A 272,769-nucleotide genomic window follows, 5' to 3' on the forward strand; every position below is an offset into this window, starting at 1 on the left:
ATATATATATATAAAATCTATGGGAAGTAACATTTTCATTCAAATTAATCATTACTTACACTACTCTAAGAGAAGTTGTTGTATGCATTTGTCATTCTCTAGGGCAATTGGTAGGAAAGCGTAGCACAACGAGGTGCATGAACGCGCTCTCTAAGATTGGTCGCCTGAGCGCTCGTGCAATGAGACGTCAAAACAACTGAGTAATTCATGGTTCGTTCCAGCTCTCCTCACTCGCGTGGTAACGTTTGAGGGAACCGGACATACACTCAAAGTGACGCTCGGATAGTGACTTTTATCTGCGCAGTGCAAGCTTTCTTTTCTTTCCCACAAGAACTGGCGCTTTTATCTCAAATGAAGCATCCTTTAATTGTGTTATTATACGTGATATAGGCTCAGCTACAGCTTGCTTTCGCCATGAGCTGCTTGGATGTAATGTATCAAGTGTACCCTCCACCTCAGTCGTACTTCGCCGCAACTTACAGCCCGTATCATCAGGTACGTGTGAACACGCTTTTTTTTTTACAACGGATATTAAAATGGTACTCGTAATCATTTTTTTCTGAAAGAGCAGTATAAACGCACTGACCTATGTGCAAATCTGTTCAACTCTGAGTATGTTTTATGTCTTTCGTAATCCACTGAGCCCTTAATAATTTTAGCACAGACGAACAAACTGGTTGTTTTTTTAGAAACTTAGCCACCCCTATAAACAAGTACTGTACTATTTCTATTCAGTACTCAAATTATATAAATATTGTGATCTAAATACATCGTACTAATCATAAGCGTTTACTGCATGTTAAATTACTTAGAAACATAATTTTAAAAAAATAGTTTGTGAACCAAGCAAATTGGCACTCAATAGAATTTGTGTAAATTTCATCGTTCATCGTTTTACTGTTATGAAGGGCCATTAAAACTGAAAACAGAGTGGGGATGCCGTTGTGAAATCTAGCATTGATATGGGTCACTGCCGCTAGACATGCACGATGACTAAGCCCTCTTTAAAGTTTTGGCACTTTCTTTAAACCTCTCACAGCAAACATACAGATGTATATGCATGTTTGGACAGAGAGGCGGTTTTCATATTTCAAATAGTGCGAAAATCTCTCAAAATACGGAGTACTTACACAACAGAAATGTTATTTGGTTTCGTTTGGCTCTGAGACAAATAGCATGATTGTTTATTTTAATTAGTATAATAGTTGTACCATTACTTCATAATAATTTTTATGTCATGATCCCAGACTATTTGGTTCAAGCCGATATTAGATTCCAGAATACATGAGCAGGCCTAGCCCTGCTGTTTTTAGGGGAGACCTTTCACAAAGCCTACAACATAAGCATAAGCCTATATTGAAATGCAATTATAATAACCCAAATTTTTTTTAAAAAAAATTAAAAGATAAGCAACTAGGTACGTAAGTAAGTCAATAAATAAATATTTCATGGTGGTAATATTTGTTTTGTTTTGTTTTGTTTTTTTCAGAAATTGGCATTTTATTCAAAAATGCAAGAAGCGCAAGAAACTATCAGCGCAGGCAGTTCGTTCTCCAACCTGTCCGCGCCAACAATAAAGGAAGAAGACTGTGCGCGGGAGAAAGACCATCCGCCCGAGGCCGAATACATCAACTCGAGATGTGTTCTCTTCACCTACTTTCAGGGAGACATCAGTTCGGTAGTGGACGAACATTTCAGTCGGGCTCTGAGCCAAGCCAGCAACTACGCGCCTAGTCCTGCCAGCAACAAGTCTGCACGAAGTGCATCTTCCTGGAAAGGTGAGGATGATGCTATCGCGTTCTAGGGCTATTATATTATTCTGTAGCGTTTAGGTATGATCATTTCATGACTAATTTAGAAAAAAGTAAAAAAACAAAAAAAAAACAAAAACAAGTATACTTTCTGCAAATGTGCAAAATACATGCAATTCTGCTCTTAACTGAAAGAGTTTTCCAACAAATGAATGTTAATTAAATATTTGGCATTAGTTGGCTATGAGAAACATGAGTGCCTGGCTTTTTCATTATTATTTTCTTTGTGTTTGTGATATGTGAATACTTATGAATTATCATGTGCCAACATTATTCTCTTGCGCATTATACATGTGTATCTTCGTTACAAGTAGGATGCATTGGCGCATGATTTTAAATAATGTTTATAGTGTTTCATGTTTTGATGCATATGGAAATAATTTTTAATTATCTCTGTTTCTCTGTCTCTTGCTCCCGCTTCAGATGGATCATTCCCAATGAGTCAGCGAAGCTTTCCTCCCTCATTCTGGAACAGTGCATATCAGCCATCAGTCACTGCGTCTCTGAGCAGCGCTCTCGGGGCATCTCATGCCGAGCTTCCTTTCCCAGCCGACCCCTATTCCACAGCCTCTCTGCACGGCCATCTCCACCAGGCCACAACGGAGCCCTGGCACCCAACCCACCCCCATCACCACCCTCCGTACTCGCTCGGGGGTGCCATTGGCACGCAGGGTTCCACTTACCCCCGGCCCTCCGTGCACGACATGTATGGGACACACTTTGACCCACGCTATGGATCCCTGCTGGTACCCTCAGTGCGGCCACACAGGCTTCCCCCCACCACAGTGCCCGTTCCTGGACCCTCGCCCTGTGACATTGGCAAGAGTGAGCCAGCCAGCTCTTCCTGGACTGGAGCCTTCCCAGGGACAGGCTCCGATATGGGCCAGGGCCTCGGCCTGAACGTAGACGCAGGTGAGAACCATGTCATCCTATTCAATCGCTTTACAAAAAATCAAAAATATCCTGTCCTATAGCAACATTACTAAACATTTAGCTATATGTCTTATAGCAAAAAGTAAAAAATCCAATAAATTCTTTAAATATTAGCCTAAACAGTCCTCATTTAAGGGGTTATCATTTTCCTGTTAATTCATTTTAGTTGTTTTTGAAACACTTATGAGTGTTATCACTGACATTTTTCCTGTTCCTTTAAAACCAAGGCCAGTGTGCTGTTATATTACCAAGTACACTGCAGACTTCTTTCGACCAAACTGTTCTTTCGACCTTCACTTTCATCACCTGTGCATTCATCTTCACTTGCTATGGAGCTTCCCACATCTGAGAGCTTTATTCCCCTCCTCTTCGGTTCCCCTTACCTTTCTTCTTTTCTTGTCTTCCTGTTCTCTCCCTCTCTTGCTCTGTCTTGCTCTCAGGTCTGCAGAGCCAGGATAAGAGCAAGGACTTATACTGGTTTTAGAGGCCCACTGCCTCTCCACCCTCCGCTGACCTCTGTCTCTCTCTGCCTTGTAGGCGGCCGCAGGCTTTTCCGTAACAGATTCTGATCTCACTTGCAGCTCGGCGCTACGCACTCTGCAGTGGGAGCATCCTGAGTTGAAATCGTCCTGCCGTGGATAACTGCCCCCCCTACCCCGCAGGCCCCCAGAGAGTCCTGTACCAAGACCCTCTAAGCTAACGCGGAGGGGAAACAGGGCCCAGTGACACTAGTGGAACAGCCATCCAGAAATACACGGTGGTGTGACCGGCAGCTGTTCTCTCACTCACTCGCTGTCTCTCAGTCTCTCTCTCCTTCACACCAGCCTCAAAGCTCTCAGCCCCTCCTGAGCAAACTCATGTCCAAAAGGAAACAAAATGAACAAGCACTTCTTTTGAGGACGCATGAGCGCCAAACTACAGAAGTGAGTGGATGTCCTTCACAAGAGGAACCATGAGTGAGAGCGGAATCAGTATTATTGCAGGTTTCTTTTTTATTAGAAATTAGAGACTGATGAGAGAGCAGCATTCCCCTATCCTGACAGAAGAGACCAGAGGCTATTTGAAGCCACTTGACTCTATATTGCTCTCGACAGCTGTCATCGACAACTGTTTTGCAACTCAGCAGACACACACACACACAATGGCAGTGCCGCTGTCCACTGTTTGACCAAGCAAGGGATTTCATAAAAGGAGTATTTTGTCAAATCCAAACCCCCACTCACACAGGGAACAACTGGTTCAGTTTTTCTGATTTGAGAATGGGGGGGATGGGAGGACGTGCCAGCAGATGGACACACACCACCCATTTCAACCGAATGTGTCTCTGTATATACTGACTGTGTCCAAATGTGACTAGTGCGATAAGTCAGCTCATTCATTATGAGTAACTGTGAACACATGGCCATGAAGGTCATGATCTTTTAATGTAGGTTCTTGTTGACTTTCAATCACCACTTGTTCAGTGTGATGGATTCTAAAGTTTTATTTGAATACATTAATATATTGCCTTGTAAAGTATTTTTTCCTTGGTACTGCATTAAGGAAAGTTAAGTGTTATATGTTTTATCTGTGCTATGTTTCTTCATCCTAAAGGAATGGAACAGTGTGATTAAATCTGCAAGTACACGTAATTATGCTGAAGCCTTTCAATATCTTGCATTTACAAAGGCCTTCCTTCAGCATCTGAATAGAATTGAGAATCTTGACGCTTTTCATAGTGAATTCATCTCGTATGTTATTTTCATATACTGATAGCACTTAAAGAACGTGAATCAAGCACCTGCTCTGACAGAGTTGGACGTATATTCGTCTGTACACAGTCGCCTCTACGTGTGGCAAGGACATGAACACATATCCAAATATCTATATAAGCGCAATCGAATCCATACGCGCTATGTGCAAAAGGATTTGGGTGTGATTATTAATTAGTGTTACTTGTTACATGTTGTTACACTGACTCAAAAATTGTGTCATAAAAAAAACAACCGTATTTTACTTTATTCGGCGTTCTCTCCACGTACTTTCCAAAACGCCAGTTCCAAGATATCAGTATTGTAGCGCAGCAGTCTTTGTGTGCATACGTAAATATGGCTCAGTGATTCCAGCCTTCCACTCCTTGAAGGAGCTCCTCAAGTAAATAATTACCCTTCGCCTTTACCAAGTTATTGTCAGAGTCTATATAACTACTGCTTGTGTTTATTGCTTTCACGCACATATGTTCTTGCATCAGTAAATACTGCGGTTGCTACATTTTTTCTACTTTTCCCATATTTTTCTGCTTTACATATACATTCAGGTTTAACAACACTTTGGATTTCCCTTTCACAAATGTTCCTCCGGTCACGAACAATTGATGCAAAGAGGGCATGCTGTGTGATCAATATACAGTGTACAGTCAGCATATAATACAAACATTATTAAAATGGTAAGCAGCTGCGCAACTACGGCGCAAAGTAACGACAAAGTACCGAAAATTTTAAGAACATACATATAACCGTTTCCGATTGTGTAGCAGCCGCTTTTTTACATAAATATTTAGAAAAGATCTGTTTTCCATCAGGCTAGCTCAAAAATCTAGCGATTACTGTTGCTTGACGCAACAAATGTTCAAGGTTATGCTGACCTTTCAGAGCATGAATGGCAGCATACTATTTCAACACACACTACACTGGCCGAGAGATACTCCTCTTTAGCAATGAAAGCAATGGTTTTGGCTTAAGAAATCATATTTTTTACCTCGCTCCATAATTTAGAGGTGAAACGGAAAAGGAGCAGAGTTAACGTTCTTGCAGACATTCGTCATTATCTGTCGTGTCTCTTGAGTTTGTATTTGATAAAACATTTGGGGAGGCTAATAATCTGTCAAGTGAATGTTACAATACTGCTATGTGTTCTGTTTTTACAGATGGTATTTTTTGTTGTAGTTTAGTACTGGGCCGCTTTACATAGAATATATTAATATCAGTTTACGACTAAAGTGATCAATTACATACAAGCCGTGGGCGGACAGAGCTTTTTAATTGAAGACGGGATAAAACAAAAATCTGTTATCATAGTATTGATTTGGGAAAGTCAAGAGGACACACAACATTTTTTGTAAAGAAGACAAGATGATAAGGAAAACGTCTGAAGGTAAGTACGTAATTAAGCTTATTAGATGTGTTAAATACAGACGTAGTGTGGGCTATAATTATTCAAGGGACTTTGAATCATTCGTATGAACTTAATTTTCTTTTCTGTATTTTTGGACACATTATGAGACAAAGTTAATAAATTTGTCCTTTTCAGGTACACGATAACCCCAATGCCACTTTTAGCATGACTGAAGTGGGCTGTGCTATTTGGAGTGGCGTTTACCTCGGGAGCACATTCTGCATGTTGTTATGGCTGTGCATAGGACAGCGCGCCCTGCTTGAAGCGTAGCCGCGAGCCCCAAGCCTGACGAGAACGACACCCGATATGTTGCCGTTTTTGTAGCTGGAACATTTGTGAAGTTAACGCATAGTCTCAAAATGGCGCCTCATAAATTGTCGGACGCTAAATGGAAGAGGTGAGAGGCGAGATGTCAATCATTATCTTCAAAACACATTCTTAAGTACTTTTGAGGAGCGGCACTGGGGGATCCGGGGCCAGTTGTCACTATGCGTACCCTTCAGACTCAACAGTCTCTCAGCAAGTCAGCGCGACTGCCCGCTAAGCGGTCCGAAAGAATTTTAATCAGCATGTATCTTGTGCTTTCTACCAGCCAAGCAATGAAATTAAACAACCGTGATGTAAATGTTACATTTAAGTGAAAGATGATCAACGTTATACCGTACAAATTTACCAGAATATTATTAACGACATGCTTATTTATAGTTCTTAACAATGAACGTGTAAATACATATAATGCAGATGTTTCGGCTTATGCATTATATGAAATTATATTACTTGCAGATTTTATCAAGATTTATTGTATATGTTCTATCATTAGTTATGTCATTACTTTCGTATTGAGGTATTGAGGTCAGCATTTTTGCTATGACCTTGGCGTCGTAAAATAAAGACCATCTTTAAATGGTAGTGCGAATATTATACTGAACACTCTCTGTCTCATTCAAGATGATCTTAACACTGAGATAATTTTAAGAAATGGGGCCCTGTCTAATCAGTGTGACCTGTCTAAAGAAATGTAACTTTATATTAGATATAGTCTATATTTAAGCGTTTTCGTGAGTTGCTTCTTAGAGTCGATATGGAATTATAAACACGTGCAAGGGAAATAGCAACGGGAACCGTGTTATTATTTGGCTGATGAATTAAATACAGTGTGCTTTCACTCCCTAAGCTGTACAAATGTGGAGCCCTTAATTAAATACATACCTTTGGATACAAAACGACACTCTGATCAGCAGTAATCAAAGCCCCTGACCCTCATGACAGTCCTGCATCCGAGCTTGGGCTTGAGGACGGGTTTATTGAAATCATGAAGTGTATACTATTCAGGCGGTATGGTACCACTTAAATGGACCACCCTGGATATAGATCTTGTGTGTAATTCATTCAGTTTATAGGTATGCCCCCATGACTTCCAATTCAGCATGTTATCACTGGCTTGTCATCAACTTATAGCAGTCCTCTGCACAAGTGGATGAGGGGTTATGGGTTGTGAGGAAGCATGCATCTTGCTGGCCCTCAGGGTCTCACTGTAGTGAGCAGAAGGGGCAGATTGCTGGAGTTTGTGCAATACCGTCTCATGCTGGTGGCCGTGGTATGTGAACACTGCTAATGCCTAAGCTGTAAAACAGCTCTATATGATATTCAGTCTATCCACAAGTGTCACATGGCTGGCGATTCTCACACCATCACTACTGGCATTTTTCACATTAGTCAACCTAAGCAGCATGAACGTGGATTTGGAGCTCAGTGGTAGTGTGTGGCAGCAAGGCCAGGCTTCTATGCAAGCCTCCCTCCGACCGCTCACTCCAAGACATTTTTAACATTTAATTTTCTTGTTATTCTCTGAACGGCACCTCATTTTACAGAGAAAACAAACAATCAGAAACAATCCTGTCTATGCTGAGAATCAACGTTGAGCATTAGCTAATAGGCGTAATGTCGCTTTTAAAGTCAGAGTGCCACCAAAGAATGGTGCTTATCCTCCATAGCATCTGAACAGGTTTATTAAACCTCTAGCCCAGGAGGCCGCAGTGAAGTCTGGAGGTGTCCTGCCCCGTCAGTACAATGCACAAACAGCTGCTCCACACATTGTCTCTGTGCCCAGCCTGGTCAGACAGAGCAGGCAGCTCTGGTGTCTTACTGGTTTATTGCACACAGATGGTTCAGAGTCACCTTAAGCATAAAGAAGGGTTTTTTATGGCTACACAGTCTCAGCTCTTGATCACATTTACATCCTCTGTAACAGCTTGCTGTTTGAGTATTACAGCACATTATTAAGAACATTAATTTAAGCAATGTGTCATAGTCAGCAGTTGTCTTGGTAATCTGCATGACCATAGGTGGCATATATGTTGTCTTAATAAGAGTTTTAGTGGGCTGTAGTTATATAGCTATAGAGATAATGATGCAGTTTTGTTTTGGGTTTTTTTAACTTTTAAGCATCCAGTCTTTGGGCCACTTTTGGAGTGTTAATTGTTAAACTGGTGTGTCATGTTTCACTGGATTATATATTATTTACATGTCAACTGGAGCTGAACGTGTCTTACAAAAGAGATGAATCCAGAGGTCTTGTCCTGGGAATTCCTGACATAACTAGGCACTTCGCTACAGGTCTGACAGTTTGTGGTTTCAAATGTCAAAATAGCCTAAAAAAATATTTTATTGCATGAATTGCACAAGTAAATATGAACAAATTTAGAGTATTATGCCCATTTTCAATCTTAAATTTTTTTTTAAATCAGCTACTTTGTGTGTGTATGTGTGTGTGTGTGTGTGTGTGTGTGTGTGGTTTTGGGGAAATATAATATCTGTGAGCTTGTTTGCCCATGGGTAAGAATTTAAACAGGTTTTCTTGCCAAAATGTTGACATGTGTCTTTAAGGTGAATTGGGTGGCACATGGCTTCTTTAAAACAGGGTAATGGGATCGTTATGCTTTACAGAGTTTGAAAGCTGAAGCTGAGCCAGTGTTTGACTGGCATTTCACCTGCGGAGAAACCAAGAGTGCGTCCGGTTTCTTCCACACGGTATTCCACTATGTTTAGAGTTCCCATTATTCCCTTCGTTGCTGCTGGCACACACGAGATCCCCCATGTGTGTGGAGTCTGCTGAGCTGTAAATGAATATGATCACACACATAAACATTGGACATTTTCATGTATTTGGATCATACTCTTGAAATATAATCATCAATCTAGTGACTGACAACCAAATTAACAAATCACAGAATGTGTCTGTTATATCATTCCTACAATTACTGAACAAAATGCGGGACTTACGGAAGGAGCGGTCGGTAAAAACAGCTGTTACGTTTATCAGTCAGGCTCTCTATGTCTCTCGACTGTTACAGAATACAAAAGCTGCACAGAACTTGCAGGAGAGAGACTCATACTCATTTTTCTTTAAGGTTCCCCTGGGAACTTCATTGTGCTGTCATCCTCAGCACTGTAAAAGTTCTGCAAGCCTAAAATTTCATTTTTTGCCTATGGAGTAAGAATTACTTGCATACTAATAAATTTAAAAAACGTTTGCTTTACTTTTGTCAGTTCCAGATATGGATGTTATGGACAGGTCTTTCATTCACGTCATGCAGAAATGTAAATGTTTCATTTATTCAACTGTCACCCAGGAATGTCATGTAGAATATAAAGTGAAGTTAAACTGATGCGGCATTTGAAGTGGGTTTCCATACACTGAGTGCATAGATTAAAAGAGCTCTGCATTCCTGAGTATTAAGGAATGGAAAACCAAATTATACTCATATGAGCTGCAGTGTGCTCATGTTGGCACAATACTCCTACATTCAGGACCTGTACTGTGTAAATACAACTGTGCTGTACTAATTAGCCTCTTCTTATAGGTTATAAGACCTTCTTCAGAGAACTAACCAGAGTTAATACTTTAAAGGGGGTTACATAGAGAAGTGAAGAAATGTTAACTATCACATTTTAGTTGAACTGAGCTTGGTGGATATGAGATATTCATGTCTTGCTACCACTGATTTGATTTACAGGAATGGCCTGCTAGGACTATCTCGGGAAAGCTAGGTGGTTGAAAGCCCTGCTGCACAGGAATCCCTTCAGCAACGGTGAAAGTCTTCCAGATGGGCACTGTCTGCTACTGCTGCGATGTCAAGCCAGATCTGTAGGATACATTTGTCCTTCAGCTTGCTCTCACTATTTTTAAGGGATGGACTCAGTCCCTGGATGGCCTCCAGGTACTTGAGAGCGTGTGGTTTGTTGTGAGTGGCATATCCTCTCTTTAAAAGCAGTGAACCCCGCCTTATACCAGTGCCTCCCCACACATAAATTTCTTTGGTGTGGTATGTGTGTGCATTTATTGCTTGATGTTGCAACCACTACATGCTAATTCTCAAACAGCATTAGTCTTACCACTGCTGAGGCCGAACAGTGTAAAAACAACCAGTGCTTTAAAAGAGCCAGCAAGGAGCAGCGAGAGATAAAAGCACACATTCCTGACTGTGAAACTATGTTGATAGTTTTCAGAGCAATGGTTACAGAGAGATGACAATATTCAGAGATAGCATAGGGTAGTGGGTGGATAGGGTAGGGATCAGTCATGTGATCAGCACAGCCTAAAACAAGCTAAACCTATCCTGGTGTCAGACAAGTAGTTTACCCATAGCTGTGTTATGCAGTTTAATAGCCAGTAACGATGTTCGGGCTGGAGACATACTGTCCTAGTAATTAGGTGGTGGGTTAATTAAGACACATAAATTGTGCTAATCTGTGCAGGGTGCAGTGCATTAGGCAGAGACTCTATTCGGTTGCATCTTTCTCCATCGCCTGGCGAGAAGTAGGAATGTGTGCTGTGCAGCTTTAGCGCCGACTCTCACACAATGTGAGGATTAAGTATCAGCCATCCGCTATGTCAACACTCCTCTCCCTTCAAACACCGGGGCACTTTTTTATGTCCTGTGACCTCTGGACCCGCGGTGGTAATAGCAAACAAACATCGTCTTACCTGCTCAGGTAACCTGACACCCTCCCACTTCCTGCTGCAGAGCCACTAAGAGCCCAGCTTCAACCACCCCTGCCATTAGGACTGTGCCCCAGGGTTCTGGAGCCCAGCTGAATGAGGGTGGCGGTGGGGTGCAGGGAGGGAGGTGCTCAAGGTTCCTAATGGAGCTCGACTGCATTAACCTTCTTTTGCAGCTGAACAGCAAAAGAAGGGAAACCTGCAGAAAAAAAAAATGGAGGGGGGCCAGAGAGATGCAGGATGAGAGGTGACAGCTGAGGTGTGAAGATGAGTGCAGGGGAGTGCACCAGCCCGTCTGGATGATGCACAGCACAGTTAAAAGGTGAAAACAAATGGCTCTGAAAGCCAGCCACTCTGAAACGGATTCTGGCTTTCAACACAATATACTCTGAATACAGATTGGTTTCTTCTTATTTATTATATCTGATAGTGAAGGCATCAGATTATATGGTTTTTAATCTTAACTGAATGGGATGTTTAGTAAGGTTTTGTGTTCATACAGCTGTGGTTGTACTTTTAGCCCTTGTCAAAAATACTGTTGAAAAAAATCATAAGAACAGCTAAATGCTGAATAATGATAAATTGCTAGCTTGTAAACAATGTATACCAATAAATAAAAGTTAGTTTACCATTTATAGCATTGTAGACGTGGTAACAAATTTTTAAAGCCTTTATTGTTTAAATTTCTGGTGTATTTACACCATTTTCTACCACAACGTTTACACTTTATAAATGTTTACATTTTTAATGTTCACAATCTTTAAATGCATACACAGAAATTGTGTAAGACTGCTCACTTTTCTCTGAAAATCGGAAGGTTTTCTCTTATTATGTCTTCAGATCTTTCATCAGCATCGGAAATGTTTAAATGTTTAACTCTTTATATATATATATATATATATATATATATATATATATATATAAATCTACTGTCAGGTAAAGTTAGGTTGTTATCTGTTTAATTCCTTGTCTGAATATATTGTTTGAGGTTACTGTATTTCACACTAATAATAAAAACAGTCTTTGTGTGCCATTTTTGAGCTCTTAATAATTATTATCAATATTATTATTATTATTAAAGCGTTTTACATTCTTAGGTACTCATGGATTGTTTTAGGGTAACAAGGCAAATTCATGTGAATAGGTTTTATTGCACATAGTCCATTGTTAATGTTCCTCTCCTGTGCACTGTTATATATCAAAAGGCTTTATTGCATAAAGACGAAACGCATTAGTTCTCCTGGTTGGTCATGACTACTGATTTAATGCGGTATTTTTAATAGATCTTTCCTATGCATGTCTAGCACGTTGTCCATACTAATTGTGATTAATGGATTATTAATGCTGCCAGTTGTGCTATGTCCATTCTGACCGTTTCCTTAGCAAAACTGTCACCAGATCTGCCTATTGTAAAACGAGTTTGAGTTTGAACGAGTTTGACACTGTTTTAGCAGTGTCTGGCAAAAGGGCTATACCAGTTGTAATTTAGTGTGATACTGCTGTCTAAGGCAAATTGTGAGTCCTTAATGTGAACCGAGCACCGACGGTTTAGAACAAACGGGTACATGAAAAGAGTCTCCTCAAATTTATTTCGAAGCTACCTTTAAATGTGGTTCACAAAGTGTCACTGGAAGAGATATCCACTGAGTATGACAGTAACATTTCAACAGTGCTCTGACACTGTAGTGTGACGGTGCTGAAATTGCACACGCATAGTGCGTGAAAACACTGGCGGAGACGTTTAGCTACTGCTTGTCACACACATAGACCCGGGGTTGGCCGAGATGTAACCGGGCAAGAGGCGCTCGGTAACAGGTGGACATAGCGCCTGTCAGTCGGTAGGAGATTGATGCACTGGGTTATGGCGCGGCCGGGTGTTCTCTTACCGCGCAGACAGCTGCGCGTCGTTCTGAGGATATGTGTTGTCTTTTACAACAACGGGTACAGTTAAACCTTAAAAAACCCCGAAGAGTGTTCAAAATAATATCAAGCTAAAATACTTTGTTAGCTGGCTTTATTTGAAGCCCAGACCTGTTTCTTAATCCTTTTTGTGTACTTTTAACATGTCCAGTTAGTCATTAACCAGCCCGTGTCCCACAAATGATTGCGAATGGGAATTTAATGTGATAGGATTTTTGCCGCTTTTTGTGAGACAAGCTTGCATGATCCAAAAAATCATATGTGTGTATGTATGTATGAATGTGTGTTTATTTATTTATTTTATTTATTTATTTTTGCTATAGCTAAACCTCTCTCTCTCTCACTCTCTCTCTCTCTCTCTCTCTCTCTCTCTCTCTCTCTCTCTCTCTCTCTCTCTCTCTCTCTCTCTCTCTCTCTCTCGGTGTGTGTGTGTGTGCGTGTGTGTGTGTGTGTGTGTGTGTGTGTGTAAAGGAAAATGACCTTTCTAGGTGAAGTGGATGTGTGAACAAAACCGAAACGTTTCCTAATGATTTTTCAAAGCATGAATTGAAAGGGTGGAGAAAAACATAGGCTTTTTCTCGAAATATTTGGACATTGTGTTTACTTCAGTGTCACATGAGCGGTTTCTTACATTCCCAAAAAATGATCTTTTGGAGAGAGAAGCGTAACACTTGGTAATCAGTGAAAATATGTTATCCATTGTTGAATGTCCATCCAACAAAGATTTGTGATTCGGTGCAGCACAATATATTAAATCCCAACATATTATAAAAAAAAATAATTGATTAAATAATTTTGTAAGTTGCAATAAAATTCCATGATGAATCAATTCAAAGCCTCCCAGAGACCACTGTTAACCGAGGATTCTCCTCCATGCAGGTGTATCCGGCTGACTTGATTGAAAAACACCTTTAAGGCCTCGTTTACAATCACCAAAAAGCAAGCATGTTCGTCCGGTCCAGAAGTCCTACACAAAATCTTGGAGATAAAATAGCATGAGGGTACAGTATTTTGGTTATGTAGGTCCTTTTTATATTAAGAATATATTTGGAAAGTGCAGAGACATTCCAGTATTCCTGGACTAAATTTTAGCCAGTAAAAAATACCCGACCTTTTGTTAGTGTTGTGAATTGGTCCTCAAAGACACACAAAGTGGACAAATATATACATATATAATAAGGGAAAGAACACGTAGGTATATATTTTTGGATATCTTCAGCATACTGTAACGGTCATTCGTGAGTTTTCTCCATATTTAGACTAAATGTTAAATCTTTCAGTTCCCACCCAGCAAAAGAGCTTTTCTAAATCACACCACAGCGCTACTGTTTTGTGGGAGCTAAGACCAAAATGCCTGCTCAGATTTATAAACCCTTTCATCAGGTCTAATGTATGGTCCAAACGATCGTGTAACACTCAACCTCTTCCAGCTGTTCTTCGGCAGCTATTTGACAAGATTTCCTCATAGCAGAAAACAAAACTGTTAACACAAATAAATAAGGCTACAAACAACAATTAAACTGAACTTAAAATCATGTGTCGATGTAATACTTGCACATAACGTAATAACGAAGCAGGCCTAAATATCGTACTAACTTCCCCTTGTAGTTGCTATACGCTATTAGTCCATAACGAATTATTTAAATTAGTTGCCCTTCACAGAAGAAGAAAAAAAAACTATACTCTCGATAAACAAATACAAAACTGAGTGAAAAACTACAGATTAATTTTCCATTGATTACAAGTAATATCCTACCATATAACATGTTTTTCTAGCAAAACTGAAGTAACCTGAGCAACTTTATATAAATGCATCAACTTTTATCTTGTTAGCCTTGATCCATACCGTGGTATAGAGATTTTCAAACGTACAGTATAAGATAGATTTCGTAGCATGGGCATTCACATGACTGTATCCATTCACCCACGTTCAGACGCATCTAGTCTTCACGATGTTTTCAATATATACAAATCTGTCTCTTTTATATAATTTGCCTTTATAAAGCCATCACAGTAATTGTTTTTTTTTCCGCAAGAGACATTCAGCACAGCACTGCACAGATTACGTTACAGATTGTTGATTGGGTCATCTCGTCGGAAAGACAATGGTTCTTTGCCATTATATTACCACTACAGTTAAATCAAGTCAATTTTATTTTGGCAGGATTCTACAGACTTTCAAGACACCTAGCTGCATACTTAAATTAACAAATTAATTACTAAACTTTTGTCAGGTACATAAAGTTGAAATAGTTATACTACAGAACCCTGTGAGTAAGTTACTTTTTTCCAAAAGTATAAGCATGTGTTTCTGTTACTCAGAGATAAAATGCACTTACAGGACAACCAAAATTGTCGGCATTTGCTTATTCAGCAAAGATGTTGAAAAAATACATATGACTACATAGTAGGACTGAAGTACATCGCCACCTGGTGGACAGGGTTTAATTTAAAAATAATTTAAAAAAACAAACAAAAAAAAACAGGATGATGAAAACTATAGTTAGTGGTTGAGTCTCTCAAAGGCATAGTTTGGTGAGAAAAAAAAAATACATTTTTCGCTCACCCCAAAAGATTGGAGCTATAAGGCTAACCTAACCAACAAATAAGCTTAGAGCTTCACACAGAATCACCACTCTAAACTGACCAGGAACCACATAATTCTATATAAGATTTCTTAAATACCTTATTCAGTTGAAGTGTGTGATGTTTGGGTATGCAGTTTGCCTGATGGTCTGATGCTCATTGGTGAAATAGCTTGAAGACAAAATGACAGAAAGTTTGACTTTAAACATGTCTTGACTTTATTTAACACTTTTGGGGTGAGAGAAAAACAGCTAATTTGATTTTTCAACAAAATATTCCTTAAATGAACCAAAGTGCATGCAAAAGGAGTTTGTATCAAAATGCAAAGAACCCTGCAGGGTTTATACAAGGAGTCTGGCCTTGCTATCCCTCAGGTGAATTTGTTTAATCTGTATTTCACTTAGTCCACACTGACGATCTTGAAAACAAAAGTGAAAAAGACATCATTTTAAAAGACTTGTCAATAGCTGACCTTCATGTTAGAAAGGACTCCCAAGGACTCAGCAACATTCTTCCTTTGCAGTCTAGAGAAAAACTTTCTAAGCTATGCTAGTAATCCGTTTTTTAATTAAAGAAAAATGTATGTGACTCTGCACTTTAAAAGCAAATAAACATTTCTATTAATAGTGGTATCTGGAAGACAGATTAAAGATGCTTAGATGGGTAGGTTTATGTGTAAGTCAAAGTACATCGCTTTGATGTTTTGCACAGAGTGCAAGATTACTCAGAACAAGCATTCTGTTAACATGCTATGTCTGTAAGAACTCCTGAAATGGAAGGTGAATAAAATTGTAAAATGCTATACTAGAACTGATGAAACTTCCTCTAGCTATATCTTTAAAAGTTTTTAAATTATGTTTTTATGATGATTGAGTTTTTCTTGCTAAAGCAATGAATGATGCAAAAATATTAGCATTTAATAACAAATTATTAGTATATTGTATTTGTACAATGTGTCAAAAATTAATCTTGTCATTAGCTGCATTTGCACATTAATAGATTTTTACACTGCAGAGATTTTTAGCAGATAGCATCAACAATGCTCTTGGACTACAATATAAAGTACAGTTATTTTTGAAGTTAAGTTCTTTGGAAGAATCATTGGACTCAATAGTTTGCAAAATTTCGAAACTTGAATTACATTCACAATCAGTGAACATGATAGATTTACTTAATATGTGAAAGCAAACAGAGTCTTTGAGACCATGGCAGCCACAACCATACAGTCAGTGAAAGAAGGAAGGAAAAAGATAGCATTACAGTATCATCTCCATGAAGCAGGTAATCATCACCCTGACTTGAACCTACATGCACGTTTTACCTAGCTTGCAATTTACTTTTTTTAAAATCTGCTTTCGGAAACAAGTAGCTGTATTGGTGGATTTCTACTGAGCAGTCAAATGTAACATTGTGCAAATTATCTGTTAATGCAGTATTTTAGAATATATTTATTTTAGAATATAATCAATTTATTTATTTTTTATTTATGATTTCTTCACAATAAAAGTAAGAAGTTTCATATTTTTGGATTCCAAAACTTTACTTTTGCAATAGGAACTAAGACATGAAAAGGAAGTATAATTAAAAATTTGCTTTCTGTTCACTACTTCTGAGGACTCATAGTGTCATGTAGAGAACTTTAGATCCTGGAGCTCAAGAATATTTTTTCTTGTTACCTTTGTTAATTTCTCGACATGGTATTTTACATCTTAGGTTATATTTGAGTTTGCTGCTCTTTAACTCATTGATTACATGAAGACGTTTAAAAATATATTAAGTTTATGTTCAGATTTTTTTTATTATTAATTATCTCAGTATCTCAGATCTCTGATGGTACACTACTGAGCCCTATGTTCCATCAGGACATTAGCGAAACCCTGTTTGTGTTTTTATTTCCTTATCGTCTGGGCATGCAGCGCACATGAACAGATTTTAATTGCTTTTTTCTTCTTGTGTACAGTTAACTAAGTTGATTTACATTTATTGCAAAAAGTAATTAAGCAGTTAAATTATGCAGAACATTGATTTGGGAACCAGCTTCACACACACGATGCTTTACTTATATCTGGATACCTATCTATCTATCTATATAGATGACTAGTCAAATGTTTGGACACACCTGACTGAATGTATGTATTTAATAGTAATAAAGGCATATTAATCTAATGGATTATGCTCGTTTGTTTCTAAAACAATGATAATTTTGGGAAATGTGTTAGGCTATATAAGAATTCATTTTCAAAACACACACAATTTTACATGCACCCTCAGTAAAGTTTTCTTTCAGAATTTTAGTTCCTCACCCTATAAGTGTCCTGCATATAAGAGAATGTCTTTAAGACTGATGGAAAAACATCATAGGTGCCTGCCTCATGAAGCTGGTAAAGAGAACACCAAAAGCCATCATCAAAGTACAGGATAGTCACTTTGAAGAATCTAAAATCAGAGATAGACAATATGTGTTATTTCATTGGTTTGATTTGTCATTTCCCTGTTTTTTAAGATGTGGAATATATATATATATATATATATATATATATATATATATATATATATATATATATATATATATATATATGAGTTATTTCTCTTCATATATATGAGTCATTTCTCTTCATTTACTACTTACAAGAAAACATTCAGTGCTTGTGCAAGAAAACTCGTGAAGTAAATATTCATTTGCTTCTTCAAACACAAATGACAAAGCTCATGAAGGGCTTGACAATTATCTGATCAGCTAAACCAGAACAATTTGAGTAGAGGAAAATGTGAAGTACATAACGTCTACATACACTACTAGATTTAATGTGAGTAATAACCTTTGGCACAAGAACACATTTATGATATGGTACCATTTTCCTAAGCCTTAAGTGAATGATTGCATATGGCATGTTAGGTTGGTTCCATTATCACCCTCTAGAGGGAGCAATGGTTTAAGACAAAATCCCCCGGACTTCAGCGTTAAGATCCAAAACCCTCTTCTGTTTGTTTATGACCTGACAGAATAATAAGCACCTTGGCCAGTGCTTCTGAACCCTATTCTCGGGGCCCAACAGACACTTTATATTTTTGTACTATTCTATCTCCAGTGCAGACGGTCCAAGTCATTAACAGAGTACCTGGGACAAGTGCAATAGGGGCTAGGATAGAGCAAAAACATGGCTCTGTGATTAGAACATGTTAACTGACCGTTTTATGAGTCTAATGCCTATGTGGGTTTAAAGCCTATTTACTATTGTGTCAGTTTAATAATGTACAGCAGTTATTATTATGAACATCAATTATTATGACAATGTAAGATGCAGGATATAACTGAGATATGTGTTTCTTTGAAGAAAACCATTCGTCATCACCTACATTTATATCACCTACGCATTATGAACTATCAGATTAATGTTGTGCCTTTGTGGTAATAAACTTCGAAACTCTACAACACCTTTACCAGAAGAACAATTAATTTATAGATGTATATCTAACTATGTGTTTAATGTATGCATAAAAATGAAAAGGTTTACGTTGTAAGCTTTCCTCGAACAGTTTTTTTAGATGATATTTTAGATGTCCGATTGCTAAATAATTGCATACATGTTAGCGAAACACGGGCAAAAGAGGCCAAACGGGTGTTGTGAGCACTGGGTGCCGGCTGTGGGAATTAAACGCGGAAGAGTTCATTCAGCGAGTTTTGGCAGTTTGAACGCGGGTGAACGCTAAAGCACGAGAGCGCGTCTCGAGAAACTGCCGACGCAAACGGACAGCGCGCTCCCCAGCGAAATGGTGCCGTGAAACCAGTTCGGTTCGCGTTGGCTGCTTATTGATGATTTACAGTGGCTTGTAGTTGCGATGTCCGCGAACGGAATATTACATGGATTGATTTTCGTTTGTTCGACAATTAACCTGCTTGTACTCGCAGAGAAACCGGGTAAGTGGGCAAAGCTAACACAACAGGCTATCCAGATAGCGATGTAACAAAATAATTGGAAGGAAAGTTGTAGTCTAGCTTTTGTCGGAAAAAAACCCAATTAATTTAAACGCAGAACGTTTGGTCCGTAAAACTGTAAACCGTGTCTTTTAAAGTAGGCTAACTGAAGGTTGAAGAATGACCCTGCTTACATGTGACTACACTACTTGTTCGAAGATGTGTGGGACATTTCTCTTTCAGTAACGTTAGTATACTAACTGGTGCTAACTATCGTTACATAAGATATACTTAACAAGTTAACTATCGCCCATTTATATAGCTACATTCCCGCGTTGCAGTTGTTTTAAAAAGTAACCTAGCTAACTGGCTAGTTAGCTATCCTACCTGATTATATCATGAGTAGTTCTTTGTTAATACCGGGTCGTTCATGTTCCCTATACGTTTTAGCTAGTCAAGTTCAAGAAATGGGAAACTTGTAGCTAGTCAGTTGAGTGCAACTTAGTAGTTATCTGTACTCATTATTGTTCTCTCTACACTTGCTACACTCGTGTAGGTTATCGAATAGCTTAAAGTCAGGAGCCAGAATTTGGTTAACTAACTTGTGGAGGTGCGAAGGTCCTGTCAATAGCGCACATTACCAACACATCTAAACGGAGAGGAATGACTCTAACATGTTCTAATTTCCTAATCAAAAGCTTCATTCTTCTAACGACTGCGATAATCTGTTGGAGGTGCGTGTTTACTTCGAGGTTCCCATATCCTTGTTGATCCTTTTAGCTTTTGGAATTGCAGAGGACCACCCTCTTGTCAGTGTTCTGTTATGTTGTGTTTTGGCATGGGGGATGTATCTTATCACAAGTTTTTCATCTTTAAAGCCAGGCTGCATGTGCAGAGTCATGCGCAGTGATACACAGTGATGGAGCACGCACAAAATGCAAAGAGAATATTTTCCACTAGTTTCTTTGTTATTCACTGACACTTTTTCACATGTATTTTTCCTCAAAGGGGCCTTTTAAAGGGTAAATTGGCTTCATAGAGTACCCATGTCTTATTTTGCTGAAATTTAGCCCAATAAATCATCAGACATGACTTGCTGTCTTCCTTTGCAGAAATGCATAGCTTTTCCAGGTGTCCAGGTACAGGGCAGGTTTCTCTTCTGTGTATTTTAAATGGGCAACATAAAGGCCTCCAACGCTACAAGGTTTTCAACCCACACTTTACCCTTTAATTCACAATAACGGCAGTGTGTGGCTTTTTATCATTTGGCCAGCCTGTTACAGGTGGCGAACATTAAGGGTGATTTCAGCTGGTTTTCCCTACGTAGGCCAGTCAATGAGCTGTGCTATGTCCTCAGTGGTTTCAGGGCCTGCGTGTGGCCATGGCTAGTGCATGGCAGGTGTGTTTTTCCAGTCTGTTTTTTTGTTTTTCCTTTCACTGCGCCCTCTCTCACGAGCCCGCCAGTGCATCTGGGCTCGGTTCAGCCACAAAGGATGTTCACTGGTCCTCAGTGTGAATGTAACGCTGACTAATGGCGGCTATTTTTATAGGCTGCTTAATGTGGTGTCCTACCTTCAATGTGTTCTCCAGTGCTCCTAGTTCTTCTGTGTCCACTATCTTTTAAGAATGTCTCCATATTCTCTGAATCGAGTCTTTCACTTGTGTCTACAAGTACAGCTCATGGAAGAGGGAAGTAGTACTGGAGCTGCACATGTCTGTGCCTCACCTACCTGAAAGTTGAGGGATAAATGTGACGTACACTCACTCTCACCCTCTGCCTCCTGCCCTCCCCCCTCGAGAATTTGTCCCACCTCCTTCGCTTGTCCTCCTGGTCCCTGCAGCTGACTACCCCGACCAGCCTGCCGACTCTACTATCCTTGTCTGAATAGTCAAGAGTAATGGCATTCCTCATTTTGCCGCCAGGCCTGGTTCTCATGCTCCCTGCCACTTGTTGCCTCAGCCTGAGCTTGGGATACACGTCAAGGCTATCTCGCATTGTGCCACCACTTGCCATGCTTGGACGTGGCATGCAGCTGTTGAAACAGCGTGATGTATGTAAGCTTGCTCTTGGTTGGTTGTCTGGGAACATTGTGTTTGATTCATGCTGTGTTTGTTTTTTTTTGCTGTTGTCTTATTTGAAAGCATGATGCAATATTCAGTCATCCTTTTTTCTTGCGCTGTCTTGCATTTTAGCTTTAGCTTTAGTTGCTGTAGTTTTAGGTTTACTTTCTATGGGAAATTCCCACAGGCACATGCAGAACTTTCTAGTGTACCTCGGAAGTTGCATGTACTGCAACAAATGTCCGTGTAAGAATGATGGAATGTCCATATAAGGATTTATTCTTCAGCTTGGATCAGTCATTACACCATCATCTGAAGGAGTTTGTCTGACTTTGTTCTCCTCAGATGATGGTTGCGGGCACTCTGTCCTGGGTCCACAGAGTGGTCACCTGTCCTCTAAGAACTACCTAGGCCTGTACCCAAACAACTCGTGTGAGTGGAATATACGCGTCTCGAGCAGCCTTCGCATTGTTCTCACCTTCGAAGATCTGTCCATTGAAGGGGAAGACTGCAGAACTGACTATCTGAAGGTCCTGAAAGAGTCAAAGCATGGTGAGCAGTTGATGTTTCATATGTCACACGTTTCCTTTTTTAAATGCTTTGCAGTTATACATATTAGTTTCCCAGATGCAACAGATAGGGATTCACATATGAAGATGCCAATAAATCCAAATCTGATCCTTGGGATGATTGGATAACACTTTATATTCTATGTTGACTTTTTTGAAATACAGATTTGGAACATGATTTAATATCAATGTTTAGTTGAAACTAACACACAAACACTTCTGTGTGGTGGTTTTGTTTTTTCTTGGGGGGGGGGGGGGGTTGGAACTTGGTTTTTAAAGGACATGCTTCTTTTGATTTTGTCAGGGAGGTGAACAGTCCTATTGTTCAAGGCCCAGATGTCTCCTGTGCAGATGGGATTAGCACATGTTAAGACATTGTGCTTCTATTTTAAGAACAGAGTGAGAATTTCACCAGGTGTGGTGGAAGAGAAGGTGCAGTCATTCAGGAGGGAAAAAGCTTGTTAATTTGGCAGCAGTGAACAGTTCTTGCTAGGCTGTTGGTGAAACCCAGTGAAGCTATTTTATCATGCATCACCTTGCACAGCGCAGGCCTGTGTTTATGGCGCTAGCTGTCACATAGCATCGGTCACACCAACAGCAAGTACTGCTTACTGTTGCACAGCTAGTAGCGTCAGAAGGAGATTCTCCAATAGCCCAGCTATTGTCATTCCTTTTCTGTGTCTCAGTCTGTGTTTCTGTCTTAATCCCCCCCACACACACACACTATGATGAGTATGAGCTGGTTTATAGAGGCACAGACTGATAAGAGGGGAGAATAGTGGACCAGCACGTGTTTGCTGTTTTCTAAAGGATATTGTGTTCTGCTCACAAGTGGTTTCACAACATGTTCTAATGACCTCAAGAGGAACAGTGTTACTAAATTGCTTGACCGTCATAACTTGCACACGTTTGATATAGAACACTCAGTTCAAGAATGGTATTTCTAAATGTGCCTGCAGCGTTCTAATTAGGGTGAATTGCACATAGAAGTTTAGTCCATCTTCCTCAGTTTCCCTACTTTACAAGCCAGAAAGTTTCACTGAGTTTTTGAAAAGGGAGGCGAGTACTACATGTCGGAAAGTTTTCACTCTGTACGGGAGAGCAGGAGCAAGAGAAGGCCTGGGGAAGAGCGTCAAGTAATCTCTTGCTGTCAAGTAATCTCTCGCTAGAGGCTGCAGCCTGTCAGAGCGCTGGGCTGGGAGAATATCACTTTACCACCGTGTCAGGTGGAACAGCTCCTCGCTATTCAGTCACGGCCCGTCACCGACTCCCGGGCGGAGAGGCCTCACCGCTCCTCCCGCCCACCCCATACCGCCCTATTGTCTCGCCCCCGTCACCTATTTCCAGTCAGGCTCCTGCTCCTCACAAAGGGGGAACCTTTTTTCCATCCTTCTTTCCTATGCTGTCTGAAAGGCAGGAAGGAAGAGAGGCTTCAGATGACAGTGTGCTGTGTGCCAGGGCTTTATCAGGCTGGAAACTAAGGGCTGCTCAAGAGCCACCAGCAGCAACATGGTCATATATACTAGTAGCCTATTAAATTGCACATAACAAAGTCCTGCTTTTGACATTTAAAGCCCTTAATGGCCTTGCTTTTAACATCTCTTGCTGATCTCTTGAAGCATTATAGCCCACCCGGACCACTTTGGCTAGCTACTGGTAATCCCTAGGATCATTTGGGAAGATGTTTCTCTTATATAGTTATTAAACCCTGAAATTTCAGCGTTCCAGCCAGAGATTAAGAAATGCAATCTATCTTTCTCTCTCTCGCTCTCAAAGTTTATGCAGTTTATTGGGTATTGTATTTGGTTTCATTGTTTAAATATATTGTTCTTTTAGAATTTTTAGTTATATTATTTATTAATGTACCTTTTCTTGTAACCTTCAATGAGGCTAATATTTTCTATGTAAACTAATTTTAGATTATGGACTCAAGGCAAAATGATCTCTCTCTCTATCTATCTATCTATCTATCTATCTATCTATCTATCTATCTATCTATCTCTCTATCTCTCTATCTCTCTCTCTCTGTCTCTCTATCTAATCATAGCTCAGGTGTGTCCATCATAAACATCTATAGCAGTATTTGGCTTCAGTTCTGTTTTTAGTTTGGGTATTTTCTTTTCTTTGATATATGGGTCTCTGCCCTTCTGTGTTAGTGTACTGGCAGCACTGTGGGGGGGTGCAGTCCCTTCCTGGGCCATACCCAGGGCCCAGCCAGCCACTCTACACTGACGAGAGTGAGCTCACCGTGAGCTTCCGTGCCAGCCGCCACACTCCTGGCAGTAGCTTCCAGCTCTCCTACTCCACCGTAGACCACAGAGGTAGGCCAGACGTCTTACTTCCTCTCACCCTGAGCACAGCTCTTTGCGTACAGTCGCAGGGATGTGGGAGGAAGCTCTTGGCCAGTGATCACCAGCACCTGCTTCCAGAGACCTGCCTTCCTGCTGAGTTTTGGCACCAGCTCTGTCAGCACGCCTCTTCCTGCCAACCAAGGCGCTCGACAACACCCCGTCCAAGCCCTGCCCGGCTGGATCAGGTGTTACATGCTGGAAATGAACGGCAGGAAGGTAGACCTCCAGGATCACGGCTGGCTGCCACTTTCCTTCTCATGGTCCCCTTTTCAGCATTTTCTTTGGTCTGCTTATCCTGGTAGAATGCTCTTTGGTCTCTCCTCCGCCCAATGAACAGCACCTCTCTCCTGGGCAAGCCGTGTCCTGGCTTGACTCCACTGCTCTGTCTGTGCTCAGGTCCTGTGCACGAGTCTCCTCACCTAGCATGTCCTGACACATTATGCCAGCACAGATTTGCTGTCTATGCCTGAGCATATGCACTCTTCTGCTTTTGTGTGTGTGTTCATAATTGGGCGGGGGGTTTCAGCCGTGTGTGTGTGTGTGTGTGTGTGTGTGTGAGACACACACATGTCAATCATGCTTTGCTGTGTTAAGTGTCACGTCCGCTAAGGATATCTGTCTTGGCTCTTCCATTATTGTCCCTCATTGTGTATCCTCTTCTGTTTTCCTCTTCAGACATGCTCACATGCTCCAACAAAGGCATCCATTTCTCTCTTTCACAGTACAGGTATGCGATTTGCTTATATAAACACATTCCACTGCAAAATGTGCAAGGTGTAGCTCTCTCTGCTATTTATTCATAAAGTCTACCAGTTCATGCATTTCTACCACAATGGTGAGCTTCTAAACTCCAAGGATTTACAACAATCAATTGTGACCTCTTTGCAGGTCTGAATCTTTCTGTTACTTTTCTTTTTCATCTTTCTGCTTTGAGCAGCCCTGTAGGTCTCATTGACCTGCTGTGTGAGTGCTGTAATTAGCCAGAGCATGAGCGGCTGCTACATTGTCTCCCTGTGCAGGAAGTACTGTCCGGCCGGATGTGGTGCGGAGATGGCGGCTGAGGTAGCCGGGGACGTCTCGCATGGCTACAGACACGTGAGTGCGGCCTCATTGTTCTGTCCCGGTATTACGTTCTGCACCTTGTCACAGAGGAGAGAGGAAATGTCCCCAACACCTATCCCTCAGGACCAGTCACCTCCTCCATGTTTGGGGGGTTATATGCGAGACATGACCACTTTGTGGGGTGGTTTACTGTACTTCCCCAAGCACAATGTTGTTTATGATCAGTGCTCTGTGGGCTGGAAGAACCATGGCTTGGCAGAAGCTCTTCTCAACAGGAGATCTTTACTGTGACCTAAAGGCTGGGAAAGGCAAGCACTAACCACCTGTCTCATTTTCTGTCAGACTTTTTTTTTGTGATGGTATAGTGCTGAGTATCTGACAGAGCATGGGAAAGTGTCGGTCTGAGTATCTGTCCGACTGTGTCATGTTGAAAGACAGTTTGTACAGGTCTCACCTCTCATAGTTGGTTTGAAGTTTGGGTTGTAATCTGAGGTCCATCAAGCCACAGCAGTTTATTCAGATTATTCTAGCCCTGTTTGAGAGAGGCAGAGAGACTTGATTCAACTCATGTGGTTAGGCTTTTGAGCTCCCCCACAAGCACTTTAGACTTTGGGAATCCACTCTTTAAACTTGGCATGGGGAGCGCTTCTCTTCCTGTTTGTCATGACCGACATGACCGGCCACTTTGTGTCACTCTGTAGTTGTCTTTCTGCTTCTCCCACTTTCCTCAGTGATGGTAGAGGGTCAGGTATGAAATATAGTTGTGACATGAGTAATTAATTCAAATTGCTGGCTTGAGCAAATTGGCAGATTGGAGCAGCAGTAACACAATTTCTTGGGTGAACTGTTATGTTGTGAGCACGTGGTTTCAGCTTCCCTCAGTATCATTTTCTATGTGCAATGCGCATTGCAATGCGCAATGCAATGCGTGGAAATTTGTGTAGCTCTGACCTTTGGTGGTACTCTGTTAGGGGGTTTTCTTTCTAAAATCAGTTACACAGTCCCCTTCAGACTGGCACTGCTGGGTGCTAGTCACTTGTGTTGTGTTGTGCTCATGTTGGGAAATTCTGCCAGTGCAGTCGGAGTGTTCACTGTCTCCCAACAATATGCATTGTGCTTGAGGGTCTAGCCAGGGTAGTTATGAGGGGCTCCCTTTTTTAAGATCCTAAATCCTCATCCAAATCAACACATGTGGATGAATGTTCCAGCAGATGGATGCCTGATGGTGGTCGCAGGTTAGGGGCCACCATGAGCCCCTCCTGTTCTGCTGTAGGCAGCTTTTGTCAGGTAAGTGTACTCTCTTCCTGAGATGAAGGCAGTGTGACTGATTAGCTTACACTAGCCTCTGTGAGGAGGGGTAGGAAGCAGGTACATCACACGATGCCCCAGAACATGAGTGCATTGCCAAATCTATCCATTCCGTACACACACACACACACACACAAACAGCATTTAGCTTCACATGGCCCATTTAATCCCACCTCTGTGTTTCCTAATGCCTTCATTCACTGTCCAAATGAAACTCATTTACACAACAAGAGTAGGGTGCCTTTTGTGTAAACACAACTGATCAAAGTCCCCTTAGCCGCAGTGTTCTTCTGACTGCTCCGCGTGAAGGGGTTGTAAAGCTTTCAAGGTGCTGTCACTGTGAATGGAATTTTTAATAAGGTAAAAGACTGTAGCCTATTGCAGTGTTCATTCTGAAAGGCCTTCCAAATAGGAAACTGCCTGAATAGGTTGGATTTGTTTCCAGACAATAGAACAGAACAGAACATGTACTGTCACCTGTTTTAGTTATGTGTGAGCAGTTATTCTGTTGTAAAGGTCATCTATTCACAATGTAAGAACCCCTTCACCTTAGGCTGTGGTCTATGGGTCGCCCATGGTTCAACCGTGAACGCACCACTCTCTCTCTGCTCAGTCACTCAGCATTTGCTTGACCTGGTATTGTAACTCTTACTTTACAGTGGGCCTTGTCCCATCACTTTAAGTAATGCTCTGAAATCGGACGCACTGGAACAGTTCAGGTGCTGTCTTAAATAGGAGGAGGCTTAAGTCGACAGCAGTAGCGCTGAGCTCCGTAATCCCACCCCAGAAGTCATAACTCCAGTGGTCAACACCACACTAGACTCCCGCAGTGTGCGGGTGAGCCTGTGATGGAGGAGCGGAGATGGAGAGAGAGAGGAACGCTCCAACCAGATGTGTTTATGGCCCCTGCCACCGGATAGGTGATCAGAGTAATGAGGGGGACAGATGAGGCCCCAGATAAGGGTCTGTTGCCGCATCGCACTGTGGCCAACCAGCCTAGAATGTGTGCTTGCCATTCATGCAGCGCCATTTTGCGATAGGAGCTAGACAGGTGGAGTAAAGGGGGAGTAGGAAAGGAAGATTCACTTGCCCACACAAATTATAATGAAAGCCTCACGATCAAGAGTACAGAGACCATCCCCCAACCCCTGCATTGTACATAGCTGTGATGTTATTTACTGCAGTGATTTGACAGTGTTTGTTTGTTTAGACTTCTCTTTTGTGCCTCCCTTACCTGGTCTAGCCTGCTAAATAAAGCGGTGTCTGAGAGGTAATCATTCTGAAGATATTTTGTAGGACTAAATACAGTTTTCCGGTAGGCACTAAAAGAGGGGTGTTTCGCATTCCTTCAGGATGGTGCAATTACGGTAATTGTCCTGCCTCAATTAAATTACAATGTGCCTTTCATTCTGATTTGTGCTGGAGCAGGGCCACACGCTCCAAGAGGATGAGTGGCTTGTGCACAGCCACAGCCAGCCTGAGCATTCTTAAAATGTCTCTGTAAATTGAATTGAAATGCCCTTGTTGGCCCAGATTACAAGGACGAATTTCTGTAACTAAGGCAGGCGTCATAACATCACTCTGTTAAAATGTCTCGCAGGGTCTTGCTTGTTGACGCAAATCCTAGAAAAGTAGAAGAATGGAATCTGACTGAGGCATTCTGGATATCTGTTCAGTATTTTTATTTTGTATAAATTTTTTTATGCATGTCAAATTAATTCCATTTACCGAGCACTTTCATCTGGGTGGTGGCCTTTTACTTAATGCTCAAAAAATATTTGCATGCATTGTGCTTTGAGGCCGGGATTGTTGAGGCTCACAGAAAGAACCATCCTATGGTGTTCTCTCAAATTCCTTGTTCTCAGAGTTTTCTCTCTCTCATTTCAGACGTCAGTGCTGTGTAAATCTGCTGTCCATGCCGGCGTCATTCTGGATCAGTTCGGTGGACCAATCACAGTGGAGGAGCACCGGGGGCTATGGCACTACGAGCCAGTCCAAGCTAATGGCATCCTGTCAAAAAGGTATGGCTTTGCTTAAGCTCCTGGCCTTCTCTTATTCACTCTCATCACAACAGGCGTTGCTTCTAGCTTCTCACTGAACCTTTCTGTAACGTGGCCCTGTCACCTTCCCCTTCCTGCACTGTAAGATGCAAAATGTAAAAACTCTTCCACTGATTCAATTACAGTGCAAATGAAATGCACCTAATCCATGTCTCACCTAAATCCAGCCAAGTAACCACCCTTTAATGTCGTTTGCTTGGTTGATGAAAGCAATTTTATAACAGAGTATCCCCAGAGCGTGTTCCATACATGCCCTGTCCTGGACAAGTCTCAACATGTTTTGTTCTTTTTCTCCTGCCCTTGATCTCCTTTTATCTCCAAGCCTGTGCATAATTTATCGCTGTGAGTTAAAGATGATTCCTGCGGTTATATCTCAGTGGAAGGGTCCAGCACTGCCTGACGCTTTGTGGGGGCCAGGTCTCGTCCACACTTTTGTCAAAGTGCATAATCCTGCTTGGTGATGTAGGCACCTGTGGAGACATAAAGCACTGGAGTCACATTAAGATACCTAGCAGGCTGTTGGAGCGGTAATCATCACAGTCATTCTTTCCTGACATGTTTCGTCCCCAACAGGACGCAAAGCGCTTGTCGACCACACCTTGAAACTGCTGCCTTAGTCAAAGTCTGGGGTGGCTTAAAAAATGCCTATCTGTAATGCTGATATGCAGTGCCATCCTTAAGCCTGCCTGTAGTGATGAGAGCAGACAGTTATTTGAAGTGTCACTTGGCCATCACCACAAATGACTTTTGTATTGATTTACCCTCAGGGTGTATGGAGCCACTACTTCTAAATCACCACATAAACATCTGTCAGGGCTTATTGTTTATATTGTTTATCACATTGAAGAAAAAAAAGGTTTATGGTGGTAATTATAGCAAAAAAAAACACTATTTCTAATTCAAAAGTGAAACAACAATCATCTTTAATAAACTACAGTGGTGTTGACTGAAACCTAGGACAGTGCTGTACTTGACAGGGAAATATGACTGACCTCTAAGAAGTTTCACTTCAGCACAAATCGCTAATTTCTAGTCATGTCATCAATTGGAATGTATAGCTGCATAGTTAGAACCTGATGCCGACATGACGTTTGGTATTTAGACAGAAGACGTGAGCTCTTAAACATGTCCAGACAAGTTCACATTGACTTCTCTGTAGCACCCTGCCCAGCACTGAAGAAGTATTCTAGGCATTGATTAGGAAGTATATCGGCTATGAAGGATTATGCTGATGATGATGTAATATTTACATTTACGGCATTTGGCAGACACTCTTATCCAGAGCAACTTACAAAAGTGCTTTGTCATTTACTCATAGAATGGATCCTAGCCAGTAGGTTAGAGTTCAAGATGAGTTTCAGTTACTCAACATAGGTGTAGGATCAGTGGTCATTTAAATATTCCACAAATAAATGGGTCTTCAGTCTGCATTTGAAGACTGCAAAGGACTCTGCTGTCCAGACACCCAATGGATGTTCATTCCACCGCCTGGGAGCCAGGACAGAGTAGTCTCATGCTTGTTTTCCATGAGACTTGAAGCGCAATATTTTAAGATGAGCCGTACTTGAGGTTCAAAGTCCCACAGGACAACTTCAGTCTTACTGAAGGATCAATAGGTTTCAATAATCGCTTTTCGCTCCTCCTAGAGTAGCCAGTAATTCAGTGGCCAGTTGATTTATTTATAAAAAATTCTAGTTTCAATAGCTTGGTGTGGATAAGAGTGATAAAGTAAACCCAGCCAGGAAGTCCAGCCTGTGAAAACGACCCACTCTTAAGTAATAACCGAGAGAGATGCAATTTCCCTGCCATGGCCCCGGTCAATTACCCCCACATGGCTCTGGTGAGCAGCCTAGCTTTGCCTCAGCCTTCCATGCCGTGGAGGGATCAGAGGCTTTCGAGGGGACAGTAGGTGGGCGTGTTCAGTGGGAGGTGTTCTCTACACTCCCTGACTGGGCGTTTCTCTCACATGGCAGCCCCCCCCCCAACCTTTTCACTGTAATTGTAATCACTGTGCTCTCTCTCTCTCTCTCTCTCTCTCTCTCTCTCTCTCTCTCTCTCTCTCTCTCTCTCTCAGTGGCTCTTTGTCTGAATCACTCTTCACATTTGTCACAAGCGGTAAGTGTCTTTTTTTACATATTTATCCATTTATGATTATGATGTCTGATTATGATTATGGTCTCTATTTTGAGTGAATTTTCTGCCTTGTCCATCCTCCCATTATGTGCTACATTTTATTTACACACTGACACAAAACAAGACAGTGGAGCGGCACTGGATTTGCTAGTTTCTTGTTTTGCTGATGAGTGCAACACCTGCTCATGGTTTAGCAGGTTGGTTTGGCAAGCGTGGGAACTTCTTGTCTGACTTGCTTTGTTTTTGCCTGACTGAGTCTGGCACCACGAGCCGTTTTCAGCAGAGCCGCACTACCTGTGCTGGCAGGCCTCAGATGTCTCTCCGAGCTCCCAGAAAGCCAAGCGCAACAGAGATGGGCTAAACAACTGGCTAGCTGCCAACACGCTGCCTTAACGGCCACTCCTCACACCTGTTCTTCAACCCAGCTTTTTGTGTGTGTGTGTGTGTGTGTGTGTGTGTGTGTGTGTGTGTGTGTGTGTGTGTGTGTGTGTGTGTGTGTGTGTGTGTGACACCACTAGCAGGTTCTTAAACCAGTTAGTCTATAGCAGAGTTGTTCTAAAACCTGGCTGATCAATAACGTTTTATTGGGGTAGGATGGCTGAATGACAAGCGCACCCTGTGGGTGAAGTAGATAAGCAGCCAGCGATCGATGAGCTCCATTGTGGAATTTCCTTGGACCACCACAGTGCGTGCTTGATTGTGACAAATGCCCCCCCCCCATTACTGTCAATCTACCCCAAGCCGCTTCAATCGGGCCCTCTTCACTGGCCCCCCCATGGTGCTTCCCCCTCCCGTGCTTTGTGGAGTTGTGGAGTCATGAAGTCCTGCATCTTCCAGCTAGATGGACTAGTGGGTAGTGGCTTACTCAGTTCTGCTCTACACTGTACTTTTAAAATTTTGTCAGCTCCAAGCAAGAAAGTGTGAAGGTGTGGGGAAAAAAAGACTGGTGTCAGATTTCTTTTCATTTTCTCATTTCCATGTTCCCAGCACATGTGCCTCTTTAAATATACATACGGTGGCTTTGTTTGAGGCCTACTGTACCTGTTGAGGCAGTGTACATCATGAATGGGATATTGCTCCATGTGGATTTTATTATAGCAAACAATCTCAAGGCACAACAAGAAAACCAGCAAGCTCTTTGTTGTTTTCTTGAAGTTCATGGCTTTCATGTCCATTTTAACTAGGCAAAATGAAAACCGATGTGTGTGTCTGTTTGCATATACTTCAGAGCATGCAACACTGACACTGTTTACTCCGAGTCTTCATCTCCTTTGACTATTTTAAGTGACAAGTAATCCATCCCTCACGTCTCTCTCCTCCTCTTCCACCATCTCCCACCACAGACTGCACGAGGCAGACCGTTCTTCAGCCAGTATCTGCTAGCTCCTCGTGGCTAAGTGATGGACCGGTGGGGTCTGAAGTAGACTGGTCACCCAATACCACCCACCCAGTCTCTGCTACAGGCATCTGGGCCACTGAGGCCAAGGGCAGACAGTGGCTGGAGCTGGACCTCGGAGAGAAGAAGAGGATCACAGGTTCGTTACCACAAGCATACTCATGATTCTGCTGGCTTCTTCTCCTGTGCAGTCTTGGAATAGTGTTTCCTTTGTGTGTTGACCCATGCCATGCTTGACTCGGTCTCTCACCCAGTCAACTTATGCAACTTGTACCTTGTACAAGTGCTTGTCGTGTGTTTGTCCGTTCCATTCCAGCAACAAAGCACCATACAGGCTGAGTGGAAGCGGCAATGCTCTGGTGTGGATCATCTCTACACCAGCGCAGTGAATTTCTGCTCTGCTTTGCAGCATTGCGAAATCTAAGATGCAGAAATGTAAAGACCGATTCACCAAGATCTGAATGATCAGTGGCTGAGTGGAAATGCTCTCTTTAGATTTCTGCTTTCCTTAGAGTATGCTCTCTTAGGTGGGTGGGTTCTTTGTCAGTTTTCAGCCTTTTCCTCTCACTGCTGCTGTAAAGGTTAATAGGATTAGGTCCCTGCATGTAAACATCTGTCTGACAGAGAAGAGAAGGGATCAGGATAGGCCTGGGTCCAGGGCCTGTTCTAAGGGGTAATTATCCTTACAAAGGGGCATTCCTGTGACTGTCGAGGGTGTATCCAATGTTATAAGCCCAGAGCAATGAGAAGGCCTGCCCCCTCCACACTCACCCAGCACCCAGCTGATGGTTGCATCTTTTTACCAATTCCTGGTATTGCATAAAAGAATTGAAAGACCTTCTGTGTCATTCCCTTGCAAATATACACGCCTTTTCACAAAGGCACATTTAAATATAGGAGTAGGCCGGATGTGGCGTTTATTTTTGAGCATGTTGTGTGTAGTCAGCATGACCAGGCCAATTTTATGCTTCTGAAGGAGTCTCTGTGCACACAGACCCAGAGAATACCCACTTTGTCTCCCGTATGGAAGCCTGGCGTATAGATATGCCTGCCCTTACTGGACTCAGCACCCCAAAGAGTGGAGGCTCTGTTATCTTAACGGTTCTGTGCGCTTGCTACAGTGTGCCACTTCCATATTGTCCGTCCCACTCTGGTGGGTCTTCCTCAGCTGTGAGAATGGAATGTTACCAGTGCTTTTCCTCTTAAAGAACATTTTGATTTCTTCTTCAAAAGCATCTCAACACTTAGTCTTTGCCTTTGAATCTTTTTGAACTGTCTAATCATCTAAATAGTGGGTTTCTTGTACATCACCTTTAAGTCAGCACACACATTAGGTACTCTTGTGGATAGTTTGGGGGTGGGGATGTGGGGGGCTACAGCAGGGGGGCATCAGGGGGTGGTGGGAGTAGCCATGGCAGCTGAGATGGGTTGAGGCTGAGTAACATCATGATATCAGGGGTATGTGTACCTTGGCAGAAAGAGGGAATAGATTTTTAGGCATGTCCAGGTATGAGGTGTGTAAATTAGGGAACTATAATGTGCAAAGATGGACTCCAGCAGATCTAGCTATGGCAGCTAAAAGGATGGAGCCAGAAAGAAACACAGGCATGAGGGCACCCTGGAACATGGGCACCCTGCCGCTCTCAGTCAACAAACATCAGTGATAAAAGAGAGGTAAAGTGACAGCATCATAACATCCCAGTTTACCTTAACTCTCAATGCCCCATGGACCCCCAGATGTACACTTTTAACTAAGATGGGAAGTAGTTAATAAAATGCCTGATTTTATAATCAATATGAAATTTTACTGGGAGCCAATGTAAAGTATCTAAGATAGTGGTGTGATCAAATTCTCTTGTTCTAGTAAAAACTCTGGCTGCTGCATTTTGAACTAGCTGGAGCTTGTTTAGGTACTTGGTGGTACAGCCAGTAGTCCAATCCTGAAGTGATAAATGTATGGACTACCTTTTCAGCATCATTTGAGGAGAGTATGTTCCTAATGCCAGCAGGGAGTCTTGCACAGAATTCCAGTCAGCCTTCAATTGGCTGCATTCTGCCCTGGGCCACCAGTGTTACCTGTGGGAGCTGGGTTAGGGCAGGCAATCTCCCTCCCATGTTCTGGTACGTTCTTGAGTTGGCTGCTTTGCACTGACATCATTCCACTCTAATGGGAGAAAATTGAGCCACTTAAAGAGACACTTGAGGATTGAAATCTGAGAGTTGAGTCTGTGAATGATCACTGAAGTGTCTAATCTGTAATTGTAATCTGTAATTGAGTCATGCCATGCTGGAAATGAAGGCTTGTTGTGGAGCTTCACATGAACAAATGCATTTCATCTGTTCCTCCCAAAATTCACTAAATACACACTGGTGTTTAAAACTACTCTAAACTACCCTCATCTAAATTTGTTACTTTCAGGGATTTTGACCAGTGGTGTGTCTTCGTCTGATCACTATGTGAAAAGCTACAAAATTTTGTACAAGGAGAAGAGTCATTGGCAGACTTACACCCAATATAACTGTTCTGAAGACATGGTGAGACTCTCCACGCGCACTCATTCACTTCACATTAAATAACTGGTGTGGATGTAATGATGGTTAATTTTGTGTGTAGATATTTGAAGGAAACGTGGACAGCCTCTACCAGGCTCGAAACACTTTCCGTCCAGCCATTATTGCCCGCTATGTCCGTGTGGTCCCTCTCCAGTGGCACCAGGGGATCGGCCTGATGGCGGAGCTACTGGGCTGCCCTATAGTGCAAAACTTTCCAAGTACGTATGTGTGGTGGTGGTGGTGGTGGTGTTTGGATGGTGGGGAATGCATGTAAATAATGGGTAATCCAACAGCTTCTTCTAATCCTTTCCTTTGCTGATGCTGGGGAAGCAGGTGTGCAGGTGAACGTGTCCTCTCTGGTCCCGTTGGCAACTCACCCAAAGCCCCTTCCGGGCGAGGCTGACCTCAGCGAGCCTGTTCCTTCTCACCCAGATCTCGGTACAGCTTCACTGCCCTGCCCTGCCCTGCCCTTGACAAACCAGTCTGTTCTCACTTCTGCAATGTCCTGTACATAATGGGCCTACCAGTGTCCTGCACTGTACTGCTTAACGCCCTGCCTGCTGGCCCTCTGTCTCCGCAGTTAACATGGTCATCATAGGGGTGCCCATCCTCGTGTCAGTTATTCTACTCATGACTGCGATCTGCCTCTTCAAGGTATTTCACAAGTAAGTGCACCTACATTGCATAGCTGTGAGTGAGCATGTCTGTGTCCATCTGTAGATCGGTCTGTGTGCCGCTGTATGGCAATCTGCATTTGCGGTGAAGCCCCGTTTTGTGGGCCTCTTCGCTATGGCCACCAGAGCAACAGGGAGTCGAAACAAGCCTCCTGTAACCAGGATCTGCAGTGAGACCTGAACTGCTCGTCCTTGTTGTGGATGGGGGAGGGGCGGGGCTGTTCAGAAAGAGGAAGGAGGGAGGTGTAAAGGGCAGCATCAGGAGATTTGGCCCTGTGGATGAAGGCTGGGGCTGGAGGGTTATGGAAGAAAAGATATAAGAAGACTGCAGGGCTACAAGAAGACCTCAACTACAGGGGCACCAGCTCTGCTGCTTTCACTGAGATCTCTCTCTCCCCCCCACAGGAAGAAAAACAAGGAGAATGGGTATGACTCTGCTGATAAGCCACAGACAGGTCAGTGCACAGGCAGCAGCTGGGACAGCACTAGACACTTCACTCTTCTTCAGTCAGCGCTTTAGACACGCTTTAAAAGCTCCCAACATTTCACGATGCAAAGAGAAGCTGGCAAAGCACTAACACTGCAGTTGTCCAGCAGCCCAAACAGTAAGAGAAGGAACTATATGAACTATATTAGATTGTTGTATTTTATATGGGGCGGGGGGGGACAGCAGCTGTAGTGTGGACAAGGCACTGTTTGTTGCAGTACCTAGTTTGCAGTTGTTAGAATTCCTAGTTGGGCCCCCTAAAGAGTTGTCTGTACTTGACTGCATATGCGTTTTGGGCAAATGTTCAACAAAAGTATATAAGATTTGCATAAAATGTTTGGCAAGTGAATGAGAGAATCTTTGGGGGTTGAAGTGATTATAAGATAAGTATGATGAGAGATTCTGTGCCCTTTCCCACATTTTGCTACATTCCTGCTACCATTTTTGCTCTCCCGTCTATCCTGTTCCTGCCTTTGCCTGTTTGCTTATCACTGTTCCAGACACCCCCAGCACCCCCTCTTCCCCTCTTGCGCACTCTCCTGACACGTTCTCACACACCACCCCCAACATACATGATTTACAGCTTGGGGGTTCTGCTAGTGGAAGGCCCATCCTTTCATTAAACACTGCCTGACTGGTTAACTTTGTCATGTCAAGGTTGCTGGAAACAGGTGAAGCAGCCGTCTGCTAGACACCTGTCCACTGAGTTCACCTTCAGCTACAGCTCGGAGAAAGACCCCCTGCCCAAAATGGACCTGGTCACCAGCACCATGGCAGGTCAGATGTCCGGGCTGCTCCAACGGTCTGAAACCACATCCCTTTTGTTCTCGCCGCAGTCACTCAGGACTTCATGGTTGCTTTTGTACAGCGTGAGCTGCAAAGCTGAGTTTAGTTGAGCCTGGATATGACAGGCCCCTTCATCAGTTTGTAATGTTAAGGAGCCTGTGTGCGCGTGTGAGGAGCTGACTGGTCTCTTTAGCGCAGCAGGGGGACGGCCAGACAGCCTTTTTCCTGCTCCACCGCTGAAGTGGTGAGGTGTCTGGCACCCCTGTGGTGGATGTGACGGGTCAGGATGCCCTGCGGCTCCTGCTTCACCTCCTGAGCGGTACTTAGTAAAGGTCACGGGCACGTGTGCTCTCACTTGAGAGTTAGCATATCACAAGGTTCCTGGCAGAACACATTCTTCATTTGTTTTGAAGTAAATGTAGTGATTTAAATGTTAACTGTATAGTGGATCTATCACTAGAGATGGCGCACAAGAAACCCTTCACCTGGTTTGGCCACTGTGATTGTACATGTTCTGTGCTTCCAACCAGTTGAGCTGCTGTCAACTCTCCTTCTACAGACTACCAGCAGCCACTGATGCTGGGGGCAGGCACAGTGTCCAGGAAGGGCTCCACCTTCAGACCCATGGACACAGACGCCAAGAACGATGCTAACGAGGCCACCTCCCATTACGACTACCTGCACACAGCCAATCAGTATGCCCTGCCACTGACCAATCAGGAGCCTGAGTATGCCACACCCATCATAGAGCGTCACACGTTCCGCAAGGACGGCTTCCTGCCAGATGCCAGCTACAGCGTGCCCGGAGTTGTCCTTAGCAAGAGCCCCTCCTTTAAGGCCCGGGATAGCACCAACTACCGAAAGCAGGCTGGAGACCTCTCTGGCGGCTACCAGACGCCACAGGTCAAATCGGACAGAGCGAACTGTTCCGAGGGCATTTACGACAGCCCTAAGGTCAGCAGGCCAGCTGTGGTGGAGAATGGGGCCTGCTCGGACTACCAGAAGCCCCAAGGGAAAGGCCCAGTGCATGAGAGTTACTCGCGACCACGGGACTGTGTCTGGCCTGAGCCAGCTGTCCCCCACAGACCAGACCCAGAGGGCAGTAGCCTGGGTGGGACTTGAATGTGACCTGGGTGGGACCCGGGCAGACTCGTATGCACTGTGATGTGGTTCCTGCTTAATATGACCTCACACTATTCTCCAGACTCATAACTTATTTCTGCATATGAGAGCAGCACTTTTGTATGTTTGTGCATGTGTATGGCAGGGAAGAATAGCTGTCCAAATTAATGGCTGCTTGGACACATCATTTTTGTTCTCCTGTCAGACAAGTTTGATATTGCTTGTCTTACTGACATGGAGAGTTTTACTGTTATTGTTTTTTAAGGGGCAGGGTTTGTTTTTAATCTAATACTCTGCCAGGAGCAGAGAAACGTGTTAAAGTACAGTTTGCAGAGTATGGAAGAAATTCTTCCCTTACTGTACTTGGATTACTTGAATGGTTGGAATATAAATGAGGTATGTGGGAGACAGTCTCAGTGCTTCTATAATGTGACACATCTTTTCTGAGCTGCTGTTGGGAATTGATATTCTAAACTTGAAGCACAAGTTTGCTTTAGTTCGGTGGTACCTTGAGACAGACGGGCAGGAGACGCCACAGCAACAAGACATCACCTTTCCCAGGCTTGGGAGCCCATTCCTTTGTAGAGCCTCTACAGAGCTGATCAACTAGTCGGCTCGATCCTGGCCCAAAATAGCTGGTCTCAGGTCAGTGCTCATGGGCCATTTCTACTACCATTTCCAGGTTCATGGATGTGTTTATCAGCAATGATGTTTCTGCACTCAGCCCTGCTCTGCCTCAGTGACTGACCCAATCCACAAAGTGTCTGTGGCTTTGTAAATGAGTGACTGCTGTATTTCAAACTGGGGAATAATTGTTGGGAATAATTGTTGGGAATAATTGTGGAATTCTGCTGCAGTTAACAGTTCAGTAGGGGGATGTTTGTCAACAGCACTGACACTTTCTGTTCCCTCGTGTGGGAAATGTTTTTGAGTTTGTTAAAATTATTAATGTTTTCACAGAGACAAATTCCTACATTTCACTCTATTTTTGAACAGGCCATTGGAGAACAGACTTCAGAAAGCAGTAGAGAGCCTTGTTCAGTAGGACTCAGTCCAGTTTTTGTAGTTTTGAAATGTATATTGTAATGTTGGAAAAAGTAAAATGGAACAAACAAAACCCTTAGCTTCTGGTGGTGATTTGGAAGCACCTACGTGCTTGGTGTTGCTACTGAATTGTGGAGTCTTGGGTCTTCGTTGGCATTGGTTTGGTTTCTGGAAGATGTTTGGAATGGCAGTCCTTGTGGATGTCTAGCATTGCTGAGAGGATCCTTCTGTGCCAGCAGGCCTGTGAAGCACTGGGCTCTGATGTTCCCACCGTGGTCCTCCTACTTGCCAGCTAAGTCCTGAGTGTTCCCCTGCCCCCACTCCACCCCCCAGCTGGCTTGGTTGTGACCGGGTTGGGGAGAATGTGACCACCTCAGCAGCAGCCGCTGCCTGGACTGGTAAGCGCGGGACCTGCCGTGACCCAATCATGCATTCCACGCGCCCTCCATACACACAGCAGGGGGGGAAAGGAATACTGATCCTGAAGCGTGTGTGTTGGAATGTGGCAGTGAAGTGTCAGTCGTGGACAGCAGCTGATTCCCACTAACGCCATTGTTCCAACCTGCTGTCAGGCCTCGTATACAACATCTGAAGCATGTACCTAGTTTATACAGTAATGGTTGTTTTCCCAGGTACATTGGGTTTCCAATTTTAAATAAAAATCACATTATGAACTGTCAGAAAATGAGTCCTTTATATATTTAATATAATTTAAATTTGGGGTAGACTTTATTACTAAACATCCATTATCAGAATAAGAAAGAAGCATGGTAACATTCAAGTGAGTGAGTCATAAGTCAGAAGCACAGAGTTGATCCAGAAAGCAGAATCCAGCTGACCGGCAGTCCCTCCCTTTCTAAGGTCTGTGATGAGTAGTTGTGTGTGTGACTGGACTGTTCACGCCAGGGTGCTGACTCCTCTCCACACTGCCACCCTCCTCTTGTCCCGTCTCCCGGCTGTCTGCTTGCATGCACGTGTCAACACCTCCCCCTGCACCAGGGCATGATGAAAGCAACGGAACGTTTCACCTGTCTCCAGGACTCCGGTTTTCCCGCTTCATCCAAAATTCCATACCTGTCCACTCACGCAGGCCTCCAACAGCAGGGGTGGTCTCTGTGCTGCCTGGACATACCTTGCAAATATGAAAATGTAGAAATATGGTTATGCAGGAACAAGACACAAAATGAAGAGAATAAAGTTCATTGTGTGTCTCTCTTCATAATTCAGAACTATTACATAGTGCCCTTGTTTTGTCAAAACCTAAGATATAAGTTTGTATATTAGGGCATATGTGCAAGACGTCAGGATCACATTGCCCCCTAGTGTTGACAATATAATGCAAAATGTAAACCTAATGGTAAAAATTGTACTCTTAAGTTGATATTCCATGTGTGCAATGTCTCAAGGTTTTCAGCTAATGGTAAACACTTCCTCAGAGAGAAAACAAATAGGCAAATAAATTTTATTCAAATAGTTATACAGTAACTACAGATATAAGATGTTCATACCAAATCTCTCAGGCTGCAGGAACACAGAACAGAGGGAAAATGTGATAACCATAGAGGGTAATGATAGTAAGAACTCCAAGAGAGAGCAGTACCACCTCCAGGCTACATTGAGCCTGTTGGCGTCAGATGTCCCTGTCCTTGGCACGTGTTACCCAAAACACTCCTGTTGCATCCGTCAGATATGGCCGTGAGCCGACTGAAACGCTGTTCAACTTTCCAGGGGCTCTGAAGAGTAGAGAAGCTGAGGGAAACTGAACTGGGGTCAGAGCTGCTATACATACACCCTAGCTAAGAATACAGGGTAAATTACATCTCTGTGAATGCTCCAAGACCAACACGTAGATGAAATACTGGTAGACTTTTTACTTTATATTTGTTTGATATAAATTCTATAAATTAAATATGCAGCAGTCAGTGGAACAGTTATTTAGGTTTGCATCTCTGATGTACAGATAGATGTTCTCGTAGGGTTTTTAATCCAAAAATCCTTTCTTGCAGACATCGCTGTAGTCTACAGGTCACATGTCTTGGGTTTATCCTAGAAGACTAGTGCGAGAGTGGTCATAAGCCATGGCTCTAAAATATATGTGATGGGCAAGAGCAACAAAGGATAACTCCAAGACCTGGGGAGGGTTTTTATGAACTAACAAATATATTGCACATGTTCAGTGGAGGCATCACAGCAGATGAGATCATGAGTTAGAGTTAGAAGAACTGCTGGATCTCTATGGACCAGACACTTTTACCTCATTTCCCATGGCCAAGCAAGTAGCCACTGAATAATAAATACTTTCATTATTGCCTCCTTAGCCAGTAGCCTATCCCATCACAATAACCATCTAATTCATCAGAGTTGCATTGTGGACTTGGAAGCATTCAAAAATCTTACATACTGTGCATAAAACTGGCACGGCTCATACATTTTCATTTAGAATACTCACCCTAACAGAGGCTATTTTCTTAATACCATTATACTTTGCTAAGGAAACCACCCTTTAAATCAAATCAAATCAAAAAAAGCACTACAAATCTGTTACTGCAGATACAGCCAAAGGTACTGCAGAATCAGGATGACACAACAGTGATGTGAAAAATGTTAGGTAGTGAATAGTGTTACAAAGTTGGGGCATAACATTTCTCTCTCCCCCCCCCCATGATATAATGTCCATCACCTTTTTTGAACACAACTGAGAGCTAATAACACACTAGGCTCAAATAGCAAATCAAAAACAAAAGTTTGCATGGTAATGATTATATGTTGTAGGTTGACATTAAGTTGTTACTATATCCATTTAATTGACATATATAATAGCAGTGCAAGGATTCTAGATTCTAGAGATACCCAAGTAGAGGGGCAGCGCATAGGCCGAGTTTACCTGGAATGGAACTGCACACCAAGTAAGAAAAACAGCCATCATTTCCTGTCCCTTACACAATATCAGACCTTACAGCCGAATTCCTGCTTTGAGCTCAGCCAGTTCGGATTTACACTCTGCCTTTTCCTCGTGTGCTTCTCACCCAACCGAAGGTGGCGACATGAATTTGTACGTGCTCCATTTTCACTCTAGGTCCCCAAGCGATCTCCTGCGGACTCTGAAATGGTTTCTTCTTTGTGTAGTACAAAACGCATCACGCATGTTACATATCGTACACGGACAGGGTCTTTACATCTCCCTCCTCCTTGCTCCTCACTCCTCCTCCCTGGAGACGAGGTGCGAGGTGAGGATCCGCTCTCCCATCCCTGCAAGCTCCTCAGGAGGAGCTGCTCTCCCGGGACTCGGCGGTCTTAGAGGGTGTCTCCTCCGAAGGGCTCTCGCTGGAGATGCCCGTGTCTCCGTTCTCCCCGCCATCGGCCATCGGGTGCTTCTCCACTGCTGGATGGTGGAGAAATGTCAGCCAATCAAACGTTACTTCCACACACTTTAACATCACGACGAGCAACCTGCTTGATTTAAACCTTGGTTTTTGTTTATGAGGATTTTTGATATTGGTGATGACGTTAGGATATAATGGAAGTGTTGCTTTGCACAGATGCAATTCTGAGGCAGCTGGTTAACTCGTAGCGTGAAAAGAGTGTGAATGAAACGTAGCTCAATACACACTATGGGTGAGAGAAGGTGTAGGTTTACAAACAAGATGTGTAGCTGAGCAAACATGGTCATTGTTTTGGTGCACTGAGGTGGGTGTTGAGGATTGCCCACCGAAGCGACTGTATTGGGTGGGGTGGGATTGAGGCACTTGCCCTGCAGCGTGGCACCCTCGGTGTTGCCGTTGCCGTGGCTGACGCCCGAGCCCTCCTCCAGCTCGTCCAGGTAGAGTCGGTAGCGATGGCCGCTGTCGTCTTCATACTCCACATTCTCGTCGTCAGAGTCCACCTCCGGTGCCACGTACACCACCTCGAACTCGATCTCCCCCCTCTGGAAGACACACAAGTGATGGCGGTATCAGCAGGCGTGCAGCATTGCAGTGACAACCCAGACTGTTAGCACGGCCAAATTTAACCCACTGTGAGCACTGTCGAACACCATTCCTCCCACTACTGCACAGCGCTGTGTCTGAAGGCCTTTCTGCCAATTCCGGCTCTCTAAGCCAATGCAACTCTCGGAATGTGAGTGCAATTTCCAACTTTGAAACTTCACTAACAAGTCATATATGGTGTTCCAACCAAAAGTACCGGTGCCATTTCTCACTCCTAATTAAAGTATTATTCCAAAAATAGGTCTCAACAAAAAGACTAATGTGTACCACTGAACTTTTGAAACTGCCACAATTCTCATTTGATGTTTGCAGCTTTGCTGACAGTATGAACACCTGTTCACCAAAGTAAAACTCTTCTCAACATGGACAAAATTGTAAAAAAAATGTAAGTATACTGCAAAGTCCAGTTTAACAAGCACATTACCTAAACACACGCTATTGGCTTCTTTCACTGGGGGAATTCGTAGTATGTAATGTGCAAGAGGTCGCCACCTGCTGGGAGAGGATAGTAACCGCCTCCTTGTGCTTGGCGTCCCTCAGGTTGATGTTGTTGACGGCTAAGATGGCATCGCCCACGTGCAGGCCGCCGCATCGCTCCGCTGGCTGGGCCGGGTGGATCTCCGAGATCAGAATGGGAACGCCATGTTCTTTACCTCCCTGAGCAGAGATCACGCACATGACCAAATCAGATCGGAACGGGCAGGCGAATCCCCGCTAACTCACAGGTCTTACAGCACACCGTTAACAGTGAATTTGAAATCTCAAGCTCTTGTAGCTATAAAGTACACACTGTCTAAGGTATAAAACCCAGCATGGACTGACCGTGATTGAGATCCCGAGACCTTCATGATCCTCTTTGGACAGAGCCACCTTGCGTATGGGGCCGACTCCCTGGGTCTTCTTCAGAGAGTCTGGGTCCTGGAGAACGAAGTCAGAACAAGTCCGTGACAAACCACAAACAGCATTTTGGATACAGTTACGATAACTATGTAGAAATGGAATAGGGAGGACACCCACAGAGCAAACGGGAAGAACCCTCATGAGGCACTGTTATGTACACTGCGCTTGTACTGGTATCTATCTACACAGAGTTGCCAGTTTATTAGTTATACCTACAATACTGCTGTAACCGCTGGCTACCAATCTTCTTCCACTCAATTCTCTGTATTCAGAGGTTAGACGTTGATACATTTAGCTGAGAGGTCAGTGGGCCAGACTGGCTCAAGATGACCAAAAAAGGCTACGTTAAATCTCAGAACAGAGAAACAGCATCTCAGAACCATAGCTGTGGCCATAAGCACGTTACCGCGGAAACGTGAGGCATCACTCTATATTCTTCCAGGTCAGGACATTGTCCGGAGTTGCACACATGCAGTGCCCAGCAAATTTTCCATGTCAGACCTCTCTCAGTACTTGGCAATACTTATTTAAGGGTGGCACCCTTGTACTGCGTGCAGGATGAAGGGCATGTCGCAACAGAAAAAAAAAAGAAAAAAAATGCTTACGAAATCATAGTGTTTTGTTTACAAGCACATGGAAGATGGTGGACGAGTGGGCAGAACTTGAATTTTTAAAATGTGGGTACAACACAACTGAGAAAGCCTTGAGACAGGCTACAAAAAAAAAAGAAAAAAAAGCATAATGTCTACATAAACCAGATACAGATATAACTGTAAATTTAACCCCTGTAAAAAGAATTACATTACATTTCTGAGCACTCACTGAGTAAAAAATGTTGCTACTGTTGATTTAATTCTGTTGTTCAATCTAAAACATGTTTAATGCAATAAAACAGCTGTTTGACTGTTCATGTATCAGATCTATTCAGACTGACTCTTGAAAATGCAATGCATGATTCCACGGAAATAAAACAATTATCTATAATGCAAGCGAAAGCAGAAATGAAAATGACCAAAAACTGTGCATGACTTAGTTCCGATAAATATATGGTTTTTACAAGGTCACGTTAGAATTACCCATCCTGTGGTTTTTGACTATGCAGCGGCACACCCGGAAGTACAACATATATCACCATATGCGCTATGATGCGACTGGCAATATTGTCGCCCCCTTTACAGCACTGCTATTTTGTCCCATTGTATACCTTTAAAGGAATGGGATGACAAAGTTGCTTCGACTCATTTTTTCTGAACCTTTTGAGCTTTATAGTGGCAGTCTCCCAAGTGTCAAGTAACTATAGCCCTTCTGAAGGCCACATTAGCTGTAGTTCTTACATGTCCAGCCGGGGAAGGCAAGGGCTTCTTTGGGTCATTGCGCCCTCTGCAGGCTCGGATGACTGTCTTATGGCGGTGGAGATGGATCTCCGCCTCCAGCTGGTTCCACAGTTTATCGTGAGCTGGTCCCTTCATGTCCCGGCCTAACAGCTGAATCTGCTGAACCCTGCGGAATACAATGACCAGCTCAGTGCTCTGAATCCTTCCCAATGGACAAGCTCAGGGTTCCGTTTCTACAAACTTCCCACTTCCAATGTTCACAACAGAATCTTTGTGTGTTTGTTACCTGCCCGCAAGCTCTTTGTCCAGGTACTTGGCTGCCAGTCTGGCGCCATACACCTCTGCTTGTAGTACTGCAATGTGCCTGCGGAGGGCCTCGCTCTCTTTTTTAAGCATCCTCACCTCAGCCTCCAACTTCACCTCCTTCACCTTTTCTTTCTTACTGGCTTCGAGTTCCTTTTCCTGTTGCACACACATGCACAGAGGGAAGCCTTCAGAAACAGTGGAAAGTCGAGTGGCTTGACAGAGTCCACACAACCCCGGAGGCAGTGTGAACATCTGGGACAGACACGGTCACCTCCCATTCAAGTTACATTCAGTCTCTAGAAATGCAGGCTACCGGGGAGGAATTCAATGAACAATCCTTGGCCACACTCCCACTCATACACACCCACACTTACACTCACACTCGCTTGGTCAAGCCTATAACAGCACAGCAGAAAATGACAGAGAAATTCAAATATGGAAGCACTAACACTGTAGCTAAATTCAGTGATTTAGTAAAAGTGTCTTAACCATAACACAAACATCTAAACCCCACACAAGCCGTGACTATTCACTTTGCTATAGAGCACATGGGTTAGTCATTGGTTAGACTTAGACCACCAGGGTTAAGCTACATTTCTACAAAATACATAATTTAAAAAAACCCCAAAAAAAAACAGTGACACTGACAACACAACAGGAAGTGGTCAGCAGGAAGACGCGCAGCACACAACACGCACACACACACACACGCATGCTGACACACTTACCATCTCTTCCATGGAGGGAACAGGCTTAGGGCCAAGGAGAGAAACACAGAGAGGTCAAAAGTTAGAAAGGCGGTGTTAGGGTCAAAGAAGCATAGAGTTAAAAGAAGCATTGTATGTCATCACTGAGACCGAGACCACCAGCCCCTATTGGGGCTGAGGACAGAGAAGAGGGATGCAACCATCCAAAGAGGCTTAAACAAATCACTGTGCGCACACAGTTGGATTAATAATTACACAGGATCAATCACTAGAAAACACAATAATGTCAAAGAAAAAAAAAGGATTCATCATCATCATCTTATGCAAACCCACATAGAGATGAAAAGATCTGATCAAAAACGGTTGTTTCTTTATGGGTAAATTACAATACCAATGAGTAAAGTAAAAATCTGAAGCACTACAGTTTCAGCGCAAGCAAGGCTGAACTCGCTGAGCCTGCATGGGCAAGGCCAGTGGCGCAGGGAGGGCGTAGGGTGGTGCCCACCAGCCTGTCTTTGATGGAGCCGGAGTCCACAGCTTGGCCAGCCTTGGCGTGGAGCTGCAGCTGCAGGGTGTGGAGCTGAAGCAGCTGCTCATGCACCTCCTTCTCCACCACGACCTTCTCCGCCTGCACATCCGTCAGCTCTGACTTCAGGTCCACCAGCTGGGCCTGTGGAGTGTGCGCGCGTGCGCATACACACACACACACACAAAATGGAAAACTGTATTAGTGCACTATATATTTGTAATAAGGCCTTATTACATGAGAGATTAGTTTTGTGCATGATAAAATACATGCTTTGCATATATGCAATGATCCACATAATGTCTTTATGGCAAATTCCCCTTTAAAAACATGGACACAAACTATGTTAGTCTGTGAAAAACAGTCCAGTCCAGGAAGAGCAGTCATGAAACAGCAAAGATAAACACCAAGGATTTTTAAAAATACCAATGAGCCAGTCATTCTAGTCATCTAATTTCTACTAATCTTCCGTTTGAATTCATTGAGTGAGCTAATGAGTGAGCATTGAGCGAGTCTCCAGTGGGGTGGGGGGGGGTGACAGGGGTGTCGTCACGATACCTGTCGCAATGCTCATTTCTCCCGAGGCAGCCACCCGGGAAGCTGGAAACGGAATACTTGCTATACACACCTTACCTTGCCTACCCCTAAAGCTACATCTCAGCATCACAGCCCAGTGTGTATGCAGGTCAGCTCAGCTGCATCAATCGTGTCACTGTCTAACCCTAATAACGCAGTATGACCCAATGTTACATGGGGCATTTTGTAAGCAGCCCGGATATGCTTTCTAGTTAATGGACGCCACATCCTGAGCTTGGATGCTGCAGAGTAATTTCATGTTTTCGTGCACTAATGAACATGGCAGCTCTGGCTAACGGAAGTAGTGAGGCAGGCCAGGAGGAAAGAAGCAACTGTCCAGGTGATATGGGTGTACAACCAAGGTACGGAGAGAGCCGCTTCCTCTGGGGCCTGTCCCACACCTAGCCCTGCATCAAGCAACGGCAGTGTACGACGCGTCTCCATTCCACCAGGCGCGCCCCCCCCCGAGGAGCAGATGCTTCCTACCGCACGAGGACGCGGTAACCCATGACGTGGCAGCACGCAACAAACAGAAGAAGCTTTTGTGGGAATACACAAGGGGTGAATGCTACAGACAACACCTAGGGAGGCGGGACCGCACGGTGGAAAAAGAGGCAGGACAGGTGTATACAACAGGCATGCAGACATGCCTCTAGCAGCAACACTCCAAACCAACATACCTCACGGAGTACCAAAGGATTACTGATAGGAAAAAGCAATTGGGATACTGCCAGTATTTCAGCAGAGAACATTCACATACACTGCCTTTCTTTTCCTGCCAGACACTTTCACCAGGCACTGTGTTGTGCATATTGTGCAGATTTCTATCAGAAACAAGATGGTAACTTCCAGGCAGCAGAACTCTGGTGGAAATCCCAGGCAGGAAACAGATTTTCCAATAAAAAGTGCTTCAGTTCACTGTGGATTCTTAGGCTATATTTGACCCTAATTGTTCACCAAAATGTGATGCTACTGGCTCAGCAGGTTCTGCAGAGATACTGCCCTGGACCTGTATGTCTTAACATCTTGTTTGAAAGGTGTTGGCCCTAATGGTGGCCAACAAGGTCCATTCTGATGTTTATTATATATAAGGTCAAAATAAGAACCTCTGGAATTCAAACACCAGAAACCTGGGCCATTTTCCATTTTATATGGTTAATTTAAATTCTCAGTGTCATCAGCCTGTGTTTTCATGACACTGAAGATGCTGTCTACAAAAAAACAGAACTATGGTTATATGGCCACTGAATATGTCTGCCAAGCTATCCATTATCCATTTTCTTTTTGTTTAGCAATGCCCAGAGACCATGAATAGATGGGAGAGAACAGGACATTCTTTCCCCATTTCTTTCCTTGAAGCTCATCTCACATTTCTATTGTTGGCTGATGCCACCAGATAGACAACATGGCTCACCTCACACCAATGTGTGTGCATTTGACTGGGGCTTTTAGTTCACATATTTAACAAAGAGCAAAGAGGTATGCAAAGGGAACCCACCTAATCAGGCTCACTTTATTTTTACCCATGAACCTTGCGTTTCTCAAATCCAAAAAGTCAAAAATCATCTTATCTGGGGATTTGAGCAATAAATGTTGTCATGGATAACATGTGTACAAAAGAGTTGTGTTATACTAAAGGATAACAATATTCCTTCACTAAACAGCATTGTTAAATATAGGCTACGCATGACTTTTGTGTTAAATGTAATCGAAAACTGTGCCAATAGTGAAATTGTAAGACCTGGACAACGGCGCCTGATGTTCACTGTGCAATGTAACAACCTAAAGAGAAATACTGGGCTTTAAAAAACATTAGCAGAATAATAAAATCGGGGAGATGTTGATTAGTCGAATAAAATGACGAAATGGACGATATTTTCTAGCCACAGGGGCGGATATGGGGCTTGAAAAACTTGTTTACTCGACCAACCAGAAGGTAGTAAGTTACTGCGGCGAAGTAGGAGTACAGCCACCAAATACACAGAAAAATGCGAACACGCAATCAATGACAAAGCTAGTTTGTATAGTTTATGGTTTATATTACGTGAGACTAGTTAGGTGTGCAGGCAAACCAAAGACTTGTCGATCTTCATAAACAAGACATTGTGACAATTTTACAACTCCTCTCTTTGAAAACGTTATCATTCTCCGTAATGTTTAAACAACGGTTCCTTACCTCAAGTTTGTGGTTTAGCTGAAAGATGGTCTGTGCCTTGTGGCAAAGCTGCGCAAAGCAAGAACTGAGACTTGTCATCTTTTGACGGCCTTCGTACGTGATGTCAGCTTGGTCAGGGTCGATTTCTCCTAGCAATAAATCGACGTCTACAAACGCCTTGTCAAACTCCTTCTCTAGAACCTCCAGCCACCGGAACATCGACATCCCCGACCCGGGACCAGCGAGGGCCGAGCCCTGCGAAGCAGGAGAAACACCGGCGGCACACGCAGACATTTCCAAATAGCACACTGGCTAGCAAGCTAGCTTCCACAATCTCGCTACGTCGTCGCTACCAGCTTTATATCTTAACGAAACAAGACAACGCTTATGTTTCTCAGAGACCTAACCAAGCACCCCTCCAGTCCTTTCAGCTATACTCCACTTAATTCGACAACAGGAGTAAAAATAATTATGTCGTTTTGATCTACTCCGTCTTCTCATCTGATCAGGATGTCGAAAACGAAGATATATCATCGAAATGAACCGATTACACTAGTCTGCCACACGAGTAGGCGCCCACACAGGAAAAAAAAGCAGAAGAAAACCGATCTAATCGATCAGAGCACAGACATTTATCACAGACATCTGTAATTTTACCACGACATATGTCATATGGATGATGAAGGCTCATCCCTCCCCCCACTAAACCCACTGATCCCTTAGTTTTATTATGCTATTATGACAGAAACTCCAGAACTAATTGAGATCCCTCTATGCTATTTTCCAGAATGCTCGGCAGTGTTTACAACTCTATTCATTAAAGAAATGTCAAAATAATAAATGTTTTTTAATCAAGTGACTAAACCATTTACACCATCTTCCAACATACAGAGGGCATAAAGATTTTTTTTTTCTAAAGCATGTTTAGATTCTCTCACAATACCGTTTGCAATAGGTTTGTTTTTACTTTTTCATTTCCTTGCAATTGCATAAAATGTTTCGGTTGCCTTTGTGAATTATTCATCACCATATTGTCCCTACAGGATGGGTGAAGCATGTAGACTTTGTTCGTCTTTCCTGATTGTTCCTTGCTCCTTATTTTTTCTTGTTCTTTATGCTGATGGTGCAGTTTTTTTCTCTAAACCTTTTAAAACTGAAATTCACAACCCCCCTGAGAACTATTATTTGCCAACATTTATCAAAATAAACCAGACATTCCACACAGTCAAATCCCCAGTGTTTAATTAAGAAGCTGTATGAAAACTATGGTATAAAGTGTTGACTTAACTCTTCTAGACCTCATTTATGTTCAGATGGATTTCAGCATTGCTGCATACAAAAATTATTCATCTTTTTCTTTTACATATCGAACATAATTGCTACAAAAAAAATCCTTCTTTAACTAATGGGAACTGAAGTTAACATGAAAATTAATAAAACTACAAGATAATGTCAGTTATCTATGTTTTCATAAAAAAAATCATCAAAATTCTTTTTTAATTTCTTTTTTTTTTACGCATACAGAAACATCTCTTAAAAGAAAACGTATTCAAGAAGAGGGGTAAACAGAAGGTATTTGGCAAAAGTATTTGAGCAAAGGAAATTGCATTTGCTAAACATAATAGGCTGTAAACAGGTTATCAGCAAGTTTCTCACGTCTGCAAACAAACAGAACAATCTGTGACTGCTATGCCAGTTCCTTGTCTGTGTTTTTTCAAACCGAGATAATGATCTCACCCATTGTTTCAAATGGATCACAGAAGCCCTACTCTCACCGACATATGATTTGCTGAGCTATTTAAGCCTTGGTTTCTCAAAATGCTTTCGACATTGGGGTACTCTGAGTAATGAATGCATGATGTGGGTACTCCACTTTCTCTTTTACACTTTGGTCTGTACTCTTAGCTTCTTAAGCAGCCATGCATGTCCAGAGAAATGTGTTTGTGAACCAATGGCATCAGTGCAGTGTTTTAGGGTTCAGTCTATACCTACAGGCATCCCAAGAGACGTGAGGAAACTTAACTTAGGATACAACCATATTAAGGAGATAAAGGTAATGTTTATTTATTGCTTGTTAATTACGAATGCCAGCTGCGCCTGTGATTGTCATCCTCACATTTACTTAAGCAAATTCTCTGTTCTTTCTTCTACTCTTTTTAGTCATTTCTTCCAATTGTATTATCTTGGTTTGAGTATCTGCAAGCAAATATAATTTTTGATGAAAAAAAAAATGTTTATAGATGCATTGAGATGCTTTTATTTTCCAGGTTTACAGTAAATGCTTTCTTATTGTTTTCATTTATTTTTAGGGTAGAGATTTCTCTGGTTTGTCTGGCCTTGAGGAAGTGATCCTGTTGTCATGTAGAGTCGAGCAGCTTGAAGCCAATGCACTCAGGGCGCAGAGGACTTTAAGGACTCTGGACCTCCAGAAAAACCGGTTACGTCATGTCCCCCGTGGCCTGCCCCCCAGCCTGGAGAACCTGCACATGGGCCACAACAGGATCCAAACTGTGCAGGAGTCTGCTCTGCAGGGTTTGAAGAGGCTTCGTATGTTGAACCTCCAGAATAACCTGATTACCACGCTGCGGCCCAGCACCCTCTCAGGTCTCGTGAAGCTGGAGGGTCTTTATCTGGAAGGTAATAAAATTGCAATGGTACAGGGCCTCCTCAGGCTACCGGTGCTAAATCGACTTAGCATAGCAAATAATAAGGTCCTGTCACTGCCTTCAGCTTTCTTCTCATCACTGCAGCTTCTGAAAACGCTTGACTTGTCCTCAAACCTCCTGACACGGGTCCCTCATGACCTCCCACAGTCTTTGATTCATCTGAACATGGACAGGAACCAGATTAGGACACTGAAGAGTCGTGACATGGCCCAACTTTGTAATCTCACCACCTTGTCTGTCTGCTACAACCGAGTTGTATCTGTGGATGGTGGTCTTCGTCTGCCCAGCTTGACTACCTTAGAGTTGGCAGGTAACCAGCTGCAGGTCATACCTAGTAGGCTTTCACCTAAATTAGAGAAGCTGGACTGTGGGCAGAATCATATACAGGAAGTGACCTATCAACATCTCTCGGGAATGAGACAACTCAGACATCTCTTTCTGGAGAACAACACCATCCGGCACTTTGAAACCAACGCTCTGAGAAACTGTCTTCATCTAACCAACCTGGCTCTAGAGCAGAATCTCCTCCCTACCATTCCATATGGGTACAGTTTTGCATGTAGATTTTGGTAACACTAATGTTCTCTGAAAAAAATGTATGAATAAGCATTTTTTGATTAAACTATTCAAATTTTACATTTTAAAATGCAGATAAAGTCATCATTTAGAAGTTCATATGTGAAAGCTACATTAAAATTGATAAGATGTAATAATCACTGGTCATTTTATATAGATTTATATAGATTTCCAGGATTCTTTCTTCATGGAGAATTCCAAATCTAACACACCTTACTCATATTGTACTTCTTTAGACACTGACCATTCTTCTGTGTTGGCATCCTAGGCTCCCTGAAACACTAGTTCGCTTGGATTTGAAAGGCAACCACATCACCATAATACAGGAACATGAACTGACGTCTCTCAAGAGGCTCCAAGTTCTGAATCTACGTAACAACCGACTCTCATCACTGCCCTCCATGAATATTCTGCTTCCCAACCTCCAGACACTTTACCTGGAGGGAAACCCATGGAACTGCAGCTGTGAGCTCCTCACCATCAAGAGGGCCTTGCTAGCTAGGGATATAGATATTAGCTTAGAATTTTGCACTGAGCATGTCTATAAATCCGTGGACATTTGGCAAGCATATGTAAATGCACAGGAAAAATGTGAGGATCAGACTAGGGATTCGTTACTGTTGAGCCAAATGGAACATACAGAAAATGAGGAATACTATGATGATGATTTCTAATATGAAAAGAAATGCAGCATCATTAGTCAAATTCCTCTGGTTGTGAGTTGCAGTTTGCAGTTTATCTCACTGTTAATACGTATATAAAGTTTTCTGTGTGCCACCAGATATCATGGATGGTTGCTGCTAATAGTGTGTTACAAAGCTTTCTTTCTTAGGACTGTAACTACCTCAAATAGATTTCTTCTTTTCAATTATTGTGTGTCACAAAGAACACCTTGCTTTATTTTATCAAAATTTTGAATCTGAAAAGTTCTGAAATAGAAGATCATTATTTCGTTTAACTCTGAAAAAAACAAAATTCCTCAATTGTAATTCTGCATTAATGATCATATATATATATATATATATATATATATATATATATATATATATATATATATATATATATATATATATATATATATATATATATATATATATATTACTGGCATTAACTTATTTTATTTTATTTTATTTTTTTTTATGCTACACACTAATTACACTAATTTTTCCTATTCTCATTCAGAGGCCTTTGGTATACTATACATTTTAAAATGATAAGTTTGAAAAGAAAGCTAAATGAACACCTTTTGTCATTAAAACGTCTTTTAAAATCGTATTATACAAATTCAAAATGTAATCTATCCTAAACATTTCTCTAAATTGGAAAAAATACTTCAGGGATTAATTTGTTTGTTTGCTTGCTTATATTTCATTTATTACACTTCATTTTATTTTATTTGGGTGACCTTTCCAAAATCTTACTCTTTGTTTAAAGTAATTGCTATTTGTACTTAATTTTTAACCTCGTGCCAAAAAGATATACATGAAGGTCATTCAATTAACATATGTCCAATAGTTTTTCTGTCAGTATTACGCAATGAATAACTAAATGTATGTTCAATTAAATGCAATCTTTACAGTAAACCCGATTGAAAAAGTGGTTATTTGCAAATAACCTGAAACAGGAAGTCAGAACACGGTAAACCATCTTGCCTTCCTTTACAATTAAGAGCTAGAATGACTAGATTCAACTGTCCAATCACCGAGTTCCATGCAACACTTCAGTTCAAAGTGTAAAGGTTGATGAAAATGGCAGCCGGCAGCTTGAGGTGTTGGCAGTAAGCAAAATGGCTTGTTACTGTCTAATGTAATGTTCGCTAAATTAAATACTGTTTAGCATGCGAAGTTGTTTGAATCCCTGACTGATTCCGAAGCAGGAAACGCAGTTTTAAACACTTCTATCATGGCGTTGGTGTACGAGTTTGTATGGCGAGTTTTGCATGCCCTTTTGCAGCTCCAGCGAACGATTATCACTTGGTTGCGAGTCCACGTTTGGAAATGGAGCGGCAGGCTTTGGAAGCGAGCTACAGCAGCACTATTGGTTTCCTTAGCGCTCGGATTTCCAAGCCATAAAAAGATCGGAACGCAAACTGCCAAACGTGTTAGTCGCCGCGTTCGTTTGGGAACCGACGGAAAGGCTTTAGAGAAGCTGCCTCTTCATGTTGGCTTGCTAATAGTCGAAGATGATCACCAGTACACAGACATAGCGAATCTCGTCGTCTGGTGTATGGCAGTAGGCATTTCATATGTCAGTGTATACGATAATGCAGGTAAGACCTCTTTTAATTTGCCTGGATATATATTTAAGAATAAGCTCAGCAACCGAAAGACTGGCTAGCTAACTTAGGCGGTCACGTGAGGTACCACAAGACTTGAATGTGTTTCCCAGAAGGTATTAAATGATTTGTCATCGGCAGACTTGCAACATTCATATGTTTTCTTATAAATGGAAGCTAGCAGTAAACACTGTTCCTAAGCAACCGCATTACACCTGTGCCTGTGGGTTGAGCCACTATCTTTTCTATCAGTTGAATTAGCCACATTGCTTAGAAACTGTTTCTGGAAACTACCCATCCAAAAAACAAATAAAAATACAGACACGAAAAAAGTTTCATATTGCATAGACAAGAATCTTGAATACTGCCTCACTTTAAAGGCTATATTGCTGTGCTGTGTTGTGCTAAAATATCCCTGGAGAGAGTCTGTCACTGCTTCATTCACTGTTGGTGGTCTTAATCAGGTGAAAGACATATAAAGTAAGTTATATACTATGTGATAATGTGTGTTAATTATATACTATGTGCATTTTTTTTTTACTAAAAGGAAATTATTGGCTTGGCATAAGTGGCAACATCTGTAATATAAAATGTGACAGTTCCTGTCTTCTGATATGTGTGAGTGGGACTGTGTGGATAGGATTGCTTATTGAATTACCTTTAACCAAGATTACGCAACTCAGAAAGCACATATTGATGTCACGGTCTGAGTGTGTCAGTCCTCTTCTGGACTATGTCCCTCCTAAGGAATATCATGAAAAGGACTGTTGTAATATTCTTCATGTGTGTGACTCATAAGTTAATATTCATTTTAAGTGTCTGTGGCAGCTTCCTCATTGTATTCCACATGAGAGCCATTGCCATGTGGAACATCTAAAATTGTCAGTTGTGCGATCTTGCCGATGTCTCAGTTACTGATGTCACCAGATGCTCAGATGCTAAAACTGAAAGCTTCCTAGCCGAGCTATTTGTGTCATCAACATTTGTACCTCGTCCCTTCTGCTGCTGGAAGGCTTTACCTCCTGCCTTAGCTTCCGGCTGGTTGTTTCTACAGGGGTCTTCAGGAGGAACAATTCCAGGCTGATGGAGGAGATTATGAAGCAGCAGCGGGAGCTCCTGGACCCGGAGAAGCGCAGGACGTCGCTGGAGCTAATCAGCCACTCCTCAGAGCAGCAGGAACCAGGTGAGTCCTGTACCCAGTCCCTCAGAAGAAGGTGCTTGTGCACGAACAGGTTACGCCAGAAAAGGCTTACTTGGATGGCTTGTTGTGGATCTTTTCACTTGTGTAATATGGCTGAAGTGTTTTCTTTTAAACAAAAACTGTACTTGTATGTTGTTTCAAAACTGGTCTATGCTGGGCTTAAACATGAGTCAGTGTGAGACGAAACAAGAATTGTGGATGATTGTCCTGTCTGTAGTCGAGATACTGTATTGCTTGTTTACTCTTTAGGATGGAAAAAAACTAGAGTACCTAAAGGGAATTCTCTAGTCTTAAATATAGGAGTTTTGTTACTTAGTGATTTCCTTATAAAGTGTGTGTATGTATGGGCATGCCTGTTTCTGTGTGTGCACCTGGGTGTGCAGTGTTGTCATGTCAGACAGTGGTGAAGGTGTTGTCTCCAGATGATGGGAAGTTGAGTATCGTGCGTGCAGCTCAGCAGCTGTGCAAGTCTGTGGAACAGAAGGAGAGGACATCCACAGACATCAGCGTCCCACTGCTGGACTCCTTGCTGCGGGGTGAGTAGCCTGCCTGCCTGCCTGCCAGTCAGCAGTATGGGGAACCGCATAACCTTCCTCACTATTAGGGGATTTGGGTTGTCAATGGGGATGGTGAGCGCGTGCCTCACACTGCACTTCAGAGTGGGTGAATCAGACATGCCTCAAACACCGAATGGGACCTGCCTCGGTTCACTTTGTGACTAGCATGAGTAGTGAAGTAGTAGTCAAGGCCAAATGTGTCGTGTATCTTAGTTCAAACCTGGTCTTAACAAGCCTTTAGTGTGCTTTGAGGTCTAGTGTTCGTATAGTGTTCAACAGTGCCACTATAGACGTAACTTCAGTAAGTTAAATTGTCATGGGTTAATTTTATTGTGGAAAAGTTGTAGTGTTTCCATCTGCCCACCTGGTGTAGATAACATGATGCTGGACCTGTAGGTGAACACAGGAACTGATGAAGAGTCTTGGTGATCTGGAGTGCAAGTGTATGATTGAATGTATGACTGACCTGTTGGTTCGTGGGCAAAGTGCGCTTTAGTACCCTTGCACTATAACACCCTCTGCATGGTTTCAGACGGTATTGCCTGATCGTACAGCTCTGGGTTTGCACTGAGTTTGTCTTAGTGTGTTGAGGTCTTCTTTTTTGATAAGTTTTTAATCACATGTCACTAAGTAGAACAGGTATGGTTTTCCAGTATTGACTATGGTGAAACATACAGTTCAAAATGCAATTAAAATGAGAGAAAAAAAGAAGTTCAAACCCTGCTGACTCTTAAATTATTATTAAATTAAAGTGGTGTGTGTTTTTATGTTTTAATACAGTAGTATTAAGTTCATGTAAAAGTAATTGAATTAAGAGGGCAGTTTTTAAACAGATGCCCTTTTTACAGATATACATAGAGCTAGGAGTGAGTTTAGTAATATTCTGTAAGTGATGAGCACATTTTGCTTTTTGCTTATCACACTGTATCTCTCTGAAATATGAACCAATCTGGAAACTTGTCAGGCAAATGTGGGCTTCTGTAATAGGAATCCTAAACAGGACTGTAGCTGTTTTTCCTCGTGTGTGTGTGTGTGTGTGTGTGTGTGTGTGTGTGTGTGTGTGTGTGTGTGTGTGTGTGTGTGTGTGTGTGTGTGTGTAAGGGAGAAAGAAAGGGGAGTGAGTTATGAGACAGTCCCTTGTACGAAGTCCCATTGCAGCTGTGCTATGACTCTGCAGCTGTCCAGCCAGCATGTTAAAAGAGACTCTGTAAGCATCTTAAAGACCCAGAGCTCATATAAAAAATATTGAAAATATTTGTGTGATACTAAATTAGTGTTGTCATGGAGTAAATAAAAAAAAATACCCACAAAAATAAACAAATCCAGAACAGAAATATGATAATACTGTTGATAAACACTGAATCGTCCACCCTAGCTGAGAACACTCTGGGAGTAGTCCTGATATCCAATGGAGCATGTTTGATTGACAGCCTGCTGTCATAGAGGCACAGCCTGCTGTGTTACTAGTCAAGCGTACATGAGCAAACCTACTGATGAGGATACCAATGCAAGTAATTTCAGGTAGCAGATAAACCGCGCTCACGGGAGATTGGGTTTTTATTTAAAACTGTGGGCTTAGACACACTCGGCTAGCATCATGGACAGAATGGCAACATTTACTACAAGACTTTACTACAAAATACCATAGCCAAGCACTGATTACCTCCCAGATTTCTTGTAGTGTCAGTGTGTCCTGATCTAACACCTTCTTGTTTAGATTTAACGCCTCTGCTTTGATGGTTAGATTTACCTTGTGAAAAAGGAATAGAAAGTGTGGGACTGGTATCGGCTTTCTGGCTACTGAGAGAAAAGCTTACATAAACTTTACATGACATAAGGTTCATCCATTTTACATCAGAATGGCACAGGATTTGATTAAATGTATTAGTCATGTACTGAACTTTGGAACGGTTTTTGTGGGGCACGGTGTGTTTATGCACATTGTCTGTCCAGAAGAGTGAAATTAACCCAGTTAGAAGGAAAACAGATTTGGGTTTCCTGGGTCTGTGAGAACTTGTGGTGCCCATCGGTAAGTCTCTCTGTCTTTCACCCTTCCCCTTACTGTATCCGTTTGTTTTATTCGTGTTTACAGAATCGAAAGACATACCAGACCCAGACCTGGTGATGAAGTTCGGCCCAGTGGACAGCACATTGGGCTTCCTGCCATGGCACATCAGACTTACAGAGTTCATGTGAGTGTCGTGCTGTGTCTATGCATGCCTGTGTATGTTCTGGACACACTGGTAGACGTGCTTATTCCTATGTCTCTGATTATCACGATAAACCATGAGCCAACTAGCCTTTGAGCAGTAGTCACTTGGCTGAACTGAGCCAAGTCTGTCATTCAGTCGATAGGAGTTGGTGCTTTCTCATACAATGATATGATGTACTGGTGCACGTCCTGGAACTATGGTTGATGTTTCCTGAAATAATCAGTAATCAATTCTTGCTTTTGTGTAGCAGTGCAGAATTATCTAGAATTCATAAACCTGCAACAATATAGATCTGGGCCCAAAACTAAGTGTCTAAAAATGAGAACTTTTCAAAAGTGTAAAATCGCCAATTCACCATCTTTTTTCTTATCCTATTGGTGAGTCTGGAGAAATTATTTCTTACACACACAGATGGCACAGTGCATCATTGCTAAAGTGCATTCTTCTGGGCCCTTTCCCCCATCTCACCACTTGATGGCGCTACATCACCTCTGTCCAGGATCCACTCAGCCGTACTAAGCTTGACTGGTGGACAGGAAGCAGGAGGAAAGGCTTGCTCACGGTCCTTTCGCTCTGCCCTGGAACAGCATTCTCGCAGCCTGCTCACTGTTAACAGTCCAGGCATCCTGGCTAATGGCTTCCAGTGTCTTAATGCTGGGTCTGTCCTTGTCTCCTCCAGCTCTTTGCCTTCTCACAAAGACGTCTCGTACGAGGACTTCCTCAGTGCCCTGCGGCACTACGCAGCCTGTGAGCAGCGGCTGGGCAAGTGAGCAGCACGACCCGCTGGGCGGAGCTAAATGAGCAAGCTGGTGAAGGAGAGAGGAAGAATGGGAGGGGAGGAGTGGTTTGACCCTCTGTCCGTGTTTACAGTGGAAACAGCTGAGCATCAGCGTGTGGATGTGACATCCTGACCTCACACACACACACACACACTCACACTCATGAGCAACAGATGGTTGTGCGTTTGTGTGTGTGTGTTTGCAAGCGTGAGTGAGTGAGAATGTGTATGGGTGCATGTGAGCGAGAGAGAGCGCGAGAGTTTATCTCACCTGCTGCTGGGTGCAATGTGCTGTATTTACCCTGCCAAGGTAACTGTGCATGGAGCAGAACATTCTCTCACCTGAAGGATATCCACCACTGCCCCATGCAAGCAAGCACGTCTGCCAGTCCGTCTCAGAGAGAAGCCCCCCGACCGCCAGGGACACGGTTAGCAATATGGTGTAAATCTCCTGGCTCTTGCTGTCCTCTGCTGTAGGCCTGAAGCGGGCTGTGTGTTGAAACACTGCGGTGTGAGACACTGACTAAGCCAGCCATGTGCACTGAATGTTATGATGGGGACACAGTCAGCAGCTCTCCAGACTCTGTGCCTGATCGGTAAGGATGCTTCCAAGTAATCTGCTACATTCTCAATGAACTGGGCTTCAAGTCTAGCAACTGCTTTCGGAACAGTATGTGTGTGTGTGAGAAAGAGCCCACATGTGTATAATTCTGCATGTGAAATGTTTTAAATGTAAAAGTGAGCTTTCATTGAAACGTTGTGTGCGTGTGCGTGTGCGCGTGCGTGAGTGTGTGTCCGTGCGTGCAAGCCACTAATGATTGTACAAAATGTCATGTTGATTTACAGTTTGATAGCCTGGTTTGTCAGCAAAATTTTGTGTTGATCATTTTTTCATCAATTCTTTTTTTTTTTTTTTTGTATGCCACATTTTGTGATCTTTATTGTTCCATCCAGTAGCATAATTAAGACTTGCTGAAAAATGTTTGGTCAAACCTGGAAAGTCAACAGATGTCAATAATCTGATTCATACCAGATTTCTCACGGAAGCACTACATCGACTTTTACACCATACTGCTAACCACAGAAGCCAGCTGGTTTTATTTGTCACTAGTCTTAATGACAGTTTGTTAGTAGTGACTTACCATATAGGAGAGTTGATATAACAGTGTCCAGTGTGAATGCCCAATAAATGTTACTGAAACCCCAAACAAGCCAAGTCTGACCTCACTTCTGCTACAATTAAATAGCCAGTTGTTAAAACTCATTCCTCACCCGTCTCCTGACGATTAAAACCAATCACCAATACAACCCTTCCAATTAGGTCGTCTCTTTGCCTTCTTTTTTTTTTTTTTATTGTCAAGTGACAGACTATCAGAATTGTTCAGATATTTTCTTTATATGCCACCATTATTAATGAAAATAAGGTATTTGCCAAAGTACAAGAGTCATTCTATTCTGCGTATATGAAATTAGTGTCTCCTGTATCAACCGTGCCTGTCAGAAAAGACAAGAAATGACAACAGAAGTGTATACATAATTAAAATGTGAGTGTTTTGGTAGAAAGCTCATTTTCTTATTTTTTTGTATAGTCATGAGAGTATGTCTCTATATCTAGTCCTACATAATTGTGACTTGTCTAATGTTCATGTTGCTCAACACAGGAGGTACAGCAAAAGTTGCAACAAGCTTTATACTGATTTGGTGCTTATACTTGTTTACATTAGCCTGTGTTTTGAAGGTTTTTGCAGTAAAAAAGTACTTAATATACCCTAATATACCCAAAGTTGGGTTTCACTTGAAGCTTGTTAGGATTCTAATAAAAGTGGCACCCTTTTTGTCAGTGTTCTTTTGGTTTCTCTCACATTTATTGCTAAACTGATGCTGAGAACATGGTGTAATTTTAAGTGTGCCTCGAAATGAACCATGCTAATTGAATGCTCCTAAAGAACACAATACATAATTAATAATGTCAAATATTTAGTTCACCATACCTCTCTAATTTAAGACTGGTTAGGTGAATATTTCTTCTCTCATATTTAACGTGTAGTTTGTCATGCTTTAAACATTTCTTTACTCCCAACCTTTCTTCCTGTTCAGAACAAAGTCTTGTGTTTTTTGGTAGAGAATGGTTGCGAGAGAGGGTTCTTTCCCAGCTTTGGAAAATGCGTTGGCTCTGTGCATTTTGTGTCTCTGTAGAGAGAAAATGGCGTGTTTATTTTTCTGTCAGCCCTTCCATGTTGGCTGGCTGAACTTGAATACAGATCACAGTGGCTCAAAGGAGCTGTCACTTTGTAGTGAGCACTCTGCAGCATTCAGTGCCTCATTGAAGGAAATGTTAGACAATGTGGTTTTAGGTTTTGTTACTACACTTCTCTTTCTTTTCTTTTGGTGTTCCCTGGCAGATTTAATTATGCACTTTAAAGGGTTTTCAATGTAGTAGTTACACTGTATTAACTGTTTAATTTATTCCATGTAATTGAAGAACTGATTCTAAATTTGATGATTTTAAAAGTCAGGGGCTCTGTAATCTGATCAAAACATCTGACATTACAAAGCTTCAGAACAATTTATTGTAGTCTTTTATTTCATTCTTATCTTTCACCTGCTTGTCTCCCTCCTGCTTCAGGAAGATGAGGGCAATGCAAACACAAAAGTCAGGCTTCTTGGTGACAGATTAAACATAGCTGAATAATCACTGAAAGTCCTTTTTAGTCTAGATGGAGAATAAATCTTGGCCTTGTTGACCAGCTCAAATTGTTAAATGTGGTGTTTTCACTTTTCGTGTGTGTGTGGTAGACAAATGTGAGACCTGCTTCTCCATATGTGTGTTCCAGTGAAAAAGCTCTCAACTCTCCCTGGATCTGAGTCAAGGGCTCTGGATGGTGTCAGGAAAAAAAAGCAATTTGAGTAGCCATGTTTGAATTGTTTCCCTTCTGTTCAGGGCCATGAACTAGATGACCATGCTCAGAAAAGCCGAATTCTTGTAAATCCACAGTGACGCCATAACCAGGTGTTCCGATTACTGTCTTTATCTCTCAGAACCCTGTAATTTGAATGCCTGTGTGTGCATGCATGATATGTATACCTTGTTTGTTTTTTTTGCAGGATAGTAAATGATTATTGTCTATATAGGTTACATTAAAGCAAATACCGTCACCATGGCACAGTATATCAAATCAAAATTGGTGATGACTGACTTTGTAGAGCTATATTAGTCAGACGAAAACCATGGGAGAACAACACATAGTATGGAAAAAGAAGCGAAAGAAATAGCCTGACTGTGAAGCACAGCATCCTAAATTACAGCATCCCATTTGCTAGCTGTTTGAACCTGAGGACATGTTTGAACTGATAATGGTGAACAGTTGTGGAACAGGATAAACCCCTCATCTTCTCTTTGAGTTTTGGGGTCTACTGGCAGGGCAGCCTAAGAAGAAGTGAAAAAAAAGAAGACATCTTTGTGAAACATTTCAGCTGTCTGAAACTGGCAAGTTAAGTGGAAAACACAAACCGTTTTTCCTCAGGCTCCTGCCGATGCCATAAACGGCCAGCATAGAGGGCTCCTCTCATAGTGAAGTCCATTGACAGGAAGTTAGCACCAGAAACCCCCCTCCGCCAACTAGATACATAATACATCACACAAAGCCCCTTGTATAGTAACAGATCAATTGACTGAAAGAGCTAATTGAACTGTGCTGTTATTGCTTTGTGTAAATAAAGCACAATTACAGGACAGAATATACAGAGCAATTTACAGCATACACGTTTTCCCAGCTGATTGGCCCAAGCCTGAATTATTGAGTTGTTATAGCAAACAGTCCAGCCAGGATCCCATTAGTGTAGACATAAATAACCATAAGCACTTGCTTTTCTAATCCTCCCAGTATGCTCTGTTTTATTATCTTGAGAGCTATTTATAGTGTAAGTACTATGAGGTTTGTTTGGTTATCAGGGGGTCTTTGTCTTGGCAGACAAAGCCAGCTAAGTAATTGTCCTCCTTTAACGGGGTCCTCTCAGCTTGGAAGATGATCCTTTTTCCTGTTGTACCATGGTACAAAGCTAAAAATGAGTTTTGGTGATTAATAGTAGCATTTTAGTTAGCAGCATGGTTATCACACACCCACTAAGATGGCTGTCTATCCTCAGTTGTTTCCTTTGCCATATCCGAGGTGGCAACTCAAGCACGGAAACCAGATGAGAATATACTAGAAGCAGCGGGCCTACATGCTCAATGTGCTTGCTAAATTTAAAATTGAGATCTAACCGCTATGCATCGATGTCCAAAGACAAGAGATATCAGACCATTTTGGAACACAAGGACATGGTCAACATAATGCTCAGCCCCTTCACACTGGTACAGAAGAACAGTGAGTGTGTGTGCCTCACCTCGGGGATATGCAGGTAGCTGCTGCCTCACCCCCCCCCCCCCCCCCCTCCAGCTCAGGCAGACGTAATGAACCCAGCAGGAGTCAAAACGCTGTTATCCACACGTACGTTTCCATGACAACAGAGAGGCAGCGAGGGGCTGAGGCCTGAGTGTGGAAACAACCTTTGTAACCTACGCATGACCTGCAGTTAAAGCCCCTGTCAGGGGCTGCAAATTACAGGCCAGATTCCGCTACTGAAACAACGAAGGGTTTAGAAAAACCAAAGCAGCCCTCCTAAAATTTACAACGTGTACAGTTCAGAGAGAGTCCTGGAGCAATAACTTTAAGATATTCCTGCTTGAGGCTCCGAGATATAAATAAAAACAGAATGCGATGTTGTGGAACGAGTCTTAACGCGAAGTCCTACACGAACTATTCCAATATGGTAACGCATACTGAGCAATCTGGACCCAATAATGAACTGAGACGCCCTAAAGACAGAGAATAACACAATCTGAGACGCAGTGCCAATCGTCAGCCTCATTAAATGGAATGTGTCGAGAGTGCTGGCGATCGATTTAGCGACTCTTCCCACAGCGGTAACAAAGTCTGTCGGCTGCTACGCTAACGAGCTGCTAAATTTAGCTAGATGCGCGGCCCCTTGCCGCAGCCAAACTAGTCGCGGTGGCTACTGTCTCAGCACCAGTGCCCAGTCTTATCCCCGAAGGCCAGGCGTGACTCCAAGATTTTGCTCAAAATAAATCAGTAACGTATTGTAATGATTAATCTTGGATGAATGCGATTATTTCGTGCGTAGTTGAATTATATTCGTTAACTGATAAAAACAAAACTTGGACCCACTTTGGACCTTTATGAAAAAGAAGGGAAGGAACAGGAAAACTTGACAGTTAAATATTGTTATTGATCCATGTCAAAAATTACATATTGGGAATTTTCAGGGTAGTGAGAAGATGTGATCTTGGCAATAGAACATACATTATACCTACTTTGTCCTGTAACAGAACAGACGCTCCACCCACTATGACCTGTAATAGAACAGACATTCTACCTACTATATCCTGTAACAGAACAGATGTTATACCCACTATGTCCTGTTTTATGTCCCGTCTAGTAGCTAGCCCCCACCAATGTCTTCATGGTGGGTTTTGTTGTTGTTGTTGTTGTTGTTGGGTTGTTTTTTGGTTTTTTTTGCACATTGGTGCAATTTATGAGGAGCAGAAAAGGCCTGGTTAAGGATTCGGGTTTAGACTCATGCTAATTTATTATATTAAACTCAGTGTGGTGCCCATAAGAACTTTGACCAGGGACTTGCCTCTTAAAAGTAAATTCATAAAAGTTAAAAATGGCAGCATACAGAAAATTGAAATTTCTTTGAACTTATGGCTTTGTTTTTCTTCATTTCTGAGTGGATTCCAGATCTCTGAGTGAAAAGCAAAGTCATTTTTCTCTTTGGCAGCATTTAGGGTCCACCTCAGCTTATCAGCATCCCTTAACCTGAACAGCTGCACTCCGTCTTCTCCTTTCCTGCCTCAGACCATGAAAACTGCTTTGACCAAAGTGCCAACCTCCAATTGTCTAATCATATCATATCTGTGCACAATAATGAATTGCTTGCATTAATTCAACTAAAGCCCAGTTTATAGATCTTTAATGCTGATACAAGTAAGGTTGCAAATAATTGCACTTAGGTGGTGGACAAATTGTCACATAGGGCGTGAATAGCTATCACCTGACTAAGTGATTGCATACCTCCCCCAGCACTGACAGCCATAGACACCCCCACCTGTCCAATATCAATCTATCAAAATGAAAATGTGGCCACAACTCACGGGATTAACATCATTGTGAGGCAGGTGTCTTTTCAATGAACAAAATGTCCTGACCAGTGCACCTTTGTTGTACTGCTGTACTTTCTTGGAATGTACTTTGCTGAATGCATTGTATGCAATAACCATATGTAAGAAAAACGCTTGCAAAAAAAAAAAAAAAAAAAGCTAATGCAACTTCACTGATCAAGCCAGTACATCATGACTAAAAAAAAATCCTGCTAATGAGAAATGATACCACAGGTTTAGTGAATTAGTTTCACAATTCACCAAGGTTACTGTAATTCATACTAGACCCCAAGCTATGGCCAATGGTACGTGTCTGGGCAGTTGTAATGGGCTTATAACCAGTGGTAAGGTGCCAATGTTTACAATCACCAGACTGAAAAGGGTGTATTAATATGACAGCTCCTTCATGCAGCTCCTTCATGCAACACCTTTAGACAACATTCCTTCCCAGAAAACACAGTTCATTAAATATATTTCCCAGAAAAGCCTGATATCTTTGAACTCACAACTCTTGAGCAATTTGACTGACAGGTGCAGGATAAGCTCAAAGTGTTGGTCAGTGTTTCATGACAAGAAAAATAAAGAGGAAAAAAAATCATTTTGCTATTGGTCATTACATGCTGATTTATGTTACTCCAATACTTGGTGCTTTTTAAGCTTCTAGAGCCCTTGTTGTTGATGGCATTCAATTTACTCTTCTACTTGAATACTGCCATTTTTGTAACACAAAAGCTCTGGTGTTATGGATTTCGACACAGTCCTTTTCAGAGACCTTGGATGTTTTAGAACAGAGTTCTGCAACTAGTGAGAACAAGTCTGAAACCTCTATTTACAGGTGGCAGTATTGCTTGGACAATTGGAATTTGTGAGAAGGGACATGCAGTCCAAGGAATAGTCAGTCATTTTCTTCTGGTGAAACTAAAAATCACAGAGATGTAAAATGGACAGATTTGGAATCCTGTTGAGACATGATTGCAGAGCTTCTGAAGAGAGGACTTGTTGAGACAATTTAAAGATCATTGTGAGTGATGGTTAGTGCTCTTTACTTGACTGCGAACAGTTCTTTGGTTCATCTCATAGAGGTTAAGGATAAGATCTGGGCAATATCTTTTTTGTCCCACATCAATTCCAAAGGGCAAGGCTGATCCTCAACTTAAATCTAGACAGAAACTACTTTCAAGTCTTTAGTTTAATAAATATAATGAATCTCAGCAGTAAGTAGCCTACTATAGGGATATTACAAGATAGGAATTAATCGGGGATTAAATTTAGGGGCTGATCCTGTTATAGATCTTAACGTGAAATTAAGATGTGGACTCCCTGTCTTCCAAAATTAAAATTTAGACACTGTATAAAGTCTTTTATATCAATGGGTCATAAAAGGGGGTGAGGTGGCCAGCTAAAATTAAATTCATATAATTCTGTTCAGCACCACAGCTCGCTCTATACCCGGGAAGATCACACAGTAATTAAGTTTTGCTAGTGTTAGGGGAACTACTCAAAAACAAGCAAAAAGTACAAACGAGGCAAGCAACAGAAAATAAGTTTAAAGAAAAAGGAAGAAGCTTCAGGTGGACCATTGGCATCTAAAATCTAAGTAATGACACCTTGTGTTAGCTAGATAAAAAGGGAGAAACTTGCTCTTTCAAGCCTACTTATGTTAATAAAAAAAACAACAACCCAAAAACAATCAACCCCAAAAAACTAACTTTATTCTTGAGCGCCAGAGCGCAGGTTTTTATTTTGTAGAAGTAACCTACGCAAAAAACAAGATCGTTGACACATACCAGAGATCTAACAGCCCAACTAAGATTAGCCGCTTCTAGCAATTTCTTTAAAAATATGATTCTGACGCTGTAATTTACTATTGCGATGAAACCCAGCAGTGAGTGCGACATTTTACTGTTAATAGACTAAACAGCAAATGTTCAAGCAAAAATACTTGTCGCAATATCTTGCTTTATGCGAAATACGATAAAATATTATATATTATAGATTTGATATTATGACGTTTGCTTCAAACGCTAATGTTGACTAATCGTCCTTTACATATAACTATATAATATGGTTAAAGCTGTGTTCTTTTATCATCGTTTTTAGCATTAGACAATAAAAAAAAATGTTTGTCTATTAAAATCTCCACTGTGCCCAAGTGGATTTGTGCATGGATCTGCAACACTGTCGACTTACACACATTCAGTTGGTCTTCCTACAAGAAATACCCACACCCCCTAGTGGTTGTATCGTGTGTTGTAATCGAAATCCCAACGCCTTCCATCAAGTCGAGACAGTCCAGCGTTGGCATTCAGAAAATGCACACTGAGATACCGGGGAACCTTTGCAAATACCATACTGAGAAGCAGGTGCATCGCGCATAAGCCTATAGCGCGTCTTCCTCGCTCCCTTACGCTGGAGATATACCTGCTAATTCTGTCTGAATTATGGAAGGCTAAGGTTGTCGGCTGCAAGCCCGGAGAATCTGCTTTTGTCTCCCGCGGTTGAACCCAAGCCTTACGTGCTCCCGCGGAGCAGAATGCCCTCTGGTTTCTGATTGTTTCCGATTTTCAGCCTAGCGATGATTCCCGAACACCAGAATCATGTTGTTACGACTATTGAAACCATTCCATCAGAGACTGTCACAACATCCCCGACACTGTTTCAGCGGATGAGGAAAGTCTTTAATAGGTAAGAGACTTCAATACGACTTTGGGAAGATATATAAAACCAGGGCTGATTTTAGAATGCGGGACATTGTGCGGTTTTGCCAGTCGTTTTTGTTCTGTCATTGACCAGAACTTTGTAATGCTGTGCACGTTTATCAAAACGTCATCGGTCAACTGAAATGGTAGCATACAGGAGTGTTTGGGTTTATTCAGTCTGAAGTCATTTCTGACCTCATATTTTGAGTTCAGCCGAACCTTTAATCGGACATGTCATTAAAATACTTTTTTGTGTTAAGCGGCCCCGTGAACGGCCAAATTAGCCTTTTTATAGGAGATAAAATGTTTCGTTTCTAGACGTTTTCTCAGAATCTACAAATTCAAATGCATCACGTCCACTATGCCACCACAACCCTGAGAAATGAACTGTCAAACAAGGTTGCTTCGTAATATACCTCTCTCGGTTTTCAGAACAAGTGATCAGGATCCGTAAGTATTATGGTTAATCGCCTTTAATGTTATTTTGCAAAAAATCTGCATTCAAACAATAGCTCATAAATAGGCAACTTAGTAACATACAGCCAGTGAGTGCGTCTCAGGATTCCTTACTTTGTTTCCAGTGTCACCGATTTGATTTTTGTGAAAAGCCGTAGCTCTACTCTAACATCTCAGGGGCAGAAAGGCTTTGCAGAGCGCTGCACAGCACTCCTCTTTTGTCTTGCGGTGTGCATCCTCATCACTCATGAGCTACACACTGGCACCAGGAGGATCTCTCAGAGAAACCTATTCAACCGCCCCCCGCCACCCCCCCACCCCCGCTCGGACCTGTTGTGTGCTCAAATCAAACAAAAATGACTAGGTCCTATTAAGCCATTACCCGAGCACTGAAAGGCATCCTAAGTTGAGAACTATCAGTAGCTTGGCTTTGTACATATTTGGGCATGGAGTCTAGGTTTCAGCATGGAGTCTGGGTTCAGGGGTAAATTACATAACATATCAGCATATCTGCACAGCATTCAGCCCATTACAATATATCAGCAGGGGGTGAAGTAACTACCTTACTCAGATAAGTGTTTTGTATGTGTGTGTGTGTGTGTGTGTGTGTGTGTGTGTGTGTGTGTGTTTGCGTGTTTATAAGAGAGTGAGGCGGTGTTAGATTTGGTGGTAGTCTTGAGGTGTCTAATTCCAGCTACGTGTTTTGTGTGTGTGTGTATAGAAGGTGACAGCTGGTGGTCCTGAGTCGGTCCGCTCACGCTCCCTGTCTTTGCCATCTGCTGGTCCTTTTCAGCCCAGCTCTCGCCTTTATCTCCTAAACAATGGCCCGTGGGGTGGGATCTGGGCGTCTGGATTGGGCTGCCCACTGCCCCCTCCTGGGCCCATTGTATCACTCAGTCCAGAGAGGAATCCACACTTGAAGGGAACGGGAGGCTTGCCGTCCCTGAGGGCTCACACATAGTTGAGTGGGATCGTTTATCCTGGCAGCCACTGCTGTGTGAACGAGACTGTTGTTTTCACGTACACTTGCTTTGTTGACCAGTGTCTGCTCTGCTTGCCGTAATATAGACAGGCAGCCCTGAGTTTCTTTATATTTAAGTGAGGAATGTTCATTACAGAATGAAATAGATATAGGACTGGATTCCCAGAGCCAGATTAAGTGTAAACCTAGACTTAAACAGTGCGGAAACAATGATGACCTTCCAGAGACTAGGCTTAATTCATATGTGTAGACTTCCTCAGAGTGTAGATTTTGTTGGATTCTTCGCAGGAGTTGTGTTTCCTTAGAGGACTGCTGTACTGAATGCATTATTGGCATCAGTATGGCTACAGCCTGGCAATGATCTGATTCAATTTTATTTTGAATCACAGGATCCAAATTCAATTCAGTATTGATTCTATTTTTATTTATTTTGGCAATGAAATTATAATTACAAACTGACATTGCTTGTAATAGATATTTTCTGTGAATTATTGCTGCACATCCAAATATTGTAACACATCCAACTATGGTGCATTGCTGAAAAAGTTCATTGTCAACATTGAGGACTGGGCCTGTGTTTAACAGAAGTCACAGTGACTCAGAAAATGCCTAGATTTATTAGCATGACCTTGGGATATCAGTGATAATGTTGGCGCTAGGCACATGATGTCCGGTGCCCTTGCTAATCGTGGCAGGTGGCAGAAGAACCGTGGTGGCAGGAGAACCTCAGTTCACGCCTCAGCCCTGGCCCAGGCTGAGCTCGCTGTGCAGATGACAGACGTGATTCTGAAATGTCTCTCAGAAGGGCTGTAATGTGACTCGCTAGGGGCCAGTCAGTGGAGCGGCTAGCGGACCCCCTCAGCTCCTGCTGTGGAGAAGACCATCAATAGCCAGGTGACATTTATTTAGCTCCACTAAACCCAAAGGACTGAAGAGGGAATTAGCTTCTATAATATACTGTGAAGGACGTTGACAGAATGCTTGTTTAAAGGGAAAAAAGGAAATCTCTTGGCTAATAAAGAGGGGATTGCTTTATACTGCTGATCCTCCCCAGGTTAGAAGCTGCCATTTCTCTAGTTTTATGTTTTCAACTTAACTTGTGTCGCTCTTTTATTATTTTACTAACACTAAGTCACTTCTCATACATTTTTGTTACTAATTAAAACTAAACTATAAGGTTTCAAGGCCGTATTTATAACTTTTTGATAGCATGAATAGGTTTGCTCTTAACTTTATATATGCAATGTTAAAAATCCAAAGGAATAAAAAATAATGGTGACTTTGGACTATAATTTACAAACATACAATATACAGTAATTTTCCTATTACTGAAGTATTTGGCAAAACCTTGGACAAATTTTCTCAGTCATGTCCAACCATTCATGACAAAAGCACTGTTATTTGTTTCCATGAAGATATTTCAGTATTTTCAGAAAAAAGGTTAGACAGTTCCTTTGACAGCCATAGGTTCTCTAAAGCTTCAAAATCTGTGACAGGTGGTGTCAGAAGCTCATCTCCTCAGACGTTTTGACACAGAATGGCAGGTTTATAAAATATGAGCCCAAATGTGAGGTGTAACAGTCTGTAGTAACCCACTGCATGGATAGTAAAGAGCTGAAGGGAGAAGGTCTTGTCCTCTAAATCCATTATTTTCACGGCTGCCTCCTGGGTAAAGTTGGGTTTGATGGCAACAAGGGGATTATGGCATACGGTAAGGTACAGTGGTGCCGTACCATTCAGCAGAGCTCTTTTGTTTCCATTATAGACTCGGCTGAGTTTTCTGTTCTGCTCATAATAAGATGTATGGCTGCTCTGTTGTGCAGTGATGAAACAGAACGATCTCTGTAATTGCAGCGGTGCAGGAAGTGATCAATAAAACGCCAGTCAGGGAATGCATTTTTTTTCACTAAGTAGATAAATGAGAAGGACAATCCATGCTCTCTCTTTGGAGAAAAGACGCCTTGGCCTGTAATGTGTGCTATTTCTACTGTTTAAGTATGCTTTGTAAAATGTGCTCTGTTAAAGTGTGCTTAGGGTAATTTTAACGCATTCTCCTTTATGCAAAATCATACTTACGTACAGTGCATAAATGTAACAGATCAAGTTTTAGAAGTAAATGCCGATTACCTTAGGTTTATAACAGAGCTACATGTTGATCATAAGCTTCTCAAGAAAATAAAGTGTAATAATAATATCCAACATGTACAATGAGTAGTGCTTTCCAGCTGTATATGAGCAGACTCACAGCTGCTCACAACAAAAAGATTGTTGTTGCCACCGGTTCAAAGTAATTTTATTGCCCAAAGAAAGCAGCTTGTTTGCCTGGCAACCTGGCAGATAATACACGGAATGCCTTTGGTTCATTGAGGGAAAGACGAGCTGAGGGAGTTGTATGGAGGCATCTGTGCCTCTCGTACGTCCTGTTGGGAAGTCCTAAGGCCTCCGGATGCAGACACATGTCTGTGCTGGGAACAGCTGAGGTGTTTGGGGATATGTAGTGGAACATTGCATCTGTTCCCTTAGGACAAAGAGCTGCAGAGACTGGAACTTTTTTTTTTTTTTTTTTTTTTCTTGACAAAGCACAATGTGATGCTGCAAAATCATGTTATCATTTCCAGCTTTGGACCTCTGGAGTCTCTGGACACTGCAGGAGTCTAATTTCAAATTGTGCAGACTCATTTATTGAAGTCCACTAAGGTGTTAGATTTTATAGAAAGCAAGTTAAAAGTCAAGAAAACTCGAGAAGTGTTTTGAAAGCAAAAGTCAAGTTTTATTAATTGGGTGGACTGATTGGTTGACATTATCAAGAACTAGAAGAAGACCCAGGCACAGTAGTAATTAAACCATTCTGAGACGTGTTTCTGCTCAAGAATGAATAGTCTAGAACGTTCCTCTGTGATGCAACTGGCTGTTTAATCGCTGCGATTAAAAATTCAGTCAGGTCAGAAGGGTTTGCGCAGCTTGTCTCAGCAGGGGCCAAGCTACAATTAAGTTGGTTCTCGGTCTCCATTGTGAAATTCCCCAGCCCTTAATGAGCCTCGCGGTTTTGTTTACAGTTTAATGTGCATTTGCCTTGACAAACTTCACGGAAGATTCCTGAGCAGTCTCATGCAAGTACCTTAACCAGCAGCATTTCAGCGGGACACCATTTCTTTTCCTTCAATGGACAAAAATATTTTCTGTCCTGATTCCCAGTTGCTTGAGACAGTGGTGCTTCCACACCCGCCCTGTGCGCAGCCGTGGGGTTTTCCTTTATAGCCGGGTAATTATCAGGTAATTATCAAGACCTTTCTGAGATTATTCAGGTCAGAATAACATGAGTGTGCACTGAGTCTCTGGGTCAAAGGATGACACTGCAGCAGCTGTTGAGTCCAGCACTGTATAAGACAGACTGTAAAAATGACTTTAGGGTCCGTTTGGGCAACTTGCTAAGATGTTTGAGGCGGGAGGAGACCTGGCCATGTTCGCTGTGTGGGTGAGCTGTTCATGCCCCTGGGCCTTTCGAATGAGGAGGGGCAAAGCTCTTTCCTGCCATTTATTTGCGGTGATTATGCTGTACAGTGTGTGCGAGGAAGCTGTCTTTCAACCAAACTAGCCAATAATACATACACACCCCTTCAGAATGTCTGCTCCCTTCCATTAATTATCACACTTATGCACTTCTGCAAAGTCAAATATCATCGTTCACTTGATGTGGAATTCCTTCAAGCGCAAAATGATTAATCGAAGTGAAGAGTGATGCGTCAATATGTCAGTCTTCCGAAGAATGAAGGACACCCTGGATTCAATTTGTCTCTGCATATATGCCAGGGACACATTAGAGGAAGCACCACAAAACCCAGAAAGAAGGGACATTTTGATGTATGTTCCAGAAGTCCCTGACTGTCACCCCTGCATTATCTCGAGCTTTGAACGAAAGAACAGCATTAGTTCCACCAGCGCTCTGGCTTGTCCGATTCCCCGCTGACAGCTCGCTTTTATCATCGCGACTTGAGCATTAAAAAAAAAAGGAGTGTAAGTAAGTCAACTCGCAATGCAAGTCTGCCGGGCCTGCTAGGGCCTCTTGACCTGCCACACAGGTCCATCGCACTCGGCATGTGTCTGCTTGCCTTACAGGATGTGCGTCTGTGGCACGCGGTATCGAACGGACTGGCAATTTCAAGCACTGAAAGTGACAGTGGGAATAGTTGTTTTAGTCGTAGTGATGCCCGAGCTTCCCTTTCCAGACACAATTTAATGGATATTCCGTTGCTATGTCTGTCTTGAGCTCCGGCTGTTCCTTGTGGAGCTTTCATGTTTGTCATAAAAATACAAGGGGGAAAAAAACAGGTAAATATTGGGCTTTGATTGTGCATTCTGTGGAAGGGGATGTCAGAGCAAGACAGTTTCTACGCACTGTGAAAAATACGAAAAAGAATCGTGTATCAAGAGATGTTTTATGTTTTTCATCTCTGCTATCAGCTGAACGTGTTAACAAAAAAGCGCAGCTACGAGAGATTCGAGAGCGAGGATAGAAGGAAATGGAAAGGGAGCAGTTCCTCTCAGCTCGCTGGTTAATTAAGAGCGCTAGCTTTACCAGGAGTAGCACCACGCGACATTCAGGGGTGCGCCACCCACAGCACGAGCACTTCCCCATGCTAACCCCACCACTCTGTCCTCACCCTCCAGCTTCTCAAGAAAGGAGGATGTCGATGTGATTTCAGCCCAATTAGCCAATATATGCCACACATAACTGCAGAGCTTGCCAAGTAGCCCAGGATCAATGTGATTCAGGGCATCTACAAAATCAAAACTGAGCTAACATGCTGAAGTAATCTTAATGTTAATCTTAAAATTTGTGAGTTGCAGATATGGGTATGTTCTGAGCAAGTCTCAGTATGGCAAACCCTGTCTTCAGGGGAATACCGAGACTGGAGTATAATGTCAGCGAGAGTGGTAAAGGTCCTTGTGTGGGGATGGCACCATGCCAATATTCCACCACTAGTTTCCCCTAGCAGTGTCTCCATGACTGCCAAACACTGATGTAAGGCAAGGAGCAGCCACACATAATCAAGGCATTGATGTGAGAGGGGCTGTTTGAAGCTTTCCAAGGGTTATTCAGAACACACAGACAGTAGACCTCTCCCTCAGTCCCTTTAGTAACAGAGCATTTGTACTTTTCATACAGTGACAGATTGCTGTATTAGGAAGTGATCCGAGACAGACTTGTTAAGAGCTGCTCCTTGGTATAGCCCATATGTCATCCTGTACATCCTTGCCACACACAGCCCACACTCTACATCACAGAGCCAACCGAATGGCACTAATCCTTCGCTGCTTGGACTGAACTTCATTGTGCCATGGGATCAAGTGTAGGCTAACTGGTATTTAAACAGCTATTTAAACCTTACTAATGACATGGCTGATCCTGAGCGCATTTCCCAGGATGCGCTGAGCCGGGACATTTTGACATGCACAACGAGCCCTCGAGATGATGCTAGCCGCTTCCCCAGCAGACGAGCAAGCTGAGCTCGGCTGGGCCACGCGCATGGCATGAACCGCTGAATGAGGAAGTGTGGGCAGGATCTTTGACTGCCGGGATCTAATTAGCCTGGTGGAGTAGGCTTAAACCGCACAGTTATTCTCAGCCGATTTACTCTCACGTCCGTGCCCCTGACGGAATGCCCCTGCACGCCTCCAGAAGCGGCTAATGAAGCTCGGACTGTATTTAGTAAGGCCTGTGAAAGCAGGGTCAAGGCCTCTCACCTGCTCCCAGGTATCAAGCAGGAAACAGTCCATTAAGGCATGGCATTGGCATGTGCGAGGGGCCATGGTGGGAATGGCTCCACTAGATACAAGGCAGAAAACGCAATCAAGTGCAAAAAGGGAGAAGAGAGAGCAGGAAATAGCCAAATAAAGAGACAGAAATGAGATAAGGCGAGAAAGAGGGAAGGAATGGACTAAAGACGGAGTAAGCATAATACAAGCCAATGGCTCAGGCTTAGGAAGGACTTACGGATATACTCTGCACACAGTTAATGAATGGCTGTATTTGTGAGGCAGTGATTCTCCAAAATTCCAGTCCTCTCCCCATGGGGTCATGAGTGCCGGAACAGAAGAACAAAGGGATTTTGTGAGAGAGGGGATGAAATCACACATAACACACACTTGTTCTGTGCGTTACAGGCTGAAGAACAGTAGAGAGGCTGAGGTTGCAGGGGTCAGTACAAGTTAAATGCCAGTGCATATGTATCACCAGCCAACTTTCCACTTTCCGAAAGAATTTAATTGAAAAAAGCCATTACGATTTTAAGTCCTGGGGTTAGGTAAAATTGAGTTTAGGTACACAAGGTTTAATTAATATTCTTGTGCTCACATCGCAGTACCATGTAGCTTTTTTGTAACCTTGCTAACAACATCTAGGTAATCTTGCTAACAGTTAATTAATATAGCCAGTAAAGTAAATAAATAAATACTCTTAAATGACCATGGATGATAGACAAAAGAGGACTGATAGCATGGACACGATTTTGTGTGACATGGTCAGTTGTTATGCCGTTATTTCTGGGTGTGAAATTAACATCATTAGTAAGATTGTCTCCCAAAATTTCAACAGACCTTTTCACTTTGTACATACAGACTGACTGTGTTTTTTCTATTACTATAAAGCTAGAGATTAATTGCCTCACCACAAGCCCCTGTTTAGCTGTTGACAGAGATTCTGAAACAATAAATTATAAAGTATTGTAACAGTGCTTCTTGGACATTTATTTCATGGGAATAAGGCTTGACGCATGTGCAACCTTTGAAATATACTGTATGAAAACAAACAAATTGCACACCATTCAAGGTTTGAGTGTCTTTTTCTAGCATTGCCTTGCTATGCTCTACAGAGATTTACAGAAAACAGCTAGAAGCCATAGGGCTGCCTTGCCTGAGCAGTGATGTATTACAGAAGCTGAAAGGGGCTGCCAGTGTGTTTATTAAATATGCATGTTCTCAGGCAGGTTGAAGGATGAAGGGCTCTCCCACTGCAGCCGTCCTGCCAGTCGGCATCTCTTGGTCAGCAGTGCTCATAACCCCCGGGTCTGACAGGCTCTGTGGTTCTCGGAGGTTGCCTCCAATTGGCTGCCTTTCCGTGCCCTCACGCCGAGCCGGGCAGCTTCCGCTAGGCCGAGCAAGGGCGGGACAGAGGTGTTCGTTGGGTGCGGACCCGTCGAGACGCATGCCGCGCGTGCGAGACGTTTCCAGATCTGTTTGTCTGACTGAGCAGACTGTGGGAGAGTTGCCTTTCTTGCTCAGTGGAACAGCTTGTGTGAGCATCTGCCACATCGCTTGCAATAAACAGGGACAGATTATTTTGCTTAAAGAGAAAGAAAATATATATATTAAAACAAAAAATTGTTTGTTTGTTTGCTTTTTTTGTTTTTTTTGCATTTCTAGCATTTCTGTATTATGTTTCTTGCTCCATGTATAAATGAGGATGGGTATTTTTTAAGCATGCTTCAAGTTTTGTGTTTGTTTGACCCCAGAGCAAAAATGCTTGGCTTGGCTAGAAAAAAAGTTCTTTATTTTTCATCTTTGTAACCTCATGCTCTCTAGTGTCTAGGAGTTGTAAGAAGAGTTCATTTCACAGGCTAGCCCAGTATTCATGAGAAATGATTATCGGCAGAGTCCTGGCTGACCTACAGGCATTTAATTCCCATATATGCCACTGTCGTTGGATCTCTTGGAGCCTCTTGCAGGGCTTGTGTTTTGAACGTCCTTTTGATAAATAATGCAGCTTCTCCAGCCATTTGGCTGAGGCTGCAGGCATTCTGTGGGTAAGCAGAGTTGGGGAGTTGATTCAACTGGAAGCTGCATTTACTGCACAAGTAGACAGTCAGGGGTTATACAACAGTGATTGTTAAAACAGAAATACTGAGACAGCACCTTTGTAGCCGCACTTTCTTTATAAGCTCAGCTCCCCTGGGTGCTATGTTTCTACTTTTTATTTGCATTTAAATCATTTTTTTTTAATAAAAGACAGTCCAGCCCGAAGCGTCTTTGCTCGTTTACTTAAATCCGGTAGAGATTCCAGAGGGTACAGAGAACAGAATACTCTCGAGGGATGCAGGCTTGTCTTGTGGGGTTCTGCCTGTTCACTTCTGGACCGATGTATTGACTTATGCTACTGTTGTCTTTGCGCCTCTGTCGTTACTGTTGTACAGGTATCACAGATGATCAGGCCCATACTGTTGCATTTTCTTTCTCCATCTGCATGTGTGTGTGTGTGTGTGTGTGTGTGTGTGTGTGTGTGTGTGTGTGTGTGTGTGTGTGTGTGTGTGTGTGTGTGTGACCCTTGCTGATGGGTGTGTTTGTCAGAAGAGTGAGCAGGGAATGGACTGGAATAAAAGAGTGGAATAGGCTGTGTTTGCCTGTCAATAACCTCAGCAGCCATCATCCTGCTTGTTATTGCACCAACATTATGACACATTATAAATGTTCTCATGCAAAACAAACCTCTTCTTCAGTTTCCCCAACTCTGGTGCACATAGCATGGCTGCAATAATTAGCCAAGATTTCAGTTTCGATAACTAGACAATCAGTCTACCTTGTGCTTTTAGAAGTGAAGTTTTGTTGATTTGAATTATTCATGGAAGGAATATGCTCGAGTAACTCTTCATTACCCTTTTGTTAGTGGATGAATTATTCATGAAAAAGAGGCATTGGATTATGTCTAGAAACCACTGAAAAAACATTCCTGATTTCTGGGGATGAAAAACTCAAATGAGAGAAATATAATATAGGCTATCAGTCATCTTGACTGTAGGGAGCAAGTCATTTTTAGCAAGCCCAGAAGATCATATGGGTTCAAAGCAATCACACCTCAACATGTGTTATACCTCAGGTACTCTAGCCTCTGAAGATGTAGACCTGTCTGTTGGACACATTGCTTTTATACTTTGAGGTCTGCGACTATTTTTGTAAGAGGAGGGTGGCACTCTAGGAGAATGAACTAACTGGTGTGTCTGGGTGGGGACTTCTATGATACAGTATAACACTATGTACAGTGTATATGTCCTCTGTAAACCTGTGAGCCAACTGCCTTTAGAATGTAATTCATGTATGGACTTAATAATCCACTGTGTGGTATCAGCCAAAGGATGGGTCCCCTTTTGAGTTTGGCTTATCTACCTTCTGGCAGCTTCAAGAGTTTTTCCATACCAGTTTCACCTTGTCATCTTTGGCTTGCTTTGGAGTCTAGGCTGAGATTTATGCAAAGCTTTGTGACAACACTTGCAGTAAAAAGCTACGCAAATACAATGAAACTTTAGTTAACAGGCTTGATCCTGCCAAAAGTAGCAATGTACCTGTCAACACACCACTTTATTTGGATGGACCATCATCAACTTTTCAATGAATATGTATTTATGTAGGTTTCTTATTAACTTAAAATTACATGGTTTTTTTCACTAGAAGTTATGTCATAACCTCTCACAGAGTGTTCTGTTGGGGGCTGATTGTGATCTGATAAATGTTTCACGTCACAATGCTTACTGAATGTTTAATGAAGTGTTTCATAGCTACTGAATGCATAATTGATATAATAATTACACTGTCTCTTGTTCACCTGATTACAAAGACCAGTGACACTGATTTGACAAAGTAATACGATAAGTGAGTTAAATGTTTCATACATAGAGGAGTCTCTTCTGCCCTGCTGTCCTCTATGCACTTGACTGGCTCATGAGAAGGTAGCAAGGTCAGAGTGTGGTTCCTTCGTGCCATTAACCCAAACGGGGCCAAATGCTGCCGTCTCGCACCTGGGTGCTGCTCCGGGATCTGAGCCTCCGACACCCTGCTGATTCAGGTAAATGTTCCACATGCATCAGAGGCACATCCAGGCCGTGTTGACTGAAGGAGTGCATTGGAGTGGGTGCGGAGACTGTGCTGCTGGGGGCAATGGAACAGGATACAATGGTGCCTAGTAGTATATGATGATGGTGTCTGGTATTATCTGAATCATCATCAGAATAAATGTAGTCCTAAATAGTGAAATGCCTGAACCAAAATGAAGAAGCATAAGATAAGATAGGATAGATAAGATAAAATAAGATGTGCTGAAATGCAGATGCAATATACAAGTGTGCAGACTGGAACATCACTACTGTGCAAATATGACACAGACAACTGGATATGAGAAAAAATATGATAGTGAAAATAATACTAATGAGTGAGAGCAATTGTCCAACGGAGGTTGGAGAAGTAGAGGAGTCGGTGTAGGAGATTACAACGATTAAACAAGCATTACATTTCCCCAGTGATTCATCAAGCCCATTCTTTGATTTCGCAAAACTGGAGAATTTCAAGTAACTTTGCGTTTAACCTGCTGAAGAAAACAAAATATTCTAAATCACGTTGTGACAGTGATATGAGAATTGCCTCCCTCTGAAGGCATTTTGAATAGATGGCTTTCTTTCTCTCCTAAAATAGAGGAATAAAAAAATGGATAGCAAACACACAGTGTGGTCATACGTGAAAATTGCCACCGAGCTGCATTGATGCCGTAGTAGTTATCATTAAAAAACAAACAAAAAGCCTCTTCTAGGCTGCCCTGCTAGGCAGTCTGTCAAAACAACAACTTGGAAAAAAAATTAGGACAGACATTTAGGATGACAATATTTCACAGAAATGTCATATCTGTCTTTTCTCCTTTTCACAATTTGACAATAACAAATATCACATTGAATATATCAGAAGATATGTTCTATATCAAAGATATGTTTACATATCTATTATTGACTCCTGAGCTCTGGCTCGTTGGCATCCCTGTACTCCAGACCAGTCTTAAACTCACAAGAGTTTTCTGAGCACCCCTGTTAGTCACTGTGGATGAGAGTATGTGAGCAACTGCTGTGAATTTAAATGTAATGCAAAATATAAATGCAGTACAAAAAATACATCCACAATGTCCTTCCCCACAGATTGCAGTGTAAATGTGAGTAATCAGTTGTATATTTAAAGGGTATTAATGTAACCTGCATTGAAGTGACTGGAAAGAATCATTTAAACAATAAGAACAGAAAGCCTGGATGTTATTCAAGGATATGACACCTTATCAACCAGGACTCTTGGTTGTGTGTTACACATATAGACTTGAATTCAGTGAATTTATAGACTGCTGAGTCTTTAAAGACTCACCAAGGAGTCATTTTTCCAATTATTCTTCTCCGCATTACAAAACAGCCATTATGTTGACATCTAGAGGCTGGGAGATTTCAGAGATTCTGTACTGAATCTATTTTAAACATAGTCACCTCCATGTGGGGGACCCAATCTATGGAGCATAAGATGGTCAATTTGAGGGCTCCAAAGCAGTTTGATGAGTAATTTCATGTGAGCTGCACTATAGCAAAAAAATAAACAATCACTTTCAAAAATATTGTTTGCTACTTTTTGGTGGATGGATGGAACAGCAGGTAGGGGGTAATTAGCTTGTTCTTGTTTTCCCTGCTGCAAAAGCGCAAGTCATGCTCTCGCATGTGCAGTGAAGTCTTGAAGCAGGGCTGTTGTCTCCTGGCGTGAGGTGTCGTGTGGACGGTCACGTGTCCCTTGCACTTCGCAAAAGCACCCGCTCCTTTTCAGAGACCCGGTCCTTAGCCGTCACGTTGACAAAGTTATTGAGAATGAACTTTCTCCTCAAGATTCTGTGCCGCTGCCTGACTCGTTGCAGCAGTAAATGGGAACACTGGCTGATTAAAGGTAATAGCGAATGCTCGATTTATCTCGAGCCTGATAGGCATTTGACTGAGATCTCCAGTGTGGTGGATCGTGAAAATAGACTTAGAGGCAGTCATACTCCTAAGACACTATCTATCCGAGAGTGACACGTTGCATTTTCAGGGAGAAAGCTTCCATGTGTGCTGTTACTGCATATGCGAATAGTGAATGAATTTGGCACTTTATGTTCTGCTCCGTCTAGAGTGGAGTGAGTAATTCACTGGCTACGCAGCCGCACTCCACAATAGTGCAACAGTTCGCCGGCGTGCATACGGAACATAAGCTGCGTTGTTGTTCTCTCGGGTAACTACCAGGGTTGGACGTGGAAGAATGGACTTCAGGGCTCTCCTAAGAGAAATGACATCCACCCCCGCTGTGAAAAGACTTCTACCTGCAGCACGACATCCCACCACTTCATGGCCCTGATCAAATGGAGCTGTATATGGCTCCATCCCCACTGAATTTTAAAGAGCAATTAAGACCTTAACCTCTAAAGCCCTCGTAAGGGTAATTACTATGTGTCAGTGGAGTTAAAAATAAGTTGCTTACTAGCATATAATTAAAAGGCCCTATCTTCAGTTTGTCTTCATATGTGTCTGAGTTTGTAATGCAAGTTTATAATTAGTTGGAGCAGCTGTCTAGTTCAGAAAAAAAGCACAATAATTTGATGTCAGTTGTAGTAAAGAATTGTAGGTGTATTGTGTAACTGTGGAGAAGAGACAGTCGCTCCTGCTGATCTTGCAGTGTGAAGTGGAATTTTCTTTGTAGTATTTCTAATGGTGCTCTGATTAGTTGACCACATTGCCCAAGTCAACCATAAAATGCCCTTCTACGCATTTCAGAGGCAGTCAGTGGGCTCCCTTGCCCTGGTGTTTTAAACAGCAGGACTGCACAAAGTGCTGATTAAAGACTCTTTTCTCCGCCAGAGAAAATTCACCTTGTGTTCTCGTAATCCTTTAGTGAATTAGCCAAATGAAGCACGCTCTGTGGGAAGCGTATGGCGGGGCTGCGGTTGGGCCAGGGTTTTGGGGACCCCACACGGAGAATGGACCACTTTCACATCTCGTGCTGAAGGAGCGAAGTCCTCTGTAACATGTAGTCCATGTACTGCATGTTAGGGTTTCTTCGAATTTGTTTGTATTATGCGCTGTTATACTGAGTGAATAATAGTGAATAATGGTTTCTTGAAACTGCTAGAGCATTGTGCAATGTGTGCATATGCCAGAGAGAGAGAGAGAGAGAGAGAGAGACAGAGAGAGAATATATGAACAATGTGCCTGGATGGTGCATAATGAGCAGTCAACAGTGGAATGTAGCCAATGAGAAAAAAACAGTGGAGTGGGATTTTTAATCTACGAGTATATAATTAATCTATCAGCTCTGTGTGTGTGTGCTCTCAGGTGAGTGCGCAGGCCTGACGAACCCCATTAGAGGGCGTTTATATGGGGGATTATGCATTGGAGCAGCATCACCTCTGGCCCAGGTGGTGCTGGTGACAGGGAACACAGATGGCACAGTGGGACCTAGTGCAGCAGCTCTGCCTGGACCACACCCCGTGCAGTCCACCATCACAGCCAGCCTCCCAAACATAATCCCTGCTTTACGGAAGATCCTCATCTATTATGCAAGCCCAGCGAGCGTGCCTTTTATTCTGAGAAACATTTATCTGTGCAATTGGGAATGGGGTAAGCCGACAAGCTCTGGTGGGAGGTGACCCACTTCTCATAAACTGTTGTCTATTTAGCCCCATAGGATCCCTGGTTATGTGTGTGTGTGTGTGTGGGCACATGCTGCTAAGCCTGGCCAACAAGGGCAGTTGGCATCTCACAGCTCCATGGGAGATGGTCAATGGAGACAGGTGGAGCAGGCCTATAGTACCTCCCCTCACGCAGGGACTGTCTCCTTCCACCTTTGCTGTGGGTTGCATATAGATTACTTCAGTTCATTACTGAATTTGTGATACCCCCCCCCCCCTTGATTTCCCACAAATAACGTCAATATGATTTTGAATATAGAGTTCCTTCTCCGTCCTAGCCTACATGGCTTGTCCTCCCTCTCTCTGTCTCTCCCACCTTCTAACTCTCAGAAACCTCCTCCAAACCTTCAGGGAGGAGGCGTCATGTTTGGAACCTGCTTTGAAAAGGAACGAAATTAGCCTGAGATGCCACTCATATTCACTCCATCAGAGGAGTCCACGTAGGTCACCCCACTGATCTGTACTGATCTGGACAGGAGTAATTTGGGAGAAAATGATGTTTGCTTTTGGGCTGTCAGGCTCAGCATGAAGCACCTAGACCTGGTAAGGGGGCACCTAGGGATGGGAGTGAATGAAAAAATCAATCCTTGTAAACATTGTCTTTTCTCCCAGTGTTACAACCACCCCCATCCCTGCCCCATCACACACACACACACACACACACACACACACACACACACACACCCACACACCACATTCAGTTGTTATCCCAGGAGGCCTCTGCAGCTCTGTAATTAAGCTCCATGTACTTTCACTTCACTCTCTCAAGGAAAGGACCGTCAGTGTGGATTAATGCAGGAACACATCCTTTGAAGAACTGACCTTGATGTGTTTGTCCCAGTTGTTTCTTTCGGAATAGTGATTTTGTTTTTAGAACCCTGCTCTTCTCCTCTCTCATTCTAACCGAGAAGAGAGACATGGGGAGCCGAATTATGACAGATTTCTTGACTGTTAACTGACCCTCATTAATTTGTGATTAACCATTAACTGACAAGGCTAATATCTTAGAAAATAACAAAACCAATTAATGCATTTTATGTCAGTCAGCAAAGGTTTTATTGCATTTCAGAAATTCATAAGAAAGCATAATGGATTTAGCATGCATATAATCCACTTCATAACAATGAGCTGCAAAGAGTAATAATGGAAAAATTACCTTCAAAGCTTTTGTTTTCCAAACAGGGCTATACGACTCCCACTGTACAAGCACAATTTGCGTGGGGCAACAGCGGAACATACCATCATCCTCATGCGTGCAACTCAAAAGTGTTCTTCACAGTTTGTATGACAAATCTGTGCATTCAAGTCTCATTAATGTTGTTACTTGAAATTGAGTTGAAACCTAAATTGCACTGATTAAAAATGTGTTGACAATTAACATCTCTTCCAAAAACCTGCAAATTGCTGATAATGTCAGATTAACTCGTTAATTTACGATCACTGAAATGCTGGAAAATTAACGTGTCATATGAGGTGAGGGGCGACGCTTCAGTATATGCTGGTCCTGCATGTATGTTTCTTAGCAGGAAGAAGCAGCAGGGCTCTTACTCAGAGACAGAGATCTGACTCATCGGCTGGTTTAAAAGGTTAATGATGACCACACAAAACACTGAAATGAATTCCAGTCACATTTCAGAGGCAGCATAATTTGTTCTCCAGTCTGAGCCATGGACAGAAGACATTTGAAAGTATGCGTTCCTCTCTCCTTAATATTTCATAAATTCATCTTAGTTCCATGAATGGATTTTTGGACATTGGAAATGCAAATGTTCCTTCATACAAATCTCCCAGCAAAAACTTAACGTTTTACTTTATTAAACTTTTGTTTTTCTGTAAATAGCTGCCCATTTCCAATTTCAAACCTGCAGAATGTTCCAGAAAAGTTAGATTGGCACAGGGGCATGTTTACCATTATGTGGCATCACTTCCTTTTTAACAACTCTGATTTGTTTGGGGACTGAAGATATCAGTTGATCCAGTTTAGAAAGCAACATTCTTGCCATTCTTTTGTTATGCAAGTCTTCAGCTGCACCATTACACAGGACTTCATTGTCATATTTTGATCTTCATATTGTGTCACCCTTTTTAAAATAGGAGACAGATCTGGAGTGTGGGTGAGCCAGTCCTGCACCCACAATCTGTGACAGCCTGCCGTGGTAAAATGTCCAGAATGCGGCTTGGCCATGTCATGTTGGAATAGGCATGGGTGCCCGGCTGGTGTTGCTCCAAATTTGCATGTAATCTATCTTTGTGAAGTAATGTTGGCCTCACAGCTGAGAAAGCTACCCACACCCAGGGCATTGTACCATGCCATGACACGCTGAACCTCATGCTGGTAACAATGTGAACGGTCCTTTTCGTCTTTTGCCCAGAGATCATGGATGTCCAGTATTTTCAAGAACAATCTGAAAAGTTCACCCAGGCCACAGTAGACATTTCCACTGGGAATGAATTAATTTCAGGTGAGCTCAAGCCTAGAGAAGTGGGCAGCATCTCAGGACATTTTGATTTATAGCGTGTGCTAGTGCAGTTTTAGCTCGCATTTGTGGAGGCAACAATAAGTAATTTGCAAAAGTACTTGGAAGCCCTGGTGGAGACATCAAACACAGAAACATGCTGGTTTCTAACACAGTTCCATTACAGAGGTCACAGGCAGTCACTGAGGTTTTTCAGCCTTGACCTTTATGGAGGTCTCTCCAGATTCCCTGAATGTTCTGAAGATATTATGCACAGTTAATTACCTAACACCTCTGCAATTGCTCCTTGAGGAACAATGTTCTTATACTGCTGGATTATTTACTAATGCTTTTTTTTGGGGGACAAAGTGGTGAGCCTAAATCCATTCTCGCTCATAATGGACTTCTGCTGTCCCTGAAGTCATGTTCTATGCTCTGTCTATCAGAAAATATAATCCTCACTGATCTCTGAAGTATAAGCGATTTAGGAATGCCACTATGAACTATGTGCTTAAATTCCATACCCTTGAAATCCATTTAAAGGACATCGTGCGCTCATATGACAGCTAAGCTGTTGGCTAACCTTGCCAATGTTAGCTGGCACCCTTCAAATATGAACTAACCAGACTAGCTTGTTTGAACTGAACTGATACTTATGTAAAAAATATGTAAATATGAGGACCTGTTTTTTTTGTATTTGTAGCATGTAGACATAGCTGATGTAAGAGCATTTGCTATTGGGGGGAGGGGTAGTCATTTTTGGCCAACTCTTCTTTCCCGTATGATGGGCCTGAAACAGAATGACACGTGTCATCTAGAGCACTACTATTTCCTGCCCGTTTGATAGCATGCGAGCTCTTTTCAGTATACTGGATTATGATGCTTTTGCAGTGTGAACACTAATTACCCCTGTATTTTGGAATGTGTTGCAGGCCATTTTAGAATGAGCACATATTTACAAAAGCAGTTAAGTGAATAGAGCAGAACATTTAAAATATTGTTTTGTACTGCTTTCATTTAAATACAGGTCAAAGAGGATAACCCCACTCCCTGCTTTCTGTCTTCATTTGCATTTCACATACTTTTCCCAACAGTTTCGGAATTCAGGTTTGTAGATCAAATATATTAAGATTTAGTTATCTAACCAATCTGTACTTCTGCAATACTCTAGCAACCTGCCTTCACCATGTAATCAGTATCAAATCCTATTTCATTGCATGTCGTTGTATATGTCAGCTAAATGCCATAAACATATATGTTTTCATTACATGTTGTCGGATATGTGAGCAGGTTAGCTGGGGGGAAAGGAACCTGGTGAGACTGTTCAAGTCTTGGTTATTTGCCTCAGCAGACAAGCAGGACACTCTGTTCTGACCTTACTTGTTACATCCCTGTCCTTGGGAAGAAAGCTTCTCCTGCAGTTATCACAGGTTTACTTAAATGCAGATGAGCTCCTTGTACACAGCGTAATGTAGAGTCTTTTGGAAGATAGAATATAGAAAGTAGAAATATAATGTAATAATGTAATAACACAAGGTAGGAATGCAAGATAATAACACGATGTGTAAGACAGAATGATGTGTGAGAAAGAAGGATTCATAAGGTAGAGTGTGGTGGAAGGTAGCTTATATGTGGCTCAGTGTAAAAAAAAAGAGCAAACAGGAAAGTACAAATGAGTATTGATATCCGTTCAATTGTCTTTTCAATTGTGAATCGATATATCCAAAGATCAATAATTTTTACATTAGCATACAAATAGTTTTAGAATGAGGTATTTGAAATAAACCTAAAGCAACCCGTGAGTTTATAGTAAATTACCCAGGGATTCAACCCATTATTAAGGGTGTCCCAGTGCAGTAAATGACCCTGAGGGTTTGGAATGTTGGTTCTCCAATGACATGTATGATGAGTTGTAATCACACAGCATTACACAGCATAGACAGGTTACACTGAATCGATTTAATGGTATATTTTCTTACATGCTATAAAACTGTTGGATGTAGAGAAATGGTATGGCCTTAAAGAAGGAGCTTTGACATCTAGCAGATCTTCCAGGGCTCTTGTATATTTCAAACAGGAGTGTACCATGTATGAAGCATTGTCTTTCTTCTGGCAGCTTACTAGCTGGAATGGCACAAACTGCAATTTGGCTGAAGGTCGTGACTTGACTCCTTTCCCTTCCACAGAGAATGCAGACTGTTGCCTTAGCCACAGACAGCACATGGCACAGATGGGTTTGATACTAAACCTAAGTAACTGGAACCATAACAGAGGCGCTTTCCATATGGTGCTGCACTTAGGGAGACTTCTGGTCATTTTGAATTGTTTATTAACTTGGAGAGACGGAGGATCTGGGCAGTATTGCGGGAGAGTGAACTTGCATGCAAGAAGGATTCCGCTGAATATATCGTGTTTGTTATAATTTATCCCTCAACCATTTTCCTTTCTGTAATAGAAAAAAAAAAATCACAGTAGCTATAATCCAAATTCCTTTAAACCTTTACTGAGTTATTACCTCTCTTGGCAATGTCACCCAGCAAAAGAAAAGAGAAATGTGTACATCTTTCACCTTAAACATAATTGCTTCAGAGAAAAGCAAATTTGTTTCTATCTAAATGCAAATTTTTTTAAACCTATCTTTTAGTGTCGTGCAATGTGACCGTGCCGCTGGACTAGGACCTTTCCTAGATGCAGAGAAAGCACCAGATATGGTGCTGCAATATTTAGTCTCCACAGGCTACGTCCAGGGGTGTCATTAGACCCAATTAAATAGGGGACGTGCCCCAGTGAAATATTTCCGTGCCCCACTATAATGATGTGGTTAAAACGTCAATACAAAAGCCTTAATGCTTTATGTTCCATCCTGGGTTGTTGAGCAAAACTACATGACACAAACATTAGCACCATGCTGATTCTCATTATGACTCAGGAGCTTTCTTGAGTGGCTAACACTTTCAGTCAGATCCAGTTTCTTGCACTATAAGGAGATAGCAATAGAAGTTGACCTACGCTAGTACTTTAAAGCAAGTCAACCATGCAGAAGACAAGATAATGATCATGCATATATTTGAAGGCTAGCCACTTATAGCCATTTAAGCTACCAAAAACACACATTAGACCACTAAGGCATTATAAAAACATAATGTAATAACAATGTAGTACAATGATAGCAATGATAATAGCACAAAGTAATAACATCATGTAATAATGTAATAACACAAGGTAGGAATACAAGCTAATAGCATGATGTAATAACTATGTTGTTACACAGTGTAATAACACTTGCTTCCTGTCAGTTGTTTTTGCCTGCGCACAAAACAAATAGAAGGGTAAGTTAGGTTCTAAGAGCATGTGTCTGGAGAAACCCTTTGGACAGGAGGCACGAGACCGGAAGGAGGGTCTGGAATTCTTTTGGTAGCTAACTCAGCAAGAACGGTACAATCCATTACAACAGCTTCAGCTGGGCTACTGATGTTATGTATGGGCTTCAGTTGGACAATACACAAAACATATAATTCCCTCCAGCGATTATAAAGAATGCATTGTATATAATGCTGCAGTTTATCCTGCCTGATAATAACGGTTTCATTCTTTAGACTACACCTCTCTGGCTTTTCCGTGGCGTTAGACGTAGAGGGTGTTGATACGACCCTTCCTTACTTCACTAAACCTGAAGGGATGTCCTGTTTGCAAGGACACACTACAACACAACACCTAACCCTCTGTCTTCCCACGCTTCTGTTTGTCCTGTATTACTGGTGTGTAATGGGATTGTGGTAATTACTCTCATGTCTTTTGTTTGCACACAGTGACGCTCACAGCACATGCCTGTAATTAAATGCCTCCACGAGAAAATGAGAAAATAAGCCGCCCATAGTAGCCTCAGGGAGAGAGGTTTTTGTACTGTATGAAATTCACCTCATCATAGTAATTCTGTTATCATGGAAATAGCCATCACTCAATTACCACCTAAACCAGAGAGCTAGAAAACTAATAGGGCATCAATTAGTCTCTAATTGTGGAAGCTTCAGACTATTGTATTACTTAAATATTTCAAGGCTAAGGTATTTATTTGTTTATATAATTTGGGGGGATGTGGGGGGGGCAGTGTTTGAAGTGTCGGGTTGATGTACTTGCTGCCGTACAGGTCAGGCTCCTGCGGCAAGGCTTCCTTAAGCTGTGTGGAGTCTCCATCACTTTAGAACTGATCTTAGAACGTCAGTCATTTCAGTAATGCTTTATGTATGTCCTCGCTACAGTCACACAATAATTAAAAAACACAGAGATCTATTTTTTTGCTATTAGGCTACGCTTAGAAATACTTTTTTCAAATTTAACCCAAATGTATGAACAGTGTATCCCTGAATTCCCCTCCTGTTCACATTTGGTAGATGTGATTGTAGAGGGGGTCTGTCTGAAAGGTGATGCAAGATTCTAAGTAAGCATGCTCCTTATATACATTCTCTCTTTCTCTCTCACTGTCTGTCTCTCCCATTCTTTTTTCGCTCTCTTCAGATGAATTGCTTTACATTTAACACGTCTTTGCTGTGTGTGTGCATGTCGGGGAGTGGTAGCAGGTTTGAGGGATAGAAGCATTCCCTAGGCTCTCACTTGCTTGACCCCCCCCCCCATGCAATGCTTTCCCTATTGTGGCCTGTTTAACATTTACCATGTTTTTACCATTATTACACACACACACACACACACACACACACACACACACACACACACACACACATACACACACACACACACGCACACACACATATTCTCTTAGTGGGGTGAATCAACCAGTCTCCCCCTGACCCCAGCACTCATAGCAATAACTGGCTACAGTCCAAGGCCACTCTGAAAACTCATTCTCTGTGACCAACTGTTGATGTGAGGGAGGACATGGGCCTTTTTATCACGATGGCGTTGAGTGTTTACCCATGCTGACCCAAATATAAAGTCTGACAGGATGCGCTCTGCCTGACAGCTCAAGACAAGCCCAACGATTATGAGGTCATGGAGTTGATGGATGTGGGAGCGGCATTTGATGGATCTGTGTGTATGAGAGCTGTGGATGGACCCACCACTGTTTCTGGAATCTGGTTGCAATGATTAGCAATAGTGCTCTAGAGAATATAACAGCTAAGATACTACACAGGACCCTCAGACTCCCAGACCACCTGGAGAGTATATGTGTGTGTGTGTGTGTGTGTGTGTGTGTGTGTGTGTGTGTGTGTGTGTGTGTGTGTGTGTGTGTGTATATATCCGTCTTGGTCAGCCTCTTGCAATAGCATTATCTTGCCCCGGATTTATTTTGGCCACCGTAAAAAAAAATAAATATATGAAAACATAAAAAAAACCCAACACATATAAGAGAAGCCTCTGAAAGCATATGGATGCTTGTTTGTTTTCTTCTGGGGTCGTAGCATGCCCAGTGTTGTGTGCTCATGCTAATGTCTGTCCGTATCTCCTCCCCCCTGCCCAGAGAGCTCCTCCTCACCTTGGCACTGGGCCAAGTGCTGTCGCTTCTCATCTGTGGAATTGGCCTGACCAGCAAGTACCTGGCAACGGATTACCATGCCAACACCCCTGTGTTCCAGAGCTTTCTGAACTACATCCTGCTCTTCTTGGTGTACACCACAACACTGGCGGTGAGGCAAGGTAAGGAAGACTTCTACACAAAATGGAGTTACACAGTTTCTGAACTTTGACAGAACAATCGTGAAACTCCTCTCCCACGGCTAACTTCCTATAAATATACCTCTATATTTCTTCACTTCTGGTCTCTGTCATGGAGTTTTGCCCCCACCCCCTCACGCTCTCCTTCTTGCTTCTACTGACTCCTACACCTATCGTAGTATCTCTCAGTTCTTGGGGAGGTGGCGGGTGTGGTGGGGGGGGGGTGCAGTCTTCTAGCACAAGGATATCTGTATGCCATCCCAAGATCTCCGACTTCTTTTGCCCCTCTAGAGTTTCACATTTAGGACTTAAAACATAACTGAGTAACCGAATGCACAAACTGCACTAACAAACTTTTGCGTTTGTTAAATCAGCACTCACATTTACTCTCCCCTACCTGAGTGCTAAAAGCTCCCCCTTGTGGAGGATTTCGAGTCTGCTATATGTGAGTGAGTGAGCATCAGCTGGGTCCATGAGGTGCTCCACATCTAAATCTGTCAGATCTGCCAACCATCTACTTAACCGTGATTAGATTTAAAGAGGTTACTTTTGGGGATGCTATAGGCAAAGTTTCTTTTCTTTTTTTTTTACTTTGAAGTTCCAACCCCAGAAGTTAGATGAATGCTGCCGTTTTATATCCTGAAGCCGTTAAGACTGACCTCTGTGGCAGCTCTCACTGAACTATTAAAGAAGACTGTGAGCTTCCACTGACAGATCAGTCAGGCAGGCTGCGAGGGCGGCTTTCTGAGCGGCGTTCCACCACACAAACACCTGTTGTCCAGTGAGTCGTGTTTGCTTTTGACTTTCATGTTGGAGCACAGAGACAATTGTTAGCGAATATTAATCTCTGATTCAGAAATGTAGTCTCTGGGACTGAATGGTGTTGAATTGTTGATCAATCATAGTAAAAGCATTGAAACCGAAGATAAATTTTTTTTAAATGCTTTTTTTTTTTTTTTGCGATTGAAGCAGGCTGTGCTAGTGGAGTGGGTTGAGCTGTTTTCATCCTCATTACTGTTTAATGTGACTGTAAATATCTCTTTAATCAACAAAATGCTCTTCTGATGGCTCCCACGGTCTGTTAAAAGCATTTAGGCAGTAGTGAGCAGAGAAGTGATCAGGAACAGCCAGTTGTGAAGCGCACATTTTCTGAAGAGGGACTGGAACTCTTTGCAAAGTATTTGTCAGAACGCAAATGATGTCAAAAACACATTTTTCGGAGACATTTCCAAAAGATACACTACTTTACATAAAATCTATTCCTGAAATATTTACCTAAAATATAATCTGGTTATGTCATCAGTCAAAATGTGTGATATATGCTACAACTACATTTTAAAAATATGATATAGTAGCTACTTTAAATGGTAATAACGTATAGATATATCACAACTAGGTTGTAAGGCATTGGTTAAAAACAGCTACATTAATGTACCCAAATTTAAATGAAGTTGCCTGAACAGCCAGTAACAGAACAGAACCCATGAGAGAAAATTCATAATTCTCTCGCAGACGAGAAAATGAGAAGAATTTTTAAAGATCCGTATGGAAATAAAATATCAAACTATGATCCAATGCCTGTAAGACTTCACTTGCTGCAAAGATAGCACACATTTTTCCTCCTATCAAGAACTAGCTTTGATTAGTAGCCTGGACAAAAAATCCCAGTGTAGCCAAAATAGTTTATGGAAGTTAATAAATATTTAAAAGTTTTGTGGAACATATCATAATATCTGAGAGAAATTTGTGAGGGAAATTTTAATTTAACGTGATAGAAAATTTCATTTGAAATTCATTTGAATTGAACTTAGTTTTACATAGTTTGATCTTATGGTACTGTTGACTGTAATGATTGCACACACATTGAAGTGGATCCAGTTGCAGAGGTTTATTTTTGCAATCAAACAGATAGGTTTAGTAACACGGTTAAGCGTAGTCAGGTTGGTCCGAGGTCGATGCACAGGATAGCGTTCAGGAGGTGTCCGAGGGTCAGGCAGGAGATGAAGTCTAGAAGGCAAGCAGGAAAGCACACAGGATGAGGAAACACTCTGTATGACACATTGGAACAATATTTCTCAACATGTGCATGGGGAAGGGAAGCTTATAAAAGGGTTGGTAATGAGAGGAATGGGAATCAGGTGTGTGCTAGAATTCCGGTGAGTCAGTTCGAGGGTGTGTGCGAGTGGGCATGGCTGTGTGGGGTTGATGGTTGTTCCTGGAGTTTATAACAGTGACAGAACTGTTGATAAAACTTTTATCATACTATTCAGTTATCACTAAGCTTCAGAATTTTTTTAATGTCTGCCCTATATGTTTAATTGGACTAAACTTTGGTTTTCTTGTTTGGTTTAACCAAACAGAACGTATTCATTATTTATTTATGTTCTCCAGAGCCTGAAGAATGCTGTTTGGTGCTTCAGTAAACACGGCCACATGCTACTCAAACCAGGTGGTGTGTAACATCGTCCCGCTCCTCAAACATCGCTGCCACTGCCACACACACACACACACACACACACACACACACACACACACACACACACACACACACACACACACACACACACACAAAAAAAACCCGCTTGCCCCATGGCAGGAGAGGCTCTGAGCTGTCAGCAATGAGCCCCACAACCCTGCCTGCCTTCCGCCAGCAGCGAGTTCCTTACCCCCCTCCGCAGCCCGCCAACTTTGTGCACCTCACGGGCCACCACGTGATCCCCCCGCAACCTGCTTGAATTCCATTAACACTGCAGGGCTGGAGAATTGGGGTCAGCACGGAGAGGAGAGGTTGGGAGCAGGACGGGCTCCGCTCATAAAAACTCTCCTAACCGAAGTGCATCGCTTAGTGCTGGAAGTGAGAAAACGTGACTCCTCACATATTACTGTTTGCAGCCAGTTAATTATGCTGGGCTAATGTTTGTTTCTGATAGGAGTGTTTTGAGCAAAGGCTTTCTGGCAAGCCTGGCGTTATTACATCTGAATTTATGGCAATTAAGAGGAACTGTGATTCACTGAGTAGAGGAGATGTTAGATCCACATCGTACAACTTTTAATTAAACATAAAAATGCTTTTAGTCACTTGACAAGTCTGTTGGAAAAGCTCTTAGGTAAATAATGCCAAAGTGCAATGTTTTGTTTATAGCCATTTTATATGGGCTTACTGTATTTCAAAAACACGGCACTATTTCGAATAGGACCAGACAATATAATCATACCACGCATCTTATGGGATATTCCGTGAGTCATATATCCTGCGTGTGCTTGGCATCGTCAGCGGTTAAGCTCCATTTTAGATCTAGCTGCTTTCCTTCAATCCTGTTTTTGTAAAATGGAGCACCACTATTCTGCTTGTTACACCTATGACATTTACCACATCGGCTCCCGTTTATTTATGGACGTCCTTTCAGTAATGCCCTCCTCCTCGCTTTCGGCGTTTCACCAAGCCTCGCTAGGGAAAATTCTATGTGCTGTAAGTCGGTTATAAGGTGGTGTCTCCCGTTCCCATCTGCTCTTAAGCAGGGTGAAAGCAGCCATACCGAGTGGGGCAACCCCCTTTCCAACAGAACAATGGTTGACCAACATATGGTTCTCTCCCCTATTGTTTGCGAACTGAAAACAAACCGAGCCTTGTCATCTGTCAGCGCCAAGTCACGGCCTGGCAGTTGGAGTATGTCCTGCGGGGCGGGGGGGGGGATAAAAAACGTGTGGCGGTAACCAGGAAAATCTTAAAAGCCGACAACGATGGCTGTGTGCAAGCGAATGGGAAGGAAATGGAGTGGGCGACCACAACGAGCGGCATCGCCTACTGTCCGAGACCCCCCCCCCCCCGACAGCGGGCGAAGCTCCGGGCTGAGCATCGATCTGTTGGCCAGAGTGGCGTGCTCGTTCATTGTGCCCAGATAACCTCACTACACACAGCAGGCGGGAAAAGCTTCATTCATGCGATGACATTTGCTCTTGAGCCATAAGAGAAAAAGCAACAGCTGGGTAATTTGCCGATCAATTTCCCTTTGATACACCAACTCAGCGACGCAGGATGTTTATCCAATTATTGGTTGCTCTCCCACCGTGCTTGCTTTCGGTTACTTAATCAGTCATTTTGAAGTGATATTCTTGGCACTGATTTACTACTGACATGCGGACTAAAAAGACTAGCAGCTAACTGCCCAGATTATAAAATTGGAGATAAACTCAGACCGTGACAGCCCCGGTTCCAGAGCAACTTGGCTGGACGGCTTTTCCGTCCTGTCTGGGGGACATATGTTGGTTGCCTTTTAATAGCGATCAAAGCGCCGCGATTTGCGATTTAAATTACTTTTAAATATCATCGAATTAAGCTGCACCGACAGATCACAGACAGGAATCAACCATCAATCCATGGACTGACTGACTGGCGACTGTAAATATCGCTCGGCTACTGTGAATATTTAATAATGTTCGCGGCAAAGAAAAACGCTGCAGCTGCTGCTGATATTCAGAATACCAGCACTGCCTGCCGTGTGGTATTGCTTAAATATAAGCCTGTTACTGGGTAATTACAGTACCTAATAGAACACATTTACTCTACTTTCGAGCTTAACTGGCAGGGGTTTGCGTGTTGAATGTAAATTTAAGATAACATCATAAACCTAAGTTCAAATCAGCATTTAATCAGCAGAAATCATTTAAATTCGAACAGATTTTGTGCAGACTCAAACAAGTAAATGTACAGTCATCTCCTTCCCAGCAGGCTTGCGTGGGCGGTCTTGGGGTTATCGTCCTCTCGAGCTCCACCTCAGCGCCCACCATGGATCAGGCTTATCTGCCTGATATTTACTGCAATGGTAGACCAATTTCTGCATTACATCCAGTACATTTTTATAGAGGTCTGATTGTTTTCTCATTTGGTCATGAAATGAACACAAAGGCACTGGACAATGGACACTGGACAATGCTTCCTGCAGGAGTTGGAAAAAGGAGTGGTGAGCTCAGCAAATTTGTGGTTGAATAGGTCGAACGCATCCGTTGACGTGTGAGGCACATGATGCTATGGAGTGGTAATGTTAGCATATAGAATACAGTGTTTGGTATGTTTTGTATTCAAGTGTTGACTTGAGCTACAGGCGGCCATATAAAGCAGCTCAGATGTCAGGATGGAGGAGTAAGTGGGATCATCCTGAGAGGTTATTCCGTCACGCTCCTGGCAGTCATTCACTTCCTGCTGAATTGAATCTGATTGGGGAAAATTGTGTGTGAACTTTTTTTTTTTGCCATGTGCATGTATGTATGTGATGTGGGTGTGTGTGTGTGTGTGTGTGTGTGTGTAAGAGAGAGAGACGGTGAGGCAGTCAGACATATAGAGAGTGAGATGAGAAAACAGACTGGGTTAGGTGGGACCCACTCTATTTCGGTGCTGGTTCGGTAAGCCTGTCACAAGCTACTGGTCTTAGTTATCTTGAGAGATATCTTGTGTTATCATCTGCAGGTGGGCCAGTGTCTATGTTTTTCTGCATTGTACATGGTTTCCAATCAATTTATGGGTATTTATACAGTATCCCTTTGTAGCTGTATAAGACTCATTTAAGAATAATTTATCATTCAAAATACCAGCTATTTAGGTGATAGTAACAGAACATCTTATTAACTGACCAAGTTAAATTCATTACATAATTACTCTAGTTATTAGTTATCAACTATTTTAAGGATAATATTCAGGAAGCCTCCTCACCTTTGCTTAAAGATAGCCATTGAATGTAGTAAAATATTGTGAGGCAGATAATCAATAACGCATATCCATGCTTGGCCTGACTTCTCCAATGCTCTTATTGGCCAGTGCATAATGTGCACTGGCCTGTCATGGTAACGGATGTTTTCAAGCGCAGCACAGCCTCTTAATACAGAGTGTAGCCTTCATGCACCAGCTGTCGGTTACGTCACCTGCCAGTTGATGGCTGCTCACCACAGCACTGATGAAATCATATTTCTTAAACTGAGGAACTGTCAGGCCTCGGATAGTAAAAGAACTTTTAGTGCCGAAAACATACTAGTGTTTTCATGCTGCCGGTTGGTGTTCCCCGATGCCATTTTCCCATTATTCTCTGGCATAAGTAATGACACCTACGCCGAACTATGTGTTTTTACCGTGCTCCAGTGCCCTGTAAATTACGCCTGTGTGGGCTTTGGTGCAAACGATCAGGGAGTTTGCCAGCATGTCTAATGGTATCTTGGAAAGGCATATATCCCCCTGAGCCCCTGTCTTATCCCTCAACAGCCTGCTGTAATTGCTGTAAAAGAAGGGCGTGTGTGTATGGGTAATCTTCTAATTATTTATTAATCTAACGTATGCTTTTACCTAGAGTGTCTTGTGTTCTCTTGAGTGCTGTTGCTTCGTTTTGACTGATGTTGCCCAGGTGGTTATGGCAGGATGTGGGCTGCTTCCAAAGGAGCTGTTCTCTCAGGGGCCCACTCAACCTCATGCTGACACACGAGGCCGTGTGCATGGGTGAGTCTGTGGAAGAAACGTCAGCCTGGCAAGCTTGCACTTCGTCAGTGTATTGTGGCAAGAAACTGAAACACTGCCCACTGTTAATTAAGTGGGCATTGAAAATGGCACTTTTTTGAAGAACTTATTAAATGTTTTAGTAAGCAAATTGTTTATCCATCGTTTATGTATCTTTGAGACACAATATGAACTTGCATGCAGTCTGTTTATGGTCTATTATGGTAGCCTGTTATGTATTTTTGTGCTTATGTACACATTTATGTGAATTGCTTTTTGTTGTTTTGTGACCAGTGCTGAGTCATCATGCTTGTGACTAACTGCCAAACGGAATGTCACTGATGGACGTACTACGCAAGTAAAGGAAAGTTTGATAAATAGCCAAGTCTGTAGGTGCTTTTGAAAAGCTGTCCATAAGACAAAGGCTTCAAAACATTTTTGCTGTATCATTACTGATATTTGTCACACTGCTCCAACCTCTTTCACCCTGTTAACTCTTTTATTTCTCAAAAATGATTTTGCTGAGGAGCATTTCAGGCCCTGTGCACATTACAGTGTGTTTCAAGCAGTGGCAATTTCTTAGAAAGAAGGGCAGCATGATTCAGTGTCCGCCTGTGTCAGATTCTACTCCCCTACAAACCGAGCCGAACCGAACATCTTTGGGCAAATGGAGGTCACTCCGAGAAAGGATGTTTGTCAGCATGAGAGACAGACAGAAACCTAATCTCCCTCCTTCATCTCCTACTGCCAGGTGGAAAGTGCATTTCCACGCACCTGTGTTCAGCCTGATCATTCTCATTATCTCTCGGCGGGCCCAGCAGAAAGTGCTTTACTGAGGGTTTCTGCCGGTGCGCGTTCAGGCTCTGAGGCCGTCCCTCTGCCTTTAAACCAATCACAGCCCCGATCAAGCTGGCAGAAAAACAAGTGATCAGCCTCAGTGAAAACGCAAGAACGTCTGGGTAGGCAGGCATCTCTTTCTGGTGCCCTTGATGAGGAGCAAAAGAGCCCCGACTGTTGGGATTGTGAAGGATTGCCAGGTGTCATAGAGTGAGGGGAGGCGGGGACAGACCTGGCTGCCACAGCATGTCTGATGAAGAGTCTCCTCCTCACCATCACTCCACTCTGCTTCAGAAACCCCAGCATTGCATTTGCTGCCTGGGTGTTTTTCTTCTGCTGAAACTATGTTTAGCAAGCTTTTGCTCAATAAAGTAGAAAGTTTCATTAATTTTTACATTTTGGGAAGTTTGGGGGAAAATCTGATGGCGACAAATGTTTACTACTATATCTTCATAATGTTACGCATTGATTATTGTAACGGCCCGAGTGCCGCTGGGCGAGGAGCAGAACGCACAGACTCCATCGATGTAGACAGACGTTTATTGACAAATGGAGAGGACAACAGCGCTCACATATAACACAAGCAGTGAACACGTATACGAATACGTGCATCATTGACGAGGTGAACACGCAACATGAACAATGACCGTCAATACTGCACACACCAGCAGGGGGTTAAATACATACAGACAAACACTAAACCATGTGCAGGTGTGTGCTAACAAGTAGCGACAATGACTTCCCACTGCACACGGCGGGCCGAGCCACACGACTAGTGGGAGAGGCGCAGTCCGGGATAATTATATTTAAGTAGTATACTAAGTAGGTTTTCTGTTTATAAAATAACACATTATAGTTTTAACTTGGCATCTTTATCTTAGCAAAAATATGTTTTGAGTTTTGATTCTTGTACACCACAAGATCAAGACACCACACGGTTCTTTAACTAGGCTTTCGTTTTATGCCATTAGTGGCCAAATATATTATATAAATATGATATATGATCATAGATATAAATTACTTATGGCATCTGCAGTGGGAATATTATGTAAAAAAGACAACCACCGAAGCCATAGTTTTATTTTGCACCACTCAAAATGTTTTGGTTTTCCCATTATTAAGATATTAGATTTGCTTAGAACTTGCTTGGAAAGCTAACAAAATCTGTCCATAAGACAAATGGAGTGTGTAAGGTGGAGATGATCCTTTTGTTTCGCTTTTTATTGCCACTTCTTTACCCACAAAATAAAATAAAAAAAACTTGAACAAATGCTTTTTTACGTAGTCTGATGGGATATTGGGATTTAGCTGGAATATGGTGCAGTTTGAACATTTTTAGGAAATGCCGTATTTTCCCAGCATTGGCCTGCTGTCTCTGCGCCTGTCTCCCTATTTGCCACTCTCTCTTTCAGCATGTCGGTCTCTCCCTGTACCCCTCCAGCTTCCCAGCTGTTTGCAGCTCTTGGCTGGTAAGATTTCCACAGTCTTGGGAGCCACCGCAACCAGCTCTCCCATATGCCATCTTTGAAGATGCGTAGGCTCTGCAGCTGCTAGCAGGAAGAGTGGGCACATGAAGAGCCTCTTGAAAGATCCGCCTCTGAATGGGATGCTGCGGATTCCATCGGCACGGTTATTTTCACCAAGCTCAGTGGTCTCTCAGAATAACGTCTTATTTCCCCTGCCTTGCGTCAACGCCACAGAGACTTAAGTCAGTCACTGTAACAAGCTGCAGAAGAATGTATCTGCTTAGGCCTCTTATGAAAGTCTCGTAACGTCACACGCGGTTACAGTCTCACAATGGCAGGTGAGCTAATCGGATTGGATGAGTGCTTGATCTACGGTGGCTTTGTACAGAGATATCAGGACAGGATGTACTGTTGTACATGCACCTAAAAGGCTTTGGTCCTGATGTGCTCACCCTGTCATGCTGCTTTTTTCATGTTTGTCATAGTGTACTGATGACAAAGTGAAAGCCATTGTAGAACCCAGTTTTTTTTTTCTGCAGCAGATCTGATCAGCAGTAAAGATCTGTATTTAGATGCCCGTAGATTGAAGGAGTCGATATGAATTGGTTGCAGTACATGTCACGCATATAACGCCGCTCCATAAAACATCTTTAACACTGTACTGCATTTCGGCTATACTCACCAAAGGACATGCATATGGAAGGACCATCAAAACAAACAAATGTCTATTCTGAAAGTCTCCTCATAGTATTGGCATTTATTTACACAGTCTCTGCTTATGGGAGTTCATGTTTGTGTGTGTGTGGGTGTGTGGCAGGGCATTCCAGAGGCAGGGCATTGGAGCTGGTTTCATTAACGTGACAGGATTTTTCTCCTCCCAGCAGTAGGCGCTGATCCGGGCTGGCGTCACATTTCCAGCACATCCATGCTCTTGTGTTGTTTTCAGGCAGAGAGGATGGATTTAAATTGCTTCTCTTCTGAACTGACAAGAGTAATGCTGAAGTCCAGGCCCTGGCACCCACCATACAATCATTAAACACACTAAAATATCCCACCTGGAATAATGAAGTGTTTGATTATGTGAGGCAAGATAAATTTCTTGTGTTTGGTGTACTTAGACCTTGATTTCTGAAGGATTGTTTTTGCGTTTTGGGGGATTATTTGAATCTGGCTTGGTTCCTAAGGTCCTGAGGTTTCTTTATTATTCTTTCATTGTTCTTCTGTCTCCTTCTTAGTGACCTTTTACACGGCTCCCCTCACTTGCACAGCTATTGCATCTAAAGTGGTCTGGCCCATGCCCTGTGGGCGTTGTGCCTCACTGAAAAGTCTACACAGCGATGAAGCCAGCCAGGCAAACCCTATTGCCTCTTTCAAACATATCTCCCTAGCTTGAAAGCGCTGTAGTGCTGTAGCTCTGTGTATGTGAGGAAAACATTTACCTTTCCTGCTGGATGGAGATAGACTAGTGTGTATTTACATTTTCCTGCCAATGGTCAGAGCATGTTTGCAGTGAAGATGATTTTCACCAACTGTTCCAAACCCATGTGCACCCATGTGTACTAACTTATAGTAAACACATAATTCATTGTACATCAAAATCCTGATCACCTCATCCTGATTTTTAAGAAGTGTACAAATGCACGCCTACGCATAAAGTGCCACTCCGCAAGCCTTATTAAGTCTGGTATCATTTCCTTTCATTTTTGGACACATGAAATGGATTCTTGATGAGCTGGAAAGCAGAGTGGATTCCTGTTGGGTTTATTTCTTCACAGCAGTGACTCACATGCTCTGCTGAAGCTCCTCTGATGACTCTACATGGCCTGAAAGGCAAGCAGAAACTAATTACATTTCGTCCCCCATCTACCATCACCACTGTACGCAGGCTGTGCTCAACAAAGGGCCGGCACACATCTTTGTACTGCTTATGCCAAATTACTGTTCTTTTCCAAGTGAGCCCCCCCCATGCAGTCTTAATCCAAGGGGATTTTTTGCCAATTATAATTATAGATTAAAAAAAAAACTCCTGAGTTTAGCTCGTGCAGAAGCTGCTGCCTTGAGTGATTACTGCTGACTCCTAACAGGGCGGAAGAGAATAACAACAGTTTCTGTTCTCTTCAAATGAATGCAGTCTCTGGTGCCCAAGGGGACATGGTCATTTTCTTTATCCACTGGTCTGGTCTGCTAGTTGATCTGCTCTCACTTTCCACAGTGTATTCTAATGAATCCAAGATTTATGTTTATTACAGGCTTTGAAATAGTGTTTACCAGTAACAGCGAATTGTGCAGACATGGGGCTACTTGTAATACTGAATTTCAGAGACGTAGGCTACGTTTAAGAATGGATTTTAGTGGTGTCAGTGTCTTTCTGTCATCACCCAAACAGACACCAGTATGTAGGCAAACAAGAATTTTGTAGGACTATATTAAATATTTCTATATACAAAGGTAAAAACAGTTGAACATGAGCAGTTAAAGAAGTACTGGTTATGTGGGCCTCCTAATTTTCTGCTTGATTGGTCTTGTTTCTCTGCAGGAGAGGAGAACTTATTGGCGATCCTGAAACGGCGATGGTGGAAGTACATGATCTTGGGCCTGATTGATATCGAGGCCAACTACCTGGTCATTAAAGCCTACCAGTATACCACACTTACCAGCATCCAGGTGAGTCTAATCACCGGTTCTGCATCATGGCATGATATGCGCTTGAATAAAAGAACTTAGTTTCCATGTGTATGCAGTATTGTGGTTTTGTTTGGACTTGCTTTGTGGTTTTGCTGAATATATATACTACATTACTGCATTCGTGTGCAGTACAGTAAAGGCTAACGGTGTACAGATCTCAGCCAGTGGCCAACTGTGATTCTGGTACTGTTTTAGATAGTTCTACTTTATCTCTCCTGGTCTGTTGTGCTTGTGAGTTCATCTTCATTAACATGCTGTTAGTGATGAAATGACTTTTTCAGAGAACATCTAATGGGCCTTGAACAGTGGCCAGAGAATCTTATAATGAATACAAAGTTTTACAAAGGGAGTGACTTCTTTTCATACCTCAGTGTACCTGAATTTGCTGGCACTGAAAGTATAGATGCTGTGTGTATGTGTGTGTGTGTGTGTGTGTGTGTGTGTGTGCAGGGATAAGAGTTGGCATCTGCTTTGTTTTTTGGTTTCACAGTTACTCCTTGAGATCTAAATGTTTGAACATTTAGATGGTAATCATATGGATGCACGTTTTGTGGTCAAATGTATGTAGATACCTGACAATCACATTTATATAATCGTGTTGGATATACCATTAAAAACCATGGACATTATTATGGAATCCACCCACCCCACCCCTTTGTGGCAATAACAGCCTCCACTGTTCTGGGAAGGCTTCCCATGAGACTTTGTAGCCTGTGGGAATTTGCTATCATTTAGTCAAAGGAGCATTCAGGAGTTCAGGCACTGATGTTGGAAGAGAAAGCCAGGCTTGGAATCCACATTACTGTTCATCCCAAAGGTATTCAGTGGGGTAGAAGTCAGGGCTTTGTGCAGCCTTCTGGAGTTCCTTCACACCAAACTCAAAAGATGTCTTTATGGACCTCGCTTTGCGTACAGGGACACAGTCAAGGGTCTTCCACATACTGCCACAAAGTTGGAATCATATAATTGTCTTTGTATGCTGTAGCATTAGCGTTACCCTTTACTAGAATTAAGGGACCTAGCCCAAACTCTGAGAAACAGCTCCAGACCTTTATTCCGCCTCAGGCGTGTATGCACCTGTTTGGCCATGAACTCTCATTTTGTGAAGTGAGTGAGTGATGCAGTAGAGGAGAGGCGCTTTTTTTAACGTGTTACGTGCCTTAGCACTTGGATGTCACACCCTGAGAAACTCCATGGTTTACCACTTCTTGGTTCATGCTGCTGCTTCTAGACACTTACATTTCACAATTAATTTAACTGATTGAGCTGACTTGTGGCAAAGCTACAATCCTATGACAGGGCTCTTCAGTATGACCCATTCTATTGGCAGCATTTGTCTATAGACATGCCATGGCTATTTATTTTATTTTATATGCCTGTTAGCAATGGGTACCTGAAACACCTGAACCCAATAATTAGAATACTTATGGTCATATAGTATACATTTATATGGAGTCAGTGATGAGAATTTCCTGTCATAATGAGGCAAGTATGTCTGCACAAATGAATTAAATCAGCAGTTAATTGAAATGTTGTATTTAGTGTGATATTTCGATATGTAGGTGGTTTTGTGATCAGGCTGCTGGGCTCGTGCAGGGCTTGATGGTGTCTGCCCAGCCTGCCCTCTCCAGCAACACAGTCCACCTCCACACAAAACGAATGGCATGTGGGTCTGTTTCAGCGGGCTGTCACCTGAGCCTGTAGCACCCAACCCTTTCGGTTGATGATGTACACTCCCAACGGTCTATCAGAAATCATCTGAAAGTGGGGCTGTTGTGCTCTTGTGTGTGTGTGTGTGTGTGTGTGTTTGTGTGCGTGTGTGTTTAGGCCACCTGGGTCAGTGTGGCAGCTCACGTCAACGGTGCACTCTGATCTCTCCGAATGCTCTACAGGCCGCTGGAGACAGGCGGCACAGAGCTGGCAGTCACCAAGGGCAGCAGGCAGCTGTTTCCATAACAAGGAATGTAATTTACACTCCGTACTGTAGCGTGGCGTTGTGTTTGCTGACGGTGCTTTGCCTGAGTGCCACCAAGGGGACGCCGTAGCTCAGTGAGACGATGAGCCAAGGTGTGACATGGATGCGAACCCTGGGAGAGGGCTCCTACATCCTCTGGCCACTTAGTTCGGGAAGGCTGAGGAAGTCTTCATTACTGATCACAGTGGAACAACAAGCAGATACGCCCTTCTTTAGTCAAGAAACGTGTATTTAGCGCTACACATCAAATTCAAATGTCTAATATTATCTTATATTAGTCAACCGATCCAAACCTGTAGAGAACAGAATGGAACATGCTTTCTGGTGAATAGCACAAATTATGTCGGATTGGTACTGATGAATGAAGAAGAAGTAGGAGATAAGGAATCTTGACTATCAACCTAAGGACTCAAACTTGCCTTCAACCTCTGTCACATCGGTGGAGATTTCAGGCCACTGATAAACATGGGAAGGTGTGAAGAAGCTGGTGTATTTCCGACCAGCCAGGAATGCTATTCAGAGTAACAGGACAGCATGCTTCTCACAAGGACCAGCTATTTGTTAGCTCCCTGATGAAGGCTACAGATCGATGCTCACTCCCACTATTAAGAAAATGTGGTTCGTTCCCCTTTTTCTTCTTGTAAAGGAAAGTTTTCCCACTTCCTGATCTTGCCGATGTCTTTTAGGAATTCCCATTAGGTTCGGGAGGAGAGCATGCACAACATATCGTAACGCTTTTATACCAGCTCTAACAAGGTTAGACAGAGGCTCATTAATATTAATAGGCCAGCACAAGGAACCGCACACTGGAGCACCTCCATAAAAGATATGCCAATTAAGGAAGGATGATTAGTTATTATGGATGGTCATGGAGGTAGGCCGACGGCCAGAATGCAGAGTGCGATGGTCCGTTTTGGCTGTGAATGTTTCTCCCTGTCTCTCTCTCACTCGGCCTCTATCTCTCCTGCTGTCTCTTTCTAGCTGGCACCTCACATGCTGCACTTTTATTTAGACTCAACACACAAAACATTATAAAAAACCTTAAGATAAGTATATCATGAAAAGTTGGGAGTGTGAGATTCAATAAGTTGACCTAGGGAGCGCTGAGCCAGCCACTAAATGTTCTCACTGTTGCCAAAGTGACCTCTGTGGGCCATTGGGAGTTTTACAGTTTCCCTGTCTGAGACTAGAGCCCAAAAAAATAGCACTAGGAGCACCTTAATCATTTTTCTCATCGTTCTCTGCTCAGCTGCCCTTCGACAATACTGCCCTCAATAAAGTGTCAGCTTCCAGTTTCAGTATATCGGCCGTTTTAGACCTTTCCTTACTCTTTCCAATCCTTCCAAGCCCGGGCCCACCCCCGACACCATTCTCCCGCTGAGGTATCTGAACGCCATTGAATGAACTCTTATTAATGGATTAAGGGCAGTGAGTCACTGTTCAGGCATTGCTTTGACTCGTTATACACACACACCTCCAGCCCGCTCAAACTCTCAGCGGAGGAGGCTTAGGTCTCCTTGCACCTTTCTGCTGCCCCACCCCCACACTCCACCAGAGGCTGCTACGGCCCAGTGGTTCTGCCGTTGCGCCTGGCCAGTTATTTGCTCACAGCTTATTCTGAACTCATCCCCCGAGGTGGTGTGGGGTGTTGGCCTCTCAGTGCCCCGGGCTCTTTCCGAAATGGAGGGTCTGCTAGTGCCTCCAGTGCTGTTACGGTCCATCCCTATGAGCTTCTCTCTCTCTCTCGCTGGCTCAACCAGCACAATCAGTGCTCTCCCTCAATATTTGGAAATGCTTCTTACATAATTATTATGCTTATTACATAAAGTGACATTTGTTTAATATCAGTATGATGAATATGGCATTGAGGAGTTCTATAGTTTAGATTGTACATTGTGCAGTCGTGACTGTGACCTTTTTGTAATGGCCAAAACGTTTGGCTCTAGCATTGGTTATTATCGTTGAGCAGAAGGCCGTTTGAAGGCCGTAGTCTGTGGGCTGTGGAGCCAGTGGCCTGTGTGTTGAAGGAACAATGTTTGTTGTGGAGCCAGTAATCTGTTAAAGGCAGTTGTCTGTGATTTGAAGGGTGAAGTTTGTGTTTTGGAGCCAGTAGTCTGTGGCTAATGTACTGTGGCGGCATGCTCTCCCTCTCCCTCCCTCTAGCTGCTGGACTGCTTCGTCATCCCCGTGGCTCTGCTGTTGTCCTGGTTCTTTCTGCTGGTGAGGTATAAGGTGGTGCACTTTGTGGGCGTGGGCGTGTGCCTGCTCGGCATGGGCTGCATGGTGGGAGCAGACGTGTTAGTTGGACGACAGCAGGGCCTGGGTGAGTAACACATGCACACGCACTCATACACACGCATGTGCATGCACACACACACACACACACACACACACGTGCATGCACACACACACACACACACACACACACAAATACATGCATACACACAGGGTTGGTTAACACACATGATCACCCACACACCCGCAACACACACAAACACACTCCCCTGCGTTCCCCTGTGCGATGCGGCATTTCATACACAGCCGTCATCTGTGGCTTTTAGAGTGGTTCAGCCGCACCCAATCCTCCTATTTTACTGAGATTGCTGGGGAAGGATGGAATATTTGCTTGTTGTTAAATATGAACGAAGGGTGGGGCTTCCTCTATAGAACATATAACACCCAGGCCCAGGATTCATGAACAACTTACAAAAGGCTGAGAAATACTCTGCTTTCTCAGAACTTATATTAATAGTTGTTAGCCTGTGATATTTCACCACTCCTCAGTTTCAAACAGCAAATTCAGGCAATGTAATTCAGTACAAGGTAGGAAAGGATTTGTTTTACTGTGTAATTTGTTTATTCTGTAGAGGAAAAAACTTTTTACATATTAAAATAGCCATCGAAACCCCACTGAGAAATATTTCTGTGAAATACAGGTCATACATATATGGACAGTGGCATTTTTAAACTTGATACTCCAAAGAACTGGAGGTGAAATTAAAAGATGTCTATGAAATTAAACTGCAGACCACCAGCACTAAATTCAGATGAAATTCATATTCAGAGCATTAAAAGCAAATTAAATTCACATGAAATTCATATTCGCAGCATTAAAAGCACATTAAATTCACAGATCCATTTTGGGTGAATTCCAAAGGAATTACAGCTTTTTATTTGTAGGCTCCACATTTTTGTGCTTCAGATGTAATTGGACAGTTGTTCAGTTTTTTTCTTGGCCAGCTGTGAGGTGTGCTTCATTAGCTGAAGCAAAGGAGAGTTAAATTCAAGAACTGACTAACTAAAAATCTAGAGTTGGCTAATTAAATGCTAGACTTGACTAACTAAAAGTTTAGAGTTGGCTAATTATTTTTAAAATTAAATTAAATATTTTATTTATTCATTTAATTTTGGTAGTAAACAAATGATCACCATGTTGATTCTCACTATGACCACAGAAGTGTCAATGCTAGTAAAAATATCAATCATAGCTAACAGCTGTTTAGTGTCTAGCGTTTTAATGTCTAGTCACTACTACATTTCAAATCCATTCCAGAGCCAAAACAATAAAACTGTCACTGTCCACATAGTTACAGACTGAACTGTACACTATTTAGGGTAAAACCATATTCAAAAATGTCAAGTGAGTGCGTCTACTCTCCTGACCCTAATTCCAACATGAAATCCATCTCCTGTTAGGTGACCACAAGCTTCTGGGGGACCTTCTGGTGCTGGCCGGTGCCACACTTTATGGCATCTCCAACGTGTGTGAGGAGTTCATTGTGAAGAACCTGAGCCGCGTCGAGTTCCTGGGCATGATGGGCCTCTTTGGCTCCTTCTTCAGCGGCATTCAGCTGTGAGTGCAATATATGCAGCTTTGCTCACACCCACTGCACTATGGCCACACTCACTGCTCCATGGCAGTGGTAGCTCAGTGGTTAAGATAATTGTCTAATAATCAGAAGGTTGCCAGTTCAAGGCCAAGTTGCCACTGTTGGGCCCCTGAGCAAAGCCCTTAACTCTCAGTTGCTTGAACTGTATTCTTCATAATTGTAAGTTGCTTTATATAAGTGTCTGATAAAAGCTAATTATATAAAAGTGTTTGCATATTGCAGATTTTAATATCTCAAAGGCCACTATTGTGATATTAACAAATAATATGTATTATGCAGCCCTGCACAACACGCTCAGCATCACAGACAAACGACAGCAAACAGCACTTCCTTGCATATCCTCTAGTATATAATTCCACCTAAGAGCTCCTTACAGTGGCATTTGGAGTGAGAGTGCTTTATGTTCCTCAGGGGGTTACATACAGGCTACTGTAGTCCACTCTCAGAACAAGCTGCAGTCCTTGGTCAGCGTGAGGTCACGAGTGCGCCTCCTATTGGTTTCCTGCTCCAGGGTGCGACCCCTCCCCCACCCCCGAACGCTCCTGTTTCTGCTGCAGCCAGCTGGCCCACTCTGGAACTGGCTGGAGATATCTCCCCAACCCGAGCCAACTGGAAATGTGTTCCTCCCTCCCCGCTCTGTCCACATGCCAGCATGCGCCATTTGGATCCTCTGCTTCCTGCAGAAAGCTCCCAGCAGCCTGCGGCGAAGCTGGGCCCGCCAGCCGCCCCTCCTGCCAACCCCATACACGCATGCACATGCACACACGCACACACACACACACACACACACACACACACACACACACACACACACACACACACACACACACACACACACACGTACGTACAGACATCTATATTCCTGCTATATTTAAACAAACCCGAGCTGGGCTGTCAGCCGCTTACATCCCTGCCACAATTACACAGACGCGTGCATCATCATCACCATGGAAATAGTTATAGAATCGGCACACACCTCACGCACCGTCCCTGCCTGCCTCTCCCCAGATCTCTGACTGGCCCGTAATGAGCAGGAGTGGGTAGCAGGACGTGATGGTTCCTGCTGTCCTGAATGGCTCTTGAAGGATGCGAATCAGGCTAGCACTGTGCGAGTAACCCCACCATCCCTTTCCACTGCTCTTACTGCCACTGTTGGCTGATCACGCCATAACCTTGGCGACGTATGGCTGGCTTAGCACTGCAGTGCCCCTCTGGAGAGCCTGCAATGCCAGTGCAGATTGCCGATCTTGGTAGAGGATAGTTAGTGTGAAGACCCTCTGCGGCAGGCTGGACTGTCTCACAGAACCACCTGGAATGTTCCAGGTACCTGGAATGATTGGTCAACATGCGCTGCATAACAGAGATGACCTGCCTGTCAGAGTGAGGCATGCTGCAGGAGCTCCTGTGCTTTTTTTTGCCTCCACTCTGCTGAGCTCGCTCTGTGTCTGACGTGGACTGGGTTTTCCTTTTTCTGTGTTTTCAGAGCCATCATGGAGCACAAGGAGCTGCTGAAAGTACAGTGGGACTGGCAGATAGGTAAGCCAATACTTATCGGCGCTGTTCTGACTCAAAATGGTACAGACACAGGAAATTAAGGGACCATAGGGGGGTGGGCATAATTAACGGACCTTTTGCCTGTGTGTGTAGGAGGCGTACTGTGGCAGGAGGGGGTGGTTACCTTTCCTGCTGTGCTCAGCAAACCCAAACCTTGCACACATCTAACTGTCACACAGAGCTACTGTACTTGTGTAGATAAGCTAAGAGGAGGCACAAGATGTAGCTAAGCTAAGAGGAGGCACGAGAACTCAGGAACTGGAACTCAGAATTAACTTCCTGTCTGACCTCCCCACATTGCAAGAGCATCCAGAAACATGGCCTGCCAAACTTCCATGTAATTCCTGTTCAGCTCTTTACCAACATATAGCACGATGATAAATGGTGGTTGACGGGTGGTGCTGGGAAAGCTGTTGCCCCTTCCACAGTCAGCCATGTTGAGGAGTTCATGCTCGGCCCTGGGCGAAGGCTCCGGGGTGTGGTTTTGGAGCGAGGCTGGACCATGCCAAAGGCAGCATGTGGGCCACGTCTCAGAGGAGATGAACTTGTCATGGGGACAATAGTAAGTCTGGAGTTGCTTGGGGTGGGAGGGGGACGTCATTAACTGTCACTGCCATCACAAGTGTAACACCATGTGCCAGAAGAAAAGATGTCACCAGCCAAGACTGGGCTGCCCTAGAAAAATAATGAGGACTTGATCTTTCATTGTGCTGGTGATAAGGTTGCCAAAGAATGAATTCTCCTTCTTTACTGAAGGAAAAGCAAGATACCTACGGAGTGGCTTAAATTTCCCATGTTTTCTCTTGTGTATGCAAATGTAACAGGGAAACATTAGATCTATGTATGATTAGTGCACAGTTTCACTGAAAAACTCCTTGTAAGGGTACCATAACCTCGATGCCCATTAGTTTATCCCCAATAATGTCCATGCCTGCACTGAGGGGAAAGGTGGCAATTACAAGCAAGTTGAGGAAAAGGAAAACCCACCTTCAGGTCACCCAGGAGAATGTTTACTCTCTAACGTGTCAGATCTAAACCCATGCACAGCCACTCAGTGTCCCTGTGGGAGAGAAAAAAATTCCACTGCCACAAACATACTGATCATAAGAGTTAACACTGCTCTCAGAGACAGCGACCTGGAATGTGTTTAAATTTGTAGTCATTAGTACCAACTAATTATAAAATTGTCCTGAATATTCATGATATTCAAACTGGTGTCCTGTTGTCTCCTTAGCTGACTGTCATGCAGCTTAGTTAAAGCCAAAACTACGGATACAATGTAGCTTAAGTTGCAAGTGGCAATGAATAGGATTTCAGTGTTTTTGGATCTCCAGACATGAGAGTACATGAACCTTTTAAATAAGTCATAAGACTTTCTGCTCTGCCTTTTCTGGGACTGGGTTTTTGCAGGCTTAGACTAACTATCTACGTGCAAACACACATATCGTACAGCATATCCAGTTGAACTTGCTTCAAAATTTCAGATCATAATAATAAGCAGAGAACAACATCCGTAAACCATTGACCCCCCCCCCCCCAGTCCTTTTAGGAACTTTAAAAGCTGTTTCCCAAAAGCTGTATAAACAAAGCTGTCTTAAGCTTAGAGTGCTGGTTCATTTCCTTGAACCTACACGGAACCCTTCATGGAATCATCCGAATTAACTATTACAGTATTTAATTTTCAGTTTGGTATGAAACACAGTTGGCAAAATGTACCAAACATACAAAAAGACAAACAAATGAATGAAAAGGGAACAGCACTTCAACAGGACTGCACTTACATTTAAGTGCTGAATCAGGAAACTGCTGTGGTAGAGTGGCTGATAAGTGCTGTTTACTTCTTGGTTTCCAAACAAATTAGTGTTACCTGTCCCATTATGTTGCATCTTCATCCTTGCAAAAAACAAAAAACAAAAAAAAAAACGTTGCACACGTTTAAAAAATGAATGGCTTGAGAACGCAGGCAGAAAATTGTATTACTTGGTGACACTCAATCCAATTATGTGTGTGCTGAGCAGAATACGTCTGCGAAATGACCCCTCTGGCCTTCATGACTTTAGTGATGTTCATTTTCCCTTCTTGTCAGATGACTCAGTGTCACACCTTACAATCTATTTTTTTTATCCTCCTTCACTTTCAAGACCCGACCAAATGTAATTATTTAATCGAATGTGTTCCTCAGAGCTCTCCACAGAGACGCAGAAAAGATCTTATTAATTTAACTATGATCTTTCTTCAGATCCCCCTGCCTCCTTGTCAGCGTAGCTGGCTGTTGGGAATGGCTGTAACTGTGTGTGTGTGTGTGTGTGTGTGTGTAACTGCGTGTGTGTGCTCTGTGCCTGTCTGCAGGGCTGCTCTACATTGGTTTCAGCGCTTGCATGTTTGGCCTGTACAGCTTCATGCCAGTGGTGATCAAAAGGACCAGCGCCACAGCAGTGAACCTCTCGCTGCTCACAGCTGACCTCTACAGCCTCTTCTGTGGCCTCTTCCTGTTCCAGTACAAGGTGAGGATGTTCTTTCTGCTCTCTGTGTCCTATTGTGCCTGTATGTGTGTGTTTGTTTGTTTGTGTGTGTGTGTGTCACACAAAGGGATGTGCTTTGTGCTGTCTCTTTCAAATGTCATTGTGACAGCTCTCATTCTGCACACTCCTCCCCAAAACTTTGGGGTTTCTTTTCTCCATTAGCTTGCTATTTTGCTTGTTTGATTGCATTCAAGAATATATGTAACAGATATATACAAGTATATGTAGTACGATGTGATGTGATGTAACTGCGTGGTGTAACTGGTGGTGTAATATTTGTACATATATGTAGTACGGATGTGGTGTAACTGTGGTGCAACATCTCTACATATATACATATATGGACTGGCAGCTACTCAGTGAGCAGGATGTGAAACAGGTGTGAGGGTGCATGTGAGGGTATAGCTTGTTTGTTAAAGTGGGCCATCTGAACGTGTCTTCTATATTTCATGGTGCAGCCTTTTGGTGAGGGTGTGGCCTGTTTGTGAGGGTGTGGCCTGAGCAGCAGTGCTAGAGTCACTAGGCTAGTCAGGCCCATTTCAAATAGGATTTCAAAAGCACTTCTCTATTGTCCAGTGACGGGGCCACAGTATGAATCCTAATCTCTGGATACCATTCTTACTGCTGAAACACAAAACCACACAAAACCATTTGTCATCCAGAGTGTATAAATCTCTCTGGACACTCTGTTGATTCTGCAGATGGGATTACAGACAAGAAAACCAAGAGATTACACAAGCATTCACACTAATCTCTATCATACACTCCACATCTGCCATACTTTTGTGGAATAGACTTGTGATGTCAGAGGACTGTGCCCAGAAAGCATTAGAGCAGATCACCACTGACTCCTAATATGGTTTCAGTCAAACAATGACCCTGTTCCATTACGTTCCTTGCACTGTCTATCATCATTTGAGGTAAACCTTCAAAAACCTCCAGGGTAAATGACACATGTCAGTCAATCCAAGCAGCACTGAGTGCTCTTGGGATGAGGCTCCTGGAGACTTAAAATCCCCAGTGTTCAGTTACACTGAACAAGAGGATTGACACAAACGCCAACCCTCCTATCGCAGAATGGCAAGGGTCTACCATTTCATCAGCTGTATGTTGGTTTGTAATGGCATAATTATTGCATAGTCACCTGTTTACTGCACAGAACGATGAATCATGCCTCCATTTTAATTAAAGCCTTCATCCGCAACCTTATTAATTTAAGATGAATAGATTAGTTTTTATCACACTGAGTACGGATGTGGTAGCAAAAAGTAGGTTGATGAATTAACAGCCCTTATCATATTAAGTTTGTTGTTGTTGTTTTGCTTTTCACCAGCTCCTCCCTCCTAAAGTAAACTCTCAGGTTCTGTTGCCTCTGAGACAATTTTTGTCACTGTGCACAGACATAAGGTACTCTTCTGCTTAGCTACAGCTAGACATTAGTAATAATTCATACACTCGCACTCTGTTGCTATTAGGAAATGACCTTGCCTGGTATATACAGGCTGGAGATTACATCTGTGTAACAACGGCCAGCTGAAATGCAGCTCATCTATTTCAATTCATAGAGGATCAGTTGCTGTCTGGAAATGGTCTGAATGGCAAAGCCATTACTAATCTAATTAGTCCATTCTCCATGCATCTATATTGTTGATGTTGTTGGCCCGAAGTTACGTCTGATCTGAAAGGAGGAGTAGGCCAGCCACTTTTCACTTGGGCTCCTTTATCGGAGTCTTGGTCTTGGAGTGTTTTATAATCAGATGAACAATTTTCAGACACTTTGTCTTGGTCATATACTGAATACGTATGACACCATATTTGCTAGGGGCTAACCTCTTGTGGTAAAGTACAATTTGGGATGTGTGCTTTTGCATTTCTCATAGTAATCTGTAGATAACAGAAGAGAGAAAAATGAGATAGTTTTCAGAATTAGACATAGGTGAACAATTTTTACAATACATTTGCAATCTAGCAGTCTATAGACATGATAAGAAATGAACTAATCATTTTGCGCTCAGCAGGCTCCAACATACCCCAAAATTCATTAAGCGTGACAGGATGGTCAGCTTGTTGATTATTGTTAACTACAGAGTTGAATTGAAATGGCACTGCTTAGTCTGTGCTGGTTCACGATTGTAATTAGCATGGCTCTGAGAATGCCACCCCAAAACACATGCACACACACACACTCGCACACACACAAATTGCTTGGGAACACCAGGCAAAGATGGAGCTTCTCATGCCTTGTTGACATCTGCAGGTATATTAATATTCATGTAACCTATGTTTTTGGTTGGCTTGGTTTGAAAGGTCTCCCCATTAGTTTATGAGCTGAAAGTTTCACCTTGGCTTCCAGTATAAAGCACCACCTGTGATTGATGGATGCAAATATTGTGTTTGGAATCAATGCCACACCAAGCTAGAAAATAAGTGTGCATTCATGAATATGCATTTATGTTTTGCACAGAAAATAGCTTAATTCAGCCTAATGAGGAGTGATGAATTGGCGGTGGCAGGCATACCACCGCGAGTCTGGAGTGTGGGGGGCGCGTCTGTGTCGACGTCTGCACCATCTCCACCCTCCGCTCCCAACAACGGAGTCAAAGAGCAGAGCTACTATGCCAGCTCCATACCCACTGCCACCAGCACCAGGCTGGGCTTTCAAAAAGCATTTCTGAGAGCCTGCACAGTCATTACTGAAGAGGACATTGTATAGCTGCATTCTTTCCCTCAAAGCTAACTGACAGAAAAAAAAACCAAAAATAAATAAATACATTTTAAAAGTCAGCCTTGCAGCCTTAAGGGTTAGAAGAGTAAACTTGTGTTCAGTTTGCTCAAAGGCCCTGGAATTCATTAACATAGATCCGTCAAAGCCAAATATGAGCACAGACCAAGGCAACAGCCTTTAGCCTGGTCAACTCGCACTATGGCCAGCTCTTAATGACTATGTGAATGACTATGTTCAATTCTCTGACAGTAATGGCCATACTGTGCACTGATAGGGTGAAATGGTCTATTTGTGGACTAATTTTTCATCAGCAGTGGCACTTCGGCACAGAATCTAAATACCAGCCTCCTGGCAAAATGACCTTCTCATCATATTTCCTTTCCCCAAACAAAGATCAGTGGAGATCATTATCTTTATATTGATCTTCAAGAGTGGCAATTATTTGTACGACAGTTACCATTTCCTAGATGTAGACTTCAGTATCTTAACCTTTATAATCATGTATGGTCTGTAAGTACCAGGACAATGATTCAGTCTGCATTATTTTGCCTCCATATGGTAGTACACTTGATACAAAATTAAACAATGACTGAATTCAAAGTATAAACTGTTGGTTTCACTTCATTAGCTCATGCACAACAGTGATAAAGGTCTACAGATTTTTCTAGACATGAATACACAATGGTGAAAAATAAGGTATGAAGAGAAACAGGAGCTGCTCATTACATTTACATTTACAGTACATTTAGCAGGCACTCCAGAGTGAATTTCAAAAGTCCTAAGGACAAATGGGTACAAATTGGTCAAAATATTACTGAACCGCAAGATACAGGAACCAGTGCTGATACCTGGAAACAAAATTAGAAAAAGAACAAATAATAAGTACAATACCAAACAACAATGAGCACTCATTGTTGACCTTAAGTCTTGAGCACTAGAATCAAAGACTAGAATCAAAGACTTAAGGTCCCAGTGAGACCTAGAGAAACTGAAGCATGCTTTTATCTCCTGCAAGGTTGACTACTGTAATGGTCAAAATGGGTTTGTTCAAAATTTTGCCTAAGGACACTACCATGAATAAGGAATGGTATAAAAACATCCTCCAAGAGCAACTTCTCCCAATGATCCAGGAGCAATTTTGCGATGAACAATGCTTTTTCCAGCATGACAGAGCAACATGTCACAAGGCAAAAGTGCTAACAAAACCAACCATAACCAACATGGTGAATCAGCATTTAGCCCTTATGCTACACATAACTGGAACCAACTCACAGTTGAACTTAAATGTGACCCAAATGTAGCAAGTTTTAAATCCAGGTTAAAAGCATTTCTATTCTCTCCTTATAGTTGAGCTCTTGTACTATATTTTACTGTATTTTATTCTGTTACTTTATTATTGCATTTTAGTCTTTCAATGTATTTTTCCTATTTTAATTAATTTTATTATTCCATTGTATAATTCACTTTCTTTGCTATTTAAATCCATTGGATATAATTTTATTATTACATTTTGATTAAATAAATTGCTGTGACGGTGCTGGATGCACGGACCTCCCTTTACTTAGACAGACATTTATTACACACAAACGCTAAACAAAACGTCACTCACATACAACAAGCAGCATGAACATGAGAAACATTTAACCTTAACACGAATAATGACCGACAAAGTACTACACACATACAGGGGTTTAAATACAAACATAAATTAACCCAAGAATAAGGTTCAGGTGAGAAATTAAAAGGGGACATGGTCACAAATTAGACATAAGTCACAATGAACAGTGAACTCCCACTGCATGCAGCGGGCTATAACGTGTGATCAGTGGGAAGGGGAGTGTTCCGTGACAATTGCCTTATGTATTGCCTTATGTTCTTTTATTTTGCAAAAGACATTCCTGAGGCATTGGAGCTCAGGATGTAATAGGCTTTATTATTATTTTATTCTACTCTGCCTGTGTAAAGTATTTTGAATTGCCATTGTGTATGAAAATATGAAAACTTGCCTTGCCTAGTTTGTGCTGTACATAAACAAGTAAACACAAAATTCAATATGTAAACATAAAAGGTCCACCTAAAATGGCACCATTTTCTCAGTGCATTCCTCAGGGCTCACCATGCGGTCCACTACCAGTATACCTGGCTAAAGTACCTCATGTTCTTAATGACTTGGTTCAGGTGTGTTGGGAGCTGATAAGTGTAGGGCATATCCTTAGGACTGGGTTCAGAAACCCTTATCAGTGATCAAACCCAAAGCCCATGGGTCATAACACAAGTCGAGGCAAGATTAGTAACGTACTAACTAGCATCTTCAAACAAAGCAGGAAGGGAGTTTTATCCAGGCGGAGTCAGTTGACTACTGGTTAAAGTAAAGGTGTTCAGCTCAGCTTTACGCAGAGCATGCCCCAAATCCCCACAAAAGTCAATTAATTTTATCTTAAACCACTAGGGTGCTTGGACTGGCACAAGCAATTCAGTCTAAGCCTCCATAAGCATGCCACCATCTCTGAGTAACCCACTGTAATATCTCTTCAGCTCATAAACAAAGTTTTCTGCTGAAATATTATATGCAGGATACATTCAAAATTGCACTATGATTCATGGTGGGACATTTTTATAGGCTATATTTATATCCATATGCCTTATTCAGAATGGTTACATGTCCATTCTTTTTAAGCCTGTTTGTATTGGAAGTAGGGCCAAAATTGCTCTGGCTTAAAATAGCAGGTATTTTATCATAGTTATACTGGAGTCTAGCACCAGTTGATAAATGTGAATTAGCATCCTGACACCCTGACAGCTTAAGTGTAAAGTATTCCTCTTCACTAGTTATTGCATTTTGCCTATCTCATATATCCATGCTGCAGCAAAGTTGCACGGTCTGGGCCTGTTAGTGCACATGTTAATAAAAGGCCTGACAGGGCTATCTGCCTAATTTGTTTCCTGTGGTCTACATTCATATGGTTCTCAGTGTTTATTTTAGCGCAAGTTAAATCGAGACCCTGCAGGCAAGATATTGCTGTGGTACAGGTGCTGGAAATGTCATTCCAGGCTTGGTAATCCCCTTGCAACAATGCCATTTCATTTATCATGTTTCAGACTGATTCACACTGACCTGCTGAAATCTGTCTATCCTATGTTGATAGTATTTATGTTTTTCTCTATTGTGACCTTCAAAGCACACCCAACATTCGTCTTTAAACATTGCAGGGGGCCATGCCAGTTCTATGAGGAAGAACAACAAAAAGACTGTCAGCTGACTATATTACAGATGAAATTTAGTGCTCTCTGGTTTTAGTGCAAGATAAACCAGTCAATTCTCAGACCAGCCTTGTACAAACTTCTTGAAATGCATTCGCTTCACATTATATTGTTTGGCTGTTTTGACAGAACAAATAACTTTTTGCTTCATCTGTTCTGAGCTTTCAGCTGGCCCAATCAGTACTCTCTGACAAGCTATGGGGGTGGTTCATTAGTTAACGATAATGCGAACCACCTATGCAATTTTCAAAATGTAATAGTACCAACAGCGGCTTATCTGTGCACTTAATCATTCCTTAGGCAGTGGCAGTTTGTGCTTTGTATTTCATAGTGTATTTAGTATTTAGTCCATATAGTATTTCATAGCGTTTGTTGAAATTTGTGCATGGCCTGTGTGTGCGCGTCTGTGTGTGTATGCCAGCTTCCTCTCCGTTTTCTCATTTTACTATCATTGAGATGCTGTAGTCTCAGTCTCAGTGCTTTGCTCTTAGAGGCACTGCTCTGTGATAGTGGCTGAAATGGGGCTGCAATAGAGGGGCTGCCTGTGTCTGGGATAGGCACCCCAGAATCACAATCTCACTGACATACACAGAGATCTGATTGCTCTGTCAGGCAGCTCGAGATTGATTGATACTCATTTACTCTGAGGCTAAAAAATGCAATATGAATATGAAATCTTTTTTTTTTTTGGCCTGTATTATTGGAGCCGTGATTTGGAAATTATGTTGCCTCAGGTATCTGATTTGGCAAAAATGTTTCTTCTTTGACTGAGAAACAACAATTTGCTCTTCCATGTCTTACTCTGGTAAATCACAACATAAATATTTAAATATTTTTTTTAATCAGAGTTCTATCTCAGTAATTATTTTCAGTTTGACTGAAAATATTTTTTTTCTGTGACAGATCTGTCCCTCCAAACTAACAAAATGGCTTCATGGCCTCATTACCCAGGCTAATTCCCAGAAATGGTGTTATAACCATGTCGTGGGGATTCCATTTCTGAATACCACGTGTCCATACACTACAGTGTACTAGATGTGACCTTAAAGTGACCCATTTCCAGCTCTTCACTTGAAATAGAACCAACTATTATGCTGGCTGTCATTGAGCTTTACTGAACGGATTCTAGTTTAAATGCATGCTGGAGTCTGTTTGGGTTCAATTCTGGACTCTACACTTCCAATGTATTACTTGAAAAGTGTTTATAGATGTGGTTTTCCTGTATGTGATTGCCTTTTTGCAGATTAGTTTGATTCTTTCTTGTTTCTGTGGAGATTAAAAACTTCCACAATATATGTTTGATGTTTGCATCATAAGTGTACGAAGCTCACCATGGTGTTTCTCTCTGTCCACAGTTTTCAGGGCTGTATCTGCTGTCCTTCTTCATCATTCTGCTCGGGCTGGTGCTCTACTACTCTTCGTCTACCTACGTGGCACAGGATCCGCTTGTTTACAAACAGTTCCGCAACGCAGGAAACCCCGTTCCAGACACGCCCAATGTAGAGCCCTTGGAGCCCTCTGTGACCTACAGCAGCCTGGGTCAGGAGATAGAGGAGGAGCCTCGTGTGCGGGTGGCCTGAAGGGGTGGAGTTCTGCAGATTCAATCATCCACTGCCCCTCCCACAGTCTGTAGAAAGTGAATGATAATAATCACCGAATGATGTATATAACCACGTAGCGAACGATTACACTGTGATCACAAACTGTGAATAGGTAGCAGTGATCTCTAACTTTCTCGGATCCATCATGTATAGACATGATTCAACTTCATCGCCTCCCCCGCTACAGTTTAAGTGTTTAGAAGGATTTGTGCTGACTGTTTGTGCAAATGCTCAGTTGTGATTCTTTTGTTTTCTTATATGAGCACAAAAGGATTGATGTATTCGAAACTTTTACATGGATTTTCTTGCTACGTTGAGTCATGTTTTTTTTTTTTTTTTCTTGAGGAAAACAGCAGTTCTGATTTAGGATCAAGTACATACTGATTTGCCAAGAGCCAGTGCCTTGCCATGTATAGCTATTGTTGGTTAGTTACTGATAAACTACCCGTTTTACACCGAGTCTTGGTGAAGGATATCATTTTGTGAGAAAGTGCTGCATTACATGCTACAAGAAGGATACTACCCATCTGAAGAATAAAATTAAAACACATGGGTCTCTTTTATCAATTCTATCTTAACTGTTAAATCACGTCTCCTTGGTTAGCTATAATTTTGAGTAAACAGAACGAATGTCTTGTGTTTTTGTTTGTTTTCCTACATCATGAAAATCTATGACTTTTGTTTGTATTGAGTATGAAATATGCGTACTAGCGATTGATTGCAAACTTAAAAAGCAACTTTAATGCACTCGTCTTTTCAGAGTTTTGTTTAATTTGTTTTATGGCTGTTCCATCAGCTGTATAGTCCTTAGTATTATGACATTTGGATAAACTCTGTATAAAGTTATTTTGGACAGATCCTCTAAAAATCTTGTTTGCCCTTTTTGTCATTTAAGTATTGAAATTCTTAATGTGTCTGAGTTGTCGCTTTAAATAAAGTATCTTTGTCCTAAATCTGAAAATAATTTAATTTGTAAGATATCATTATGGATCGGCACATTTCAAAAGTGGGCAGAAATGATACTGAAACGACCCTATGAGCAAAAACAAATGTGGATACACTCTAATCACGAGGTTATCGTTAACAGCTCTCTTCTCAAACTCAGTACAACGTACTGATGATCAGGTACACCCACGATATATAAAAGAGGACCAACCACTTGCAGTAGGCCTGCATGTCGACATGTAGGTTTTACTAGTCACAATAGACAATTCCATCAGTACTATCCACCCCCGATCTCTATAACTGGTACATCCCTTACCTTTAAACTTTTTATCCATAATGGGTTCAGTGGGCCACTACGGTTACTGGCAGGTATGGCACACCACAACACGACCCGGGAGAGCGCGTTGCTGGAACAGTTCTCTAGACTATACGCTACCGCGGACGAAGACATTAACACATACGAACAAAACGCCTCTCTAGGAAACGGTGACAGTAGCACCGGTTTGGTGCATTTGAGTGACGAGGTCCTTATTCTTATTTTGAGGCAGCTAGATCCGGTATCTCTGTTGAGGCTCGGCAGCACATGTAGGCTATTGTTCCGAGTTTGTTCCTGTAACTCCCTGTGGACTCGACATTTCCAGGTAGGTTTTGACACAACGGACAGTCAACCACTATCGCCTGCAAATCGTCTGAAAAAAAAAAAAATGTCTCGGCAGGATTCGTTTGGGGTAGGCCTACCACACACCGCAGCCAGTCACACCGTCACGGCCAAAGCCGCCTTCCGTTTAGTTTTTATGTGGAAAGCTCTCTTCAGAAACGTCCACTGTAACCGGTCGCTCCAGGCCAAGCTGTTCGCAGGAACGCCGTTCCCGCCTCACGAGTACTGGGCCCAGTGGCTCGTGCTGGAGGAGCGCGTGCCGCTGCCCTCAGTTCGCCTTCCACGCGGCGACGTGGAGAAGCTGTGGGGCATCCCGCCGGACCTCTTCAGAGAGAGACTCCAAGGTAGTCTTCCTAGTCGAGCCGGGTTAATGCCAGACCTGGCCAGAGAAGTAACGAAGATTTATTTCCCCGTTAAAATGTTTCAGAGACATCAGAAGAATGTGAACTCCTCAAATTTGAATGGAGGGAGCTGTATAACATGGCTCTTGGTCATCATGGAAGTGTCGCCTTGGTCTTTTGGCATGTTCTCAGTCAGCATCATGGCAATGGTAAGAATACAAAATGCAGACTATCAAGTTTGTACAACTTCATAACTTTTGATGATTTTATGAAAAATTTAAAACAGGAATGCAGAGTGTGTCAACACCTTAATTGGTGTTGGATGTGTCTTAATTGCATTTTGTGGTGGGGTTTTTTTGTGTTTTTTTTTTTTTTTCTCTTTTTTTCTCTTCTTTTCAGTGGGTTTCGCTGAAGGATTACCTGGCCTTTGAGGGAAATGTTGTGTACTTGATCCAGTTGAGACCAATTGCATCTGATCTTTTTTTTGTATTTTATGGCAGACAGAAATGCAGAATATTTGCATTTAATTATCTTAATTCTTATTCACTAAACAAGGATGTTATTGTTTTTTAAGTGAGTAAGAATTTAAGAAACTCTTAATTTTAATGTATTTGTAAATGTAATACCTTTTTGGTGTCGGTTACAATAATTTTTTTCTCTAGTCCGTGGAAGATGTCGCATGTTTCACAAGTTTATTCCAGTGCCATTTGCCTTTTTTTTTTTTTTTTTTTTTTTTCCCCCCCCCCCCCCCCCCCCCCAATCAGCTGACTGTGTATTTTCTTTTGAAGAACCATCATTGTTCACGTCATTGTTTTCATTGTTTGCCTTTCATCTGTTCACCACATCCCCTTTTGGCTTTCTGAAAAAGCACTGTAGACCTTTTTGTTCTTTAAATCATCTGGTTCTTTTTGCACAGCTGAGTAGCTTCTAAAGTACTGGAATGGAATGTTTATTTGAAGGTTGGAGTCCCTGTTGTCTAGAGTAACAACTTTGACTAATCCTCCTCTTTCTTAGTGATATGCTTATGATCATTCAGCCAACTTTTAGAAACGATTATTCTCATTTTGAATAGACGAGACGACCCAAAGACTTGGGCCTCTGCACTCCCAGATTACAGTACTGCCTAAAGCTGTGGCCCTTCTACTGATCATTTGAGATTTCCATTGTTCTGTCCACTCAAATATCCACCCTTAGACCACTCTGAGCTGGAGTCCATGTACCACCAGTACACCCAGTGCAGATTCCAGTGGCTCTTCACTTACTGGCTCTTCCGCCAGCCCCCTCCGTTCAGCCGGCAGCTGCGTGCCATCTACCTGCAGTGGAGGCGGTACAGTAAGAAGAAGGTGACGAACTGGGGAGAGACCCTGTGTGACGTGAGGTACCTGGCCTCACTGCACCCCATCACCAGTGACTACTGGAGGGGCAAGTTGGCTCGGGGAGACGAGAACGTGGGTGAGTTGGACATTGATGCAAGTGCAGCGTGGGTGGACCTTTTCTGCTGAATTGAGTGCAATTCTGTGCATGAACCGATGTTTACAAAAGCAGTTCTGCTTTAAAGGGATTCTTGAAATAGCATTTGGGTGCACTTGAGTACAGCGGTCCACTTGTAAGGCCAACGCTTTGACACGTTTTGCTCTTCCCAGGCATTCAGAGCCCTCCATGTTCAGAGATGCACATAAATGTTGGTCTCAATTAAGCTCCAGTGAGTTTGTAGACCTATAACTGAACTTTTGGTTTTCTCGAACTATTTAATGGAATACATAAGCTGATGTAACTTTCATAGACTTCTTCTTTTGTGTAATTCGTATATAAGTATTTTCACTGCAAGAACTTTCCAAGCAAAGGATACTCTCACTCCAAAAATCCGCTCCCGTCACTCTCAATTCTGTTTCACTTACAATGGCTACCTCTCCCTGTTCGTATTCAGTTTAAATGCACCAGCCTATTTGGCTGAGCTCCTGCACACCCTACCTCTCTGCCTGAACACGGGTCCTCGGATACAGGTCTTTCTGTTTGTCCCAAAATTCACATCGTCACTGCCAGAGGCAGTTCCTTCAGCATCATGGCCCCCAGACTATGGAACACAATCTCTTCACTACCATCCCTCGCTTTCCTCCTTCAACAATCTGTTCACCCCCAACACTAACCCTTTTTTCCCCATTGAAAGTTGTATTTTCTTTTTTTTTTTATGTTTCTGTGAAGTTATCTTGGGTATGAGAGGCACTATATAAACTGAAATTGTTGGTATGTCTGGGTTAATGATTTTCCCACAGGAATTCATACAGTGGTAAACTACTTCTCCATGTGCAAGTCACTAGTGGCCTGGATCTTGGGTCGCGACTGGGGCCGACTGAAGCGCAGGAAGGTACAGACACTCGACTCGTATAAGAGAATTAAGTGACGCTCCAGATGTAGGGGTTACTCGGAAAATGCAAGGCTTGAACCGCAACGGACATGACCGAAGCGCAAAATGCATGTTCTTGCATATTAGAAAACGTGCGTGTTGAGAATTAGACCCGAACACTTCTTGCCCTTTTAAAAAACTGAATTATTCCTCCTGTTTCTCTCGCCCTCTGGCAGATTCTAAATGAGATCCTGTCAGAACGCATCAGGCCTTTGCGTATTCCACTGGCAAACGTCTCCTGCAGTTGTGTGTTCTCTCTTCGTTGGCCAGTGCCCATGACCACAGGTTTCGTCTTGAGTAGATGACAGGAAGCGCTCCCTCCCATCTGATAACTGCCTAAATGGATTACAGATATATTTATGCATGTCCTATTCAATTACACAGCATGTGCGAGCATGCACCTTCTTCCCACACCTTGTGTTGGCAGAAATGGAGAGCAGTCTAATGTGACATGGTCCGTGCTTTTAGTTTTAGCATGAAGATAGTATTTTGAAATTGATTGGGGCCCAGAGGTTGGTCTTTCTCCCCCCGCCCCCTCCACTTACTGCATGATAAAATGCTTGTCATACATGTTTGTTGTCATTGGTGGGTTTGTGCTAAGCCTCCAGCGTGGTGTTTTGCAGGTCTACGAGGACACCCTGGAGGGTGTGTACATGCTACTGAAGCAGGAGATGCAGGAGACCCTGGTAGAGCACGAGAGGTTCTGGCAGGCGGCTAAAGTCCAGATGAGCCGCGTGTGCATGCTGGAGGAGGCAGCCGCCAACTACGTGGGCTGGAAGATGATCGGCACGCTTCCCTACTACAAGTAGGTGGCAACGAGAAGCGCGCCCTCCCTGCGGCAATGCCAGTCGGAGTCAGAATGCTTCAAAGCGAGTCTGTTGGCAGCCCTGAGACTGGCTTTTAAAGTCTAATTCTTTAATAACCTGCCCACCCCGGCGGCAGCCCGCCGGTGGTTGCGGCAGTTTTAGGTGCCCTGCGTTTTCGGGCCGGCAGGTCGCTTCCTCAAATAACTCGAGCGGGAGACCTTGAGCTCTGCGAGTGGTCGTTTTTGGGCGGGGCTTCTGAAGCCTGCAGAGAGCGTGATGTGAGAACCGGGCCCCTGTTCGCAGCTCCAAACATGCAGCCTGCAGTCAGCCGCAGAGGAAGAGGCACGGCTAGACAGCGCCATCTTTGAAGTGCAAGGAGATTGATTCTAAAAAGAGGGGAAGGCACCCCTTTTGTAAAGTAGGACTAAACCCATAAGCCAGTATGAAATACTAGTGGAGAAGTCACCAGGGAGACACTTTTACATGGGCTGATGATTGGGTGGGGGTGTGTGGAGCTTTTATGGAGGATGAAAAGTACATTTTGAAAGTTTGCAGAGGATTTACAAGTACAAGTACAATTATGACATTAAACCATTAATTGATCACTAGTAAGGCTTAAAGACTCTACTGGCTATTTCAACTTCAGTTGCTTTTTATTTATTTTTTTTATTTATTTATTTTTTTTAACTGCACAAATACAGTGTGCGCGTCTGCAAGCACTTGTGCACATGCATGTAAATTGGGGGGTCTGAAGCATTTATTTTCAGGGTAGAAAGTGTGGTCTGTGATTTTTGATGAATGGCTTAAGAAGAATGGCTTGTTCTAGCATTAAAAAAATTGGTCTTGGAAAAAGCTGTTTATTACATCACTCTGAGCATTAAAAACATAAAAGGCAGAGCTGCTTATTAAGGTAGTTACCCGTTCTCAAATTTGGAAGATGCACATAATTATAGAATTGCATTGTGCTACCTCCATTTGAATGGATTTAACAAATGATCCTAAAAATGTTCTGCCTCCGGTCCTGTGAGCAGTGTTGACTGTTCTATGGTTTTGCAATGGAACTGGACTGGACTTCTCATCTGTATGTGTGGGAGGTAGGGTTAATGGTGAACACCTGGCAACCCACTTCACCCAAGTTCAGTTCAGTAGTATGTTCTTTTACAGCAGTAGACATTCTTTGAACAGGCCTTTTCTGCGTTTTAGGCTGTACTTGGTGTCTGGCAACGAGGTCTACCTGGAACATGTGCGAGGCTTTCTATGCAGGAAGAGGCAGATCCATGACTGGATGTACCTGGAAGAGAACACTTGGCTTAGAGAGCTCCTCCCAGATGAGATCTACTCACTGCTGGAATTTGACACCAAGATCCTCCAAGGTGAGTACACAGAGCTTTTCACGTGACCACGGCAAATGTGGGAAGCCAGATGTGCCGTACCTCCAGTAAAACATTTTCACGATCAGAACCTGAGTTATGGTACGTGCATGCACACTTGCTGACACTATTAGACGACTGGCGAGGGAAACCCTTCTAATACAGGGTTACCACAAAGCGGATCTGTGGCTCACATGTGTCCACAACTCCGTGCTCATCTGAAAAGTCCTTGATTGCCTTGGCAGGCTTCTTGTTGGTTTGGCTCACGGGAAGTTCCACGACAGCTTGGCTTTGTGTTACCTGATGTTAACTCTGATTTGAGTGGTGCTGTTGGCTGCAGGGACAAATTCCGCTGATGTAGCTTCACCCAGCTGGGAGCAATGAGGGGGTCTGGTATCACTCACCCTGGCCTTTTTGTGAAAACCATTCATCACTCGCGAGCCTCTGACAAGGCGCCAGTAAAATCTTAATCACGATTGATGACCTGCTGCGTGCTTCTCTGACCCATGGCCACAACGGTCATCTTATCAGATGGCTGTAGTCTTCCGTGCAATTTGTCTTGTTTATCAGCTTCAATTTATCTGTTCGTAACTCCTGTACACGGAGGGTCATTCTATTGTTTTATGTCCGTGAAATGACGTGTTCTCGCAAGCTCACGGAAAAGCTAGCTGTCGCCCATAGCTGACCGCTTACTTTCACAGCCAACCATGTGGCCAGAAAGCATGACTTTGTGAACGTGATTGGTCGCTTGTGCCGCTAACCCCATCCTCTCTGCATTTCTATTGCAGGTAGCCTACACGGCGACTCTCTGAGCGCCCAGCTCAGCCGCCTCCTCTGGCTCTACCTGCACTCTGGGCAGCTGCTCTATCTGGAGACTGTGAAGGGCTTGGTCCAGCAGATTGCGCATACTCAGCTGGGCTTCCTCACCAGCAGGGCACTCCCTCCAGGGCGTCTGGGTTTAGGCTCGGACCAGCCTGCTGTAAACAGATCCTCGGGTGTTGTGGGCAGAGGGTTTTGTTTTTAACCTGAGGTCCACTCTTTTATAGCTCTATCAAGTATTTTAAATCTAGATTTTAAGAGGTGATGGTTGAATTTTAAAAGGCACTCCCTTAAGGGGGTGGCCTGTACTGTCATGGACAAGCTGGAGGGGGTTCTTTTATTTTGCAGTCGACTGCATGCATTTTTAAATAAGGTGGCAGCAGTTGTTGAGCAGTTTTTTTTCAAATGAACAGTAAACTGACTTCCCCTTTTAATTATATTGTGGGTCCTCCATCATCCACCCCCCCCCCCCCGCCGCCATTTAACTTTAAGCTCCTTCACTCTATCCTGTGTATGTTGCCAGCAGCAAGTATTTTAGTGGTATCTAAAATTTTAGCATCCAATGAGTCAAGTTGCTCACAGAAGAAAGGAGGGAGAATTTTATTTTTAAACCTAAGAAAACAGTTGTGATCCTAAGACTATTAAAGTCCCATCTAAGTTTAAAACCACTCTGACATTTGTATTCTCTTCTGACAGAAGAAAACATTTCACGTTTGCTTCTGAGATAGCTATTTTAACAGGATGGCTCCAAGAGCTCAGCATCCCTTTGTATGTAATCTTTAGTCATTACTACAGCAAGCCACTGTCGGATGTGAAGCAGGTCCCCCAACCAAAGTAAAACAGCCAGAAATGTAGAAAAATATTTTATTTACCCTCTGTACAAACAGAAAGCAAACTTTTCCCCACCCTTTTTTTTTTTTTTTTTTTTTTTTTTTTTACAAAATGGAAAAATAGTCAATACCTTTTTGAAAATGGTACATAAATAGAGCTTTGGCATAGGTAAATCCTAGATGAAAACTAAAAACCAATATTCCATTCAAACCAGTGAGTCAATACCGTACAGTAAAGCCAGCCAGTGGCCTTCAGCCCACAGTGCGGTCCGTGACAGCCATGACAACCCTGCACTTCCCGTCGCTGTCTGAAACGCAGTCCCTGTGTGCTCTTTAGCACACCCACGAGCCAGCCCGCTGCTGTGTCATAGGAGCAAGTACTTTCCTAATCAGATTACCAGTCTCCCCTTGCCTGAGAAATGTGCATTTTGTGGCTATGGCTTGACTCTAACTAACCCTATTGCCACCAAGTATAACTTTTTATATTTATATATGCACTCTCTCTCACACACACATTGTTTTTTAAGCAGGTGAATGTTTGTTACTTAAACAAGTCATGCCACTTGCAGAGAAACCCTGCCATACACACACAGGGCATTTTGAAAACTTCAACTGGGCTGCATAGATTGGTAAAGGCACGGTGAAGACGATGTCTGTTCAACTCGATGGTGGATGCTGGTAAATATGAGGTTGCATAGCCCTGTACATCAGACCATCTCAAAACCCAGAGTGCAGAAACCTCATTGGTTCCTGCAGGAGTGCCGTCAGGCCAGACGGAATATCTGGGCGTACACACTTGCAAAATATCATAGTTCAAGCCCTCATTACATGCAAAACTCACATCAATCTGAATATAGCAGTAATATTGCTAGCTAGATACATTAGCAGAATAAATGTATAAATAAAAACTCTGACATTCATTGTCTGGCGAATGTTTGTGCATAGGTTGTCATGACCGCATCTCTGAGCTTGTGTTACAGAGAATCAGAACTGATCCCATTACAGGGCCAAAAGTAAAAGCTCCGGAGGCTGAGAGCAGGCTGCTCTCAAAGCTAAAATCCCTTTTGAAATGAAAAAGCAAAGCTATTCCACTTTAATGGTGGCATCTTAACACTGTCTACTTCAAATACCTGAGAGAACCATTTTGCATTGATGCAATATTGTTTTTGTACATATGGGTAACACCTATTAATATTTCATTTTCTGTTTTGCATAAACTCCCATGTGCACCCCCCCGTGAGTTCAGCAGCTCATAGAGGTGGAAGAAAAACAAAAACAAAAAAAAACCAAACCCAAAACTTAAGAACATCCTCCTTCCCCTCCCCCACCAATTCTCATCTTTGGCTCTATATGAGAAAAACATATTCCATCTTACATTATTTCACTGAAGTTCCTGATCGTTTTCACTGTATCGGGAATCGCTGAGAAGTTTTGCGGAAGCATGTCCCGATTTTCACTGGGAATGAAAGCTAGGAGACCTCCTGCCTTGATTTACCTGAATTCCTCTGCATTTACGGTCGAATTCAACGTCTTGCCAAATCCAAAGGGGCATTTTTTTCTCATGCAAAATATTCGTCCTTCTTCCAGCCTTTTGGTTCATCTCATTAATAGTCCTACTAAAATAAAAAGCATGTGCGTGCACAGCACACACACGTTTGCGATCACAGGCAAGATGTAATGTGAGGGGGGGAAAAAAACAACGTGCTGAAGAGAAGCCCTCTGAGCCCACCGGCTGTCAGCGAAGGGGATCCGCTCTGGGGTCGACCTGCGACCAGTGGCAGCTGACGCAGGGGAGGAGTGGCCTTTGGGTCAAACTGACTGAGGATCCAAGAGGCCTTGGGCTTCAGAGAGAGGTACCACAGGAGGTCTCAAACAGGAACATTGTCACAAGGCACTTGATGGAGCAGCACTGGCCGTTTCACACGCCCTACCCTGCTCGCTTGTGCTGCAGTTGGAGGGGTCGGGGAAGTCAACGCGAACATGTATGCTGCAGTTCCTGCTGCAATGCGGGGATTACGGGTTCCGCCGACTGAGCCGGCAGCTGACCATCGCTCCGCACTTAACGTAAGGAGGAGCAGGTTATTCCATAGTCCTCTTAAATATATAACATAAAATGCAAGCAGATAATCCCTCCAAAAGAAATCAACAAAAAGTTCATGATCTAATACCATCCTGAAAAATCAGAACTGGAGATGAGCACTTAAACAGAGCTAAAACGACTTCCTTGTAAACTGAATTCACAGCTTAGTCCAACATTCAGCAGTCAGTGGGAGCCCTGCTTTTGTAGCACAACTACAACCCAGTTTTCTCTTATTTCCCCCCCCCTTTCGTTGGCAAGAGCACGGCTGTGCTGTACACTCTCCAGGCCTCTCCGGCTGCTAACGGAAGCCCTGCCGATACCCGGGGGGGGGCGAGGGAGAGACAGGCGGCAGCCTCAGGCCTGCCTCCGAGTGGCGATCACTGCGTCACACAGTTTTCCCCCATGTCCTGCGCGTAGCGGTCCGAGATGGCAGTCCGCAGGTCGTCGATGTCCTTCCTCAGCTGGCACACCTCCACCAGCTTGGCACGCAGGCCGTCCTCCGCCACCGGCTTGTCGCCCTCTTCCCCCGAGCAGCTCATCGCTGGAACGGCAAGAGCCAAAAGGTCATGAAGTGAACCCTTGCAGAGGAAACGCCAGCTGTGCAAAGCAAAGGCCTGAACAACTGGGCGGATAACTATTTGGCATTGGACTCGCAGGAAACCTTTTTGTTGCTACACACACACACACACACACACACACACACACACACACACACACACACACAGTGGGCTACAGGTGCTTGTAACAGAGGTCTTTAACTCTGCAGCTCAAGCCATGTTTCCTACCCAGGGTCACCTGTATTGACCAAGTGGCCAGCCAACAAAATGTACTGTTCAAGTTCACATCGGTGTTTACAAAACCCAAGTCTGGTATGTGCATTTTGAGATTTGGAGCTGGAGACCACCGTGTTAAAAGTTCATTCGTCATACTGGACTGCAAGATGCTAGATTCCCCTTTTAGTAACTAATACAACAGATCAATAGATGCTCCGTTACTGCCAGAATCCCACCTCACTCCGCTACTGCTTTATCTGTGCTCGCCAGAGCCCCTTTGTTCGCTACCACCTGGCAAGCTCGGAGGTAAGCGGCCCCCTTTGTGCTTGTAATGCACTAGCTGACAGCTCATCTCACCAGTCCCACTGCAAGGGGGATGGCGGTGGGGTTCCTGGGACAACATCCGAGGATAATGGCAGGATGCGCAACTATTTACAAAGAGCTGTTGTAAATTAACCTTGAATCTCATGAGAAAACGGAACAAATGTTAAAAATTGACGGGGCGAGCAACCTGCTTCTGTGTTTGATTTATTTATTAAATGTGTTACTAAATTAAATAAAAAATTGCAGTATTGTGGCACTGCTCTAGCTTTTATCACATTGTGTTATTAAAGTTTCTGTTCGGGCATTCAGGTATGCAAGGTTTATACAGCAGATAGCAGACTACCTTTTGACTTTTTACTGTCAGCTGTGTGTGTGTGCGTGCGTCTCTCTGTGCTTTTTGATCTTGAAAAGCTCTGGCTCAGAGGGTTCGACACAGCATGAGTCTGCAGCGAGGAGGGGAGGAGAGGTGTGGGTGCATTCTGAGTGGTGAGTTAGGGTGCACGGTTTGGACGAACCAAGCACTGCTCTGTGCTTTGGCCCAGAAAATACACTCAGTCGAAATAGCAAATCACTCTGCTCAGCAGAGTTCAGATCATTTGGTCCATGAAAAGAGCCGGTGAACTGTAGCTCAATCGGCAAAGGTAACGGAGTGCCTTCAGAAGCTGTTTACCTTTTCCCCCCCTCTCCTTCTTCTAAAGATGAAGGGTACTAAACGTCCTCTGTCCCTAAAGCTACTACACATAAGTGAACGGTGGCAAACACGGCCAGCAATGCTGCAACCAACGTTGGGAGAAATGCTACTGGATTTCAGGTCCATGAAATTCAATGCTACAGAGTGGACCAAGAGTGCCTGTTATTATAATGGGGGAGGGGTTACTGTTCTTAAATGCCCTTCATTGTGATTGTGTTTTGATTTTAAATATTAAAAAGGGCACCCGAGGCAATGAACAATGTGCGAGTGCGAGATAATGACAAGTCACAGGCAGGGCTGGGGAGGGCTTCAGCAGGCAGTGTTTGGCATGGTGGCCACACTCACATCTGATGCCCAGCAGCAGTGTCAGGTTGGGCTCCTTGCCCTGGGCCCGCTGGGTCAGGACACTGCACAGGGCCTTCAGGTCCAGCAGACATAGGGACATCTCCTTCAGCAGAGGCCCCACCTCCTTCAGCGGAGGCCCCGGCTCCTGCCGCATGGCCCCTGCCACTGACCACAACGCAGCCTCTTCTGCTGGTCTCTGGTTCTGCATGCAAAGCGCACGCACACACACACACACACACACACACACACACACACACACACACACACACACACACACACACACACACACACACACACACACACACACACACACACACACACACACACACACACACACACACACACACACACACACAGTCAGGTAGTTCACCCCAAATCATATCCAACACCAACGTCTTGAACATTTTCTATGATTATAATAAATTAACACTTCTGTGTACGCCAATGATTTGTCCATGTTATTTTCCTCAAAACATATCTTTAAGAACATAAGACTATAAAAAATCCTATTTGATTTGCAGTCGTCATCTATTCTCGTTCTGATTCAGTGCATTCTCTTCTTCATGCTCCGTAGCTTTGTGTTGCCAGAAGTGGGACAAATCCCTCCAGTTTTGATTTAAAAACAGGAAACTGCATCAGTGGAACATGCTCACTGGTTACATTTGTTTTAGTTACTGTTGCTAGTTAGCGCTTTTGGCAATCAGCAACATGAGTGCCATTGTTTGTTGTGGAAATATTTCTACGAATGCTATTTGCTTGGCAGCTCAGTGAATACTAATTCCTCTATAGACACAAACATGTCTGTGAAGCCGTCCTGAAAAACTGTTCAATGAAGTGCAGAGGCAGGAAAAAGAAAACCACCACCACCAAAAACACTGATGTTATGAGGAACATTTCTGTCAGTCAGCCAAGGTGTGTGTGTGTGTGTGTGTGTGTGTGTGTGTACAATGTATGTAATATATTGTCTCTGATTGGAGTTCAGTGGGGATGTGTGGGGGTCAGAGGTCCCTACATATCATTCATTGAATTCTAAGAAGGCAATTTCCCCCTTTAATAACTTGTGTTTTTGTGGCTGTGTTCATTGGTTCATGGCGGCGTTGAAGGAGGCATCTTAGGCTGTGCTCTGGTTCTCAGGACTGGAGGCTGAAAGCTCCTCGCACTATTTCTGGAAGAGCTGCCAAGCCCCTTTAGGTGGGAGACTGGAAAAGGGCACCCAGCGCAGGCTTGTAGCTGAGGCGTCACAGACCGCAGTCCTGGCTGTCAGGATGGGGCAGGCGCGCCTGCACATTTGGGTGCCTCGTTTATTTGCACCTGTTGTAAGCAGTTGGGAAAACACGGCGACGAGGGCAGTATTTTTGTGCCCTCCGAGCTTTGTCCATTGTGGCTATTTCTGGGTGATGAAACTGGGTGATGGACTTCTGACGGAACTGCGACTGACGGAACCACGTGACGAAAATGCTATGCGTGTGTGTGAGTATGCGAGTGCGTTTCTGTGTGTACATCCTGTGGTACTGAAGTGGGTTCCTAGCATTCCAACACCCTCTTGACTTGGCACGCGCATTCAATGAGTCGGGAAAACTTGCTTCCAGTTTCGACGCCCTTTTTGAAGAAAAGTGCCAGACTTGTTTAGCCAGGAGTTAGTGTTCCAAAGCATTTGATGGAGTGCGAGGAGGTGGGGGAATCTCAGCGCTCTCCTCATGCCTCACTGACGCTGTGTGGTACGGAAGCCAGCCAGGACAACGGCTGTGTTACAGAGCGCTGTATAAATAAATCTGACATTGACTTTGACCCTGCAATGGTGCGGAAGCCTTCGGTCAACGCCTAACCGCCGCTGCTGTGACCGCTGCGTGAGGGACCGCCGTACCTGGCTGACGATCTTACAGTGGGTCTCCAGTTCCTTCTCTTTCTCCGAGAGCTGCCTGCAGAGCTCCTGCGTGAGCGCCTTCTCCTTCTGCAGTCTCTTCTCCAGTGCCTGGGAGAGACAGAGAGAGAAAGAGGGGGCGATGACAGCATGCATTTCTCGGTGCGCGCGCTCGGTCGCCTCGTTCACGTTGGCAGAGCACGTCCACGTTGATTACAGCCATTCATCATAAGACGCTACTCAGCAGCCATCTTTCATTGCAACCCCACACCCAGTCTAGTGCTCATCCCTACACACAGCCATAAATCCATCCCCAGCTCTGACAGTATCCCTGCATCCATCCTTGCACCCAGCTCTACACCTAGCACTGACAGCATCCCTTAAACATAACCCTGCACGCATAACCCTAGGCAAGCAGTCATGCAATACTATACCCAGCTCTGATAGCAACCTTACACTCAGTGCCCAGTCGTCACAGCAATCCCACAACTAGACGTAGCTATCGTGGCAACCTCACATCCAGCCAGGACCCCAGAGCCTTGCCAGCCCAACACCAAGTTGTGCACCCAGCCAAACACCCAACCCAACAGTCAGCCTAACAACCAGATGGACACCCAGCCCAACAATCAATTCTTAAACCAGGCTGAGCACTCAGCCCAACAATCTGGTCAGTGCGCAGCCCAAAACCCAAAAACCAGTCCAACAATCAACCCAATGACGAGCCAAACGCACAGCCGAGGACACAGCTCAACACCCAAGACCCAAACCTATAACTCTTAAGACCCACACCTAATCTAACACCCATAGCCATTAAACACTACAGGGTTGGCAAAATTAAACATTTGAACACCTTTATTTTGATAAGTGTGTGGAGGAGTGGACTAACCACACTAACACTTTCATAAAACAATACTCCCACACACCAGACTGTTATAAAACATCAGGCCATAATGACCTTCATCAGAGCCAAGAATGCTAAAAGCTATGAGGAGATGGATCGTGGATGACCTTCTTACCGTCAGCTCCAGGGAGAGCGTGTCAATCTGCTGCTTCTGGCTGTCAATCAGCTGAAAGCAAAGCGAACCACAGATTTACTTTAAAAAAAAAAAAAAAAAAGGAAGCAGGGGAGGGGTGTGGGGGGGTTTGAGGCACGGGCAGACCAGCAGGTGTCAGAGGGGCACTTAACGTGCACCAAACATTTGGTCATGCCGCCAGAGAGCACTCGACCGCACTCGACTAAACACAGCACAACTGAGACAGAGAACGACACGCACATGGACGGTAAACAAAAGCATGGAGATTAAGACCTCAACGGTCAATATTCTCCAATGTGCTTGCTTCAGTACTTTTAAAAGTACTCTAACCAACATATATGCAAAAGGTCTGTAAAACAAAACAATCATGAGTTTATATATGTTGCTTAACAACAAGCACTTTTATGTAACAGCAACATTTTTTTAACGAACAGCCCGTCTTTGACGCATACTACAGAAAGGTTTTATATGACGTACCACGTACACCAATAACCATGTATTAACCACTAATAATTTTAGTGTGAAGTGTGCATGGTACAGGTATGTGGTTCATATTTATTTTATACGTATTGTAAACGGCATTTATAAATCTCCTTTTGTACAGACCTCTTGCATATGGGAACAGCGGTCTACTCGGGCATATACTGAGCACCGAGCGCCAGCGTGGAGGTGCGGGGGCTGGGGGTGGGTGAGGCTGCTACCGTGCGGCTGTGGCTCTGCTCCTCCTGCAGCCGAGCGTTCTGCCTCTCCAGGTGCTTCAGGTCCAGCATGGGCAGCCGCACGCCGTCCTCCAGACACTTCTCCACCTTCTCCTGCAGGCTGCGGAGGCGTGAGCGGGAGAGGTGGTGGTGGGGGTTTATGGGGGTGGGAGTCAGAGATATTACTGATGCGTGGCCCGAACGGAACCTTGCTAGAGACGCACACGGCATTATCTGAGCACCGTACAGAACAGGAGTGCAAGCTGTTCTCATTACCAGCAAGAGAGGGGCTAAAAATAGCCACTGGATACAATGAGTCGTGCAAGCAAATGGTTTGCCGCTGCCATTTTTCAAATGTGCGGTGGCAGCGTGCTGCTCTGCTCTTGTTGTCTGACAGAGTGGTGCAGAGGGACGGATCTGGAGGTTCATCACACACACAAAATGGTACCTCTGCACAGTAGCCACCAGTTCCTTCTCTCTCTGGGCCTGGCTCTCGATGATGGCGTCCTTCTCCTGTAGCTGGGCATGGTTCTCTTTTATGCTCTGCTCTAGCTGGGCCACGGTGTCCTGGAGAGCCTGAGCCTTAGCCTGGACCTCCTCCAGCTGATACACACACGCACGCACACATGCACACGCACGCACACACGTAGGAAATCTATAAAAATCTGTTTTCCTGATATTGAACAACAAAAGCACTGCAGTCCCAATTTAAATACCAAACGCAGGAAATACAATCCACTGCCCCATCAGATAAATTCATTATCCAGATAAATTCATTATGCCTCCAAGGTATGGCTGAACGTTGGCAGGTTTTAAATAATTGGCTTTTACTGACCCCTGCTGGCCACATTTTATTGCTTACAGAATAATCAATATGTCAACTTCAAACCTAATGTTGGCCTGCTCAACGTAGCTTTACACTGCTCAGTTCGGAGGTTAGACCAACACAACAAAGCTCAACGCAACATATCTCTTAGAGCTCTTATTGTTACACAAGGCTGTCAGCAACAATCTGTTTTGACATGGCTAACATGAACTCTCCAAGCCAGGGTCTCACGCTGTGTGAGTTTAATCCGGTGTGAGGGGGCTTCTCTTTCTGACAGCATGCCGTCACATTAGTGGCTGGTTGCTGACACTTTAGCGCAGACCTCAGGGGGGAAGCAGGCTGCCCTGTATCGGTCAAGTGCTGAAACTGCACTCGAGCACTGTCCGTAGGACTTGAGAGATTGGTCCTGGAGGGTTTGAGCTGAGAGAGACCTGACGATAGCATCCGCTGCTCAGAGCGCAGCCCGCCCCTACGTTGGTGAAGTGGTGCAGCAGGTCGGGGGCCGGCTGGGGCGGGCGAGGCACGCCTACCTGCTGGGCCTGAGTGTGCACCTCGTCCAGGGAGGGCAGGTCTGCCAAGTACTTCTCCAGAGTCTCGATGCGCTGCTGTTTCTCCTGGCTCTGCTCCTGCTCTCTCTGTACCTTCTTCTTCAGGCTGCTGATGTAGCGGTCACGCGTCTTCATCTGGGTGAGGCACACGCACGCACACATGCACAAACACATTCCCACTTAGAAGCCAGTTTGGGAATACAGCACAGCATTTTTGGGAAGTCCACTGTTCTGGTTTAAAGATAAATAAGCATCATCGAGGTACACTTTAAAGACAATAATATATTCACAAACTCCAGCATAAGCACATTTCAAGTACCTCCTTTTCAAATCAGGGAAGAAAATACAGCCAGTTCCTTACACCTCTCATACTAACACAATTTTAATCTTAAGAGGTGTTTGGACATGCTCTATTTTAGTTCTCCCCCTCACTCACACGCTCTCTCACTCATTCTTTTTCTCACCTACTCACAGGCAAAGGTGCGCACGCACACACACACACACACACACACACACACACACACACACACACACACTATTTTGGTCATTTGGAGCAGTCAAATGTGTAAACCGATTTGAGCATTCTAGAAAGACTTCTAGGAAGAATCTCCGTAATGCCACAAAACCTAAGCAGACCTTAGTAACATTATCGGGGCACTACGAGATCTGACGCGACGCGCTTGTCTCTCTGAGAAAGCTGGCGTTCTATTGGAGCATTTAGAACTAGTGCCTAAATCTGTGTCTTGTATGGAAAGAGAAAAGTAAAACAGGGAGAGCTGAAGCCCACCTTCTCCTCCAGCTTCTTGATGTCCTCCGTGTATTTTTGTGTGTTCTGTTTGAGGAACTCGTTGAGGTGGATGACCTCCAGCTCGGCCGCTGCCAGGCGCCGGCCCTGCTCGCCGTTCTCACAACACAGGGGGCTCCCGCGCTCGGGGGGCAGAGCCTGAGGACTGGGACCCGACAAAGGGCTGTCCAACAGGGACTCCTGGTTGGGCGCCGGGTTAAGGTAGGTTAAGCCACAGGAGCTTTAAGAGTAATGCACTTATAAAGAGCTTTGTTTTGGTCACCCGTCTACCGGGAAGTTTACCTGGGATTTAAGAAGGTAGGGGTCTTCACAGCGCCCCCTCTGGTTCTGGAGGACCTGCTGCGCCCTCAGCTCATTCTCCCTGATTCTGGCATGGAGCTGCAGGATCTGTTGCTTTTGCCTGAAAGGACAGAAGATAGAAGTCAGTTTGTCTGACACCCCACCCCCCACCCCTCCTTTAGGGGTCTGCTTGGCCTAGTCTTCGATTGCTGGAATACCATTGCCATTATTCCTCCATAAACAACAACTCAAAAGAGAAATGAAGCAACTGTGAAAAGGAATGCGATCATGGTTTTTGAAACGTACAGTGTGTACCACAGTACAACAGTGCCACATTCCCGACGACGCAGGGCTGCAAATAAGGCGTACACACTCGGAGAGTCTTTCTGATCAAGGCCCTGGAGGTGCAGGCACCAGTGAGGTAGAGAGAAATATTGTGGGATAACACATTGCCACGTTTGTTACTGCGCCATGCTTGTACCATGTGGGCAGGCGTTTCTGCCTCTTGGCTCAATATGAGAGAAGATGTTAAACAAGGGAGGACCATCTGTGTGGAATACCAAACGTGGGATGAAGTTGTTCACAGTGCCATCTTGTGGAATTTCCTAAAACATCATTGGTATGAAAAGAAGATGCATATAAAAAAAATGGAGACAATAAATATTTACATAAAAATACATACATAAATAACCAACTTAAAATGGACATTGTTAGTTCAAAAGTCCGATGAGGTTCGGATGTTAGGCCGGGTATACATGGTAGGGCCAGTCTCTCTGTGTGTGTGCGCGCATCCAGGATTAATAGTGCTTGTCTGCTTTGAGGTGGCAGGGTACATTCACGCACAGCTGCCCAAGGTCACCGCTGCAATCAGCGGGGCGTGTTCCTGAGCGCGCTCAGCGTCACGTCAACACGCTGTCACTTGCCCACTCACACGGGTCGAGGTGAGAGGCGGTGGGAAAACCAGACGGGTCATTTCATTATCGGGGACCTTTTCCAGGGTAATGAGATTCATGAAATTTGAAGACTGACTGTAAAGTGAGATTAATTGTGCGGTTAAATACTTCCGCCCAGATACTCTGGTATCTTTGATCTTCAAGCTAGCAAACATTCAGCATTTACTAGAGACTGCAGACTGCCAGTTGTTAGTTCCCTAGTATAATGTTTTGGGGATAAGGAGATTCATTTGATTCAGGGTTCACTGTAAATTAAGACATTTGCCATGACATACCCGTGTCAATGTCACTGATTGGCCCATGTCGGTGTCACTGCTGGTCTGAGAGAGGTCACCCGAAACCACCCAGCCAACAGACATCCAGCACCCAGGCACTGTGTATCGTTAAAGGGCTACAGGATGCCTGACCATCTGCACAAGGCAACAGATGGCATACGGACAAGAACTACACACATACAAGGTGTTTTCAGTAAAGAGGTGGTTTCTAGTGGCTGGCGAGTGTATAGTGTTGATGAACTGATGATTTCCCCCTCAACAGACCGAGCAGAACCGATGAGCGCTGAACACACACTCATCGGTACAGGGTGCTCTGCTCCGTGAGGGTTCTGGCCGCTCACCTGTCGATCTCCAGCTCCCGCTGCCTCAGAAGCCCCTCCTTTATCTTCACCAGCGTGTTGACGGGGACGGCACCTCCGGCCAAGATCTGCTCCAACACGAGCAGATTCAAATATTACAACACGCACCATTCAAGTATCACACCATCAGCACATGCTGTCCGCCATGAATGAATAAATAAATACTTACATTAAAAAAATTAAGTCTTAGGGATAATTACATAAATGTAGGCTATCCATTAAATTGACAAACTTTTTCAATATATTCTGTAAAATGTAGCTGGCAATTTAAAAACACTGATATCACATGTAACATAAGTTATTGATAACATACTACAATGTCTAGACAGCACACACAAAAGGCAGTAGCAGAAACGGCTCATATATGAACCTCTATCCATCCAGCTGGACCTACAGGGCATGTTCCCGTGCTGTATGTGTGAAAGGCAAGGGCCCTTGCTCCTGAGTGGCTATTCTCACATAGCCTAGCAGGCCTAAGGAGGTGCTAAACACTCGAGCTGTAGGCCCTGGCACCCAGGGGATCACACAGAGGTCACACATGTTGGCCTTGGCTTCCAGAGGACCGCACAGAGGTCACGGATGCTGGTCATATGCCTCTGTCTGCTCAGGTTACACAACAGACCTGCCAGTGGAACATAATGTCCATCGTGCACACACACAGCAACCAGACAAGGCCTTTCCTCTATTTCTGAAATGGGTTTCACGAGCTCCTGAGCTTAAATGGGAAGACACGGGCTATTTGGTCCACTCAGATACATTCCTTGCACTCCAATGCACCAACCCATCCTGCTAACACTGAGCGGTTTGGTAGCTCTCTCCACACAATTAGCCATTTCAAATGACCAATCCCGGGCAGGCTGTTCAGTGGCCACGTTAAAAAGGCAACAGGACAAATCTGGTGCCATCAATGCCCAGGGGGTCCTCCGACCCTGCCAGCTGCCGCAAACCGCTGGACTCTGTAGGGTAGCAAACAAACAAACAAACAAAATAGCTACACAACAATCTGTGCCAACAAGCTAAATTCATAAGAGACTGGGAAGACTGGTTTGGGGTTGAGGAGAAGCAGCGTGCATTCCTCAGGTTTGCCCTGAGGCAGTGGCAGAAATAACCAGAGGCCAAGGGCAAAAAGGCCACTGGCCTTAACATATTTGTCCAATAAAACAGAACTACAGAAAAGAACTCATGTACTCTGGCATGGGAAGTGGCTTTGTGAGCCAAAGATCCTTAACGAAAGATCCTTTTCTTCTCAAGACAAATGTGTGCACCAAATTACTTCTGCCCTTACAGAGATGATGCAGATATGTGGGGTTAGATTTGGGGTTCTTCATTTATAGCCGCTACGAGAGTCAACTTGTGTATCAAAAAAAAAAAAAAAGCATTGATTAGAAAGTCAGAAAGTCCCAGACGCGTTCCCCAGCATGGTGCTGTTGCCGTGCTGTGTGTGTTGGGGATGTGTGGGGAGGGGGCAGGGCATAGCTGCCAATCCCAGGCATGCTATTGCGAGCTGCTATAACAGTGGAAACACTAGATCAACAAGCTTACGCTGTGATGGGAGCGTGAGCCTCCTGCTAATTCGTCTTTAAGACCGAGGGATTATTTGGAGTGAGCGTCCTACGTTCCGTATGTTCTGAGACAAAGTGAAAAATCGGGAAAAAAAAAAAAAAGCATGTGCACATGTGGTAGGAAGGAGGCGTGTTCATCTCTGGCTACTTCAGAACACGTGCGGGAACTCAAGGATCAAAGTGGAGGCGCTTCCTGGGTCCACAGGGCCTGCACTGCGGCACCATGGCTGTGGCGCCGGGCCGCTGATAAATGGCCCCGTGGGTCTGGAAGCCGGCTGGAGCCCGTCTCTCCACCGGGGCCCTCGTGGTTTACGCCTGCCGATTCCTCACCGTCTCTCCACGGGTGCCAACGACCAGGAGCAGCAGCTGCTGGAGACCAGGGTAGCCGGAGCAACACGGAGGGGCGGGGCCTTTCACTCGGGGGGGCTTTTCACGTCGAGCACGCTCGCGTCATGCGGCAGGGAACGCTTGCGGGACATTTGTGTGCATGTGCTCAACCTAAAAATAGTTCAAGGCATTCTTTTCGCCGCAGGGACTTTTAATCTGGTAAAATGGCAGGTTTAGGGCTGGACCTCCCAGCTGGCTGCCGGGGTTGGTGGGAAAGGGGGGGGGGGGGCGTGTTCCTCTTCAGAGATGTTTAGCTTAGTCGTAGGTGAGGTCTCTTAGCTCTGCAAGGAAGGTAGCCCTGAGCGAAGGTGCCTGCCAGGGAGCCAACACTGAAGCCATCGCAGCCCTGTGTAGCGTGAGTTTGGGGAGGGCGTTATCTGCTCTGCTCTGCTCTGGTGAGCCAGCTGGGCTCTCAACCCTGTCAGTCTCCTACCAATCCCCCGAGCACCCTCAACCACACCTTTATTCTGGAGCCTAGCTTCTGTGCAGACCAACTGCACGTGCCTCATCGGAGTGCCGATATACCTATTTATCCGCCCCCTCCCCATCTACCAGTACTGTGTGGAAGTGTCCAATCTGGTGGTAATGTCAGATGATATTGTATTTTTAGTAACAGCCACCGACGGCTGAACGGCTCAGCGCGCGGCACCTGCGGTATCCAACCTAAACACCCAGAACCAACGTATCTAAACAATCCAACAGGGTTCTGCTTACAGGAGTAGCAGTGCACATTCATTTGTGCAGTGCAACATGAGGATTAAGCACGCGCACACACACACGTGCACACGCACGCGCGCACGCGCACACGCACACATGCACACGCACACACGCACACGCACACACGCACACGCACACACGCACACGCACACGCACACGCACACGCACACGCACACACGCACACGCGCACACGCACACGCACACACACACGCACACACACACGCACACACACACGCACACACACACGCACACACGATCCCAGAATAACCTGAGGGCACCTGGCGATGAGGCTGGTGGTGACAGGTGTGCCACAGAGACTCACTTCCCTAAGCAGAACGGATAGGGCCGGCGCGGACACGTTAGGTTTAACAAGCGCACACCTTCCAGCTCTCAGCGAAGGGCACGACTTGAGATGGGTGCAGCAACACCACCTTCCCAGCCGCTGCAGAGAGCAGGCCGCAAACGAGGGGCGCTCGGAAAAGGTCCAGCATTAACCGCCGTCCTTGCACGACGAGTTTAGACGGGTTCACGCATAAGCAGCAGCCTGTGTGGCTACACCTGCGCTTCCCCTGGTTGTCATGATGCCAGGGGGTCAAAGGGGTAGGAACGTCTCCGCAAAGGGGCGTCACAGCCGCAGCTCGGAGGGTACGTACGACCCCTTCGGATGGCGCGGACACGACTGACGCTTGATCTGTGTATTCCTGAATCAGTAGGGGGGAATTCGGTACGCGCGTATGTGTGTCCATTCCGTTCCGAGAACAGCCATCCCATCCAGGGGAAAATGGCACGCACATGCCACGCGGTGTCCCGATCGCCCTTCCTCTCCTCGCCGCTGGCCCGTTTAAAAATGCACTCTTGGAGCTCACTCTTCTCCAGCCTGCCAAGAGCCTTATAAGGAAGAGCAACCTCCCGAGCCGTTTTTGTCTCTGGAGCTCGTGATAAACACTGCCGAGAGGTCCCCAGCTGCACCTCCGCTGCCCTCGGGAGGTCCAAGGCAAGGCCCCGGGTTGGCAGAGGTCGAGGCTGGGGAAAGGTCACGGGGAAAGGGTCAACGGAAAGGGTCATCCTTACTTGGCTGGCGACCGCATCAATGGAATACCCCGGTAATCCGCAGGTGTGGCAAGGGACAGGGCAAAACTGCTGAGCACAGTTATAGAACAAAGACGGTGTGCATGACAAATGAATGTTAAATAGGACATAAAAATAGAAATATACAGTAGAAAAAGCTCAAAGGGCAGAAATGTTATTGAAAACAAGCTTGAGCGCTGATATAATGAACCCTGCAGTGCTGAATCTGATCATATCTGAGGAAAGTGATGACTGACCAATACTACATTCATCAAGTTCTAGGAAGAAAACAACAACAACCAAAAACTGAAGCTCGCTCCCACCCTTTGAAAGCCAGAAGACAGCCAGGGGGGTGGGGGGACTGGACATCTCTTGCGTATCTCTGTTCCTCTCCCGTCTCCTCCCATTCTCCGCCCCTTTGTTTTTTCTTTTCTACCATAAACTCCCTGGCAGGCTCCAGAGAGCTCCCAGAGCCCCTCAGCCCAGAGCCCGAGGTGCGGCGAGGACATAAAACGCAAACGCAGACGCACGGCCCGGACCCTGCTGCTGCGGTCATCTGTCTTCGTGTGCAGGTAAGCAAACCGTTGCCGTTCACCCGCTATTCCAGAATTCAATCTCCCAATCGTCATATACAAAGCTGCTGTTTTTAACGGCTTTTTAAGTAAACTGTCAAAGTGAAATGTTTGTCTTCTTTGTGTTCTCTAACGCAATTTGACCAATTGCAGGACTTTTCTCTCAAGTACATCTGAAAAAACGAACTCAAACAGTCCCACAATGCTGGGAGTAAAATTTTGACAATAACTGGACCTGTTCTGTTATTATGTATAAATATCCCTGTGCCCATAGCTTTAGTGCATAGAATAGGTGCGCGATATGTTCTGTCATAGTTCTTGTACGCAGTGGTCCGGACATGCAGCCAGTGCATTCTTCTCACTGCCACCAGAAACATACAGACACATGGATACAGCCAAGTGTAGGTTAGATGCTCTTCTCCCCTATCCCTCGCTCCGCAGCACAAGTGAACAGGGAGGGACTGAACGGATCATTGGTCAGAGCTGCCGAACTCCTGCTCTGCTTAATCTAAGATTTCTGTTGGCGCGTGGCCACTATTTAAATTAGCATCATCGGTGTTGATGTTGCTAAGTGTAATACGAGACTCTTTGAGGGGTTAGGTCAGTGGATTGTAGTAATAAGCTTCTTTGAGGGGTTATGTGGTGGGCACGTGCATGGTAACAAGCTCAATGAGGGGTTACGTAGAGAGCATGCGCGTGGTAATAATTTCCTTGAGCGGTTATGTAGTGGGCATGTGAGTGATTATAAGATCTTGAGGGTTGTGTATTGAGCATGTGAGTGGTAATACGCTATTTGAGAGGTTGTGTTGGGCATGAGCCACGTCCACGGGCTGCACTGGATCTGTTAATCATCATAACTTAATGAGTTACAGGGGCGTTGATGTCCTCAAGGGGGGAGGGGGTGGTCCTAAAGCCATGAGATGACCCCCCACCCTCCAAACACATTGCTGTACCATGTCATCATGGAAAACTGGAGCGTGCAGGCCAACTGCATGCCTGTCTCTCTCTCTCTGTCTCTCTTTCTGTCTCTCTGCCACTAGAGGCCTTTATTTGTGCATCAATGAGGAATGTTACCAGTGGGGGGGGGGGGGGGGGGGGGGCAGACGCATATAAACACACAGGCTTGGGAAATCTCAGGCCAGCTTTTCTGAGGGTTTCCTTCTTCGGTCCGGGCCCATCCTTTTTCTGCCTGCCTCCCCCCCCCCTTTTTTCTTCCATCCTTCTTGGCTCCCGTCCTGAGAAAAGGCTGCTACTTTCAGCCAAAATGATGCTCTGAAAGGCTTTCCAAACAAAAGAGGTTGTGCCAGCCGTGGCCGAGGAAGGCGACTTCCCTAACCAGGGGAGAGTGTGTGAAGAGAGCTGACAGCCCCCCCCCCCCAGTGAAGTTATCATTCCCCACAGGTCTTTGGAGTGCTTGGGGCGCTGGAATGTTTATGGGCTGTGGTGCTGACAAACACCGCGCGGTGGTGGGGTGGGTTGAGAGTGTTGGCGATGACGCTGCAAAGCACAGCCGCGCCGAACATCTCTTCCCCGACCCGTCTGGAGAGAGACAACCTGCCGAAATCCCGTCAGCCTGGATCGCTCAATTTTCTTCGCGCGATCTTGAAAGAAGATCCGCTCCACCGCCAAATCAGGGCCGGTGTCTTGGCCGGGGGCTGCCCGGCTGCGGCCGGCGGGACGATTTGCACTCCGAGCCCGGAAAGGCCAGGCTGCCGTTTTTATTAGAGATGACCCCCTGCGGAGATGTGCAAAGGTCGTTCCTAAGAATAACCCCGGGGGCGTGGGCCACTGGCACAGTGGTGTCAGACGGGGCCCTTCAGGGTACAGCGAGCCCTCGGCCTGAGGTGGCGTGTTGCCCACTGGTGCTGGCCGGGGTTCGTTCCCCACAGAACCGCGGCAGCTGAAAGGAAGGCTGCCTGGGAGAGGCAGATAAGCTGCTGCCACCACCACCCGCACCCCACCCGGCGGTGCGCAGAGAGCTGCCGCCTCACCGCGGGGGCTGCGGTTAAGCGCGTCTTATCTCTCGGCCAAAACCCCTGCTCCTCCTTAAAGGCGGTAATGGGTTACGCTGGCCTGCGGCGCCTGCGTTAAACACGCCACTCCGCTACTGTAGAGAAGCAGGACTGCGGCGGCCCCTTAATGTGCTGCCACCTTTTCTTTTCTCTCACCTCGTCTTGTCCGCGTTTCGTCTCGTCTCTGCGACCACAGAGCCCATGAGACGGAACAGAACTGCGTTTGGTCGGTTTCATCTGCGCGGCGCCTGGCCTTTTTATATGGCTCTATTAGTTATGCAGATTTGAAACCAATCTGCGTTAGGACGCAGAGGCTGGGTTTAAACACAAAAGCCTATCATAAAAAGACGAAGGCTCGCAATCCACCAAAGAGCGCTTGGAGTAGCGCTAAGCGGGAACAGGAACTTTCAGATAGGCAACGTCTATTAAAGTACAGGCCATAAACTGAAACTAAATCAGTTGGGTTGAAATGGACCATAAACCACAGACCGGCTGCAGAAGGTTCCGGGTTTTGCATGCACATCCAAATGGCATGACTGATCCCATACTGTGTGCATGCCTATTCATTCAGCTTCTCCACTCCTCCCTTCCCCCTAGTTCTGTGGAAGCCACGGGCCCCTGGAGCACCACCTCCACCCTCCACATCCTCCATCCCCTCCCTGCACTCTTCTGCACTCCTCTCAGGGGCACCGCCCTCTCCTCCGTGCCCTCTGTCCGCCCCCCTGTTCTGTGCTCGTCGCCCCCCCCCCCCCCCCACGCCGGGCCCGGCCCCTGCCCGGCTCCGCCCCTCCGCTGCATGGAGAAGGTACAGCACATCACTCGCGCCGCCCTCCGGAGGGCGTCCACCATGGAGGTGTCCCAGCATGCCAAGCGGAACATGCAGGAGCTCTTTGTCAACTTCTGCCTCATCCTCATCTGCCTGCTGCTCATCTACATCATCGTCTTGCTAATGTGAGAGGGCGGAGGGTACAGCCTGTAGGAACGGGGGGGTGGGGGGGGGGGGGATGTATGGTAGCGCAGGACAGGCTGGCCTCGTGGGGGCATAAAGGCGCTGTAAGAATACGTTAGTTGAGTTTCATTAGGGGTTTTAATAGCAGACCTCAAAAACAAAGAGTTTAAGAGTATGTTTGGTACCACACACCGCATAAATTTCGTCCCAGTGAAGCTGTAAATAATAAAAAGTTTAAAAGGAACATCTGCTTTGACAACTAAACACCACAGAGTGACAAATCAGCCCATCGATTAACTTGAGAGCAAATGCTAGAGTGATGTCTGAGCCGAGAACAGCCAATCCAGGACAGTTGGCTTTGGGGGGGAGCTGAACAGTTCATTTGACTTCCAGGCCACTGTCACAACACCCGGTGAAAAATTGGCTTGTCGACCTCAGGAGCCGTGAACCGAATACCTCAGGCACAGAGACATATTAGGCCTAGAGATACCTCAAGGCAAAGCTCAGACGCAGAGTCTGAAAAAAAGAAAAAAAAAAAAAAAAAAAAGTCCTCCCTCATTATGAACAGTGGCGCTGTGCTCTCATCTGTCCCTCTCCACCGTGTTTAGCTCTTTCTGTGCCATGTGAGGGATCGGCGGCGCACAGCCCTGACGCCCAACGCTCCCGAGTGCCGGACCTCGACCGCGGGACCCCGCGTCTCCGCCTCCCTGGCCATGGACCTAGCCAGCCACCGGGGCCTCAACCTCCTGCTCAACTTCCTGCTCATCGTGGTGGTGCTGCTGCTCATGCTTGTTCTGGTCAAGCTGATGTAAGCGCGCCTCCCCCGAACGTCGCCACGACGACCGATGTAAGCGTGCCCCTGGGCGTCGCCTCGACCCGACCAAAATGCACGTGAATCTTAAAATGGCCTGAGGCTGGTTTATAAACATGCCAGGGGGGAGCCCCAACGTTTTCTTTTTTAAATCACATTTAAAAACATCACTTTCAAACTAAGTGCTCATTAAAGTCCTGGGAGAAGTCTTTTAATTGGATAAGCTGAGACTGACCTTCTCATAAGTAGCACAGACAAACTTAATCAATAGAAATATTCTTCCTAATATTATTTAGAAATATGTACAAACTGATTCTCTAATTGTGTGCAACATGGTCACAAATGAGTACTGAAAACTAAATGAAAGGCCTCCTAGCGTCTTATGCCCTCTAGTGGCCAATATTGCATACTGCACTAAGCAGTACCGACATGTAGATACAATGAGTGATACTGAATGAAACAGCCAGAATAAATCTCTCAAATCGGGGGCTTTGTTTATAGACCACATGCTACTTCAGAGCATAGTTTAAGCTATAATATATACAAGGATCTTCTGCCGGTTGTGAACATTAGGTGTACAAAAATAGTGACCTTTTTCTTAAAACCTTGCCACACAATACTAGAAACAAAAAAGAGGAATAAAACTGCTTAGAGATGCAGAGTGGGCACCCAGCAAACACAGCTACTCCACTGTCACTAGCTGAAAGTACAGAAGAGAATGCAACAATCTGGACTGCTCTGAATTTTTAAAAGCCTTCATAACTTTTCTTTACTATACGCGCTTGTTGTGTACATATGTTTCGATCTAAAAATGTCATTTAAAAAGAAATTAACATTTAGCACAGTCACTGCACTTTTTAAGGATAGTTTTTCTATCAAGAGTTTGTTGATTTAAAGTCAGGAGATATGGGGGATATAACAGACCACTCCTGAACACTCTTTGTGCTGTGGTGAGTGTGAACACATGTTCTATTGAAAATAAAGCAGTTGTGCTGATCAGCTCTACTGAGTGTTCTCTGCTGTTTCTCCAGAGTCAGATGCAGATGCAGGACAGATGCACTCCTTCAGCTGGACTTTAAAAGGCTGATGAGTGTCGGGATTTAACCGCTATCAAAATAAAAGTCTTGCCGAATGTGCTGCACCCACATATTTACAGAACGTTGCGTTTTTCCGAAGGCAAATTCATCAACACGTCCAATGTGTAGCCAGTTTCTCTGTTTACAGATGTGAGCTTGTAGGCAGAGGTGAGCACTTCCACTCCTGCAGGTCTGCCCAAACACAGCCCAAACTCTCCAGCTGTTTATCTGGTTAATGACCCATCTGGCCACTGAGGAAAACCACTGCAGTGCTGCTGGACTAGCAGGGTCTACCCCCGTGTCTGAGAGGTCTGTGTACAGCAGGGTGGTATCCAACTAAATTATTTAAATCTATTCACTCTGATCCTGCCACACACACACACATTCTCTTTGCTCTCTACCTAGAAGAGAAATTGGTCTTAAAGTACGGGGGCTGCTCTATCAGAACCTGTCCACTAGGTGGCAACATGACTTCACTTTTAATGAAATGATGCCCTTTATCTTAGAACCATTTTATCTACCCCAGATCTACATTTACGGGGCAAATTCTCTGTGAATTTCATTACACCTACTATGAAGACTGTACAAACAGGACCGAGTTGGGCCACATCACTTTCAGTGTCAGTCCTGAGGACTCCATGCCTCCAGCAGAAAGCATCCACAGCTCATGATGGCAACTGTAATGACCCTGTCAACACAGCCATGCAGTATGCAGTCCCCACCAGTGGCCCTGAGAAACAGCTCTATACTCATACACTCACTCACACTCAGATGTGCTCAACTGTACCGGGGACATGAGTTCCACGTGGACAGTTCGCTGCAGCCCTGAATGTGTGCTGACTCAGTAACTTTAAAACACTCATTTATTAAACTAAACTATTCACGTGTTTCCGTCTGCCCACCCATACCTGCCCCCCCCGCCAGCCCGCCCCTCCCTGCCCGCCTTACCTGCGAGAGCTCAACGTCGTGCCGCAGCCTATCACGCTGCTGCTCCTGTTGCCAGGCGCCGAGGCCGCATCCCTCCGGCCCAGGCCGGTACTCCATCTGCTCGCTCAGCCACATCTGGGTGCGCACGGCCGGCTGGATGGGGGAGCCCCCCACGGCCTGGTGCCCCAGGGGCGGGCCCCTCTGGCCGGGCGCCGCTGGCCCCGTGGATGCCCGGCTCTCTGGTAAGGCACTGTAGCTCAGGTCCAGCGTGGTGGGCTTGAGTGGGGACGAGCGTCGTGGGTCGGGCCGCGGCTCCTGGAGCTTGCGCGTGCCCGGCAATAAGAGGCCGTCCGAGCTCGGGGGGTCGTGCCTGTGGCCGTGGAGCAGGCCGCGGTCCAGCGAGCCGTGGGGGTCGGCGCGGTATGAGGGCCGCGGGGAGCTCGGGGAGCACCGCTCCTGCCCGCTCAGGCGGGTCAGGGAGGACCAGCGGCGCACCGGCCGGGGGTCCTTCATGTCGAGCGGGCCGTCGAGGGGCGAGGGCAGCTGGCAGCTGCTCCAGGGGCTGCTGGGGGTGGAGAGGCCGCCGCTGAGCTTGGAGCTGGAGGGGGAGGGCATGACGTGGGCCGTGGGGATGTAGCACGTGGAGCGCAGCGGCAGGAAGGACAGGGTGCCGCTGGAGCTGGAGTGATCTGGGGAGGAGAGCGGGAGAGAGAGATTGTTGCTAGAAATACAAAGCTCATTTTGGAGGGTTCTTTATGGCTGAGAGCGCAACTCTCTGTGCAGAGCTCAGGTGCAGAGTTTCTTACAAATAATGCATGATGTGTGTATAATAGACCAGGCACTGAAAATTTTCAGACCCAAGAGCACTGCACAGGGATGTCGCACACGTTTCTGTGACGTTTCATGATGAGGTCATATATACAGTTTAGGTGCATTACATGGTATACAACTTTTCTAACCCTAAACCCAACCTGAACCTGAGCAACCAAAGGGAGATGTTTGGCTTAGCATTTATAAAAAGCACTTGAATAAACGCACTCATTCAGAATGCTGGGACAGCACATCACGGATGAAGTCTGCAGTAGGGTATGTACTGAATTTTTTTCACCCTAGCATTATTTGCTCGTAAACACCTGGGGCAGCCATGTTACCTGAGGAGTGAGGCCTGGTGCGTTAGATCACGCAGGACTGGGCCTAATAACGAGTGCTTAAAAACTCAGTTGCCCAGGACCACAACACGAGCAGTCATTCTGAGAGCGCAGGGCAGAGGGCGCAGGGTTGCATGGACCAGGCTTAAAATGACCCTGAAGGTAACAGTTATTCATTCAAACAATTGTTCTTTACAGTTCACTGAACTCCCCTAACAGTGGCAGGTACCCACCTTTAAGCTACCTTGCTATCTCTGTCTGTGTGTGTGTGTGTGTGTGTGTGTGTGAGAGAGAGAGAGACCGGCGCTCAGACAGGGCAGTTCTTTGTTGCCTCCTGAAGCAACTGTGAAGCAGCTGTGGGACTGGGAGGGTGGGACACTACATGTGCTACCACGTGCACCCACACACATGCAGATACACACGCACAAATAAAACACTTCTAGATCCGGATTTCTGTGGAGCTCTGCGACAATGTCAGTTGTAAAAAGGGCTAGATGAATAAAATTGTCTCTTGAACTGCAGAGAGAAAGAGAAAGAGAAAGAGAGAGAGAGGTAAGGAGTGTGTGTGAGTGAGTGAGTGAGTGAGTGAGTGTGTGTGTGTGAGAGTGTTGAGTAAGGGTAATGATTGTAGGCTTACTTTTCACAACATGTCAGAACCACCTGATTAAACAAAACGCTCTGGAGCTTATCCGCTTAGCTGTGGGCGTTAGAGCCCATTTAGAACTACTGCTACACCGAGTCCTGCAAACTCAGGGACTGGTATACACTGACAGTATACCCAGCAACCTGCCGAACAGGTAGGTTCACCACTACGCCCCGGTCTGGAGACGTCTGGCTGAGTCCTGACTCAGGGTTAAACAAGTTTCCAAAGTAAGTTGGGATTTACATAAATGCACGTGCAGACACAAACTGTGTGCGCACACGCATTCAATGACTGCAGTGTTGATTTCGAACATAAATGAGGCTTCAGCACAGGGCATTTCCCCCTTGGGGGGGACCTTCTCCTAAACCCCTCTCCTTTGGCCCGGTGGGCTGGCGCTCCGCTGGCACCCGTCGCAGGCCAGTCCTGCTGACCTACACCCTGTATGCAAACGTGGACAGGTCTGGGATCAGTGGGAAATGGCACATTATGAGGGGGTGGCAGTGTACAGGTGACGCTGATTCTAGATCATACAGTAAGCATTGGCCGTCTGCACGTAAATCCTGTGTGTCACCGTCAGTTGCTTGATGCGAGACCAGGATTGCTCACTATGTCAGATGAACGTGATATGCTTCTGATAACCAGCGGACAAATATTACATGAATATCCATCCGCTCCATGTTTAAGGCCTGTTAGATGAAAATTTAACTTTATATGAACGTTATTTAAATGTAAAATAAAAATGAGGTATGTTAGCCAAACTTTTATGGACTTTTAGCTAAACAAGAGCTGAATGTCACCTGAATGTCAGACTGCAGTTTGCTCCACAATCTCGTGTCGGCCAGATGGATTTGTGTCGCTGGCTGGATTTCTGTCAGCTGCACTACAGTGCTAAGGAAGGGTGTGTGTGTGCGTGCGCGTGCGCACACACAAATGGGACACGAGGAGAGGACGACGCTGGGACACACATAGTGGAGAACCTCGAGCAGCTCGACTCCCTGGCTGAGCGAGAGCAGACCGATGAATCTCACACCTCCCTCTCAGTCTCCTCCTCACTCTGTGTCCTCGTCCCCCGCCCTGGGGGTCCGCTGTGAACCCGGGGGCGTGTTATTTCACAACCACCAAGAGGACGCCTTCCTTGACAGACATCACAGCAACTGTGCTGTTCTTAATGACTGATGTAAACATACCTTTTTTATTGTACAACACAAGGAATAGACAATAAAACGAAAACGGCATAAAAGGTCCAGGACGTGAGAGACACAATATACAATGAAAAGCAAAATAAAATGCACACCAAGAAAAAGGGTGCGTGTGCTCGCGCACGTACGTGTCTGGAGACTCACAGCAATTTTTGACCAGAAACAGCCATCCTCATGCAGAGTCAGGCTTTAGCTAGGCTGAGTCCAACACCCCTTACAGTGCAGTGTGAAATGGCATGCACACGCACACACACACACACACACACCTCTCACCCCACTGGCCCACGTGTTACAGCAGCAAAAAAGGCCACCATGGTCCAATGCCAAGTTGCAGTGAGGATCCACAGGTGCGATGCAGAGAGCAGGTGTGTTTATTTCAGTGGGGACGGGGAGGAAAATGCCCCAACATGACCCATGTTATAGAAAACCTCCAAGACAACGAGAGCCAGCAATGGGAACGTTCCGTGCTCCGAGTGATCAGGTTCTAGAGAACGCTCGACAGCGTGACGCGTGGCATTTCAAAGGACCACTCTGTGGTGTAATCTAAACTTGACAGGGTCTACACTGATCACGTTAGACAAATTGCAGACAGAACATAAGGCTTATTTTTATAGGAAAGCCATTCAGACTGTTTATTCTGATCTGTTACACTCCATATTCATGTTTAAAACTACAACATCCACAAAAACATGAACAGAATTTATCGTTTCCATCAGAGCATCTCCGAGTTGTTACCTCGGATGCCCTGCCTAAAACTTACAGCCAGCCTAAAAGCTTTCCGCTTTCCGGGCCCTGCCAACCAATCAGGCGAAAGTGTGTGCACAAGAAGGCAGCGAGTGGTCTGAAGCCAGCGCAAGCCCACACGTGCGCACATCCCCCTCTGCGACAACACATTCCGCAGCAGCTCTAGAGTTTCGCGCCGCCACGGCTCAAATGGCGCCAAGGAGATGGACACCGGAGACGGGTGCAGGACGTGGCATGCCTCGCACGTCCATTCTCATAAGGGACTGGGGCCAGAAAGGGGTCCGATTAAAGTGTCATGGCTAAGCCCGATGAGAAGGGTAAGCTAGAGACAAGCGCGTGGATATTCAAATATGTTGTACTGGGGGGGGGGGCAGACGAACAGCCATTGAGGGTAAGGTGTCAGTCAGGGCTTATGCCTGCATGCTCTGCTTGCTGTCTGGAAACGGCCATGCTGCTTCCTTTCCCCAGCAATTCCCAGAAGAGCCTTTAAGGTCACAGCAAGATAAACGTACATGGTAAACAGTGGCTATATGCAGTGAACCAGCGTAAGTGTGCTTTCACTCTAGCTGCAAGCTACTATTACATCTGTAAATGCAAAGTTTACGAGAATTAATGAGACAGGCCCTCCATAACAGCACCATGGACAGCTCTTTTACTGCCTCACATACAGAAGTCTTAAAGTATCTAACATGTATAGTTTTGCTACCAATGCACAGTATACTTCATTACAAGGTCAACACTTGTGTCCCTGGGGATCTGAATGTTTTAAAAAAGCTTTCGATAGGTCCAAATGACTCCTAACGGGGTTTCATGACCGTAAAACACTACCCTCCACCTTCACGTGCCCCCCGTGATCGTAAAACACTACCCTCCACCTTCACGTGCCCCCCGTGATCGTAAAACACTACCCTCCACCTTCACGTCCTCCCCGTGATCGTAAAACACTACCCTCCACCTTCACGTCCTCCCCATGATCGTAAAACACTACCCTCCACCTTCACGTGCCCCCGCGATCGTAAAACACTACCCTCCACCTTCACGTGCCCCCGTGATCGTAAAACACTACCCTCCACCTTCACGTGCCCCCATGATCGTAAAACACTACCCTCCACCTTCACGTGCCCCCGTGATCGTAAAACACTACCCTCCACCTTCACGTCCTCCCCATGATCGTAAAACACTACCCTCCACCTTCAAGTGCCCCCCGTGATCGTAAAACACTACCCTCCACCTTCACGTGCCCCCGTGATCGTAAAACACTACCCTCCACCTTCACGTGCCCCCGCGATCGTAAAACACTACCCTCCACCTTCACGTGCCCCCGTGATCGTAAAACACTACCCTCCACCTTCACGTGCCCCCATGATCGTAAAACACTACCCTCCACCTTCACGTCCTCCCCGTGATCGTAAAACACTACCCTCCACCTTCACGTCCTCCCCATGATCGTAAAACACTACCCTCCACCTTCAAGTGCCCCCCGTGATCGTAAAACACTACCCTCCACCTTCACATATGCCCATGACCAAAAGGGATCATTGGCACACTGCAGACCCACAACAAAAAAAACGGCCCTGTGGTGTAATTCCCCCTGTCAGTTGCATCACAGCACAGAGTACCTCCACCCTGTTGTTGCATCACTGGCAGCCCAGAGCATGAAGGATCCTGAGGAGGTGGGGGGTGTGGGCGTGCCTGTTGCGAGTGGGGGTGCAGACAGCCACGTCGGCAGTGGCGATGTGCTCCCTGCTATTGTCGGCTCAGCGCCAGATTCTAGTGAGATAAGCTGGAGAGATTCTGGATTCTGATGGAACTTATTACCGTGTCAACCATTATCAGCAATGTCTTTTCAGAGTCAGCTTTCTCGCAACAAAGTACGGCATAACTTAGAACATATAACCTGCGAGATTTACAATGTCCTAATTCATGTCTAATATGAAAATGAGTAGGTCATTCCTGGCTATACTAGTATGTCAACAAATACCAGGATCATACAGGAAGGAAACACAGGAACAAGGTGAATGCGGCTACTCTGATGCACACACGTTCGCCCCAGGCGTCATCTCAGGGTAGTGCGGTACCACTGCTGTTGCATTCGTTGCCGCGAGACATGCACGAGACAAAAGAACCGTGACCTCGCTGAGTGAGCGACTATGTGTATGCCTGCGGTCTATTATACAACTGGAATGGGAGTCTAGGGATGGCCCAGCCGGCCCATCCACGTGTCGCTGCCAGATGGGGCGAAACGGGGAGGAGACAAATGGTCTGTGGGTGCAGTTCCGTGGGTGACGTGCCAGAGGCATTAGGGTTAATGCCACTCCGCTGAATAAAGGCCAGTCTCCGTGAGTGCCAGCAGGGATAGGCAAGAGTTGCGGTGTTGATCCCAACTGACGACCCCCCCCCCCCAAAAGGCAAACAAGCAAGCAAACAAAACAGAAAGCAGGGGCCGCAGCAGAGCTCTAATGAACCCCGACTAGACTAATGATGCGCTCAAGTGTCTAAGATGACGACGAGCAGCCGAATGGCCTGTTTGACTGTGTTTACCAGAACGTATTTCAGCCTCTACCGGCGCCTTGGAGGTCCATGCCACTACAATGCAACTGTTCACAAGACTAGTGATGTTCAAAAATAATCATTTAAGTAATCACAGCACGGAACAAGCCACAGTGTTATGTAATACAGTTGTTTGCAAGGATATATAGGCCACAAGTAGTGTCTCTCTCTCTCAGCGAGGCAATGTCGGTATTCTGTTCCCCTGACGAGATGATTGATCCGAGCCCTGCTGCATTTCCGTCCTCTGTGGCTTCCCTCATCCTACCATCAGCTGCTGGTTAAAGGCCCAGCCGGAGCTCGGGGCCCCTTATTGATCCAGATCCGTATACTACTGGAGTAGGGGCCTCACTGGCTACCCAACATCCTGCCCTTCTCTCGGCTTACAGCCTTTTAAACAACCCAGCTCTTTCCGCTGGGATGGAGGGCTAATGGTTCCTCCTCTCCATTTCCATGTGTTCAATAAAATGGGCCAAGTGCGGTGGGGGTGGTGGCTGGCCTTCTCCTCTCTTCTGGTCACTTGGCACCCTCCCTTCGCTTCGTGTCTTGTTTTAGTGGCAATGCCAAGGCCACAGCTGCAAAGGCAGGTCTCCTCCAAAAGGAGATGGAGGGGTGGGTTATGAAGGGAGTTAAGCAGGGGCGGGAGGGGGCTGGAGGAGGAGGAGGAGGAGGAGGAGGAGGCCTGGTCATGCACACTCCGGTGAAAGCAAGGAGACACTGCAGCGCGCAACGGAAGCGCGAGTGCCGTGTGATGCATCGAGAGCGGAGATGGCTGCCTGGGCCGAGAAAAGTGTTAACATGTGGTTCCCGTCAATCTTCTTCTCAGCGTTCTCCCCCTCCCCTACCATCACCCCTTGTACACACACACACACACACACACACGGTAAGATTTTCACTTTAAGAGTCCCATTAGAACCTCCCGGGTCCAGGCTAGAGCTGAGCAGCGATCTGCCGTGCCCCAACACTAACGTAATAGAAACCTGACCCCCTGCGTCACTTTGACCACGGGGGTCATCGTTTGAGCCTTGATGGCTTCCCGTGCGTCTCCCAAACAGATCAAAGTCTCCCATTATAAAGGCAAGGCTACACGTGTGACTCCTTTACGGTCGAGCTAAGCCTTCGGGACGTGTGGAATAGTTGGGTTTAAAGTGGCGTAATTGCCTTGAACAGGCCGAGAATAAAAGAGTCCCGAATGTTGCGAGGGAGAGAGGATTTGCCGGGTGAAGTCGTTCTTTTCCCTCATTCATTCATTTTTAGCCTCTTTCTCTTCTGCTCCTGCCCCGATTTCGCATGTTGATGAATGAGAGTTATGTTTAAATCAAGCTTGGAATTTTTTTCACTGGTTTATTTAGACTGTTTTATCTTTTAGGACTAACAGACTGGTTAAGCAGTTTAAAAAACTGGTCTACAGTACCGTGGACATGCAAAGTCTAGAACTGCACAATGGAAACACTGCTGTCTTTTATTTCTTGAAATACCTCATATCAGAATTTAGCATAACATTAACCGTGTTTCAGAAAAGAGGCTGGCACACTACAGTGGAAAGCGCTGGGCGTCAAAGAAGCCTCACTCGGCACGAGCCCCCTGCTCAGTGTGCAGACCAGGACATAGCAAGGCCTCCAGCTCGACCTTGAGCGGAGGCGATCAAACCTTACAAAGAGCTCGTACAAAAACTCAGCCGAGACCATCACAAAGGTCACGTTGCCAAAGCACTGTGGAAAAGCTTTTTCAGGTTTCAATAACTGCCAAAAGTTTCACGGGCTGAAAAAGCCGGACAAGCTGCTTTGAGCATTTAGTTCAGATGGCCAAATACATCCACACACTTTCACCACTCCCACCTATATACTGATGTGGACACAAATGCACATTATTGAAGTATATGCTTCCTAATGACATTTATACAGGAGATAAGTCTGATAGGAGTTGGTAGGTTAGTAACAAGGTTAATTTGCTTAAAAGGTGCATTGGTCCACATCAAAGAAACACCACCTCTATCGGTTAAGTAGGTGAACACACCTTTTAACTCTTTGGATCCAATTTTCATTTCTGCCCATGAAAGCAAAACACGCCTATGGTGATCTACAGTGCCAGCGCGGTTCAGTTGCAGTTTTCTAGCATTACTAAAAATGACCTCACTTTCGAGCGATGAGGTAGGCAGGTTCAAAGTGGAACTCTCTTGGGGTGGGAGTGCTTGCATGCAGAAGTCTAGATAAGTGATGATAATCAGGGCTACAACACTGCTCTCCCCCAGGAATGAACGGATTTATTGTACTTGGCAAATAATTGCCATTACAACATACCATTACATTTCTTGTTTTTAAATCGGTCTTCAGAGAAACATATGGTCCAATCTTGTTACCCAAGTACTCCAAAAATTCTTCTCGGAATAGCGGTAGTATTTGGCTGGAGGACATTGGTGTGTGTCCTGGTTTTAGTATGTTACCCTGAGATGTTGCGTTGCGCTCTAGGAAATGTAGCATCCTGACAACGAGATAATAAACCTTTAAACACTTAGAATTCCGCTCATGAAAAACAAACTGTTGCTTTAGTTCACACTATGCTGGTAATGGTGACTTTCGCAAAAGTAATAAATAGAATATTACAAAAAAATTATGTCAGCTCATAATGATTTGCTGCTGTGAGAATAGTCATGTGTTTTTGCTGCCCAATACTTCATGAAGTCATCAGTCGTTACTCGTATTAGCCAGTTGCACCTTTGGCTACAAAGGCATTTGAGGCAGTTCACCAGCCTTGGACTCAACTTTACATGTATTACATATTACATCTATTTCTCTGAAGGTGGTTCAACCCAAGGCATTACTTTACTTACCTCTCTAAATGATAAGATGATCTCTAAGAAGATTTATCTACTTGATTTGCTGTGTGAAGTCTGTCAAAACATTATACAGAGATTATATATATATATATATATATATATATATATATATATATATATATATATATATATATATATATATATATATATATATATATATATATATAAAAAACACACACACACACACACACACACACACACACACACACAGTTACATGCCAGTGCTTCAAATAAACAAAAGAAGATTACAATAAACAAAAAAAGATTCCGTAAAGTCCTGTAACAGAATAAGAAAGTGTCCACAGGCAAAATGTCCTAATCCAGAACCGCCCAACATCAGCCAGCCACTCAGAATGAACTGACTGTGTGCTGGGTAGAGTCATCTCTTCCAAACCAATTACACACTAGATCTCTCTACAAAGAAAGAGCATACACACTCCAAAATGTCCCAGTACTGCAGCTCTGTGCAATACAGACAAGCATGCTTTCAACATTGGTCTACATCTGAGAACTGAGACTCAAAAAACAACCAAAACAAAACCCAGCATGGTGTGTGTGTGTGTCTGGCCAAGGGTTAAGACAGATGAATTACTTCAATAGGTTAATGGAAACTTGCAAAGTGACCAGTGTACATGGACCACTGCTGCAAGTTTAATTGTGGAAGAGTAATACATGGACCATGCATTATGGTTCCACAATTTGTTGTCTCGTTTCCTATAATAAAACAAGATTAACTGCCAGCCCAAAGAGAATGGTGCTAACAAGCACAGACTGTTGGCCTACCAAATGACTCACATTTCAATCCCCTTCTCACAATCCATAAAACTCCTAGAAGACACCCCAAATCACCCCCCCCCCCCCCCAGTTTGTGCATATTTAAACATTTATTCCATCTGGGCTTTTACCGGGTCTCATATGAAACGGCTACCGTTCCTTGAGGAGTACGAGTCACTGGTCGAGAATTACCAGCCCCACAGGACAAACAAGCTCCTCCTAACCCTCGTGCAGCTGTGTAAGGGGAGGGATCCCAAAGCCTCTGGCTCATTTCTGCACTGTCTGCCAGATGAGCCATTTGGACTTTTTTAGAAGACACTTTTGGAAGCCATTAGCAGTGGGATTTCACAACATCTCGGAGGAAAGAGGGAGAAGGTAAAAGAGCGTTGAGGGAGGCGAAGCCACACTCAGACGTGACAAGAAAAAGGAGAACTGACTCTTTGCTCCACAGAGCCTCGCAGCCAAAGGCAACCACAGGCTGCGTGCCAGTCAGAAAGAGCAGTTGATGCGCAGCAGGCATCAGAAAGACAGACATTGGTAGAACAAGGCAGTGTGCCATTTCTGTCCTCTTTCTAGAGGCACAAGCATCCCATTTGATAACTGTCTACACATGGCTTTGTGGGAAGCTGTTGTAGGCACTGCTGCGGCTTACACAGACCCTAATGTCCAACCCTGAGAGGGAGCAACCATTGTCTGACAGAAAACCCATTCCTCACCCAGGCCCCAAACCCCTCATTACTCCGATAGATGTAGAGCAGCTGGTGGGTCAATTTATTCCAGGGTGGGGGGTTATGGGGGATACGGCATAGGAGAACTAACCCAAACAGCATCCATCTCAATCGCAGCCTAAATACATTACGCTCTCCCTCTCTCTCTCCCAGTGGTAAAGCGTCAGTACCAACTGGCTAATCAAACCACATAGAAGGCCAATCCAGCCTAAATCTCATACAGAGTGAGCTAGTTCTTGTTGATGATCCTCTTGGGACTGGATATTAGGTAAAGGATCAGAAAGAGATTTAGCAAGGCCTCCCTAATTAAACTAAGCTCTTCACCAAAGCACTGCAACCAGACTTTTACGTAGGTAATCTAAAAATGCGTGTGAGGAGCTGGCAAATTTCATAAGACTGCTTTGCTGGGGTGGAAAGATGGATAATTTTTTAGGTGAAATAGCAGTCCCTCAATCAGAACAAGGTTTTTTTTGTTTTTTTTTGGTCGATACATTTCCAGCCAACCAGAGATGCGCTTCAAGTTGGACTAAATGGTTTCACAGTGACACCAATCAAATAACACCATGGTTCTGGACATCCTGCAACAGCAAAGAACCCTAGAGACTAATTGGGTTTAGGCAGCTTGTTCTGAAGAACATTATTTATAGATTGTTTAGGAGCATGGCATGCTGTGCCATGCTGGCCACCTTCATGTGTATTCTTGGCCAATAAGTCATGGGACTTGGGGTTGCCTTTCAACACCGGCAATCCTTACAGCGCAACCTGACACTAAGATGGTGTCCTAGGTATGACCTCCATTACGCAAGCCTCAATGGAAAAGGATGTTTCTGTGAACCAAAATAAGACACGGGGGACGGCAAGCAGATCCATCATCTGTCGGGTAATGACGAGGACATGGCTGACGGGGACTTTGCGTCCAATGCATGCTTTGTGAATCATTATCGTTTGTACCGAATGTGACTTATCAGTCCTTCCACTGTACAGGCAAATCTATACTCCAGACATGCTAGAGTAAATGTTCAGTGCAAAGGGAGTAGGATTTGTCTGTTAAACTAAGAGGCATAAAACAGCTGTGAATTTGCCTAACGGTTTGGGAATGAACACACTGATCTATTACCATCATCCCCTATCAGATCCACACAGCCTCAGAGGTTTACACAATAATGAAACCATGATCCAGGACTTCGTTATTAAGGAACACCCGAACGGAGCCGTGGCTACCCCAAGGGTAATTATAAGGGAGCCATTCCTGCTGCAGTGATGTATAATTAGTGACTCGGGTCAGGAGGCGGCCTGGTTCAAAATTAAGAGGAATTTCCTGCATTTTGTTCTAGGTCACTTAGGCAGCTAATTTTGAAAAAGGGGATTCTAAAAGGCCACTTTGCCAACCTTAAGGTTGAAACAGAAGAAATGTCAAGGCCTTGTTACCCGAGTCAAAGGTATATACTCTTTGGGTAGAAATGCAAGGATCAAGGCCAAGAACTATAAAGCTGATCCTCACTTAAGTGTTAATAATCCTCACTTATTAACAGAATAACACAAATGTAAGTACCAGCTGTGTTTTTGATGACACTTTGATACACTGCTCATTCATATCAATATGCAACTAACAGAAAATCTACTTCTAGAAGTTCTTACCCTACCCTCCATAAAAAGCAGCATCTCCATTTATCTTGCATCTGACAAACAAGGCAGCAGAGACTCCTTACTCTGTTCACTAGACATGCTAACATGCCACTAGACATAGGCCAAGATGCCAGCTAGGTTGACCTATATTTATAAACGCTGTCTGGAACTATATGCGCTGGATTCACTAGCTTTTTTTTTTTTAATTTTTTGAAGCCAATCGGTTTGGGACGCGGGGATTCTCTATGCATCCTGGGTCACTTGGAGAACGGGATCCATCGGAGTGTCCTCGATGCAGGCCGTCTCCCCAGGCTTTGGCATGCTGCAGTTTCTAATGAACTGGAACAAGGCCATCCTCTCATTATGCAACTCACTTAAGGAGAACAAATCAGCACTGGTGTTAAAAAAAGAAGAAGCTACATTTCTAAAGCAGACTACAGAAAACAGTCTGCTATGTGAATGTTCACAGTAATATTTAATGGAGAACAACGACTACTTCAGAACATCCAGATGAAACAAGAGAACTGAGAAACTGTACAGCCAGTTGCTGCTTTCAAATGTGCTTGTGGTGGAATGGAAAGGAAGCCAAATGGAGTTTGGAGAAAAGACCGGTTGTAAACTTTAGGTTAGATGGAGGCTAGTGATTATGCGGTGGCTCTCAGAATAACATCCCTTTTGTGTGGATTACAGCCACAGAGCCTGCATGCAGATCTCCTCCACATGGAAAGAATTTGGAAGAAAGGTTTCCAAGAAATGCCACCCTTTAACAGCAGAGCACCCTGAGATTTAAAGAATGAAGCTCTTCCTTAAAGAATGTACGCAGCCCTATATATTACAATGCTTTGTAAGATGAATATATATCTGTGTACTATGTGCAATATTTCGGCACACAATGACTGTTGTAAAAGAACCCATTACTTCAGTGTATTCCCCCACCCAAGTGAGTTTACGAGAAAGAAAACTCAATTGGCTTGGGTAGATAATGAAATGTACTGGACATTGTGAACCAGACTCACTCCTTTCTGAGAACATAATATAGTCTGCTTCCCTGCTTGTCTTGAATCAGCCACATAGATGGTTGTAGGAGGAGATGGCCAGTGCCTGGCACTGTCAGGGCACTAGTGTATGTTTTCTCCACAATTCAGTGACAGCATGGCCCCTTTTCCTACGCAGCGATCGCAGAATTGTCTATGGCAGATCTGCCCTACTTCTGGGGCCAACTCTGACTGCTTTTCATGCCTGATCACCGATGCTAGCTCATGCAAGGCTCAAACACATGCTTGACTGAAACAAGCAGCTCTGGCGCTCTAGAGATATTCCATTGCCCTCCCAGGTTCTAGGAACAGCCCGGCCGCAGAAGCCGAGGTTATGGCACATACGGCAGGCCTCAGGAGGACCTGCATGTGACCTTGTTTCTGGCTTCCCTGATATCCCTTATGGTAACAAGATCAATTAACGCCCCGGCTCATGTGGTGTGGTCAGTGGGAATGTGCCAGTGGCCAGAGTGCCAGCCAGCGACTCCAGCTGCAAGAAGGCGGGGGGTGTGGGTCTGCAGCAGAGGGAGAAAACTGGGTGACGACACACAAGCAGGGTGTTGACTGCTGTCCACCATGATTCCAGGCCAAGACTGGGAAGATCACACCAGCGAGGACACACTGCTTTGTGGAACATACAGCTCAAATCCCCCCGACCATGCACAGCACCAATTGCAAACTGTTGACTGCTGCCATCTCGGGGGTTCCCACAGTAACCAGTCCTCCTTTGGGTAAACAGAGAGAACAGCAGGGGGATGAGACCCCACAACGCTGTTGTCAACATCTCACAAACAAGAGCAACATTCAGCGCTGGCTGTTCTGCGCTGTGTAATCACATTAGTGGCTCTTTAAATGTGTATAGAAAGATGTACATTTATACTGCAAGTCAGGACTTATTACAGATCGAGCATGGACTTTAGATGACTTCTGTTCCAGTGTAAAAAGTCTAACTAACCAGCATGGGTCTATTGAGCTGTTGTTGAGTTAAGATTTGGCCGTGTGGTATACTGGGCAGAGAATTCATCACCCAAGTGTTACAGGCACAGGGGAAGAACAGCTGCCCTGATGTTTGTCTAAGAGCAGATGTGTGACTTAACGACCAGACCACACCTCAGTTCTGCCCTGTAAAAACAATATTCCCTGTAAAGGCAATTGGAGTCACACTGTGCAATAGTTTCCATATACTGCTTTGACAACCATGAGTGGAGATATGAAAACATTCTGTTGTCCATGTCTCAGCCATTTGGGAAGAATGCTTGGAAGGGAAGAAAAATCAGTGAATATTGTGCATTTCACAAACATAAGTCAGAATTTGGATTGTCTAAATTCTCTCTTTCCAAGCATACAGAATCACACTTGCCAAAAAGATGCAAATACCAAAGGCAAAACACCTTTCTGAAAAAGGTCAATTTGCTGTTCTACAAGGACACCAACCTCAAGTGAACAGCACCTGGACCACAAATGCACACTACTTCTGGACGTATGCTGATCAGCAGTATGAATGATTGCGATATAGAATGACTGCACTTGCTGACAGTACCAGTACCATAACTGGCAGCATTAGAGGACTCAGCTGGTAAAGTCATGCAAATTAATGACTTTGTACTTAAAGGCTATCTAGTTATAAGTCAAATGTTCACAAAAAAATAAAGGAGTGCCTTGATATAAATATAAACTGAGGATTACTAAAGACTTTGGTTTTAGTTTCTTCTACTCTTCCTGAGGAGCATAGTGGAATTCGAATAAGCAAAACAAAGGAAAGCCAGCTTCATCAATACTGTGCGCTGCCCGAACTAGAACAGGAAATGGTCTATATTTGTTTCACATGGCTAATTAAAGCCAAGATGCTAGCTCAGGCTATATTCAATTGACTCAGGGCTAAAGCACTTGGGTCATGACTTTTGCAAATGGAGTTCATTTGTAATGGCCACTCTTCTAAACTAAAGTCTTACTGGAACAGCAATTGGTCTGGGCTAGTCAATAACCAACACTCCCTGAATCTGACCCATCCGGCCAAGTCAGAAGTGTTGAATCGAGTCGTTAGTTCTGGCTTTGTTTTAAAAAAAGGGTGTTGCTACAGATTACCACGCAACTTACCTTCAACGCTGTCAGAGCAGGATGTGCCTATGCCGGTGTCGCCACTGTCGGAGGCGGCGCTGTGACGTCGGCCACGGTTACTGCTGCTGCTGGCGGTGGAGGAAGAAGGCCCCTGCCATGCTGACTCACAGCCTGGGACCCACCCAGGGGAGGACGTGCTGGAACCTAGATGGCCCAACAGAGGACACGGTCACCAGGGAGACGGTGGCCCACGCGGGCAAACACGCAGCACAAAGACGCTAAACAACCCCAGCGTGAGCACTGGAGGATCGAATGAGGTTTGAATAATAAGACGCAAGAAGCCTGCCTGCTTAGCTAGACATCACCGAATCCTGATTTCTGCAGCTGAGGTGACTGGAAACAGCCAGTTACTGTTGAATGTTTAGGGGAAAAAAAATGACAGATGTTCACATAAATATTAAAATGCATCACAAATTCTGCTTTCGTGATAAACATAATATAACCTATGGCTTAGAAAGGCTAAAGCAATAGGCTTGCGTAATACTGTATACAGTAGTGCATTACCACGGTACAGTGAGTAAGGAAAGTGACATGGGAAGAATGCACTGTAAGGAAAGTGACATGACAAAGAAAAGGGGAAAACCAGTTAGCACACATCCAAAGGCAAGCTGGCACAAGCCTCTTTCAGTGTGAAACCAATGGTAGCCTCACTCAGCCTGACCTTAGCTGCTCTTCCCCTCTGTTTAACAAGGACAAATTGAGGACAAGCGAAGGCGAGAAGCACAGACGCAGATGTCTAGTCATCCACCGAAGAGCCTGTCCTCTTTATCTGCTAACCTGATCTATTTTGGGGTGTAATCTGGTTAGATGCAGTCATTAAGGCTGCCCTCTTTAAAACCAGCCAGGAGGGAGCTTAAGAGTGAAGGCTTGTGTTGTGGTTAAAGTTTCACAGCAACACATGTACTTCCATATATCTGTATGGGCACATAAGTTAAATATTAGTATTGGTTCATGTGATTGATATTTTATGTAGATAATGGAATGCCTTGCTCGTCCATGAGTAAGTGGTTCTGCCCTTATCCAGGCAGCAAAACGTTGGGTCTGTAGCCTCTCTCTTGTAGTGCATCAAGGTCTAAAATCAACTAAAGGCATAAAATTGGAACAGGCAAAAAACCTTTTCACCAAGTTATTAAGAGTCCTGAAAGCATACAGTTTCAATGGACAAGCTTTCAATGAACCACAGTTCTATAAAATATACAATCTGTGACTCCAGCTTCTGCTTTAGGCAACAACAGAGCTTTATCTATACAAAAAGGGAATGCTGGGTGAACTGGGTACAGGGGCAACCATCTACTGAAAGTAAAAGCATGCTCTTCAAAAATGTTTCAGATTTTTAGCTAGTGTCTTAACCCAGGAAGATGCAGCACACAGTCCAATACAGACATGACTGAGATAAACCTGTCTCTATTGAACTGATTTCAAACCAATCACCATCACCAACATAGTATCCCATTTCAGTTATGTCTCCTTTATTTAAAAATTATATGAAAACACTATGTTGTATGACACTCTTTGCCATACTTAATTACAGGAGATCATATCGGGAGAACTGCAGTCTAGAGAGATAATCTAGTTGTTTCATTTAGGTTTTAAAATGTCCCAGCAGAAATGGATGATGACCGTTTTCCTAAAGCAAGGAACGTGACGAACTACATACTGCTACATATTGAGGTTCTCCCACTTACTCACTGTGACAGCCGTTATGCCTTTATATAATTAACTGTTGGTAGTATGTCGGTTTTGTTTTTTGTTTTTTTTACTGAAAAATACAAACAAAAACAATCTGCACACTTCTACCTGTGACATTACTACAATTCACCGTAGATTTATTTCTGAAGTATCAAGGGCTGGTGCAGCTCTTAGCCAAGTAGTCAAGCTGTGTCAAAAAGATTTGCTATAAGTATTACAATCGGTTTTATAAAATATTACTTCCAAACACGACAGTCAAGAAAAAACAAAACGGATTTTACTTGCATTTGGCTTAATTTTTTAGCAAACATTTCCATATAGCTTCATCCTCAATTCGGCGGTAAAGCACCCAAAGAAAGCCAAATGTTGGTTATCCAATAACCCAACAAAGCTAGGCTAGCAAACCAACTTCGAATCTGGTAACGCTAATTACACAATTATAATCCTCGTGAAATGACGTTTCATAGATGAGTAATGCTTTCTGTGTGAAGCCAAATTACACAATATCCAGCTCGCTTGCTAGCTAGCTGCGCTAACTCATCTCTGATGAATCACAACGCATATAAGCAGGCTTCAGTTAGTTAGCTTGTTGTATACCTAACAACTATAAATAAAAGATGCTTAAGATACTAGCTAGCTACCTTAGCAGCAACGTTGTCCTTTAATTTAAGATATACACCAAGCTTGGCTAGTTAACACCTCATTTTAGCTCGATAAAATGAGGTAAGATAGTTAGCATTATCACCTAGAGAAGTCGCAATTCCAGGGCAACCAAGGCGAACTAGAATGAAGGCAGTGTTGCTAGCGTTAGCTCTCTGGCTACGTGTCGCCCTTACCCGTATATAACGATGTTAGTTAGGTAACGTTACCTCAGTTAGGTAGGATTTATAGCTAGCTGGTTTAGCTACTGCCAAAGAACCCACTGATGATATTGGTTCATAGTAATCCCGAAAACCCGAGCTATCTTATCTTATGTTAGCTAATCTAGCTATCTTAACAATAAGATGCCGTAAATCATAAACCGAGATTCCGTAAGGAATCAAAGTGATTTAATCCAGAGGCAGCCCGCCAGCCAACGTAACCTAGCTCCGTATCATCACACGCCAGTGGTGGGTTACCTGTTTTATAAGCATCAAATCCGACCTCGAAATCGTTTCGGCCCCACATCTCGACTGGTTTCATGAGCTAGCGTTATCAAGCTAGCAAAACAAGCGATGTTGAGAAGGTCGTTTCCAGAAAGAACCGGGATTCCCAAAATCCGAGCCCAGCAACACGAGTGGATGCGCTGGCTAGGTAGAACTGTAATCCATTTTTTACGATAAGACAGTACACGTATGAAATCATCAAACGTAAAATCGCCCTATTCCGCGATAATCATGAGCTCCGAATCAGCTAGCTACTGCATATGTCAGGAATCCACAAGAGCCTGCACCGACTACAGTCGACTCGCTTGGCGACTGTAGCGAGACGATGTGCTCTCACTCTTCGCAGGAGAGAAAGCGCAGTCAGAGCGTTAATACCTCCCACTCCCAAGCTTTTAGACACCTTGGCAGCAAACCAAGGACTCGAGAAACAGAGCGTGGAGGCTATTCCTGTACCTGCATTTCTGACACGAGTAAAGTTTCTTCGAGTGGATCTTGCTCTGGACATGTACACCTCCGTGTAGGCAGCTCTCCGCGTTGATCGGCAAGGCGCGAAGTCGGTTATTGTGACCTCCAAGTCAATTTTGCCACGTTTAGGAAACTCACTGCGCTTAGGACAGGCAAAGTAATGGAACCGACTGAGGGCTTTAACATATACCAGTATAAAATAGTGCTATATCCAGTATGTTCAAATTCTTGTCGAAATTTCTTTACTTACATTATGAACGTTAGCGGGAGTTTTACACTAGGCATTAGTCTATTTACACTAGTCATCAGAAGTATATCGCCCATCCACTCTGGACTGAAAGCATGCTTTGTCAAAAGAAAACGACCTTCACAACGTTTCAGCACTCTTAAGGTCTATTTAAATTCATATGTACTCGTTGGCCTAAAATCTTTCAATAGGCCTAGCCCCGTAGTAAAAGTTAACGAAAATGAAGTTTTAGCTGTTATAGATCAGGGAGACTTAAAAAAAACCATTCGGTTTAGTTTTGGTTTAAATGTTTTACTTTTAGAAGAGGAAGTGCTTTTATAACTAATGTTTTATAATGGAATTTAATTTACAACTGGTAATAAGAAACAGATAGCTTGTATTGCTTGTATAAGCCTGTATTGTGATTTTTCTCTTTTCCATGATACCAGTCTCAAAGTTACACAAAAAAAGTGGGTCAGTGAAGCATTTGGTAGGCTATAGAACAGCTTGGAACCAGTTGGATGCTTTGTTCGAACATTCATGAAGACATTCATCTAGGACAGCAGTGATGTTCCGTGAGATTTGTTTTTATAAAGAGCAGTCGACTGCTAAACATCATTTGATTTGAACTAGTGACACAAAAACTAAAGGTTTTCACAATCCCCCTCCCACTTTCTACAAGAATTTCAGCAGAACTATTTAGGACACTGGATTCCATTTGGCACCTGTTCAAGGACTTGCAACTGACTGTCAAAGACATGAAAATTTGCCTCAAAGACATCCTGAAAAATGTAAGTAGAATGTATGATCAGTACAAGTATCGGAATATAATGTTATAGCTACATGAATAATACAGTTCCCATTGTGATGCAGGACAACTTATCTAAACATAGCAAAGATGAACTGTGAGAAAATAATTCCTAAGTAAAGCATTCTTCATGCATATTTATATGTGAATTTGAGTGTAAACATCCACTCGTATTACATCGATACACTGCAATGATAGCCTATTCAAGAGATTTAAATTTCAGTTACGATGTAACCATCCTATAAATCCTCCATTCATTCTATTGCATGCTCCCAACTCAGAACAAAAAGTCTTCAAGGTTCCACACAAATGCTATAGAGCACTATAAATAACTTCTATACTGCCATTCAGAAAGTACATTCAGTCCTTAAGTGAGATGGTGCAGTCAGCAACTTCAATCTCTGGCCAATATGGATAATGTCCAACATATGACTTTGTCATATGCAGACCAGTCTCTAACATAAAATAACAATAGCTTCATAATATATAAGTTAAAATAGATGCACTTCATAGATGAAATGCATGCATTTTATAAAAATACTTCTGACAAAAAGTAATTTGGCAAATAGGAACATATGTTACAGTAATATAATGTTAGATACCAAAAACACAAATATGGCTAGTTGTTGAAAATTCTACTTAAATATCACAGTAAAGTGACTTATTGACCTTTCACCACAGTATCCTATATTATAAAGTTTGGTGATTTTCTACTGGAAACAGACTACTTCACAATCTCTGTATTGCAAAACAAACACTATAGTGTAATCTTCTGTGTAACAAGCACACTGTTACAAGACATTTGGCATGGTCGTACCACAAATGTTCTTTAAATTCGGTAACCTTGTTATCTCTAACACACAGAAAGTCAGTAACTTCATGAAAATGCATTTATAACCCATTTAATATTTCTCAAGAATTAAATACAAATTAGCATGAAATGAAATCACGCATGGTGATTGGTTGGACTTAACCTCAACAGCAATAAACAACAAAATGATTTGAGATGAAGGACATGCACACGATTGCAGCATTGTTCTGAGTCAATTTACCATGAACCTACAATTAATTAATCGCCACTAATTAAGACTTGTGTTCAAGTGCACGCGAGAAGAACCCCAGAATTCATATTTACCACTGGAACTGGAAAACATGAACTCTGCTTACAGATACCTTCTAAAACAATAATCGTATTGTCTGAGTGTTAATGAGCTTGTATGGGAAGTTTGTGGATTCAAAACAACAAAACCTCCAGTCAGTCACAGCTTTTACTCCAGACAGTATTTACTGTGTGCAAGAGCTGCAGCATCCACTCACAATGCTTGATCCTGTCTAGTCATTCATCAAATTTATTTTCTCTTCACAAGATTTTAAACAGATGTACAGACCATGAAGCTATTGAGTGTCTCTTTTCTATAAAACCTTTTTTTTTCATCTAGCAGGACCTCCAGTGAAATGCTATACAAAAAATATCATAAGAGGTTGTGTGACGCTCAGTGTTTATTTACGACATATCAAGCCTGCAGTTTCCTGTCAGCCACTTGCCAAGTAAACACTTTCGCGTTACTTCAGCTTTTAAAATGTGCCAAGCAGCAGGCTGCTGTACAGATGAATCATCTTCCACCGTATGCCTAAACGTCCCCAGGTAAACACTCCTTTACAGTGCAATGACTATGTAAACATTCCTTTACAGTACAATGACCATCTAAACATTCCCGTATAGTGCGGGCTTAGTCTTGCCACACTTGTGCTGCCGAGAGCCCTCCAGGTTTCCGACAGCACCGAGTGTCTCCAGCACAACAGCAGCTATGAGCAACGCCTCGGCCCACTTGCTCAGCGCAGAGGCCGCACTTCACCGTCGAACAAAGAGCACGCTCTGCCGTGAACAATCGGACCGCTGTCAGAGCGTCGCTGCTAGAACGCAACCCTTAAGATCGTCATCAGCTGGCGGCAGACATTATAGGCTTGGGTATCACGTGCGAAGAGTGCTGAAAGAATCACACGTTGACTAAGCAGGGCATAACTTTGTTCACATTCAACATTGGCTTAAGTGATAGAATGTTTTTCGTTGACTTTTCGTGACGAAATGTCCTGTTTTGGAAGAACAAAGCTGCATTTTTGGCTCGCTGCTGTTCTCAGAGAGTAATGATCATAACCACTATCAACAAAAACAAAAACATTTCCTCCTAGAGGAATGCACACTGTGCGTGTTTTGCCTCCATTTCTGGGGGCTCTTTCAAAGAGTGCGTGTTGCACAGCATCCCGCCTCGTTACCCAAACATGGAACAGGCGGCACTTTAAGCCAACAGGACGCCACGAATCAGTGTTTTTGAGAACGTTATCAGGCCTGCGCCGGTTTCACCCAGCCTCCACTTCCTGTCTCTCAGGAAACAGGCGGCTCAGCGAGAGCCCCAGCACAGGGGACCGACAGCACATAGGCCAGCCACATCATTAGTGCATCAAAGACTTCTAACCTGAACACTACCACAAGCATTCCTAATAATGCTCTATGACCAGTGGCAATGTTCGGAGGATTAAACATAGTTGTCTTTATAAGTTACAAAAGACACATGCACGCAAATATATAAGGGTTTTCTAAAAGTTGTATTTCTGCTTAAACATATTGCAACATGTAGGTTTAGTTTCAAAAAGGACCGTCTTGCTATGTTCTACAGAACCTGTGGAGCACTCAGACATGCACTGGTCCACTGACATGATTTAAATAAGAGAAAAGCACCGTGGAAATTTAGAAGAGAAGCAAGATAAAACATTTAACTTACAAGTGTTGTTCTTCATGAGAAAGGCACATTATGCAGAAGTCATAGGAGGAAGTGGAAATACGTTAGCTAAACTGAAACTCCACAGAGGAACTCGCTCAGCTCAGCCAATAAGCAGCCACACATCATCACACCACATCCATTTGAAAAAGGGTATGTGACCACCTGTGACTTTTATACATGTAAAACAGACAGACAAAAAAGCTTGCCAGAGAAAGTAAAAGCGTGAACTCCATGGTGAATCTTTACAATTCGGACCAAAACCCAATCAAAGCAACCTTCTGATTGCTGGCAAAAGTGTCTGTTTAGTGGGCTGTAAACACATGCCTGTTTTTGATTAGGTCTCGTTTGTAGCGGCACGAAGTCATGCGTTTGGGACACCTATTAAAAGCATTCGTAGTGGGAGGCCTGTGGTGTCTAATGCCAGCCTGAAGCACATGCTTGAAAGCTCAATGCCTGCTGGGTTCACCAATCAGTTACGCAGTGTTTGTGGAAACAGGCCAGCTTCCAGCTTTCCCAGCATCTGGGGGACAGTATCTTAGAAGTCCAAGAAAATTAGGAGTTCACAAAGTTATCAGTGATCACTTCATTTAGCTCATTACAAAATTGGAAACACCACCCGAAGTGTCCCGAGTGTCTTCTGAGACAGTACACCCTTAAAGGATGTCAGAGGTTGAACACTTGGTTTTGACACTAGTCTGTTTCTGTGTCAGCACTTCAGTAACAAAAGTTACACCACGCCTGTTCAGGAATAGGCCCAGATCAACCTAATGGACAGATAATTGGTTCCATTGAATTTATATGGAGAAAAAAACAGAAACAACTTATAAAGCAGTGTATATGCTACTAAAAAGCTGTGTGGCTGCATTGGCTAGTGCTTGCACGTGCACAGGGTCAGCAGTAATCCTGCTGCCATCCCTGAACAGAGCGCTAAAAAAACAAACTGGCTCAACCTCCGTGCTTCACCTGTCAGAGGACCAGGCAGAAATCTATAAGCATAATCCCAGAGAACCTCTTTAAGAAACTCTCGTGCCAGGATTACCCATGCCTCTGCACACCAGAGGTTATTTTAAATTCAAGGCTGTTACATTTAGCCATTGCTTTTAGTGCATTTGACAAAGTTAAGACTTCCCTTAAATGCAGCATATTCATTTCAAACCAAGAGTACTCAAACTCTGCCTCTGCCTCAAACATATGCGTTTGGAATGCACCAACCCACCTTCGCTGACAGAACAAACTACAGAGAAAAGTACAGCTTCTATGAGTTTGCCTTTAAAAAGCAGTTACAACAAACAATAGAAATATTTGACTAACACCTGGTTGAGAAGCTTGTCAAATCACTTCGAGGTGGCATCTTTCTTTACCAAATCATATTACTGTAACGTTGCACTAGCTTGAGGGGAACCAACAAAACAAAACAAAACAAGCTCTAACCAACCTACTGTACAAGTCCTCTAATGTTTAGTAGAGAAAAGAGAAAAAAACCCACCCAGTCAGAACTGAGAAATAGCTGGCATGTACTTGGATATACAAGGGGGAAAGAGCACCATTTCTATAGCAACACAATTATTGCCAAAATCTAGCAGAGAACTGTTAAATCAATAACACTTTATAATTGATGATGGTGCTTCTTCAGCAGGAAGTTTGGATCCATTATCTGCTCATCTTACCGCATTTCCCCTGACCACAGCCCCCCTCTGTAAGGGACACCGCATGCTGCACACACAGGACTCACCTCACTGTCTGACATTGACCTGAGCTGGAGACAAGACCTTACTCTGTAATGGAGCCCACCTGCTCTCTACTCCAAAGAAAACCAAATAAGCATCAATACTTGTGCATTTCTGGGAACATGGGTGTCCACCCCACATGTATTACACCGCTACCTTCCAATTAGCCATGGGCTCAAATAAAAGACAATAGCACACGACAACAATGTAAATAAAAAGTTTTCTTCCCTAACAAAGCTGGCGCCCAAACCCTCATCTAAGTATTGGGATGGAAGCTTTTCAGCGGCGAGTCTGATGCTACCATTCCAGCCTGAGGTCTACTGGACGCAATCTTCTAACCACAGCCTTATTTGAGTATCTGGGATCCATCCGTGTTATCTTGGTCTTTTAATTTGCTGCTATACAAATGCACTATCCAGGGAGGGGTACATGTATACTAGTACATGCAACTTGCATGTAAGCAAGAGGGACCAGTGGTGTAATGCTCATTAATGTGCGGTAATGATGACTGACGTGGTACGGGCAATCTAACGGGTGACAGCGGACTGGCACACCGCTCATCTGGGGCTGGTGAAGGAAGCAGATAACTGTGATGCTAACCTTGCTAAACATACAGAAAAATTCACTTGACAAAACAGACGAAAAATAAATGTATAGATTTTTTTTTTGGGGGGGGGGGGGCATTTTCACTTGCAAATCATGGTTTGATAATGTTTTAATATAACAGCAGAGGACCAAATCCCCCCCAAAAAACCCTATTATACATAAATGAAAACTTTGTATCTTAGAATGCCAGTGATCACTCATACACATCAATAAGTCATGTTTAATGCAAACTTTAATTATACATTATATCTCTTAGATTCTTCCTCCCAGTCCACATCTAGAGCGTCATCGTCTAAGAGCGAGGAGCTGAAGAGAGAGAGGCTGGAGAGGGGGCCCCCGAGGCCTGCCGTGCCTAGCTCAAAGCACTTCCTCTTCCTGGGGTTCACTGCCAGCTCGCGGCCTGCCGCCGCTCCGTCATGTTCCTCTGCTCCGGCGCAGGCTGTGGGTGGTCCGTCGGTCTGCGCGCCTCTAACTGGCGACACGGCTGCTCCAGTGTGGGGCTCGCTGACGCGCTGCTCTCCTAATCCCTCTCTGGCCACAGCTGTCGTGTTTGGGGCTGCGCTGTCCACTGTGCTGGAAGCCCTTTCCAATGCACCACCCTCAGAATCTGCTGTGGCTTTTGCCCGAGTTGTGAACTCCTCTATGGTTTTTTCCTCAGCAGGAGGAAGAAAGGCGAATGTGGAAAGCGTGGCCAGGGTGGAGGGAGCCACTTTAGCCTGCGGCGGGCCCGAGGTAGGGCGGTTGGAGACGGCCAGCCCGCTCACTCTCTGAAGCAGCTGTAGGCGTCTGCGCTCGGCCCCTCCACCCACGCTCTGCACGCCACTCTCCTCTCGTAACCCCTCGGAGGGAAGCTCCCTGCCCTTGGCTTCGACCCGCCAGCGGAGCTTTTTGCTTGCTGTGCTGCCCTCTGCTGGCCAGTCAGGGGCTGTGCGCCCTTCGCGTTCCTCCCCTTCTCTTCGCTTCATTGGCTGTGGTTTAACATGAACGGCAGGTGTGCCACTTTTCTGTCCGTCACCTTCATCCTCCCTACAAAGAGTCCTGTTAGCAGGCGGGTTGGAACTGACACCACAGTTTTCCAGATCCGTGTGCGCCATTTTGTCTCGAGGCCTGAATGTGAAGCAGGAGAGTTTGGCGTGTACGTCTCCCCTGCTCTCTGCTGCACCGCTGGCTCGCTGCTCTGCTTTGGGGGGGCCAGGAGGGGCAAGTTTTCTTATGGAAGGCTTCTTTTTGTGTACCACGGGTGTGCTGTGGGAGGGAACCTCTTCTGAGCTGAACACGTTCACGTCATCCACCACGTCTGTACTTGGTCGCATGGAGCTGCTCTCTTCTCTTAGCAGCAGGTCGGCGTTCATGTCCCGCAGACGCTGGGCGCGGAGCTTCCTGGAGCCCTTCTCCACTACGGAGTCGCCTCTCTCGGCGGCTCCAATCCTGTCCCTGTCCGCGCTTGCGGGCTCCTTCTGCCGCACGGCGCCACGGCTAGGCGCCGGGCTGCCGTTGCCGGCCGTGGGCTCTGCTTGGTTCCGCGGGTGTGACAGAATGGGGGACACTGGGACCGTTGCGTGTACATCAGGTGGCGTGGTCAGGCCGTGGAACCAGCCGAGGCTTGGGTCAGAGGCGGCCGTCTCGTCGCTGCACCACCGCTCGTCGCTCTGCTGCTCCCCTCCGGATGAGCCGCACGTCCCGATCTGCAGCCTGCATCAGAGAAACACTCGTGTATGAACATCACGTTACCCGGGAAGTCCGATCCTGTTATCAATGCTTAATTTGCATGTGGGCTAAACCCCCTTAAATGCCTCTGAGTGTGTTCATCTAGGCATCCCCAATGTGTGGTTTACCTTGAGAGCCTCTCCAGCTCTGTGCTCAGTATGTGGGTCAAGCGCAGTTCCTCCAGTACAGTCTGACACTGAGCTCTATACTGCTCTCCTGGGCGCTCAGGGAAGGAGGTATGCAAAGCATTCACGTTACCGAGTAGTGCTCCCCCCTGTGGCACAGCGAAAATGTACACACGCACACAAGTGTTGTAGATTTGAAAAGATTTCTGCGTGTATTTTAATGACATGGTGATGAGCCGTACCTGCATGGAGCACTCCATAACAGACACCACGACGACTGCGTCCTCCACTGTGACCGTCTCTCTGAACATTAGCCTGGCATGGGCTGGGTACGGGATGAGAAAGAGACCCTCAAATCAATAACAGAGATAAGTGAGCTAGTGCGACTTTGCCTTCTCAGTAACCCAGACAATTCATAGATGTGGACACACACACACACACACACACACACAACACCAAGTAATAATTTCAAAAATGACCCTCTAATTACTGAAGGTATAGTCAAGACAGTGCAGAGTATAAATTTGATAAATGCAACATAGAAAATGAATCCAGATTCCAGAGAGACAGATATACACCCACTGCAAGTGGCTCTCCAGCATGCGGATGGTGGTGTGTGTGTGTGAGAGAGAGAAAGATACCCTCCGCGAGTCGGCCCAGGCTCTCCAGCATGCGGATGGTGGTGTGTGTGTGTGTGAGTGTGAGAGAGAGAGAGATACCCTCCGCGAGTCGGCCCAGGCTCTCCAGCATGCGGATGGTGGTGTGTGTGTGTGTGTGAGTGTGAGAGAGAGAGAGATACCCTCCGCGAGTCGGCCCAGGCTCTCCAGCATGCGGATGGTGGTGTGTGTGTGTGTGTGAGTGTGAGAGAGAGAGATACCCTCTGCGAGTCGGCCCAGGCTCTCCAGCATGCGGATGGTGGTGTGTGTGTGTGTGTGTGTGAGTGTGAGTGTGAGAGAGAGAGATACCCTCTGCGAGTCGGCCCAGGCTCTCCAGCATGCGGATGGTGGTGTGTGTGTGTGTGTGTGTGTGTGTGTGTGTGAGTGTGAGAGAGATACCCTCCGCGAGTCGGCCCAGGCTCTCCAGCATGCGGATGGTGGTGCGGGCGGCGCTGCGGCCATCACTCTGCCTCTGCAGCTGGTAGTAGCGGGTCAGAATGGAGTTAGCCTCCTGACCGATGCGCGGCTGCAGCCTCTTTATGAGGCAGAAGTAGGCCCTCATCTTCTCCATACTCCACAGCGACGAAGACCGACTCGGCGCGCCTGAGAGGAGAGAGGGAGGACGCTGAGGAGGATGATGAAAAGAAACCAAGGGAAAGGGCAAGATGGTCCAATTCAATCCTGTACGTAGTTTCCATTTTCTTATCTCAATCATTTCCCCCGTGCCTATTTCTGTACTTCAGACAAATCTCAAGGACAATACATTGCAAGTGCACCGCCTGCAACTTCTGGAAGTTTTGAGAGAAAAGTGCCGTGTTCTTTTGACATTAAACCCGTCTCAGGGATTTTGCCTGCTCTCCAAACCCATGCTTGTCCTTGTGTAGGCAGGCAGCCTGGTTTGACACTGCCGTGTTCCAACATTACAGTGAAGCAGACACTCTCATCGTCAAGTTCTCGGTCATGGTTTTAAATCAACGTGGGGCTGTGTGCATCATCTACTGTGGGGCTGCCGATCCCTCCAGCAGGAGGCCCAGCCCCCAGACCAGTCCCCACCCTCCTCCTGGAGGCCTATCCCCAGACAGACCAGTCTCAACCCTACATGTATCCAGCCAGCTCATTCTTTCAGGCACGCCTACAGATGTTTACTCACTAGCTGAGCTTCGGGGTGGAGCTGCACTTTTCAGGATGCCAGATCTTCATAGGCAGTGTTGGGTGCTATGTAGGAGAGAACGGAGCTCAGAGAATTCCTGTTCTCATAGATGTTACCAATGTAAGCAGCAAAGAAAGAAGCAATGTTCCTTCTGAAAGAAATCAAAACCCCGATTCTGTGCAAAAGGACTCAGGCTCAGTTGAGCCAGATAACATTTAGTGCGTTACGCTTTCTCTGCAGTCCTCTAAAGACAAAAACGGAAGCTCTATATCCTCACAGATGCCCTGCTCTGTGACAGCCCAAGGCGTCTAGCCCTAATCGGGTCGGGCGGTGCTGCTCGTCTCAGAGCTCCAATAGCCGCTCGCAGTCCACATTACCCTCGCAGGTTGGTAACTGGACTGACCTAGCAGGTGGAAATGAACCCTGACCAATACTAGGAAGAAAACCGGGAGCTTAAAGACGAAATTAAAACCTTAATGACTTAATATCTTATTACCATGTTGTTACCTCGAAGGAGCTATGACCAGCTGAGAACACGCACGAGGTCCGGCCGATGTCTATAAACTTCTACGCGTGCGCGCATACTCCACTAGCAAGAGCTGAACTCAGCCATCGTGCCGAACCTTTGTTCTGGAGGATGAAGGATGAGATGATTCTGTCCCACTCTGGGTTCTTGGTGTCCAGCAGAACCAGAACCAGGTCGAAGCGACTCAGGAGCGGGCTGGCCAGGGCCACATTCACGGAAACAGGCATGTTGGGGTCATACTGGCCCTTTGGATTGGTGGCTGCCAGAATGGTGGTCCTCGTGTCCAGTTTACACACCATTCTGTACGTGAGGAGGGACAGGCGCGATTAAACATTACATCGACGTGTCCTAAACTCACAGCGTCTGCTGGTGGGTCCAGGTAGGCCATTCTTGTGACTACATGCCTTTTGTAACAGCTTTGCTAAAGTTGCTAATTAATTTGCAGTAGTTATTGAATATAATTAACAAATAAATATAAAGGAGTAATTTGGGACAGTGGCAGAAGCAAACTCCTCGGTTAGGACTGAAAACAAGAAATGCCCATCGGAAGGTGTTGGCGGTGCCGTGGCTCACCCGGCCTTGGCCACGCTGATGCTCTGCTGCTCCATGGCCTCGTGGATGCTGGTGCGGTCCTGCTCCTTGATGCTGTTGAACTCGTCGATGCAGCACAGGCCTCCGTCGGAGAGAACCAGCGCCCCTGCTTCCAGGTGCCACTCTCCCGAGTCCTTCACAGCCGCCACGGTCAGACCTGCAAAACCGTGCATGTATACGTAGTGCCGGAGCGAATGATCCGTATGTGTCGCCCTGATTTTCCGCTGTGGAAACGGGGGACTTGAGGGAATATTCCCAGGAAGGCAGTAAAAGCGTGGAGTGGCTAAGCACCTGCGTTAGTGGAGCCGATGCCGGCCGTGAGGACTGAGCGCGGGGTGATCTTGGCTGCGTACTTCAGAAACTGAGACTTCCCAGTGCCTGGGTCACCCACCAGCAAGAGGTGAGACTCGCCTGAAGGGAAGACACTTTTATCGTACTACACACGCCGTGTGCAGGGGCTCTGAGTGCGCGACACTAGGAACACATACCTCTCACCTTTGTCCCCGAGGGATCAACTCGCTGGACCCCGCCTGCCAAAACCATGGCAACGGCCAATTTAACAACATACATTCCAAATACCTGGGGGCAAAGACTCATCAGAATCTGATTCCTGCCTTCAGGATGTTAGAAAAAGACAAGAGAGATAAACAGCAAGAGTCAGGAAATAAGAAAAGGTGGAAAGAGAGAGAGAGAGAGAGAGAGAGAGAGAGAGAGAGAGAGAGAATGTGAATGAGAGACTTATTGTGCAGGACAGTTTAAAGAATTTTCATGGGGTTCTGCAATTACTCTGACACTATACATCACAAAGTTTTTTTTAGTGTGTCTGGAAAACACTGGATTCATTTATCCAAATTTAGTTCAGTTAAGAATAATAAAAAATAAATACATTTTTTTTAAAAATCAAAAATGTGAATGTACATTCAAAATTTCAGTCCTCCTCACTGTAAACATTGTGTACCAGCTATAGGGTCATTTTTGTGATCTTCCCAGAATTCCTCAAATTCTTTTTGAAAGTCATCTAGTGCCACTGCTGCTGTGGAGTAGTCATTGTTGATCTCAATGTGGTTGGCCCTCAGCACAATCTCCACATCGCAGCGCATGTCCTGGTGCAGCGGCTTCCAGCGATGCCACACCACCCCATACACTGTGACGTCATCACCTGGGGTGGGGGTCGGGGGAGAGACAACCAACCAAACAAAAAGAAAAAAAAATTAAATAAAATCACCACCACTGCAATGTCATTAACTGCACGGAGGTTTACTTCAACGTTACCGAATGAGGTGAGGTTTCGTGATGAGAACAGAATTTGCTGGGGCCTTTAACAGATACGCCATCCTCATGTTTGGTGGTAGATGTAAACCCCCTTAACCCCAGGGCTACCAACACTAACCACTTACACTGACAAACAGCTGTCTACAGCTCCATTGTGAAAAAAAACAAAACAACAACAAAAAACACTTCAGGTTCTACTAAAAGGAAAGGATTGTTTCAGTAACTAGCTAGCAGAGATAACTACTTGATACGGGGGCGGGGGGAATCCAAATGCCAAAACTTTCAAAGGAAACCCTGAATGGTTGTCAGAATATTTTAGTATCCAGTGTAGGCCTTTGTACTGTCCATAAAGGTATGGAAACTAAATAAAGGGGACTCATTCTTTCCTCCCTTTAAAAGAAATGGATATGTCTACATGACCATAACTGTGACAGGTGAAACTATGACTGCCAGTTCCAACAGAGCAAACTACAGCAAGCTCATCTTTAAACAATCGACCAGCCAGATTCACTGAGTGCTGGGCGAGAGGAATGGGGTCATTTGTCATTTGCCTCTTGTGTGCTGTGTAGTACCAATCTGCCCCAACGAGATTGTTCTCTAGGAAGGAGAATGACGACAGAATGGATATATTATCCTATCCATTCACCTTTCCATCCACCCACGCATAATTAAGGAAACAATATTGTTCTGATTTAATGTGTGTTCACTGACCTTTGTTCCTCTATACTGTGCCATTCATTCACTGAACAAAGTCTGACAGGACTCAAGACTGAGGACTACACCAGGACTCCACTTCCCCAGGAGCACTGTGTGATTACCTGATTTGCAGCTGTCCACCAGGTCATCTTCCAGAATGACCAGCATGGAGCGTGGGATGCTGCCCACAGACAGTCTCTGCACCTGCGAACACAGCGCCATAGTCTTATTGCTTACAGCACCATCGCAGCAAGCTCACAATTAAGCCACTCAGAACGCATTAACCTTGATCACTGGAAAACCACCCCACCCCCCAAGCTCTGCTCAAAAATATGTGGGAAATATGCAACAGGTGTTCCTTCCCACTACGTGCCCACATTGCAGAGAGCACGCCTTCAGTCTTACATTCCAAGGCATTTTGTTTATATGAGCTGCGCTGCATGCGATCAAATGGAACTATTCTTATCAATTTTCCATATTCAAAACACCTTCAGATGGCGCAACCCTTTCCTACTTATCAGCCACAGCAATACAGCTGTGATCTAGCTCATAACTTGCCCATGTTGCCCAACTAGCAGAGCAGTAAATGCACTCTGGCTAAAATGGTGGCTGTATAAGATGTGAAAACATAAATTACCCTTTAGCAGCTCACCTTGTTTGGGAATAATCGTCTCATCACTTAGGTTATATAGATGTTGAAAAGTGTCAGCTCTGAGAAACGGTGGTGATCTCCCCCCCAACCCAATGCCCACTCTTTTTCCAACTAGACATGAGGCATTACCACATACACTAATGATGACAGGAACGTGAGCGTGAAGTCTCCCAGCCTCCCATCAGCCCTCACCTGCTCCTGGATCTTGATCTCCTGGTAGTCTTTGCAGGCCGCGGATGCGGCCTCGCCATCTGACAGGCAGGTGAACGCGAAGGAGCCGCACCCGTCCTCGCTGGGACAGCGAGTGGGAGGCACGAAGCTGTAGTGCTGCTCAAAGTCGGCCTGCACGCTGAACACGTGCCTGCACTTGTTGCACATGTAGTCCCGCCGCTGCTCCAGCACTTTGGTGGCACCAGTGCGGATCACTGTGCCCGTCACAGACAGGAAGTGGCCCACGTCCCGCGCTTTGGGAATGTGTTCCCTGGTCAGCTCTGGGCACACAGGCAAACCTGTCGCATAGAGCTGCTTTAGTGGGGTCAGGCGAGGTGGAGCGGAGCGGAGAGCCTGCGTGGCGGCAGGTTTCCATGACAACCAGGCAGGGGCGATGCCCGATTGCTTGGTTGAGGGACACTATCTGCATGGATGAAATGAAAACCTGCAGCCGTGTCGGCCCTCTGGGGATAAAATTTAACACGTCTGGTTTGGAGACTGAACTTGTAATTTTCCTTTTACCACTGCCCTTTTCCCTGTCCCCTGTGGTCATCTGCTGCCTGTTTCTGCCCTGCAAATGAAGCTGGCAGAAATGGATTGTGGGGAGGAGGTTTGTTTATCCTGCTGAATGGAGCTGCGTTTAGTTAGCCGAGCAAATACTCTGCGGCACCCAAGAACTCGCATGAAAGTACAATTGATCTAAAAGAAAGTGGGGAAATTGTGCACGTTTGTGTGTAGACTGTAGAATCTGCACAGTGGCTGGGTGACTGACTTGAACCCATGACCCTTTCCTTCTGGTGTGTTTCCAAGAAAGTTTTTGCCACTCTTTTGGCCATTCTCTGGAGCTACAGAGATCGCAAGTAATTGCATCCACATCAATAATCTAGCAAGGTATAGTTTAACCAGCTGAAAGACCCATAAAAGCAAAGCATTATACTCAAGTGTAATATTAGACACTCAGCCAACACTTTCAATTAAATAACTGAACAGACATAATACACTTGTTAAGAACTATCCGATCTGGCTCATCAGTCCTGGCTGAGAATGGGCCGAGTGTGGTTCTAATATACCAATTAGCATGCCTGATTGTTAGACTCTCAGCTTGCTAGCAAATCAAGCAGAGGAGAAATAATGCCACATGCAGGGAAAATCAGAATCATACGCACGTGTTCTGTCTTTGAAGTTACAGTACTTATACATTATAACAACTTCACAGTACTTCAACTGGTTTAATGTAGAACAACTGCAGTTCCATCGAGCCAGTACTAATTTACTCCTTTACCAGCTGCTATGGGGAAAAGAAAACAACTTACTGTACGACAATTAATATATCCACTAGATGGCACTGTAAACCCGTGTGTGTAGTACATGAAAATAGATTGGTTTTATGCTCTCAGCATTAAGAAAGACAGGATAAACAGGACACTACACGAGATCTGGACAGGGGACAAATCTGCAAGTACCGCAAGCAAGTGCTCAAACGGACTTATATAATGTTAGCGGTGCCAAATGAACCACGCGAAGCCTTGATCGCTTGCACTTCCCACATACTTCATGAGCGATCAAAGCGGAGGCTCTCGGGCAGTGCCCATGTGTTAGGTCAGGGCGCAGCAGCGCAATAAAGTCTGCCTGTCCTCATCGGTCATATCTGCAAGCCTGCGGTCCGTCTTTGTGATTACAGGTGACACGGCTACTTTCCCTTCGCACGCGCCAAGGACAATGCATGCAAAACGCCGCGCATCATTGCAACGCAACCTCTCAGCCCACAGACGTCATCGGCATGAAAGCCTCGCCTCTCTCCCTCCTACGGGCAGTCAAACCAGCTCTCCGTTGACATATCTGACTTCCCCGTTTTCTTCCAAAGCCGTGCGCTCTGGGTCGCAGCGGAAAAGAACAGAGAAAAAAAAGTGACTGCTGGAGCGCCCTCGCAGCGCGGGCTCGCCTAACGATGCCCTTCGCCGGAGCCCGCGGCCTCCGCACAATGAGGACTGATGGGGCTATTTATGGCCCGTCTATTACGCTTCCACGGTACACCCCGAGTGCAGTCCGACTTCTTCCAACCTGGTGAACAATGGCAAGGATAACCAGAACAGCAAAGCTTGTGAGGCAGCGTTGGTCTGGAAAGAGAGACTCTGTGGTAAGAGACCTGGCTAACTTGGGTTGGCTTTCTAATAACATTTAATCATGTTATTGGCCCAATCCATCCGAGCTGGTCTAAAGGAAATTATGACCCTGCAAAGTATACAAGTTGCTAGCCTTCAAGCTCAGGGAAGGAACAAAGATGAAACGATGTCAAATTTCCAACTAGAGCTGTCCCAGTTTTGACAGTTTGATTTTGATATTGGGTTCAGCATTGCAATAAAATTTGTTTATACATTTCGTTTTCTATTTTTGACAGCTACACGGTTTGGCTTCTAATAGTACACTACCACTATTGGAGTGATTCATAAACATTTTGGCAACTTTATTATTCTCTGAATGGACAAAAAAATTAAATCACCTGATTAAAAAAAAAAACACAAAACTGTTGCACTGCAGTTTTTAAAACACTCCATTGTGACTAATAAACACTGGCAAAGTACCTTTTACCAAGAGTGTTTACAGCATGTCAACCTTAACAAATAGCATGTATGAATAAGACCTCCAAATTGACTGTAATCCAAGTGTATAAACTATATCAAAGTTTGTTTGAACATGAAAATATTTGCGTCAAGAGAGAGGAGGTTAACCCATGACGTTCATGTCTGGCCCAACACCCGATTCTCCCTTGCTTCTGGCATTTACTTACGCATGTGTGCTAACAGGGTAAGGGCAGTCCCAACCAGAGCTCAGAGATGGTGCTCTAATCCTACAATAACAGAATCCAAAAACTATCTGCTGCCTAGATTAGGTGCTAATGTCTTTGGATAAAGATTTTGTTACCTAGATGTAGTTTTGGTTTGACTACTAATAGTTTCCTGATTTTTGGCCATAACTGCCATCGGCTATTCCTACAGTGACCTTTGTGCTCCCCACTATAACTACAAGATCCTGCTTTCTGCTAGTCTCCCTGTAATACCATTATTACTGCATGCTATGATACTTGCTGCAAAACCTATTCTAAATCTTATCCAAAACCTAATAAACATTCAATTCATGCTATGTTTACATCAAACGTAATTAGTTAATGCAGCACCATGTGTACACCGCCCAGCAGGCAGGCGGCTTTGGTGTAATAAAAGGGAAAGAAACAACACAATCTGCATTATGATCCAACAGCATGAATTCATCATGGCCCAAACAGAACACCTGCATTTCCTGAACAGCTCACGTGGGGCAGAGCCCCAGGTGAGAAGCTAATATCTGAAGCCTGCAGTTAGAGCTCCTCTTGTTGAGGGTGTTTCCCCCTTCGGCTTGTCCGTTACCACACCATGTCGTCTGACCAAGACCTGCTGCCTGTAGAGGACTTGCTCCTTAGCTGCGAGACGTGTGGTGTAAATCAGCGGGTCGCGCAGAATGGTTTAAAAAGTCGATGCTTTCACCAACCGAGTCGCTTAAGGTAGGGATGTGCTGAAATGTCTGTCAGAGAAAGGCCATACTGATTCGTTACATTACGAGCAAATGAAAGATCAAATTTTAAATCACCCAATGCAAGCTAATTACTGAATACTCTTTCTTTTTGATTAAGGCCAGAAGGAATGCCTTTATTTGGTCATATATACATATGCACATGTGTACAGTACAATGTTTCTCTTTGCATATCCCAGCTTCTTTGTGAGCTGGGGTCAGAGCACAGGGTCAGACATTGTACAGCACCCCTGGAGCCAAGAGGGTTAAGGGTTTTGCTCAAGGGCCCAACAGCATGGCAGAACCAAGATTCGAACCCAGCAACCTTCTAACTGGTAGCCCAAAGTCCTATTCACCAGGATACCACTGCTCCCTGTACTCTTCTTGTAGTGTCCACTCTGAGACCCAGAAGTCTGGGATTATGATAAGGTCGCACTCTGCTAATTTGAGTTTTTCCTGTATACCCAGCTTCTCTGATACAGTAGCTTTGTGTTACCAAGAGACTGAGTCTAAAATTCACTGACAAAAAAAGTCCTTAACAGCAGAACCATTGACTAGTGTAGTATACTTCTCAAAGCTCATGGGCTCTCTAATAATTCATTTAACTACACAATATCAAAGTGTTCAGTTTGGCTCTCACATTTACATAACACATATCATTACACCACATGTACAATATATAAACGAGAGGGTGGAAAAAAAGAAATGTGATTATTTCTAGGACCATCATGGAGTCTCACCTGAAATGCGAACATGCAGGTTGCGTTTGAGTGTACAGGTACTTTGCGGTTGCGCAGACTGAGAGACGCTTAGGGCCACCCTGTGAAGAGCGCAGTCGAATACAGGCAGCACTTGGCTGGGGTACGCGTTGAAGTACTCGCCCACCTCCATGTTGGCTTCGAATAAAGTCATGGCATTTACCACCAGCGGGTAATGAGCGTCTTCATCGACCTCCTGCAGGATTTGGAGGATGTCGTTCTTGTGGTGCTCGGCCAGATACGTTTCAAATACCAGACCTATCGAGGTCACCTGCTCCGGGCTTAGTGACATCTCCAAGCCGCAGCATAACTATCCTGGCAGCAGATTCCTACCGATACCTTTCCCGGTGGGTTCAAGTTAGGCCCACATCAATTTCACAAAGTAGGTACGACACTAGTTGACAGAAAACAAACAAACAAACAAAACTTAAAACAGGTCAGCTAACGTTGCCGTTGTCGCCAAAGTTTGGACTTAACCGGAAAAGTCAAACAGATAGTTAACTACGTTAATCTAGCTGGGTTAGCTGTTTACTGCTGAGGAAGAGAACTTGAATTTGAATCGAACATTTCCATAACAGCTGGTCAGGTGACGTTTGCTAGTAATACAGACAAGCAGCTAGGATAGGTAGCTTAGCTGGTGTGTTTAAAATAGATGACAGCTAGCTAGCTAGCTAAGTGCCTATAGTACAAGGGATGAAAGTTTCTAGCATTTCGTTGCAATACTAACTATAGCTAGGCTCCTACCAGTAGACATTTTCACAACGGCGAGTGGGCACGTTAGCCACACAGTCACTCCTTGTAATTTTCAACGTCTGAGTTTGTAGACGCGTTTTAGATTTGGCGCTTAATTCTACATCGTCCCGCTTTTAGGGGACGTACATGGAAAAATACAAATCATAACAAGAATTTAAGACTTTCTGGATAAATATCTAATATGATGTTACACATGTTACACTTTTAGATTGCATGTAATATATTTTACACGACTTTAATGTTGCTCTGCAATTGTTCCTGGTACAACGATTTGACGGTCAACCTATGCAGCACCGCACATGGTACATTCCAAGGTAACGCTTTCGAAACTCGAAACTACAGCCAGAAGAAATTCAAACACCCCTTTACACCAGTGATGGAGTTCACCAGCATGACTGACGTGACACGCTATCCTTAAATGTCACAATAATTATTTATTCTTTAAGCATACATACAATATAATATAAATATAAAATATGCATTTTGTTTTTAAAATTGGTGAGACATCATTGAATCTGTGTTGAGACAACCATACAAACAGTGTAATTCTACCAAAAGTGGTTATGCAGCTTTAACAAACTCTCATTACGGTGCCATTCTAAAGTAATACATAGAGAAGACAATACTCTATACTGCATTTAACTAATAATTAGCAGCATTTGCACCACTCTTTAGAAACGGCATTAAATGCAACGTCAAACCTATAGTCACTGTACAAACAAGAAACTCATTCACAGTGGAGAAAAAAAAAAAGTTAAAAAAATGTAATGATGTAAAGATGAATATATATATATATATTTTTTTCTATTTTTTCCCTTTTTTTTTGGTTTGGCTGACATGCTTTTGCGTTCCTAAAAGTCAGAAGGTGAAGTACTGGGCGAACCACTCTTGTCTTTGTGGGTCTGGGGAGGCTACGGGCGACTCTTCCGTCTCAGGAGGGCTGTAGAGGAGAGGGAGCACATAAAGAGGGAGGGAGGGAGAGAACAAGAAGGGTGCAGTGGTTATACCGCAAACTGCAGTTTTTGGGTTTTTTTTCGGGGTTCATATCTCACATGCTGTTTATTCACACATGGCTGCATCAGCGTAAGAAGAGTTACGTTTTTCAGTCGAAAGGTTGCGATAAGCCTGCCAACGTTTTGGGACTGAGTCTAATTTCGTTTTTTGTTTGCTGCAATAAGACGGAATAAGAAGTCTGTCAGAAGTCATTTTAACATTTTTAATTACAGTTCCTCAGTATTGAGCTCTGACACCACAAACATCACAGATAAGCAAATATCACCTACTTCTTTTGTTTTAAAAAGTAAAAAAATAGTTTGATTAAATTATGAGGAAAACTGAAATTTGACCTCAGGTGAATGTGTTTAAGACCTAACATTCTCTTCATGCAGATGATTCAAGAGGGCTCAGGTTTCTTCAAGATGAGAAATCTTACTGAGGTTTATCTGTAACAGCATGCTCTCAGTAGTGATGAGTTTAACACTTGTTTAACATGTACAAAAATAAAAACAAAACAAAAGCAAATAATATCTCTGTTAGATTAATACAGAAAAAAAGGACAACAGCAAAAATCTATCTGACTGCATCACTGCAAAATATCTGTTTATTTGGTGGAAAATAGTGAGTTTTGTACGTGGTTTTTTTGTGGGCTTTTTTTTTTTTTTTTTTTGATGCTCTGGGAGTTCTGCCTGACTGTTCATTGGTGTAGCTGTCTGTATGACTGCTGCCTGCGTCTCTCTCAGTGAGTCAGTTCTGCAGGGACTGTAGGCCAGTGATGGGTAGCAGGTGTGTCTTATTTAAGATGGGCTTCACATCGGCGAGTCTGGAGAGCCAGAGAGGAAGGTGTGAGTGGACGCAGGCAGGGACGGACGGAAGGAGGGAGGGAGGAAGAGAGGGACAGCTCTTCAAGGCTGAACTGGTAAGGTGCCTAGTGCGAGTAATGTGGGTATGACAAGAGGCCTCTATGTTATAAGTGCGAGGGAGTATGGATTAGCATATAATCATTTGAACAGTCAGAAATGGGTGAGTCAGAAGTGGGTGAATCACCCGAATACTTTAGACATTCTTTGAAAGAGTTTTACTACAGCAAGGGCAAAAACTGTTCCTTGTCTTTGAAATACGCATGAAGACATCATTCCCCTCTATAATCTAAAAAAGATTAAATTAATTTAGCTTTATGCCAGTCCTTGTACAAAAACTATAAATTACCAACACATCCTCCGTCGTCCAGCTAACCTTATTGTCAAGACTGTACACCCGTTTGGGTTCAGCACGGGGGCTCGGTGCCATTTGTGAATATCTCTGCTGCAGATAGTATTCTCTGTCCCATATGCCTCAGTTCTGGCAAACCCAATTTAGCGCTCAGTCAAGCATGTATATGAGCCTTTTCATCAACAGCTCGGCTCTTCCCTGCACCAGGGCTAAAGGCGATGGCTTTAACTCAGGCATAGAGCGCAGCGATCAGTCGCACAGCCTGGCTCACGTAGGCCGGAGATGGAACACTCTCCAGCGCACATGTTTTTACTGGGGCAAACACATTACTGCTGTTTGGTGGAACATGTTTGGACGTGTACGGGCGCATCCTCCTTTTTATTGCAGACTCACATGATTTAAAGTGATTTAGGGGGGAAGTAACAGATGTCGGTAGGTAGACGTGACAGCGTCGTTTCACGTAGTGTTACGCACTAGTCATACACAGGTGTTAATCTAGACTGTATAATGGGTGAAAGCATTTCAAGCACATGGCATTCACTGGGACCCACCACCCCATGGAGAATGGCACAGGTGGGCCACAGCGGTGGGGTTTGGTTGAGGATGCGTGTGGATGCGGGGAACGGCTGTTCGCCCGTTAGGCAGCGGTGAGGTCACCTTGGCCCTGTCAGAGCCAGGGGCCCTGTGGGGGGCATGGCGCTGAGACGGGGCCTGGTTTCCCACGAGGGAGCAGGCCGGCCCCCGGGCAGCTCTGCCTCGTTCACATTCATTGAGTCATGCAGGCGGTCGCAAGCAGCCGGCGGCACAATAAGCGTCGAGGGACGAGCGGGGCATCGGCTAAGCGCGGCCGCGCATGCGTATACACACACCCACGGTCAATATCATGCCCGGCAGCGGAGAACGGAGTCAAAATCCGAGGTTTATTTAAGAAAATGGAGAGGATTTATCGGGTGGACAGGAGTAGACAAAATGCAGTGTGGTTCACAAGATCACACACGTACACACACACGCACCTACAGTGCAGAAACGACAACATCAGCAACAACACAGTGCACGGTGGAAAATGAAATCTCACAGCAGAGTCCAATTTCTTCCTCACAGTATACATGACCCAAAAGCGCAGACTTGAGTACAGTACAGAAGAAGAGTTACAAGGACTTCAGGAAATAGTTGGATTTTGGTTACAATACATTGTAATGTTGTATAACTTCCAGCATAGACAGAGAACACAAACCACAACACAGACAGAAAGACTCCCAGCGTGCACTCTGACGAGGTGGGGGGGTGGGCGGGGGGCACATGCTCCCTTTTGCATTCCAACGCCATTGCCAAAGCTTAGTAACGGTAATGGTTCTCAAATGTGTGCATCAGCTTTCATTGAAAGCATCTCCTTTTTGTCTTGTCTGGAAAGAACATGAATGTGAACCGACTGACTTGCCAAAGGCAGCAGCCTTGGAGAGAGCAGTACTGGCCATCCGCTCCTCACCAACACTGTGTCTCCCAGGCCATGATCGGCGTGTCTCCCAAGAAACCAGACAAAAACAGAACACAACATGTCCTTCCAGCGGAATACTAATGGAGAAGAAATCCCCACATGACCTCTCCTCCAAGCTCTGGGTGAAGGCATTCATTATTTTACTTAATGACTTGTTTCAGAGGAACGTGATTGGTACTTTCGATCTGTAATTCCCGATTTCACGCTCTCTGTTTATAAGAAAGGAGCCTGGAATTGTGAAACAAACAAACAACAAAAAAAAAACAAGCCTCGGTTGTCCACATTGGATTCTTTCCAGTTTCTTAAAGACACTAAAAAAAAAGATGAAAGATGGGGATACATCAGCGAGTTCTAGAAAAGTCTGAGCTTTGGGAAAAAAAGGTAATCTTAGGAGAGGTCTATAAGAAAAAGTGAGCTCTGTTGTGTAGGTGTGCTCTTGTCCGCTGGCCTGTGGTATGGAGAGGTATGGTATGGAGGCATCTGTGGTGGAGAGGTGTGGCTCACCTCATGAATTTCTTGGACTCGGTGGGAGGGGTCGGAGGGGGCAGTGGTTTGCTGGTGTTGAGCTCCAGCTGGTGAATGGGGGAGTTGGGGATGGGCTGGAGGCGACTGGGTTGGGGCTGGCTGCTCCCTGCCCCCGAAGCCTCCGCATTGGCCCTTAGATTGGGCGAACTGCTGAATCGGTTGGCCGATTTGTCATTCTTTCGCTTTTGCTATACAGAAGGACACAGAAACAACAACAAATATATATATATATTTTCAGCAGTTGGGAGAGCTGCTCTGGTTAAGAGCATAGGCTGACGCTCTCTGATAGTTCTTTTTATATTCAAAACTGACGTGATGGTTAGGCTTGCACCTCTCAGCGGCGGAAGCAACAGACACTCTCAGCCAGTCAAAATAAAATAAGTCAAAACAGATGCGTCAAAAGGAAGAGGCTACTGAAGGCTTGTGCTGACATAGAATGGCTTGGAAAGCAAAGACTGGATGTCTAAACAGGAAGGAAACACACACACACACAATGAACACACACAAACGTACACCTACGCACGTATGTAACACCGACACTGACACGGATATTGGAAGTTATAGAACGGTGTTACTCAAATCTGTCTGCAGAGGGCCAGAGCACTGCACAGTTTAGTGTCCCTCCTCCACTGGTACATCGGATTCAACTCAGGATCGGTAGTCTTTCATTCCTTTTTGTTAGTTATTAGCTTTTTTTTCCCTAGTCATCAAGCCCTTAAGTTGAACTAGCTGTACCGGAAGAGGATAAACACTAAACTGTGCAGTGCTATGGGCGCGCGGGACCAGATTTAGAACACGGATGGGAGGTGACGGCGACCACCCGCACGTGCAGACAGGTACGCCGGGTTGGGGTGGCGGCAGCTACTTTGAAATGGGACAAACAGCCTCGTCCTTTGTCAAAGCCCACTTTCCCAAAAGCATCCCAGCGAGATCATCAGATCCGTTAGAGAGTGTCCAAGGTGACCTTCTAGCATGCTGCGGCACTCGTCGTGCTGCGGTGCTTTTGAGAAACTGGGGAGTAACACGGGGAAACGCAGGGCAGCTAAAGCGGCCTCTTCGTTCAGCTGTACCGCGGGTGGCCAGGGGTCTCGTTATCCGCACACACAGAGCTGTGTTCTGCGCAAGTTCAGTCCTGCGTCTCTGTGTTCTTGGCCGGACACCGAGGTGAAGGGTTGATGGGGTGAAAGGCATGGTGAACGCCCTCTCCCTGGTTTTTTTAAGGTGCCTTCATCATCAGCAGACCTCAATGTGTTAATGAATGCTGGCACATACACACATGGTACCCAGGAGAGCAGCTAGGATTAAGAACTAGTCATGAAGCAAAAAATAGCTCCCCCCCCCCCCCGAAAAAAAGAGAGACCACACAAAAAATTTAATTCCCAATCAGAAAACTGACTAATAGCATTTTCTATTATTCTAAGATTCTACGATTTCCATTATTTAGATCTATAGCAATTGCGCTCTTCTGCCAATACATGCGCAACTCGCAACAGTGAAGAGTTTTTCCTGGTAGTAGCAAGAAATCCCTGCTACATACTGTATGTTCCTACCTAACGCACAACAAAGGGAAACATACATCATTTCTAATTGACGAGTGTTGTGCCCAAGTTCCCTGAAACAAAGAGCATTACTCAGACCAGTTCCCCCAGACCTGCCTGTCAGCAAACAGACAATGTTGTAGTGATGATCTTACCAGTTCCCCAGCAAACTTCAGTTCAAATCACTCTGTTACAAAGCGAACATGACATTTCTTCATGTGTCACACCATGGGGTCCAATACATTTTCTTTTCATGTATGTGTATTAAAAATAGATGGCAAACATATCACATCCCATCCATGTCATTAGAAGTGTTAGAACTGGCCAACAGGAAAGTGACAAAGTAGGTTGTCTTACCTTGATAAGAGGGTTAATCACACCAACATTGGGGCTGGTGTTGAACACTTTGTTGAAGTTGGTCTCTCTGTTCACCAGTTCTAGCTGGTAGAACTTTTTGTCATCCTGTGCACAGCAGGAGATTCCAAGTTATATTGGAGGCATCAGTTACTGTGACTTTCTAATATAAATTTACTAAGTTTGTAGATTCTAAAGAAGCACAAGGCAAAATAAGAAAAAGATACAGACTCATTATTAAGCAACATTATGAGTGTTCCCTCCTGGCCTAGGTAGAGTTGCCCTCTGTATCAGCAAACTACATAACCACATAGGCTAAACTTTATGTAAACTGCTGCTGAAATACAGCGAAACTATACATTTTAATGCATCCCTGTTGCCAGTAGCTTAGGAGCCAAAGGTTTGCAAAACCAATTCCTGGCCAACACGTCTTGTTATGATATAGATGGTTCTGGAAACAAATCAGTCAGCGTCTGACTCAAGCTCTTGGCTGTAGTCAAAACCCTGATGTGATGAGGCTCAAGGCAGGCACTTCAGGCGGGTCCCGCGCGGTCGCCGACGTCAGCACACTCACCACCAGCTTCTTGACCAAGGTCTCCCTCTCCGTCACCATTTCCTTGAGCTCGGCAATCATCTGCAGGTCTTCCGGCCTGCTCTCTCGGTTCCGGAACTTCTCCTCTGTGCCCTCCAGCCTGCGGAACACAGCGAGTAATTTTTCTTCTCACTCACAGCAAGAACGCCTTCAGCTGCCTGGGCTCGTCGGGTCTCAGCGAATGAATGGTCTGACGTCTCTGGTACTCAGACGCCATTATCAGAGAGGTCTGGGCTGAGCTCTCTGAAAGCCATTCACCTCCGATCGGTTTGAAAGGAACAGCCCACTTCACCATCTCCAATTTAATTGCGCAGAAACCTTTCGGTAATTAAAAACAGAATCATCCCTGAATAACCTGACTCTCTCAGTGAGCCTATAATCTCCACATTTCCTGTCATTCTCACTGTGAATACAGCCATTGTGAATCAATATCTGCTTTGTGTCTGGGTTACTGATGTATATTCTTTGTGCATAATGGCATGCAGTGCTTCCTGTAAATGCACCTTTCCGATCGACGACTTTCCCTAAGTGACAGACCAACTCAAGGATTACACTAGCATTAATCATCAGCATTTGAGAACTTTCTTTTGTATAAGAAACTAGACCTTTAACTGTTGCACAATAGCTGGCCTAATTTTCATACTTTCTACAAAAATGACAGTTTTAAGGTATATATTCCAAGCCCTTTCCTACATTATCTCATAGCTGGTTTAGACCAGATAGCTAGTCTCATGAATCCATCTATCCATCTATTCAAATCTACATGTAGAATTCACCTGTTGCCAGGCGATATGACAGTATCTACATAGCCCCGGATCTTTACCCTAAAACACTGGTTTTTAATCCGTTCTTCAGAGCTCCCGAGCTGCTCCACATTTTTGATGTATTCCGTTTCCTAAAAAGTCTGGCAATCAGTAATCTGCAGCCCTGGACTACTTCGCTGAGGTGTGTTTGAAGTCGGAACAAAATCAAAACACGGACTGGATCCCTGAGGACTGGATTAAAACCTCCTACATCAACACATGTACTGTGGTGAGACTCTGTACACAAACCCACGGCCCAGTGGTTCTGTGGTTAGGTCTTCCCAAACAAACCGAAACTGCTGATTTCACATTCCCACGTAATGGGTTGACATCCGAAACGCCGCGGAGGCCGACGCCGTCAGAGTTTCGGGTCAAGCGGCATGTGGGGGGAAAATCGCATTAAATTTAACACTGGTTGGGGTTGGACTTGGTTTGGGGGGAAAATGATTGTTGTGGTGATTAACTGCACCGAGGACGGTGCACCGTCGTTAGAAGTGATGTGCGATGGGCTTAATTAGCAAGCTGTAATTATAGGGCTACTTGGAGCACGCCAGGGGTGGCACAGTTAGGAAGCACTGAGGGAGCTGCTCATTAAGACGTTGCTAGCCGAGACTTCGTAATCCTAGGTACTGAGTGCTCGGCACTCCAAAAAGTAGACACGTCACGAGTTGCGGTAACAGGATGCCGAATCGAACCCTGTGATGACCACGTGTGGTGGCAGTGCTCTACAACAGCAGAACCAAATCAGATGCCTACGCACAGTATTTCTGACATTGACACCGCCTGAGGGAATCTCAAATAAAAGATTTTTGTATACAATCTCATTAGAACCTTATGAGGGCCCACGTACCTATAGGAGCACAGTGGAATATTCAAAACCAACCCGCTGCCCTCGTGTTCACATCACTTTTATCACACTGTCCTCCAAAGGGGACATCAGTTTGTTCACAAACTACTTACTGCTCTAAGACGGTCCTTGGTTTCCATAGCTACAGGTGCTGCTAGATATAAATAGCAATGAGAAATTAGAATTGCACTTAGCAACAGAGATCGTGTCTCAGCAGGTCAAAATCAGGTAGCACACAGGACAGACCTGTTTAATTTCACACGTTCCAGCTTATTCAGTCATTTCGAGGGCTCTTGGATATGTTATATCTTTACATACATACCCACACACAAACGCACCCTTAGACACGTTCATAAAAACAAGAAGATTTTTTTACTCTTGCATGGCTGTTATGTTTCTAATTCATTGCCTCTGAATGTTTAATGCTAAATAATAAGAATGCGACAGCAGTGTCACTGAATGTTTCATGGTTTGCTGTTTTAAGAATGAGCGTGCATGTCACCGATGATGTGTTTGTGTGTGTGCTCTCACAGAAACACACAGGCTTGCAGCAGAGAGGGTGCTGCATTTGAGATATTCAAGTTTTCTGAGGAGGTGTGGTTGGCAGTGTTCTCTATAGACCTTTCTCTCTTTCTCTGTCTCTCTCCCACCATCAAATTTAAAACCCCTTGGACCTAGTGTCAGTACCATCAACTCCAGTTTCATCCAACAGCACATATTACATCCCAAACCCCACGCGCGGCCCCAGACGGGCCCATGCTGGAGCGGCCTTGCCGTGTGCACTCACAGGATCTGCAGGGCCGAGATTTTGTCCTTGAGCAGCTCCTGAGCCTTGTTGAAGTCGGAGAGCATGTTCTGCGTCTCTCTGTGGTGCAGTGCGTTTAGCTCTGCCATGTCCCTCTCATGTTTCTTACACAGGTCCTGCTCATGAGCCCTGAGAACACACACACACACACACACACACACACACACACACACACACACACGTCAGAGTGCTGCTGTTCCCTCTGGTCAGCTCATGCTTGGAGCTGCAGGTCTGCAGGGCTTTCTTCACTGCTCTTGGTTACAGAAGCATGTGCCTGCTTTGAACACGTGCTTGCATTAAAATTTAATTCATGTCATTTGCCCCCATCTCCCATAAAAACGTCTGCTCACCTGAAATTAAATAATTCCTACACCTTTAACAGGCTCACATAAAAGTGTTCACATAAGCCCATGTACACACACACACACACACACACAGAGAAAGCAGGTTCTGCTCTTACAGATTAGTTCCTCACAGGGGACCAGAGGGCATTCTTTGTGTATCTCCTATTTTTAGAACTCTGCTCCCATGTTGCATAATTGGAAGTAAAGCAGCTTTTGGTAGGGTACATCCATACATTAGCTACATAACCACACATTCACACGAACACAATACACCTCTGCACTTTCTAAGCCAACATTTGCATAGGGCTTCACAAAAATAGAAATACATTACTGCTCAGTAAATAAAAATAATAAACTATTGTTTGTGTTTTTCTTTCATTTTATTAAAGTGTAAGAGAATGAAAAAAATTGACTCTTGACACTAAAAGCTTAACAGAACAATATAAATTACAAATGGACACAGAGAAATGGTCTACTAACCCCAAACATCTTGAGATTTTAGAACATCTGCACTTGTTTAGCTTGGAAAGCTAAAATGCCACTTCAAGTCAAAATTTGCTTGCATGAAACTGAACCGTCCGCCATTCTAAAGTGAAAGACTGAGTAGAATGGACAAGCCTCATTACTGGCAGCTCCCCTGGCTGTTCTGAATGATAATGTGACAACCAGGCAAAGACAACAGTGAGGGAAAAAAAAAAAAAATCAATCGCTGCATTTTTGATCAGGTAGATGAAGAAAGAAAATGAAGAAGATGGTAGAAAATTCTGGATGACTGACAGACCTTTGTTGGAACACAGAGATGTGAGACAAACAACAGAATGGAGCACAGGGCTGACGATATTTTATGGCAGTGAAACCCACACATACATACATATACACACACACACACACACACACACACACACACACACACACACACACACACACACACACACACACACACTATCCTTGTAGGGGCCTTTCACTGATTACTGTAGCTAATTAATATTACACCTACACCTACACCTAACCTTAACCTCAGCAACCAAAAATAAAGCGCTTGGCTCTTTTAGTTTTTAAAAGGAAAGTAATCCATTTTTGTAAAAAAGTATTTATACCTTTGGTGGTCCCACAATGCCCACACGGTGAAAAATGTCAGACTATATCAGATGATCCTATCCTTGTGGGGACGTTTGTTCCCCATAGAGATATATAAACATGCTCTGTCTCTTTCTCTCTCTCTCTCTCTCTCGCGCGCACACACACACACACACTCACACACACACGCACCTGATCTGCTGGTTGGCTTCGCTGCGTATTTTCAGCACTTCTTTGCCCTTGAGCTCCAGCTCTTTGGTGAGTGTGCTGATGTTCTCATTCAGGGTGTGGATCTCATGGTCCAGATCTGCGATGTGGTTCTTCCTGCGGGTCACTTCCTCCTGCAGGTCTGAGATACAAGTCAAAAGCTCCCGCTCCTGCAACACACACACACACACACACACCCAACACAATGCATTAACACTGTATGAATGTATGTATTCATGCATGAATCATCATTGCTCTGTGTGTCATTTTGAACCGTCTTTGCTGGTCCTTTTTCTATAAATATGTGAACCCTTAAAGAAGACACCTTTCAAACGTTTGGGCTTGCTGATCTCCTGCACAGCACTGCGAGGAAGACCTGGAACACTGCTAGCTGTGCGTCTTTGCTCTCAGCCATCAGCGGGCTAGCCATGGTGCCCAGTGTGAGGAGGTCTCCTACAGGCCCTTTCGGCGCTGGCGGGTGGGGGTGGTGTTATTGAGTTTACGCTACCACCTCTGGCTGGAGCAGCGAGCATGAGCTGGGGGGGGGGGGGGGGGGGCTCGCGAGCGCCGTCTGAGTAAACGCAGTGTCACCCCGTGGTGACGCGAGTACGTGCACAAATTATTTTTGACACTTTTTGAAATGAGACGAGATGAGGGACGGCAGCTGATATAACTGCGCAAATTCCTGTTTTAGGAGCAGCTGTTAAGCCCTTGGTAAGAAAAAAAGAAGAAAAAAAAAAAAGCCCAGCTCGGAATACCTAATAAAAGCACAATAACCCAACGGCTCCTCGCTGCTTTTAAAACACGCGGCATAGGCCGCTGCTTCCTTATTTGGTTTAAGCACCATTACGATCCGGACATCGCTCATTACGTCACTTGGAGCGCAAAAGCCGAACCGGCCGGCTCGGGATAATTAAGTTTACACGGCCATAATTTCCAGCCGAGTCTCGTACATGGGCAACGGAGATTAAAACGGCCGTGGTCTGCATCTGCAAGGCAAATTTTTCGCTTCAGCGGTGCTGCGGTGTTTTATACGCCTTCTGTCCGGCTCTTCCTGCGCTGTGCAGCCCGGCGAATGACCGCCTTCGCAAAAACAAACGGACCTCGGTTAAAACAAATTACACTGCGCCCGTCCAACTGAATGAATATTAGTGAATATTGGTTAAAATATCATTTCACGCCTCACAATAAGATAAGTAATAGTATCACTGTGTCAACTGTCTGGAGCTAAAAAAAAATCTGTGGTCCATGGGGAGACTTCTTGGAGCTCTTTACTGTCTGGATGGCAGAAAGCAAAATATTGATGCTGAAACTGATATAATACTTTTCAATTACTCTTGACTGTTATGAACTGCTGTTTCAAACAATATGTTACTGCAATTATGGCCATATATATATATATATATATATATATATATATATATATATATATATATATATATATATATATATATATATATCTTAAATGGCTTATAAAATGAAGAAATCACAGAATACAGATCATAAACACATTTTTTGATGCATTTCCATAGACGGATGTTATTTAGTCCAAGGGTGGGTTTAAAATGTGTATGAGCAGTATACGCTTAGTTTTAAGCCACCGTAAACATCAAAATGTTTCTTGCATGCTTCAGACAGGCATGTACGGAGCTTGAGGCTTACAGGGAATTGTGCTTGCGTAAAGGCCTGAGCTCGGGTTGGCTGCCTGCTACCTCTGCGAGCTACAGTTCAGCTACACACTTCTCCTGAGTGTCCAAATGCTTCACTCTGTGTCCATCTGTGTGTGAGTGTGTGTGTCTGTGTGTGTGAGGGAGGAACATTTCATTCGAGTCTTAAGCTAGTAATCTCACCTAAATCTTCGAGTCTTTGACATCATCATGGATATGTTCTCTGTCAGCAACATTTGTCCTAAAAGAAGTCGTTAGCACTGCTTGTCCTAAGGGAAGTCAACCGCAGAGGGCAGTCTGACTGCTGCTAGTGCTGTCCCACGCCTGGCAGGCTGCTTAGCAGGTGGCTGTGGGGCTACCTCAACCTGCTGGGGCCTGCCAGGGCCAACTGGAGCCTGACTAAATCCCCGGTCCCCTGACACACATGCACACACGCACAGACATTTTGTGGGGGTTTGGGAGGGAGTTAGAGAGAAAACTGGGCAGGAGCGGGACCTCTCTGGAGTGCAGATGTTTATGGACAGCCCTCTCCTAAAGGTCTCAGCATTCAAGAAACAGGAGCTAATAAAAATGCGAAACCTTGTACTCAGACACTCATTTGAAAAAGCGCAGGGTTTAGTGAGGCTTTGGGCGCTCAGGTACTTCCTCTGATCCACGCAGGGACGTCCGGCTCGCAGCTGGAAAACGTTCCACAGCTCAGCGAGAAACGGGAAAAACGGACTGACCTCTAACGCCAGAGTCGATGGCTTCGGTAGAAATGTGAACGTAATGAGATTGAGAGAGTCTGTCTGGACGACGTGCTGCATTCAGAAACAGCTCCGCAGACCTGAGCCAGCCATCACAAGGGACGGGGGACCACGAGCCGAGCGTGTCGCGCGTACGCCGTGGCAGGGCAATGGGGGCCACATGGCCCCAACGACTGTTATCACGATAAGACGCAATTCTTCACGCTATGGCTTTGGCCGGCCAATCTCGCACAGCTCGTTAAGCCAGCCGCGCACGCCCATCTCTCTCAGGGAAACAATTAATGGGGACAAGGGAGAAACAGTGAGAGCCGCACTAATGAAGGAAGAGAGAGAGAGAGAGCGAATTAGGGAGACAGCGAAAGAGAAAAAAAAAAACAAGGCAGGCCACACAGAAATGAGCAGACAAAGAACCGAGACAGAGGAAGAAAAAGAAAAGGGGTGAGAGGGAGAGAGAGAGCAAGAAAACAAGTTTGAGAGAAACAGATTAAATATGGGACTACGGAGATTAGAATGAGAGTGTGAGAGAGGGAGATGAGTGACACAGGTCCTCTGAATGGGACGATTTTGTTCCTGCTTTCCCACTCTGCCATCCTCTCACCAGCTGCCCCATGCAGTAAGAAACTGAAGAGGCAAATTGCTTGAATTAGTATCCAAGGACGTGTGTTTATCTCAGAGGTGCATGATTTACTGCAGGGGGGAAAAAGGATAATCACGTTGATTTAATACAAGCTCAAAATCGATGCCTAGAGAAAATGTTAGAGAGGGGTATGCTTGCAATGCAGCAACCTGGTTTAATTACAGGCCATATAAGTGTTATGGTAACGCTTCCTAATCTTCTCAGTGTGGCAAGGTGATTTATATAACACAACAGGTACATTCTGATTCTAGTCAAATACATTATGGCATGCAGGAGCAGGCAGTTGGGTGGGGAAGCTGTCCTGGTGTGTGTGTGTGTGTGTGTGTGTGTGTGTGTTGGGGGTGCCTGAGCTGCCACAAAGCTGCCTAGACCCTCAATGTGTCACTGTTTGTGGGAAGGGTGTAGACAACACAGGCCCAAGCGTCAGGAGACCTCTGTGTATATACAAGGATATTACGAATAAAGAGACCCGTGGTGTGGCTTAAAACCCCCCCCCATAAAAACAACCACCCAGCCCAGATGTTTCTCATCGGCGTGGCGATCTGGAGCTTTGTTCTCGCATTCATCTAGTAACGTCAAAGACACACCGCATCTTTGCGGCGAGAACAGCTGGACGCATTGTCCGCCGAGCCCATCCTCTGGACCGTGAGACGGCCACGCCCCCTAAAGCTGGGCTGCTGAAGTGCAGACTAATGCAGGTGAAGTGCTTCTCCAGCTTATGTGTGCTTATGCGCTTAGACGCACGTGCGTACGCGAGTGCGCTTTCTCTCTCCTAAACCCCATACGAGCTGTGCAATTCCTCCCCGAGCCAGCCGTCCTGGTGCGTGGCTCTTACGTTTCCCGCAGGCGGCCTAGCTGAAGCGGAGCTGGACAAGAAACGGAGGATTTCTTGTTTGATGTAGCTGGTTGACGGCGGACTATGATTAATTAGTTTTTCTCCACAATAAGATATCAGTACTGATGTTAAGCCCCCAGAGCTGCTGGTAGCTGTGTATATTTTTAGAGCAAAAAAATTAAAAAACGAGAGAGAGAGAGAGAAACGTGGTCGCCATTAAAAAATGAAAAGCGTACGTGTGAAGCTGGGTCTTTTTTTTTTGTGTGTGTGTGTGTGATGAAAACACAGAACATAGTACTCCGGCTGCAGAGAGCATGCCCACCTGTGTCCTGCTCCGCTCCAGAGCGTCCTCCAGCTCCTGCTTAGCGGCTGCCGCTTCCTGCTGATGGGTCTGCCGGAGGTGCTCTATGGCCGACGCGTGGAGGTGGTTCAGCTCGGAACGCAGGGAGGCTGGGCAGACGGGAGGGGTGGGGGGGGAGAAGAGGGGAGGAGAGATGGAGAGAGAAAAGCAGAAAGGAGGGATTAGGAGAAAATAAACAGAGAGAAAAAGTCTCCATGCGGTATTACAAATCATAAATCACCAACTTTCTAAGCATAAAACTAAAGAAAGCAATTGCTTTCTTTTCAGCACTGGCAATTTCCTTCCACAGGCCCATCATTTCCACACAGCACAGTGATTCAGAATCGTGGTTATATTTCTGAAAAAACCTGCTCTAATCTCATTATGGTGTCTGAGAAGCATACTAAGCTATTTATATATATATATATATATATATATATATATATATATATATATATATATAAATAAAAAAAACCCCACAGTTTCATAACATTTTGATAGTGTTAATTAAAAAGTGGAGCCATGCACACAGTGCTACATGAGTTCAACAAGTAAAGAAAAAGTTCTGTTTCGGTTACTTTGTACCAAGCAGCTTTCTGGTGGCACTCTGAACCTACATGCTTGGATTAATTTGAGCATATCCATTAGAGCTGCATTGCAAAAAAAATAAAACACCAAAGCCCAAACACCCAAAACCCCAAACAGACAAACCAAAACTAACTATTATTGTTATAATGATATTATTATTATAATGATATTATTATTATTATAATAGGCAGAATAGTGTTTCAGCAGGTGTTTACCAGTGCACATTCAGCCCACTGTACAACTGTATGCATCTGCTAGAAAAAAATGACCCAGCCCTCTCTGCAGTGATGGAGTAGGCATATGTAGACAGTGCAGTCTTCAGGCAGCCGGAGGGTCATGAGGGTTGGGGTGGAGCGGGTGGAGTGGCTGGATGTGGGGAGCTCACCCAGCATGGCTTTGCCCTCGTCCTCCAGCTCGAAGCGAAGTGTTTGCAGCTCCTGCTCAGACTGCTGCTTCAGCGTCTCCAGATTCTGCCTGTGGACTTCTCTCAGAGACTGGAGCTCCAGGTGGTGCTGCTGCCGGAGACGCTCCTCCAGCTCCTACACACACCCACCCACCCACCCACGCACGCACACACACACACACACACACACACACACACACACACACCACAGGAATAAATACACACGGGTGTGCGTGCGCATATACACAAACATGACACACACACACATACACCATGTACACATTTGTTACATAAACATTTAGTAAAACCTTTCTCCTAACCCTAAACGTAACTAAAAATAAATGTTTTTGACCTTTCTCTTATAAAAAAACAAAAAAAGCAATTTGTCTTGCTGGTCCTGACAAGGCAGGTAAACCTTAGTTAACTTTGTAATTTTATGTTTATTTGTTTTATTTTGTTTTCCTACATTGTGAGGACAATTTTATATTGACAAAAACAACCGCACACTCAGAAAGTTCTTATCAGCCCCCTAAACGTGGAACAAACTCTTATTGATAGCCCATAATACTAGTGGAAACAAAGCAGCTCAAAAATTACAGCGGCGCTCAAATTGCCTTGATTGGCCGGCACTGACGACAGAATGTGCCCGCTGCCCTGGGGTGACCTGCAAGTCTCAGACCATCAGTGGAATTTTATTACGATAAATGGGCACTTAGGCGTATCAGCGGCTTGGCGCAGGCACTTGGATATCTGCCCTTTGGAACTGGCAGAGGCTTATTGTAGGGGAGAAAAAAGTGTTGTGTCACTCCGGATTAGGGAGGGCAGCGGCAGCCGTCTGGATCGGGGAAGATGTACGCATGGGACTGGGAAGCTGCTACCGGGTGCTACAAACAACTGTCCGGTCCACGAAGACGGGTGGGGAGGGGAAATGTGAGTGGAGTATTAAGACTCCGGATGCATGAGTAGTCAAAGTCAAACTCAAAGTCAACTTTATTGTTATTCTTTATAGACGCAGATGTGTTGAGTGAGGAACACAATATAGCGGTGAGGAATAATAAACAGGAAACCGTGGGGTGATGTGAACTGGGGGTGCAGCATTGGCCAATGGTGCAGGAGCTGCATGGACCAATGGTGCAGGAGCTGCATGGACCAGTGGTGCAGGAGCTGCATGGACCAGTGGTGCAGGAGCTGCATGGACCAATGGGACAGGAGCTGCATGGAGCAGTGGGACAGGAGCTGCATGGAGCAGTGGGACAGGAGCTGCATGGAGCAGTGGGACAGGAGCTGTATGGACCAGTGGGACAGGAGCTGTATGGACCAATGGTGCAGGAGCTACATGGAGCAGTGGGACAGGAGCTGTATGGAGCAGTGGGACAGGAGCTGCATGGACCAATGGCGCAGGAGCTGCATGGAGCAGTGGGACAGGAGCTTTATGGAGCAGTGGGACAGGAGCTTTATGGAGCAGTGGGACAGGAGCTGTATGGAGCAGTGGGACAGGAGCTGTATGGACCAATGATGCAGGAGCTGCATGGAGCAGTGGGACAGGAGCGGCATGGAGCAGTGGGACAGGAGCTGCATGGAGCAGTGGGACAGGAGCTGTATGGACCGGTGGGACAGGAGCTGTATGGACCAATGGTGCAGGATCTGCATGGACCAATGATGCAGGAGCTGCATGGAGCAGTGGGACAGGAGCTGCATGGAGCAGTGGGACAGGAGCTGCATGGAGCAGTGGGACAGGAGCTGCATGGAGCAGTGGTGCAGGAGCTTTATGGAGCAGTGGGACAGGAGCTGTATGGAGCAGTGGGACAGGAGCTGTATGGACCAATGGGACAGGAGCTGCATGGACCAATGATGCAGGAGCTGTATGGAGCAGTGGGACAGTAGCTGCATGGACCAGTGGGACAGGAGCTGCATGGACCAGTGGGACAGGAGCTGCATGGACCAATGGTGCAGGATCTGCATGGACCAATGATGCAGGAGCTGCATGGAGCAGTGGGACAGGAGCTGCATGGAGCAGTGGGACAGGAGCTGCATGGAGCAGTGGGACAGGAGCTGCATGGAGCAGTGGGACAGGAGCTGCATGGAGCAGTGGGACAGGAGCTGTATGGAGCAGTGGGACAGGAGCTGTATGGACCAATGGGACAGGAGCTGCATGGACCAATGATGCAGGAGCTGTATGGAGCAGTGGGACAGGAGCTGCATGGAGCAGTGGGACAGGAGCTGCATGGAGCAGTGGGACAGGAGTTGCATGGACCGGTGGGACAGGAGCTGCATGGACCAGTGGGACAGGAGCTGCATGGACCAATGGTGCAGGATCTGCATGGACCAATGATGCAGGAGCTGCATGGAGCAGTGGGACAGGAGCTGCATGGAGCAGTGGGACAGGAGCTGCATGGAGCAGTGGGACAGGAGCTGCATGGAGCAGTGGGACAGGAGCTGCATGGAGCAGTGGGACAGGAGCTGTATGGAGCAGTGGGACAGGAGCTGTATGGACCAATGGGACAGGAGCTGCATGGACCAATGATGCAGGAGCTGTATGGAGCAGTGGGACAGGAGCTGCATGGAGCAGTGGGACAGGAGCTGCATGGAGCAGTGGGACAGGAGTTGCATGGACCGGTGGGACAGGAGCTGCATGGACCAGTGGGACAGGAGCTGCATGGACCAATGGTGCAGGATCTGCATGGACCAATGATGCAGGAGCTGCATGGAGCAGTGGGACAGGAGCTGCATGGAGCAGTGGGACAGGAGCTGCATGGAGCAGTGGGACAGGGCACTGCTGCAAACGGCATGTCCTTGCAGTGCTGCAGAGATGGCTCATCCAAAAGAAACAGGCAGTGACAGACAAATGAGGGAGATCAACCGAGATCGAGAGAGAGAAAGAGAGAGAGAGAGAGAGAGAGGGAGCACTGTAAGGAGGGGCTTGTCTGGCCTTGTAATGACTGAAGTAAACAGTCTTATTGATGGTCTTAGTGATGGCTAAACATTCACTGCACTGGACAGGAATGTGCTACTTTCTTTGAAGTCCCTTTTTTCACTCTTGTTCTATAGGTCTGTGTAAAATAAAAGCATATATGGGTTTCTGTACAGCTTTGGCTCTGCATAGACAAAGGTAGGAGAGGAGAGGTCAGGTCATGACAGTCACTTAGACAGCTATCAGGAGACTGGCCACACACACACACACACACACACACACACAAACACACACCCACACAAACACCCACACTCACACGCACACACACACATACGACAGCAAAGGCTTCATACCCATGAAAGTGGCTTTTAACCTGATTGACAAAGTTCCTAACTCATTTGTCTTGCTCAAGGATATACACATGCAATCACGCACACACACACACACACACACACACACACACACACATACACACACACAATTTCACAGCATTTTCGGTGCAAAGATACTAGCCTCCTTCCCCACAGACACGACGCAATTTGCACCTCTGCTTATGCTACTAGAGTGTCAGCGCTCCGCTTGGCTACATGTGGGAACCTGGCGTGGAGACATTCCCAGTCCCAGTGGCCTTGTCCGCTGCCGCCCCCACGCTCGGCACGTATGCCGGGGTGGAGATGGCGTACAGCGTGCTCCAGCGTAGAGCAAATGGCGCTCAGCGCCTCTGCCGGCTGTACGCACAAGAGAAAAGCAGTTTGCCAGCATCCACACAGCAAGCGTAATGAGAACCGAATCGATATGAACTGCTGTGTGATAACTCGTGAACGACTCCCAATGCCACGGCAGCGCTCGCACGGAACGCGGAGCGGGAGAGAAGGAAATTCGGCATGCGAGAAATCTCGAAAAACGGCACTGATTATCCGTACGGGAAAGAGGGCAGGGGAAGCGGTCTGGCACAGAGGGGGCGAAGGGTATCAGAGGCATGTGCCTGAAGTCTCCCCTGTGTCTCGTGAAGCTACATTAGCTTTGCTTAGGGCTACACTCCATGTGGTTTGTTCAATCATAAAAACGTCTGGGGTGAATCTGTTTTCATTCCTGCTTGTGGAAAGCCTTGATGCATTTTTTATGACCTCTCCAAGTCACTCGGCTGCAGCAGGAGGGGAGCGGAAGGCATGCGCTGAACGCTCGCGCGCTGCGGGGTCGAGGTTTGCTCCTGCCAGGAACTCGTGCGCCACTTCTTCTCCCAGGCGTCTTGGCTCGCTCGCTGGGCCATATGCGATCCTTTCGGGCTCCTGGGCCAAGGCTGCCAAACACCCCCTTGGGGAGGCCAACGGCTGGTTCCCAGGGCCCTTGGCCTTTTTCCAGATGAGCCGGAGCTGGCGAAAGGAGCTTCCGAACGTCAGCAGCAGAAAAGCCCAAGGGGGCCACAGGGTTTGGCAAGTGAAACGCTTCCCCTCCCGGGTGCCGTAGTGAAGAGTCTGCGCCGAGGCGACTGTCGATCTTGTCCTACCTCGGAGGACGCCGGCCTCAGGGAGGGACACATGGAGACGCGGCAGGGAGGCCGCTCTCCCTTCCCAAGCGCGCTCTCTGTCTCTGCCACCGAGCCCTGGAGCGCCGGCTAAGCACCGGCAGTTCCCCTCGCAGAGTCTTCGGCGAGCGTGCGTGCGTGCCTGGTTGGGGGGGCGGAGCTCAGAAGTTGGCACTGGCGGCCAGAGAGGGGGCGGGAGGGAAAGGCAGAACACCGCCCTGCTGCAGCTGCGGCTGTTCTTCCACGGCAGAGCCCCTTCTTACATACCAAACGCCGCTAAGCCCTTCGATAAACGCAGTACCCGACCGCGCTTGCTGGCGCATCCTTGGATCCGGAGCGGAGAGCCGTAAAGACAAGCTCAGCTGATGAGCTTGGCTCTCCCCGGTACAAAGCGGATGAATTACGACGGAGCAGCTGGAGAAAGGCACTTATATGAACAACCCTGGAGCTGGGCAGAGCCACGCCTGGCCTCCGCGCTCGGGTCCGCTGGCGGAGAACTCCATAAATAAACGCCGCGCGAAGTACTACCTCGATTAAACGTGTCCCCAGAGTGGAGGCTTGCGTCTATATCACTGTGTTTCTCTTCTCGTGTATGTGTCCCTGGTTCAGCGAGCAGAGCTCTGATGAGATCCCGAATGTCACGAGCCCCTGTGCTTCCACTTTTGCTTCTATTAAGCCTAATAGGGTGCTTTAACGTGCCGGCAGGAGAATAAACAGATGTTTAACCTGTGATTTTGGTTTACGTCAAAGCTTGGGGTCGTTGCGTTTTTGGGCGTGCACTGTCCTTTAAAGGATGGCGGATCGGCCGTAAAAACCGAAAAGCAGAGTTTACGAGCATCTCCAGCTCTGCCGTGCTGGCTCTCCTTCCAGCTCTGGCCTCTCCACGGATGCTTCCAGCCAGTCTGTTCTGGGAAGCGTTCCTGCTGTCCTTAACCTGGGACTTGTTCGAAGTGCTCCTTTCTTCCCCACTTTATGTCTGAGCAGCACTTGTGCAGTCCTTCCCAGACAGGGCCCTGCGGAGGCTCCTGTTTAGAGGTTGGTGCCCGGCATTTAACCCCTTACGCCCCAAGAACCCCCCCCCCCCCCATGTGCTCTGTACTGACATTTCTCACTCTTAGCACTGCATATCTTTCCTGTTATATGCCTGACAACAATCCTAACGAGGTCAGCGTGGAGTTGGAGCCTTCTTTTGATCCCGTCTGCCGTGGAAGCACGTGCGTTCCTGCAGCAGGCCCCCCTCAGCCTGCCCCTGCCCCGTGCCTCAACCCATGGTCCTCCGGGCAACCCGCCGAGACCGAGGACGGCAGGTGGGCCGAGCTCACCGAACTGGGACAGGGCAGCAGGAGAGATGTGCAGCCATTCTGTGCCCTGCATGGATCTACTGCATGGAAAGCAGTGAGGTGTTTTGCAAGGCTGACTCCATGTCCTAGTAATTATCTCACCCGATGATGGCGAAAGTACTCCTGTACGGACTGTAGTGTTAGGTGCTATAGGGTAGCACTGGGAACTGGAACTGGGGAAAACACCAGGACAGAGGGAGCTCGGAAAAATAGATCAACAGAGCAGGACCTAAAAACACAGCAGACAGGGAACATAGCGTCGGAAGCCGGAGCGAAGAGGGAAGATTCACAACAGTGGAAAACGGAACGTGGCCCAAAAACGCAGTCCAGAGACAGAAGTGGGCCTGAAATCTCAGCACATGGTGACCCAGCACATAGACCTGAATGCACAACCCCCAGAGACACAGGAACGCAGACATGCACAGATGAAGCGTAACGTTGTAGAGCGAGACACCGGAACGATGGCAAGAAAGCACGGAGACGGCTCGGGCGGTGCGGGCGGAGTGTGTGTTCGGGGGGTGACCTTGAGGTCATGCTGGCGCGCCTCCTGCATGTCCTGGATGGTGCAGCAGTGGGCCTCGTGAAGCCGCTCCTCCCTGCGCTGGTGCTCCAGCTCCAGCTCCTGTAGCTGCTGACCCAGGTGCTCCCTCTCCTGGCTGAACTGGGCCTGCAGCTGCTGCAGGGAGTGCTGAGACTGGGAGAGCTGCATCTCCAGACTCTGTTTCAGCAGGGAGATCTGTGCGGAGAGAGGGAGGGAGGGAGGGAGGGAGAGAGAGAGAGACAGGCAGGAAGAGTGTTGAGGTTGGGTGAGAACAAACCTTCCACCATTATCAGTATGAAATGACATCGATACGACAGAGACCTACAGCTTGTCAAATGTGGAAAGTCCACACCGACACACCGACACACACACACACACACACACACACACACACACACACACACACACACACACACACACACACACACACACCCACACACACACACCAAAAAAAGATGAACAAAGAAAACAATGGAAAGAATTGATAAAAAAGCACATAAAGAGGTAAGGAAACATAAGTCTTCTTTTTCTGGAGCAGGTGTCTGCTAATCCCAGAGATAAACCCTGATTGGGAGAATGCTGCTTATTTGTCCTGCTGCTGCTGTAAGACCTGTCTGTTCCTGCCTACTTTGCAAACCCCTTTCCAGACACGTCCCCGCATACATAACCAGCTCGCGTTATTAAAGATTATTAGTATTAAGCTATAAATAAAGTGGCGAACGATGACTTAGATGTGCCGTGGGATTAAATAAGGTGGGTGGTCACCAAAACCCTTTGATGTTACATTTTCACCTAACATGGGAGAATAAATTAATGGATTTTACAGGTACATTACAAACCACATTTTGATAGAGGCAATACTCTGATTGTCATATAACTTACTGTCATATAACTTATTGTCATATAAACACCTTAAGTGAGTTTTCCACCCTCGTTATTTAGTGCACACACACTTTGACAATAACAAGGTACTGAGGAATCGCATTATTGCAAAGACAGATGTAAACATACTGACTGATAATCTTCTGTAAACAGCTAACACACTTCGTATAGCATAAACATTGGTGTGGCTGTCAGATTCGTTAACAGTATTTAATGTCAGCACAAGCCTTTCTAGACATAATACTGTTCAACACTGTGGTGTGTGTGTGTGTGTGTGTGTGTAGAACTGACACGGCACTGTCCCAGAGACGAGGCGAAAGTGAGCGATCACTGGCAGATGTTCTCGCCTTAGCCTGCCGCCGCGTCCTGTCTCTGAAGCAGAGGGACGAGAGGAGGCGAGCAGGAGCTGGCTCCCCCAGTGGCCTGCCTGTCTCGTTAACGTGCTCACCCGCTGCGGGAGGATTGTCGTCCCGGAACCGCAGAGTGGGACAACAATCACGTCAAAGCGGCTCACGCCATGAGCCGCCCCTCACGCGGCGGGCCTCTGATGCAACTGTCACGCCCGCCGAGGAATTGACGAGGAATAACGAGACATTTGTCTTACGCAGCGCTCGAACCCGCCAAAGCCTTCAGTCTGAGAATAAGACGAGCGGAAGAGATGACGTGAGCAGACACGGAGCAAATCGGACGAGGGCTATGATTCCTGTCTCCAACAGGCGACGCGCAAGGCGCAACCGGAGAGGTTGAGCTTCTACGTCTAACTACGTCTAGTTCCTGCAGAGGGGAGAAGAGGCTCGGAAAGAAGCAGACTACGCTAAACGGAAAAAAAAAACACGGCAATGAAAACAGGATGACAAAAAAACGTAACGTCATCAGTTATGTTATGGTAAGATGTTACGGTTTGAGCTGAGGCCAAAGCACACATGTCAAAGACTTTTGAGTCTGAAGGGCCCAGCTCAGCGCTGTCCTGCTCTATCTAATCAGATTATCGGGAATCACTAATATGAAACGGGGGTCACTACTGTGAATTGGGGATCATTAATACAAATTGGGGGTCACTAATACAAATATGGGGTTACTAATATGAATCAGGGATCCCTAATGCGATCTGGGGGTCACTAATGTGAAAATGTGGCCAGTAATGTGAACTGGGGGTCGGTAATAGAAATCAGGGGTCACCAATGCGAATCAGGGGTCGCTAATGCAAATCGGGAGTCACTAATATTAATCAGGGGTCACTAATACAAATTGGGGGCACTAATAAGAATCAGGCACACAGATGCAATACTCGATCATGCTGCAGGCCTCTACTGTTTGAATTTGAGACAATTTGAATATTAAAGTTATTTTTAATATTTAATGTACCACATCTCACTGTTTCTTTAATAAAGCTCTCCCAATTAAGGGGTTTATAAGTGGAAACCTGAACTGATTTCAAAAAGTGGGTTGAAATCTAATATCATCGCTGCCCTCTTTTCACTTAGTCAGCACTTTTCTTCTGGAACTTTCTGTGGAAGCCACAGCAGAGCCGGGGATGCAACTACGCCATCACCCCGCATGCAAATGCCAACCGGCACCCAGCCTTCAGTAAGCGATTTGAGGAGCCAGCTCAGCTGCAGGCATGTTAAATATGGAGATGGGTGGGATGGCGGGGAGGAACACCAGGCTGCCGAGCAGCACGTATGGCTATCGGGCAGGATCGGAGGCTGGAGGAACATAGGTCTGTTGGAAGGTGTAGGCGAAAATCGGCCGGGTGGAGGCTGGTTGGGTGTGTGTGCGGTCCTCATGCCCTCACCTGCTCTAGTAGGTCTTCCACCTTGCGGTGCCAGCTCTCGCGGGCACTGCCCAGCTCATGCTCTTTGCTCTGGGCCAGCTGGGTCAGCGCAGCTGTCTTGTTCTCCTCATGCTCCTCCCGCAGCTCTTCCCGCAGCTTCTTACACTCCTGTCTGCGGAGACACACACACACACACACACACACACACACACACACACACACACACACACACACACACACATATACACACACACACACACACACACACACACACACACATACACACACAGACACACACACACACACACACACACATACACATACATACACACATACACACACATACATACACACATACACACACACACACACACAGACACACACACACACACACACACACACACACACACACACACACACACACACACACACACACACACATTACTGCACACGTCTACTGCTGTGCATTTATCCATACCTTTCCCACACACCCTGAGACAGTTTCAATTGTTTGATCGTGCAGTTCAGTACAGCAGTAGACGTATGGACAGGCTGCACCTGGGTGATGTTCTGTTCTCAACGAGATCACTGACGTAATCATTGCAGGAGCTTCTTACATTCACCAAAAATTAATATCACACTTGTCAACCCCTTCCCCAACCCTTTCATCTTTCACAGAGAATTACATTTTTTCCCTTTCTTTATGGCAACCTGCTGCATGAAGCTAGCAACATAACAGGGAATTTATACAGGACGCGTATTGAGGAGAACCACTTTACGAGCCCTGTTTTTGCTGCGTGGGTGGCCACGCCCCTGGGATAGATGACTACGCCCCTGGGAGATGTGACTACGCCCCTGGGATAGATGACTACGCCCCTGGCAGATGTGACTACGCCCCTGGGATAGATGACTACGCCCCTGGGATAGATGACTACGCCCCTGGGATAGATGACTACGCCCCTGGGAGATGTGACTACGCCCCTGGGATAGATGACTACGCCCCTGGGATAGATGACTACGCCCCTGGGAGATGTGACTACGCCCCTGGCAGATGTGATCATGCCCCTGAAGAGCCAATGAGGTCCAAAGAAGATGAAGGGAGTATTTGTACATTTCCTTACTAATGAGGTCTCACGGCTAAAGAGCACAATTAGGAAAAATGTTCCTGTGTAAAGCAACTCTAAATGCAATCCCATAAAGAACAAACAAACTCAAAATAAAAGTGTTTTGTAACCAAGGATATTTAACTTTCCTAACACAAACTGAAAATATCACAGAAAAGTATCACCCTGACTTTAATGCAACACATTTTAGGTCAGAGAAAGTATGCTTGAAAACGTCTGGGACAAAAATATGTCCTGGTATAACTGTCTTGTTATAACTGTGTCCTGGTATAAAGGCGTCCTGGCGGTGTTTCAAAACCCTTTTGCTGCCCTCTTGTTATTATGAGCAGTGTACTCATGAGACACTGCACAAGATATTTGTTCAGTAAATCGAGAGAACGAGAGAGAGAGAGAGAGAGAGGACAAGAAGGAGAAAGATGAAAGAAATGTCAGTGTGCATTTACGATAAAGCCAAGTCTAGTCAGTCTGCTCCTTTACCATGGAAGGAGAGCTGATCTTGCCTGGTTGCTAATGGAGACTGACGGCACAGTGGGGTCCATGGTGGGACTCACCAGGCCCACGGTAATGCTGGCTCACGCCTGTGGACATGCAGAGGGCCTGGATGAGGTTAACTTGCACATTAAGAGTAATGCACACTTGAAAAGCGGAGTGGAACACTGTCGTTATTTACTGCTAACAGTTTTGGGGAGAGACAGAGAGAGGGAGAGGGAGAGGCAGGGGGAGGGAGAGAGAGAGGGAGAGAGAGAGAGAGAGGGAGAGAGAGAGAGAGAGAGAGAGAGAGTAGCCTGAAATATGCCTTAAATCTAAATGTTTTGGGTGTTAATGAACACATCACAAAGGACTGTGCTAGTCTGACAAAGGTGATCATAACTGAACCTCAGGACAGGTTATTGCGACCAGTGCAGTCAGGAGGAGTGTGAGAATGCCGTTTTATGGGGTTTACTCCCACATTATTTTACCCATACTCCTCACATTTGGAGCACTTTCAAAGCTATATTTCTTTTGTTTTTCTTTTTTTTTGTTTACCAATATGTTTGACAACAGCTTATGAAGTCCAGCAATACAGGAATATGTAAGTATCTCAGTGAGTGATATGATAAAGGGACTGCTATCCAAAGAAGAATGAAATCTAAGCAGGGAGATAAGGCATTGTTTGTTTTTCGCTTGATTTCATGGCTACCTCCGTGCCGTTAGTGTAGGAAAAACAAATGATTCAAATCTGACTAAAGAGTACAGCGTAACTCTCTGCACCTTTCTTTGGGACTAAGGCTAAATCTGTTACTGGCTTATATTTTCAAATGACGTTGCAATAAAACAGTAGCCTTACTCATTTCCATTTCCATTTATGCAATTTAGCTCTTAGTTGTCTACTTGGAAAGTATCCTCAGCTGGAGTCCAAAACCACCTTTAAACTGTGACACTGGCAGAAGCTGTGGCTCGGATGTGCACGAGTGCAAAGGATTCTGTCCATGTAATCAAAGAAGAATGTTTAGTGCACTTTTCACCAGTTTGAATCAATAGATCATCTGCTTGCACTACCAATGAACAAATTAGTGTTGGCAATGGCATTGGTAAAAGAAGGCCAGGACATGCAGCCATTACAGATGTCAAAGAAAAAGGTATGTAAACAATGTAAAAAAAAAGGAAGGATTAGTGTGCCGAACATGACACATCACAACACCTGTTATACTGCTCTGATGTCAGTACTGACACACAAACGTCTCATTCATCCTGATGCCCTGTGTCATTATGGCACAGATGAGGGGCGTTCCGCACACAATACCATTTCAGATCAGTCTGTGGAAAGGCACTGGAGAGGACAGCTCCAAAAGTGGAGGACGATCCTGAACACACAGACACGAAGGAGGCGGAATCCAGGAGAGACCTAATTTAAGAAAAGCAAAAGAGGAATGCCGAAGTGGAATCTACAAAACCGGAAGATAGAGCGGAAAAACAGCCCTGCAGTTGGTCTGGGTGGGAGAGAGACCGGGGAAGATGAGGAACAGTAAGCAAAGCAAAAGCCAACAGAGAGAGAGGACGAGACTGACCTTCAGGACCTGCCATTAGAGCCACATTCAGAACCTCTCTACAGTGACACGGGAGAACGGGAATTCCATTACCGGAAAACCTTGGAACCACTGGAGAGCTGGAGGAAGCCATTACCCAGCTAAGGAATGTTTAGCTGGATGACACAGACGACACCCTTCCTTTGAGTGAGTAAACGAATACAATGATAACAGATCTTATTTTGGGGAATATTTAAAGTCTTATTCTCTGGTTCTCATTTAAAGTCTTGTTCTCTTAAAAGCCTTGTGCAGTGTTCTATAGTTTGGTAAAGCTTAAATTAGACTCACTATGCTGCTTTCTGCCTGTAAGTGTAAGTTCAAAATCATTAATAATTGCATTATTCATTGTAATAATGCACAGTAAACAAACTGTCATGACTTTGTTATAGAACCTATTTACCATGAATTAATAATCTTAATTCATAATCATCGAAATTAGTATATAATTAGTCGCATGTTATTCCTATAGATTCTAGGCAGCAAATGACTTCTGGTGTTTATTTTTAGAGCTCACTCTAAGAGTTCACTACTTCAGAGTAATTGTTCACTTATATTAAAGTAATAGTTCACCAATAGTTAGAAGAAGAAGAAGAAGAAGAAGAAGAAGAAGAAGAAGAAGAAGAAGAAGAAGAAGAAGAAGAAGAAGAAGAAGAAAAAGTCACTAATTCACTCATAGTTCCTATCACTAACTATACTAATATGTCCATACAAATGTATCAGCATTTGATTATGAAAAGTGTTGAAACTAAATAAAAAATGTCTGGCTTTCATGTTTTGTAATTGATATTTCAGATAGCTTAGCAATAGCTAAAGTGAAAAATAAAATGTAAATAAATTTTATTTTAATAATACAGAGGACAAAAATACATCTAAAATCAGTATTACAAATCACTGCAATAAGACACACATACATTTGACCATTAATTTTTATGTGGTGAGAACACTGAATCAAATGACATAGTAGTGTAACTATGGCAACATAAACAAACCCAGGTTCACCAGTGTTGATTGTCCGTGGCACTGCCATGACAACATAAACAAATCCATTAATAAATTTTTTTTTTTATTTAGTTTTATTTTAGACTGCATAATAAAATTCTTTTTTTAAAAGAATCAAATATTAAATAGCCTAATTTCTTGTAGTCTGATCTTTCTGATTATGATAAAAGACATTTATGATAAAAGAAGTCGTCACACTCCGGTCCACAGCCAAACACTCAGTCTATCATCCACACAATCCCATTCATCCTCCTCCAACCAATCAGACACCTCCAGCTCATCAATCACCAGTCACTCCAGCAATCATGACACACATCCACTTCCACGTTCACAATCACCCATTTGTTATCACTCACACAAGCACCTCATTACACGCTTCCTACCCAAGACCACAAGACTCTCCAGCCTGAGAATCTGTCTTGCAAGCCTACAAATGCCACGACTTTTCTCTCATTCACTTTTTTAGCTTTTGTACTTATTTTTTAGTACTTATTTTTCTGTTACATTTTGCCCTCTGTTTGCCCTGTTGCTGCTTTAAAATCCTTTTTTTGGTTTAATCTCACTTGCACCGCACTATTTTGCTCAAAATGTCACAACATGTTCTTGTATTTGGATGCACTGAGAATATTTTATTAATTATTTTGTTTATTTTCCCTTGCCTTTCTAACCGGATGAATTTAAATCACAGGAAACTAAATAATCTTTACTTTAGAATAAGGAACACAAATTTACTTATTGAAAATGATTTTGTCCTCTAATCAGCAATGACTAAAACACCACTTAGTATTAGTATTAGTGCATTATTAATCTTTTACAAGATCTAAAGAAGTAAATAAACAAATAACCTGGTAAACCAGTGTGAAAACAATAATTAATGGCAATATCAGCAATCAACTGCTCTCCACAGTTGCTATGTAAAAATAAAGCATTTTCCATGTATAATATCGCAAACATATTTCAACAGTAATTAAAATATCCAATAGATAAGAGAATGACAAGAAAATGCTGTTCAACAATTGGTCAAAAATATATTTTTTTCAGTGTAAATATTCAAACTACGAATTCTTGGCATTTGCAGTCAAGATACTACTGTGTAAAGAGAAATATTACTTATTGTAGAAAACAGATATAAAACCTGAGCTTGACACAATTAAAACTTATGCCAGTTTTCGTAAAGTCTAAGACAACCAGTAAGAAACACCATAATAACACACTTTTTCCATGCTCCAGTTGGAAGACACATGCTGAAGCTCATTGTCAACTGCTCAGGCTGAAGTCTCTGAAGAGCTCAGGAGACACATTCACCTGGAAGAGCCTAAGGTAAATATTAACCCATCTCTGGTTGCGTAAAAGACATTCACATAGAATCCCATGCTGCTGACACATCTGCACATCTGCTGCCATTAGCCTGATCAAAAGGTATTAACATCTGACAAATATCTGACAAAACGACAAACATCTGACAAAATGACTAACCTGGTTCAGCTGAAAAACATTAAAACAACATTTAAAAACATGCTGAGGCACCTGTGAAACCGAGGCTTTGTCTGAGGGCCCTGAGGACCTCTGAGTGAGTCAAGGAAATTTAGATCACATGTCATAATACTAACACAACTGTACATCTGTTGAAATGAGCCTGTACCAAATTAAAATTCACAGAACCACAGCTGAGCTGCTGCTGATAAAGGTTAATCAGCGCAGCACTGACTTCCAGGAACATTCATCTACTAATACTGTGCAATTTTGTACACCTATTATTGACACAATGCTTTTTATTACAAATATTTAATCAGGCTTTACTGAGAATTTGTTCATGTTTCAGAAGAAATGGTCAAACGCGTTACGAGTGAGGCCATTAATGAGCTGACGAAATGTTTTAGACTGAATCAAACAGTACACCTCCGGCTGAGTGGATAATCATTAAAAAACTGGAATCATGAAAAAGGCCAGCTAGAAAATTAATCAAATTTACTCATGCAAAACCTGCCAGAGGTACGTCATGAAAGTGAAACCCTTAGCGAGCTCATGTGCATTCACTTAGAGGAGGCTGAAAAAAACAGTCAACCGACCTCTGGGTGAGTAAAGGGTATGAACAGATGCCATGATGACGGTGCCACAGCCGAAGAACTGCTGATGTAGGAAGTGGCAACGACATAAACGCCAACATGCCTTAGTTAATGTTTTCCCAGGAAACCAAATGACGGTGGACGTTGAAAATGAAGCCAAAACCATTACACAGCTCATGTATAACGTAGATAATACGGACATACCTAACAACAAACCTCTGTGTGAGTACTGCACGTAATTCATGCCAAAATGTACATAAAAACACAACTAACACACAAATGACTGATTCTTCTCCTCATTTTTCATAGTTGGAATAAACAAAGACCAGCCTGTGAGTGAGATCAATGAGAAACAGTGAAAGAACCCAAAAAACAAGGAGAGGTTGAAAAATAACATACAGATCTAGACTATGAGGAGAATAAAGGCAAGAGTAAGAATGAAAGCACCTGATTCTCTGCATGTTTGTAAGCCAAATCTCTGGATGAGTAGACCATGATGAAAATGATACACACAATGTTTTGATATTATGCTGAATGAAGAGAACAGGTGATGAGAAGTTAAAGAATGGATGTGAATAAGTGAAATTGTACAGTTAATTCTACCCCATAGTTGAAAAGAATGAAATAAAGGAACAACCATCATTGAACGGAGCTGAAAGAGAAAACAAAAAGACAAACAGCTTGACAGGAACACGGAATGGGACGCTATTTTCAGAGAGATGGAACACAGCATCAGAGAAGGCTGCAATTCCACAGAGGAGGACATCAGCTCCAGAGAGGACTGCAGGAAGGAGACCCCATTAATGGCAACATGATGATCGTTGAAAAAGAGTGTTAAGAGATGGACAAGACAAAACCAGCAAATTCCAAAAATAAAATAAAAAATAATAAAGACTGTTTATTAGACTGTTTATTATAAGTCGGTTTTGTTTGCTAATGCAACTTTAAGCCATTTTTAAATCGAAATTTTCGAGGAGAAGCTGCAGGAATAAGCACAAATATTTGCCTGAAAAAAATGTAATAAATAAAGATTAGAAAATGATCTGGGTAATGAGGAAAAGCCATCTGTGTTTGTGAGTTAGTGGGCATGCCGGTGCAGGGTCCAGCAGGAAGGAATATTCTCTCATCTGACCACACGCCCTGGCGTTCTGCTTGCTGGGGAAACTCATGTTGGTAGAGAGAACAGTAGAGAAAGCCTCTCTCCGTGTATATTTTTGGTTTATTCCCTTCTCCTTTATGGCAAGTATACAGGGCATTATGTGTCACACTGACTTTTCTGACAGAACCTTGACCAGGCGTCGGATGCCCTCATCGCACAGCCGATTGCCGTGGACCGTCTACTCCATCTCTTAACATCTCTGAAAACTAGACATAAGCCAACTTTGCGTGATGCTTTCATCATTTCTACATGTGACTACTGCAACATGTAATTGGCTTCCTGCCTGGCTTCTTCTTTAAGCTTCAGCGGGTTCAGAAGGGGATGGGTTGTGTCCTTACCGAGAACAGAACGGCCAAGAACATTACTCCGGCCTGAGCTAATTTACTTTAGCTTCCTGCTTCAGTTCTGCATGACACAGAAAGCCGTTAATGGCCCAGCTCTGGCATAATTTACTTATATCTTGAAGCATTTATAGCTCATCCCATACGATCTGCTTAGCTGAGATAGACGTGCTATTCCTAAGACTCGCTGCACCATAGCTGGTGTAAGATACTTCTTATTGTGCTAAGAGACTCTGAAATGGTGTTTAACAGAATATAAGAAAGTCCCGTTGTGGACGAATACAGATTACATATTTAGTTACATGTTTGCATATTTAGGTGCTTTATGGGGTGTTTTTTGTTTTGAATTTGTATTAATGCAAAGAGGTATATCAATTTGTGCAATTGCCATTATAATATGTAAACTTATGTAGAACATCTGAATTTGGAACTTGGAAATGGAAGGTGTAATATAAATATGCATTATTATTGTAGTTGTTATTATTACATGGATTCCCTCTGCCAAGCATTTCTTCACATATCGTAATGGTTGTGTGAGTACAGAAACAGCTCATCCATTATATATATATATATACATACACACATACACACACACACACACACACACACAAGAGAGAGAGAGATATTGAAAATTATAGTGAAGTAGGCAGAGTTCCCAGAGAGACAGGACGTTTCAGACAGAGGTCCTTCATTAGCTGTACAAGCAAAGTGCTTCTGAATTAGTAGGAGGAGCCAGTTTATATATGAAAAATGAAATGTTGAAATCATAACATTCATTCCATGGGGTTTTAAAGTTCCAAGAAATTAGATGAGTTCTTTTGCTTTGAGTTTCCTAATTTCATTGCTGCCATAGCAACCACTGGCAAAGCAAACAGATATGTTATTAAAGCAGTGTCCATTACTATCAAAATGCCTTGCCACTGGAAATGACAGTGGCAAGGCATTTTTCTCATTTTTCTCTCTTGGCTTCTGCAATATAAAGCTGATTACATCTCTTACAAGTAATACAGTAGACAAATCCTGCAGTGATGCATGAGGAGGAATGGGGATGACAGCTGATCCTTTTGTGCCGGTTATTTTGGTGGCTGTGTTTAAAATTTCCATGTTGCACACATCGTACAGTTGCAGGCTGCAGTACCAGAGGTAATATTTGAATGGTTATTTCTCTCACTCATGTCTTTTGACATTTTTGTCTCGTCTGTAGGAGATTACTGGATGATCCTTAAAAAGGGTTGTGGTCTCTGCATCGTACTGGAGGATTCTGAAGTGTAAGTATAATATCAGCTGCTGTTTTATTTGTAGAATAAGTCAGCACCAAGGGAATTCTTGTAATCTTTACAGCAGATTGTTTATAGTTCAGTGTGTATACGTATAGTTCAGAGCCAAGGCATCTATGACTTCCCTAGGAAACCTGCAGTTTTGAAGATATTCACCCATTTCCATGCTTTTCTGGAGGAAGTCTATATTTTCACTGCAAATGCATTTAAGTCTAAATAGCTGTAAGAGATGCGAGTTTTTACAGGCCTTGGGATGAGAAGAAACGTACCGCAAATAGGAATGAGAGACTGTAGGTTTATAATTGATGGTGCTATTTAATTTGCAAGCTTCACTGAAACATACAGTTATCCTCGCTGAAACATCCAGTTATCCTCGCTGAAACATCCAGTTATCCTCGCTGAAACATGCAGTTATCCTCGCTGAAACATCGTTATCCTCGCTGAAACATCCAATTATCCTCGCTGAAACATCCAATTATCCTCACTGAAACATCCAATTATCCTCACTGAAACATCCAGTTATCCTCACTGAAACATGCAGTTATCCTCACTGAAACATGCAGTTATCCTCACTGAAACATGCAGTTATCCTCACTGAAACATCTAGCTATGCTCACTGAAACATCCAGTTATCTTCGCTGAAACATCAGCGAGGATAACCTTGGTGACGTTATTCTCACTGAAACATCCAAAAAGTGAAATTGAATTTCAGTGTAGCAGCACTCAATTTGCAGTTTTACAGAGGTTATGCAAAGACTACTGCCTGTGTCGAACATATACAGAAAGTTACCAAGAGAACATTTGAAAGAAGTGTAAGAAGATATCTCAGTGTTGGCAAAAGACAGAACTAGTGGACACGCAGAAACTTAAAAACTGCAACAGAAGTTGGAGATGCAAATAAATACAGGTGTCTGGAGCATCCAGGTACTGCAATCACAGACACAGATGTATGGGTAGTATGTGAAAATGGCTCTCAGGATTTTTGTTGGTGGGTGTGGGTGTGTGTAGCAACCATGGCCTTAATTTATGACAGCATATGACTGAAAACTTCATACATAGCAGTTTTTCTTTGAATTGGCTCATGAGAAAAAGGCATTTAGGTTCAAATTAATCTTACTATTTTAAAATCACAAAAAAGAACTTCAAGCACACACTTATCACTGGGGATAGAAGGAACTGACAATGTTTAATGAAATCCTCAGAATTTCCCCCTGGAATGAACGTGCCTTAGGCTGATCCATATAAACCCACACGCTCCAAGATGATTTGATTTGGCGGCTCTCCTTTTAAAATCACCCACTCATCTTCCATGGTTAACCTAATCTCATAGATCTAACAAAATATAGAAGCAGATGCAGTCCTGTGAGGGGAACAGCTGGGCATTACTGAGTCCACAGCCAGCAAGCGTCTGTGAAAGCACAGGAACATTGCTCAACTATGGCAAAGCCCAAAGGGACAAATATATTCTGTGCATAACTGCATAGGTTATATAGAACAACCATATATAGAGAAAGAAGCATTTGTTTTATTTTCAGAAAAGGCATTCTTATAATTCTACTATCAGACCAGAATCTGTTGAACGTTTAAAGAACACAGAAGTGTTAGAACTGTTACTTAGTCTGTCCACTGTGACACTGAATATATGCTATATACACACACACAGATACAGGCTGTCACAGAACGCTCCCACGCCCCCCAAGAGTCACGTGGTCCGGCCTGCCGCGTGGGGGGGGGGGGGGGGGGGGGGTTCACATTTGTGATGGCACACACCTGCACGGGGTTTTGAGTTTAAGTGTTTGTCTGTCTATTTAAACCCACACCTGTGTGTGCCTCGTCGTTGGTCATTGTTTCTGTTATTGGTATTGTTAATGTTCATGTATAATGTTAGTGTTTCTGTTGTTGCTAATGTCTCTGTTAATGTAAATGTTCACTATAATCCCTATATGTTGAGTGCCGCCGTTGTCGTTCGTGTTTTATGTAAATAAATGTTTCACCAGATCGAGGGAGTCTGTGCGTCCTGCTCCGCGCCCTGCGGCACTCGGGCAAACGTTACACAGGCAAGACATTTTGGGGGGCATCTGCATCCCATAAAATGTTAGTCAACTCACTTTATTTGCAGAATATTGACATTTGCCATAATGATCTACTTTAAACAGAGAATGATGTCCACGACAAAAGGGAGTAGTAATAATGATTAACAGATTTGTCTGTGCTTGTAATGTTTCTCTCTAGAAATGTATTATATGATAAAGGCACGTTGGTCAATGGCTAGAAATGGCTTAATGACCCAATACACTTGATGACTACTTCTTTAAAAAGCCAAATACTAATGTTGCTTATAAAAATGACAGTTTCAACAGACAGGTGTCACGGAGGCACCAATTACCAGCCTTACAAACTCTGCCCCTGTGTTGACCCCAGCTAATCAGCATTTTGAAGAGGTTAGCCACATCAACTGACTCGCTGCAGTGATCAGAACAAGATCTAATACATGGCATTAAAATGTGGAAGCTTTATTGAAAGTGGGTATCCAGTAAAAGATGCTTGAATGTTTAGGAAAAAATTGTGTAAAATTTATGAAATGGTATAAATTGGTATGAAAAGATTTCAATATAGCCCCACAGCTTATGGGGCCTTATAAGATATTTAAATTTGTTCTGAAGTGCATATATATATATATATATATATATATATATATATATATATATATATATATATATATATATATATATATATATATATATACTGTCATATATATAAACTGTCATATATATATATATATATATATGACAGTTTATATATATATGACAGTATATATATATATATATATATATATATATATATATATGTATATGTATATGTATGTGTGTGTGTGTGTGTGTGTGTGTGTGTGTGTGTGTGTGTGTGTGTGTGCTTGGCTACAAGATGAACACCACGAGGTTGGAGGTACACCATAAAGGCCACATGTACAGAAGTCAGCCAGCTATTAGAAATGCAGAAAAGCACAAGGCACCTGAAGGTACCTGAGAAGTACAGCAAGCTATCCATACCTGAGGCCTTGGAGACTGGCAGGCAAAGATTAACAGCTCTGGCTACCCACAGAGGCATCACACAACAACAATGCCCAGTGGTTAGAGAACCTGAGAACTGACCACAGCAACCTCCCTGAACAGGATGCAGTAACCATCACGCTAGCAGACTTCCAAGAAAGGTTTCAGAAGCATTAGGAATTGGACAGCTCCAGGCCCTGACATGATCCATGCCTAGTGGCTAAAGAAGCTGAGTGTACCTAGCAGCATAAATGTACAAGCTGCTAATTAATGGAATCCACCTGGAATCGTTAACTGAAGGCCAGACAGTCTTGATCCTGAAGGACCCCCGGAAAGGGGTAATTCCATCCAACTACCGACTAATAACCTGCCGCTTTCCAACATGGAATCTCCTGTCAGGCATCACTGCAGCTAAGATAAGTAGGCACACGGCTCAGTACATGAGTGGGGCCCAGAAAGGCATTGCCAAGAACACCAGAGGACCCAGGCACCAGCTGCTGGTGGATAAAACAGTCACTTGAGACTGCAAGACCAGACAGACCAACCTGTGCACTTCCTGGTCTGATTACAAGAAAACTGACGATTCAATGCCCCACACATGAATCCTGGAATTCTTGTGGCTGTATAACATCAAGAGGACTCTAAGAGCCTTCATCAAAAACTCAATGGGGCTGTGGAATACAACCCTAGAGGCCAACTTCAAGGCAATAACATGAGTCAGCATCAAGTGCAGGATTTACCAAGGAGATGCCCTGTCCCCCTGCTGTTGGGTATCAGTCTGAGCCCCCTCAGTGAAACCATCACTAAGAGTGTCTACGGATACCGGCTATGGAATGGAGCAACCATCAGCCACCACCTGTACATGGATGACATCAAGCTGTATGCCCGAAGTGAATGAGACATCGACTCATTAATCCATCTCACCAGGATATACAGCAACAACATCATTCGGAATGTCATTCGAACTGGATAAGTGTGGTTGTATAGTTACAAGAAGAGTGAATGTGGCTAGAACAGAGGGGATCAACACTACCAGAAGGTAATATAACAGATGTTGAGGGCAGCTACAAATACATTAGAATCCTACAGGCAAATGAAAATCATAAAAAGGACACAAGGAAAGGAGCTACAGCCAAATACCTACAAAGAGTGAGGCTAGTCCTAAGAAGTCAGCCGAACGGAAGAAACATGATCCGAGGTATCAACACCTATGCTCTGCCAGTCATCAGGTACCCTGCTGGCATAATAAGCTTGCATAGTGATAGATGTGGCAATCCGGAGTGATAGCAACATCAGAAAAAGGAACACGAAATATCAAAGGCCGAAGGAAGAGCTAGAAAAGATGTGGAGGTAGAAGGCAACCGTGGTTCCCATAGACCACTATGGGCTGTAACCCCCAAACTGGGAGATTGGTTCCAACAGATACCAGGAACAACATCTGAGATCTCGGTCCAGAAGAGTGCAGTCCTGGGAACAGCTAAGATACTACGCAGGACTCTCAAGGTCCCAGGCCTTGAACGAAAAAGACCACCTGGGGGTGAGGGACACACACACACACACACACACACACACACACACACACACACACACACACACACACACACACACACTGGAGAATAAACAAGAGGTGCTGCATCTCAGGTCACATTGCATGAAATGTAACCACAAGAATATCTGGAAATGTATCAGCAAAGGACTGGCAGTTGATCAGAATGAGAAAGGATGTTATCTGTAAGGAGATACATATCCAAAGAAGGAAACTGTCTACTTTAATACAATTTTGAATATATATATATGTGCTGATTCATTTCCAGATATCATTCAGAAAAGAAGCTGCGACTAATAAACAAATGGCACGTTCATACAGCCGGCTAAACATTACAAAGGTCAGTGAAGGCTGTCCTGAATATGATGTCTGCTGAGTTTGCTTTTCGTTAGAATGCTCCCCAATGAAATGTCTTGCGGCTGCAGCTACTAAGGCAGTTGCCTCCGGTAAAGAATGTGGCGCAAACAGAAGAGCAAGCTGTCAGCTGGGAGGGCACGCCGCAGGGGGAGAGATGCACTTAAAGCTGCAGTAAACAGTTTCGCAGTGCTTGCTTACTTCAGCCAGTCTTTGCCACTGAAGGATAGCATGCCATCCCGTCGATCCCATGCTCTCCCATCCAAAGCCCCGCCATCCAACGATACGCGCACTTAGCACTTAGCGCTATTTTTGTTATAAAAAAAAGAATTTCGTTGTTTTTTTGTTTTTTTTTAATAGATCTGCTTTAAGAGTGATGCACAGGTTTGACATAGCATCACCATCAATCACCATCATCAATCAAATTGAAGCCTTAATACCTGTATTAAGAGTGACTGAAAAGTGCAGGTACTGATCAGTGAGATTTCTGTGAAAGTCATGTGTCTTAAATTGGAGCTAGGTGGCTGCTGACGTGTGCTGAATTCAAAACCTTACAGCATGAAGTTCTCTGAGACTGCGCTTTTCCCCCCTTTTAGAAAATGGATTTCAAACCTATTCAGAGAACTAAAAATAGTAAACAGCTGAGAAGAGTTTATTACTATTAATACATGAATCCTGAACGCAGGATATTTACTAGCTCAAACAGTCCTATGATTAAAAAACTGTAGTCCACAGAATTAAGGCCAGATAAGTGTATTGTTTTTCACACACAGAAGCTGTGGGAGAACCCACTTCCAGGCATCCATTTAACAAGAAACTGTCACCAGGGAGGGAGATTTTTCTAAAGAAAGGGAATCAAATTGCCTTTTTTGCTCCACTGGTTAACCCCAGGATATAGAGATTGGAGTAGTTGTTCCTAGCTTCCAATTTGCTTTTGGATCTTACTGCCATGAGCTGCTTCTCAAATGCTGTCTCTGTTCTGATGCTGCAAAACTTGGATTACATCTGTGCATTTATCCAGAACAATAGATGTTAGCTTCAACTCTGATGATTTTTGATTGAAAGGCACATCATATGCTTGTCAGCAGTATCCATGGAGTTGGGGAATGTGAATATAGACATATCTAAACAAAATGGGATCCTGGACAAATATTTAAAAAGTAACATTTTCCAAGAACAAAGCTAGAAGGTTCTGAACAAAATAATATTTCACACTTTGCTTTAAAGGTACATTAGTCAAGATTCAAGAAACACCACCTCTAGTGGTTAACTAGGTGAACACAGTTTTTTTTCCCCCTCTTCAGATCCACCTTCTATTCGTGCCCAAGAACACAAAGGTCGCTTCTAAGATGGACAGTAGAGAGCAGATTTCAATTACAGTTTTCTAGCATTACCAAAGATGTCATGACTTCATCTTTGAGAGATGAGGTAGGCTGTTTATTAATAATACTTCATTATTTCACAAATTGTTAGCAAAAGTGAACCGCGTGGTAGCTATTATATCAGTGTGAGTGTTAGACACTGGAGCCTTTCTGTCTTCAGGCACCCAATGCAACATCTCTGCTAATCAGCCACGATAAGCCATGATAAGAGCTTGTATGCAGAAGCTTAGATAAATGATGAGCATCAAGAGAGGGATATGATGCTGCTCACCCCAAAAATAAAATAAAACATTTTTAAAATCCTGCTTGGCAAATTAAGATAACATACCATTAAATTAAAATTTTCCTCCAAGAGACATATTGTCTAATCACGTTACCCATGTAAGCTACAAATTCTTGGTGCCATTTGGTCAGAGTGGGCATCAAACTCCCGTGTCTGGGAGGTGTGACAGTGTTAGCATTTTACCCTGATACGTGACAGTTCCCACTATGAAATGTACTTTCTTGATAGTGATATCATAAACCTATAAACACTCAGAATTCAGCTCATAATTTGCTGCTGTGAGAATAGGCATGCATTCGCTGTCCGATAATTCTTTGTAATGAGCTCCCATGAGTTTATCAGGCGCTACCCGTGTTAGCTAGTTAGCATTGTTAGCTGCGAGGGAGTTTGATGCAGTTGACCAGTGTTACATCTGAAGGTGGGTGAACCCAAAGCATTAACTTTACTTAGCTCTCTAAGTGATAAAGATACTGCTACTCGATTTGCTATGTAAAGTTTCTCAATAACAGTTCAATGCATTACACAAATCATATTTACATACTTTGTCATTAATGCAGTTGATTCTGCCAACTTTATTCACCTTCACATGTGGTAACGTGGTTAAGTCATTTTATTGCGTTTCTTGTCTTGATTTTCTTTGGCAGTGCAAGAGTTTTTGTCCACTGTACAAGCACCTATTGGTGCAGCTTGCTTGTCTGATTCCACCAGGTTTTCTCAGCAGATGGAGATGGGGGAGTATTGGGGTGCTGAGGAGTCTAAAGTGACTGACAGGAGGTCAATGTAAACACAAAACAAGATTCTGTTCCGAAACACAGTTTTTCAAACAGGTTTCTCATATACCTAATACACGTGCTATAGAGATTTTGAGCAATACACATTGTTTATATATATATATATATATATATATATATATATATATATATATATATATATATCATCAAAGAACTGTAATTAACATCTACGGAATCATCCTTCTTTTTGCTCAAAGAGAACTTTGTCTGGCACGTGAAAGCTCGGTGAAAAGTTTCAACTACTGCCTTCACACATAAAGGAATAAAAAATAGCTGTGTAATGAGGAAAAGCAGTTGGTTTTTGCAAGTTAGTGAATATGCAGGTGCAGAGTCCAGTGGAGAGGAACACTCCCATCTCCCGTACCACACCGTTCACACCCTCCTGCTGGCTGACGGAGCCGTCGAAGCTTCTTTTGAAGATTTAATGACTGACGTCTCCACAATCTTCTCCACTACTCCTCCTGACAGACCCTCAAACCAGATGAGGTGTCCTGACCAAACGGGGGAGTTAAATGACACGGCTTTCCCTCTAACTCTTTCAAATCGTTTCCTTTCTGCTCTCTCTCTTTCTCCTTTGCTTTGCTCCTTCTTTTCTCCTCCCTCCTGCTTTGCTCCCCAATTCCCGTTTTCGAAAACAATCAGGAATCCGAATGGAGCTGGAGCGATGCTTGTCGGTTGAGTGCACCCCTGCTTTCATGAGAGAAGTCCTGCTACTCTGAACTCCTACTACAAGTCCTACCACTCCGAAGTCTACTGCGTGAATTCCCTCACACTTGCGCTTCCTCGCACGCACGAGCCACGCAGTCGCCAGGGCAGCTTGCTCACGTATCCATGCTTCTAATTAAGTCTCGGAACATGTAGAGTGTGGGAACAGCGTGAGGCAGCAGAATCTAACTGCTAAACGGGAACACATGAATGAGAAAATGACCATAATGAGAATAAAGGGGAGGGCCAGGCTGAAGGGGAAAGGGGGTAGGGGCAGAGCTATAGTGGCTTTTCCCATCACAGCTGTACTCATTAAATGGAAACCTTAATGTTGCATTAAGACACTAATGGATCTCATCAGGTCACTAATTGAAGACTTGAAGGTGTGTAAGAATGGGACTCCTACCAGCCACAGACCTGTAATTGTGTTTACGTGGGGCTGCCGAAGTGCTGTGTGAGACAGATTTCGCTGGCTCTTAATGGCCCAAACATGTGCCCCTTCTCCGCTGGAAAAGCTCCCGGGCCGGGAGGGGCTGAGGCGATCCGTCTGAACCTCACGGCCTCCACAGCTCATTAGCAGTAACAAGCTCCCCGCCGGATCGCCGCGCACGCTCCACAACAACTTACTGCCCAAAACATCACACCGAGGCCCCTGGACGGCCCCTCTGTATATTTAGCGAGCGAAATCCTGGCGAATGTTTTCGAAAAACGCTTCAAAGCAGGTAGGCTTATGTGAACGCACTGAAACGCGCACGCACCTGAGAGTCTCTGTCCACTTCAGCTCCAGTTCCAGGGCCATTTTATCCATTCTGTGCTTCTCCTCCTCTTTAGTGGAGATGAGCTTGGCTTCGTGCTGCTGCGTCTGGGCCTCCATCTCTCCCTGCAGGGGCGGAGGAGGGGACAGGAGTCATGGTGGCACGCAACAGATTCTTATTCCGTGGCTTCGCTCCCAGAGCGAGGGCAGGAGAGGGGAGGGTCCTCATCGTTCATAACCGTCACGCCAAAGCCCCACGCAGAGAAGGAGCTGGAGAGAAGAAGCAGCATCTGATCTCCAGCAGAGCATTCCTCCAGAACGGCATGTAAGAAACACGCCGCGCACGAACACACACACACACACACACACAAATGCATCCAAGGATTATAATGCCAGGTCACGGCAGAAGCTGAGCCAGCCAGTGCGAGGAACTCACGCTAATGAACTGCAATGCCACAATAGGCGGGGACACGTAATTCAGTGCGGCACCTTTCGTGCATCTCTCTCTGATGATCTCATTACGGGTGCCATCAGCACCTGTATTCATGGCAAAGCACGAGCACGACTGACAGGAACACGGTGCCTCAGAGCAGACATTAATACGGCTGTCCTTAACCCGGCGCCGCCCGTGACATTCGCTTCTTCGTATGGTCAACTCTGCAGTAAAATCATAGCATATCTTTCCCAGTAACCCAAAACAACACTACTGGAGATTACTCGAGTTTACTTGATGTAGAATACAACAACAAAAATTATTATTTTACATGTAATTAATTCATATGCTCCTTTATTTAAATAAAAGCACGATTTGTGCATCAACACGTAAATTTGTCAGTGCACTGCAGACGGGTACAGGTCACGGCTGCCGCTCTAACCTGTAGGGCTGTGAGGAGATTGGTTGTCTCTCTCAGTCTGGCCCGGGTGGCATCTAGTTCTTCTAGAAGCTTCTCCTGGGCCTCCTTCAGGCTGGAGATGTGTCCCTTAGCAGAGCTTAGACCCTGCTCTCCCTGTTTCAGCATCTCCTGTAGACGACTCACCTGAAATCAGGTGTGAGAGAGAGAGAGAGAGAGAGAGAGAGAGAGAGCAGTGAAGAATCCATGCACCTGGTCAACACTGCTGTTTGTCACTACAGCTGAACACGTCCCTGGCGGCCGACAGATGTTTTGCACCTGAGCTAAACCATAGCTCTTATATTTAAAAAGGGAGGAAGAAGAAGGGAAGATGAAGCCAAAGTTCAATAATAATCTGACGATGAAGGACTAGCCAGTGCAGCTGTGGCAGGGTTAGCCAGCTCTGAGTGCAGAGCAGTCGGTAAAACGCAGTCGAAGTGATGAATCGCTAGACACACAAAATGAATCACGCGGAAAAAGCTCCACCCGTCAGGCCAACAGAGCCAGGACCGCCCTCGGCATGCAAAGCCTCAGGAGAAACACCTGCAGTGTGTGTGTTTGTGTGTGTGGATTTCTGTATTTCCTTTGAGGCTGTGCGTGCTGCACGTGACAGGGAGAGGCGGTCCATTTGCGCTCACCTCGCTGTTGGCCACGTTGAGCTTGGCTGTAAGCTCCTCTCGGAGGCTGTCCAGCTCCTCATGCAAGCAGCACTTCTGCTCCTCCAACGCGCGGCGCTCCTTCTCGAACTGCTGTTCCAGCTCCTGAGGGAGCAACGCAATGAGGCTGTGAGAGGCTGGCATCAGGAGCTGTGAAGGGGCTAGAGAAGGCCGAGACTCGTGGGGCTGTTTGTCATTGGTCAGTGGTTTTGGGGGGGTGGGGTTATTCCAGATCACACGAAGCCAAAAAGTCACACGGTGCCGAAATGGAATTTCAAAGTGGTGGGAAAACACGGAGAACACGGAAAACATGGAGAACACTTAACATCTTTACAAGGAAAAAGAAGGCCACAACATTCACTTTGCAAAGACAAAGGTGCCTTAAGAACAGATTAATAAACCATGAACCTATCACCAAGCTTGTGAGCACCTTTCTGCAAATTTAGGTTCAGAAAACAACTAGGAATTCCGAATGCGGTGAGACATTTTTCACTTGGAGAGGGATTTTAAGAGTGGCCCCCACACACTGTCACATTTCTGCCAGAGGATTACACCAGCCCTGTCACGAGCACCGTCAGCTCTGATAGAGGTTTCAACAAACCCGAACACAAAAGCTCCTACTATGAATGAAGCGTGTCAGCATGGAATCCACAGCAACAATAGCAACAATCTCTCAACAAAACGTGAGAGAGGCATCATCTGTCACAGGGGTTCATGACCACGCTTTTGCGACAAATGGCCTGCGTTACGAGAAATTATTGGCTGTGTATGGAATCTCAAAAATAATTCATGATTAGAATAAATTACAAATAATAAAAATTTTAATTTACAGCAGTGGTATTGAGTGCTTGTATTATTTACTGCGAGGCACAGCAAAGTGCTATATCCTTGGGGGCTGTGAATACAACGCTCTTCAAAACATTGTGTTATGAATTCAGAACTCTGAGCTGAAATAATTCTAAGATTCAATCAGATGAAACAGAAAGAACTGATAAAATAGACTAGATAATCTCACTGATACCTTAGAAACATCGAGCTGTCTCAACCAGAAGCTAAAGGTTTGCAATAAACTGAATTATAATTTAATGCGCTGCTTTAATGCGCTGCCTTCGGCAAATCAAATGTGTGCTGTATGTCTTCGATGTGAATATGTATGTACTTGAATGCATAAAGACTGTTCAACATACAAAACTGAAAGAAACAGAAACCCTAACTAAGTTTGCTACATGACGTGTGGTCTGCACAGACTGTTCACAGAGTATAGCTGTGAAGTACGCATGTATGCAAATGTGACTTTGTGCATATTCTGTGGGTCTGGATTTATCAGCGCTGATGCGTGGCGAGGAGGTGAGAATGGAGGCCAACCCCAGCAGGGGTGGGCTCGGCGCTCCTCAGCTATACAAATTGATGCCCACAGTGGTTACCTTTTCGCGCTACGCAAAGTTTGTGCGCTTCGGCTCGGGGTGGCAAGCCGAGCGGATCCCCCCCCCCCCCCTCACCAAAACCTGCGAGAAAGAGAGCAATGAAGAGGAAACACCCCCCCCCTGCCGACAGGCAGTGTAGTGCTCGCGCCCTTTGCGATTTGCCTGCGACCCATTTCACCCGACATTTTTTGTCTGAGAGCGGCGTAGACGACAAGCCCGGAGACGATGCTGGGCGTGGTAGCCCCGTGAGAGGACCCCTCCGCCACCGAGGGCAGAGGGGAGCAGCGGAGAGACAGGTGCAGGCTCCTGCAAGCCTCGCCCATGCGGCTGCAGACAGCAGAGCTAAGCAGATCAGGGCCTGGATAAGAAAGCCCAGATTAGGTTTGTGACTGCAACAAGATAGGAGAGGAGGAAGGAAGCAGTAAGGGTGAATTCATAAAATACACACACACACACACACACACACACACACACACACACACACACACACACACACACACACACACACACACACACAAAGAATCATGGCAAGAGTCAGTGTTCACCCCAGTTCTTCTCTCATCAGACCACAGCTTACGTCACCAGAGTAAAGCACTCTACTCACCTCTCGCTCACCGACAGAGAAAAGCACTCTACTCACCCCACACTCACCAACAGAGAAAAGCACTCTACTCACCCCACACTCACCAACAGAGAAAAGCACTCTACTCAACCCTCGCTCACCAACAGAGAAAAGCACTCTACTCACTCACCAACATAGAAAAGCACTCTACTCACTCACCAACATAGAAAAGCACTCTACTCACTCCTCACTCACCAACATAGAAAAGCACTCTACTCACTCCTCACTCACCCACGGCTGGTGGAGCTAGTAAGCTGCTGTAACTGTGTTTTGGCAGGAGCGTGGTTGAGAGCCTATGATAGGAGACAGAGGGAGGACAGACTGCATCTTGGCTGAGTCCATCATGCACAGCTTTGTGGACTTTCCTGTCATATGCTGAAGATATCAAACCCACAGCTAATCACATCATCTTCAGCTTCTGGTCCTTCTCGTGCGGGGGGTTTATTTAGTGGGTAGTGTGGGTATGAATCAACCAGTCCGAGGCGATGTGTGTGAGAGAGGGGACATGCCTCGATCGGGGCAGCTAGGAGAGTAGAGTTTGGGGGGTTGGGGGGTGGGTTGTCGCAGGAGGAATGTTGCTATTAATGAAGCAGTAAATGCATTTAATGATGCATAGGTTCACAGTAAATACTCTGCTAACCCTCGCTCCCCTGCCACACACACACACACACACACCTACCTATTTGCATGATTTGACTCCATCTCTGTGAACAGCTGGAGAGGTGTTCTCAGAGAATAGTATGAAGTGATGTGAAACCCTAATGGTTTGCCGCAGAATATGTGACAAACAAGACTCTTAAACAAGGTCTAAAATGGTGAACTTAACATGGTGTGGAAATGTCCCAGATGTTTGCAGATACCATGTCTGCTATAACTCTGTGATTCTCCATGAACCTGAACTGTAGATTAATAGTCTGTTTTCCAAATTGATATCATCAGTTCAAAAAACATCAATGGATAAAATAAATAAATAAATAAATAAATAAATAAATAAATGTAGGACTACTCTGTCCAGAGTCCAGACACAAACACACACACACACACACACACACACACACATTCAGGTTAGATTCAGCTTAACAAATTTTTGGCATGTGCATGTTTTCCGCAAATCTGCCAGCATGCCTCTCTGATTGCCTGTTGTGTATTAGGAAAGCTTGGTTTAGATCCACTAGGACTACTGCAGCTCTATTCTTCTAATAAAAAGTCATTACCAAGGCGCAAGCCAGCTGAAAAAATATCCTAGAAGCCAATCAGAGAGAATCAGAGAGTTAATGAGATAGCAGCACAGGCAAAAGATGACTGTGTGTGTGTGTGTGTGTGTGTGTGTGTGTTCTTCTGTCTGCACAAGCATGTGGAATGTCAAACCATTAACTCTGCCTAACAAGGTCCAATAGTAGAACATTTAACACAAGATGCCAACAGAACACGAGTTCCTATGTCAGCCCTCCTCAAGCACAGAAATGAATCCTCTTTTCTCTGGATCTCTGTCTGTCTGTCTGCCCCTGAGCCTGTCTCTCCCTCTCGACCGGCGTAGCTGCTATGCCTCACGCTCCAGCCACTGAAGCCCCTCGTCATTCTGGCCACGAGACAGGACGCGCTTCCACTCGGCAGCTAACGGCATCCCGCTTGCGCGGTCCCGTAGTGCAGTTTACCTGCAGCCCGGCTGCCGTGGGAGGCTCTTGGCTGGTACGGACGAAAGGAAATACAGACAGATTGTGCAGCCCTCGTGAGAAGCGGCTCCTCGAATCAATGCTTAACTACTCCTTCAGTAGCGAGTTCTTTCCGGTTTTGAGTTATACTGCAGTTTTAGGCCCTGGGGAATCGGGGCCGTGATGGAGGGACGTTCACTCTAGTAAAGAAGTATAAGTACATTATGTGCGCGTGCATGCGTGCGTGTGTATGTTTGCGCATGTATATGTGTGTTATGTGTGCCTGTGTGTTGTGTGTTCCTGTGTCTGTCTGTGTGTGGGTGGGTGTGTGTGTGTGGCAGGCACTGCACTCACAGCCAGGAGCCGGTGTTTCTCCTTCTCGGCGGTGCTCTGTGTGCTCTCCAGGGTGGCCCGGTGCTTTTTGGAGAGCTCTTCGAGGGTGCGGCCCTGCGCCTCCCTGAAGTGCGCTGCGTCCTCCTCGTGCTGGGTCCGCAGACTCAGTACCTCCTTCTCGTACACCTGCTTCTCCTCCCGAAGGCTCTGCAGAGGTGCGAGGAGAGCAGCAGGTTTTTTTGACGTGAGTGAGAGAATGCGATGCTGTGAGCACAGGCTCAGCTTACGTGAAGACTCGGAACATATATGCACTCATGCTCTTTATTTAGAAGCGCCTACTTCGAATATGTTCTTGCTGTCCACTTTATTAGGTTCACTTGTTATCGGTCTGTAGTTAAACTGTATTGCGTTTGTTAAGCCTGACTTAAACTTCTGGGAAGATGCGCGGAAACATATCTGTGTCATGACACAGAAGAAAGAGGGGATTTTTGGGTGTAGCTTGTGGAGGCTAGTAGATGCCCTGACGCACGCACACCTCTGGACGCGGGTCGTGCATGTGTGCAGAGCTGTATGTTACGTGAGTGCTGATTGGTTGCTAGCGTCAGTGGAGGGTCACGAGACCCAAACAATACTTGACCTGAACAAAAGCTAGCAAAAAACAAAACAAACGATCAACCCCCACCCCCCCCAAAAAAGACAAACAAACAAAAAACCCAGAGCAATTTGAGTGTCAGTTTTCGGAAGAGCTATAGTCTTACAAACATTACTAGCATCATATAAAGTGTAAAAAACATTTTTTTTATTGCCTGCTGTGCTTTCATTTCGCACACAAGCATGAATGCTCTATGTAGGAACAATAAGGGGAAGAAGAGACACATAAAACTATCAAGTAAAAACACTGGATGTGTTACAGGTAGAAATTGCTTTGATAGCCTTTTCGTTACTGCTGTGAATTGCTGTGAAATAGAGATCTGTACTTATGAATGTAAAATTTAGCAGAGAGCCTCCGAGTCAATCTCAACAACTCAGCGTGAAAATTTCTTCTTCACTGTTCGTGTTTCATACGTTTTTTTACACCGATTTGGACGCTGCCTCCGAGTGCACGCGTTAATGTGGCGTCCAACGTTGGCTGACACCTGTGCGGATGCAGAGAAGTAGATGTGCGCTGTTACATTAGTACTTTAGTGCTTAGTACCCAGTGAGTACTCTCTGAGCCTAGGGCCTGCATTTGTGTGGTAGTCTGTTCTCAATGCAGCAGTCACTCTGCCATGCTATCGGCAAACTGGAGCTCCAGGGTGGGTTGGTTTGGGGGATATGTTTCCAGGCATTAATGTCACTGCTCGGTGATCTGCCACCCACAAATATCCAGCAATAAAGCTCTCCTGTGGCCAGAAAGAGCATGGCAAACACACAAAGCGGCCATGGGAGCGGACGGGCCTGAGTCTCTAACAGCACACCCACAAGACACTGCAAAATCCTTCATATAAGGTGGGTGGAATGAGTGTAGGTTTTTTTTTTTTTTTCCCCCACACATGGACATATGGAAAAAGGACAGACAGCGGGACCGCCCGGCCTACGGGACTGCGTCGTACTCGGGCACGTCGCGATCTTGAGTGGCTGCCGTAGCCATGCGGGGACGCGGGTCTGTCGGTCTGTCGTGTTTGCGCTGCGGTCTAAGGGAGTTAGGCTGACAGTGGAGAGAGGGACCGAATCTCTCCTGACATCGTTAGTGCCAAAAAAAAAAGAAGAAGCCAAGATCCCATTAAAGCAATGGCAGAGGCATCCAACAGAGCGAATCAAGCATGCCCTGGCTCTATTCAACCCATGTTGTCATAGTAACACCTAACTCAAGGCTGTGTGCATAACTTATGGCTTTCCCTCTTTTTCCTAAGCAGTCACAAAGGAGAGAGAGAGAGAGGCACAGAGACAGACAGGCAGGGAGAGCAATAGATAGAGAGAGAGAGAGAGAGAGAGAGAGAGAGAGAGAGCGAGAGAGAGATTGGATGGAATGAGAATGAATCCCCTCATCCAGCCAGGCACTGCAGAGCCAGAAGCCCAGAGGTCAGCAGACCATCACTAATAGTCGTTATTATGATTCATATTTCAGACTTCTGGAATGCCCACGGGAGTGGGCTGGCGAATGACGGTGCTTCTACACACTGCTCTGAGCTCATGCAAATTGAGAAACAGAAGAACATTATGTGTGACATTCACATGGAATTGCATTTTGCCACTCAGGTTCTGGTGTCCACGTACCTCGCCCTTTATTCGTGGCCCTACTTCGAATTCAGACTTAAAATTTAAGTAAAGCATCGCCGCGCGCAGGAGCAATGGCACTCCATTGGCACTCCAGGACTTTTTAAACAAGAACACATGCCAGAAATGCCTGTTTGCAAAACTGTGTTCATAGCGCTCAATCACTGTGTTCAGTCAAGTTCAGTAACTGCCAGAACGCCGCGTGGCATCCAGCTTGTGGAGCAAAATACGGAAGGCGCCTCCGAAGCCTCTCCGTATAAACGGCACTGTTCTACAAGAATGGTTAACTAGAGAAATGTGAAAGGCCTGCACGTCACAGAAGAATGTGAAGATAACTGGAAATAGAATTCCTGTTCATCATCATTCTTCTTCAGAGAGCAGGACTGTCAGAGGTCTGACGCATTCTAAATTTGAAGGCCTTGAGTCTTTTAAATTAAACATGAAGTTCATGGACTTGGCTCTGATAATTAAAAGTGCTAGTGTTTAATATATATATATATATATATATATATATATGTATGTGTGTGTGTGTGTGTGTGTGTGTGTGTGTGTGTGTGTGTGTGTGTGTGTGTGTGTGTGCGTGCAAATTAGAGGGCTTCTGTGCATATAGCTGACAGTGGTATTGGTTAACAGAGGGAACTGTATATTGTAAAGCTGAGTGAGTGAGGCTGATGTGGGTGTGCTGGTACCTTCTCCAACAGCAGGATCTGCTGCCGCTGCCTCTCCTCCAGGGTCTGGCTCTTGGTCTGTATGGCTCCCCGCTCCTCCTCCAGCCTCAGCACCTTGTCCTTCAGACGGGACTTCTCCGACTCCAGGTCCCGGATGGCCGCCTCGTGGGTCATCTGTGTGGCCTGCAGGCTGCCGATCTGACCTGAGCCACACAGAGAAACACGGCGGCTGGCTTCGAGGATTGCAACATCACTCCCGGCTTATACGGAACGGAACGTTGCGCGCGTCTGGACCACCGGGTCTTTCTGGAGGCTAATATTTGGGGGTTTTTTAGGCTTCTTGGCTGCCTCACTGAACACCACTGTAGTTAAAGTTAAAGTTGAAGTTAAAGACCTGTTTCGTGTCCAGACCATTAATCAGATGTCTCGAGGCTGTGATAACCTGGGCAACCTCACACTGGGCTCACAAATAAGGATGAACTGCCATTCCAAAAACCAACAGTCATAGTGTCATTTCCAGAACATTTGGTAGGGTTTGGCTGCAATGGTGAGTTTGCTTTCCTGTTTGTTGATGGCAGTAGGGAGAGCGAGAAGTCACCAGCAAGATATGACGTTTAGACGAGAGAGGAACAGGTGTTCCTGATGAGGATGGAATCTCAGCGCTTCACAGATCTGCAGCTTTCGGCTGTGGTTGCCAGGATACCATTCGGTGATCTGTCAGCACAAACTTTAGCATGAACAGTGCCTGCAGCTAGACAATGCCCGCAGCTAGGCAAATGAACGACTCGTCACTTTCCGGAAGAGTCACCTATTCCATCTCAAACATGACGTAAGGAGAAAATATAGAATACAGTGGTCTCTGCCTGAACCAAACAGAAGATATTCGGACTGCAGTGCAGTGCCAATACTTCTGTAATTCTGTCATTACTTACCAAACCTTTCAGCACCAACTACACAAATCTAGAACTTAAACACAGCCTGCCTGTATTTTGCACACCGAGACAAACAAGGAGACAAAGGAAAGAAGACTGTGATGTGAAGTGATCGATCGGAAAGGGGAAGTGGTGAACGGGAAAAACGGAGTCACTGATGCTGAGCAGGAATACAAATGACAGCACAGGTATAGCCCACACTGACTCGAGAGGAAGTGCTGGAGGAAGAGGTTCTGCTGCTGGTTGTAGACGGGCGAATGAGAGCTGTCTCACTGGCTTTGGGAAAGACCCAAATGGAAGTAACGTGGGGGGGGGGAAGCACAGTTTTGTCACTGGTTTTAGAGATGTGTATGCGAGTTGTCTCACTGGCTTTGAGCAGGATCTCGGTGGCCTGCTGCTGAACTCGGTCCCGCGTGGCCTCCAGCTCACACTCCGCTTCCTTCTGCCTGATCGCTATGATCTCCGCGTCCTGAGTCACCTCGTCCAGCTGTTTGTGCAGCTCCTGCGTACACGCGCACACACACACACACACACACACACACACACACACACGCGCGCGCACACACACGCGCACACACACACACGCACACGCACACACACGCACGCACACACACACACACACACACACACACGCGCGCACACACACGCGCACACACACACACGCACACACACACACGCACACACACACACGCACACACACACACCAGAAATCATCAAACCCATTGATCAAAAGAGTAGTGCATCACTGACACAGTTGCTGTGTCACTCTCACTTTCCACAGTCTGTCTGCCTGTCTCTCTCTCTCTCGCGCTCGTCCACCGCTCTGTGATTTATCAGCCATTCCTCTCTTCCCAACTCCTCCCCACACACTCCTGAATTGTTCTTTCACACCCCCACTTCCTGGAGAACTGAGAATGGGTAGGCACTTCCTCCTCCCTAATCGGACCATTTTTATAACGCGGCCCGAGCTGGGCACGGCAGTGTAAGTGCACGCGTAGCTAAGCACTCTGAGCTCCCGTTTTTCTCCGTACTGGATGATGCGAAGCTCTTTTGTCTGCACACCGTGGAACATGAACACAGCTCTGCGCAAACAGAGCAAACTGTAACATGGCCAAGTTTATAAAAAGCTGACCTCAGACCTCGGATAAAAGAATCGATTTAAGCGCTCCCGAGGGAAGCCTTGAAATTCAAGGGAAATTTCAGTCAGGAGAGTAGCATGGCATATAGGCCTGAAACCGTGCAATGCTACTACCGTCTTACCAGCAGCTGGGCGCTAGCGTGCGCCGCTGCGTCAAAAATGGCGTATTGATCTGTTGCTCGGATCACCAACGACAGGCGACAGTTAAAGCTGACAGCGACCGTGGTGACGATGACGCAAGGCGACGGTGACACCCGCACAACTGGTCACCTTCCTCCGCCTGGGGACTGTCCACAGCCACCCTCTGTCGCCCGTGTGGCCCCCGTCTGATTTCACCAGCGCATGGCTCCAGGTGGGCCGGGACCACACGTCCTCCAGGCAAAGACCTGCCTGTGCTGCTCTTCCGTAATGAAAAATCCGATTGTCAGAGCCCAGATGCTGCAGCCAACCCCTTCAGTGTTATTCTCTGTCTGATCGGCCTGGATTAACCAAACTCGACCAGGATACGCCCCAGGGGGCGAAGCCCATTATGAGACATAGACTTCGGAAATGTCACAGTGACTCCAAATCGATTCCATTAAAGATAAATTTTTTATTTTTTATTTTTTTGGCAGTGTGAATATGGCTGCAGCGGGAGTGAGGAGTGTTGCTTCCTCCTTGCCCACAATGCCCACAATGCCCACACTGTGCTGCTACATGTTGCAGTCACTGTATAACTTAACTGACAAAACATGTGAGCGCTTCTTTTGTGTGTTATTGTTAAAGGCCAGACGGACACTGAAGAACACGAGACCAGAGACTTCATTCTTTCAGGACTGAATGTTTGGAGGATTCATTTGTTTTCCCCTCCCTCGTCCCATTGGGGCTCTTTGATAATTACACCCGTACAGAATATCTGTTTATGGGCTAAACCGGGAAACTGGATGCAGGCCTGTCATGACCGCTTGCTTGTTACTGGGTGACTTTGAGTTTATTGAAGACAAATTGGGAACACACCTGTGCCTTTGAAGCATGGATAAACTCACATGTGGGAGATCAAACGCGCATCTCGGCCAATAGGAAAGCAGTCCCTTGATCTTGCCGTCGTGCTCCCCATACACACTGACACACTGCAACATCTGACTAACTTACCTAGCCCCTAGAGGATCACCGTCAGGAAAATATCTCTAATGTGGATGAATACCTTTGATTTTGTGTGTGTGTGTGTGTGTGTGTGTGCACGCACGCTTGGGCTTTTGAAAAAAAAAAAAAAAATCATCAATGTATTCCTTTGTGTTTTGTCTTGAATACTAGCTCATTTGTGCCTTAAACTAAAAATAAAACCTGTACCAGGTATGGGTAACTTTAATATCAACTTATTTTAACCCTTTTCAACTTAAAAAAGGCCAGTTTGTTTTGCTTAAATAAAATGAGTAATGCCTCTAACATTCTACAGGGTGTAGGTGTCGGTTATTTGCACCGACATGTCTTTGTCTGCACTTCAAAAGCTTGCTTCCTACCTTGATATTGTTCTCTGCGGCGGCAAGCGAGGCTTGCAGTTTGTGGGACTTCTCTCTGCTGTCGCGCGCCTCGTCCTGGACCCTCTGCAGCTCGGAGCGCAGCTTGCCCAGGGTCTTCTGCAGCGCCGACTCCTGCGCCTGGAATTCGTTGCGCAGCTCGGCCTCCGTCTTCTTCCACGCCAGCAGGTTGTCGGCGGTCATCTGCTGCGTACGCTTCATGGCCTCCAGCTCGCGCTCGTAGAAGGCCTGCGCCTTGCTCAGCTTGGCCTCGTACTCCTCCACCAGCCGCTTCTTGTCCTGCTTCAGCTCCTCCACCCGCTCCGTCAGGGCCTCCACCTCCTGCTTGTGCAGCTGGCCCAGCTTCTCCTGGTCTTTGCTGAAGCTAGCGTTCTGGCTCTGGTGCGAGCGCAGCAGCTCCTGGACCTGCGCAGGGGAGGAAGGGGATCAGACGTCTGAGCTGGAGCCGTCGGGTTTCGATCTGGCTATTGCCAGGGCTGCCCGAAATATAGTCGGCTGCTGCTCTACTGAGATTGGTGCGCTAAGCCAATTGTGCCATGATGCTTATGTGAAACACACACATTTGCTAAACCGCCATTTCCCTCCAGGACCTCGCTCCCAGCACAGCTGAATGACACGATCAAGAACGCCGCGGCACAGTTGTGCTGGGACCTGGGGAGCGGCAAACCGTGGGCCATCGGCGGGTCCTCGGGGACTGGCCTGGGGAGGCCAACCGCCGGGGTGCCTACCTCCTGGCGGTGAGCCGTGCGGAGCTCCTCTAGGGCCTGCCGCTTCTCCTGCTCGAACTGCGTCTGGACCTGGGCAAAGGCGCGCATCTTCTCCTCGAAGGAGCGCCGCATGTCCTCCACCTCGCGTGACATGGAGACCACGCGCTGCGTGTGCTGTGCCTCGGCGCACAGCTGCACGTCCTCCATGCGCTGGCGGTACGCCTCGAACTCGGCCAGCGCCTGCCGCTTCATGCGCTCGTGCGCCTCCATGGACTCCTCCAGCGCCTGGATGCGCCGGCGGAGGTCCAGCTCCTCGCTGATCCTGCCCTTGTACTGCATGATCTTCTCTCGCGTCTCCGACAGGATCTGCTGCACCTCCTCCTCGTGCGCCTCCTTCAGGGTCTGGATGGCCGCCTCGTGCTCGTCGTTCTTCGTGTTGAGCGCGTAGATCACCTGGTGCGGGATGGGAGAAATAGTCCGCCGTGGGAAGGGGGAACGCAATCAGGAACCCGGCAAAGGCGCAGTCCGCCTTTCAGCAGGACAGCCACCTTTGTGCCGCCAGCGTGGAGCTGAGAATGACGCGTGTTTTACAGAGAGAAAGGTCAAGGGGAATTAGTGTGAAACAAATGTCATATCAAAGGTTAGGTAAATCCTACTGCTGACCAAGAACATTTGTATCCAGCTCTGTTTACAGACATGCAACCAACTGGCACACAAGGGAGTTACTGACCTTCAAATCCAAAAGACTTCCGACTAAAAAGCTTTGTTATGCCAACTACAAAGTGAGTAGATGACTTTGGAAATTCGTTTTAAATGTACAGTTGAAAGAAACCAAGAAAAGCCATCTAATCTTAATCCTCCAGACTACTTACAACAAAACAAGAAAGACTTTGCCTCTCTTAACACGTCCTCACCAAAAAAAACCACAACTTTAAACGCATAATTAATCTCTTTAACACATGGCTACTTGGGACAGTCTAATTTTTCACCCAACACAAATTGAATACAGCAAAAGCAAAAAAACGAGAGATTGAGACAGTAATTTAAATATGAATGTGCTCTGTTGATAAGGAGACTCTAAATAAGGCTTTCCTGTGTGTGACACCCCCCCCCCTACGTGTTGTACAACCTGCTCACTTTATCACAACTCCCCCACGGTTGTCTGAGGCCAGGAAAAAAAATTGAGGATTTGCAAATATCTGTATTACCGATATATTTTAAATACTACACGTGTTTGAAATATAAATACCTGCAATATCTAGATTTGTAAGCACTGATAATACATTCCCATGTAAGATTATCCATGTTTTTAAAATAGTCTTCAGATTTTCGAACCCACACTCAGTATGTCACGCTCCGAGTTAATTTGCATAACAGTCTGGCCATCTGATTAGGAACAAGTCGTGTCGGCGCGATACGCTTATCAGGGCTGCAGCTCCCGTTCTGTGTGAGCGCTGCTGGGGCGACAATAGCTAAACCCCGGCTGAGGGGAAGGTGTCATCGCGCTGTAATGGGCTGTCCGCTCCCATCGCCTGAAGAGACGTAAAGTAAACAGCTCTCTGCGTACTGCGCACGATCCGCTCTACCTACCACGTATGAGGGAGCTAGCGCCCCTTACGGTGCGCACGCAATACTCAAGACTAGCCCCATCTTTGATGGACCATACGCCCAAAACTAAGCGTCGACGACAAGGACGCCTGGCTCGCATTTGCAGATTTAGACAGATTATCTTGAATCTTGTTGCATCTTGTGCGTGTGTAGAATACCACACACACACACACACCAGTAACAGAATACAGTACCAGGGGCAAAGCTGGGCTGGGGTTTCTCACCTCTCTGAAATAACGCCATGGCTCATTTCTTCCAGCGCACTTCTATCTCTCTCATTGAATTACAATTCGGCAAGTGGCCAGAGCCTCAAATACAGTCTCCACACCCCTGAGGGTCCTCTAATTTGGTCAGGCACCTCGCTGCACAATTTTTGATGGAGGGAGAAAATTGCTCAAAGCCCTTTTTCTGGAGCAAATCAACAGTTGGTTCAGAGGTTTACACCTTGGGGAGTCTAGTCGCAGTTTGGTGTGTTTTTTCTGCAACGCATCACGGCAGTACAGAAAACAAAGAAGAAGAAAAAAAACTGAAAAAAAAGAAAATGAAAAATTGATGTGCTGTTTGAAGTTGTTGCCATGAGTACGGCGTAGTGAGCCAACTAGCAACCTCGAGATACTGATCTGGGCGGGTCAGGCAGCTACTTTTGGGCAAATCTGGCGTTAGTTTGATTTTTAGTCCTAAATAACTCTAGCAACTTTGTTAGACAGTATGACTTATGCCATAACTGAGCTCTAATATGACAAATACAGTGAAGCTCCTTGGCACCCAAGAAGTAATCACTTCCTCCAATCTAGGAGCCATTATGGCTGGCCTCTTATCAGTCAATAGGAACCTGCACTAGGATAATGATAATAACTGACATTTGGTGAAGGACGGCTAGAGAGTAATATATTGCTCAGTAAATTGGTCAGGATTACCCCAGGGTGATGGGAAATGTCACTGTGCTGCTTCAGACATATCTGTTTCTAACCACCATGACTCAGCATGAGGTTAAAATAGGGGACAGTTATGTTTTTCAACTCTTGGATGACTTTCCAGACAAGTGCAACCTATGACCTCTTGGCTGTTAAGAACCTTTAAGAATTACATAGAATCCACTCTGTGTTCCCACATGATGGCTTTAGGTAGTAAAGAATATTCTGAACTGTTCCATCTTTGTGAATTTCCCACCAGCAGGATAGAGATGTCATTACTGCATAAGCCAGTGTGCAGAACCCCAGTGGTTTGCAAGGCACGTGAATATTCATTAAGTAAGAAAATGGATTTTAATGAGGTTCAGATAGTGCTAATTAGAGTCATTACATTCAGCCTATCCAGGAAAATGCAAGGTGCACCTCCATCCATGAGGTAATTAATGCAGTTGGAAAAGTGTGTGCTGAGTGAATAAAGTCAATGAGCAGCCTCTTCAATGAGCAAAACAACTTCACATTCTCTTTAGACGAGATCATCTAATTTGAAACTGCAAACTTCAAATTGCATCCTTCTGAAGCCTGATAAAGCATTCTGGACCAGAAGGGTAACCCCCTAGGACAGAGCTGGAGCACAGGTTCTGGGGGCGCGGGCTTTCTCAAACGGTCTCTGGTCCTCATTATAAGGATGCGTGTTTATTACTGCATAGCACCATTATGCCAACCTGCAACATTAATTTCACAGTGCCATTCCCTTCATTTCCCATTTCTGATTTTCTGAGAAAAATAGGTCTTCTAAGCATCGGTCGTGCATGGCGTTGTATTTTTGTTGTTCTGTAAACGTCTAAATCAGGGTGTGCCTTATTCGTCCTTGAGATTTACTGTCCTGCAGAGCTGAGTCCCAACCTGAATGTAATGACCTAATTAATCAAGGTCTTCAGTAGCATCTGAATATCTCAGTGCTGGAACTAAACTCATGCCCTGATCTAAACTAGCTCTGATATAAATTGATAAAGCTGAGCAAAGTTCCAAACACCTGTTCCTGAAATTATTTTTGCAGAATCCTTTATCAGATTAAAAGCAATTCAGATGGACTTAGTACTGATTTGCACTCAGGAGATGTATCAATGCATAACGCTTATATGGCATTCAGACTGCTTAAGGCCAGGCATTTAGGAATAATGTGGCAACAGTTAATTACAATGTGACAGATTTTATTTTCTGCCCCATGGCTAGGGTTCAGCACAAACCTAAATTAAAAATACTGTTGCAGGCCTTGACAGTACACTGCACAAATGTCATGCCATGCTAACTGTGTTAGAAAACATTTTTGCTTGATTTCAACAAGCTGTTTAGGGCTATAGATGTTATGACCTAAAAGACAAGCCTCTCGCTCTGCTATTGTTAAAGTGATCCATTTTGAAACACTAAAAATGACAAAAGCAAAAATAAAAGCTATACCATAACATTGTGGGTATTGAACTGGGCGGGGGTGAGCAAAGAAGACACCGTGAGCTGATGGTATGATGCAATGTTGTGGGCCCAGTCCTGTTCCTCTGCACCTGAACATGCTACATGCAGCATACATTGCTTTAAGTTCATGTTGAGCCTGAAAACTGCATCCGTGGTGCGCTCCATCATCATCAAAGATGCACTTCTGTTTCTTTCCCCTCTGTGGGCATATAAGAGACTATCTCTGAGTTCCACACAGACATCTGTGAAAAAAAGTTTGCCCAAAGCTTAAGATTGTGTATCAAAAGAACATAGCTGTCTGTCGAGGAGCATTTCCACAACCTCCGCAAGTGGAAGGGCATTCAGTCTTGAGCAGAGTGAGCTCACACATGCTGGAATATAGTTACATCATACTGGTGCAAAAGCGCCCCGCTGTTCATCAACTTCAGCTCCGCCTTCAACACTGTCATTCCCATCAAGCTGGTCTCTAGGCTCATTGACTTGGGAATCAGCACCCCCATGTGTAACTGGGTCTTGGACTTCCAGATCCATTTCTGTGAGTTTGGGCAGTCACATGTCCTCCATCAACACCGGTGTGCCACAGGGATGTGTGCTAAGCCCTTTGCTCTTCCCCCTTTTGCCCAGGACTGTGTGCCTTTGCATAGGTCCAACATCATCATCAAGTTTGCAGAAGACATCAAAGTGGTTTGCCACATCAGCACCAATGATGAATGAATGTACACAGAGGAGATCCAACTGCCATTGTGGTGCTCTTCCAACAAGCTCTCCCTCAGCATTGAGAGCACCAAAGAACTAATTGTGGGCTAACAAAATCAATCCCTCAATCCCTCTCCTTTGGTTAAACAAAGGAGAGGAGGATCTTTATTTCTTAAAGAGACTGAATAAATATCATCTATCTCCTCATTTCTTTATAAACATTACTGCTGCACAATCAAGAGCATACTGACCAACTTTGTTACAAAGGTATGGCAGCTCCACTGTCCCAGACAGAAAGGCCTTGAAAGAGTGATGAAGACTGGCGCATAGGTCCCTGCCACCGGAGACCTTCACCACCAGCACTATCTGAGCAGGGTGCACAGCATAACCAGAGACTCCTCCCATATACTTCATAACCTCTAGCCATACGGCAGGAGATACAGGAGCACCTGTGCCAGAAGTCTGCTCAGGTCCCACTTGTTGAACGACAGCACAGAGGCACTAATCATGGCACCTCAGGAACAAGGTCCGAGTACAAGATCAATAGAGGTTAGGATCTACCACACCAGGCAGGAACCCAGATGCAGGATGTGTAAAGTTGTCCCTGAGACAATCCAGCACATAACTGCAGGATGCAAGATGCTAGTAGGCACAGTGCACGTGGAATGCCATGACCATGTGGATGGTATAGTATACTGGGACATCTGTGCTGAGTATGGGTTAGAAGTTCCAAGGTCAAGGTGGGATACACCCCCAAAGGTGGTGGAAAATAACCATGCAAAGATCCTGTGGGACTTCTAGATACAGACAGACAAGATGATAATGGCTAACCAACCAGACATAGTAATGGTGGCCAAACGAGGGCCGTAATAATAGATGCAACAACCACAAGTGATAACAACATCCGGAACAAGGAACATGAAAAGCTTGAGAAGTACCAAGGGCTGAAAGAAGAGCTAAAAAAGATGTGGAAGGTGAAGGCAACAGTGTTTCCTGGGGTGAGAGCTATTGTAGGCCATGGCAGATGGATGGCTTATGGCTTCATTTCCATCCGGGGGAGGAAACCTTCACCAAGATAATTTCACCAATATGCCCCTGAACACTGTGAAGTCATGGGTCTCTCAGCAAGGCTTCTTGCTATCACCTCTTGGTTGCTGTAAGCACACAAAGCTTAGTGCCAAGTAGTTCCTCACAGAGTCATGCTTGAGATGGCAGAGTCTGAATGCTGAGCTGGGATGCTTCTGCCTGCTTATTTTTTGTGGGTATGAGTCATTCTCTCAGTGGTATGGCTATGTAGCAGGATCTAGGTCAGGCTGACAGAGAAATAAGCTTCACACACCAATCAATACAGGACCTCCCAGCAGCCATAGTGCTAGGTGTCTCCCCTCTTAATGTGCCCACGGGCTTTGAGCAGTCATTCTCTAGTCCTGTTCCAGTGACCCAAACCACTGCACATTTTCACCACCCCCACTTGGCCCATGATAGAGGCCTTGATAGTCTTGATAAGTGGAAGCAGGTGTGGGAGAAGAAGGAAAACACAAAACTACATAATCCCAGTGCCACAGTATATATGCGCCTTCTGCACGCAGGAGGGTTTATGTGTTTTGGACGAATAGCGCTGGCTTTCTGGTGTTATGTCCCTGAAATAAAACATTCCTCCTGAACAAAATACAGGTAAGGAAGGCTTCTTGAACAAAAGACTTTGCTATGCTTATTAACATACTTTGGCAGTGCCTGCCAGGACTCTCATTGCAAGTCTAAACATGCATGGAGCAAAGAGTAGAGGAAAGAAACGGGAACCCATCCCTGTCACTGTTGGGGAACTGTCCACCGCTGAAACCCACAGGCTTGACTTGCCTTGCCTTGATACTGCACTTCTTACATATACACACCAATATGCCTGTCAGATCAGGACTGGAGAACCCGCATATAAGAAGCAAAGGAGCACTTTTTGAGAGCTCGGGTATGAGTTTCTATTGGAGCACATTTTTTTAGTAGAAATTATTGTCTGTTTTCCTTTATACATTTTAGTGAGCTTTGTAGCTCAACAATAGGTGCTATCTAAAGGTGTTAGAAACTTAATAGTGTAAATAAACAATGCAAATAGAATTTCTTTGCCTCTTGAGCATTACCAAGTCCTGCTGAATGAAATGGGGCTTGGCTAAACTCCTTGGGCAATTCCTACATTCCTAAATATGCACATCCATTTGAACAAATGCAATGACAAAATACTTATGCATGGCTAATTCATCTTGCAAAAGCACAGTGATGGACTTTATTGAATTGTGTCAACTGAATTCTTTTTACAAAAAAAACTTTATCACTTATCTAAGTAGTTTGTAGAGCATGATGACTTGTATACAGATTAGGCTCAACAACCCCCGAAAACTATCCAGTAACAAATGGACAGATTTGCTTTGCTCGCACTTAAAAATAAAGCAAATAATGGCAGTTAACTCCAAAACAGCACCTTTTTCTCTTTCATAGACAGTCACTTTACAAACATCTTAATTAATCCAAGCCAATCTTTACTTGAGAGGGCTGCTGACAGCACTAGTGTTTAGGTAGTGCAGGAAATGTTTTCAGCCAAAGGCCCCAATCCACTGGCTGTTCCCAGCAGCTTCAGTCAGAGCAGATGCAGGCACTGGGGACTGGGAAGTAGGCCAAGTTAATTAAACATCAACTCCATGCTTGAGAAGCATAACAAATCAAAAGGACACATAGAGGTTTTAAACAACAGGAAATATGCTACATTTTTTCAGCTTGTAGCACATTTCAAACAGTTTTTTAACTGTTCCATTTTATTCCAGCCCAGTTTGGAAAGAATAGGGTTTAGTCCTTGGGATCAGCTGCTGTAAGAACCTCTTAAAAGAGGAACCAGGAGCTTTCCCCCTCTTTCCCCGCTTCACATTGGAATAATTTTACTCTTTACTTTAGCTCCTTAGTTCCAGTTGGCGCAAACCACCCTCGGGAACATCAGGGCCTTTATATTACAAATGAGAGCTCTCTGAAGATTACACTCCTGATTACGCCTACTCCTGGAGACTCTTCATTGATACTACAAAAAAAAATGAGAAAAATTGCGATAAAAACATATGAAGCTTATCAACAAGGAAACGCTAAGCAACTCTCAGAGGGCCTCGGAAAAAGGAAGAGTTGAACTGTCACCTCGCAGTTCGCCTCAGAAAGGCATGTGCCATTCAGATTCCTGTATGGACAGAAAGACACACGTTGAGACCCCTTTTTATGCACCTCCTGGATGGTATGACCAATCAATACCAGAGTACTCTCACCTCAAGGTTTCAACACACTGTAAACCTTTATCCAAGACCACTCTGCCATTGATTAGTAAAGAATTACCTGAAAGTATGTTTAAAAACAGAGACTAGTTTATTAAAGTTGTTCATGTAGTTGTTTACTGAGCATATAATTATGGTATTTAAATATTACAATCTAAAGACAAGACGGTAAGGGTCCATGCATGAACAGAGGCTCTAGTACAAAGGTAGCTTAATGGTCATTTCTAGTGCTGCTACAGCAGTCATGCCCTGTTCTCTCCTTTCTTTTAACAGTCTTTATATAAAGTGTTTCAAAGTCGTGAGCGAAGACAGCTTGACAAACAATGCAGGGAAGGACTGCACATATTTGCTCTGGTGCTTCTCAAGGCCCAGAACAATCTGCCATGCAGGAGGCATGAAGGCCAAGTCCCAGATTAGAGCCACAGGTGCATCTCCGGGCCTTTCTTCCTGCTTGCCACGTCTCCCATGGAGATGCTGAGGTCATGCAAATGTCTAAGACACTCATTACGCAATCTTGGAGGGGAACCAGTGATTCTGCGCAACAGGGAACAATTCTTATCTGCGAGTTCATGGAAAGACAAAAAAAGGTATAAGTGTATTTGATAGGTCATTGCTGTTGTACTGGGAAGCTTGACAGTTCTCCCATTTGTCAAATTTGTTAAAAGAAATTCCACTTGAAGAGAGATGACTGATTATCCAAGATTACTACTGATACCTGTATATCAGTACAATCACAATCACAGTACAATCACCAAGAAATTATTTGTATTAACTAAGGTGATAAGGGTAATCAACATTCACTGCTACCTTGTTTTCTTAAAAAGTGCTCCCATTTTTAAATCATGTAGTAAAATGTTTGTGTGGGAGAACATGATAGGAAACATGTGTGAAGTTGCACCAAGTCCACACTTTCTGACAAGAGCCAACAAGCACCGACAGATGTGAGTGAGGCCCTCCGAAAAGAAGCGGTGTCTGCTTTTTGATGTGGCTCAAGCTTTCATCCCATTTTGAAGTCACACGGCTGCTGTGGGTGCAGAGAAACCCTCCCCAGACCTCTATAGGAGCCTTATAGCCCTCAGGTCACCTGCCATGGATCCTCCGGCAAACCAGCATGACAGAGTGAAAATCCAGTCAGCCTCCCCTGGTTTGCAGTAAAGGTACCACCACAACACAAGCAAAAGCTGCGTGACCGTGTTCCATACCCATGGTAAATACGCAGAGAGTAAGAGAGTAAGAGAATTTATAGCCCTATTAGCGGAATGGTGGGGCTGGTGAGGATATTGTAGATGATCACTCTGGTGGGGCTGCGTTGACTGAGCTCCCACTGGGCTGGCTTCACCGGCTGCTTAACCTCCAGCCAGTGACATAGCTGTGCACCACAGAAGCCATGTGCATTCCTTTGGAGTTCGCACATCAAAAGATTTGTGAATGAGAAAAGTTGCACAGGATGAATATGATACACATCTACATATCTCTTTAGAGACCCGAATTTTGTGTCAGAGCTCACAACAGAAGTTGCTGTTGCACCTGTGGTTGGCAAGAAGTTGAAAACCAAAACTAACAGAAATCCACGCTACAACTCAAGATTAAAATTCAACTGGGTCTGTGAACCCAGCTCAGGTAAAATGTCACTGAAACAGACATGCAAAGTAACTAACTGGGCTAACTTGAACATATGAAGACTTATGGCCTAATGCAGCCTCGTTGATGAAGACGTGACGTTTGCTACAATGGCTCTCTATCATCACAAAAGCTGCTTCCAGATGAGACTGAAAAGGAACAGGTTCTTACATCATAGTAATGTGGAATGATCAAAGGGCCCCTGAAGAACACACTGCTTAGAAATGATTATTTTTGTTAATTTATCTTTGCTCTGACACAGTGTGTTTGGCCCTTGACATGGAACACTCCTGGGTTGTTTTCATTCACTCACACTCTGATCATGGTACTCTTAGAAAAGACGCCAGAGCTCAGTTCAGCTCTATATACTGATCCACATGCCATAGCAGACGACATTAGCTAACTGAAAAAATGCCATGAAAATGGACATTAATTGCTCATTGTTCCTTAATCATTTTTTGGGGGAATCAGCTCCACATACAGCGTCACATAGGAAGTTTGATAAGATGTGGAAATAGCAGTGAAAATGTTCATCTGTGTAGTTACAACATTCTTCAACTTAATGTGATTCTTTTTAGATGTGGTCTTGTAGTTTTTTGTTTTGTTTTGGGGGTTTTTTTTACCACAAAATGACATATTCACCATTTGGTCTCCTTGGAGATAAACTATTTCTGTTGGACTGTGCTTTTCGAAACTTTAAAGCCTCTTTTTTTTTTGTTATATTTAATCTGTGCGCAATATCAAGTAAATATTCTCAAATACCCAGTACAGGTCATGAGTTAATTGTCTCTGAGATTCCTGTCACGTGCTATAGTTTAATGTTATATTTAGACTCGTGTGGGTGGATTGTAATTGCATACTGCCGCATGCAAAATCAGGGAATTTAAGCACATGGTGCTTTTCTGATTGACAGTTCTGACCTCACAATAAAGAGAGGCAAGTTACCATAGCAACTAGACACAGCTGTTTGTGTGAGAAAACTGGTGAACTGCGAACACTAAAGCCAGGTTTCTCTCCCCACTGCAACAATCCCCCACCCTCTCCCCAGCCCCTGACTGAGTTAAAAATATTCAAGCAGCCCGTAATTAAACGTTTGCTGAAATAAGTTGATTACACTCATATTAGCCTTGACATAACTGTTCACGAGATGATCGACTAAGTTATCTCTCAAAACGTACAATTGAAATTAAACTTGTTTGTTAACAATTGGTTTAAAAAATCCACAATGGTAACAGTGTCTCACACAAACACATAGCCCTAATTATTATATTTACCTGTATTATTTATGATCCATGCCTTTGCGTAGCCTGTTAGTCTGACTCTCAAACCCTGCAAGAATGAGTGCAGTGTGCATACGTTACTACCACAGTCCAAAGGCTGTGGCCTATATTTCTGAGATCGACACACGTAGCAAGCACTGATAGCAAGTTCCACTGTCTATGCAGCTCAGTGTATATATGTGTTCGTCTGGGGGTGGAGAGGGATGCTAGATAAATATTGGCAACTATGCTTGATCTCAAAAAGCACCGCGTGCACCCATGCGGAAAGGAAGCAGGTTCCACGGCAAAGATATGGCAAAGGTGAAGCGCTTTTGAAGTCACTGTTGTGGGACGCATAAAGAGTGGCACATGCGTGGTTGCTCTAAATACCCACTCAGCTTGTACGGTTACCACAGAAGAAGCGGCTTGAAACACAGCAATCTCGAAAGGCAACTGGAAGCACCATGAATAATTCAGAAGGATGTTGTTCGACCTCTGACTAGGACAAAAAAAAAAGCGAATGCTATTTACAATCACTTTTTTTCCTTATAACTTGGGCGGATAGGATATTTTAAGGTCTCATGAGGGGCGTGACCATGGAAACTGAGATGGAGAGTTTGGGGCAATGAAGCTCAAAGTGGAGAACAGAAGAGGTGCATTTCTGTGAGGCAAAAAGAGACTTGTGTGTGTGTGTGTGTGTGTGTGTGTGTGTGTGCGTGTGTGTGTGTGTGTGCGTATGTGTGTGTGTGTGTGTGTGTGTGTGCGTGTGTGTGTTTGTGTGTGTGTGTGTGTGTGCGTGTGTGTGTGTGTGCGTATGTGTGTGTGTGTGTGCGTGTGTGCGTGTGTGTGTGTGTGTGTGTGTGTGTGCGCGTGTGTGTGTTTGTGTCCTAGCAAATGGGCTTTGCTCCAGAGACGGGAAGGGCACCGTGGTAGAGAACCAGGACAAAGGTCATCAGCCCTGAAGCTCCAGCCAGCCTGCAGGTCCGTGGGTCAGTGAGTCCGTGTCCAGCGTCCCTGGACTCAGAGCCCTGTTACCACTGTCTTTTGGTCAGCTCATCCCTCCATCCCTCACTCTGTGTTTCCATCTGCCAAGGAGTGTGTGTCCAGTGATGTGTGCACCTGTTACTGGCACCACAAGCAGCTAGACTTGTCATGATGATAAAACTTCCCATTTCTAGACAATGCAATGACAAGCATCGATATTCAACACTTTTTTTGCAAGGGACAAGAAAAGATCTGCCACCTCTAGCAGAGTAACATTCTGAGTGGCAGCACGCCGAAGGAAAGAAGGCAGGGCAGCCACTTTGTGGAGGGAAAAGTGTTTTTCTGTGTGTGTGTGTGTGTGTGTGTGTGTGTATGGTGGCTTATGTGAGTCAACTCGGTATCAAATTAAAGAGCCATCTAGATAGAAATGAGTACTGGTATGGTTTCAAATGTTCAGAATCAAGAAGGAACTTCCTGCTGTGTGAGGCAGAGTCAGAGCAGTGGTTAGATAAAGAACAAAGAACAAGCTTTTCGTGTACCACTGTGGAGCTATACAGCTGACCACAGCTGTGATCACACGCATACACCACACACACACACACACACACACACACACACAGAGCATGGGCAAGGAGAATGCAGAGTCGCCCGGTCACTCAGGCAGAGCCACGGCGATGACTAAGGCTCTTCATCATCCGTCCTTGGCCATCCATCCATCTGCGAGACAGTGTGCGTGAGAGGTTGCAGGGGGGTTTACAGCTGGGTGGGTGGTGAGCTTCGTTCGCACTCATGCCAGGGGCTCACAGAGTAAATAAAATGCGTACAGATGCCTCACCGCGCTCAATAATCATCATCCATTAAGCACCTCTGACACGCGCACAAACACATAAAGCACATATTGAAACCATAGCAATACTCTTTTCCCACTGGTGAGCCAAACAATCGTGGTGCAAATGACACTGCATCATCTCACAGAGCAGGTGCTAATTTTTCTCTTTCCATCGCTCTCGCTCTCTCGATTCTCCTCTCCTGTCCGATTAAGTGTTTTTCACAGCGTTCTCCAGCACACCTAGCTCAGGCTTGCATGAATGCAAAACTGTCTTTTAGTCCTGCGGCCAGCGTTACCTCCACATAAAAGCGCACCGAGGTACATCAAAGGTACAGTTTCCACATCTCCCGCTGAGTCTGCCCATGCACTTCGTCTCCCCTTCTGTATTTCTCGCCACGGTCTCCTCCGTTTCTTTTCGCTCCACTCCTCGCGTTCCTTATGCTCCTTATGTACAAGCGCTGTTCGCTACATTATCCAGGATGGTCCTCCGAAATCCAAAACTGTTTGGATGGAGTGAAGTTGCTCTAGTCGCGTTCCCTCTAAATGCGACTGAGGCCTCCCCTGCAGCAGGAAGCGCTCTGCGAGAAGAATTTTCGGCCCCAAAAGAACCCCGTTCTGGGGCCCTGCCTCGCGGTAGTGTATCCTCGTCCCAGAAGCTCGTGGAGCTGGAGAGGGACCCAAGCTGGCTCTCTGAACATACGGAGGTAAGGGAGGGAGATCTGCGTGGACAAGGAGTTGGGACAAAGCTGAGGCGAAGCGCCTCCGTCTGGCAGGCCTGCCTCAGCCTGAACGCTCTGCAGGCAGCGCACGTAGGACCTGCACGGCAGTGGCCACTGTGCCCATCCCAGTTGCACTGCCGCCAGCCAAGCAAGGGCCACCATTAAAAGCTATTAAAAGTTAGATCGTGTCTTTGGAATACAGTAATGAGGTGTGGCTCTTGAGGATTGTGGGTATTTTCTCTCACTTCAGGCAATTCATGCCAAATGATTTAACACAATTTTACTGCTTTTTAAACAGAGCGGTTACAGTGGGTGTTACATCAGTAAAAAAATTATATTTGGCCATTGCTTTGACACCTGCTTGTGTTACAAAGTACGATGTCTCATCAACAGATTACAAACTCATGCATACGGTTGCTGCTGGATTGTGAGTATATAATCCACGTGTATTTCTTTTTCTAATATGCATTCAAAATAAGATGAATGCAAATCAGGTCATCTGTGAGATTATATTGCGTATAACAGTGAGATAGGCAGATGTTCTGGAACAACAGGGAGAGAAGGACTGACCCATTTCACACCCCCACCACCCCCAGAAGGTGGACCAGTCTTGGCCTGAGGCTAGACTTATGGCAGTGATTTTTAAACAAACACTTGTGGAGAAGCTGACAAAGGAAAAGTCAAACTCGTGACCTTGGTTACTGGCAACAGCAGAGGTCAGGCCTTTTGCATCTGTTAGCCACGGAATAAAACCGAGCCGAAGCCAGCCGATTCGGGTGTCGCCGGCAATCGAAAGCGCATGCATCTCACAAACAGGACGAGTCTGCCCTGTGGCAGCTACCGAGAGGCGAGGCGAGGCGAGGTGAGAGTGATCACACAAGGTAAAGAACCGATAATACTGGTGCCCCTTGCACACGCGCGAGCTTACACACGCAGACCTGTATTTCTGTGAGCGCGACCATGGATCAAAGCCGTATTGGGGGTCGACAGGGCGGCCCGGAGCGGAGCAAAAAACCCACAGAGGTGCTTTCATCCTCGATCGAGGAAACAATGGATCTCTGTTTGAAGGGAGAGGGTGGCGTGCACATTTGTCCGCCACGCTACCTGTCCCCCTCATTAGCTTCCCTTAAAGGCACCTGTGGAAGCAGTGGGAGAAGGAAGCTAGAAAAGACAAAGAATCATAAAAGCTACAACACCAGCTCTGCAGAGGACGGCAGAGCACACTGCACATCAGGCAGCGGCACAGAAGATGTGATACTCCCGACAGTACAAATAAACACCACCTCTGGCCGTTTCCCAGGTTTTATCATCAGATTTTATGGTCACAAGTAATAATCTGGTAATAAAATAATAATAAGGTATGCTATAAATAAAAGATACAGATTTACATTCAGGTGTCAAGAGATCACTGTACTGTGTGCAAGGTGACAAACCAATATTTGCAATTTTCTGTCAAATTGTCTATGAAACGATATGGCATATCGGTGCTGGTTTAAACTATGGTACAATGAACTACCACATCCACTAAGTCTAGGGGTGTTCACACCTGACGTTAACATGTGTCTTGGCTGATCAGAACACACATGGCCAGTACTAAGTACACTGTAGAGTGTACAGTGCATCTCAGATGTAATGTAATGCAATGTAACCCAAACCATTTTCAGAGGTGGTTTGGGATGCATCAGGCTACATTACATCTGTTGTGTGGACAGTAAAGCCTCCTGAAGAATCCTTGACATCTGCTGAAGTACCGCCCATATCAACCGCATCATTGCCCTAGCCAGAAAATATGCAATAAGTACAAATCTGTTTGGAAATCGGTCGGCGTGTAAGAGGCCAGACAAATGCAGCTGTTTTTGGAGTTTCTTACGGTGTTTCCTCTTGGCTAGAAGACGACTGAAAAGTTTGTAACAGCCTGCGCTGGAACGTGAGCAAGGATTCATAGGACATTTGTGTCTGAGAACAAACGCAGCAGAAGACTTACGCTGTAAACATGTGAGGCCCTTCCTTTAGTGGAAATGATTACACGTGATGCATTTAGAATGTCAGTCTAAAAGGCAAAACGTTCCGGCAGTCCCTTCTATTCAGATCACACAAGACACATGTTAACGCCAGGTGTGAACAGGGCTTAAAAGGTCAGACATCAACTAATGACTTTTGGTATACTGGTAGACTGGATATATTGAACTGCGAAATGTTTTACCTCCCTGCCTCCCTAAGGCCCATCTATCAAGCACATAAAATGCCCATTACCTAAAAAGCCAATGTAACTCTGACTTTAAAAGCATCATGGACTTAATGACATGATGATTAAAGGACTGACCTCTTCTCCAAATTACAAAGCAGCCATGCACAGTAATTTATTCCCTTTCGCCAACCCCCTCTGCTTGAATCTCGTCTAGACTCTGACCCGTCCCGTCTGGAGAGCCTGGAATGTTTGCAGTTGGAGAGAAACGCAAGCACTGGCCAGTGAAAAGGCACTTGCACGGTAAAGGCTTGCAGAACTGAATGAATCCCAGTCCAGAATGAAGCAATCTCTACACAAACTGTGAAAGCAGTAGGCAGGCGCTTGAACCTGTCGGCGACTTTTGCCCGACATGATGTAGCACCGCTCCATGCTGGGGATCAAAGGCTCCTGGCAGAGTGATGCCAAGTCACATCGTCAACTTCGCATCAGGCTAAAAACCCAAGTGGCGGGACGCTCCGTTCGGCAGCGTTGGAGGCCGAGCTGATTTTCCGGCTCGATGGCGGCAGCGAACTCCTCTACCCTTCTCCGCCCGGCTGCCGCATCTGTCGTGAGTCTTCCGTGCTCTTCTTCTTCGGACGTGCGGCAAGTGCGGCTTGTTGTGGAAGGGTGCGGGGGATGGAGGACGTGGTCCTGGCCGGGTGGAGTCCGCCATTTCTTCCGCTGGAGGAAGAGAGCTCGGCGCGAGGACGACGGGACAGAGTGAAACCCCTCCCTGACCTCCCTATAGAAAACAGGGCGCTTCTTACGACGCTGTGTGGGCCATTCCTCGGAGCATCTGTTTGGAAGGCACGTCAGCGGTGTGTGTTAATGTGTTTCTCGTTTACTAGAGTGCACTGCAACAGCTGAAGCAGGAGAAGGAGAGACAGGGGGATAAAGAGAATGAGAGAGATAGATTAAGATGGAGCGCGGAGAACATGAGAGAGATCCGCTAGCCCTCCACGGGAGCCTTAGCTGGAAGCCTGTGCGAGTCCACAGCTATTAACACTGAACCTTCGGCTAGGAAAGGCAAAGTCAGAACATCTCCCTCTCATCGTAATTGGGTTGTTTCTACCTCCGCTCACCTGTCATCTAGGGAGATGTAGCCAGAGTGGAGGAGACGCGGCTGTCAACATATGAGCAGCTCAGAAGAGAGAGGTGAATGGGGGTGAGGGTGGGGAGCTGATGGTGCAGTGATGAGTCTGCAGAAAGAAGCACTAGACGCCACAACAATCACTCTACCTCCTACCATAAGCCACAGAAGCCCAAAGAGGAGAACAGGAGGTCAGACAAGATGAGCACACACACTGTCTGGGGAGAATATCTGCCAAGCCCCCACGCCTCCTTCCTCTGTCCCTCACCGCTTTCGCAACACAATGACACGGTGATATCAGGAGGGTGATGGGCACCGGCCCCGCTGTGTCCTCGGCCCTTCGTCCTGCAGGCCTGCACTGACAAGAGGACAATCCCTAGAGAAGCCAACGTGCAGAAGCCGTCACAAAGATTTATTTATGTTATCTTGCTTTATAGGGTTGTGCTCTGTTTTGGAAGGATATAGTATGGACTTTTGTTTATGTGTGTTTGCATGTGTGCATGTAAGGAATGCAAAATGAATTGTATTTTAATTGTAATCCATATTTTGCGCTCTTCCGTTAGTTCATCTCAGAAGGCAGTAATTAATGCGTTCAATTAAGTCGCGTGCCTGCCCCGTGACAATCACAGTTGGAAGCGGCGCTACCCCTCCAATGAGCAGCTTAATGAATCATAGGAGTTGTCATAATACGTGCAGTGGCTGCACTGATAAATCACACGTGTTCTCACAGCCTACCAAATCGCACGTGAGTGAGCTGTGAGGCAGAGAGCGCACTCATATGGCCAAATCCCTTTTACTCACGGTTAAAAAGCGCATTATCGTTAAAAGAGCAATTTTATCAATGCCACGCCGCTCAAATGTGATCTCCTGTGTATGTGCATGCAAGGGTGCGTGGGAGTGGGTGTGTCTGTTGGAGGGCGGAGATGACAAAGCTCCATGCCATTCCAAATATACACATATTTTTAACTGCGTACATACACAGCAGTTCATATATGAGCATAATCAAGGATATACACGAAGATGATCTAACGAAGTGCTTCACGCATTGTGCAGGAAGGCCAGTTAATATCCAATATAGCATGTTTAGGCGTCAGGTCAGTCTACCTTTGCTGTCCTATAATCCTTCTTTGTCCTGCAGTGACAAAGTGCTTACGGGGCACAACGCAGGGCCTTCTAAATCACCCCACGCCGCCGCTGTCCGCGGCACTGTGCCGGCTACAGTGGATTATAGCTGCTTATTCTTCCGCCCAGCGCGAAGGCGAGCTAGCAGGGGGAGAGAAAAGCACGGGATCACGCACGAGCGAGCATGTGCGAGCTTTGATGTCCGCTGCGCCCTAAGCCCCCGCCAAAAATCCCTTGTCCCGCGTGAGCTCGCGCACACACTTCCGATAACGGCGCGGAGGAAAGTCGCGATGCCGTTCCATTACAGTGAAGAGGTGACGGGTGCTGGGCGCCATAACATAGGGTGGGATTCTCTTAAAATCCTGCCACAGATGGCAGAAAAAAACACGGAGGAACGCAAAACAGCTCCGTTCTTTGCGAGGGCGCTCCGGGGAAGCCAAATCCTCGGTGAAGCTCAAAGGAAGTGGCACGGTTATGGTGATGCAAAGCCCCCGTGAGGAGCCACATCCAAGTCTAACAGATTTCCCCCGGCCGTATCAGACTGCCTGTTTACACCTGATTACAGCACACCGGCAGCTCTCGCACTTTGCCACGAATAAGGTGAATGCGCGAGTCGTTAGTTGATCTAAATGATATGTGACAAGGCATTGTGAAAACCCTAACGAACCCTGTTAGGGTTAAGGCAACCCGCAGCACCCCATGTCACGTCCACATCTGACAGCTTGCTCATTCTCATTTGAACTCTGGAAATTAAAACGAAGTTTTGCTGGAATAATGAAATCATTTTAAAATCTATTTCCATGGGTAGACCCTGTGGGAAATGTGGATACTTTTACTAATACCTTGCCATTGGCTAAGAGAAATAACCAAACAGTTCTAAAAATAATTCCTAGCCCATGCTTTGATCTATTTCATTGGTTTTAGTGGCAATCTTAGTAACTTTAACAGTATCAGTCTTATAATGTCCTACACCATAAATACATACACATATTTATAAATAAACAACACAAATAACTATAAACAGTTTTATTTAGTATACTGGCATAGGTTTTTTTTTTTCAGATGCCAGGATGTGGATGTAGCAATGAGGCAATGGTACTCATAATGTATCTTACAAAAGGCTTCAAAATAAATGCCTTAATCCTGTCAGGCCACGCTGACTACGCTGACTTATTTTCTAAACATACCATCTTAAAGAGCACATACTGTGGAGCAAGTATGCAAGAAGCAAGAAGTTCATAACCATTCTCCCTTTAAATGTGTCACCAGTGAGGATTACTTCAAATGCAGTCATTTCCCAACTGCATCTGGGGAGAACATGAGAGGGATGCAAACAATTTCATCTGGGCTCTGCAGATAAAAAAAAACAAAAAACGCTCTGTCATTTTACTTTAGTTTTCTAGTTATATTTACTTATTTAGTTTGACGGGCCTCGACCTTTGGCGATGACACCTAAATAAAATATAAAGCATAAATAAACTGCACAAGCAAGTTAGAATTGGGTTGCCAGGCCCTAACGTTAATGTGAGTGAAGGAAGCCAGGCTTTGGCTGGGTGTAATCCAGGTGAGGGGGAGGTGTTTGATAACGGGGAGTGGGGGGGGCACTTAAACACCCACACACATATAGGCCATTTTCTGGACTTCGTGTGAAGACCCCACCTGCCATTGTGGTGGCGAGAGGACAAAATACCACAATGTTCCTAACGATTATATTGTGTGATTTTATCACGTTTCAGCATGCAACGCTTTGTATTGGGCGAGTAAGACAAATGTCAAGCAGGAGGGGGGGGGGGGGGGGGGGAATCATAGCTATAAGATACAAGAACGTGGATGGGAGTCGCAGAAAGCAGTAACTGCCCATGGTAAGCCAGTCGGGCTTTACAATGGAGCCATTATTCTTGCATAATCAACAGTGAAGATATAATGGGGTTACGTTACATAACACAGAATGACACTCGTTATTATTTCAGAGCAGTAGTGTAGAGACAGTGATCTTTCCTCTTTTCCAACACATTAGCAGACATGGTTTAAGCAGCCCCAAGCTGCACTATAGTCCTTTTCAACCTTTTTTTGGGGGGGGGGCTAGAACCACTTTGTCTAGTACGTATTTAGAAGGCAGGTGACTGTTGTCAATCTTTGTGCAATATATTGCTGAAGTCACACTAGATACAATTTTAAAGCATTGATACATGCATACTATACATACTATACTCACTGCTACAGAATATTGATGATACTGATACAGTTAAGCATTTCACTCAGCTCCTCAACTCAGGAATATGAGTCCAGAGAACAAAATACCTGCTCTGTTTTTGAAATCCAGATTAAAAACTTTTAGTTGATGAGTCTTACCTTCAGTTCACAGGGACTTTTATATAAGTCTATTGTTTATAATCCATAAAAATGTCTTGTGTTACTATTTCATCAATTTACTTTATCAACATATAAACTGTAATATTTACGTTTGTGTCTTTAATCTTCTTCCAAGTGCTATATAAATAAAGGATATTATAAATAAAAGGCATTATTTCTTTATCTGTGTATTTTTGTAAGAGCTCTCTATGCCGTTCCACAGGGTTGTATTCTATAGTGGTATTTCAGTGAGATCTTCCCTGAAGATGAAACGCAGCTCTGAGAAGCTACAGTGGGTTTCAAAACACTGTTCCAAAGTCCAGTCAGCTGGTGATAACGGCTAAAAAAAGCTGAGCCGAATCTCCTCGTGAAACCTATTAATCATGTCTCACGTTTAACCTACCAGTCGGCGCGCCAGCACAGAGCTCTGGTGGTAAACCTTCCGACGCTAGCGTGCATGTGTGAACTACGCCAGAGCAGGCGTCCAAAAGAATAACCTTGACTGTGCTTGGCAGACGCAGCCGCCCGAGGGGTTGTCAAGTCGTACAAAGCTTTTCACCAAGCAACGCTTCCGTCACATACACAGGCGCGGGCAATGAGGTGGCCCCGAAAGAGAACAACCTTAAAGCAGCCCAGATCCTGAGAGATGCCTTGAATGAAACGGAACGGGAGATAAGACTGCACTGCCGTCTATTTTGAGAAGCACCACGTCAGGTTTTATGTTTGATTGGTCGCTGGATGAACCTCTGCTTCGGTACCCATGGTGAGCCCTGCAGATTTATGGGATCACAGGCAGCTGACCTGTGACACTGGACTAAAATCACAACATATGGCAATACTGCTAGTAGACAGAGTGAGAAAGAACTGCAGCCTTAATAGACATCTTGGATGGCACCATAGGGAAACAACGGTGTATAAACTAACATGTTCTTTGTCTGGCTCCACCAAACATGTCCTCATACAGGTGCACAAAAAAAACAAACATCAACAAAACAAACTGATTATAATATATTTACATTCGTGTGGATTATGTGCATTCAGTCTGGATCCTACTTAGAAGTGTGACAGTAGCGTGAATAAATATCAGCAACAGCGGGTTACTTAAGTAGGTGGAATTTGGCAGTGCTGAAATTAAAATTCGCAGCAAGAGAGAGATTAGCTACAGTCAGGGGCAGAGATCTGCTTTAAACTTTTGTATTAGGCAACTCTTTATAGCCCTGTTGGTTTGGCAATTGCTTATACTAAGCAAAGATGAATAGATATGTAATTTGCATATAATTTATTCATAAATGTTTAATAATAATGTAATCATGTATCAAAATGTGTGTAGGTGTGTGTCTATGCAGTAATTTGGAGGTTTAGATTCCTAGTGCTGTGAACATTGAAATAAACAAATTTTAAAAATCTGTACATCACTGCTAAATTCCAACATTTATAACCCCCACCCCCCGCCATCATTTGGACAGACATCTTGCGACCAGCTAATTGCTTATAAAACTCATTAGTGCTGGAGAAGGAACAAGGTAGCTAGAACACACTGATATGAAGTTAAAAGACTCTTTGTAGAGGCACTACAGTTCTTTCACTTAGGCCATCATTTAGAGAGATATCTCTGCTTGGCCACTTGGCTGGCGTTAAAGATGTATCACGTCCGAGTTAGTTTAACTCAGCCAGCTGCTGGCAGGCCAAATCGCTTCAATTCGAACCCTCTCCCAGGGCTTCAGTAACTGATGGCAGGATACTTAAGCGCACCTTCACAGACAAGTGTAACAGAAGAAGCGCTCTCTGCCGTAGAGATGATTGAAACCATTACCTTTGTGAGTTGCGCGATTTTCTTGCTCATCTTGAGATGAAGGTCTTGGGTGTACTCCAGGGTTACGCCGGACTGGAAGGACATCGTCGATGTTGATGTACTGTATTTCCCCGCTCCCGAGGATGCATTGCCAGCGGGGCTGTAGTATTGCTGCCAGCCCGATCCAGTCGCCATCTTCACAATCCTTCAAATGCCGTTACTATGAATGTGTAAAATTAATGGCAAAATGGTAAGCACAGACGTCAGGTCTGAATCGCAATTTTCCCTTTTAAACCCGACAACTGGAACCGAAACGCGTAAACACAAAGAGATGCTTTGTTATTGCGAAGGAGTCATTCTCGCCGGCTAACACCAATCCAGCAAACAGCCAGCATCAGCACGTTATGTATATGTCAGTTAAAATACTTCTCCAACCCCCCCGTAATGTCAACCAAATAGTAGACAGCTAGTTAATCATTTTGCTCACGCCGTTGGTGTTCTTTCTTTCAACGAGCGTACCTCTGGAAGAAGAACACATCCGAGGCGTCCGGTGTTGTGGCATTCAGCTTCCAGAGATCCCCTGCTGTGCTTTGTGGCAGCCGCTCGCTTTGAGAGGCGGAACATTCGGCGCGAATGTGGCAGAAATCTGGAAACAAACAAACAAACAAACAAAAACCCACCCTCGACGTCGGTGGGTTACATTTCAAACCTGCTGCTCTGCTGCGGAGAAAGCCCGACCTCAGAACCCAGCGAGCGCGTTTGAGTGGGATCGTGTGTGTTGGTCTGACAGGCTGAGTGGTTGCTGCACTGCTCAAGAGTCTGTTACCATGGATCGCCTCAACAGTTTACGTTGCTGTCAGTGACGTCAGTTCCGTCAGCCCCCCCCCCCCCCCCCGCTCCCGTGACGGGCCATTGATGCGATGCAATTTTAGGATGTGATGCGACACAGCGCCTACAGCAGGTTTGATTCTTATTTAATCCTTGCCTTTATCGTCCTTGCCTTTATCATCAATATAGATGAGGCATTCTTCTACAATACAGTTGAGAATTATTATTATTATTATTATTATTATTATTATTATTATTATTATTATTATTATTGATATTCGTTATATGAAAAGTGCTCAAATTAAATCCAAGCTATGCATTATCAGCATAGGTATAAATAGCCGAATCCACAGGCGAATCTACAGGCTCTGAAATATTTTATGAGTATGTGCAAAAGCTTCATTGATAGTTGGTTCTACTGTTCAACCCAAAAGCTGCCAAGAAGATAAGTACTGCCTAGGAGGAGAATGAACTGTGTTTTCCCTAGTCAGTAAATGTCCGCATACCTCAGACTCAGCAGGCAACACTGGCACTGAATATATAATCATTTTTAAATAGACATTTAATGTCCTGTTGAAAGCATGGAAAATGCAAGAAATCAATACTGGCAATGAATTAGAGTGAAAGCATATTTTCACCCTGGCCTGCTCCACTCTGTGAATCAAGCTTGCTGTCTTCAGGTGCATTAACATCTTCACAACCGGTACAAAGCGACTCGAGGCAGACTTAAGTCTTTAACTCTAAAACAATTCACTCTGTGCCCTTCTGCTCGTAAGTAGTCTGCAAGTAATTGGCCATACTATTCAGGCTCAGCAAGGCTGATGCCTTTGGTCATGGGAAATTAATGTGTACATTCCTAAATATGAATGTATTCATGTGCACGTTCTGTGCAGGCTTACTGCATCTTTAAAAGATCTAGGTCTTGTCATTGTGCTGGACTTTGGTCACGAAACCGGCATCATTACCTGGTATAAACAGAGCTGATATAGGTTAAATGAAAAACTAAATAACACTAACGATTCTATCCGTTTCATTTTGGTAAGTCTGACATTATACACACAGAGGGAACTGGACTGTAAATATTTGCACTGGGCTCCTGTCTGCAGCACAAGCTGAGTGATGTGTTAAGTAGCCTGATGTTTGGCTGATTAGATCTTTTGGAGGACTTTTTGGGGGTGGAAAATAGGGCACATCCGCTTTTATCTGCTTGCTGATAAATAATGCATGAGCCTTGCACTAACTGAGGTTTCTCCACTAGAACGTTACTGAAATATGTCTTTTTAACTGTTACATTCAGAGCCCCCCCTCCACACACACACACACACACACACACACACAATAGCTATATGTAGGCCAACGGAATCAGCCCAACACTCCGGCTCGCCACAGGCTGGAACAGAGATGGATGAGCGATGCAGTGCTGGAGAGAATGCACTTGAGAGTGTGGGCATTGTGGAACTCTTGGGGAGGCATGATGAACTCTGTTCCTCCGCTGTCCTCCACACAGCGATGACTCCACAAAGGCAGAGGCTTTCACACATAATTGGCACGCACTGACTCACCGGCAGCAGTGCACCGGCTGAGGTTTGGGGTTCGTGTTTCCAGTGGCATGGTGCTCATCTCTGTCACATGGCAGATCCTGAACGTTTCTTGATATTGTTTTTTTCCTGTACAGAATTTTTAGTCCCATCATCACTGTAAAATCCTCTCTCATTTTTCGATCGAGGAGAAGTTAATTAATATGCAATTAAAAAAAATTACCCAAGAGAAAGAGAATTACAAATAAAGAATATGCCAGATAAAGTTTTACTTGGTTCTGCTCATGTACATATTTGACAAAGGAAAAGGAGAGACTGCATATTCTACTGATGGCTTTCCTTCCTTGCAGGCTTAGTGAAATGCAACTGGATTCACATTTATTCAGTGAATCTGTTGTCTTGTGACACTGCTCTGCTATACAGAGATGTGAGGAGGAGTGCACTGCACACAAACGAAACCAAAAGAAAGCTCATACCCTCAAGAAAATGTTTATTTTGAATAAAACTAATGAAAAATACTGCATTGGCATTCAGTTCATACGGCAACAAAAACGGAAGCACCAATTAGGTGTAAAATAGCATATGTAAAGATATAAATGTGTCTTCCCAAACAGTATACTCCTCAGTTGATTAATGACTGCGTTTAGCAAATTGCTAGTAATGCAGAGCCGCCGGCACGTCAAGAACGTCCTCATCATGGCCTTTCAACATCTGATCTTAAGAGCTTCATAAATTGCTCTGAGAAGTGAAAGCACTTGGCTCCTGGTTAAATGTCTCCTGCGCGACATAATACAGAACTACTCTAAGAGTGACATGGCGGAGTGTGATCCTGTGGGTCAGAAACATCAGGAGGTGTAAGCCAACAGCCCGTTCAACCGGATAAATGCGATTACCTGGTCATTTGGAGTCATCTTTAGCTACAGCGCCGACACAATGGACTCAGTATTAGGATTTTCTAATTTCACTCAGTATCTTCTAGCTCTGATTGCAAACATTGTGGTGTTTTTTTCTGTTGAAAAATAAATTAGCATTTTAATGGGTACTGGGAAGCAAAATAAATAAATAAATAAATAAATTCCTGTCTTGGGAAAATAGGACACTGGAGCAGCAAGAAGGGTTTCTGGGCAAGGGCTTGTAAGAGCACAGTGGCCCTCAGGGGTTCAAATGTAAGCAGAGGAAGAGGAAAGAGGACATCACTGTTTTTCTTCACTTCAGAGAATGGGCATATGCTGGAGATTTCAGGAAAAGGGACTGTATCGTCCTGCTGGCTATGTGAAGCACGGCGTGACACTCGTGTCCTGGGAAAAAGCTGGACTGTGTTTATCTTCTGGACAGGTGAGAACACTGTTGCAGCTATGGCCAAAATTTAGATACCCACACAATGTCTCTGACGCACATGGCATCCCTGGGTGCCTTTCAGTCTATATTAGTGACGGATTCCCTTGATAATTGATTGATTTGCTTAATCATCGGTGAGAAAGCCCTTTGTAAGAGTAGAAGGTAGTTTCTTGGCCAAGAAAGCAGAGAGAGCTCTCTGCTAAATCTTTTAGCTTTGTTGCTATCAGGTAGAAGCACCGGCACTGGTTCCAGTTCAGTAAGCTGTGTAGTGTGCTCAGCCTGCTCATGTCAGTACCTGAACTGGGGCAATCATGGCTTCATTAAAGGGGGGGAGGGGGGGGGGGCGGTCTCCTCTGTCCCATGAAAAAGCCATCTCCCCGTCATAAGTATGAGTGCAGCGAGGGACGGGATCAGTGCTTTCACCTGTCAGCTATCCAAAATCATTTGGATTCCTGCCACCTTGAGTGGGCATGTTGCTCCTGATTTCCCAGCCCAGAGCTGGGTGTCATTCCTCAGCCAGGTAGTGGAGACACAGGGAGGAGATGAACACAGCTGGTGGTGTAGATCCTGCAACAGAAGTATCTCCAGCATTTAATGAATGATTTATCAGGATTCAAGGTTTGATCGCACTGAACTCACTCCACGGCCATTAAACCGATTTTGTCTGATGACATCTCGTGTCAGTGAGCTACCTGAAAATGTGAAGTAAAATATGTTCAAATGGATGTGAAATTCATAAACAATGATGAGAATAACTATGAAATTATTATTTCGATGGCTGTAATTATTATTATGGTGGCTTATTAGAACTCCAAAATTGAGAAATAACATGTATCTGTTCTAAGGAGGGAGCTTGTTTGATAACATGATATTTTCATTTTAGTTTACCCAGCGAAATAACACAAAATTGAAAACATTGGGTAGGCTCATATTCATGATCAATATTGTCAATGCAGCGTCATTGGTATTGCAGGACCACTAAAGCCTTATTCACAGACCGATATGAAGCGATAGACATGATCAGTCATGTTTTTTAAAGGGATCTTTGTTTAAAACAGATCTTGATTCCCACCAGCAGTCATCTTATTTTACCACTATTAACACTCTGAATAGGAATGTAAACACAGCATGTTTAAAATTAGTATACAAATGCTCAAGCTGTGATTGTTCATTTGATAAACAACAAAAGCACACGCATACACAAATTCATGCTCATGACTGTCAGTTGGGTCTGCCAACATGAGTGCTATGGGTACAGAAACAAACAGATCAAACACTGGATGACACAAATAGATCCCCACAGATGGTTGAGATTTACTGTGTTTCCCTTTGTAACTCAGACTTATCAGCATGGAGATCTATGTGCATTGAGGCCTATGTGCATGGAGATATATGTGCATGGAGATTTATGTGCATTGAGGCCCATGTGCATGGAGCTCTATGTGCATTGAGGCCTATGTGCATGGAGATCTATGTGCATGGAGATTTATGTGCATTGAGGCCCATGTGCATGGAGATCTATGTGCATTGAGGCCTATGTGCATGGAGATCTATGTGCATTGAGACCTTTTGTTGTCAGGACTAAGGACCTCCAGCTTTGATCAAACAATGGAATCATTGGTTTCACATATTAATTAATTAATTCACATATGAACAGTATTTATATTATTGATAGTACTGATACTATTGTTCAACTTGTCCTAAATTGTCCCCTTATTTTTAATAGCGTTCCATGGGAGTTCCGGCTCAGTTGAAATTTATTCATGGGGCCAATCCAAGATGAGAGTTCCAAACACTTTCATAATGATTTTGACCTTCATCCACTGATGTATTATGATGGATTTTCACACAATGCTCTCTTTGGGGGAAAATTAGAAATTGGACAATTTATTTCCAGTCTGTGTAAAGATCTTTGGAGGTATCCTATATTAGTCACATGCCCTGGGAGACATCACTCTCTCAGAGCATCCCAGCATCCTTTGCTAATGCTGTATCTATTCATTGAGATACTTACCAGTGATATGTCTGCAGCAGATTAGTGCGCAAGTGCTATGGCGTAATGGTTGTATCAGCATGACAGCAGAACAGGTCACATGTGTGACTCATCCAAAGGCACAGCATCCTATCAGACAGTGTAGGGGGTGTGGCATAAGGGGGTGCGGTTTGGGTGGGGGGGGGAATTCGAAAACTATCTGGAACGGACAGAAACTCTCTTTGCATTCTGCTGTTGTCCTCCATAGACACTGGGTACATGCTGTCTGAGGTCATCACTTTCTTCTGCTGTAGGATATGATTTATGGTGCAGAATTAGCTAAGCAGTTCAAATGTTTCCTAAATAACCCATTGGAACAAAATGGCCTAGATGATAGCAAATGAACCCTGAAGAAGTCGACACTGCGGCATGCTGGGACACCCTTTCCTACCATTTATTTACTGTACCCATGACACATATTATAAAAATATTGTTATTATGTCTAATTAACACATGAATATTTCTTAAAATAAATGATTGTGTGTAAAGTTTAGAGGAGGTCGAAAAAGGTTGTGCTGCAGAAGACCACTAAAGGCAGACCTTCCCTTTGTGCTATATTTTGAAATCCAAGGCTCCAGGAGCCTGATATCTAAACTCTTTGAAGGATGTTTGACTTTAGGCAAAGAATCAATAGGGCATTTCCACTGAAGAGACAGGATCTGCTGGCTGTTCCTTAGCCACTCAGGGTGGATCGGTGGTCCTGTAGCCAGAACTGTCTGGCTATAAAACACTAAATAATGACAATAATGTTAATTAAGAGATTAACATGAAGAAGCTTGGGTCATGACATTTATCTTAGAACAAGATGGTAATTTGGGACTCTTAGTTATAACAAACCTCCAATATCTACAGTGGGACTTAATACGAGTGACGGGAATTTTTAACTACTACATCGCAAACAGTATTTTTTGTTTGTTTGTTTTTTTTATGTGGAAATCAAAATAATTAAGATGACACCTCAGCGAGAAAGGCTTTTCAGGCTAATCTTCTGTAAGCCTCGCATTCATGCCAAAGTACAGGTCAGCTTCATAAGCAAAATACACCAGGAATCGATACATTTCCGAGAGAAAATATTCTCAAGCTAAGATATTTAAAAGCCATTATAGTAGCCTACTATAGGTCAAGGCA

General features: G+C 44.7%; 12 protein-coding genes across 35 annotated transcripts; 8 read left to right on the plus strand and 4 right to left on the minus strand.

Annotated features, from left to right (window-relative positions):
- The first annotated feature begins 215 nt into the window (after window positions 1–215).
- Window positions 216–11,786, plus strand: vgll2a (vestigial-like family member 2a). 4 transcript variants are annotated; one of them, XM_081718337.1, is made up of 4 exons: window positions 216–495; window positions 1,490–1,778; window positions 2,235–2,723; window positions 9,914–11,786. In XM_081718337.1, the coding sequence occupies exons 1-4, from the start codon at window positions 415–417 to the stop codon at window positions 9,925–9,927; spliced, it is 873 nt and encodes a 290-aa protein (XP_081574463.1). In that variant the 5' UTR covers window positions 216–414; the 3' UTR covers window positions 9,928–11,786. The 4 variants fall into 4 exon arrangements, with proteins under 4 accessions (XP_081574463.1, XP_035379863.1, XP_035379865.1 ...); XM_035523970.2 differs by lacking the exon at window positions 9,914–11,786 and adding an exon at window positions 3,185–4,375; XM_035523972.2 differs by lacking the exon at window positions 9,914–11,786 and adding an exon at window positions 3,282–4,375.
- A 7,271-nt stretch (window positions 11,787–19,057) lies between these two features.
- Window positions 19,058–43,301, plus strand: dcbld1 (discoidin, CUB and LCCL domain containing 1). 8 transcript variants are annotated; one of them, XR_003410090.3, is made up of 16 exons: window positions 19,058–19,324; window positions 21,728–21,934; window positions 24,108–24,272; window positions 24,978–25,029; window positions 25,322–25,397; window positions 28,560–28,693; window positions 30,807–30,847; window positions 32,209–32,400; window positions 34,681–34,796; window positions 34,876–35,032; window positions 35,148–35,252; window positions 35,395–35,479; window positions 35,894–35,943; window positions 36,633–36,752; window positions 37,321–39,325; window positions 43,226–43,301. XR_003410090.3 is itself a non-coding variant. In XM_027001665.3 (15 exons), the coding sequence occupies exons 1-15, from the start codon at window positions 19,246–19,248 to the stop codon at window positions 37,881–37,883; spliced, it is 2,142 nt and encodes a 713-aa protein (XP_026857466.3). In that variant the 5' UTR covers window positions 19,058–19,245; the 3' UTR covers window positions 37,884–39,612. The 8 variants fall into 8 exon arrangements, 6 of the variants coding, with proteins under 6 accessions (XP_026857466.3, XP_081573675.1, XP_081573677.1 ...); XR_003410091.3 differs by lacking the exon at window positions 43,226–43,301 and having other exon boundaries at window positions 37,321–38,528; window positions 39,167–39,612; XM_027001665.3 differs by lacking the exon at window positions 43,226–43,301 and having other exon boundaries at window positions 37,321–39,612.
- Window positions 40,376–49,969, minus strand: gopc (golgi-associated PDZ and coiled-coil motif containing). Of its 5 annotated transcripts, none has more exons than XM_081717555.1 (9): window positions 49,439–49,969; window positions 46,666–46,830; window positions 46,182–46,205; window positions 45,434–45,609; window positions 45,148–45,313; window positions 43,736–43,831; window positions 43,406–43,570; window positions 42,637–42,852; window positions 40,376–42,306 (listed from the first exon to the last, which is right to left on the minus strand). In XM_081717555.1, the coding sequence occupies exons 1-9, from the start codon at window positions 49,709–49,711 to the stop codon at window positions 42,124–42,126; spliced, it is 1,464 nt and encodes a 487-aa protein (XP_081573681.1). In that variant the 5' UTR covers window positions 49,712–49,969; the 3' UTR covers window positions 40,376–42,123. The 5 variants fall into 5 exon arrangements, with proteins under 5 accessions (XP_081573681.1, XP_026857469.2, XP_081573680.1 ...); XM_027001668.3 differs by having other exon boundaries at window positions 42,678–42,852; window positions 49,439–49,968; XM_081717554.1 differs by having other exon boundaries at window positions 40,376–42,309; window positions 49,439–49,968.
- Window positions 49,970–51,183: 1,214 nt separating this feature from the next.
- On the plus strand, window positions 51,184–53,649 carry LOC113572283 (nephrocan-like). The gene is made up of 3 exons (XM_027001701.3): window positions 51,184–51,470; window positions 51,727–52,628; window positions 52,928–53,649. Exons 1-3 carry the CDS (start codon window positions 51,273–51,275, stop codon window positions 53,331–53,333), a joined length of 1,506 nt encoding a protein of 501 aa, XP_026857502.2. The 5' UTR covers window positions 51,184–51,272; the 3' UTR covers window positions 53,334–53,649.
- Window positions 53,650–54,385: 736 nt separating this feature from the next.
- Window positions 54,386–61,528, plus strand: nus1 (NUS1 dehydrodolichyl diphosphate synthase subunit). Its single transcript, XM_027001697.3, has 5 exons — window positions 54,386–54,928; window positions 55,989–56,117; window positions 56,519–56,671; window positions 58,785–58,884; window positions 59,585–61,528. The coding sequence occupies exons 1-5, from the start codon at window positions 54,562–54,564 to the stop codon at window positions 59,673–59,675; spliced, it is 840 nt and encodes a 279-aa protein (XP_026857498.2). The 5' UTR covers window positions 54,386–54,561; the 3' UTR covers window positions 59,676–61,528.
- Window positions 61,529–68,176: 6,648 nt separating this feature from the next.
- slc35f1 (solute carrier family 35 member F1) lies at window positions 68,177–121,614 on the plus strand. Of its 3 annotated transcripts, none has more exons than XM_027001639.3 (8): window positions 68,177–68,591; window positions 91,474–91,649; window positions 102,985–103,112; window positions 107,272–107,431; window positions 108,805–108,961; window positions 110,482–110,534; window positions 112,902–113,056; window positions 120,416–121,614. In XM_027001639.3, exons 1-8 carry the CDS (start codon window positions 68,482–68,484, stop codon window positions 120,638–120,640), a joined length of 1,164 nt encoding a protein of 387 aa, XP_026857440.1. In that variant the 5' UTR covers window positions 68,177–68,481; the 3' UTR covers window positions 120,641–121,614. The 3 variants fall into 3 exon arrangements, with proteins under 3 accessions (XP_026857440.1, XP_081574203.1, XP_026857439.2); XM_081718077.1 differs by lacking the exon at window positions 68,177–68,591 and adding an exon at window positions 68,973–69,055; XM_027001638.3 differs by lacking the exons at window positions 68,177–68,591; window positions 91,474–91,649 and adding an exon at window positions 96,463–96,628.
- Window positions 121,615–121,977: 363 nt separating this feature from the next.
- Window positions 121,978–128,483, plus strand: si:dkeyp-114g9.1 (uncharacterized). The gene is made up of 7 exons (XM_081717604.1): window positions 121,978–122,247; window positions 122,323–122,608; window positions 122,692–122,814; window positions 124,879–124,970; window positions 125,633–125,814; window positions 127,019–127,188; window positions 127,974–128,483. Exons 1-7 carry the CDS (start codon window positions 121,978–121,980, stop codon window positions 128,207–128,209), a joined length of 1,359 nt encoding a protein of 452 aa, XP_081573730.1. The 3' UTR covers window positions 128,210–128,483.
- Window positions 128,484–128,589: 106 nt separating this feature from the next.
- On the minus strand, window positions 128,590–173,398 carry cep85l (centrosomal protein 85L). 5 transcript variants are annotated; one of them, XM_081716887.1, is made up of 13 exons: window positions 168,971–169,354; window positions 166,450–166,513; window positions 166,143–166,307; window positions 150,788–151,455; window positions 140,668–140,753; window positions 139,102–139,219; window positions 138,802–138,999; window positions 137,997–138,149; window positions 136,644–137,243; window positions 135,925–135,975; window positions 134,912–135,019; window positions 133,048–133,249; window positions 128,590–131,455 (listed from the first exon to the last, which is right to left on the minus strand). In XM_081716887.1, exons 4-13 carry the CDS (start codon window positions 151,379–151,381, stop codon window positions 131,292–131,294), a joined length of 2,274 nt encoding a protein of 757 aa, XP_081573013.1. In that variant the 5' UTR covers window positions 151,382–151,455; window positions 166,143–166,307; window positions 166,450–166,513; window positions 168,971–169,354; the 3' UTR covers window positions 128,590–131,291. The 5 variants fall into 5 exon arrangements, with proteins under 5 accessions (XP_081573013.1, XP_035379859.1, XP_081573012.1 ...); XM_035523966.2 differs by lacking the exon at window positions 166,450–166,513 and having other exon boundaries at window positions 136,644–136,761; window positions 137,089–137,243; window positions 168,971–169,352; XM_081716886.1 differs by lacking the exons at window positions 166,450–166,513; window positions 168,971–169,354 and adding an exon at window positions 173,277–173,398.
- Window positions 144,447–149,768, plus strand: pln1 (phospholamban 1). 2 transcript variants are annotated; one of them, XM_081716888.1, is made up of 3 exons: window positions 144,447–144,465; window positions 144,873–144,991; window positions 147,601–148,531. In XM_081716888.1, the coding sequence occupies exon 3, from the start codon at window positions 147,800–147,802 to the stop codon at window positions 147,956–147,958; it is 159 nt and encodes a 52-aa protein (XP_081573014.1). In that variant the 5' UTR covers window positions 144,447–144,465; window positions 144,873–144,991; window positions 147,601–147,799; the 3' UTR covers window positions 147,959–148,531. The 2 variants fall into 2 exon arrangements, with proteins under 2 accessions (XP_081573014.1, XP_035379861.1); XM_035523968.1 differs by lacking the exons at window positions 144,447–144,465; window positions 147,601–148,531 and adding an exon at window positions 148,561–149,768 and having other exon boundaries at window positions 144,653–144,991.
- A 2,417-nt stretch (window positions 173,399–175,815) lies between the features above and the next one.
- On the minus strand, window positions 175,816–188,530 carry mcm9 (minichromosome maintenance 9 homologous recombination repair factor). Of its 2 annotated transcripts, XM_027001664.3 has the most exons (13): window positions 188,243–188,530; window positions 187,481–187,892; window positions 183,177–183,493; window positions 182,455–182,536; window positions 181,323–181,523; window positions 180,853–180,978; window positions 180,656–180,775; window positions 180,347–180,521; window positions 179,871–180,073; window positions 178,497–178,700; window positions 177,684–177,766; window positions 177,445–177,590; window positions 175,816–177,301 (listed from the first exon to the last, which is right to left on the minus strand). In XM_027001664.3, exons 2-13 carry the CDS (start codon window positions 187,788–187,790, stop codon window positions 175,846–175,848), a joined length of 3,423 nt encoding a protein of 1,140 aa, XP_026857465.3. In that variant the 5' UTR covers window positions 187,791–187,892; window positions 188,243–188,530; the 3' UTR covers window positions 175,816–175,845. The 2 variants fall into 2 exon arrangements, 1 of the variants encoding a protein (XP_026857465.3); XR_014124425.1 differs by lacking the exons at window positions 175,816–177,301; window positions 177,445–177,590; window positions 177,684–177,766; window positions 178,497–178,700; window positions 179,871–180,073 and having other exon boundaries at window positions 180,386–180,521; window positions 180,860–180,978; window positions 187,481–188,530.
- Window positions 188,531–188,665: 135 nt separating this feature from the next.
- On the minus strand, window positions 188,666–266,730 carry fam184ab (family with sequence similarity 184 member Ab). 2 transcript variants are annotated; one of them, XM_027001662.3, is made up of 20 exons: window positions 266,425–266,730; window positions 265,927–266,125; window positions 243,949–244,380; window positions 243,203–243,625; window positions 240,932–241,067; window positions 239,655–239,836; window positions 236,731–236,916; window positions 232,661–232,783; window positions 232,008–232,169; window positions 231,137–231,258; window positions 213,257–213,407; window positions 210,562–210,774; window positions 204,245–204,398; window positions 203,254–203,381; window positions 199,032–199,216; window positions 197,401–197,547; window positions 194,946–195,063; window positions 194,375–194,479; window positions 192,459–192,667; window positions 188,666–189,191 (listed from the first exon to the last, which is right to left on the minus strand). In XM_027001662.3, exons 2-20 carry the CDS (start codon window positions 266,098–266,100, stop codon window positions 189,110–189,112), a joined length of 3,432 nt encoding a protein of 1,143 aa, XP_026857463.3. In that variant the 5' UTR covers window positions 266,101–266,125; window positions 266,425–266,730; the 3' UTR covers window positions 188,666–189,109. The 2 variants fall into 2 exon arrangements, with proteins under 2 accessions (XP_026857463.3, XP_026857464.3); XM_027001663.3 differs by lacking the exon at window positions 192,459–192,667.
- LOC145658680 (uncharacterized) lies at window positions 205,345–207,100 on the plus strand (the record flags this gene model as incomplete). Its single annotated transcript, XM_081717007.1, has 2 exons — window positions 205,345–206,638; window positions 206,688–207,100. Coding segments are annotated over 2 exons (1,707 nt in total), but the record flags the coding sequence as incomplete, so codon positions are not given.
- Window positions 266,731–272,769: the final 6,039 nt, after the last annotated feature.

Source organism: Electrophorus electricus, chromosome 7, assembly GCF_041902795.1.
Source record: "Electrophorus electricus isolate QZ-2024a chromosome 7, ASM4190279v1, whole genome shotgun sequence".
Lineage (NCBI taxonomy): Eukaryota > Metazoa > Chordata > Actinopteri > Gymnotiformes > Gymnotidae > Electrophorus > Electrophorus electricus.

Excerpts from the sequence above, each read along its gene's own strand:
- vgll2a (XM_035523970.2), top strand. The coding sequence starts at position 415 with ATGAGCTGCTTGGATGTAATGTATCAAGTGTACCCTCCACCTCAGTCG. Across the intron at positions 496-1,489 it reads CTTACAGCCCGTATCATCAG|AAATTGGCATTTTATTCAAA; the intron begins GTACGTGTGAAC and ends TGTTTTTTTCAG. Across the intron at positions 2,724-3,184 it reads CGGCCTGAACGTAGACGCAG|GTCTGCAGAGCCAGGATAAG; the intron begins GTGAGAACCATG and ends TCTTGCTCTCAG.
- LOC113572283 (XM_027001701.3), top strand. The coding sequence starts at position 51,273 with ATGATGTGGGTACTCCACTTTCTCTTTTACACTTTGGTCTGTACTCTT. Across the intron at positions 51,471-51,726 it reads ACCATATTAAGGAGATAAAG|GGTAGAGATTTCTCTGGTTT; the intron begins GTAATGTTTATT and ends ATTTATTTTTAG. Across the intron at positions 52,629-52,927 it reads CTCCCTACCATTCCATATGG|GCTCCCTGAAACACTAGTTC; the intron begins GTACAGTTTTGC and ends TTGGCATCCTAG.
- nus1 (XM_027001697.3), top strand. The coding sequence starts at position 54,562 with ATGGCGTTGGTGTACGAGTTTGTATGGCGAGTTTTGCATGCCCTTTTG. Across the intron at positions 56,672-58,784 it reads GCTGGACTCCTTGCTGCGGG|AATCGAAAGACATACCAGAC; the intron begins GTGAGTAGCCTG and ends TCGTGTTTACAG. Across the intron at positions 58,885-59,584 it reads ATCAGACTTACAGAGTTCAT|CTCTTTGCCTTCTCACAAAG; the intron begins GTGAGTGTCGTG and ends TGTCTCCTCCAG.
- si:dkeyp-114g9.1 (XM_081717604.1), top strand. The coding sequence starts at position 121,978 with ATGGCACACCACAACACGACCCGGGAGAGCGCGTTGCTGGAACAGTTC. Across the intron at positions 122,248-122,322 it reads TGTGGACTCGACATTTCCAG|GATTCGTTTGGGGTAGGCCT; the intron begins GTAGGTTTTGAC and ends ATGTCTCGGCAG. Across the intron at positions 122,815-124,878 it reads CAGTCAGCATCATGGCAATG|GAATTCATACAGTGGTAAAC; the intron begins GTAAGAATACAA and ends ATTTTCCCACAG.
- dcbld1 (XM_027001665.3), top strand. The coding sequence starts at position 19,246 with ATGTCCGCGAACGGAATATTACATGGATTGATTTTCGTTTGTTCGACA. Across the intron at positions 25,398-28,559 it reads TCTCGCATGGCTACAGACAC|ACGTCAGTGCTGTGTAAATC; the intron begins GTGAGTGCGGCC and ends CTCTCATTTCAG. Across the intron at positions 36,753-37,320 it reads GGTCACCAGCACCATGGCAG|ACTACCAGCAGCCACTGATG; the intron begins GTCAGATGTCCG and ends CTCCTTCTACAG.
- slc35f1 (XM_027001639.3), top strand. The coding sequence starts at position 68,482 with ATGATTCCCGAACACCAGAATCATGTTGTTACGACTATTGAAACCATT. Across the intron at positions 68,592-91,473 it reads ATGAGGAAAGTCTTTAATAG|AGAGCTCCTCCTCACCTTGG; the intron begins GTAAGAGACTTC and ends CCCCCTGCCCAG. Across the intron at positions 108,962-110,481 it reads TTCTTCAGCGGCATTCAGCT|AGCCATCATGGAGCACAAGG; the intron begins GTGAGTGCAATA and ends CTGTGTTTTCAG.
- pln1 (XM_035523968.1), top strand. The coding sequence starts at position 144,668 with ATGACTGACCAATACTACATTCATCAAGTTCTAGGAAGAAAACAACAA. Across the intron at positions 144,992-148,560 it reads TCATCTGTCTTCGTGTGCAG|CTCTTTCTGTGCCATGTGAG; the intron begins GTAAGCAAACCG and ends CACCGTGTTTAG.
- mcm9 (XM_027001664.3), bottom strand. The coding sequence starts at position 187,790 with ATGTCACTAAGCCCGGAGCAGGTGACCTCGATAGGTCTGGTATTTGAA. Across the intron at positions 180,776-180,852 it reads CTCGGGGACAAAGGTGAGAG|GCGAGTCTCACCTCTTGCTG; the intron begins GTATGTGTTCCT and ends TCTTCCCTTCAG. Across the intron at positions 180,522-180,655 it reads CATCGGCTCCACTAACGCAG|GTCTGACCGTGGCGGCTGTG; the intron begins GTGCTTAGCCAC and ends ACGGTTTTGCAG.
- cep85l (XM_081716884.1), bottom strand. The coding sequence starts at position 169,034 with ATGAAACCAGTCGAGATGTGGGGCCGAAACGATTTCGAGGTCGGATTT. Across the intron at positions 166,308-168,970 it reads ATTTGATGCTTATAAAACAG|GTTCCAGCACGTCCTCCCCT; the intron begins GTAACCCACCAC and ends TGGGCCATCTAG. Across the intron at positions 151,456-166,142 it reads CTGCTCTGACAGCGTTGAAG|ATCACTCCAGCTCCAGCGGC; the intron begins GTAAGTTGCGTG and ends TCTCCTCCCCAG.
- gopc (XM_081717554.1), bottom strand. The coding sequence starts at position 49,711 with ATGTCTGCGTGTGCCGCCGGTGTTTCTCCTGCTTCGCAGGGCTCGGCC. Across the intron at positions 46,831-49,438 it reads AGCTAAACCACAAACTTGAG|GCCCAGCTGGTGGACCTGAA; the intron begins GTAAGGAACCGT and ends CACACTCCACAG. Across the intron at positions 43,571-43,735 it reads GTCTCGGGATCTCAATCACG|GGAGGTAAAGAACATGGCGT; the intron begins GTCAGTCCATGC and ends ATCTCTGCTCAG.
- fam184ab (XM_027001662.3), bottom strand. The coding sequence starts at position 266,100 with ATGGCGACTGGATCGGGCTGGCAGCAATACTACAGCCCCGCTGGCAAT. Across the intron at positions 232,170-232,660 it reads TCAACGTGGCCAACAGCGAG|GTGAGTCGTCTACAGGAGAT; the intron begins GTGAGCGCAAAT and ends ACCTGATTTCAG. Across the intron at positions 199,217-203,253 it reads TGGAGCGGAGCAGGACACAG|GAGCGGGAGCTTTTGACTTG; the intron begins GTGGGCATGCTC and ends TGTGTGTTGCAG.